Below are 288,358 nucleotides of genomic sequence, written 5' to 3' on the forward strand. Positions count from 1 at the left end.
TTGGAAAGCTTCTTTAGAGCTTTCAGCATAAAAACGGTCATTTTGTTGTTAAAATTTGTTGATTGATTATAAAAATATTATCATCTGTAAAGAAATTTTTTCTGTTACTTCCCTTTGTGTACCGCTTATGTAGTAGTTTTTATTCAACGATCTCATTCTTTTTTAAATTATCGATTAAAAAATGACCAGTGCTTCTCTTATAGCCTGCAAGTCCTACGTCATTTTTAAAAATACACGTTATGACTATGTCTTTTGCTTTCCGACAGGATTTCTTTGAATTTTTCCCCTTGCTCCTTTGACCACCTTTTTCGTACAAAAAACACTCGGAAGGTTTCATTGTACCTATCTATATTTATATCTCTAAAAAAATCTATTTGGCTGTTCTCTACATCACTCCACTCCGTTTTAATGTAACAAAATAGCTTACAATATATTTGCGCGAAAATAAGAAAAAAGTATGAGCAATCATATAAAAATGACAGGTTCCAAATTCAGTGGTAATATTTTGTTTATTTTCATTTACGACAATATTTACGGTCAGACTTAGTACATACTATATTTATTTCCGTACCATTGGGTAAATGTCATTATAATTCAAACATTACATAAATGTTGCATAAAATATAAACATTAAAATTCAATCAAATTCAAAATATTTCACATCTTCTATTAATATAAAAAGATTTTTTTATTCAATTTATAATAATATGACTCGTCGCGGTAGTATAAACATAATTTCTGGCAAATTCAAAATAATTTAGAGGCAAACATCCCTTGCAAGAATAAACATCGGCAACTTTAATAGATATTCGTTTCCTGTACGTGATTCTTTCATATTCACATTGTAACTGTTTAAAACTTTATGATACAAATTATTTCCACGTATCGAATCATATAAATGTCAGAAGTTTTCTGTAAAGGTTTCAACAACAACACAACAAATAGGCGATTCAATTAAAAAATCAATATGTTTTTGTTATTATATTCATAATACAATGAATTAAGTTTTGTGACAAATGTACATAATGACGTAAAATGTAAAGATTTTTATTCAAGTTCATTAAACAAATTCCTTAAGTGAAATTCATCGATCAATCAAGTTTATGTTATACAAAAATGGTGGTACTTAAAAATCCACAACGTGCTTATTTTAGCCACCGCAATATGAAAGAAAACTTTAAACCAAAAGACGGTAATACTTTCAAATTACATGTAACAGAAATGAACGCCGCAGTTCTATCTATTTACGGCCTCCCTTGGGAAAAGTACATCTTACCTAAATAAGTAATTCAGGTATAAAGAAGGAGAAGATTCGTGGAAGAACTAAAATAAGAGATAGAGTCCAGAAGATTAGTAATAACTCTTTAACTAAAGTATCATCAACAGAAGATAAGTAAGTTAAAGAGGCAGTGAGCAAGAAATAATACAGATGGCTGCCCAAGCAGCCTTTACGGTTCAGGAATCTTGACCATAGACCGGCAAGCGCAATGTAGGATGTTTATTCACAAGTTGGACAGATGAAGTTGTTAGGGTCGTCCGAAGACGCTGGATGCAGGCCGCTACCAACCGCTTCTATTGAAAATCTATGAGGAGGCATATGTCCAGCAGTGGAAGTCTTACGGGTGAAATGATGATGATGATGATGAATCAAGTTAAATTCATTACCATCACTAGCCCACTTCTATTTTACTAGATATAAATCTTACCTAATGCCTTTCACCATAATGCTCATCTGTCATGTCATCTCACCATACCTCTTCCAAGGCCGTCGGTCTACCTAGAAAGAAGATTCCCCAGACCTTTGCGTCACAAACGTAACCGGTAAACTAAAATTTTCTCTTATCACTTCAGCATATATTGAACTTAAATTTGTATGAATGCAACTTTAGTTCGCCATTGGAATTCTTCATTTCTATATGGTGGCTGTGTATAAAGGAAGGGTTTATTGGTCAGGAACTTTAGTCTTTCGACTTTCAAAATAACAATATCGAGGAGTTGTTCAAATATTCGCTGATGAAATGTAATGCTATTATCAATCTCTCTTTAGCTCCCCAGCCATGCTATGAGACTTGAAGACATAGCCTTCTAACGATTTAACGACTACTTTGTCGATGGTAATTCAAGAGGGTATAATATAATCGTTGGACCTGACTTTGCTGTTGATTTATTATGTAAAATATATTTTACGTTTATGTAAAATAATTAACAAAAGCGTACACTACTCGTGCTTTGTAACATTCCTGTACTCGTGGACAATATTGATCGTTGTCAATACAATGTTAGCGTTTAATTATCACCAGATTACATTAACATATGAAATTGTTTTTAATAATAAAACGTGCATGGTATCACGTGCCAGTTCGCATAATTACGTGGTTACCTTGTACTGTATGATACACACAAGTCGCTCTCCTTTGGGTTTTAAAAACAAATCCTACAAAACAATAAATTCATACTTCAAACGTCTTGACATAAAAGGGAGCGTGACTTTTCGATGTTTTTCTTTTCGGAAGAGATCAGTTATTTTTCGTTTATTATAGCGTCAGCATACATATTGGCACACGATCAAGGCAAGCTCTCGCTAAAGTAATTACCCATAAGTAAATATGAAATAATCCTTGTATTAATACATAGACGGAATTTATTTTCAAAAAATCACCCCAATAACATGATCTTTTTTAAAATCATGGGACGAGCAATTTGGCATATATAATCGTCTATAACTTCGAGCGTAGCACCTCCTCAGTCGACTCCATAGCTTTCAAGTAGAGTCAGATTGAAGCGATCTGCGTTCGGCATGTTTCGATTACCACAACAAGGTTGTCTGTTCACCTTGTAGATGGATGTCCTGCGCTCCGCATGCCGGTCGGTAGTATTCTTTCTAGAACCTTAAGGATCCAGTGGCCATCTGTTCTGCGCGCTGTGTACTGCCCACTGCCACGTCAACTTGCCGATCCACTGGGCTATGTCGATTGCTTTTGTTCGTCTACTAATCTCTTCATTCCTGTACTTATGCAGTTCGATCTCACAGAGTAATCTCAATCCCCTCTATAGCTAGTAGAGCGATTTTTAGCCTGCCATTGAATCCCAGAAAAAGAAATCACATACGTACGCTTTACATGTCTCAGCAACTTCAACAATCTCGGTGATATGTAACTTTTACGGCCTCAAATAACAGACTTACTACGACATGACTATTTTGTATGACATTACAACACTCGATTGTTAAATGACGGACTTGTCTGACCTTTTTAATAATTATAACAAAGTATATCGTTTTCAACTTTTATTTCTTAACACTAATATTTTTTATGACTTTGTTCTTTAGATGGACATTGAAATAAAACATACTGTATACTATGAGCGGCAATAAGTCGCCTGATATTGAAGTTATTAATATTAATACGTGACTAACGCGCTTAAAACGTCAACTATTATGTACTTAATTGCAAACAAAATAAAATTATGCTCGCGGAATGTAAATTTTGATGAGCAGGTGCTAAAACATTTCTAGGGGGGATACGTAAACAACTTGACACATAAAACGGTGTACTCTCATGGACATAATTTATTTAGAAATATATTTACAACCTAATTTATTTAACAAAATGAAATATTTATAAACATTTAAAAATTCGAAATTTTAAACAAATTTCAATCAGTAGCGTTAGCCTATACGAAATACCGCCCTTACAAGAGCAACTAAAGAGTTATACCGGACTCCTATCGGCTAAATCCGACGGTTTTTTTATACCTATTGTCTAAACCAGAGTTCCCCAAACATTTTTGTGTCGTAGACCCCTTGCCTTGTTTTTCCGTGTTGGGTAGACCCCCTACTTACATGATATTGATTTCCTGTAAATTTCTAACTGTAGTGAAGTTTAGTGTTAAAAACCTAAAGTAAAAACACATGTTAAGTTATACATTCATTAATTGAATTTAAATTAAAACTACTCAAAATAAAATTTTGTATCTGTTATATAAAATATACGTAACATTAAATAAACATAAAATAACATAAGCAATAAGTCAATATTCTTTACTTCATAGGTACTTTTATAAATAAGTTAAATGTTTTGATATTATAAGATAGTATGATGTAAGTAAATAGGTACTATCAGTGTATGTGTTGAGATCCACTATCGTGGACCCCCATTTTCATTTCATGGACCACCAATTTTTTTTTCGCTGACGTAGACCCCTTGCAGGTTGTCATAGCCCCCTAGGGGTCGATATGGACCACTTTGGGAATCAATGGTCTAAACTATCGGAATACCTATGCAGACTAATGCGTAGTTACAACGATAAAGGCTTATTGACTCATCGTCTTGGGATAATGCTACAACCTCCTCAAATATGATAAAGACGCAGGAAAAAAAGCTGAATTAGTTCGCGTACGCGGGGCCCAATCATACATGAAATGGATCACCCTGAATCTACCGAAGCATTGTTAAATTGGAGGAGGGAGTGATATAATCTCCTCCTGTTGAGAATAAGAATCTCTAATGTTCTTTCCCCTTCCGCAAATTTCTTCTACAAATTTTATGATGTTGGACAGCAACTCAATCACATTTAAGGTTGACTCTTCGGGCAGCTAAATCTATTTACATCAGTCCGTGATTTTTTACATGGTTTATGGAATTTCATGGTTCCACCTTCCATTAAATAACTATGTGGTTTTGTTTTTTTCTTCCAATTTATCCAAAATATTTTCACTCAGACTTAGGTCTGCCTTAGGTAAGCCACCACAAAAGCGCCAACAAGCTACCGCCACACCGTGACGTCGATCATTAATATGTATTACAAGAAAATTCACCTCGATGAATAAAGCAAAAGGTATTACAATTTGCTCTAAGTGCCTGTTTTGTATCTTGCGCTCAGTTTTACATGTATAACACGTGCTCACGTAATACTGACCTTGAATTATAAAACAATTTTTCAACATTGTTACAAATCTTTTCCGAATCGCCCCCCTGCTTTGGCTTCTGTCAGGCCAATGCACTCTTTTATCAGCCGCATTGAGTCTCTTCACTTGGTGCTGTCGGTTGTCAAAACTCTTGTAGATTGTTTTTTACGCGAAAGAATTCAAATTGCTGGTTGCACACACATCACACACCTTGCAATAAGTCTGTCCTCCTGTTTTTTACTTTTTTGCGACCTTGTCTTTTAGCTCCTTTTTACTCTAACGAGGAGTATCGTTCATACGAGAATATCCAGACATAATCATAATATATGAAACGTTACGATTATGTATCTACTTCTTTGTAAGTGTGCATTTAAATGAAATTAGAGCTTTAAACAAACTTTACAAATGTAGCCTTTTTCATTAGACACATAGATTTTCAAAACTTATGGTGAAATTGCATAAACCGTGCAATAAATGTATACATAACATATTAGAGAAATTAACAGATAGATAAAAATAAATAAACATAGCACGTAAATTTTTAATGAAATACTACTTTTTTTTTCAAATTAAATCCTTAGTACCAAAAACGAATAATATTCATAATAATATGAACTCCCATTATTTTGTTTTCATCTAAATAATTGATGAACGTATATGCAGTTCGCAGTTTTGAATTAACAGTTTTTGGTATCACCGAATCCAAATTTGGATTTACATAAAATGGGAACTCAGTAATGTTATTTATAAGCGAATGAACATGAGAAACTATTAATATTAAACTTTTACTACAATTAACTAATTTTTAAGTTTTAATTGCGTGAAAAAATGACACATTAAAAAAAATACTCATTTAGGGTCGTTACGGCGCATCTGGCAATATTGGTTTGTGAAACGAAAAAATTCAGCGGGGAATTTCCATTGCGCCTGTTTTGTTGGGGCCTTAAGATTTTAGGGACCACGGACGGACAAAAGCAGCATGTGAGCACGCAAAGGTGGACAGACAGGACAACCTTGTTAAGGTCGTCGGATGATGCTGCAGGCTGCTGTCAACCGTCCCATTAAAAATCTAGAGAGGTGGTCTATGTTCATCAGTAGACTTTCAGACTAAAATGAGGATACAGCTTGCTCACATTGATGGTTCATTTACTGTGTAAGTATTATTAAAAGCAGGATCCTCATTATCTCTTTAATATTTGGAAATACCTGTCACTGTCTAACAACTGAATAAATAACTAAAGTTGGCCTTGGAAGGTTCAATGAACTTATCACATCGACAGCTCTTTTGAACTTTACTTCAACATCAACTATGTCAAAAAATATGTACATTATGGTTATATATAAAAGAAACAATTGTCGTCATTTATTTTTATTTAAATTACATTCGAAAACATAATTCAGTAAAGCATTAGCAAAATCAGTCTCAAATTCTGTAAACGGTGTTATAGTACCCGACATTTGATTTGGCGCATCGGGCAGAAGAGTAAGACTTGCAAGAATTGGCTGGGTTCAGTTTTATCTCGATGTCAGAGCTCCGATACCTTTATATATACAGCATAAAAAACCAAATGTCTTTATAAAAAAAGCTTAATATATCCAACACAGCAAGTCTACATTTAATTAAAAACCTATGTAAATATTAACACGATGTTTATAGATCCAAAATTTTGAAAAAGTATTCAACTTCTAATAATCCATCCACATCCAAATCGCTACAATGTATTGCATTCTGTACTTTAGTTTTGCCAAATTTAGCCCTTAATGTATGTGGACGCAATAATCTTGCAATTTCCTGCAAAGGTAAATTAATTAGTAAATGTCATAGTACTATCCTTAATTAAATTATAATTGAAATATAACTTACAGGATCTGCAGGACCAACAAGTTTTCTAAATTCCACCGCAGTATTCAAACTTTTATCTTTAGCTACTATTTCCATTGCAACGCAAGGCCCACTAGCTAACTCTTCAACCATACCCTTAAACAAAATCCTTTATATTTATTTCTGTATATAAAAAACAGAGTTAAAAAATAGTGTCATGAAAATATCAAATTTATGAAAAAATGAACTTAACCTTGAAAGACTTTACAAAGTCGAGAATGATGATGTTGTTAAAGAGCAATGTAAGTATTTATAAAAAAATATTTTGAATATAAATGACATCAATCTGTGTGCGACCTTCTTACAAGCAATTTTTATATACAATAGAAATAAGAACAAATTTATTGAAGTTTACAAACTTGATAATTTTAAGTTTAAACCTAGTAAAATTATCTTATACCTTGTATTCTTGAACGATTCCTTTGTAAACCTCATAAAATTCAGCAGCATTATCATTTTCTACCATAAACATATTTAAAGCTGTTACATCAAACCCTCCTTCATCAATAACTTCCAAAACATTTCCCAATTTTCCTTCTCGTACTGCATGAGGTTTAACAATGCATAGTGTACAATTTGATAGAGTTGCTGTGAGACGAAGGCGCATGACACGAACAGGTGGTGGTGGAAAAAAGTACTCAATATCCTATAATTGAGAAATATTAAACATTAATAATTGCAAACATTAACTCCACATTAACATTGGAAAAAAATACAAACATGTCCATATAATTTTAATCCTAAAATTAATAACTTTTTACGAAAGGTGGTGTGACGGCTGAGCTAAGGTCCAAGAAAATGAAAAGTTGTTGAGGATGTTACAAACAAAAATAAAGATAAGGTAAAGGTGAAAAAAAAGTTATTCAAAACAAAAGTTACTAATCTACATCTAATATACTAATATAAAAGGAATTTTTTATGTTACATCCATTTATATAATACTACTGTATAACTGCCCAAACGAGGATACCGAGGGGGACCATGCGCTTAGTTACTTAAAACAAGGTTTAGGCAAGTGGCTTGTACACTCGCCCTGCTCAAACCCCCTGAACCTACAAAGGCCAATTTGGCAACAGTAATGTTCCTTAAGTTAAAAATATGATGCTTATACAATTAGTACAAAACATTGCACTTTTTGAACTTATATCTACACTAAATAGATTTACCTGTGATGATAGAAACATTTAGGTTGTATAATCTAATAAATATATTTCTTAATTAGAAATGCAAATTTTACCTCCATTGCACTTTTAACGCTGGAAGCTGCATGTACACAATTTCTGACAGAATCAGTTCCATACAAAGCTCTTATTGTACCAGGCTCAGCTTTAAGTGGATCTCTATGGCCTAGAATTTTAAGACAATTTGACACTGCATCTTTTCCAATCAACTCCATACCATAAACCAGCTGCCCATTGAGATGTTCTAATAAGAAACTATAAATGTAAACATTATTTAATAATTAAATATTTAATCAGTTAGGCAATTCATAAGTAATTTTAAATGTTTGTAAAGATACTAATTACTATATAACATATTTTATACTTTAATAACTTTCATGTATAGCATAATATTATTAATCATTGAAAATTAAATCAAATTTAGTACAATAAGAATCAAAGCAGTGAGAGAAAAATTACTTATTTCTGTCTTGAATATATATGTTATATTTAATTTTAGTGACTTACGCAAATGTTGGATCTCCTATTAAAGATCTGTAAAGTACATTGATATCTTCAGCAGTAAGCCTGGATTTCTTCATCTTGCTTAGTCTAAGACCATTTTCATGGAACTGACTAATTATCTTGCCAGCAATATTTGTAGGCATTGGTTTAATCATTGCAAAAGTACTGAAAAAGAAATTGAAATTAAATTAGATTAAAACAATTATAAACCACAACATATACAACAGTTTTTCAATAATGTTAAACTGAATTACTAATAACCGTATTTATCATAAAGATATAAAATAACATGCAAGACAAACTAAAACATTTACATAAGCAAAAAAAATGTATTTGTTAAACTCAAATTTATTATTTGAACTTGTGTTCTGCTCATTCATTTTAATTTGTCATCTGTTGATCGTAACGTAGTAAATGGGTTCTTACACTTGAATATCTTTGTGTAATAATTTTCTGGTATCCTCACAGGCAAAGTCAACTATCTTCACTAATCTTCCTAAAATATATAGTGTACATCCGATATAAAAACTGTCTAAAGTAATTCCGTTCACTTTAACCCTTCTGACGAAAGTTTTTCTATTTTTTAGATCATACATTTCTATAGTATCATCAACAGGATAATAAAAAACATTGAAACGACGGATAAGGCTCGCCTGGTTATCGTACCATTCCCCAATAAAAGAAAATTTATCTCGATATGCTCCTTCCTGTAATAAAATTCGACGTCAAAAAATTTAAATTTAAATGAGCGTGTTTATTCTCTGGTAATTATTTACATTTATTACCATCTTCTAACATTAAGGTCTATTCAAAAAATTTGTATTGATTAAACTAAAATAACCGTCAAACTTAGTAACAAAAATATGTCAGCAACTGTCAATGTCATAAAATCCCATAGCAATAGCGAGTTTAAATTTATAACAGCCCTTTTAAATAAAATACAATAGCTTATTATTTTAATTTATCTTTAAATTTTTTAACTTTTTATAAACAAATAAAGTTACGTGAATGCATCACGTTAAAAAGGTATATCGTATATAACATAATTGTGATACACGAAGATTTGTGGAAAAAACATAACTAAGAAAACAAGTCATTTTTTCTCTACTCCCCACTAGTCGTTGCCTAAAATTTCATGCGTTTGCTAATCTCATTTTCCAATGTAATAAAAGTACTTCGTCAAAGATCTTTTCGAACATAGTAAGCGCACTTTCAGTGCGCATATTTCTTAAAATTCAACAATTTTAGGGAACAAAAGGAAGTAAAATTCTAAATCAGGACCGTCAACACGAAGTTTTACCATTGAAGTGTCCAGGAAGTCCTAGGACTTTTTTCCTAATTTTTCAAATTTAAGCGACCGTGGATAACCTCGATTTATCACTGATATATAGTTGGTTTAAAAAGCGTTTTGGTCAATACAACAGAATGCAGATTAAACGACTCATCAGATTTACATTAAATTAAACGTAAATACAAAAATATTTTATACTGCACTTCTTGGTTTAATTTATTTTAATCTACAAATTAGCTTTTTGTTATAAACTGGTATTTTATTTTATTATAGTGCTGTTAGTTTTTAGGTTTATTGAAACAAGATCGATTTCATAATACCTTAAAACATGGCATGCGGTGCTACTTTCTTAACTATTATTATAATTTATTAAAAAAATATTCATGTCAATGTTAAAATTTATTACGATTGATTTTTGATTTTTCATTTATTATTAAAGTGAGAGCTTTTTTACATCAATATGGTGAGTTTTAGTAATAAAAAAGCATCTGCTTTTTTTATATAGAAATCATTACGTATATTTTTACTAAAAATAAATATGGGCAAGAATAACAATAAAATCTGTAAAATAAAGTGTTTTAAATTTGATTTGCTTACAACATAGTATATATTGTCAACAAATAAAACTATTCAAACATCGTTTATTTACCTCACTGTACCCTCTGTCTAATCTACCCTCGGCCCATTACCTTTTTGATAATAAGAGGTATCAATTTGAAATTACTATAAGTGATTAATTTATTTGTACGTAAAACTGCTTACGTACTTTTCAATTCATAGATGCAGAATGTATTCAAAGATTTTAAAACCTAAAGTCAAAAATTCTTGTCAATAATTTAAGAAAAAATATTACAAATAGAACTTATTGATAATAGAACAAATAGAAATTATTGAACTTATTGAATATTATTTATCATCTTTTACAAGTTTTTTTTTATTAATAAAGAATAATTGATAATGAGTAAGGCTCTAAATTCCGCCTCCCCAAGTTCACTAGCACGCCAAAATTTTTATCCATAGGAAGCGAGAAAAATGGCCACTTTTCAGCTCCCATCGCACTCACGTCCTGGATGACAAACTCACTTTTAATGCGCATGTTGCAAGTATGCAAAAAAAAACGATCTTCATGTACTCACACACTCTATAAAAAGCTGCAATCAGACCCGTCGTGAGCCGACATACGTAAACCCGTGCTTGACTTATGTTAATTTGCGGATCACGGGTGCGCCGACGTAAATACGCAATGAAGACCAACACGTCAACCTGGAACTGCTAACGATGATTCAGTTCCAACGTACATCGATTCATTATTTTCATTATCATCAGTTCACTGATTTTAGGTGAAGCTACCTATAATACAATCACAACCAAAACATTCAAGCGCAGCACCATCCTGAAGATACGTACACGAGTTTCCGGTCGACGCGATAACATAGACTTTAGGACAGGCCACGTACACTGCGCACCGACATAATCGCCATTTGATAACAAACCGGTTTCGTTGTAATAGACCGTGCCCTATATGACAGGGGACACCAACCTCCGATCATACTAGATAAATGCGTGCCTTGAGTTTCTTCTGCTACTTCTCCCAACGCTAACACTTTCCTAAGTGGGAGTAATGTTACTAGCCACACCATAGCAACCGACCAAATCGAGGTGCAACCCTCTCGGGTGCCCTTGCGCAAAAGCTAAAGAGCTCGGTGACCTCCAAATTTGGTGAACGCGAGTACGCTTTACCATTGAGAATAAAAACATTGATTATTAATAGAACTCTAGAAACTAAGTGGCGCTATCGAGGTCACTCATAGCGCGCAAGCGGACCGGAGTTTAAGTGGTGCGAAAAATCCTAGTCCTTCCCTCTGAAGTGGGGCATCTCAACATCCAGAATATGCCCCCCCCCCCCCGTGTCCGCAAAAACCAAGCAAGAAGGGTTAATTAAAATAATGTCTTCTATTGCCATTGTTCTTGTGTTCAATAAAAATTAAGTTATTTTTTTATTTTACAGCCTAGCGATTACTTCGATAAATATACATTCCTATGTGAAATGTACGACGAAGATGCTGATGAAGTTAAAGAATTAACTTTAAATTTTTTCCCTTTTGACAATTCCATACAAATTATCGATTCTAAAAAAGGAAAAAATCTTTTAAGACGCGTTCAACTTCCTTCTCTTAAATTAGCAATGTTACAAATGGGGAACATAATTAGCGTTTTCTCTAAGTTACTTCACATTTTGGACTGTGCACCGGCTACACGGAGAATTTTGTTCAATAATGTTCAAAGGTATAGAGTTTATCTACCAGTAAATACGACTTTTCTAAGTTTTAAGTAATAGTGCGACGGAAACCGGTGTACCGCGCCTTAAGTATGCATGCGGCGGGACGGAGGGGTGTATCGCTTACTTACTTTCTGCTTTCCTTAAACGTGGTACAATGTTTTCAATAGGATTATACGATGCTAACACTAAAAATTAAATCATTTTCAGTACTTTTGCTCTCATTAAACCAATGCCACCGAGCGAACACGGAAAAATAATAACGTTTATGATGAAAAATGGCTTCCGCATACTACGCATGAGAAACGGCAAAATAACCAAAGATTTTGCTTTGGAACTTTATAGCAATATATCTGGTAGCAACATGATGCCGTGAGTATTTAATAAAAATAAAAGCAGGTTATTTCTGTCAGTTAGCCACTGGAGCCTTAAGATTATTGAATGGACAGGCAATAAGACCATGAACCAGCAAGCAAAGTAAAGAACGTCTACTAACAAAGTGGACAAACAACCATGTCTAGATCGTCGAAAATGCCTGGAAGCGTGGTTCTTTCAACTAGTCCCATTGGGAATCTATGAAAGCCTATCCCTATCAGCGGACGTCGTATGGTTAAAATTATGATGGCAATAAACATTGCATTACTATGACTAAATGTTTCTAAATTTGTGACTAGTGATAGATTGTAGTGAATGTGAGCCTCTACTTTAATCTATAGCAATACCAGCGATCTAATTCAACACACTCAGAGTGAATTTAAAATTTAATGATTATTATAGGAACTGAACAACTTGTTTTTATTAATATATTTGTGTAATTCAAAATGCTATTAATACAACATTGATGGTGATAATATATTACTTCCACTACTGCTTTAACTCTTAGAATTACAACACTTATACCTACTATTCAAGATTTACGCCAGGCAGACGATAAGATGAGATAGTGAAATTGTGGTTAAATTTATTTTTATCAATACACATTTCACCTATAACAAAATGCTTAAACTTCCCAGCATCATCATAGACTATGTAACGGGAGGCGAAGTAATAGGATTAGAATTGGCTGCGCCTAACGCCGTAAAAGAGTGGCGAAAATGTTTAGGTGTTACTGACCCCGCTGAAGCAGCACCAGGTACATTGAGACATTTGTATGGTGAAAATAAATTGAAAAATGTTGCTCATGGATGCCAAACTTTAGAAGATGCCACTCATGTAAGGATCTAATAATTTTTTTAATAACTTAATATCCCATTTTTTGCATCTGAAATCTCATTGCATTAACAATGTAGTGAATCTTGTCTTCACTTGCAAGAATTGCTGATCTGAAGTAACTCTGTAGATGCAACGTAGACAACATATAACATGATAAGTTGCTGGATACAGGCAGCACAGGATGTGTCCTCATGGTGATCTTTACAGAAGAGCTAAGCCTTGCAGTGGGCGTCTATCGGCTGATGTGATATTTATAAACTAACATTTTTGGTAAACCAACAAACAGTGGCGTAGCTAGAATATTTGGGGCCCCTGGCAAAATTGTGGTCAGGTGCCCCCCCCCCCCCCATTTTTTTACTGACTTTAAAAATTTTCACACACATAAGACCACATGGTGTTCTCTTGGGGTGTTTTTTTAAAACTTCATATGGTGTTCTTTTCAAATGAATCTTTTTTTCTGAAAACACCATATGGTGCTATCTTGAAGGTCAAAATTTACAAAAAAATATAAGGTGCTATCTTGAAGGAAAATCTTTTAACAAACACATATTTAGTTATCTTAAAGGATTAAAAAAACGGACGTTGGTAGCTTTGGAGAGAGGGTCCCAAAACTAAAACGAAAAAATTACCTTATAAAAAGAAATTAGCCGAAATTTTAAAAATAACATAAATAACATAACGATGCATCCTGCATTTGAACCTGATGACCAACTCCGACTAGTAAATGTTTCTGTAAAATATTGTGAATGCGGCTGACCCACGCATATTGAAAAGGGAAGATTCGCCACGCTATTGACGGACGAATGAGGTGTTCACAGAAAACATGTAGAAAAAGACTTCTCTATTTTATAACACAATTTCGAAAATTAACATATGGCGATTTCGGCCACTATGCGCATTTTATATATAAATTGTTAAGGCATGAAAATGAAGTATATTTCGGATGAAACAGATGTTAGCAGGTCTACGATTTATGGTATAATTCATGGCTTCTCAAATTATTTAACTCGCGATACCCTTTCGGTTTATAAGTTTTTCGCAACCCCATTCAATAAAAGATTCCTTGGCGACCCCCGCCAAAAAAATAAAAAAGGAAAAAGTCTTATAGAAATTCTTATTTTCGAAATCTCGCGACCCTCTAAAATTTTCAGGAGACACGCTAGAGGGTCCGAAACTCAGTTTTAGAAGCCTTGGTATAATCTATATATTTTTTAATAAATTCGATTATGGTTTTTTTAATACTTATTTCGATAAATTTGAGCCGTTTGATACGATTGTGGAGGTGGACCAACCCCTACATGCAAAAAATAAATGAACATAAATTTTACAAAACGAGAAAATATGGATAATTTGGGCAATTTGCATATACACTGAGTGAGAATAGTGCTCTGAAAGTAACACATAGATATCGTACTGTAGATTGTGTATATTTTGTTAAAATACATGTTAATTCGGTATCCAAATAGTGACTTATTATTAGAGGTGATACAACCAATTAAGTTCAAAGGTTTACGTCGCGAAATAGTCACTACAATCTACACTTTGTTGACCCTAACGATTTAATAATTCATACACAAAATATCGAATGTTTATGGAAAGTCTTCAAGACTGTTTGCGTTAAAACAAATGATTTAGGTCTATTGAAATAGCTGCAAACCGTTTCGTTTTCAATAAAAATATGCGGCTAGTTTCCTATTTTAATAAAGTCTTGGCCTATTTAATTAAATTCTTGATTTTTAATTACAAAAGATACCAACCAAAAAAAATTTAAATAATAACAATCTCTGACTAACGAACCGAACCAGTTTCGGCATATAATTAATTTGTAAATGTTCTTAGGGCCCCACTAATCTGTTGAATATGTCATTTTTGGCAAAAAAGGCCCCACTGGAGATCTGAACTCTGACTTTGCTAGTTAAAATCGTGGTTTTCATTTTTCTTTTAACAATTTTTTGTTCATCAAAAAAAATATTTTCAATTTGGGTGCCCCCCTTGCCCGTGGTGCCCTAGGGCGACCGCCCCCTCTTGCCACCCCCTAGCTACGCCACTGCCAACAAACCTACTTTAAAATTTGTTGTCTATGTGATGTATGGTCTGGCATCTTTGGCATGGCATGGTATTTTCTTAGCTCTAGGATTAATTAGCATTTCAGAATAATAATAATGATAATAAGGCAAAGTAACACATAATATTATACATATATTATTATATACATATATTCTCAATGTTTCGTATACCATTTAAATGAAAATTACTATTTTATATTGCAACTTTTCACATTAAAAGTGATGTTTATAAATAATCATATTGTATCATTGTAATTTTTATTTATTAAATAACTTATTACCTGTCTTTGTTTGGAAGATGTTAGATTTATTTTTTGGTTCTGATGATGGAGTTCCAAGAGTATCATTTCGGGCAACCATGACAGACTGTACATGCTGCATTATTAAACCTCATGTCTTGATTGATGGTAATGTTGGATCTATCCTTGAACAAATATCAACTTCTGGAAGATTTTACATCTCTGCTATAGCAATGTTCTCAGTGAGTTTAGCAAACGCTGAAGAGTTTTTTGAATTATATAAGGGAGTTTTACCAGAATATGAGGTAAGAATCAAGTTCATTTAATATTGAGATTTTTATACATTATTTTGTATAGATTATAAGGATACTATTATTATTACAGGCTATGTGCATTCATTTAGCAGAAGGAAAATGCATTGCTTTGGAAGTTAAATGTGTAGAGGAAAAATGTTGTGTTGTTAGTGAATTCAGAAAGTTATGTGGACCTAGAGATCCTGTAAGTTGTATATAATTATTTCTATCTTTTAAACCATTAATCCATAAAAAATGTAAATAATCTTTACAGTTTGTACATTAAAGTTAATAACAAAAACCAACTATATATTATTTATTTGAATTTATTTACAACAGGATTTATGCCGACAACTTTATCCAACCTCAATAAGAGCACTATATGGAAAATCAATTGTACATAATGCAGTTCATTGTACTGATCTTCCGGAAGCAGGGGAACTAGAAGTTGAATATTTTTTTAAACTTCTTGCACTAAGTTGAGTTCATAAAAATAAATTTATTTACTTTTATAAAGATTTTTTATAACAAAGTCATTGCCTTCAATTTCAATTTTTTCATACATCCACTTCCTATTTATCCTGAAAATAGAAAGTATAAATAAAAATAATGAAATTACTAAAAAATACATATAAAGAATTATACTAGTACCTGCATTCGTGTCCACATTTAGACGAACTACATTTAGGACAGGGAAAGTGGCAACCAGGGCATGTTTCATCTAAACAATCGCAAAGATCTTTACCCGTTCCAGTTATCTGACCTCTTTCATTGTATATCTTTTTGCAATTACGACTGAAAAAATTACGCACGTTTATTGTTTTGTTAACGAAGTTGTTAATTTTACATTTACTTTCAATGACTATTGTACTTCATGAAATAGCTTTTACGGTTCAACTTTCTCCTTTCCCGCGCCGAAGTTTCTGGATCGAAATTGTCCAAAAAGTGCATTTCAATTATACACAATGTTTTAAACTTTTGAATGTAATAATTTTTGAAATTGATTCACTCAAACAATAGCCCACAATAAGCAAAGCTGTCATTAGTGACATTTAATTTTCTTTTGGCTCTAGTCTATAAATTAGTATATAAATTTTTGAGAATAGTTTACAAATACTTTTACTGTTTAAAAATGTTCCTTGAAATAAAAGTCTTGCATTATTTTTTCAAGTTACTTTGTTACACCCTACCTAGTAACTGACAAATTTGGTGTAAAAAAATATACTTTAAAATATCTTTACAATCAACAGTAGAAATTGTCAAATGTCAAATGCATTTGTTTTTGCCAAGTTTAAATTCAATAAGCGTGGTTTATATAGTTTCTAGTATCGCTAATCACAGCAGTTTGTTATTATCTAGTCATAAGCTAGAGAATCCCACAGAGGTATCGGATTTAACTTCTGTCTATTTAAACATCGTAAGTTGGTAAGTATATCAAACAAAAGGATCAATGAAAATCGAATAAATCGTTAATAAAAATCGCTATTTTGAATTTCAAGACGGCGGCAGTTTCTTCAGTTACATAAAAAAATTACAAATTTGCTAACAAGATTCGGTTAAAATATTAAGTAACAAGGAATGGCTCATAATATATATGATTAAAAATTTTATAGTCATCCCTAGGTATGCTTAGGTATCTGTTTCATTCCATAATGCTGTTGGAAATAGTGTAAGTTATTTTTATGCGGTATTCTACAAGTTCAAAAAAATATATGAAATGTTTTGAACTTTACAAATAATAAACCATTGTAATTTAATAATTTTATTGAATTTATTTTAATAATTTTATTAAATTTTAATAATTTAATCAATTTATTTTAATATTTCTTTAAATTTATTTTAATAAATTTATTTAATAAACAACCATAATAAAATTATTAATATAAATATTGTTCTTAAGCGTATTTTCGGTTTTAAAATGTAAATTGCGGCAAAAAGTTATAATTCTCGACTGCACAAAAATTTTAATTATAGTCTGTTGCTATTGTTTTAGACATTTGTGTTATGGTTCTTAATAATGTGTAGTCGCTGTACTATTTGTTAATTAAAATAACTTGTAATCCGAAAAACCGTTTTTTAGTTCTAATATTAGTTAATAAAAATGGCTGACGTGGGAAATAAAGATCCATCAATTACCAAAGTTCCAATGATATATGTTTGTGGAGGTACGTAAATATTTTTGTTAAGTTTTCTTTGTCAGCATGTAAATTATTTTTGCTATTAAGTCACTCTAAAACGTGTACGCATGAACTGTATCATAAATTTTTATTGCTCGTCATATTTGTTTAAAATATAACACAGAGATCATAACTTAAGTATAAGCCTTTTCAAAAATTTCAATGTTTCATAAGTTTTACCAATGTTGTTATTAAAATAGTCTCAGTATTCATATCGTAGATTAATTATAAAGTATTAATTAAGTAAAAAAGTAAGGGGAAAAATCTCTGGAAACTTTATTTTAGGCAAGCTGGCCTTGATAGATGATTTTAGAGATACATGTGATTTAATTTTAAACTAGAAGTAATAACCTATGTGCCAATGGTGACTAAAATTTTAGAGCTATGACTTAATTAATCTACATTGGTAAATTAACTGCTAAATGTAATAATTTGTTGAAACATAATTTGTATTTCAATGCCTACAAAGTGGTGATAAAGTACCTGTATATAAAGGTTATAATTAAATCTAATTATGAATTTACTGAAAATATGTTAATAATTAATTAATGTATTAGATTGACTTGTGTAATTAATTATCAACTTTACTTTTTTACAGAATGTCATAGAGAAAATGAAATTAAACCAAGGGATCCCATTCGTTGCAGAGAGTGTGGTTATCGTATCATGTATAAGAAAAGAACAAAAAGATGTATCCTTTTTAAGTATGTTTTGTATCACAGGCTTAAATTATGTTATAACTTCTCATGGCAGAATGTTAAAAAAAAATTATTTATAACTTTAATAAGGCATATCTATAAACGCGCAACAGTCATTGCTAGGTATTGGCCTCCCTCCCGCCATACATTTTTAGGAATAGTTGAAAGTGGCCTACGTCCAGTGTCTTCTGTCAACTATATCAAAGTGTTCTATTCACCCCGTGATTCTATGTTCATTCCCGCTCCATTTTGTTAAACTTTCATATTCACTTTCTTTTATCATTTTAATAAGTTCAATAATGCTTAAAAGTTTTTATAACAAAAGTATTGTTTAGTTCAGATTTAAAAAGTGCGGAGATTGTGAAATTACTTGGCTGTATGTTTTCCTTTGTGCAGTTTAAAAGTGGAGAGTACAGATGCATTGCAGATTTTGGGTAATGATTGCTCATTTGTTTATTTATTATGAACATTCATACTATTAAACTATATTATGCATTTAATATTTTTGTATTATTTAATTAGCATATCCAGACTGAAAACTCGCCATTAGCATTATTCTATGCCTTTCATCATAGAAAGACAATAATTATTAATTTATAGTCTGCAATGTTCATTGCTTGAAAAAGTATTTTGTGGATTTTATTTCTGCAATGCTTTTGAAGTGTGACAGTACAGTAATTCCGTTTTACTAAAACTTAGCAAGGGGGAATTCAAAATGATTATATTTTTATGTTCAAAGGTACTTTTAATTATATTGAGACAATAAGAGTTGTAGTAATTTGTGTAATAATTTTGACCTGTATTTTTTATAATTTACCTTAACTAAAATTACAGTGGTTGTTTTTGACGCTCGGTGATCAAGAAAAAAGGGAATCATACACAGGAATATTTTAAGTTTATTTTAATCTTACTACTATAAAATATCCATCCACATTGTATTTTTAAACAATAAATGGGCAAATATTTGACGAGTTTTAAGGTTATTTTTTCTCCTTTACAGACAGATTATTGAGAAGCTATATTTATTAATTACAAATAGAAGTTTGAACACTCCTAGCTGTCATTAACAGAGGTTTAAAATTTCAATAAAAATGGTGACAAAGTATAGATTCAGGCATTATAATTCTGTCACACATTACTTGTAACACATACTTATTATATACTTATCAGAGTAAAGAACTGTAACAATGCACACTGAAATAAAATATTAAGTAAAAGTACTATCACAATTTCTTAATGTTTCGATCCATTTAATATTCAAAAAATAATTGAATGCACCTGTTAAATTATACATGCAAAAAAATATTTCCAGTAAATAATTTTTTTACGCAATATGCTTTTTGAAATATTTCGAATTTGAATATTCAATATTCCACATTGTTTATGGTTAGAGAAAAAATAAAAATGCACAAAATGAATAAAAACATTTGGGTAGAAATCACACATAACATATAGTTGCAATATTTTATCTTTAGTACATATTTCCTCACATAAATATGATTTTAAATAATAACCTCTATACAACCAATAAACATATAATTCATTTATTTAAAACTTATCAAAATTCATTATGTAAGCAGACATGATTAACTGACATTGTCAAGTCACAGCTTTGATTTGCAAGTTTCTAAACCTACAAACTTCATATATATAATCAGATTTCTGTTGATTATAGTACTTAGTTGTTAATCTAACTACCTACACTTTTCTTCATATTTTTGTAATATCAGTTTGGCAATTGAGAAAATTATGTATTATGCAAATATCTTTTGTTTTATTAATTTACAAGATGGATTCCAAAAAATTATTTGATCAAATGATATGCTAAATATTCAATGTTTATTCAATAATTTTTGTGCTTTTTAAATCAAAATCGTTTTTTTTTGTCCTGCTTAAATAAAAAACATTGATTATGGTTTCAAGGTCATCAATATTAAACTTATGCCTTATTACACATATACATGTTCCATTTACTTTTTGTAATAACTATAACAGTTTTTTTCTTAACTGAGATTATTTAATCACCAAGCCTGAACCTAATTTCATTCATAATTAATTAACTATATAACTAGGTGCATTCTTATCATATAATACAAATAGAATTCACTTTTTGTTATATGTTGTTTACCGACACCCAAATAAATAATAAATGATAAACATATCACTTTTCACTTTATTTTCATTTGTTATCATTTATATAGTAATAGTAAACAATGATATTTTCCCACAATTCATAGATTAAATTTTACAACATTATATGTATCAACAAATTAACCTTTGGTTACCTAAATTTAGGCCGCCATTTAGACTACAGTAAATAAAAACTAGTTACATATGTGATAATGGAAGATTAATGTTTATACCCTATCTACTAATTACATAGTTTAGATGATAAATTGATACTGAATATATATGTATACTAGTCAAATATTCACCCAAATGAAGAGCAATTATTATTAAACAAATTCTAGCACAAAAACTTATTATTTTCGATATGGAAGACTCTTCAAGAATTTAATGTTTATCTAAATTTCATTTATGGAAGTTGATATGCCAATTGTTTAAAGATAAACGATATTGGAAGTAGATATTACTCATTGTAAATGTAAATACAGTATATATTTTATAAAAATACATACAAAAGAGTTGTTATGGTATCTATTAAGATTCTCTATCTTTAAAGATTTTGTAATATGTTTCATTGATATTTCAAGCATACTTTAAAAATATGGACCACAAAATGTTATGGGTAAATTTTAGACAAATTTGAATGTTATCCTTAAGTGAGTTATCGTTAAAATTTAACAAATCAATATACTCCCTAATTAGTTGACCTACTTGTAACAATAATAAAACGTAAGCCGTAAGATGGAAGCAAATATAACAATATTAAAAATTATATCAATTTGAGATATTTACATGCCATACATTTTTCACAATATATCATGAAATAAAGATACAAATATGTATACAATTAAAGCGCATCAATTTGTTTTCACACAATCCGAGTCGAAGCTCAGTTTTAATAATTACACTTTAACATTTATAAGAAAAAACAAAATTGCACAATAAAATTCCTACTTATGTTTAATTTTGGCACTAATTATCTGTGGCACTATAGTTCATTCTTGTTTCAATGTCTTGACTGTCACTATGATCCATAGTTTTCAAATCACTGTCCTTTTCATTGTCACAAATATTATCCAATGAAATGGCAGCAGCGTCTTCATCCTCCGAAGATTCCCTACCGTGGGAAGGTATCACCACTGCACCATTAGATTCTCGATATTCTAGTTTAGAGGGATCTTTCTCATGTAATTTCCGAGCAAGCGATTGTAAACTAGCCAAAGAACTTGCACAATCAGTTGTGTCAATGTCTGTTAAACTAACACCAGCTCGTTCAATTTCCGTAAATGTACCAAATGGTAATTTAAACAAACATTCTAGCCTCATAACATGCATCTTGCTCCTGAGATGCTTCGCCAGATGACCATGTATTCTAAAGGCTATATTACAATCTGAACAGCGGAATGGTCGAGGATTGAAAGAGGTTGCTGCTCCAAAAGTAGAAGTCATGGATACTTTATTGTGGTGTGACCCAGAGCGTTCATGCTTTTGAAGGTGACCTCTTGTTCTAAAACTCACAGCACAAACACTGCATCGAAAAGGTCTTTCCATATAATGTATGTTTAGATGCAACCGCAATTGAGATGGTTTGGTGAAAGTTTTATTACAAAAGTCGCACACTCTGCGTCCATCTTCCATTAATCTACCTGGTGAATATGATGCTCCTTCAAACTCTTTTCCTTTAGTGACCTTAAACGCGACTCCTCCAACTCCTATTACCACTTTTCTAGCCACCGGTTCATGATCTAAAGAAGGCATACTCAAGGAATCTGATTCGGACATGTTTGGTTCCTCGCATTTTGATTTTTCATCGGTAACAGTTTTGCTGCTATTGCTTTCGTCGCTCGAATTATCAATTTGCGTTTGGTAAGAATCTTCACGTGTTTTTATTAGATTAAGCCGAGCGTGTTTAAGATACTCGGAGACCACGTGTTTTGCATTTTCAGAATTATTATTTGGAGTTCGAGCTCGTTTAGATCCTACACTATAAGATACAGAATGCATTGTATCTATGTTTGCGTTTATGTTGTCTTCTTTAGGTATTGACAATGATTTTACAATAGTATCGTGGCCATTGACAACATTTAATTTTGTGGTGATTTGGGATTGCATAATGGTATTAAAGCTAAGACCATTCTTGCTATCAGATATCTCATTTGGTTCACTTAAAGTATTTTTTTCCATGTCTACTTTTCTTAATTTAATTAAGTTGGAGGAAAGCTGACTTTGCTTAATTTTCGAATCGAGCAACGCACGTTCGGTTAAATAAGTATGTAACATTGGTTCTCCATTAGACCACTGACTTTGATGTTGAGGGAGTTTTGCAGTATTTGATGCTAATGAAGCCAAAACACTAGATTCTTTAGCAGTTGGTATTTCTGGCACATTAGTAGCAGTCTTTACATCGTTTCGGCTTAAATCCATTGGTTCATTATCAACATCTATTCTCAGTTCTACACTATTACTTTTAGTAATTTGAGTTTTGTCAGGATTAGGCTCTAACATGATGTTATCCATTCCCACTGGAGTGTAGGGGTAGGTACTCGGCCTTGCGCTGGTAATCAGCCCTGGGGTGGCAGATGTTGCATTACGACAACCACCTAACGAAAGTAAACAGTGAGCAGCCTCATGTTCTGGCAACCGGGATTTGTACAACTCCGTATCTGCGATAATAGAAGAGAACACTATTTAAATGTTAAGTTTCATAATTAAGAATTTGTGTGTATGCATGTCATAATCAATGTTTATAGTGCGATGATTAGACCAATAAATGTGCATAAGAAAAAACTCAGGGCTAACGATATTTCCTCCACTTATATCGCTATAGGACATGTGATACTATATGGAAATAATATAAGAGACAGATAAAGAAAACTGAATAAAAAACGTTTCTTACCGCTTGACTCTGTTTCACCCTCATTTCCTTCGTCGCCTTCTGAATCTGTTTCATCGTCTGTTTCCCCAGAACAGTGGGTCATTTCAGTACCTTCTTCATTTCCTTCATTTGGATTTATTCCTAATTCACAACACTTCTTATAATGTGCTTTACTTTTCATATGTTTAGTTAAATTTCCTTTAGTTTTGAAGCTGAAAGTTTAATAAAAAAAAAACGTACATATAGAGCTTAAAAGTCATTTTCAATAAAAATGCAAAATTAATTTTAAAAAACAAATTTTAACTACCTAAATGCACAATGAGTACACGTGTAAGGTCGAACATCGGTGTGCGTACGAATATGTTTCTTTAACATCGACGGTTTTTTGCAACGAATTCCACATTCTGAACAAACGTATCGACCTCTGCCGCGACCACGGACATATGTATATTCTTCGTTACTTTCAAAACCTCCTGTTAATTCTTTTCTAGGTGTACCCACTGCGTCTGAAGTTTGTTGTTTCAACTCTTCTGTTTTTTTAGCATCAATCGAGGTAATTGCCTGCAAACGATACGGTGAAAATCAGTCATCCGCGTGTCGTTTCCGGCGACATAAAAATGTATAGATTTATACGTAACTATATTTTTTATCACAAGACTTGTGATTTGAATAACTGATTACAGTGTTCAAAGAGATAAAACTACGTAGTAGATTCCAAGAAAAAAATTATCAATTTCTATTAATCTTATAATTATTTTATTTGTTTTTGAAACTTTTTGTGACAATAGGCCATAAAAGTTGTTTGTAAGGAAAACATTGTCATAATTTTTAGATTATTTGCATATAAAATCACACAAAAAGGCGTTCAATACATTTAATACTTATAATATTCAGCTTCGCTGGAAATGGAAGGATTTTTGTATGTGTCATTTTTCGTAAAAGCCTTATCAATAATATATAGTATAAAAAAAAGAAGTTTAGTACTATATTGACTGTTTATATTATTTCTCGTTATATGTAAGAAAGTATTGACAACACGCATTTCATATTTCGATGATTGTATCGATTGTTTAACTAATTTAAAGTTTTAAATACCTGTTGACTGTCTTTCGAATTTTTATTCCACTGCGATGAATGAGTCAATATGAGATCCTGCTTAATCACAGCGGCGGTCATATTTTGTGGTCGATGTCGTGAGTCATACAAAGACATTGCAGACGATGCTGACAATCCCAGCGGGTCCGGCGTCAGCTCTGATAATAACTGTAAACATACGAACGCGTTTACCATATACTCATATACAACGTTCAATAAAACAGGTAAGTTTTTTTTTTAATTCACCCACCTGCCAGTTACTGTACATTGATAGAAAATGCTGATTGGGCACATAAGTCGGTTGAGGACGATTGATTGTACAATAGAAAACTTTTGTTGAACATTTTAGTCCCAAATACGTGTAAGCGTTTCCGTTTAGATACAACTGGCCGTAGGCTTTAGCCGGGCGCGGAGTTTCAGGTGAAACTAATGGCATCGTGTTCGCGTTGGGTGTTATACCGTGATGTCTTTTTGGTGTAAATGTTCCCGGTTTCAATGGTAAGGTAGAAGGCCTCAAAAATTTGGGTTTTCTTTCGTCACTCGCAGATCGCGTTGCAGTATTTTTCTGAAAATATGATGTTTCTGATCTCTCGTTATAGTCAGAAGTGATAGTTTCTTGAACATTCGTATTTTTCTGTACTTCGCCTGAACTTTGAATTTGATTGTTATATATTTCCGCTTTTGTAATAAGATTTTCGAAATTGAAATTTCTTATTTCGTTTTCACTCTTTATTTCAACGTTTATGTTTGGGGAATGAGAAATTAAATCTTTGTGTTTAGCCTTGATAAAAGCATTGTTGATATTTTCTTTCAAAACCGTGGTCTTAGACGAGCTATCCGAAATTCTTCTAAATCCTTGATCGTGCCTCGGAGTAACAACTCTGGCCACGCTTGAAGAACATGACTTCGATATTATTACGGTATTGGTATCCTCCACATTTTTAACTTTTATAATTGGAATATTACTCATGTAATGCGGAACTTCGTGTTTGTAAGTCTCTATAGCCTGGTTATATTTATCAGCATCAAAAACAACCGATCTCGAACTAGGGCTTCTTGTCCTCAGTACTTTGTCATAATTGGATACTGATCCTTTTCCTGTTGGTAAGCAGTCTTGGATATTTTCCATAACTTGGGTTGAGCCAATAATATCGTTATTTGTTACCTTTTGGGACACCGTACTGTTTCCCACAAAGGTAGCCGCTGTATTGGGCCCCGGCATCCCTGGCACATGAGGTATTAACTTTCCGCCGTGTAAGATTTTTGTAGCTCCATTTGGTGACGTTGAAGGGCTTAGGGGCGGTAAAGTAAGAGGATTATAAGCAGTAATAGCACTTAAAGGTGGAAAGGGGAAGTGAGAAATATCGTGAATATTAGGTAAATTTTGTAATCCAGCTGTTGATATAGTTATCCTGGAAGTTTGGGGCTGTTGATTGCCTATGACTTCTTTAGGTGTAGGTGGATTATGCATAATGGTGCCTCCAGAATGTAAGCCCGATCGAACGACTACACTACTGCCTTCAGAATCGCCTGTGAATTTCGATGGAGAAAGATTTTGTTGTATTAAAATGGGCGACAACTGGTTTTTACTTGGCTCAATTCGCAGCGTGGTAGTGCTCCCGGAGTGATCAACAATTTTCACTTCACCGCCAAACATTTGAAGCGAAGTAGAATTATGCCTGATGTGAGGCGATAACTCCTCTATCGATCGCAAGTGTCCGATTTTAGTTTCCACACATCTTATTTTCGATTGCGGATAGGTCTCTGCAGAGCGTGGCGAAATGTTCTCCAGGGACCTTGGGCTATATGTATCAGAGCGGCTTTCTATTCGTCTTTTAGGACTAGAATCTTTTGTTTTAATTTTCATATTATCCGCTTTTCTTGTATACTCTGTAGGTGTCCTGGCATCAACAAGTCTTGTATTTCCAAGTAACGGTCCGGGAGATGGCAGAGGCGCTATAATGTCATTTGATTCCTGTTTAAGAATTACTATATTATCAGGTTTACATTTGGCAGCAGGTGATTTTACTGGTAGACATAATTTAGGACTATTAGATTGAGTTTCAGGTAACCTGACGTTTATGGAATTACTTCTTACGTAAATGCTTTCTGGCCTGCCAACTTTTATATCTTTTTGAGACGCATTGATAGAGGCTGAATTCGTCGCTATGCTTCCTTTACAGTAATAAAGCCTGTGGGTTTCTAAATTGTCAATACTCCTAAACACTATTTGGCACAAAGGACATACGTACAAGAGTCCTAACCCATCTATTAACTCTCCTGATATTGTAGTCAGTCCATTAGCTTTACTTTTAAGGAGAAGATCTTTTATTATGGACCCTTCTGGATTAAGGGGATGTTTATGTTCATCTATCTGAGAAAAACTTTCGGAATGAGATCTTTTTCGAAATGAATTATCAGAGTTGCTACTGTTTTTTGTCAAATTTAAAGGTGATGCGTCGTGTTTCATTTCCGTTTCGTGTAAAAATTGTTTACTTTCAGCGATTTGCTTAATTTTTCCATATTTTTTTTGTAAAGGAGTTTCTATAACATCAACAATGGCCTCATTATCAGATATTATTTTAGAGATATGTTCAGTAAGAAAGTCTGCGTTCGTCGAAATTGTTTTCTTTATCTTATCTTTTTCATCGATTCCCTGATAAAATGATGCTCTAAACTTGGGTTTGTAAATTGTCTTTGACTTATTAAAATCATTTAAAGGACTGTGTGATACTGGGGTTGCATGGCTATCATTTGTTAATTCTGGTGAAGAAATTTCGTTAGTTCGGCTATAATCTAATCGAATAACCGAGGCCTCTGATCCAGTATCGGAAAGCGGCGTAGGTGGTATAGAAGTATCGCTTTCTGACCCTCCAGATAAATCTTCTTCGTTTAGTGAAGCGGGGACATCCATTCCTTGCAGTCTTAAAGCATGAGTCCTAGATCGTTGATGTTTATATAAATTAGATCTAGTTTTAAAAGCAAACCCACAAGGTATACAAGGATAGGGTCGCTCATTTGTATGAGCTCTGATATGTTTTTGAAGAACCGACGGCTTGGCACATGGTAATTTACAATATGGGCACATATATCGCCCTCTACTGTAACAGTCCCTGATAAAATCATTTTCAAGGTTTTCAGTCTTATTTAAAAATTCTTCAGTAATGCTGGTTTTACCAGATACTTGAACAACACTATTTACATCACTTAACCTATTGTTTTCTTCTATAAAATTAATTTGTACATTATTTTCTACGTCAGTGCCCTGTTTGTTGTTACACTTTTCTTTAATTTTCTCTATTTCTGGATGTGCAGCTGCGATGCTTCCATTTGGAATTGATGAATTACAAGCAAGAGTGTTCGTCTCCTTTTGTCTGTTTTCTTCACACTTTTGCATATTAGTCTGGAGGACAGACATTGTTGATGCCATTTTTTTAAACTTCTTATGCAGATAACTTTGATCATTGTTGTTAGAAAAGTTACCATCTAGACGTTTTTCTTGTGTTAGCGGCATCGTTCTCGCGACTGTGAAACCTGAAATTAAAAATATTGTTCTAAAATTTCGAAATTATGGCAAAATCGTCATTTCTTATGAATAAATCGTAATAAAGAAAATCTCGTTATAAATAGAAGTAGTAGTAATGATAAAATTATTATTACTCTTGCATTTTTGGTATTTCACTTATGCTCATTTTAACCTAATGAAATAATAATTTTATAATTTTTAAGTAAAGCTACTTCGAGAATATGGATTCTCCAAGGTGTTGCCTGTAAATCTTTTATTTGTTTAGCCTACTTTATTTAGATTATAGGCACGATTATAACTGTTTACACTAATTTCTTCTGAAATAAAGTCATAATGGAACACATCGCAAATAAATTTGATTTTTTATTCAATAAGCATCAAGAAGAGACCGAAGAGCTTGCCGCTTTCCTATTAACGTTAAAGAAGGCTTATTCTTTTCATAGTAACCGATGACACGTAATTTTTTCTTTGCGTAAACATACTCAAATTACTTTCTATCCATTTCCCTTGTTATATTATATTATATTTAATACAATTTATTACTAAAGATAATATTACATCAATAATTATTCTACGATTTGTTGTAGTGGGCATAATTTTTCAGGTGTTTTAATTCATAACAATCTTAAATGAAATTTTTTTTAAAAAAAATTAAGTATAAATATACAAGAAATTTCCACCTATGTACTGTCTCGTCACGACATCTCTGAAAAATAAAGCTTGACAGACTTGGAGGTCAGCTAAGCACGGATTTTACGAAAGTCCACCCACCAAAAAAGGTTCGGGGGCGTTTATTAAAAATGCATATTTTAAAACTACAGCTCTAATACGTATGAATCTTCACCAGAATATTTTTTGTTCATGTTATAAATAGCCAAGAATCGGTTTTACGAAATTACACTTACAAAAAGCTGCGTGGGCCACGCGAAGAGAGGACCGAGGGGTACAACTAGTATATATATGTATATAAGAATATATTTGACAATGCATTGTTAGCGTCCGAAAGAAAATTCATTCGAAAAGTTTTGGTGGGTAATATAATATAATTGTATACTAGACATTGTAATATCAGTAAAATGGATGGTTATGCACGTCTATATATATGCAAATGGTTGACAAATACTTCATCTAAACATCGTTATGTTGTAGAAAGGAGCTGACGCAAGGCGCATGTGCCGGGCAGTGTTGTGTCTATTAATGTACCGTGTGACATCATCGTGACGTAGGCTCGGCTCGCGCCAAATGACGAGGATATCCCCAATTTTCGTTAGAATAATTTTTCAATAATTAAATTCTTAATCTTCAGATAATACACCATTTCATTTGAATTTATTTCGATGTAAATTGGATTTGTAATGTTTACTTTAAGGAATTAATTTTGGGATAAGTTCCTTTTGTAAATATGTTTTCATGTTAATGATTTAATAATATATCGAAATAGATTACATGCAATTGTTTGCAGACACGCCTGTCTATAATACTTATGTTCAATCAGTTCAATAAAGAAATAGGTGGTCATGCGTGAAGCGTGCGAATGAGATGTGAGAATTCTCCGATCGTTAGTGTGTGTTTATCTTTACACGATACAAATCCGCGTAGAAGTACGAAGGCGACCTCGCTTTGCGCTCACTCAGTGTTCGTGGACGGCTGCGTTGCTGCGTTCCAAGAAGGCGTTACAATTTCCGAGAACCGGAGACAACCAAGCCGCTCCGCTCGATTATAACGAGCGAGCAAGCGAGCAAATAAGCGCAGTACGCAATACGCACACAAGCGTAAATCCTCTGTTCGCTGCTATCAGCTGCCTAGGTGTCGTTTAATACTAGTGTGCGTTTTTGTTTTTTTTTTTAACTAGTAAACGTTCAGTATTAATACAGACCCATATTCTTGGAAACATGTTCCCTGTACAAATAAACTGTCATGCTCAAATTTTATTTATATTTACTATTTGAAAATTTATAAATATAAAACTAAAACAATTGTTACTTTTGTGAAAGGGAAATTACAACTGAATAAAACGATATTTTTATTTAACGTAAATTGATGTAATGAAGTTCGTCTACTAACATTATTATGTATAAGAAAACTTTTTTTTAAACAGTTTTGCAATGAGACAAAGGAATCCCTGTGGCCTGCAGCCGCCCGCCTGCCTGGCGCCAAGCCAGGCGACCCTGGCGAGTGGCGACGCCTGTATCGGCCGCCTGCACGCCGCCACACTCTAACCGATCACTCTTTCCCTCAACATTCCCTATCTTCTTGCATTCGTTAAAACCTGCACAATTGTAATATGAACAGGGACGAATAAATTAAATATACATTAATTAAAACATTGTTTTTATTTATTATTCATAAACATTAACAAACCACAACCTATCATATTCACAATTGCACATCTATTATTTATTTATAATGTGTTTAAAGAAGATTAAACTTGTTTTAAATAAATTTGTTATCAACAACGTAATAGTAGTTTATCAATATTTACACAAACTTTTCACGACGTGTACTATCAAAAAATTTTGCTTCGTTAATTATCAACTAAACTACAACCATGTCCAAAATTACACAGATAAAAATAAATTAAGTATGTGTAATAACAATTTAATGGTATTTTTAAATAATATTTGATTGCATTTAATAAATATTTAGCATTACTAAACAAGTATGATTGTAATGTACAAAATGTACTTATTCTTGACCCATCGAACAAACTCCAACTGAGTAAAAATACGTACTAGATAAACAACAGTCAGAACAAGCAGTATTGATTTAGATAATCTATTTATTCGAGTCATAAAATTTTCATACCTGCCGCGGGGTAATGAGTCAGTCCACCATTATTTTAGAAGTCTTGATATCATTTGTTTACGGCTTCTAAACATATGTCAACAAGTCCGATAGGCTGCATTTCACCCGCGCGCAAGTGAATCATCGTTAATAATTGCGCGACGATCCACGCCACCACACAACACACATACACCAAAATTTTATTATCGTCACTCGTGTCTCCCTCGCACTTTAGTATAACAACAGCACTTTCTTTTCCACGTATATCAATTACTGATGTGTAGGTTTATTAATTTTATCTATTATTCGTGAGTTTATATCAGGTGGACGTACATTCCAGCAACAAACGACGCAAGTTACCCGAGTGCAGATGACTGTTCAACTGTTTGTAGTTGTACTTTGTCGTTGCTTCGTTTCGTCCGTTCGGCTACACACTTAATTCCCCGCACCGCCCGCGCTCCGCCCCCTGTGTCTCCCCGGCTGTACCCGCTGCGAGAAGTGATTCATGTCGCTTTGTATCTATCTCCTTCTTACATCGCAACCGGATCGGTCGCTCTTAGTAATCTATTTATACATATCTATATCTATGCACGGACTTTTAACTAGCGATCACAGTGCCATCTCACAACTACTACGTACATTTTGCCAAGTATAATTAAAATTGCATACAAAATTTAGACCTATATTCCTACAAGATTAGATAAACAACACTTTCATAATTCAATTCAGTTTGATTAAGAATTTACGTCAAATGTTTTAATATAATAGACTTATGAGTAAAAAAAGTGTTTTATTTATCTAATTATTTTGAGCATTCACTAGTAGCACGAGCGGCTTGATGTAATTTTCATGCAGCACTGATTTCGTAACGGTTGCGCTCAACGAGAACGAGTATTGGCTTTGTATGCCCCCGTTCATTTAACATTCTCCTCCAATACTAAAATTTACAAATAAACCTAAAGCTTTTTTAGAATCATTTAAATACTCAATAAATCTCAATAACATTTGAAGAAAAAAAAATGATTCCACTAATAACGATAGTCAGAAACATAGCGGATAATATCTAAATTATTACATAGTTTTCTTGGCATTTTCCTATATTATATTTATCTGGTGAACTCGCTATCGGAAAGACCTCTTTATCAAATTCTCAAGTAACTATCAGTATTCATATTTCATTTACAGACAAATAACTCTGGCGTCATCCTTGTAATAATCGTGGTATTTAGTCGTTAAGAAGCGAAAGATAACTTTTATAGGAGAAACTCCGAGGTGCCTCGAGGCTGATATGGACGTATAACCACATTATTTGCAATGATAATGGTAAACGCTTATCAGTTGAGCGGAGGCGATGACGCACGTGCTCTGTCGATAATACTACAGTGCTTGATTCCCTGTCAGGAAGCGAGCGAAATATACATTAAACAATAATAAATGCGTAATAGTTTGTTTAGCCTAAAACTTTTAATTTTAAAAATCAGAAACAGAATAGTTGTTTGACTATTCGATATAACACTACGCTAAATATTACTTCAGTGAAATAATGTAGTTTACGCTTTATTGTGTGTTTAATGCTCTTAATAAAAGGATCGTAAGCAGTAGTAGCTATATCGTTAATGGTATATAAAGCGCAGGGGTGTTGAACGAGAAGCACTTGTTGCGTTGTTTAGTTGGCGTTTTCGCCTGTTGCCGAGTAGCGACGTCACATCACGACCTTGAGCCACGCCACGCCACGCCACGCGGCACTGGGAGTGTCGGCTTCTGAAGGAAGCCTTCTACATGATTATAGTTGCGAAAAAAATATAACATTTTATCAATAAGACGAAAGCGTAGTTTCAAGTTAAAACATCACACGTATTCCTAATAATGTTACTCAAACTAGAAGTAAAATTAGACAAAAAGATCAGAATAATAAATAATAAGGTCTTTCTGAGATTACCGTCATGTATTCTCAGTTAACGTAGCTATTGAGTAAATGTGTTCGTCCAGTCAGGCGCCGTGAAGTCGCGTGGGCGGGAAACCCGTCTTGGTGGCAAGCGTTGAAATGAACACAAAATTTGTACATATCTAGCTATAGTGCATTCTCGCTAATTTATTTCTGAGATGCTATAGAGATTTCAACTTTATTACTATTGTAATAGAAAAGATTACAAATAATTAATAAATGTATTGATTCATCCATCGTTTAGCGTAATTGCCTACATTCGCAAATATTTCCTAATAATTCAAAACATAGTGTAACGAGAAAAGAATGACTATTTTCTAGATTGGAATGTTTGCCTAGAAACTTGTAAGCTGTAGTCGTGGCCTCCCCACCATCCTCGGGCTTCCCTCCAAACCAGGTCATCGGCTGGCTGGGCTGACCGCTACGTCGATGTTGTCGTGACGGGCCGCGCCCGAACACCAGTCTCCTTGTTAGGTGCTCTGTAGACCGGCTGCATAACGCCTACTTACATTATATCAACCAAGCTGATCGATAGCGAACGAACGGCACGCAAACGTTAAGGAATGTAATGAAAGTAATAGGAGCCTACCTGTTAACGAAATTCAAGAAGTTACTCTGTGTATGGGCTCATTTCATCACACCGGATAATAAAAAAACTATTAAGTCTTCGAAGAAAATTCAAGATAAATATTCTTTTAACAATAAATAAATTTTAATCTCAATCTAATATTAATCTAATAAGTTAAAGAATACTTAACAGTTCACTCAATTCTTATTTTCTAAACACGTAAACAAATATACTAATCATTTCATATAAAATTAAAATAAAGTGTCTGAAACGGTAAATTTTTGAATGATTTTTATTTGTTGAATGAAATTTAAAGCCAGGAATATTATAATGTTTCCAAATATTTACCGCAATTAACACATCGATAGGCGGCGACATCATAGAAATACCTATTTACATTTTTCCATTAGTCTATGGTAATCACACACATTTTAACGATATTTGAAACACTGGTAATATGTATTGGGTCTCATCGGATTTAAGTCGATCATATAGCAGGTAACACATATTTATAAAAATGTCAATATTTTAATTTATTTGCAATAAGATGTTTTTATAAAATTTAACAATAACACGGTTCTTTTCATCTATTGTGATTCAGCTTTGAGGAGGATTAAAAATTAAAATACAGCATTCTCTCATTCCTGTGTAATAAATACACTTATATCAAGAGAATGGCGTCATTCTCTGCGAATTCTGGCTTCACATATAAATAACAAAAATATACCATGTATGTGAATGTGATAATAATACCAGTGACTCAGCCGAAGCCACTTGACCAAATAAATAACTATTCATTGTCGCCAGTCTTTCCTCAATGACGTTCTCTGTAATTTGCATTTTGTTGTTTTACTTTTAACAATAAACTACTAGTTATGAGATTTTTCTGTGCATTTAAGAAAATAGATAAATGCCTTGTGTGTGTGTTTTTTTTTTAACTAGTATTGATTAAAGAAGAGATGTAATTAATAGCATAGGAATATGTTCGTAGTCTCAGCTCATCACGCGTGCACACCAAATTCGATGAAGTGACAAGGCGGTCAGGTCTACATTTGGCTAATTGCCAACATCGTCGTATTCGACAACCACGGCTGTTCCTGTTTCCGAAGAGGAATCTATACAAATGTTTATTAGCTATAACTATTGCTTAATATTATGCACCGTGCCAAACATAAGTACATTTCTTTATTTATAGCTCTGCGAGTTAAAAAATGGTATTAAATAAAATAAAACTTCAAAATTAAAATTAAAAACATACCAGACTTCCAAAGCAATCTTCAGTAACAGTCGGAAGTTTTTATTAATCGTTTTAATCTCTGAACATATGAATAATAAACTTAAGAGCGGTTAAGTTGAACTAGGATTTGTTCGTGTAATATAATTTTCAACGACATACATTTACTCCAGTGACTTTAAGATATATCTAATTTTATGTTTTCTGTAATATATAACACAAATCTTTTTCTTCATATTGTTACATAAATACACGGGGCTTTACTATGAGTATAATTTAATAATAATATATTCTAGGTTGATATTACCATATGGATTTTATGTAACGAATATATCCCAAATAAAATTTATTGGTTCCTATTTATATATTGTTTTCACATTCATAATTCCTACCAAAAAAATTAACTTCTTCACCTTTTACATCGCAAGCAGAACTAACATTTCAAATTGAGTTGCTAATTTTAGGCGTACTAAAGACGTTCTGTTTGTTTGCTTTTACAGCAAAAGATTATGTCAATTATATTGTTTTTAATGCATTTTAAGTTAATTAAATACCGAAAGGCATGAGAACGTTCTAGAATTAATATATATCTCCATTGTTAAAGATTAGATGGATTACGCAATTTTATTAAACATCGTAATACATCATTATTACATAATAAGTAGACATTGTTGTGTTACAAAGCAATGTAATTGTAAATTGTAAAAAATATCTTGCAAAAGATCTGTCAAATAGAAAAGTTTAATAAAGTTGTAACAATTATACATCTGTGTATATGCGGACGATCCAACGATACTCGGAATATCCCCGCACGCGCCATCAGTGTTCACCCGTCGCCACGCGCTAACCGGAACGTCAGGTTACAAATTTTTTCACATTTACCATTACAATATTTCCAGGAATCCCCCTCGCATTTTGAAGTCTGTCGTTTTATTTTTAAGTACTCTGATTTTCGGATAATCTTCCTAGTGCGGAACACATTTATTAAATTATTAAGACCTTTATTGAAATAAATGGTTTACTCAGTAAAATTTAATTGAAATAAAAAAATTGAATCTTAACTGAGGAAACTCTGTGAAAACGTGGACAAGAAGATTGCCTATTTTGTATATTTATTAAAATTAAAAAATTCGTTAAGAAAATAATAATTAATGTTTTAATTATATGTCGATTTTATTAATTTGAAAAAGATGTAGCGCTTTAAATTTAAGTTTGAAGATGATATTTTAAAAATTCCTACTTAATATTTTTGTTGAATACTGAAAAATCATTAAAAATGTCACAGCCATTACATACTTTTAATATTACTAGTAATTGCTTACTATGCAAATCTATTCATGTTTTTAAATCGTTGAATCGTTTCAGTGAGCTTCAGTGTAATATTCTTAAAGGTTGTGATTATAATGCCACGTGGAACTACAACTTGATTTTATTACTTAATTTAATAACTTTCTTTTAAATTGTGCGAAATACAATTTGTTTATATTCAATTTCGTAGATCTAATCTTTTACTTTCACTCAATCGAATTTATTCATTTGTTAGACCCCACTTCAATCTCTCTAATGAAAAAAAACAACAAATTTTATACAAATGTTACGAATTTCTCCGTGTACAAGTAAAGTCTAAATTATCTTTTTACTTTGCTCAATGAACGTCATTCTTTTACAAACTGAATTGCATCATAATAGACTATCATTGGTTTACAGACTTAAATCTTTTTTTAAATTTTGTGACATAAATGTAAAGAGACAATGTATACAGCAAAACAATTGTGTTAAAGCAAACTGGAATAAATGAATAAGTAAATTTCAATGAGGGTCACTGTCACATTGTTACGAATGACCTGTCTTATATTATAACATGTTACACCTTGCCCGTGTCGCGAAATATATCCCTTTCACGCGCTTATTATGTGAGTTTTCCTATTTGTACATAAATATTACACCTATTCTGTAATAAATAAAATGTTCTATTATAATTAATATATATTCAATTTCACTATAATGTAAATATAAATTTATTGGTTTGAATTTAGTTATTTTCTTAAATACATTTAATATTATAATAATTATTAATAAGGTATTTAAAATAATTCGATATTGTAATAAAGCCAAGTACACCATGTTTCGAAAAGCCAAATGAACAGGTAACCACATTCTAAAGCGCAATAACTTTAAGTTCGCAGAACTTTTAAACGGCCAGGCAGGTTCTCGAGTCGAAAATGCACCTGCTCGTCGTCACTGTAAAACACCGTGCAACCTGCTATTTTGACTTTTACCGAGATATTTTTTTTATTTAGGAAGTTTGTATTACAATATAAAACGCATTTTTTACATTTTTATTCTTCATTATTCTATGAAAAGATGTTCAAGATTACCATGTAACCGCAAGCACCCGTTACAAAGTTTCTAAAGAAAATAATAAAGAGCAAAAACAAGACAAAGTGCAATTTTAAAAACCTACATTTGTTGCATTTGGTACGAAATTGAACAAAAATGTATCAACTATAATTATACTGTTTGATTGCTCTTGTGAGAGTTAGTGAATTGGCATAGATAACAATAAAGATGAAATACAATAATAATGAAAATTTTATTTATCTGTATATCATAAAATATTGCAAGTACTAATTTGGTGAGATTGTTTGATAATTTTGTTTGACACCATATTAAAATGAGATGTACGTAAAGTATAGGCACCCAAGGAAAAGCATTTTTTTAATTTTTATTTTCATTATGAGGTTCGAATAGGCAGTATTGTATTTTGACAATATTTAGACGAATAATTACTATTTCTAATAATTATTTTTGTATTGTCTCTAGTTTTGATGGGTTTTTATTTATAAATATTTATTATCCTCATGTAATTAATTATCATTTATGTTTTTAGTCATGTTTTAAAATATAACCTACAAAATTTCGAAAAAAAAATGTTGCAGTCTCGAAATTTGTACATGTTAACGGGGGAATGAAAATATTTTGGTTAATCAAAATTCAAAAGTCTTTCGATTAATCATTTGTATTGAAAAATCTTTTAGGGAACAGATCTCTTTATAATGAACTCTTTAAACGAACTAAATATTGGAAAAATGCGAAGACAAGCTATACGTTTCCATTCCAAATTAACGCCTACGTTGCGATGAAAATAAAGGTGACGGATTCTTGTACGCAGCACACATCAGATGATGTACATATTAGTAATTTGTTCTCGTGGCTTATAGGGTACATAATGAAGATGCTACAATAACATTTAACTGTCGGATTTTATTTAAATCTGCTGGTTCTGTAATACGTATTTATTAAACATTTAATTATTTTAAAATATTTTTAATTTACTTGGATATTATTTTAAAAATCACGTTATCATTTATAACTGTCGCATTTTCTAATATAATTGTCAAGCAATTAACAGATTTTGACAAAGAATAAGCATCAGTTTCACCTGAAATTCGAATGAATTTCCACGGATCAATTGATCGTATAGAGATTTGATGAATGGCCGAGACGGTAAATGGCAACGGCTGGAAGCAAGAACCTGTGGGACCGGTCGGCAATGCTTTTTGTTCCCGATCGTTGCGCCTGCGAGCTGCTACAAACGTGTGCATTTGTTTTAATAAAATTTTAAAATTATGAATGATGAGTCAAATTATTTATTAAATGTAACCTTTACTTATTTTAAATTCGCATATACTTCAGAAAATTATTAGCAATACTCGTAATGCGTATTGAGCATAAGTTACGGTGAACATTTGTAATTTTTATTTCTCACTCATATTGAGTGAGAAATGAATATTTATTAATAATCATTTCTCACTCATATTAATTTATAATTTCTAAATCTAACAAGTGAGATAACAAAGGATAACAATTTATACTGCGTAAACATGAGCTCTGAATTACGTGAAGTTAGTTGAATTAAAAAAAATTTTGTTAGCTCATCAAGCAAAAAAAAATTTCAAGGTTCCCCTACTGGGGAACTAATTATCTTTAATCAGATACTGTACCATGTGTATATTTTGTTAAATTTGTATATGACACAACTTTCAGCTTTTGATTATGCCTATTTTTTATTCTTCAGTGAGCAGTGGTGTCAAAATTCTTAGTGTCTGTTTTTATCTAATTACCGATGGATAACTATAACTTAATCACACAACATTAATTAATACACTGTCATTGACGGTTGTGTGAGCGGTAGAGAACTAAGACTTGCGATCGTAGATCGCGGGTTCTACTCCCGGGATACGACCTTATATAATTCACACATTATGCATTAATTATATAGGATTGCCACTGCTTACAAACAAGCTTCCAGAGGATGAATAGCAGCATCCTTTTCGTACAATAATACTAAACTGCGATCGGCAACCCGCCTGCCAAGCGTGCCGTTATGGTATATCCCTCCCACAAATATTTCTGTTTCCCTTTGCAGTTGGCGTCTAGGAGCTGAAACGACAACGACACTATTACTAATTAAATTTACCGACAATTCCATTCATAAGTTGTAGAAAATAAGTTATGCATAAAACACGTAAAATCACGGCATCACAAATTTTAGTTTAATATAAATTATTTACTACCTATTAAAAATTCATGCGGCAATACGTATGAAAATTACAATATTGTTTTTTGCAATATAAATTTATTATGTAAATAAAATTTAAAATATACAAAAACGAAAACATTTAAATATTTTAAAATGACCTGCTAAAATTTACTTAGAAGTTAGGATGAAATTAACTCTTCAAAACTAGGGTATGGAACGTAAATACATTAGAAAATAAATAAATGGAGGGAAACACCACTAGAATTCCATTCGGAACATAATTTTTAATACAGATTTTAATCATCTTTGGGAAAAGTTTTCGATTGAATCCATCCAATTAAGAACAATATTTGTATGTATTTTTAGTTGATAACGTTGACTGTGATTAAAATTGATTTCGCAGTCATACAATTGGTTTTGTGCTGTGTATATTGTGTGTTGTCTTTCTTATGTAACTGCCATAAAGTTCGTACGAGTACTTTTTATGCAAAAATTTAAGTACTTATAAGTTATTTATTGATCAAATACCCCATTTTAGTTATATTTTATTTTTTATATTTTTCATGACATCGGTGAAATTTTCTGTTTGGAGATAACAAGATGTTTTAACCTAAAATAATTTATTTTTCTTCGTTTTCATTTTTTATTTTCATCATTCGCATTTTATATAGCATATTTAGTTAAAGTCACTAGTGTCTGTTTAGAATTACACTCTCATTTAAAGCGAGCCTTCAGAGTGACCGATTTTACCTGTAATCGTATAAAAAAGGCGACGTCATGGCGCACCACGCGAGCATTTAATCAAAGACGTGGTAGGTCGCAATTGTTTGCGCCGGTTTCGTTCATCGAACGGCCGGTCGGTTCGCGGCGAGCGGGGGCGGGCGGACGTGCCAAGGCAGGCGGGCAAGCTACATATTTACTCATACGCCCGAGGCGTAAATCACCGTGCATCTATTTCGAGTGGATCGCAGCGGGGCGAGGCGAGGTGCGGGCAGACACCGATGTCGGTCTGGCGCCAGAAGGATTCCCCAGCGCCTCTCGCCCCTCATACCGCGCGGAGGTCACGCGCAACTGTGCCTTGCTTCGCTCTGGCGAATACTTAATCTAAATTGCCTCCTCACCGTGCACTTTTGTAATGTGATTTGATCAGTTTTTCTTTTATTTAAGCACTTAATTTTATATAATAAAGCAACATATATTTAAACGAAACATATATTTCGGTTTCTAACGATTATCGGGAAAATAAATTTCACTTTATTATTACTACGATTTTTCTTAGAGGCCAAAGCTATTTTAGTCTATTGTTTTATAAAATTACTACCGCCTGCCACGAAATAAAGTACTTTTGCGGCCAAATTACATCTTAACATATTAAAACGGAATGCGAAATGGTTGAATAAGCTGTAGATTTTTTGATTGACAAAAGCCTGATTATTTCGTTTTAGTAGTAATAAAAATGTGAATGTCAGAAAAATGTTTGATGCGAAACATAACTACATCCACTTGACAGATACCGTTAGGTAAATTTTAATGTAATTATTTCAAAACATTGGGTACCAATAACTCCAATAAGACACCGGTTAGCCTATTATTCTACTAACTGCAACCATGCATATTTTGTTGCCCTGTATTTTTCAAATGCTTTACCACAAAATCGAGAAGGGGGGAAACCCAGCTTTATTGCTATAAAATTAATAGATTTGGATAATACAAAAAACTAAATTGTCAGTATTTTTACTTTTCAAATACTAAAAAGCTTTACGCTTCTCTTTTTCACCATTAACTAAAATTTTCCACTGAATGTAATAATAAGCAGAAAATATCTAACTTGGGGAAATAAGAAAACTGAATATTTATTGTTTCATAAAACATAAAATATCAATTGTACATAAAAAATAACATTAAGACCAAAATTGGCTAAAGCATAAGAAAGATGCCATCAGTCAATATTATAACATTATCATGTTTACATTATCATAATTTTTAGAGATTTAAGAGATTTTTACCGATTAAATTTAACATTGGCATATATGAATGAGTCCTTCATAAAAACTTAAACATTTGAAAATAATGTGGTACTCTTTATATATATCTTTATTTAAAGCTACATGTTAACTCAGAAACACAGAACACAAACTAAAAGATTTTCAATTCATTTAAAAAGGTATATGTCAAAAGTATACACTTTTGAATTAATCTAATGACATTCCGGCATCATCTTCTTTTTTCCCTTCCTTATCTTCTTTCATCTTTTCCTTTTTCTTTTCTTCATCATGACTCTTGGAAGAATCAGATGCATTAGAGGAACTCTCCAATGCTTTAAAAAATGCCTGCATATCTCCAGTATTTGCAGCAGATGCTACTTCAGGGGGAAGTCCAAATTGACTTATTACAGGTCCCATTTGCCCAGAAGTCAATGCAGAAGAAAATTGATTGGCTGCCTGTGTAAAAAAATATTTTGTTACATCATTAGTGGCAAGATGGCAGGCAAAATTTTTGAAATAGAAGTTACAACATTTTACATGACTTGTAACTTTTTATGATAATACCTCACCAATTGTTTTTAATTGTCATAAAATATTTAGGTTTTTTTATTAACATGACACTAAAGACATGTAATCATTAAAATGACTAATTTTTTACATAAAGAAAAAAGCAGTTGAGTCTATTGAAAATTATTGCTGAGTGTATCAATATTTTTGTAGATGTTAAAGTTGACTACAATCTATAAGATTGATACAATCAACAGTACAACAGTTCTATTGTGTCTTGTCCAAAAAAATTATTTGGTTTATTTGATATTACAATCACAAATTATATTAGTTGACTTCTCGATACATTAGAAGCAAATAATAACTTATAATTTGTATGTAAAAATTTTATTTACTGCAAATATATTGTAAAATTAAAATATTTTGACTGGCAGCACATGACCGGTGATCGCGGCGACCTTTGAGGAAGGCCTATTCCATGCAGTGCGGGTTTATCGACTGAGCTGATGAAGACCATAAAGCATGATTGAAATAATAAAGTCCTTTCACATATTTGAACCCCTCCGTATAAAATAATTAACAGATTAAATATTAAACATGTTTCATGTCGTTATTAATGTATGTCTTTGAGCATTAGTTTAGTCTAGCTTAAACAAAGGCATTTAGTAAACATTTAACCGAGGAAACCGAGTTCTAACAAAAACTTAACTGGAATATTTTTTCTGACTCCATAAAGAAAAAAAGATGATATTAACATATCTCCCATTAGATGCAGGCATAGTGGGTACACCATAGCCTATCAGTGTAGGGGTGGTTCACCTGAGCGAACTGCGGTGAGAGCAGGGTGGTCCTTACATCGTCGTGGGGTTGGGCAGTGGCAGCGGGGGTCGTCGAAGCCGCAGGCGCTGGCGCGGGCGTGGTTGTTGGGGCTGGGGCTGGGGCGACAGCTGGAAGGTGCGGCGCGAGGCGCTGAGCGTTACGCGGCTCGCTGGCAGTTGCAACCACATCTGCAGAAGCGAGTGCCGGGCCGAGCTCCACTCGGTTATTCCCAGCTCCTCCTGTCTCCGCACCCGCCGCATCTGGAGGAGCATTACCCAACCCCGAAAAGTAGCGCTGTAGGTCAGACAAGAAGATCTGCCCACCTGTAAAGATATAGCTAAATAGAAGCCATAGTCCTAGTTATAGGTGTTAGCAATCATTAAAATTATGTGGTTAAGTGAGGGTACTTTGTTTGATTATTAATGTTTGTTAATCTAGGAAAAAGTAGTAGTGGGACATCACTTACAAAAGTGGGTGTTATTCTGTTAAAAAAGTAGTATGTTGAGTGTGTCAAGTTTGATTTTAGACCTGTGTTGCATTCATAGTTTTTAAATAGATACCATTTAATAAATATCCTATGAAAGCTACCTGAATTTAAGTTCAAATTAATGTAAATTTAAATTTACAAGACAAATTTACTTAAATCTGATATCTCTAGAATATGTCATACAGCTGAACTAATGTTGCTGACAATTTACCAAAATGAGATTTTTTTTTTTAATTTACTGTAATGTATTATAATCGAACCAATTTATTTATCTTTTAAACATTAGGCAATATGTAATGTTTAAATTATTGTGTTCCATGGAAAGGTCCTGTATAACTATTAGAACATGAATTTCTTAAACAATGTTTCATACAGATCATGTGATTTTAGTCTTATATTTGTTTGAAGTAAAAAGGTTTAAAATTTCATGCCCCTGCTGTGACTTTCTTTGTGGCAGTGGGTACCTATCAGCTGATACAGTAATGATGATGAAAAGATAAATAAGTATTTCCGGAGAGTTTTTACTCTTCAGAAGTACTGATTTATCTTTCATTAAGAGAATTTTTAAAACATATTTTTGTTATGATCTTATGATTAATTCTGTAAATTCAGAAAACATAGATTACTGCGTGGTTGCGTGGCGCTGGCAGTGTTAGGTGGTGTTGCAGCAGGAGGCAGGTCGCGACGCGGTGCAGAACGTGCTGGAGCAGCAGGAGCTGCTGGAGTTGCAGGAGTTGCAGGAGTTGCAGGAGTTGCAGGAGTTGCCGGAGCTGCAGGTGTCGCAGGTGCAGCGGATACGGCCGTTGATTCGCTATTGCGAGGCGCGCTGCTACCCCTTGAACTAGCACCACTACCGCCGGATGCACGTGCACTGCCACCACCGCTGCCTGACCCACTGCTGCTATTATTGCTGACAACAAAAAATTCTCACATATTAATCCAAAATTTCTCCTTTTTTAAAGGTAAATAAGCAATTTCTGTGAAATATCTTAGATCTTCACCATCTTAGTTAAAAATCTAAAATTTAAAGTACATTATACATAATCATCATCAATAAATGGTAAATGCACGATGCAAGGCATCACCCTCACAATATCTAATAAAATAATTACTTAAATTATAGTGATATATAGATGTTATACCCCATAGTTCCAAGAAGTGAGGACAGGCCCCCAATTTGGCCAACGCCTCCAAAAAGTTGCATGAGTTGTTGTTGGGACATGTTATTCAACAAATTTTGGAGTTCTCCATCTTGTGCACCACTGCTACCTCCACCACGTCCACCAGATGTTGGAGGGTTGTTTAAGGCTTCATTAATACGACGGCAATACTCATCATCCTTTTCTGTTTTAGGCTCCTGGAAGACAAAACACAAAAGGTATGTTTTTGTATGATTTCTTAGGATTTATTGAAATTTCTATGTTCTATGACAGTCTAGTGTCAACCGCTATACACCTGTTAGATTCGAAATTGATTTTTCAGGAGTTGATATAAACACAAACCGGGGACTACAATGTCTAAAAAATAACTTTTAATAACACATTTATAATAACAATTAATACACTTGTACTTGCTTCAGCAGTACATAAAGTAAAAATACTAATTACTACAAGTTCTTATTTACAAATTCAAGAAATATATTGATTGCTAAGAGGTAACAACAAGAGTACTAACTTGTTACACATTTGTATAATATTTTAGTAAGAAGGAATGATGATCATTGTACTTAATAATTTACATTTTTTTGTTCAATAAATGCCTGGTATTTAAAGAATTTTATGTCTATTTATTTAATTTCATTTTAATCAGTATGTCAAGTTCTCTTAACTATGAAGGGTTAAAATTCATATCTAGTGAAAAAAGCTAGACGTTAAGAATATTCTTAAAATAAATGGGCTATAGGGATCTAAGGTTTCAGTTCCTTTTTGTCTTGTGCAAAATAGTTTCAGCATCCCTGGTCTGGACTACATGATCACTGATTTATGTTTGATACTGACAACTAACATACATATAAAAGCATTTTCTAGACAATTACTTTTTATCAAAATGTCAATCTTACTAACATATCAATAAACATAATTACTTTATAATTCTCTTAAACAGTGGTCTACAGGACACAGAACTACACATAATTTAGTTCTCAGAAACATTAAAATGTTTTTCACAACAATTTATATATGAAAAAAGGAGTTTTCTGTATTATTATTATTATGGTAAATAAAAACACGCCAAGTATTGGGCTGCTGATAGTTCTGCACATAAATATTAAAAACTTAAACACAATCACCATCCCTCTATTTAAAGGATATGTTTACGAAGATGTGTATAATTTAGTATATATGCTACCCTAAATTATACAGATATTTAAATGATTGATAAACAATTTAAACTATTTTAACGACGATCTTTTTACAATATGTTACAACTTACAAATAAGCACAATATTACCTGCATCCAGAAGAAATATTTCTTGGAGAAAGACTTGAATTTTAAAACGTAGACTCGACCGGTTGTACATTCAGCAACTCGAACAAATTCACAGTCATCAGGAAAAATCAGCAAATCATCTTCCACCTCTCCGGTAGTACGATCTTTCCAGCAGAAATGCATCAAAGAATCCTCTCCTTGGTATACATACAGGAGACCCTTCCTTTTATCAGGATGCACCATGCGCCCTTTCAAAGTCATCCTTCCAGCACGGAATTCCACCAAGTGCTTGTTGCCTCCAGAGCTACCTCCGAGAGCAGAAGTATTCCCAAACAAAGCTGTAGCTGACATGTTGTGAAGCAATCTTTGAAAAAACAACAATCATCGTTATGACGCAGCAATTAATTTCCTAAAGAATTTTAATTTATATTAAGTAAAATCAAAATTGTTATGTATTAGTCTTATCTATAAACAAATAGGTTCTTCTTATTACTTACGGCAAAGTCTATTTTTAATTAAATTAGGTACGTATGTATTACACTTGAAACCTTCAAGCTTTATTTTAAAGTCAAAATAAATTCAATTTTCATCAGGGTAGTAACGGAGAGATGATATATATAACGATGAGAACAAAAACAAAATATAAGCGTGTAGCTAATATATAAACTCAGCCGAATAAAATCGAGTCACGCTACAACAATTTTTTTCAATAGCCAGCAATGGCGATATTGATTAACTTTTCGCCAGTAACTAAAATATCGTTGCCGTAGCTTAATTTCGTTGAGAGGAAATTAAAAAAATCATTGATTTAAATGTAAATTGGAATATTCTTGGCTGTATAAATAACATAAATTAAATTTTAATATTTAACGTATATTCTTAAATAACTTTATTGCTTTAATTATCACAAATGAAAGGTTAACAATTATAATCGGTATAAAGGCTTAAAGACTAATGAATTTAAATGTAAATATCTGAATAGGATATATCAATCAATTATATTTTAAAAAGAATTAAACACTAATTAGTAAGAACAAAATTATAGTAAAGATTCCGGTAAGTTTATAGAAAGTAAAGATGTAAAGTATGCAATAATGGTACTGCAACCTTATTAAATTTCAAATAAATATATAACACTTCAAATTGTGATGAACTAACGTAATACATGACGTAACATGCACAAATATTTCCTTTTGTAGAAAAAAGATTTTTTTTAGATATTGATAGTACCAAACACGAACAGAAGACATCTACAAAAACAATATTTTGCATATGAACACATTTTATAAAATAGTCACTGTTTTGAAAGTTCTGGGCAGATAATTATTATATCTTCAGTAAATATAATGTTTTAAGTATTTTTTACCTGTTTTCCAAATAAATTTAACTAATAAGCGTAATTGGTATTAGTTCATACATATGTCTATATTTGTTTTGTAAAAAAAAACGATTTCGCGATATTGTTTTATTATTTCATTTTTATTTCCTGTTTTCAATGTATCCATCTTATAAATTTACAGTGTTTAAAATAATATTCATCATTAATCAATTTGTAAACGAGCAACATATCATAACACAGTTTTATAATCTGTCTAATAAGATTTTTTTACTGTATTACAATTATATTACTTAGTGCATTGCACTGAAGGCGAAGAACGAAGTATTACAATAAGTCTAGAGAACTTGATATTGCGATTTTTTTAAAATTCATTTGCCTACTTTTACAATTTTTTGTACACCATCTAAAGACTGATACGTATATACATTGATAAACCGAAATGAGTGGAGTTCAAACAGGTCAGTATGCAATCTATTTATTAGTAATTTTCAGCATTGTTTAAAGTTACCTGCAGAACGACATTATGAAATGTATTTGAATCGATCTTGAGGATGCAGTTTTTAGTCGATAAACATTCGTAAACGTCACATAGTTGATTAATGTAGTTTTTAAAATAATTAGCGAATTATGTATATCAATCTCATAGTACGACATAATTTGTTAAATTACACATATTTAGACTATCTAAGCTAAGTAATGGAAAAATTTGATCTGTTTTTGATAAACTTTACATAAGATCATGTTTTTACATAAAATATATCATTTACGTCATAATAATACTTAAACTGTTTTACATCTAGCAGATTTGTCTCCTTACTAAATATTTCAGCACTGATACACATTTAGGCTAACAGTGCATTGAATAATAATTTAATTATAATAATACATAAAACAAGGGTAATTTTTAATAGCTCAGTTTTAATCTTTATAAAAATTAAAGTTATTAACACGCGTAACAGTTTTAATTTCATTAATTTTTGTTGTGAGTTTTTATAACAAATTTGGAACTTATCTTTTGTTCTGTATTTTATTGTAAAATATACAATTCTACATAGCAATGTGATTTAAATTATTGAATTTGTCACTATTTATGCAAAAAACAGTGATTTTATGTTAACACTTTGTTTTGCAAGTCCATGTATTGTCTATATTTTTATATATGTTATTCTAAAGAATGATTGTTATGTGTCATATTAATGCAATAACATTATATGTGTTTCATATTTGTATACAGAGTGATTGATTAGAGATGTATAAATCTTAATAGCGGTAAATGTATTGCTAATTTCTCTGTAAAAAGATTTAAAGCTTTACACCTATTTCAAATCACCTATATAAAGTAATCCCTCTGATATTTGATACATTATTTATTTCTATTGGAATACAATGGGCCATTAACTTTTGAAGGTACAAACTCTGCAAGGCAGATGTAAACTATAATTAACTTTGATATGTAATACTCCAAATTTTGAAATAACTACACATTTTAATATTTATTACTACTACAATTGATTTTTAGAAATGCTGTATCATACATTACTTGACAGTAAACAGGCTTTACATTCATCACTTTAAAGCTTATACATCTATAACTAATCAACCTATATAATACCTAGGTGGGTGTTAATTCTATGTAATATATTTTTTAGTACTTGTATTTATGACACACTAAAATATGTAATATCTGCATAGTGCTTTTACCGTTTATGATTTTTATATAGTTTAAATCACTCATATTTATTTATATCTCTTAAATAATCTTAATCCAAATGTTCCCATAAGAACAATTTTAAATTTAAATGTAATGGTGTCCACATGGTTGTTATTACCTTTTAAAACCTCAACCATTATCTATAATTTTTTAGTTATTTAAGCTGGAGGAAAGTATGGCAAAAATAATTATTATTAATAATATTTTTGCTAGTAAACAATTTCAGGAAAGAAAGCTACTGAAAAGTGATATGTGTATATCAAAATGGTAGTATATATATGTCCACACATCTAAATAAAACACTCCATTTCATATAAGCTTTACAATTTTATGGCTAATGAAAAAAAATTATTAAAAGAATAAAAGATGCGTCAAAAATCATATTGTTATTTACAATATTATTATTATTGTGTTCACATACACAGACAAATGACTAAAGTGTCTCGTAATATATATTTTTAGATAACAACATATACAAAACGTAAATATCAGCTTTCAAAAATCTTCCGTGTTCAGTTTGACACTGTACCATTTAAGAAACGAGAATTTGTGTTGTTATATTGTGTGAGCTCCGTCTTTCATGTTTCTTAGAATCAAACCGGTGAGTCATAGTTAGGAAATCTCAGTTTTTTGAACATGTTTCGACAACCGAATAATGACGTAACTATCTTGCACGTTGGTCCAGCGCGCTGCCGCCGCTCACTTGCCCCCGGCACTGTCAATAAACTTTGGCAATACAAGGTGAGTTCACGTTTCGGACTTGTTTTGTTCTGTGCGGCGCTCCGATACCTGTATCGCCTTTAGCTCTCGCTCCCTTTGCTGAATTAAATTTTAGTTATTGCGAATAAGTAACGAATATGTTTGGAGGTCAAGATCGTAATATAAAATTGCCAGTTCGTAGCTTGCGCAGTTGCCGGTGAAAGTGGCAAATACAAGCACTCGGGCAGCGACGCGAGACGGACGCGAGTGGCTGTTTTAGCGGCGTCCGACGTGGCCGGGGACACAACGGACATATTGTCAACGCTGTCAAATGGTTTATATTCGCTAAATGTGATTCGTTATCTGTGACCATTGGAAAATTTAAACTGTGACATGATCATTGCACATATTGTAACTTTTTATTGAAATTTCATATGTTCTTATTAACAATATAGACTGCCAATGTGTGCAAACAAACTTTTGTCGATTTATATTTGGAACCATTTTACTTTTTCTCTTGAAAGTATGATGGATACCCGTGCTAGGAGAGGAAGATAAACAGTGGAATGGCGAGCATCAGGGAGGGAAGCGCCGAACCGGCGAGCTTGGAATACATGGAGGACCCTTACTTCGTGCCGCCGGATGACGATTCAACGCCGAGCTTCGATGTGGCAGTGGATGAGCTTGATGAGTTAGAGGATCTGGCCAGCTGGCCTCGCGATTCGGAGGCCGAGGCCGACTGGCGCGCTCTACCCGACCTCGCCGAATCCGCGTTATGTATCGAGACTGAATTCTATATGGACAACCGCCGTCGGCGACTGCGAATATTTAGGAAAAAAATCCGAGAAGTGCGCGTCACATTTCAAGACCTCTCAAAACCGTATCTTGCCAAAGTTTCAAGTCATACGAATTACAAAAAGTTTCTGGGCATAACGCCCGGAGGTTAGTAAAATTGAAAGTGATATACGCCCGCAGTTTTTCAGATTTACTACTATGATACCTAGTTTTTTTTAAAAATTTATAGCCTTTGTTATCCATTAGATCGCATAATGTATTTTATATGACAAATTTCTTCGATCTTATTATTAATGATTCTGTACTCGGTTTATTTCAGGATGACATAATTAAAAAAAAACACTAAAATTTTTACTTTTTATTATCAGTATATCTAGTATATGTGGATTGAACTGTCCCAATTTGAGTGCGCCGCATCTGATAAAATTAATCTGCTAATGGGACTAGCGTATACATCATGATATACTGGATTTTGTATGACAAAATCAAATTTTTAATAAATAATAATGAATGAGTTTTAGATTACGTTTTGTCACGTAACTAACGACTATCCAAAGCCTAAATACGTCTCCAATATGATTTTAGTTAAATCATTATAAACACAACTTTGGTCTCTGGCGTATGTTTATCTCCTTGTGTTGTTTAAATCGTTTTTCTTGTCTTTATTTTAATAATGATTATATTTTTTATCAGTACCAAAAACTTTATATTTTATATATGAGTTTCTTAATTAAAAATCTTAAATATAGTAAAAATCCAAAAAAGATGTACCAGAGCTGAGCAGTAGTAACCAAGCGGTAGAGGACTGAGACTCGCGTCCATAGGACGCGCGTTCGAATCCCGTGCATACTATCGTACATAGTTTACACTTTGTGCATTTATTATGTTAATGTGGTGAAATTGATTCTGCTCACTAACAAGTTTCCAGAGGATGGGCAACAGCGTCCTTTACGTGCTATAATACCGCACTGCGATCGCCAACCGGTCTGTCAAACGCGGCGATTATGGTAAATCCCTTATAAATATCTTTGGGGGAGGCCTCTATGCTTTGCAGAGCGTCTTTGGGCTCAAACGTCGACGATTTAAAACCAAAAGTATATTTTAAACCACAAAATATGTATCAGAGTTAGACTAAATCACAAACAAAATTTTAATTTTTAAGAATATCTTATTACAATAATCTATTGTAACCTCTATAAAACGCGATATTTTTGAATATTTTTAATGAATTATTGTTTTATTAATAAATCAATCGTTGATCAGGATTATACGCAGCTTAATGCTTATCAAAGCAATGTTACAATTAAACACAGTAATAAGTGCGTACATTGAATTGAATCATAGAACCTTGTAGTCGATAAAGAAAACTGTTTTTAACGTATTAAAGATGACATTAAAATATATAAGTAACGACACAAGTCGAGTCTTACGAGATAGTCTTTTGACTTAGGTATTGTAGGTGTTCAGGCTAAGTACTCTCGGTAGAGGTGTAAATGTGAAGGGGCAAGCAGTACTTGTGATGACATAAAAAAACCTTCTCTCGGGCGCCGTTGTGTCAGAATGCTAAACGGGTATGATCGACGAAAGACAGGCAAAGACGCGGTCTCCTCGTGGGATCCCTTTAGCCAATCATTCCATAGAGCGTTCGCAGAAACAATGTAATCTCGGCGGTCTATCCATCCGATAAAATAGTTGTATAGTGGTACGAGCTGTTACTATAGGAGTCCTCTAGCTTCACTACCTCAAAAGAGGTCTTGAAAAAAGGTTAAGAAAAAGACATATTTTACGGCTACCTGCATGTGTAAATTAATAATTGATTGAACATTATATACATATGTATACTGTCATATCATATAAAATTTATTCATAGTAATTTAAAAAATGTTTATACGTAAAAGAGCTATAGTTTGAAAATATACATTTTTTATAAACGTTCTTCTTAACCGCCTTGCGGTTGAAATTTCGAAAAATCCGTTCTTATGTGATCTCTACTCGGTGAAAGGAACATTAGTATGAAATTTGAAGTATCTAAGCCTTAACGTTCCAGGTATATTTTGATGTGCATATCTCTTATATCCTATATATATATATATATATATATATATATACACATTCGCACATATCACATGCCTAAGTAATATAGACAATTCATACAATTAACTTGTTTGATCGCTATTCTTTCTTTTCGTTTACAATTATAGTGTGCAATATGCTATAAACAGGAACTCTCTTTTATATAATACACAGGCTAAACCAAGTTTAGATATTAGAGATAATACGATAACATAATATTTTTATAAAACAATAACAGTAAGGCAATCTTGCTGTACAGGCTGATTATGTAAGACTATTTTTTTATTTATTTTAATTACGTTATTACTGAAACGAACCCATTTTTAAATTAGTGTACCATATATAAATTGAGATTGAATGAGCTTTACGTTTATCCTTGTAAAACTTGCATCTATTACCAGTCTTCTTGTATTATATACAGCGAATTTTTTTTATAACACTATAATAAGCAAACGTAGCATTTTCACGGTTATACAATAAAAACAAAATTATAAAACACAAAGTATGTATTTTGGAAATGCTATCATATATATGTCGAACTTGAATAATTGTTAGAGACGATTGTATAGCTAATATGACGATCTTTAGACATATTATATATAATATTATTTTCAACCTTAATTTCTATTTAATTACATATTAATATGATATGTTTGACATTGCGTGTTAAAAACGTATTAATTGATATCGAACAATTTTTTGGGATATTTTCATCGACTTAAAATCTGGCGAAGCTGACTGTTAACAGTTGAGAAGTTTTTAAAAGCCGTTAAAGAGTTTACCACAGTTTTGTAAGCAAGTGAAAGGAAAAGACTATTGTCATGAGCGTGAAATTTAAAGATGAGTTTATATGCGTACACTTTTTATAGTGCCAGTAACTATTTAGGTATTAATTTTTTTTATGATCGTGTCCTCTCCTAACGTAAAATGCATTTCTTTCAAATCCCTTAATTGCTGGTTGGTGTTCCGATGTTCTTGCCTTCGTTGGCCAAGAAACGAAAATTTTCTACTTAGGCTTCCTATTTGAAAATTTTCAAAATTGCAATTAGATACCATATTCTGCATCTGAAATATTTGATTGGGTTAATTTACCAATTGTAAATTACAAGAGGCATTGCTGACAAAAACATAAAAAATCATTATATAATAATCTTTAACAAACACAATCGGATTTAACTGATCTATAAATAATAATTTGATATAGGTGTAAAATCTTTAAGGTGGTGAATGTTTTATTCAATTATCAATTTTTACACCAATTTACAGTCTGTTTATATAAAATTATCACTCTCAAATATGTTACAGGTCAACAACTTCTGTCTGTACAAAGTCTGCTGAGACAGATTGTAAACAATAATTAGTTTTTATATGTAGTAAACCAAATTTATTACACTATTTTTCCTATTATATTTACTTTGTTTATTATTTCTGAAATTAATTTTTGGATAGGATTTGGCCCTTTAAAGCAACATTTATGACTAAAGAATAGTTAAAGCCGATTGTGTTTATAGAGGAATAATAATTGTGATGTGCTAAATCAAATGACCCGGCATTATATACGGCATATACTAAAGCTCTGTTTGTATTATTAGCCGAGGAAGCGATGGCAGGCACAGGCGGGGGTGACGTCCATACGCCCGACGAACTGGCAGGTCTCACTCCGGAGCAAGCGGAACAGCTACGCGCCGAGTGGAGTCGCGAGCTGGCTCGCGTAGAAGACGAGATAGCAACCTTGCGGACCGTACTGCAAAGCAAGGTATCCATCATTATCATTTCAATCGTACCTTCCCTACTGGACAGAGGCGTTTCATTATCATTTCGTCAATGCTGGGAACTGTCTTATGCAGTTATCTTTTCTTAATCTTTCCCTCCATCCATTCCGGTTCTCCGCGACGTGTACGACCTCTAACAGTTATTTAAATTATTTCTATAATTATTTTAGGAAACGTATACGTATACATAAAATGTTAAAAGTAAAAATGAATAACTATACTCATTACATGTATAAAATTGTAAAAGCGAGTGGTGCGGATTTTGTCAGACCATAGAACTACGCCACCTTCCTCTCTTAACTTCGATTTATGTCTAATAAGACCGATAAAAAACGAAAACGAACTACGACAATTAAAGTCATCTGTCCACCTAGTAGGCGAACGTTCCTCCACAACCTTAAAACACCAGCGGTCATTTGTTCTACGCGCTATGTGACCTACTGTCACTCCAATTTGCTAATCCGATCGGCTATGATGACTACTTTCGTTAGTCCACGTATCTCCTTATTGCTCAATGGCTCAATGAGTGACTAAGTTTTCCAGTGAGGCTTAGAGTGAGGTCAGTGTCAAAAGCCGACATTATACAAGGTAGCCCTATTCAGACCATGATGCTCCTAGTGGCCGACTATCCCGCACTCGGAAGACTCCAGTGCGATTTCGGAGCTCCTTTTAGGTAAAAAGATTAGGGAAGATCTCTTAGATAATGGGCGATGAAGTAGATCATGGATGCACAGAACGCGGCCCGCCGGTCGAATACTGGTGTCCCGCCGACAGCAAAAATAATACTCTTATACATTCGAAAAATATTGAATTCTATTCCAGAATAATTTTAATAAATTATTATCAATTCTTTATTGCCTTTAATTACCTATACTTCTAGGCCCGCCATCAGCTAATGAGCCCGAGTGGTCCCTAGTCTTAATAAGTCTGTGCAACCATGAAGTAGATAGATCATCGACCTTCCTCAGGTATTGCAGAGGTGTTATAATAGTAGCAATTGATAAAAATAAAACTTAAAAATAAGATATCAGGTCGGATAAACGAAATGAAGCAATACACATAAAAATTGAAAATAAGGAAATATGAAAACGGTAAACAAAACATTAGAAAAAATAAATAAATGTGATGACCAACTATCTGCTACTAATTTAATTAGTAAAAATAGTTTAAGGACTAAATAAATTGTGATTAAAAAATATGAAAAACCCAATTCCTATGATATCCGAGAAGTGATTTGAAGGATGAAAGTTGCGAAACTAAAAATAGATGAGTATATAAGATCTTGTGAGGTATGTTAGGGGACTGAATGATCGATCTTAAAAAGGCTGAAAGAGGAGTAAAGAAATAAAAAGAAGGATGTGAAATAATTAATTAAAAATTGTAAGTTCCCTGTCCCTAAACGAGTTAGGAGAAAATGAGAGGCCCTCGATAACGGAGGCCATAAAAAAGGTAGCCATAACAAAGATTCATTCTATTCAAATGTCATTTTGAGAATTTCGGAGAAATTTTTCATAGAGCTTAGGTAGTATGTTCGTCAATAAATAGAATTATAATTTTAAAGGAATATCTTTATCTTTTAGATTCGTCAGAGCTCGGAGCTGAAAAGAAAACTTGGCATAACTGTATGGAAGGAAATAACCGAAGACGTTAATCAAGGCTTGAAAAACGTGAAGGAAAGCCAAGTGTAAGTTGTAAATCGCACATTGATAGTATAACTGCACAGCTACAGTTATGGGAAATAATATTTCTCGCGGGTTAGAACACCTAGTTCTTTATAGGACATTAGTTACGCTTTGCTGCATGACTTGCTTTAGCTTCCCAGGAGATATGTTTGGTTCGTTTCATTTGAATTCTCATTTGGTTTGTTACACAACAGCTATCAGTCGATAGAAACACGCGTGGCTGCTCTTACTCAGGCTGTGACCGAAGCACCAATGTAAGTAAGGCTCAAGTCTGTTTTCATTCGATGTTCATGAGTTTGTACGTAATCATTAAAAGACAAATTTTTAATAACACGACTTTTGAATGTAATTAGTTTAGAATGTTTTGGTACTACTAGAAATATAGCTAAGAATTGTTCTAACCCAAAAGAAAGTGATTTTAGAGCTTCCTATAAAAGCTTCACTAATACATGAAATAGTAAGAAATAATAGTATGGTAATAACTTGTAAATATGATAATTTTGTTTACAATTATTGATGCTCAATTTATGAAGCCAGACGTCGGGCATCGATTAAATATGTATTGCATTTTCATAACGCTGACGTAATATTCAGACTTCCCAATGATTTGATGTCGTTTTAATTTTTCATAAATATACTCGCAATTCTATAATATTGTACCTTTATAATGGTAATTTTAAATCATTTGCCAATGAGCAATAAATAGATATGAAATTTATTCACCTAAGTATTATTAACTTCACTAAAGAATCTATAAGTACTTTAAAATTTTGCATTTTTTATGATAATCGTAAATTCGTCAGTAGCAAAACAAAGGCCTCATAAGTAATTAATTTATAATTTTTTTTCCCGATAAAGTGTGTATCAAAAAGTTTTTGGGGAATTCTGTTTGAGTACAGACCGAACTTGAAACGTTTAACGTTACGATAAAGTAACATTCAGTTATAGAACATGGAAATATTTAACCGACGGCGATGTTATCAAGTTTAAGTAGGCCAAATAGCGCGCTGTCCAGTTAGAAAGGCCCACGTGCCGGGTTGATCGTTACTACAATGATAAATAAATTGTATAAAATTGATTATTTAGATTGATAGCTAGTTGAAATTTTGCTCAGAACATTACCTGGGCCCTTGATTCTAACAAAATGCTTATCAAAATATGTAATGCTTACAAAATGCTATCTGATACGGTTTAAATTCTTTTGTAGAACATATTTTTATGAAAACCACACTTGTAGATAATTATGTATTAATTAAGAACAATTAATTTATAATTCATCCATTTATTTTAATGTAAATATAGAGATGCTATGTAAATTTCACACGTATTAATTGTCGCGACAGCCATATTCCCTTTGTTGTTTAATATTGATTTAAATGTAATAAAAGCTTCCTGATCCTTAGCAATAGATAATTTGGTTGGTATTAGCTTGTATTTAGTATCTTTAAATAATGATGGGATTATTATATACAATAATTTTTACACACAACGATAACCGAAAGCTATTACAACTAAACCCGAAGACGCGGTACTAGGTGGTCCGACGTCATAGTTAAGGTCCGGTTATCAATATTTGAGGAGGGGTATATTATGATTAGAACTGAAAACTATTTGTCACTGTCACAGTTCTTTATTATTATAAGATGAATACAATAATATTTTTAGTACGTATAACATGATTGATTTTGTTTATTTTGATGTTTACGTAAATTTAGATTCAAGACAATGTTAAAACTTAGGCATAATATGAAAAGGGTTAGCGTGCATCGAGCAACGCTTCTTTGAAGAAGTGTGGCAATAAAATAAATTTTGGACGGTAATATCGTAAAAGGTTTTCAATTGTCAAAGTTAATTTTGATACCTCACATTTTAACTATTTACTAAATATGTTGCGACAGGCTTTTTAATTTCTATTGCTTGAAGCTATAAGCACGCGATGATAACACGAAATGCCTTACAAAGGGTGAAATTAATCAAATAATTCAACTTTATGTGCTGTTATCAAACTTATATATTAATTATGTACATACACAATAGTCATGGACGATACACTTTGATAAACACAGGTAACTATGAATCAGATCTGATAAGGATTTTTCGCTTTTGAAAAGTGGAAATAAATAATCGATAAAAATGTATTAAACCAACAGATACCAAAAAACTGAATCTGTGATAAAATCTACTGCGGAGAAGACGACCTCCATCCTCGGCGGCATCACTGCGGGCGTCTCCAGCAAGCTGGGGCAGATGCGTAACTCTGAGTCCTTTCGTTCTATAGAGGAACGCGTCGGTTCTGCTTATGAGAATGTTAAGGTAGGCACCCCCTTCTCTTAAATTCCATTAGTGTCAGTGACTGTAAGGTGGAAGATGGCTCGACATGGTCTCGAACTATCGTAATAGCACCTCGAGGTAATAAGCGTAACGTGAACAACACGTACCCGTCTCTTCTTGATCTTATACAGCGCAGAGGGCGACTGAAGAGATTTTAGTGGGCAAGAATCCCCATACAACCTGTCCTCCCTCCAGATACTGTATTAAACATTCAGTAAATTCCCTACCTGCAACCATAAAAATATATCTGTAGCTGGAGACCTGGATGCAGGAGGAGGTGCGACGAATTTCAAGTGTTCTTCTGCATGTGTGCCTGACCCCGTGGTGACACACGAATTAATTCTGCTTGCTTTTTTTTAAATAATTTCTGGGGAGTTGCAGCTTTTCTCTAGGACGGTGATGTACTAGGCCACTGCTGTTGAAACTTTGGTGGTAAAAAAAAAGACTTTAGGGTTTTAGCCGGTTCCTACCTATCGGACTCCTGTCCAATGTAACTATTTAGTTATAGCAGCATATAGGATTACCTAATGTGATCAAAATATGCAACTTCAGGTAATTAGGCAAGACCTTTGCCAGGAGCATTAGTGGCTGTACTGGTGGAAAACAGCGCATGAGCCGAGCCCCCAACGATAGTTTCTCTCTGCGAAAGCGACATGGTATTAATGAGGCCGTGGCACCGAATGACTCGTTCCATCAACCAATAGTCTGAGATCAATAGAATGAATAGGTTTATGTATTCTACACATCTCGTAGATGGCGAATGAAAACTGGAGGATGGGTTCACTTGCCATAAAAAAGGTGTTCTTAGTCATTCTTTCAAAGTGACTCGTGGGAGGGCTGTAACACAAAGTGGTGTCTTGTTGCTGCGGCACAGCGGGTATGCCAAAGTCAGAATGCTAAGCGGATATTAATAACGAATGACAGCCCAAGCCGAGGTCCCTCGTGGGGGCCTGTAGGCCTAGTCACTTCATAGAGCGTTCGCCGAAACTATCTAAGCGTTGAGATGCCTCCTAATCCAATAGAAAAAATAGTATGTAGCGGTCCGAGTCCTCAAGCTTCATAAGAAGTTAAAGATGTCTTCGGCTAGGTGCACTCTGTGCCTTGCCGCCTCAAACCTGCGTAATCTACAAATACCACTTGGGTAGCAGTAAAGGTACGGTCCATAAATGTTCAAAAAAATATAACTATGTTTTTGTTACATTACAGGGCAAAGTGGCATCCCGCTCTAACTCTACGCAGAGCTTCGACGAGGCGCTACGCGACACGAGCCGCGCGGCCAGTGGCGCCACCTCGCCCACAATCCCCGAGCACAAGCCGCTGCCCTAATGCACCCGCGCCACCCTGCCCTGTCACACACCGCTCCACTCCGCTAACTACACTGTTCTAAACTCCTATTTGTTTTCAATTCAACGCTTATATTACACCCAATTCTTTTTTTACACGATAGTATATGATTTTTGAATAACGTGGTTCACCAATAAGAATAAACGATTTTTTTATACAAATATTTTGGTTCTAACACGAATTGCTACATTTTTTTACTTCTAATTAGGAGTTATAAAATGTAGCGACAGTATATGATACTTATCTATATAGCAATAAAAATAATTAAAATGGGAGTAATACGCAGTTCTTTAAAGCCAGCGTTTGTGCTAGACATCTGCATATCAGGCGTATCTACCGATGATAGTAGAGACATTTTTAGTTCAGTCCATAGTAAACGTGAAAAAATGATTTTTATTTCTAATTAAAATTTGTATTCACAGATTGAATTTTGACCACACAAATTTTAATTTTTTTGAGTAAGAAATTAATCGTTTATCGTTTTATAAATACTTTTGTAATATGCATTTCATTGTTAATTGTTGAACATGTTCCTAAATTTATCATATGTCACATGTACTACTGTATAGTACATAGTACTAATATATCATGTAAACAAGGAGTTGGGTATAGTTCAAAACAAACATCGCCTTTATACGACGTCCTCGGTAATTTCACGTCATTGATTAAATTTACGAATTATTTGAACAAACAAATAATATATACTTGCTAGCATATGCAATGTTTAGTAATGAATCTATATTAATACTTTTTTTAATTTGCGTCACGTTTAGCAAATGTTACTTTCAAGTCCTTTACAATTTAAGGGAATCATTACGATAGTGGACCAGCGTTTATAAACCCCACAATAATTGTTGATAATGTGAGATTATTGTGTTTCGGGTGTTATTTTCCCAATATCTGCTTAGTTTAAGTACTTAAGCATTGCTTCAGTGTAGATGCGCGTGTGGTGTAAGCTACGAATTATGTATTCTAAATATAGTTTACTATCACATTATGACACCATGTTTAAGTGTAATTTTCAATGACATTGTTACGCATTTACGAAAAAAATTAAGGAAAACAAAGTTTAATTTATTATTAGAAAAGCTTGAAGTATTAAATGGGACATTAAGATTGTATTGTCATTTTGTATGGCGTTTTATTAAAATTAGATAAAAAAAGGAGGTTGCAATCAGAATATATAGGTCTATCTATATATATAAATATATATATTACAGAGAGTTTGACAATTCATTATTTACATAAGGCATAAAGAAGTAGGTGAGCTATGTACCAGAAATACTCGTCTACGATTTTATGTCTTAAATTTGCATTCCAAATTCCATTTATTGTCGTTATTACGGTGTCTATTTCGCAATGGATTTGTAAACAGGTGGTAAGGCATTTTATCAAAACCTGTAATCAAATTTAATTTTATATGTATGTACCACAACGATGTCTTGACTAAAGACGTAATTATGAATTTTTGAGATACAATAACTCGTTGATATTTAATATGACCAGTTTGGAAGTATAGAATATTTTTATAAGATGCTTAGCTTCCCTTTACTTATGAATAAACCACTATTTACATTAAATATCTTTTGAAAATGATAAATAAAATTTATGTCTTAATTATGCTTTTTCATTTTGTATTGTTAATACAAACTATCACAATGTAGTTACATTAACCCTTAAATGCATGACTTTTATTTATACTTTTAAAAAAATATCTTGCAGTTTAGTACACTAAAATGCAGGGAAAATAGAAAATAATATCTATATAACATTTTTTATACTTACTTTTTAAAAAAAAATTGTTGCAGATATACAACACTGCATTTACTCTTAAGTAGTTTACGTTAAAGTGGTATGTTGCAGTTTTACATCATTATGCATTTAAGGGTTAAACACAAAATAATATAATTTTCCATTTTGAAATAAAATATATAAAAGCTTCAGTATCTTTAAATTAGAACATTAACTCAATAACTTTTTACGAAACTTTCTTCAATCATCATTTCAGCAATACGTCCGCTGCTGGACATAGGTCTCCCACTTGGATTTCCATTGGATCGCTTGGAAGCGGTCTGCATCCAGTGTCTTCCGAAGACCTCAACCAGTTTGTCTATCCGTCTTGTGTATTTCTTGCGCCGCATTTGCCGGTTCGCACTTTGGCCTGTTCTGTGCGCTGTTTTCTCAGTAATAACATTAAATTGGATGTGTAGCATAATCAATCATGAAGGAAGTACAAAAACTAAAAATTCAACGCACTGAGCGTGATAATAAATTTCCCGAAATCCCGAAAAGTCCATGGAGATACGAATTAATGTAAAATATCTGGCTGATCTAAGATGAGAGAAACAAAGAAATACTATTAAATTAACAAACTAAGCTCGGAGTTTCGCTGCGAGGTTGAATCTGAAATAAGATCTGCAGAAGACCTCAAGGTCACACATCTAACTCGAAGAAGTGCTCCTCTGAAGTGGCACTTGGTGGGGCACAGCGTTTGCGCAACCGATGGCCGTTGGGGCCGGAAGGTACTCGAGGGGCGACCATGTGCCGGTACCGCCGGGCTGACGGCATAGTTAAGGTCACGTGGAGTCACCGGATGCGGACAGCGCAAGACTAGTCCTCATGCAATATTTAGAGGCCTATGCCTTGCAGTAGACTTCCATCTGCTGAAATAAAGAATGCCCTAATAAGATTAGTACCTAGATAGATACAGAGCCGATGTGTCATCGTTTTTATGACTTTTGTTGTACCTTCATACACAAGCGACCTTTTAAGTTGATCATCCTTATTCAACAGATAATGTAAACCGTTTGTTATATTTTGGTTTAATTTGATAAGGAATAACAAATTTTACTTTTTCCTTATTAAACAAGAATTAATAAATTATGGGTGGTTATTTTAAATTTTTGAACTGAAATGCGTAAATAAGAAATTTAAACGTTTATAAATTATAATTTATTTTAATTAAGTCAGATTTAAAGTAACAATCACGTATCGTAAAACGGATACGATGCAATTGCTATCTATATACAGAATAAATATTGAACACCTGGGCCGAAGAGGTCGAGAAATTTAAATTATAGATTTTATCATTATTTTCGATATTTAATCATAATTTATCATTTATACGTTTTAAAAGGAGAACCTAGGTATTTACACCAAAAAACGAGAAATATTCTAACAAAAATGCCTTTTTTCTAGTTATTTTTATTGAAACACAGTAAAATGCACGTACAAAGAGTCAAGTAAACCGTGTATTCACCTATATGTACACTGTACTGTTCAAAAATAAAAACTATTGAACATAAAAGTATTTCATAAGTAATATTTTTTATGATTTAAAATACAGGCGGAATAAAATGTTTTTCATAGTTCAGAAGTCTATGAGATTGTTGTTGATAAAATGTGGTCAATTGATTTAATCCCTATTTATCATAATGTCATTTATTTAAACTATATTCTTTCTGAAAGTACTATTAAAAAGTTATCTACTTACATCATATCTGATAATGACTTCATTGATTATTCATTAAAAAGAAACCTCATTGACTTCTGAAGAGCCTACTTTCATTGCTTATGCCGTTTACATTATTAAAGGGTATGACAATTAACTACGAGAATTAATAGTGAATATAAGATTTTTCTATTATTAGATAAAAAATATAAACAACTTAAGTAATATTAGATTAATTGGTTAAAAACTAACAATTTTGTCAAATTAATAAATCTTAACGAAATGTTTTTATTAATAGAATAATATTTTTATCGGAGAAAAAGCCAATAAATATACACATTAATAAGGCATCGCAAAATTGTCAGCTTTAATTTGATACAAAAAGTAAACATACACAAGTATTGTAACGGCAATTTGGATCGACGACAAGATACAGAGAAGTGTATCAATGAAACTAATAATATTGAACCAGATCAGACGAACAAAGCACTTTCGCTTAACATATTACGCAGTTAGAACGCTACGTCATATAACAAACATTGTAGCTCCTCACAAAGTTCAATGATTTACCCTGCACGAAGAAATTTTGAATCTATTTTACAATCTACATTAAAATTCTTAATTGTTGGAGTTCACAAATTTAAAGCAGTTATGTGCTATATGGCGAACTACGTAACTACTACATACAATCTATTCATTCGATCGTAGACGCAATGGTCCAATTAGCTATAAAAATAATTATTTGATAGTAAATACGAGATAATCGCACACGATTTACACATAACGTAGTCAATTGCAGCAGACTATATAACATCGAGAGTTTATTTTAAAAATCGTAACATTCACATGTGAAATTATTCATGATTGATTGATCCCTGAGCGCTTTCTTTTTTTTTAATATTATTAACCTTTTGTAACGAGATCTTAGTTGAAATTGTTAAATATTTATAACATTGAAGCTTGAAGTATTTAAAATAAGTACCTAATATTTGTAAGTAAGAAACCAAATCGATAATATAAACGATTATTACAATGTATTTTCAAAGAGAAAAAAAGTATTGTTGTGTAATATAGGCAGAAAATTATTACAGACCATTAGTTAGGGAGGTATAGATAACAAATTTCAATATTACAATGTTATTTTTCAGATTTATATTTGTATATACAATAGACATAACCAATTTTAAAAAATATTGAGTTTAAACAACCGAGAGCCTAGTTCACATTTGTTTCATTTGCCAGATACATGCCTAACTAAAAATATTCGTCATATAGTATGGTTTCACTTTATATCATTATCGTTTATGAATAATTTACGGGTACATAGTACGACATTAACGTGATCTTCAAAAATATCTTAATTATATTCTTTTAAATCTATCCTTTGACATTCATGCAACAATAAATTCAGTATATCTAATTTTATAGACATCAAAAGCTATACCTTGTTATTTTTTTAAGTTCAAAATTATTTTTTTTGATAAACATCTTATACATATGGCCATGTTCATGATATAAAGTAAATATTTGGTGCGAAAGAATTAAAATGAGTTATACAATAAACATATCTTAACTAAAAAGGGCAGTGGATCAACATTTACTTGCTATGAACTAGTAAGGGGCTCTAACCTGTTTGCATCATAAGCATATATATATATACTTTTCCTAGTCACTATCACTGGAGGTATATATGTGGGGCTGCTTTCGGCATTGAAACTTAATATTTCAGTAATAATAACTCACTCCCTAAAGGTATATAAGATCTCACAGAGAAGCACTGATACTGATTATTTATTTTAACATTGCTTGGATGTAATGATGATTTGTTTGCTTTCTATTGATGGTCTACTAGACAAGAAGATCGGAAAAACTATTAACCATTATGAAAATTGTCATTACACAATTTTTCTACATTTATAATATTACTAAACTGCACAAAATTACTAATTCATAATGCTAAGCTAGGATTTTTTTTTAGTTTTATAAAATTATACACTAAAAAAGTACGATATTGGTCTTTTTTACAATTCCATATGATGCAAATGGGTTAAATTGAGAGGTTTTGACCACAACTTACGCATTCTAGATGTAAACAATGTCAAATAAATTAGTTTAAAAATCGTTATAAATAAAACATTCGATGACGAAATAAGTGAAATGTTAATTGAAATAAATTTTAAAATATGCCTTAATCTAGTATATGCGTTTCCCTTGTTTACGTTCTTAATTAGGTACATTAAAGATAGCTTACTTAAAAGTAAACTTAAGTCTACTTTAGTTGAGGACATGTATGTTGCCACCGCTAGCAGATGCCTTTGCCTCGTTCGCATAACAAACTTCCTTCATTAGTCTCGTAAACTTTAATGTCTTTATAATTAATCGAGTAACTTTGAAAAAATTAAACGACTGGTTAAAACAGGCTGTCGAATCAGGCTAGGCCAGTTCAGGCCATTCAACAAATAAAGAAGTTAACAAAATGCATTCAGTTATTATTTAGCATACTAATAATAAAAAAATCTGGATATTTAAAATACGAACAGTATCAATTTTTGTTTAGTTATGCAATATTCGATATTTTTTTTATTAATGGCTGCGAATTATATAGATTGTATAACGTATTACTTGCCACAGATAATAAATTTACAATAGAAAGCGTAACTACTTACTCTAATTAGCACTACCACACAAAATTCCGCACATAATATAGCAAAAATGTGGCTCCTTTATATAATTATTTACGGCTCATGCATGTAGAATGCAATTTAATAATAATTTGAGAAGGTTACACTCTGACAACTTTTAACAACCCTTTTGAAATGAAAAGATATGTTCACATTCATGATCAGTGCAAGCTATCATGCGCGCTAATTAATAATACACAAACTATATAAAAAGCTTGAATCAAAAAACTCTCCCCCTTATTGTAGTTCAATTAAACTTTAATAACTGAATGCAGAAATAAGAATAAATTGTATGGTTTTAAGCATACAAAGAATTTGTAACACAAAATTAAAAACGTATCATAGCTGTTATGTTTTTAAGTTAAAAATAACTTATGTTTAACTGACATAATATTAAAGACTGCAATGATCAATTTGCTCCATATAACTGACAATGTTAATATTAATAAAAGAAATTATAATGCATCTGTAAACATTTCATGTGATTTCATCTAAAACTATTTATAATTAGGCGTTTCATGCAATCTTTAAAATAAATCAATCTTATAATAAAAATTAATTTCCAACCACATAACGCAAAACTTAATTCTAAGATTGTTCCAGTTATTCAAATTCTTGTTAACCTTCGAAAATATCCCCAATCAACTAAACCACAATTGTTAATAAAAGTTATTTAAATTTAATTAAGCATTGCATAGTGTTGCTTTAAAAAAATGTAACGACAATTTAATTTGCTGTCATAATTTGATTATATCTTTGGTATTCAGAAATTCAAACAATGTATTTTTATTTTATTTTTACATTATCTTAATTATAAAAAATTGTTTCGGGCGCATGAAATAAATGAGTGCCAGGCGTGATTAAGTTAATAAATCATAAATATACTCTTATCAGGGCAGTCATCTTGTGTCTTATGTGTACGTTCTTTTTTTTGTTTAATTAAAAACTTTTTTATCGGAATCCTTTTTACTAACAATAATATTTATGAAACTCGATTTATAAACCTATTCACAGCTGGTACAGAATTATGTTATGTTTATTACTAACTATTTATTTTATTAAAATAAAAAAGTCTTAAAAATATTGTGTTCAAAAATTATTGCAATATTTATTCACATTCATTATAGAACTTAAACATGGAAAATATTGTAAACTTACGATTTATCGACATGTAAATATTACACATTGTAAAGGTAAAAAAGTTTTGGAGTTTAAAGTTTAAATACTCATTTTAATACTATATCTCAAAAATATTCTTGCATAATGATCTTATAGTAAATGAGGAAAAATTGGCTTGAGAAAACATCACGCCTACATATTATCCCGGATTCAAATTAATGATATATGTGTTTGTTAAAGTAAACGAAATGATATTTTTTTTTTTCATAAATTTTATACACGGGATAGATACGTTTTCCAAAGAAAGAACTAATTTTTACTAAATTCCTTTGTTAAAATTTGAATTAGCAAATTCCTTAAGTTGAATATCAGTAAAACCTATTCCTACCGAGGTTATAATTTTGTAATAACAATTAGAAATAGATTCCAGGCCCTTTTTTAAATTTTGAGGTCATTTGAATATTTTTCATTGTATTGATGTTTTATTGCAATGTTTCATTAGTGCATTTTTACTAACTATTAGGGGGACCGGAAAGTAATGTCCTTTCTGTCAACATATTTTACAAAAAAACCTATTGATTTTTACCGCTCCGGTATTGAAAATTTGTATACTAGATGGCAAAAGTGTCGATAACGAAGGTGAATATATTGTTGATTAGAAATAAAAACTAGTTAAAACATTGTCGTGTGAATTTAACTTAAGAAAGTAACATTACTTTCCGGTCACCCTAATACCTGAAACTATATTACCTCAGACTATATATAGTGTCACACATCTTTTTTTAAAGTATATTTTGTATACAATCGCAAATTAATCTCTCAAGTATTAGTTTTAACTGAAAATTAAATTTTAGTTTTAACAAGGGTATTTAGTAAAAAAATAATAGAACACAAAACTCGTTTTATATGCGAAATATAACAGGTCTACTACCGAGATTGTGTTTTCCTTAACTAACTTCAACTTAACAGTTTATGCACAATAGCCAACATTTTTTGTATTAACTTGGGTCCAATTGTATTCTTCTTATTTGCTATATATAGGACATCTACAGGATATTATTGCTATATAATTGCCGTTAAAAGTATTGCATATGTCAATATTTTTAATATAGTAAATTCTAATTAGATGACAAGTAAAAATTGTTATATTAACGTTTGGTCCTACATTAACATAATTTAGTATTTATGAAATGAATAATATTGATTTTATTACGTTTAAATTTAATAAAAGTCATTTTTTTCCTAATTAATATGTATTAAATTTCATTCTCTTCTATCTTTTTTTAATAATGAATGTTTTATATAATCAATAGACAGTTAACAAAATTCTTTGCAAAATCAAATCAGCAACACTATTCAATGCTGTACTATAATATAAACATGTTCAATTTGAGGTTCAGAGTAACTGCCGCAATCTGGTCATACCTTAAGCGGTATAAATATTACAAGCAAATGTTTCTGCCTTGATAAGAAAGCTGCTTTTGGTGTGGTTTATGGGTTTATCTAAATATTGGTTAAAATAATCATTATCCCACAAGCGGGAAATATATGTTAAATTGTATATATGTGATTAAAAACCTTATACACGTATAGACAATTATGGTGTTACAATCAATTCATTACATATATCGCACATGTTTCCGAGCTGTTAATATATTATTGCTTTCAAAATAAATGATCTATGCAAATACATAGAATTGGCCATATAAATTCGTTAATATACAATACAGCTATACTATAACGTGATATGATCAATGAATACAAGATAAAATTTTTGGGGTATTTATTACTAATGAAAACCTTTTTATGTAATCAAGGTGAAAAACTCCTTGTTGTAATTCATTTTGTCGAATGTTCACGTTTCCTTATTTGAGTTAGTGACGTGTGAAATTATGTTTAAATACAAATACGTTATATTCATAAAAGTAGCTGTGAAAATAAATTAAATAATATGTCACATTGTGACATGATTATAAAATTCAGATGCACGTTTAAAATAGAAAAGAAAGGACAGGTTTTGAACATTCTAAAATAAAATTTAGATTTACTTTTACGCAGGCAGTCCCTTTATGCAACACATATCGGTTTACTTCTTATTAATTTATAAAGCAAATTCGTGAGATACACACCAATTTATACAATACAATTATTAACTAATATTAATAATGCGCTTCTAAAAAGGTCGCGTAAAATCTACCTCACAGCGAGAAAAGTCATGCATAAACGATGATTGAATAAAAGGCACGTGAAAAATGTCTTTTATCACTTTAAGGTATAGCGGTTATTGAATAACATAATATTATTATTTGTAAAATAAAACTTTTCACAACCGATATCGGTTTATTGCAGTTTTATAAAACAGGCGGTTACCACATTCGTTACCAATTCGGCACTGCAATATTTAATGGGGGCGTTACGAAATACCTCTATTTTCTTTCCTTCTAAAACCTTCATGTAATTATTTAGGCGAAAACAAATATTAAAACGATCAAATAACTATTAGTCATAATAGCTGAGACCATGGAAAACCTAGACACAATGCTGAAGAATCAAATCTGTTATGGTAGAGTTTATACAAACGACGGCTATTGGGCCAAAGGTCGAGAACCTTGGTGACCATGAGTCGATAGACATGGCGGGGCCAGGCCTTCTACTAGATGGACCGACGACATATTCTAGATCGCGGAAAGCCGGTGCATGCGAACAGCGCGTGGCCGATCATCTTGACGTTCCTAGGTGGAGGGCCTAGCCTGGGCCTGCCGTGGGTGTCTTTATACTGACACGATAAAGATGGTAAACTAATTGATCCAATTCAAAACGATTGATGAAAAATCCATGCAAGTTGATGAACAGAGACGTAATTATGCATTAAAACATTTTACGATAAATATACGGGAACTTGTAACAACTTGTTTGCAGGTCAAACGTACCGCAAACTAAGGCGCCAGAGAGAGGTAAATATATTTTTAACTTATATTAGAACGGGCTCTTCAATATAAACACCTGAAGTTTATCGTTTCCAATTATTTCTATTGGAAATCTATGGTGAAGGTCTGTGTCTAGCAGTAGACGTCCCAAGACTGAAATGATGATGATAAATACATAATAGAAGAAATTATAGAATCGGTATAAAAAACTATTTGGTAAGAGGAAGTTATATTTTTTTCTTGTAAAGTGGGTACCGCCCCTGTCTATAAAAGATTGAGAAGCTATGATCTCAAGCATATCAGTTAACATGAAGGTGATAACAGCAAAATAATCGTAGACCAAAATATACATATGTGAATAAATAAATAAAAAATAATGCGTTTACCATAAATAATACGATTTAGCTACCACTACCGTTTATTATTGCAAAATAATTGAGCACCGCATAAACAGAAGTAGAAATTTATTTCTCCAAATAAATAATATAGATTGTACATCTGTCACATGTAGAAGAAATAAGCTAAGTACAAAGCCTTAATGAATTTTCAATGACCGTAGCGCCTCTATACGAATGCTATTAGAAAATACGAAGTTGGAAGTCTATTTAGGTATAGATCGATTCAATAATAAATACCAACATGAAATAAAATATAAATAGCATATGGTGGACACGACTATAAGAAAGAAGAAATTTCAGTTAGTACAATATAAGTGATAAATAAATAAAAACAGTTTTTAAGGTATGTCCGATATTAATTATTAATAGTATTGCATTTTTTACATATAATACAGACGATATTATAATTTAAAAGAATGTTTAACGCATGTGGTACACTTTTAAATAAATTTTATTAATTAATAAATATTTAAAATTATTGCTTGCCAAATTTAATATCGGATATGCCCAACAGCAAGAGAAATTATACCGGTGTAACACTGTTTGGACGGTGAAAGACGGGAAAACGTACTTAGCAAACTACGTGAATATGTCGGTGATGCGAGACCCTTCAATGTGTACAGATGAATTCATCATGTTGTTCATCATGTCTTTCATCTTCATGATCACCTTTTTTGTTCAAAAATGGCGCATCCTGTGTTTACAGATGATAGGTCTCTGTGTATTAGAGGTTGTTATAAAGCATATAACTGAAAACTTTATTCTCTACCCGAGAATACGTCGCACATTAAGCATTAAATAGAAATTTCTCTTTGGATTATGCAAGCTTAGCATATTGGTTGATAAAACCGATGCCTATTTTATTTATTTATATTTCTAGGTCTTTAACTGCAAGTCATATATTCAAGTCATATTTTGAAGATTTGTATCAGGCATCGGAAACAGGAATATTAAACATATTAAAATACCGTATCCACAATAGATACAGAGCATGCATTTCATAATGGAGGCAAACAGCACCGAAAAATAATTGCAACAAGCCATGCATGTTGATTTTAATATATAACGTACAAGACATTTTCATTGATATTTTGTAAATTGGTAGATAATGACCGCTTATTCTAATCGTAGTTTCTAGATCTTTCATTGCTTCATTGAAATTTTGTTCTTATTAAATATTTGTAGCTGTGACCTGTTCTACTGGCGGCGATCGAGCGCCGCGATAGTGTACAAGCAAGTTGCGAAGACGCGACTAAGCGAAGTACATAACCTTCTTAGTGACAGCATGTACGGTGATAGCGCGAGCCATTGCGCCCGGAGTACGGTCCTCGCTGCATGCTGATTGGTGGCTTCCTTCTCCGGAGTCGTGTTCCTTTTCCACGAGGTGATATCTTGCTCGGAAGGCGACGAGATGAGCGTAGTAAGCCGGTGCGGGGATGGACACGGAGCGGGTGCAGCGCACGTAGGTGTGGCATAACTGGTACGTGAGACACTGAAGTTCGTCGGAACCGAAGTGATTGTCATCCCACAGCACGTGGTAATGAGATGGACGGGATGTGCCCTGATGATGATGAAATAAAAAGTTACAAATACAATCGTTTTAATTTATATAAAAAAAACATTGGTGGTAAATTGTTTTACATTGACAGTATGTGAAAATAAATCTAGATATATTGGAGGCAAAACCTATATTGCCCTTATTGGTTTAATACATCTATCACAATATACACTTTCCAACAAAAAGGTTGTTAATTTAGTAATTACTAGCTGTCGACCGGTCGTTTCACGTGACGTCAAATATAGAAGAAAGAGAGAAATATTTAAATCTATTTTTTGTAATTATACATACACAATCATAATTATTCCTTTATATGTAGTACGTTTCTCACCTAAATATACATATATATGTATATATACATATACGTGTATATGTGTGAGAGTGTATAACTGTTAACTTGTATGTATGTGTATATAGGGATGTTTGTATCTGTATGTATATACACCCCAAACTGCTCTTTTCTTTATGTCTCTCATCTCCATCGAAAGTTTGTCTAGAGATCGCCTCGAACGATAAGACCGCCTCTTTTACCATATGAATTGATTTTTCTTTTCTCTTTATGTATTGTATGTGTTGTACAAAAAGTTTTAATAAATAAATAAATAAAATACCAAAAAAAAAACCTGACCAACGTCTACCTTGGAAATATAGACCCTTTGCATTATTTAAGTGAACCGCCCCTCAACACTCTTGTGAGTGGAATTTTAGTTAAATCCGTTCTTAGCTGACCTTTACTCGGCGAAAGAATGGAAAACGGTGTTAAAGGGGTAACGCTTTTTGCTCACGAAGTGCTATATATTCAACACTTTAAAACTTTTATATTCTGTATACAATGTTTTTACCTGTATGCCCTGGTGGCTGCAGAGGTAGAAGTCGAACTCGGTGGGATGCGTGATGCCAAGGTCCACAGTGGTGCCTGCCGGGATGTTTCCCGACTTGCCCGACTGCTCTTTCTTGTCTGCGCAGAACAGTCGCGTGTGGTGTCGCTTCTGCACCACTATGAACGTGATACCCGGCTTGTACTCTGCTTCCAACTATAAAAACAATAATTTACTTTTTTAAATAATTAATCAGAAATTTTAGTAGAACCTTGATCACAGTCCTAGCAATTAAATCATTTTATAAAAATGTTTAAAAGGATAAAATTGTTACAATAAGAAGAGAATGTTATCACTAATCAAAGTGATATTTTTTTATTTGAAGCCAGCTAATGATGAGTCGCCAGTAAGTCGTCTCTGACCACCATATCTGCAATTATTTACATATATAATTAATTCAGATTACGTAAAGATTTAATTTATATAATAAAATTAAGATAACTTCCAGAAAAATTTACTTTATATGTAATCAACAAAATTACTATTTATTATTATATATTTTGTCTGCATTGTATAATTACTACGGACTGAAATCTTATTTTAATCAAGTAGTATCTGAATCTGAATCATATATTGAAAGCTTTGCTTCTCCTTAATATTTTGTAATTGATTGATACTTTATACTTAAATATTGTGAAATTACAAAAATAACAAATGATAATTTAATTTAATAAAGATATTTAGGCTAAGAGCCGAGATATTTTTAGTGAGTTTGGTTCGAGTTTGATTGATTATACATGGCCCAAAACAAACACCATGTGTAAGGGGTTCCTCAAGCTTCATCATCATCGCAGGACATCTACTGCTGGTCATAGGCCTCATCCGTATATTTTCGACAGCGGCCCTCATCCAGTGTCGTCTGACGACATTAACAAGGTTGTCTCTCCACCTTCTAGGTGGACGTCTTGCGCCGCGCTTGCGGGACCTTGGTCTCTACTCTCGAACCTCAGGGATCCAGGGGTTATCTGTTCTTTTGCCAATCTGCTGTGGACTATGTCATATTCTCGTGTATGGATTTCTTGCTTCGTTATTAGAATCGAGGTCTAAATGCCAAGTAAAGCAACCAGTATTCTTACATCACGATAAAAAGAAACTAACCTTGATACAAGCTTCGCGAACTGCTGTTAGCTCATGTTGCAACACGTGTATGAACTGCCCCTCCGATATCCCGTCCCGGTACATTATAATACGGTGCGGCTTGAACCCGCCTGTGCTCTTATAGAACATTATGAGCAGCTCCTGCACCATGCTGCTCATCTCGTGCACTATCTCCTGTCTGTCAATACAACAGTTATAAAGGGACATTATCATAATAATAACTTTCGAACTCAGCACGATGCCATACTGGGGTTTCATAATATATAATTATATGTGGCCGAATCCGGATCGACGGACACGAGATTGTTTAAACTGTAACAATTGTAAAGATTAACAGCACAGACCTTTATCGTATATAATTAATCTTTAAAATTATCAATCATATAAACATACTACGACAAATTTCATTTACTAATTATTTATTATTTCTACCAAATTTAAAGTACCTCAGCTTTATGGTTTTAGAGATATCATGATGAGTGAGTACATAGTAACAGACCACGTGAATTATTTTCTCAACAGGTGATGTAACAGGAATTTAAATCACATTGAGTTAGATACCTATGTTGCTGCACGCGGACCGTCGCTGCGTATCGAGATGGATGTGCGTCCATCGAACCTACGACGGCTGCGATCGATGGCTTCTTATTATCTCCAGCTGGTGGGTGGGTCACGTCCACCCCCAAGAATATCACAGGCTCGTTGAAAACCTACAAACGAAACAACTAAGAAAACATTCACCATTCATTACCTAAACATTTTACGACATGCGGATACAACAAACGTCAAATAAAACGAAATTCACGTACAGCCTTTATTAAGCCTTGTTGATTATATTATATTACTCATTACGTTATACGACTTTACACGAATTATTAATTTTCCATGTATTTTCCAAAAAATTAAGAAAAAAATACTTATTTTTTATTATGAAATATTCAAAAACGTATATAACCATGTTTAAAAACGCTATTTTTTTTTGTATAAATACGTAATTATCATCTTTCATACGGAATTTCAAAATAATAATTACTTATAATATCACCAATAAATAATAATTACATAAATGTTTTATACAGGCGTGTCCCATAAATAAACCCAAAATCGATAGAACAGTCTAATACCTGATATAATTAAATTAAAACATCTTTGGATTTGGTTAATAATTTTGAGTACAAAAATGGACAAAATGTAAAAATTTCTTTTAATATCAAGACGATTTACAATTTTTTGTCTGACAATTACAAAAAAATTACTTACGGTGACACATAGAGGAAAAAATACGAGGTGCATAAAATTAATTTACTTTATGACAGTAATTATATCGTAGATTTTTGATTTGTATTTTTGATTATTGCCACTATCTGCTTTATCATCTGATTTTGGCTGACATTGATTTATGTGACACACTGTATGTACATTAATGGAAATTGATTCAATCACATGTTAAAGGAACGCTATTACGGCAGAAGACCACCAGTGGAGAACACGAGATATCATTAAAGAATCCTTTAAAACTTTTAATACAGGGTGTACTGTAATTTTCTTCCGATTCTTATAAGCAAGATTTAAACTAACATCAAATTTTAATGTAAGTTTTACGTATGTTTCTACTTGAGAGTCAAATTAAAAATTATATTAGTAATTACTGACGTTACAATTAACATTATTGGTGATATTAATTATATTTTATGGATCCTGTCTTCTTTTTATTCTTGGCTGATTCAAATGTATATAAGCTCAAACGGAATGCAATAAATGCATATGCCACCTCAGAATATAACTCTACATACATTTGTAAACATATACATAAGTACAGCGTTATGCTATGACGGTACATACAATACTTTCCTCTGCATGGCAGTAATGTTTATGGCACTTACACCTGCAGGCATAAAGATAAATATAATACGACTAAAATTAAGGAAAAACAGTTGCAAAATTTAATTTTCCGCTTACATTGAAACGGTCCGTGCTATGGGCACAATTTTGTTCTAAGTTAGTAGGACTCGTTTCTTGTTGGCGCTCAGACAGGACTGGCTATGAAGAAATAATGATAGCATATCAACTATTTACTTCAAACAGTCTAATTTAAAAAAAACAATCACAAAGATATCAAAAATAATAATTATCGATATTTTTCCCTTAAAAAGCTAAAACATCTGTTCACTCTTTATATTTAATTGTGAATACAAGTATTAATAACACATCGGAAACTATGTAAAAAGAAATTAACTATATGGTTATAGCTAGACAGAATTAAAACTCGAAAATGAACAAATTATTATATTGGTTAGTAATAAGCTAAGGATGCGTTTATATGGATGCAAAATGTCAATCTAAAACTGTCGTTAGCACATTGCAGACCCATTCTCTTACTCTTATGGTACTTGTCCCTGTTTACCATTCGACTTGAAGTATTTCGAACTTATTTCTTTTAACTAGTTATTTAACTTCATTTTATTAATGTAAAAAGAACAGAAACCACTAGTTTATAATTAGAATAACTGATAACGATGAATCTTTCGTATTACATAAAAAGAAATGTAACTACGTTTCCTTTAAAATGGTAGCCATATGTAAACGCAACTTTACGTTTTTTAAAAAATTGTTAATACACATCATGATCATTTGTTCATTTCAATTCCGCAAAATAACCGTGTGAAAGAGCGTTATATTAACTCTATCTAGCAAATGTAGTATAGACAAAATTGTAGATATTTATCACAAATGTCTAATATAAACTACGTGTTGTTCTATAACCAATGGTAATTAAAACTTATAAATCATTATTAATTAATTAAATATTAGATTTGTGTTTACCTTAGGACGTAACGATGGCACTAAGATGGAATTGATTCCACCTAGCTTCACATTAATCTTCAAGCATAAGTTGCTAAGTGTTTGTGGCGATGTCTTATTGACGTTCTTCGCTTGCACACATTGCGTCGCCATACCAAGGACAGTGTCGCCAACACGTTTCACTTCCGCTACACATAATGAATATACAAAGTAGAGAATTATCTATCCCAAAATATATTGTTTGAAGTTGTAAGAGAGATGGAGGTATCTGTCACACTGTTGCCGAATGAGGACAGGTTATTTTTTAGTTATATACATAATTTTGGTCAGCGGACTTAGGGAGTGTTTGTAAAATAGGTAAGTTTAGCAAGATAAAAATCAAGATGTACTTTTGCAACTCTCGGTTCACTTCTGACAAAAACAGTACCAAGTAGAAAAGAAAAAAGATAACCCTTATTTTTTATACAATAATTTTACTAATCTTATTTTTTGTTACAAGCAACATACCATAAACAGGAGTCTTTCCTGGCAATACCACAACAACTAACTGTAGCTGTACAAATGTAGATTTAAGGTATTTGAACATTGGCTCCACTTGGTCTGGTCCTGTGGCGTATTTGCAAAAGCATGGTTGGCCAATAATAGGCATTCCTGCATCATTTGAAATTTTTTGTAGTTGCTGTGTAAAATTCCTGAGGAAAACATACATATGTGCTATATTACCAAGTCAACACTTACCGACTACACAGAGGAAGCTGTAAATTCAGTAAAGCTAACAGCGCTCAACACTAATCAATATAGCATTGTTATGGAATAACTGTAACACAAAGTACAGAGGGACCTATCCCAAAATTTTACAAGAGTTTGTAACTTCTTATTCAAAATTATTTTTAAAATTAACAAACAAATAACTTGAAAAACAGATAATATTTATACTAGAATTTTACTTACTTAAGAGCATCTTCTCTAACAGTTCTTTGTGGAGCAAAACATGCAATAGCCCACACTCGAATTTCTACTCCCATGAAGAATTGTTTTCCTCGCATATCCCATACACCTTGGTTAGGCAGAGCCTGCTGATGAAATAAATGTAACGATATTTAAGATTTACTAACTAAATTAGGTATAAGTCTGGGTGAAGTAACAATGTGATTATAAAAATGAGAAACTTATTCTAATTGACAGAGAAAGTACTGTTGTAATACAACAAATTGTATCAAAAGTCTAGGTAATGAAACATTCACGTAAGATTTAACTGTCTCAAATATTCATTATAAACTTATGCATTTTCTGATATGTAAGTGGTTTTGGGTATAATCTGTTTCAATGCTTTATTCTGACTATTCTGTAATTTTACATGAACACAATAAAATTAATAGCATATGTTTGTAACAAATATGTGGTTACAAGGTATAGAAGCTAATTTATAATTTCACCTACAGGTTAATATGGCGTAAAAAAGGACAAGAAATATTAAAGAGACATTTATGATCCTTTGGTTTCCATACCATTTTAAATTAACCAAACAAGTCCAATATCAGTTATCCATTAAACATAACATTATCAACATTAGAATACATCAGTAGAAGAATGCCACAATTGTCCAATTTTATAAAAACTAGAATCAGATTGAACACCCCTATAAGGCACAAGTCAACTTAAAGCTAACAATAAACACTTTTTTTAGTCCCTTTTACAATATCCTTAATACACTAACACAATCACATAAAAATCCTTCATACTATGTCAGAATTTTTCGGACATTTTATTTACAACTTCAGAAATTTGTCACAAAATAATTTAGATACATTATAAGGGAGTGTATTATATTTACCATACACAGTTGCCCACAAAAGTGATACTAATTTTATGAAGCCTGGAGAAAGGGTTATAAACAAACTTATTCTAGTTTGAAGAAATTAACATTACATAGCACATTGAATATATGTTTCCTAACCTGTCCACCTAAAGACGACACGCGCCCTCCATACTGAAGTTTTGGCGGAGGAAGCACTCGTCCACGCACTTCCATCATATTGTTAGATATTGTCAAGCCAAACTCCTTTACATAAAGATCCGTATTGAAATTGGCTCGACGAACTAAATTATTTATCTCGCGCTCCCTGAAGTGGAAAACAAATTGAAATCTCAATTTACGTTACATTGATAGTAACATTTTATCTTATTAACGAATATAATAGTACACCAGCTATCTATGTAAAAAACATTACTCTTATGATTTTTACAAGGTGATTGGATATAGGTGAGAAGGCTTTAAGGCGTGAATGTATGCTTATTTGTCAGCAAAGAGCTTTAAACCTTTTACACTTGTTTCTTATAGTCATATTAGATGTATGAAATGTATCTCTATATGATTTGATAAATCTGAAATATGTCACACTCATTTCTTTTTATTGGAATGTGAAATGCTAGTAAATTTTAGTTTTACAGTAATTAGAATTTTGAAAACGCTATATATATATATATATATATATATATATATATATATATATATATAAATACAGCCCATTTATTTTTCAATATTGCAAAATATTCGACCAGAAATGTAAATTATTGAAAATATTTTATGCACCATTTTATATCCTAAAAATTGATTGATATTCCATTCAAGGTATTTCAAGTTCTATTTGTTTACAAATATGTATGAACAAAATAATTAAATTGTTGCATAATGCCTATTAATCTAATTAAAAGCTTTAATTATTTTTCAGTCAAAAATTCAAGTGATTTTTTATTCCTAAAGCTTTAATTAAATAAATTCAATTAAACATAATAATGAGAATAATATAGCTTTAAGAGAACCCAATATAAAATTATGGATTGGGATATACAACAGAAAAATTGATATTATATTTTCTGCTATATTCATTTAAAGAGAATGTTTCTTTTATTTAAGATATGTATTACAATATTTTCAAATTAGATGAATATTTTGTGTTTAAAATTGTTACTTACCTATCAGGGGCTGATCTAGCAGTTGCCTTAATCATGGTTGATGTTTGCATATCAGTTAACTTTTTAATACATCTCTGACCAGGCACAATATTACATACTTCCAAAGGCAAATACGTATGTTTATGCTCTTGTCCCACTTGTAGACATGGCAAATGAGGGAATCTTAGTTTCATTTTATACTTATCCAAGAAATATTTTGCCACTGTACACTCTACAGTTTGTCCATTGTCTAATTGTAGTGGAAACCTTATAAAAATAAAGTTTTATGTTAGAATTTATTTCATTAATTAAAAAAAAGTAATGTTAAAAAAGGAAAATAAAAATGTGCTTACGATTGCATTTGAGCAGGCCTGCGTGTAACATTACAGACCCTATATTTACGTTTCATAGTTCCACAATGAGTAATTTCAATCTTGAGTCCTTTGATTTCTTTTGTAAATTTAACACGCTGAGAATCTGTCAGAGGCTTTCTTTGGTCATTTATGTCCCTTATATCTAATACTTCACACATAAATTCTATTACGGGCTGTGCTTTATAAAAGGCAGTTGCAGACACTGTAAAAATGATTAGATTATAAAGTAATTAAAAAAAATCCTTTTCCTACAGTGAAAAACTATACAAAACTGTTACACAATTGGATTTAATTAATACTAAATAGTATTCTGTTGGAATCTAATTCAAAATATTAAGTAATTACTCATTACCATCAATATTAAGCATCATCTTCCATTGGCTGGGTCTTACAGACTGGTGGAAACCAAACCACACCTCTCTGCCACCACCAAGAGGATGGTAGTATCCTTCAGGTGATGAAAAAAATGATCGTCCAACTGGTGTATACATCATAGATGGCAAGTGTCGCATGACAACATCTAATGCTAATATAGCATCATATGGGATCTGTCTTGTGCGGCCTTCCAAGGCTTCCTCCAAGGCAAAAAGTGATACCTGAGCAAAATATCATTAATAAATGACTATTAATGAACCAAATATAACTAAACAGATAATTAGTTACAGAATAATGAACATAATTAGTATTTTTAAATACGAATACAAATTCAATTGGCATCAATTATAATAATTATATAATTGATTGCTGAATATAACTTATTGTCAAGTAACAAATTTATTTATCATTTCAAATATTGATAAATACAATTAAGCTATTTGCAGACAAGCAGTATAAAAAACAATTACCTGTGCAACCCATTTAATGGTGACACGAAATACTCTGTCCTTTCCTTCACCAGGTAATATTACTTCTAATTCAACTCTATCATTGCCAATTGGTAAAGGATCTCTTGTATATAAATTGTTTCTTCCATCAAAAACAGGTTTTAAAGTACCAAATATTTTATTGTAACGTTTAACCATAGTTTCAACAATTTCTCTATTAACCTAAAAAAATAACAGTTTTATCAGAATATATTGTCATTTAAATAAATATTCAATATGATAAAATTATAAAAAACAAACCTTTCTAGGACATTTATCAGGCTGTATATTGACATCATAATGGTGCACAAAACCTCTAGGCATTGATATTTGAAAATGGTTTGCTCTAAGCATTATAGGTCGACCTTCATGACCAAGATTGGGACGGCGTGGACAAGTTAAAACAGGTAGATCAGGAGGTGGCGCTGCAGCCGGAGGAACAAGTGCCATGGCGCCTGCTCCTCCCGCAACTGGTGGAGGTGCGCCAGTGCTAGGGGCTGTGCTCGGTGCGCCAGCAGCCGCTGCTGTAGCACCAGCTGGCGCCGTCACCGCACCAGTCACGCCTACTGCACCAGCACTCGTCTCCCCCGTTGGAGCTACGTTAGAATATATTACATACGATAAATATAATTATGTTGAAGTTACCTCCTACATATGGAATACATTAAAATTTCTATTTGTAAGAACCGTTCCATTTCTATTACAAACGACATTATTAAGGGCAATCAAACAAAGGATTATTATGCCTAATTCCTGCTTGAAACGATATAAAACGTAATACTTACGTTGGCCAACGGGGTGCATTTTGGCATACACTTATATATAAAAGAGTTTAAACTTAAGTATGAAATAGCTTTTTGTATTGAAATTAAGGCAATGTGCTCAAATAGATGTGGCTTCAACTGCAATTTTATGTTGCACCTTGACGTCTGTTGTTGGTTTTTGACATTAAGTAGGGATGTTAATAACCGATACTAAGACTTCAAATCTTTTCTAATATCGGTTTTGAAAAAAAATCTTCGTCACATGAAATCTTATTTAAAAACAAACCGCAATAAGAAAAACTTTACAAGCGAAATACGAGGATACCAATTGTTAAAAACTGATGTTCTCATTGCTATAAATGATCTTTATTTTCAGACAAATAGTTGTTAATATTACGCGGAACAAAAACAAACAATAATTTAACAGTAAGTAGACTTATTAGATTGTAGTTTCTTTACAGCACTAATATTCTTGTACATATTTAATACGCAAATGTTAGTACATGGTCTAATGAATAAATGGGCCTTGAAAAATGAACGTCGAGTCCCGAATGCGTTATAAAATTAAAAACTAACATAGGTATCTAAAGTTTTATTTGAATTATATTGATAACTAAATAATTAACTACATGTCAAAATACAACATTAACATAAATATGCCTGAATATCTCTTCAAAAGAAGTAAAAAGCTTTATATATAGTAGTAACTCTGCATTTATTTATTATTTTTAGCCTTTTACTATACACTGTAGTTTAATCAATATTTTACGCTTAATAAAATATTTCGACAGAAAACTCTTTTACAAAAGTATTAGTAACACTAAAACTTTTATGAACTTCTTTCTGTATTTTATACGCCGTGCAAAGCCGTTTAAAGCGGTATTTCAACTGCTTTTGTATACAAGTGTAATGGACACATAAAACTAATAGGTAATATAAAACTATTAGTAAATAAAACTAAGCAGCCAGTAGTTGTAATCTGAAGATGCAATTTTATGTGATACTTCATCATCATCACGTCAGCCGTTAAAAGCCCCTCCCCTAAAGGTCCGAAAAAACTATCTTAATGTTATTCACTGTTAGTTTTTAGCTCGCAATTTTTATTTAGTTTATTTCATGACATATTTAATTCTGTTTCTCTACTTAACACTTGTATTATTTAATTGAAACTCGCAAACAATATTCTTGAAAAAAATTTTCGCAAAATTTTTGGTTAATTTGAACAATTATGCTGCTTATTTCAGATAAATCTGCAATATTTTTATTTTTGACTAAACAGATGTCAGCATACATTTTTCCTATGTTAACAGATCCGTATTTATTGCCCTGTGCATTTTTAGTATTAAATTTGTTCGGATAATATATTATGCATTTATAGTTTTAATCTGTGATCTATTCAATCACAAAGATAGCATAGTCTACTGTACCTATTTTTGCACCCTTAACATATCCAGGAGAAAATATGTCTATCCCTTACAGTGGTACTGTTCGAAGATCAGGCGGTGTGGTGTCTGCAATTGCGAAACAGCTAAAGAGCGTAAATCTTAAAGCTGCAAAAAGAGTGACCGTCCAGTTTGATCCGTTTAGTGATAATGTTAAACATACTAGGTAAAATGAACCCCTTTGTCAGAATAAAATCTTTTAGAGGAATATCACTACTTCTTCATAATTCATTAGCATTTAAATCTTTGTTGGATAATTTGATCTAAATAAAGTATCAAGTCAGGGATAAATAGTATTCTAGATTGTTGTTATTGTTACCTATATTCAAATATCTTGTTTTAGGAACTTTCTGCATTATATAAGTTCGCCAAAGATAGCCTTAACAAATCCAAACTGTGTTCTGAAAACAGAAGTAGTGTGTGATCGCAGAGAACCTACTGTTAATATAACAATTATACCATCAATTGCAGGTAACTTATCATCTTTTACATTTTTTCCAGTGTTTTTGTTGCACAGAAACAGAATTGTTTTAAATTTAAGCAACCTTTTAGAGATAAAAACTATTTTCACATTTAAAAGTGGAACACAATATACAAACAAATCTTATGACTTCCAAGACAAATTTAACAACTGTTTGTTAAAGATATAGAGAAATAAGATTTTTATTCAATTGATGTTGATGCTGGTGGCCTTTCTGGCATTTACAGCTTTGTTGGACTCAGGGTTTAGGAATCAAGAATCTGCAAGCTAATAGAGTCTATGTCAGATGTGAAGATAATATCTTAAATTAAATAATTGATATCAAATAGGTCAGAGTGAGGCATTAACATCTCTAAAGATTTTGCTATATCAATATCTCAGTTGAGAGTGGTCTGTTCTCAATTGTGAGTCAGTGTAGCACCATGCTGGGCAAGTACATAGATTATGAAATTGAAAGAAACACTTGTTACTAATTTTAAGTTTTATTTTATTCATTGGAGGTATAATACTGTGCCATACTTTTTTAATATTCCATTCAATAGGGTTCTTTCTTCTTTTCAGAAACAGCAAATTTAAAAAATATTACTATTAAAAGTGGTAACCTGTCTTGTCTAGAAATTTTTCAATTGCTGAATAAACATTTGTCTTCACTCGCTCCTGTTGAACAAGTTTCATCAACTGCACAAACCAAATCAGAGAAAAAGAAGGGCAAGAAGAAGTGAACCAAAATATGGCACGTTCAAACAAAGGAAACTTACATGTTGTTGAAGAGATATACAATCAAATACCTGCCTTCACTGATGTGTTCTCAGAAGACACATTTTACATGTTTGTTGTCATTTTTGTTTTATCAACAATACTAGTAGCTTTTATCTTGTCAAGATTTATTACTATCAAACCTGTAGAGTAATTTTAAGCATATTAAACATGATAAAATAAAAGTCTTGTTTTTTTTTTTTCCAGAAATGAAACAATAATGTAATATAAATTTTTTTAATGTTAAAAAAAATTTACATCAAAAATTTTATTATCAGCGGCGATATTAAAATTCTTGTGTGCCCCAACGAATCTGCAAAAAAGTATAACAATTTTGTATGTATAGTGTTTTTGGACTTTATTAAATATATAAACATTACAATACAAATCTCTAATGGACTAGATTTAATTAAAACCTGTGCTCAAATAAAACAGGGATTTTTATGTAAAGTTTTGAAGTGACAATAAATTTCCACTTTTTCTTAGACAGCATCTTAATAAAATTAACAACTCAAATAGCAAATTTACCGAGATAAAAACATTGATTATTTGAGTAACCTATATAGCAAGGCTTCCAAGAGTTTCTTTTACTGTGACATCTTTTAGATACTCCCTTTCTCAATGAAAAATACCCACCATTGTGTAGGTCTATTCTAGTAATCTTTATATTAAAGACTTACATCTTGATTGCGTGCCTTATGTTTTCTTTCCACTAAAGATGTAAGAGCTTCTGATCTTACTGCTAGCGAATCGATTCTTTCCACTAATTGTTGATAAGGCGAAAGAGGCTGCGCTCCCATAACAACGTGACCAAGCTTTGAATCAATCTTAGCATCTAGTCGCGCATTTCTAATCAGATTTACAATCCAACATTCAGCTTCATCAGGCTGCATATTCAGATTCTCTGCTAACATCCTAAAAAAATCAATAATAAGGTATTAAAATTATTTTACTAACAGTCTATATAAATAGTAAATATTTATAGTTTTAGTAAATCCTTTAGATATCAAGAAAAGACAAAAATAATTGTAGAAAATGGATTTCCTCCTAAGTATCTATCACACTGCTGGAGTAATTATATTTCAAATATTTCGAAAAAAAATTGTTAAAAATTATAGATGTGGTTTTGGTACATACCCTATACTGATAACTTGATGGATTCTGCAGAAAGTTTCAAAAATCATCAATCGGGCATTTTCAACAAATTCCTCCAAGCAAGCAATCAAAAAGAAGTCTGTTAGGAGAACAGCTTGGCACTGGTTCAGTTTTCTGCGTGCTGCTTCAAAATCGAAATTAACATATAAATGTTCAATAAATTCTGTTATTGGATCTCTGAAAAAAAATAATGTAGTTATTATTTTTCGTTGTCTTATTTTTCAAAATAAATAATTACTACTAAAGACTTAAAATATGTCTACTATCAATATCATGTATTATTTACCAGAGATGATATGAGCATATAATATTAGAATTAACAGAAAGAAAATTATGCTTGTCTATGGTATTACTATTGTAGCAGAAGCAGAATTATGAGAAATTAAATGTTTATACCTGTAAGTATAAGCTTCTTGTTGTATAACTTTCACAAGATCTTTCAAAGCATTTCGACGTGATCTATTAATAATAACTGCAGTAGCCAGATAACGTAAAATATGTGGGCACATAGTTTGAATAGCATTAAGATATCTGAAACATAATTATAAGCAAATAATTTATTATTGCATATTAAAGCCCTATTCAAAATATATAGCAAATATACCTACAATGGCTTGTACAAGAACATCTCAATAATTAGGTCGCGGCCCTTCACATGGTTAAAGAAAACGAAAAGTGACCAGTGAACCAGCCATGTGCGTTGTTGTAAAGCTTGCATATTACTGGCAGTAGCGCCGGCCCCACCGTTATCGATGAACTCGCGTAACTTAGTCAAATCGTCCAGAGCACCATCCCAATTTTGAACTAAAATCTCACTTGCCAGTTTTCCCCAAAGTACCGAAAGATAATTCTAAAAAAAATATGTAAAACTTAACATCCACTGATAAAAGCTTTAAATACAAAAGAAAAAAAATTAAAAGAATCTAAAAAGTATTGAATGTACAATAACAATATGGTTAAATTACAGAATCAGATTGTAAAATGAAATGATCTTTGGTTTTCTAAAATATGTCAATATTTAACCTTATTGTGTTCTGTTTACTACTTTTACTGGATAAAAAAGATTAGTCATAAATATAACTGTCAAAGAGACATTTGCAAAAATGTCAGCCAAATTAGTAGTACACAAGTTTGAAGAGGGAATCAATTTTAAATATTTATTAATAACGGTCGGAAATGATTTATCTGAGACTACATTCAGTGAATGGTTTGAAGGGACTTTAGAACAAAAAAGAAAAAGTTCAGAAAATTCGCGTTTAATTATTAAGATGGCATCTGGTAGTGAATTAAGATGTATTGATTTAGATTCTTGTTCCAAAGAAATATCTAACAATGGCAAATATTCAGATGAAACACAAGATGTAACTGAATATAATATCCATTGTAATGAAACCAGTAAAGTAATAAAAATATTGCCAACATTTTTTTCTCATAAGAGCACAGAAACCCAAGGTAATTTTCCTAAGAATTTAACAGAAAGCAAAACTGATAATTCTTATGATGCCAGTTATCATATTAGTCCACTGGAGTATAGCCTTGAAAAAGTAAAAGAAAATAATGCTAGAATAATGGAAAATATCCATATGCTCAACAGAACTTTGAATTATACAAAAAAGAAAGAAATCCTTAATGTTATTTGGCCATGTTCAAAGAGTATGACAACACATCCCTGTAATGTCTGTGGAAAACATTTTGTTTATGTAACAGGATTAAAAAGGCATTATGCAATGAGACATGTTATGGCAGAACCTCAACAACAATGGCAAGTTGTGTGGACTTGCACAGAATGTTTCCAGGTTTGGCCACGTCAAGATTTAGCTTTAAATCATTCCGATCATTGTGGGAAGGAAGAAAAATCTGATTGCATATGTGAAATGAAAACATCTTCACTTTTACAATGTGAATTTTGTGAAAAAGTTTTCACAAGTATTCCGAGATTGTTGAGACATTCGAAAGTCCATACCATAACAAGTAATTATGAATGTAATACTTGTAAAATAAGTTTCCTGTCATATAAAGGTGCAGAACAACATTGGCTCTTTTGCCCTTGGTTGAACATCTGTTACAGGTTTTCTTTACCAAAGTTGCTTTTATGTAATGTTTGTGATCGAAAATTTCGAAACTATGAACAACTCTATAATCACAGGTAAATTACTTAAAAGAACTGTTTTGTACTCTACAATAATTTTTATAAATCCCTTAATATTATTACAGGTACAAAGTTGGTCATTTCTTTGCAAAATTGAAAACTGAATATAATAGTAAATGTTATTTAGTTTATCAATGTGAAGTTTGTGGAGAATGGTTTCAAACGGTACACATTCTGCAGGCTCATAGAAATCACCTGCATCCATATTGTGATTCCAGTATTTTATGTAAAAGTGATTCCTTTAAAGCATAAATATATCAAATATTATTTTAACTTTTATTTAGTTTGATAAGGTATGTAGTATGATGAATTAAATTTGTACCCAATAAAACAAAACTTTTGATTTTGTACTGAACAACAATTGATAAAAATTAAGAATATTAGGAAAACTACATACTTTCATCATTTTTTTTTACAAAAAATGGTGAAATTTATTGAAACAAACAATGAAACTTATATTAATTATTTCAAATTAGCTTTGCTAAGCATCTTTGAAATTTCGTGACATTGATAAAATTTTAAGAACATTACTTTATATACTAAATATTGAAATAGCCTGGAGGAAAACACTTCATTCCCAAAGTGAGCATCTTTTACAAAGTCATTTTTCTCAGATCTTTTTGTAGAAGTTGCCAGTAGACATTGCCCATGGAAAGATTTGCTAACTAGATGAAGTTGTGTCTTAGACAGAAATTGTTTTTACTTCTAGTAGTTTATGTTAGTCAGTTTCTGGGAAAATCAGTAGTCTTTGAAAAATACAATTATACATTTTCATACACATGTGTAGCATGAACAATTATTATAGCCAAGTGTAGGTTTAAGAAAAAAATTCTAAGACAAAGAAACAATATCTTACCTTATCAGTTGGTGACATTACAAGCTGACAAAAGTAGAGGTATGATGCAGACTCTACATAATTACCACATTCATAACGGTATTTGGCTAATTGATACATACTATCAATCATTTCAATTTTAAACTAGAAATAAAACAAAATTATTCCATTATTACACTAAAATTAATGAAATCTAGCTGCCAATAAGATATTCATAAATTTTTGTATAGTTTGAGAGAGCACATAAATTTATTACCTCAAATTCTCTGTTTGTAGTTAAGTAGTTTATAAGAGTTTTTGGATCTCTCATAGTTTCAACTGTTTTCATTACATCATCTCTTTGCATAAGCCTTAAAACAGGCTCCACTGCATCCTGCAGTTCCTGAAGTTGAGAAAGAACAACTCCTCTACGAGCTTTAATTTCCTGTTGAGGAAAGTTATTTATTTAAAAAATAAATGTATTGTTTTCAACTACATAGCTAGTTATTTATTCAATTTTTATTGGATTTAAAGTAATTATAAATTAAAGTAACTGAGCACTATTATAGAAATTTTGTAACCAAATAAAAATCATTGTTATGAATCAAGGAAGATAAATTAAACCCGTGTTCACATAATATTGAGTTTTTTTTTTTTTAATTTGTGTCATGGTACCTTCTATTTTGATTAATCATATTAAGCCGAATAATATTGTATAAAAAATTATTACAAATTAAGTTATCAAACTTTTGTGTTCTAAATAGTGACAACCAAAATCCACACTGCATCTATCAGCTTATTGTCGCCACTCAAGAATCTCTCAGCTCCAATAACAGTTGGTTTAATGAGTGATGTGTCTTGCGAACTGCCACGTCAGATGAGCAAATCTTCATATTATATCTGGTTCTTCTATGGATCTTACCATTTCTAATTTGATCTTGTAGCAAAATAGAGCATAATCCTATCTATTGCTCTCTGGATGACCTTGAGCCTTAGGTAACCTTCTTGAGTGAAATTAAATAATTAAACTAGGACTGTTTTGTTGAGTATTAAAATTGTTTATTATTAACCAGTAATATTTTTACAAAAAAAAATTACTGAATATGGACTGGAAAAATCAAGAGATACATAAATGCTCCTTTAGTCCAAGCTGATGCTTCAGTAAGATCTACAATAAGAGTAATCACATAACTCCATCTTTTGTCTTCAACAGCAACTTTTGTCAAACATACATGATATATACACTATATATATATGTATATATATATATATATATATATATATATATATATATATATATATATATATATATATAAAGAACATAAATTATTAAATACCTTGTTGCTACAGGAAATTAGGATGAAAAAATTTTAGTAACATATCTATTCACTACAGTATCTACATACTAAAATTATGCTATGTTGTGTAATTTTATTATATTAACTATTATGAGAGCATTTTTAAACGTCGACTATTATTAACCAAAAACTCTGAACAATTTTGGTTTTATCTCTTAACTAGTCTTTGTGGGCCACTAAACACAATTTGGGTACCAGTAGAACTAAAGGAAATGTTATATAGTCTACCTCACCCATCTGAGTACAATTCTTATAAAATATCAAATTATACTATGGTTTTAAATATCATATTGCTTAATTTAAGTTCTTTAAGACATACCTCTGGGGTATCTTCGTTGGGATACAACAACCTTCTGATGTCTATAACATAGTCAATCATGTTAGTTTTATTAAGAATTTCCAACTTTGCTTGCAAAAGCTCTGATTGATCATAAGTCTGAAATATTATTAATTTAAATTATTTTAATATTACACAAAGTTTGACCAACGTTTTCAATATCAATGTCTGTGTAAATAGAATGAGATAAATACCTCTTTTGCAGCTAAAAATTCTAAAAGTGGAAACACAAGGTGGCGGTCCAAATATTGACCTATTTTAAAGGTAAGATCAAATTTTGAATAACTCATTTCTACTTAATGTTTCCCCAATCTTAATGTAATATAACCAACACACTCGTGTGGAGAAAATGACAGCGTTTAAAGGAATTCATACAGTAGAGTTGTCACATTTGTCTCTAGTCAATGTCTTAGTGTATGTCATGCTCTGTGCTATGTACTGTTTTCAAAATATGTCTCTATGGTTCATTTAATAATTGTTAAATGTTTATAATTTGCTTACATCTGTAATTATTATTAATAACATTAAGCTAAATTTAACAAAAACAGTTCTACTTAGAAAAAAACAACTATTTTCTACAATAATAATCATAATAAATTGTAAAAAATAACAAAATAGTAACTGAACATATAGGTGGCATCTACATTTTGCTCCTAATTTACCAAGTCATACACCACATTTTTTGCAACTAGTTACAATTTATTTATACAATTTCAAGGCATTTTAATTATTAAAGTACATGGGGAATAACTTATTCTAAAAATATTACCTATGAAAATATTACCGTTTCAAAATATTTTCCTCTCCTTATCCAAACTCCTTTAAATAGTCGTAGAAAAAGATTGGAGCTTTAAATATTTTTAAAGTATTGTATGTATTTATAAAATATAAATAGGTTCAAAATAGCTTTTAAGACTACAATAAATTTGATAATAAAATTTTAAAACAAATGAAAATAAAACAGTTTGCAAAATTTGATTCGCAATTTACAATAAAGTAATTATTTCCATAAAGGAGGAGTCACGAAATGCCTTTGGAATATTTTGTGACTTATCTAAAGCGTTCTATTGTGTGCAGTATGAAACTCTTGTCAGAAAGCTACATCTTTATGATATAAGAATTGCTTTGAATCTTATCATTTCTTATCTGAATGATAGGATTCGGAAAGTAAATGTTAGTGGAAACGTATCTCACAGGTCACCTGTAGCAGTGGGGTGCCACAAGGCTCTGTTTTGGGCCCTTTTCTGTTCTTATGGTACTTTAATACCATACCTCATCTTATGGGGGATGTCTGTGAGATTGTGTTGTTTGCAGACGATACATCTTCAGCTTTTAAGGTTAATAGGCAACAATCGGTAATTGACAATGTAAAAATTGTTCTCTCTGAGATATTACACTGGTTTAGTATCAATAACTTGCTTTTAAATAAAAGTAAAACTAAAAGTATCAGGTTCTTTACTAAGAACGTGAAACAAGTAGATACCAGGGTTTTAATGAACAATGAGGAACTTGAAGTGGTCAATAAAGCTATCTTCTTAGGTATTACATTAAACGCTTATTTACAATGGGGTCCACATATAGAAAAGTTATCTGGTAGACTTAGTTCAGCAGCGTATGCCGTTCGGAAAATCCGTCAACTGACCGATGTTGACACCGCGCGTTTAGTTTATTTCAGCAACTTTCATAGCATTATGTCCTACGGTCTATTGCTCTGAGGCAGTGCCTCGGAAATAGATTCTAGTTTGAGCTCCAGAAACGAGCTATTCGAGCTATCAATATGATGGGTCCGCAGGAGTCACTAAGAAACTCACAATATATTTACAACCTAATTTTTGTACACAAAAATCATAGTAAATTTAAGGAAAATACCCTCCGTCAGCTTAATCTTAGGAACAAAAATAAACTTGCTGTGCCTGCTACTAGGCTAATATAAAGTGTCACATTCATTCATAGGTCAATTTATACGATTTTATAACAAACTACCAAACGACGCGGTAAATTTACCACAAAGCAAATTTAAGAAATTTGTTAAGTATAAGTTCTGCCAAAAGGCATATTAATCTATTTCAGACAATGTTCTCGACAAAGATATTTGGAAATAAATTGCTCTATATTTGAGGCTCGAAATTGTTGATACTATCATTAAAAATTACAAACCCCACTTTTCTTCGCAGTTTCTTCTTAGTTCTGTTCAGTCAGCGGCGCGTTCCGAACTAACGTAAACCTAATTTTAAGCTGACTTTTATAAATAATTGTTATGATCTTATATAATAAAACAATTTTTGAATTTGAATTTGAATAAAGTTGGATTTATCAACTGGCAATTTTGTTATTGTATTGTCTGTCTCAATGATGAACGTTGGTATTAAGTGTTTTGTTTCAATGGTGCAATAAATATTTGAATAAAGTAAACTGTTGATCGGTAAACCTATTGGTTGGATACTTTTTAGTAACTATTTATGATTTCAGCAAACCTTTGAATCCCTATAATCCTTATTACTTAGTAGCGCTAGCTCCAATCTCGGCGCCTTTTTGTTGCTTGTCCTATTTCAAAATGGCGTCAAGCATGTTTATAGTTAGACGCGATGCTTGTGTTCTAAGTGGCTAAAAATAGAGGAGTTTTAAAAATATAGTGGCATGAATTGTTACGAAAAATGGCAAATACAGTAATAACAAACTATACGGATCTTAATGGACCTTCATCAAAATCTGATGGGTCTGTTGTTGTTATTGTCAACAAGGATGGATCTCTATCTGTAGATCAAAAGTTGTTGGGTACACTAATGGGTAAGTATATTTCCATAATTAAAGCTATGTTCTTTATAATCTCTGAGGAAAATTATAGAAGTTATTAAATAATACTATGAGAATTATTACATTTTCTTGAAATAATAAGAAACAAAAGTAAACAATGTTGGCATAAACATTAAAATTTATTCTCAAATATTTTATTTAAAAGATTGTTTAACATACATTCATCTCTAGGCTAGTGGTTAAACATAATTATGAATCAAATTAGAGCTACTTCAGATTTTTTGTTCAAGAATATTATTTAAAGTTCACTTTCTATTATTTTTTTTATATAGGGAGTGATGGATCACAAGCAGCTGGAATAAGTGTGGTTCGTGTTGGTCATGAAGGGAGACCTGATGATGCAACTGACTCCGAGAATGAAGATGATAAGATACCGCATGTCACCCTGTCTGTTGACAGTTATTGTGATGAACCAAACAGTATAATAAAATATGGTAAAGAGGCGGCCCCTATTTTTTAATTATTTTTAGTTTTAATTATTAAAACTTCAATGCCAAATATAAATTAAAATGTCGCCAAAGAGCATTTGTGTTAATAATTATAAAAAATATTTTTTTCAACTAAGAAACCTAATAGATATTAGTGGCTCTTAAATTCAATGACTATGGAAGACCCATTAAATACTTATGATGAAAAATATTAAATATTTAAATCAAAAGTATGCTAAAGAGGTAATATTTAATAAGGTAATTTTTTTCTGTTATTTAATGTAATGTCTTCAATAAAATTATTACCTTAATATAAAAGGTGTGGACAGATTATTCCTTTCATTTCCTTCAGCTTCAAACATTGGCATCACAAAGTTAATTATTATCTTAAACAAAAGAGAAATTTCAGCAAATAAAGTATTTTAATACAAAAATTTCTATTTTCAGATAGTGGTGCAGAAATGTTACAATCTTTAAGAATTGAGACTAGAGAAAATAGTCTTGTGGGTTTTCACAATGATCATTGCTATACACCTCTTACTTCACCAAGTCAGGTAGTGCCACAAAAGAATGAAGCTTTTACTACATTTGACGATCCAGTTATTGAAATAACTCGCACACCTCCACCAAAACCTATTCACAATACTAAAAAGATTACAATACTGGAACAACAAATTATACCGAAAGGTAAAAAGATAATAATAAACCCTACTGAAGCATCAGTGATACTAAAAGGCAATGATATTTTAAATAAACCTTTACCTGTCATAACCAAGCCAAAACACAGAGAAGTGGAAAAGAAATTGGAGATAGAAAAAAAAATTGAAGAAAACACAGATTCATCATCAACTAGCTCTTCTAGTGAGAGTGCACCTGACAGAGATTCTGATTCTGATTATAAGGAAACTAAGGATAGGTCACTTTCACTAAAATTGAAAAGAAGTAAAATTAAGCCAAGAATTTTAAAGAGTTCTCAATCATTAAAAGAAACCAGGTTAGACATTAAAACCACACCAAAAACTAAAGTGAGTAGGAGCATAGTAAGAAGAGATTTCCGTGAAAAACTCCAGAAAAATGCAGAACTAGAAAAAAAAGAGCTCAGTTTATCACATTTATCTAACAAGGAAAGTTCGTCTTTAGAAAGTCCTATTAACACAACCCCCAGTAATGATCAGACTAAGATAGCTTCGAAACAATTACAAAAGGGACAGAAAAAAGAGAAGAAAACGCCTGCTCATGTTACTGCTTTACTGTCTGATATGACATCTTTATTTTCAACTCCTGATGTAATCAGAAGAGTTTCTACAGATAATAAAAACTTGCTTAAACCAGATAAAGATGTACATACTGCCAATAAAAAAGCAAATGTTATTTCAAAACCACTTGAAACAACTGAAACAAAATTAGTGGATGACAACAAACTTTCAGAAAATTCTGAGAAACTAAAAGGTCCTGCTCAAAAAACTTATTTAAAACAAAATAGTAAGAATGACAGGTCTACTGATAAATCTATCAAGAATTTTGATACTATGCCCCAGTTAGATGATGTAAGCTTAGCTCAAATTTTACAAGAGCCAGCTACAATACCTATGCCTATGAAGATTCAACCTAGTATATCTTCAAGTACAAATGTAATCAACAGTCCTGGGCTGACAGGACCATTATCACCCACTTTAGATTTGCTGGCTGGACTGCAACCTGAAGAAGAGGGTTTGACTGAAGATTTGTTAATGCATGTGGCACAGTTGGTAGAAAGCTCAGAAAATTTGCAAGAAGTTATTGACAAACAAGTACTGGGTAAAGTTGACACTATGTCGAAAACACAACTGCCAGTCTCTGCTATTTCTCAACAGCCATCAATATCTAATGACTCTACTTTACAAACTCCATCTAAAGTAATGAAGAGTATATTGCCCAGAAAAGATCCAATAGAGATAGTACGACGAGATGGGAGAGTTATTACTTTACCACCCATAGAAGCACCTGCTACTAGAGCCTCTAAACGCAAAAGTCAAGTGGAATCCACAGCAGCTATTGCTGCAACACCAGCGCCAGCACCTGCACCACTTTCTCCTATCATATCACATGAACCTGTGTTGCAGCAAGTCTCAAAACAATATGTCAATAAAAAGTTGACAGTGAAAAAACAAGAACTGCCTGTGCAAGCTCCAATTGTTGAGAAAACTTCTGCTGAATCTCAGGAAAGTTGGAACTCTGAAGATGATCCTAACAGGTAAATGTACAATTGTATCCCTTTTATTATTATTTAAACAAATGATGTATAATTAATGTCATAGATTGGCTAATAACTAATAAAATTAGGTAAAAATGTTATTTGTAGTAAAAAATCAATGTTTGTTTAGTATGTATATGTATACCACATTGTGTGCTGTAATTTTGTTTAATATTTTTACATTTAATTGACAGCTCTAGTTTTGTGTTTAAATCATGTGCATGTCAATTTATCATTGAATTTGTTTGATTTGATCATTGAGATTATTAAAAAAGATATCTCTGTGACTGATGAGTATGCAATTTTTTATTTGTCGTGCTCAGGAATTTCTTTTATCAATATATAACTAGGAAACTTTGTTAAAAACCAAGTGTTAAATTTTAGTGAAACATATTTTTTAATTTTTCAAGATTGTTTTAAAAGGTTATTTATTGGACACAATAGCACCAAAATATTTTTGTACTATGTCATAATAAAAAAATTGATAAAAAAGTTTGACTGACATTACATACACATTAAAGAATGAAACCTCACTTTTAAGTCAAGACACACAAAGGCTGAATATGACAGATGTATATATCAGTTTCATTTCAGGCTGTTTGTTTGATTTTGCTTGATAGTATAATTTATTTCCAGGCTTTGGTGTATTTGTAAGCAACCACACAACAACCGTTTTATGATATGCTGTGACAGCTGTGAAGATTGGTTCCATGGCAAGTGTGTTAATATTACAAAGGCTATGGGCCAACAAATGGAAGAACAAGGTATAGAGTGGAGATGTCCCAATTGTGTTAAAAGCACTAAAACTCATAATAAGAATCTTAATAAGGTAATTACTAAACTATAAATTATACTCTTAATTGGTATAATACTAAGATTAAAAAAATCACTGTATTCATATTACTGAGTGTCACTTAGAACTGGAAATTAAAACTAGTAATATTGAAATTGTTTAAATAAGATAGAAATATCACTTTTCATTTGCAAAAAAAATATATTGTGAGAAATTTTTTAATAAGTAAACTGCAGGTCAGTAGTAGTATATAAATTAATAGAGAAGGCACTTGTACTATATTGTGCTTGATGTTTTGAAAGATCCAATGTTGCCACCTTGAACAAATAGATTAGTATTAGATTGGTAGCAAAGTGGCAAAAGAGTGGTCACCTAGATGAGGAAATTGACTTTACTCTATAAAATTACTAAAATTGGTTTATTATCAATTAAACTATAAATCTTTAAACAATAGGGTAAGTATTTAAAAGCAAATTTAGTTGCATAACATATTACTAAAGCTTGTTAATTCTGATTTTGAAATGAATTTAAAAAAAATGGATTATTTTTTGTGAATAGGGTGCTGCTGCAAAAAATGTTGAAAACCTGGAAATAAAACCACAAACATCTATCCTTGCTAAAGAGTTAGGATCAAAAACAAACTGTATAGTTTGTAAGAAATCAGCTCGTGCCAGCAGTATTTATTGCAGTGATGCGTGCATACTAAAACATGCACAGGATTCACTAGGCAGTCAAGGACCATCAAAAACTGATGAGACAGGGAAAGTTTCTGATAAATTAAAATCAGAATCAAGGGTACAGTCACTTTAATTTATAGTTAATTTATAGCCTCAAATAATTGCACAACTAATATGTAACTTATAAACTGTGTGTTTTAAGGTCATTGTGTATGAACGTAAGACAGGAAGATTGCTTGCAGGGCCTAATGCCCCAACTGCCGAGAATCTGAAATGGTGGTTACAAAAAAATCCTACTTTTGAAGTTGTGCGTCCAGGAACGTTGAGCACAATCAAACCGAATCCTGCTCGTAAGAAGTCACTGGCTGACAGTAATAAAATTCAAACAATGTTAAACTTTGAAAAGATACCTAAAAAGTCTATTGAACAAAAACAAAAATCTGTTCAAGATCCTAAAGATAAAGTAATGAAACCACTTTCATCACCAAAAGAAGAAAGCAAACCTGTTCCACAGACTAAACCCCCTGGTACACCTAAATCAAACACACAACTTCAGCATACATTTGAAACACCCAAGTCTCAAAGTGTTGCGGCTGTACCAAAGACAAGTGAAACGCGCAAAACAGTGCGTACCACAAGCAGATCCCAATCCTCCATTGATAAGGTATGTATAAAAGTTTTTATTATTACAGAACGCATTCAAAGTATGGTGGCAATTTTGTGTTATTTTTTTTAAAAATAATACACTACAAAGAGCAGACTAATAATTGAAGATAAAGCCAAAGTTGGGTAATTGGGCATATAGTAATTTCGGCCATAGGACATCCACTGCTGGACATCTACCTCTCCCATAACAATGAAGTCTGATTTTTCTTATTATGTATTCAAAATATTACCAAATAATAGTTTATAATTAATTTTCTGGGCATATCATTCAATTTATATGTACTACAGTATTAGTCCTTTTGGTAGCTTAAAGTATTATAATTTCTCCACTACTCAAAATGTACTCAGATAATGGAATTTATTTATTTATATAAAAATATTAAAAGATGATACAATAAGAGATAAACTTATATGAATAAATTATAAGAATTGTCATAAATGTCTTTGAATGGATTTACAATCTATAATGTCAACTAAGTAAGTAGCTTAATTATTTTTTTTCATAAAATATAGATGGACGATAACATTTTATAGAATTTGTATAATTATGTTCAAAATTGAGGGAGGAGAGCAAGAAGTAAATTTTCCAAACAGAATCTTGATAGTTAAAAATTCCACTACGGAAGATTAGCCACTTAAGATTCGAGTGTTGTATAGACGTCGAATATTGCAATATGAACCTTATCTTTAAAGACATAAATTAACAACTCAAATAAACATTATAATTTATGATGTCATTTTATGTGCTATAGTAAAACCTTTAGGTGATGGTGATTGCTGGGCCGGTGTATATATTAGTCTTACTTGTAAATCATTGTTTCAATGAAAAAAAATTGTTACTTACCTAAATGTTCATAGGTTATAAGCGGTTAATTTTAATTTCTTGTATTCGCTTCGAGACGACGTATTTGCTTATAGAGTTAAAGTTAATAGAAACGCTAATTTCGGCAATTATGTTTATTATTACATAAAAACTGAAGCTTTGAGTTTTTGAAATGGAGACCACGAACCGGCAGGCTCAGCGTAGGACATCCACGTATAAGGTCGGCAGACACAGAAGGGTTGTTACAGGTTGGTCGTCGCAAGTAGCTGGATGCCGGCCGCTTTCAATCTGCTAAAATGAATTGTATGGGGCGGGAAGGCTTATGCTTAGTAGCGACCATCCTAATCATGATATTATGATGATGATAAATGTGGATTTAAGTGGCGCGCAGTTTCGATAGATGTAAAATTAATTTTAAATATTCTATGTTAATTGTAACGTTGAAAAATTTTCATTAAATAAAATTCATTATTAACCATCTCAGAATTTAGTTATTTTTTTATAGTTGGCATCTTATTTTTTTCTATTATAAAAGGATATTAATTTATATTTAAATTTGGGACCGATGATCTAACGACTTGTTTTATTAGCGCGTAAACGTATATGTAGCAGTGTCCTTGAAATATTTACACATTGATTACAAGCTGAATTTAACGTGCTCACGTTACCGAACTATTAGCAGGTGCCTTCAGTTTTGCCGTCGACACCGCGTCGGAAGGACGTGTCCGAAGGCAGGATGAGGTTGAACTCGGCTGAACCAATAAGAGACAATGTGAAAAAAGCTTTGCAGGAGCAAATGAGTATTAGAATGGCGGAAACGTCGGGGGTGAAATTTTCTGAAGAGGAAATTCTGCAGTTTGCAATTGATACAGAGTTTGAATTGCATGAACTATTCCGCGACGTTGGAATGAAATATAAAGCGAAGTACAGATCTCTCATGTTTAATATTAAGGATAGGAAAAATTTGTCCCTGTGGCAAAAGATATGCGATCGTACAATAACACCTCAACAATTGGTAAGTGTACTTATTTCATTTCCTGTTATTTCAAATGTTATTAATTATAATACAATGTATTAAAACGTTATTCAGGTAAGATTGTCTCCAGAAGAATTAGCGAGCCAAGAACTTGCACAATGGCGAGATAAGGAAGCTAAGCATCAACTTGAATTAATAAAAAAATCTGAATTAGATCTTTTAGCAGCAAGTAAAACTTACGTTCTCAAGACACATAAAGGAGAAGAGGTAAACATTTATAAGTATCTTGTAAAAACCTTAAGATCCCTGTCTATTAATGCTAAATTACTATTATAAAATAAAATTTGTGTTGTATTGGTGCAAATCATGTTTATTTTTCTTTTTTAGATCGTACTTTATAATGCTCTAATGTACAAAATGTTTAAATGTTATTTATTTTCAGCAAGTATACTATGTTAGGCAACAAATATCCTTTAAATAATTTATATTAATTTTTAAAATTTGTTGTCATAATAGGTAATGGAAACAAAAGAATCTGTGTCTACAGAATTAGATCCCAATGTGCCTGTGGAGGATTTAGTGACGGCTCTCAATGATTCTATGGGAAATGAGCAACCGGCTGGGGACACCAAACACACGTGAGTTTGTAATAACACTCCCATAAATCCTCGTTGTGAATCCGTATTATTGTAATCACAACTGTTAATATATCTTTTTTTAGACCAAAGAAAACAGAATCCACCAGTCATAAAAAGTATGGTAGCAGCAAAAAGAAAGATAAAGAAAATGGATTATCGAGTCATAAGAATAAGCGGGAATCCAAAAGAGATTCCGAAGGCAGAAAATCGCGATCATCGAAGAAAAGGTCTGACAAAAAAGATAAAGAACAACGCACACGCAAGTCTGAAAAGAAAATGCGCAGATCAAGATCACAATCGAGAGACGATTCTATTAAAGATAAAAGCGATTCCAATGAAAATACAAAATACAGGTCCCGATCCAGAATTAAATCAAAGAGACGTAGTAAAGATAATGACAGATCACCATCACGTGGCCGCGAGCGTTCCCGCTCTTCAGGTCGTTCCAGGCACAGACAACGGTCACGGTCCAAGCAGAGATTTAGCACAGACGAGAAGATTAAGCAGCGGTCCAAGTCGCAAGAAAATTCTTACAGTAAAAATAAAAACGAGTAAGTAATCTTGACAATGTAATGTCCTCTGTTCTTTGTCGCGATGACCAATCTTGCGCTGCCCGCATCCAGCGATTTCCTGGTATTTTAATTGTATCGTCGATTCACTTAGCAAGAGGTCTATCGATCGGTCTCGTGGTCACCATTCAAGAAACTTTCAGACCCAACAGCCACCGGTTGCACAAACGATGTAACCCCGCCCACTGTAGCTGCAGACGAGCAAATCGGCGATTATTTCTGATTCGATCTCGCAGCGAAACTCCGATCATAACTCTTCCCATTGCTCGCTTTGTGACCTTGAGCTTTATATAAGCATTCCAGACAATGTCATTTATTCTCATAAAATTTACGGTCTTAATTTTTCGGGTCGTTCGGTTTACACAAATGGTATATCATGCAATAACTATTTATTTTATAGCTCGACAGATTCAGATTCCCTAGAAAGGCCAAAATCAGCTACATTAAAAGAAAGTCATCCAGAATATGATCCACATGAACCAATGATAACATCTGCTTTTTCTGAGGAAGATCTTAGGAAATCGAGAGAAGATGTTTATGAGGATGGGTACAAAAACGATATGCCCGACTACAGTGAAGTTGAATATGATCCGTCAAAATCCTTCTCAATCAGTAACAGCATAATACCCACTGAGCCATATATAACAACACAAGAAAAAGTATCAGGTATTTAATTAATTTATTGTTAGTAGTTTCATAATGAATTAAAACATGATTAATGTGATTAAAATTATTTTTTTTCAGAAGTAGAGAGTGATCAAGAACCTACTAGTACAGTTGAAAACTCGGCACCTATAGTATGGAATGGCTGTATTAATATGGTTGATGTGGCGAGATTTTACGTTGCTGCTCATGAGGTAAATGAAATATTGCTTACCCAATAAAATAATGAGGAAATCTAATCTTCGATTACTTTTTCATCAGTTAAATTAAGTTCATCTTAAGTTGTTAAGTGAGTTAGCTTGAGTGAGTTAATAGCTTTAACCACAAGTCTGAATATGTCAGTTGAGTCATTCAATAAACATTTCCAATTCATTTTATTTAAAAACAGGTTTCAGGAAATGCTGTGGATATCGAAGACGATCTTGCTGCAGAATTGGACGTTGTTGGTAGAATAAACCCAGAAACCGTTTGGGATTATATTCTAAAAATGAAAAGAGCTGGGAACAAAGATATTGTTATTTTGCGGCTGCAAGCTGCAAATGATGAAGAAAAAATGCAATACATTGCTCTGTACAGTTACCTTAGTAGTCGCAATAGGTTCGTTTATATTTGAATAGTTTCAATTGGTTTTGTGACAATTTTACTGTCAACTTAATTGATTTTATTACTTCAGATTGGGAGTTGTGAAAGTGTCAAACACTGCGACCGTAAAAGACTTTTATATAGTGCCTCTGTCAGCAAATTCGTCCTTACCCCCTGTTTTACTCCCTCTTGACGGTCCGGGACTAGAAGTCAAAACACATCTGCTTATAGCTATAGTTATTCGGCAAAGAAGAAAGAGATTAACTGCAAATATTCCTAAAGAAATTATTTCTGCTAAGGTCAGTTGAGGTCATGTGGAATATTAGTCATAGACACTGGTTAAATTTGTAAATAAAATATTTTCCTGACTAGTTTTATTTTGTCTTGCGTTGCTTTATTGTATATAGAATTGCATTTATTTTTGCTCACCGGAAAGCTTTAATCAGAGTATATATAGAATAATAAAGTTATTATCTCATCATTGTTTTATTAAGTCAAGTAGGATTTACTGAAAAATATTTTTTTATTTGTTTAAAAATATAACTGTATTCTACCTGTACCCTATATCCTTTTTCCCTAAATCAATATCCCTAATCTTTAATGTCATGAATGTTGCATCTATCCTGATCTGTTTAATTTTCATAAATATAATAATGTGAATGAATTTGTAGTGATAATACAAAAGACAAAAATATTTGCAAACTGTAGTTGAATAACTGCTGAGTTATATTATTACAAGCTTTCTATTTAAACAAAATTGCTGTGCCCGTGATTTTGATATAAAAAAAAAAACATTTTTCTTATAGTATTTATGATAGATATAAGACAGGCCTTTATTTCTTTTTTGGGAGTATGTTAACTCTGGAAATTTGTAAGTCCATAAATTTTTGTCCTCTGCCACTTGCCGCTGTGTTTAGAGGTATAAGTCAATGTAAATAATCTTATGTTGTTTAAAAACATAGAGAAATAAGTGTAAATATAATAAAATATTTTTGATTTATTAAAAACAAATTTGCATAGTTGTGCATTTATCTATATTTGGATTAATTTTGGCAATTTTTAAAATTTTTTTCGTTTTTCGTTGATGTTTTGCGAGCCCCCACAAAAAAGGTATATCAATAATACGGAGAAATATACCTTAGTGACATGTTCGTCAAAACATGCTAGTCAGATTTAATATTAAAACACTACAAATAAGTTTGTTTGTTAAGATTCCAGTCTACCTATATTCAGCGTCTTTTATGTAACTTGGATCACTATGGTTCTCAACCGGCTCAATTGTTTTATGTGTTTTATAAATTAATCAAAATGTTTTATAATAAAGGCCTGATGTAAGCAAGGGTAATAGGCAGAAATGAGATTTTGAATTGTCGATTCGGCAGGTCGTACGGGAATCTCGTAAGCGGTCGTACACCCCACCAGTGAGCAATAAAGGATCCTACACGCCCCCTTCTTCGCCGAAACGACGTGCACCATTGCCGCTTCCAGTCACTTACACTTCTCCGGCACTTTCAACATCAGTCAAAGATAAAATTGCAGCTACTTTAGGTTTGTAATTTTTACTTAACAAAATACAATTTTAAAAGTTGTTTAATCAGAAATGTTTCATAAAGTAATTTGTCCTCACATCTGCATCGGTGTCAAAAAAATGTTTAAACAAAATTAAAAGTATTATTAATAGCCTACCGTCCTACCTTCCTACCCACAAATAAAAGTTGAAATAAAATATAGGAAAAACACAAGTTTTCCAATCAAACTTATTTCACGATTCATTTCTTATTAACTGTGGTTTAATAATTTCACATTATTTATGTTAATAGTACGAGCGAACAAAACATTCACTTACGTTTTTCCTGGATTACCCAGTTGTGAAAACTTTTCATCAGTCAGCCATTTATTGAACACACTATTATTTTAATTAAAATCACATTTTATTAGGTAATTAAACTTTAAACACTAATAATTCGCGAGTTATTTTATGGCTATTAAATAAAATTCAAAAGTTTGCATTAGACACTGCAGTGAGCCAAAGAAATTATTATAAATACTTTTTTTATACAGCATAGTGAATAATTTTCATTTTCCAGTATCTCAAAATCCTAGTCATGTGTTTCTATATTAGCTGGATGTAACTGCATACCTAACAAACTGGTATATCATTTTAATTTAAGTAGGTTACGTATAATTTTTTTCAATACACAGGTACAGTGACAAAAATTATGAGTGCGATCTGTTAAAATGGTGTCAAAAAGTTTAATAAGTTGACCTGAACACAGCTTATTGAACTTTTTGGCGGTGTTACTTTGTGATGAGTATTAATAATTATGATTATTAAAAAATTATAAATTATTGTAATAAAGCTTCAGCTGAAGAAGAGGAAGCGTACAGTCCGGGTTCGTCAACGAGCAGCGGCTCTGCGCCTGCGGCCACTTCCCTGCGCTGCAAAATGGAAGAGCTTAATAGACAAATTGAAGAACAGAAGCAACAGATACTGAAAATGTCACAGGCGGACTCATCAATCAGTACGGAGGTAATTGTAATCGCTTCATTCCATGCACCTTCCAAAACATAGGTTTAAAATTAAAAAGAAGTTTATAATTGAACACCAGACTATCACAATGCAGTCACTTGCTACCAGAGTCTAATGACTGAGCCACACACTTAATGTCATCTGTTTATCTATTCAGGGTTTGCCAGTGTGGCATTTTGTCACTTGATAACAATCTATATAAATAAAAATTAATCACAATTGTGTTGCTAAGTGCAAAACTCCAGAATGGATCAGTTAATTGCTTTATTCATTTTTTCATATTTTTGTTAATGCAAGTTAGTGAGGGCTCTTATAGAGAAAAAGACTAAAGAACTTTGGACTATAATAGTAAAACAACATTTTTCTAAGTCAAAGTATATAAAAACACCTATAAACTTTGTGCTTTAAAGCATTAGAATGAGAACATAATTAAAAATGATTATTAGTCTTGGAGTGTAAGAAGTTTATTTTCTGTAAGTTACAAATATTTTTTTTATTATTTTGACATAAAAGTATTAAAGATATTTCTCAAATATGTTTTATTAATTAAGTCAATGCAAATAGTTTATAATGTTAACATAGGCAAAGAGAAAGGTACAGTACATACATAGTAAGTAGTAGTATTACTCTTAAATCAATTAATATGCCTTGATATTTAACCACAATAATCAAGATGATTTTTTTTTGAAACATTGTGACACAACAGCTAGAACCCGTGGGAATAATGGATGATTTCCTACAAAATTTTGGATTTTTTTTTAATAACAAAATTTAAATTAATTTTTCAAAAATAAGCACATGAATAATTTCTTATTTATTTCTAATCGTTCAGATATCCAAGGGTTTTTTTAAATATTATATATAAACGGAGTTGTAATTCATAACGATGATCATCTTTTTTACCTCCTGGTGTTGTACGGAATTAAAAAATATTTATGTGATTACATTCAGGACGAAGCATATTCGCCGTCACGTCCAATGACGCCCCCCAGCGTCGTCCCACTGGCCGACATCGCGCTGCCATCAAACCTGCAAGAGATCCTAGCCACTATCAAGCAGCGCACGGAGACGACCGGCGACGTCGACATGCGCACTCTTCCGCCTCCATAATAGTTGATCATAATGCACCTCACAGAGGTGCCACTATTTCTCAAGATACTGCGAAATATCGCATGTGTATCAACACAAACCTAAACCTAGTGCAACTATGTAAAATTAAATCAATTCAAATTCACATATACACGCAGATACATATACATACAAGATACATATACATACAAGATACATATACAAAATAGATAGCATGTCACTTAGGAATCCCCACTACAAGTACAATAATCTTATTTTCACATATTCCATATTGTTTTTACACATCTCCAATGGTTCTAACGCACATGTTTTAATTGGTGTGGCTACACCAAGTACATAATCTTAATTTTTAGACAATTAGCTTGAATGAGTGCAACTTAGTATTAAATGGTTAAGGTTGTTGTTAAGCAAGATTGTGTTGATTCATATGAAATATTGCATATCCGCCTTAAATCGCAAACCCTTTATATGTATATATAATTAAATATATTGAATTTATTTTAATCATTAGAAAGGATAACTCTGGAAAATTATTTTAATTGTGTATGTTGACCTTATGAATTTTACTATTTAATTTTTTATTTAAGTGTTTTGAACATGCAAAGCATATTTTACTGAATTATGAAATTGTGTGCAATCATAAGGAAAATCCTCATGTTTGTTGAAGGAAGTTACAGTAACATTTTGTTTGAACCAATTCAATCATTTTAAAATATTGACTTTGTATATATTCAAATTGTTCAAGATGAGTCTAATAAATAATGTACAAATATAGGTTAAACAAGTATTGTTTAGGAAAATTTTTTTTGCAAAAGATAATATACAAAAAAATGTTTTATTACTAAGATGTAACTAAATAAATTAAAGACAAAAATTTAATTAGACTTTTATTTTTATACATTATCATCGTCATACAAAGATAGTTTTGATTTATACCGTTTTGTTCTAAATGACATCACATTATTCTGTTTACTAGCTTTAAACCTTTGGAATACTTCTTCATGTGCCAGAGAACTAAACTTCTTCTGCATTGCCATTATCTTAGTTTCCATAAGTTTCCTCCTTGGTACATGTTGTAGTGCTAATTCCCAATCTCCTGTTAATTTTAAATCTAAGAGAATTTCTACCATGTGATTTATGTTTAAATTTTTTTTTGCTCCTGGTGCCCATTCAAAATACCTATCTAGAGGTAATTTAGCCATTTTTATTCCATCCCTTTTAGCTTTTGCTAATGAAAATGGTTCATTATTCACCTAAAACAAATATAAATAGTGTTTGCATACTTTACTCCCTTTCTTTTTTTAATTTTTATTGAATAAAGGTAAAAAAGAATTACCTTGTCAACCATGCATCCAATTATATATACAGCATCATGATCAAAATCTGTTAATTCTTCACGGCAGTGTGGTGTAAGGTATACTAACTTGTGTTTGGGGAAAATATCTAAATAACTTTTTGTATGAATATTAATTGGCATCCATGGTGCTTCTAACGATGGAATGTTTGTTCTCAACTGTTTCATAAATTCACCTTCCAAGTCTACATTACACATGTGTATGTTAAATGGTTCTTTATGAATTCTGTTGTCTCCAAAAATAAGAGTCATTTGTTTGGCGGCATTTATAGCCTCCCGCCATGTCATGTGTTGTTCGTAAGAGCAGTCGATGACGACAGATTGCCCCCACATCATTGCTTGTAATGTTCTGAAAAAAAAAACTTTTATTTTGGTGGAAAAATACTTAATTTACTTATGGTAATAGTACATACATTGGTATATTTTACCTGTAGTTATCAAATTGGTTAATTGATGCATCACGAATGCGCAAAAACAATGACTGATGTTGCAGCCCATATAAAATGTCATCAGGATATTCTTTTACAAACTCTTCAATTTTTGATTCACGTTCCTCTCGTCTTGCTTTCTTTTTAGCCTAGTAATATTAAATAATATGATTAATTTGATTGAAATTAAATATGGTTAATTGTCACAATTTATTAAATGATAGCAACCAAAAACATTGCATTTTAAAAAAGAAATTTCCCATGAATTTTTACACGCATTTTGGGAATATATGATTATTATGGTATAAATACATCCACCTGATTAAACTGAGACGAAAGATTATTGAATAGTGATTTACTTTTTGATTTTCTTTTGCCATTTCTGTTTTCCATAGATAATTTAAGTACTTGGATCTTTGCTTTACACTGGCAAGTGACAATAAACGCTCCCAGTGGTTTATTTGTAAATCACTAGGCGCTTCACGACCATCTTGCCGCATAACTTCCACTTCTAACATTAATATTTTTAATTTTTTTTCTAACTCTGCATCTCCTTTGCATAATTCCCTAATAATTCCTGAAAAAGTTTTAAACTGTGAAATTTACTTTAAAATCTAAAAATGTCCATAAAAGTATTTTCAACAATATTTATAAATATTTATGAATTTCTTCAAATTTTTTACATAAAGTTATACAGGATGATTATTTATAGGTGTATTGTATATTATTTTATAGTGTATAATGATTTCAAGGTGTGAATGTATACCGCACATGCTGTCAAATAATAAAGTAGACCATATCCAAAAATCAATGTTTTCAGAAATAATAAATATTCTAATGACAATATAGTTAAAGGAAGTGTTTTTTTTTTCAATTCAGATTACTACATATTAAAATTAATTATTGTTTAGTATCTGTCCGTGCACTTTGTGCTGCCAAAAACTATTGTTAATTGCCAATTTGACTAAAAAAATAAGCTAATATAATAGATCAGAGTGATCACATTATATAGAGTGAAGGTGAGAAATAGATTTTATAACTTTTAGCTGAAAAATGAACTATAAATGCAAGCTTTAATGCCTATATCCAACTTTAATGACTGTAACTATAGAAAGGAGACAGAAAAAAATAGTAACTAATCTCCTTCAAACTTTCTAACGCTTAATAAGGTAGTATTATATTTTGGTACTGAAAAAATAAACAAATTTATGTGATGAGATGAATAAAATGTTGTGTTAATAATTCAACGTCTTGAGAGACCTAAGCTCAAAACAGAATGCAGAAATACTCTACAATGTATGAATGATTAGATATTATAATATACCTGATTCCTTATCCTCTTGAGTACTGCATAATCGTAAAACCGTTTTCCATTGTGTTTTGCTTATAATACATCGCCGAATATTAGGAGCAACACGCGAAGATCTAATATTTGAAATTAAAGATTTTATGCACTGCATAACTAGTTGTAGTAATACCACTTAAAAATCTTAAACATAAATCTTTTTGTTAATATTGCGAATAAATTATTTAATAGACTAAAATCAATGACAAATATTATTCTATAACCTTCAAAGTAAAACGGTAAATAAATTCTTTTGCTGCAAATGTCAAACTTATACTGTATTAATTTGATTTTTAAGAACACTGAAGAAAGTAACACTGTCCATAAAGCCGAATCGTTTTTATATAAACAATTTATTTAGCGATTACAGCTTCGCGACGACCCTCATCTAGTGCACATCGCAATAAATTGTTGTTTCTACTTAAATTCCTAATCAGATTAATTTTAAACATCAGTTACAATCTCTTGTGTTAATAGAGTAACCAGCAATGTAATTATAACATCAGTGATATAACAATTTGAAGTAAAAGTAAAGTTTTCGACCGATAAGTAATTTTAGTTACAGTAACAACTCTTGAAGTTTCGATAAAAGAAAATTTGTGAAAACATTTAGCCATGGTATATTGCTATGTCATGCTATGCTATAGTCATGAAATCAGGATTTTTTATAGTTTATTTAATTACATTAAAAAAAATGTAACCACTCTGTGTGTGTCTGATCTTATTTAACTTAAGTATTGCTCAAAAAGTTTAGTTTAGTCTAAAATCCATTTTAAAATAATGTGGTATTGGTAAATATAGTTCTTGTATACAAAACAGTATATTTGTAATATTAAGAAGAGAACAGAAGCAACTTTGCTTTTTGTGCTTCGTTGTAATTTTGGTTCATAACAACAGTAATGTCATAAACGAATAAAAGGCTTGTCAAGGTATTAGGTTGGATCTCGACCGAGATCTAGGAAGATTGGCAAAGATAAATTCTAGCTTACTATAAAATGTTTTTTTTTTATTTTTATGCTTATAGATAAACATAATTAATATAAGGACGTTAAACACTAAAGATCTTCTGTGGCTCTAGTATGTAAGATAAAGATTTCAATTACTTGTTAGAGATTTCGAAGATTTTATCTTTTACATGATTGCAACATTGCAACACTGTTAGTAGCTGGTCGGAAAGTTGTTTATGGAATATTTTAATACAAGACATTGTATAAAAAAAGTATTGAAAGTTCACATGTGAGCCTCGCGTAGTGTAAAGTATACGCTGATATTTTAGGAAGTTAAATAATTTTAATTCTTGTTATTTCATTGCTTTAACTAGTTCCAGACAGGTTAGTTTTTCTATGGTCAATTTATTTTATTATCTAAAAGAGGTTATTTCAATTTTGTATTAAATTTTATTTTCAATTTAAAATAAACTATGTTTAAAACATGTAAAATATTTTCATTCCAATTTCTTCAGTGTTTATTTTTTATATGCCTTTAAAATTTATTGAATCATTTCCATATATTTTATTATTACTTTTGTAAATATTTGTGTAAATGTACAATTACCTATTCATTTTGATTTTAGGTTCCACATCATGGCTATTTCTTTACTATTACGAAGTACTGTTATAAATGGGGCTCTATATTCGGCGGCAGCATTACGCTTTGCTTCAACACAGCAAGAAAAACGAGTTTATTTTGATGTAACTGCAGACGGAGAACCACTTGGTCGAATTGTTATGAAACTTAATACCAATGAAGTTCCTAAAACTGCTGAAAATTTTAGAGCATTATGTACAGGTGAAAAAGGATTTGGATATAAGGGATCTTCATTCCACAGGATTATTCCTAAATTCATGTGTCAGGGAGGTGACTTCACTAACCACAATGGCACTGGAGGAAAGTCTATTTATGGTCGCACATTTATGGATGAAAATTTCAAGTTACGGCATACTGGGCCAGGGATTTTGTCCATGGCTAATGCAGGACCAGACACAAATGGCTCTCAGTTCTTTATTACCACTGCAGCTACACCTTGGCTGGATAGAAAGCATGTTGTTTTTGGATCTGTAGTAGATGGGATGGATGTTGTTAAGAAGATGGAAACTTTAGGTTCTCAAAGTGGTAAACCTTCAAAGAAAGTTGTTATCACAGAATGTGGTGAGTTAGACTGAATGATAGTAGAACTAGCTTAGCAGTTTTGGTAGAATGTAGATAAGTACTGTTAGTTTGTAAATAGAAGTTACATATTACTTGTAGCATTTCAAAAACAAGTTTATTGTTGTGTTTGCTATTTTACAATATTTTAATTTCTAAAGGGGACATGGAAGAAGAAATTAAAGTTCATAATGCCCAGGAACATTAAAAAACAGACTACTATCTTCACCTCTGGGAATGAAGACATACATATTATATTTAAAAATAAAACATAATTTAAAATAAGTATGCAATTTTATTAATCACTAAATGCAACAAATAATGTTAGAGAATTGCTATCATTCCACCATTTAGTTGGTGAGAGACAACAATAAATACAGCTAAGTCAGTATCAAGTCTTAGGACCTATGTAATAAGGCATTTTTAGATAAAACACTCTCTTCATATCAAACTATTTCTCTCTTAACTAATATAAGACAATTTACATTGATGCTCTGTCTTTTTAATTTGTGATAAATATATTGCTTTAAAATTTTATTTTGATACTAAAAAAATATTTCTACTGTAATAGTAATTGAGTTCTTAATTTTATAACAGCATCTCTCAAATTGACATTTTTATCAAATAATAACTTTAAAGAACCTCTAGAACTGAAATCTATTCCTTGTTTTAATTTAATAAAATATTTAATATGGTAGTAGGCAAGAAATAAAAATAGGTAAAAGCAAAATGAGTTCAAAAATAAAATTAACTCTGAAGTTATGCAGTGAATATGCAAATAAATGTATATATATGAAATAAAATATTTCAGCTTATATCAAAAGTTCAATATCAATAATATTTTTAACTGCAGTTTAATTTCAGTTCATCCTTTTTGTACACCATTTAGTAGCAAGACTGTAACATGGAGGAAATAGTTTTCTCTATTGAAAAAATCAAATCGATCGGATAAACACAAAGCTCTTACTATTTGAGATCATAAAGGCTTCAAATACCATAATATAAAACTCTAACAGAGATACATTGGCAAATGAATTTTACATTAATTTTTAAATTTATTGGGAGATTCATTTATTTCCTGAACATGAACTTATGATTATTAATCCTTCTCAAAATGCAACACTTCATACACATAATGGTCTGTTTTGTTAATTACATTTGTTACCTATAAAATAAAGAGTAAAATCGAAACTATGGTTTGAATGCAAATAAAATTTTTTGCTAAGTATTTTCTATGGTCTTTTGTACTTTGAAAATAATAAAATCAGTTATTTCCTGTGTAATGTGCTAAATTATTGTAGGTCTTAGATTTAATTTGTGTTCATATTTTGCCATTTATAAATGTTAATGTAATATTTGCAAAATAATTGCCATTGGATATGTTCATATCAAAGTAAACATTTATCATGCTTAAAGTTTTCCTAGCAAAAGTTTGTATGTTCTGCCAAAAAACTTGTTGAATCAATGGAATTTAAAAATATTAAAATAACATTAATCATCAAATTTCCTTTCATGATATTAATTTCAGAAACAGATTAATTATTATTGGTTATGTTATAACTAAACAGAAATTTAAAAAAAAAAATTCATATGGTTTTGCAACTGGGATGTTTCTGTATTCCTATACTTTCCTTATTAGAAACATTTTCACTGCTATAGAAAAAAAAGTGAGAAAAAGATTTTTTCCTTTGTTTCAAAAATATAACGAAAATGTATGAAACATGACAACTTATTCCTGTAATATTCGTCAGTTAAGTACAATTGTTAAATTAGAGCATATTTCTTTACTCTTCATACAATCAGTGGACTTGATACTTTTTTTTTCAAATCATTTACTTTTAGGTAATTACTACAATCTTAGTGCCAAATACAAGCAGAAATACTACAAAAATAAATTCTAATACAAGGGCATGTGGTGTGTTTTTTATACTTAAACAGTCTTGTCATTAAGACATTTTCTATAATACAAACAATTTGCCTACAGTCCATGTTTAGGTATTAAATAATAATCTAGAACTATAACTGCGCTAAGCAAGTTTTTTTTGATACAAGCATTAAAGTAGCCTAGAGATATGATTTAAAGTCACATGTGGTCATATGTGTTGGTGTAATAGATGAAGTAATTTACAGAAATAATTCTTTTATAATTTTATGTGCTTAGGAAAGTGGTTATCTATACATTGCTGCTATTTGTAACAAGTTAAATTATTTCTTCTATTCACCACACTTTATAGGTGCGCATATAATATTTATTTATTAATAAGATTAGTTGCGGCACTGAACTAAAATTGATTTAATTTTGCTAAGAAGTTTTGTCTCACTCAATGACAGCTTTTACAAATAACAAGGACTCGCATAACATAGTCAAGTCCCAAGTGCAACATTGCACTTTAAAAGTCCTTGAAATGTAAACAATGGGAGACTATATATTGCACTAAATGCATTTTATTCGGCGTAGCGTCGTTTCAAACGCGCGGGTCGAGCTGTGCGGTGGGCAGCTGGTCTACGCTGCGGCCCTTTTGCATCTGCAAGCTAAGCTCATTGGGCTCCATCGTGATGTGGTGCGAGGAAGTTCGTTTGTGCCGCGTCTCGGGCGGCTTGAAGTCTTTGGAGCTTGTCCGCCGGTGCCTAAGCACGCCGCCGCTTTCTATGAGTCGCTTGCTCTCCTCGTCGACGCATTTGGGTAGGGGGAGTACGGTGAGATCGAGGCTCTCCATGCTTTTGATGGCGAGCTGTTTGAGCTGGTCGAGGCTGAGGTCGCGTGAGTCGGAGCGCGAGTGCTTGCAGTCGCGCGAGTTGTTGCGAGAGTGCGTGAAGTCTCGTGAGACGGACCGTGGGAAGGCGTCGCGCGAGTGCCGCGAATCGCTGCGCACGGGCCGGGCGGAGCGCTCGGGCTCCTCGGCGGAGTGGTGCCGACCGCGTGGCTCCAGCTGGATCGTCTTGGAGTCGTTGCGCAGGTGCCGAGAGGCGACCAGGACGCGCGAGTTCTTGGCGGGTCGCGTGTGCGAGTCGTGCGAGTACTGCGACTCTGTGCGGTGGATCTTATGCTTAAGGTCGTCGTGCGGCGCTGCCTCGAGAGGCGTGCTGGTGGCCGAGCTGTGCCCTGACGTTATGGCCGAACGGAAGCCGCTTGCGTTTTCCGCCGACGGCAACTCTTCAAATACTACAACAAATTATGGTTAAAGAGCATTTTCTTAACTATTAATGAAGTTGTATTTTTTCCCCTCTCAGACAAGTGCGAATTTTATCTAAGTTAATTTCATGTTTTTATTTGTTGAATATTATATAGTGTTAATATATAAATAATATACATATCTGGTCTAAATACATCCATTGACGTCTTATGGCGGAAATGATGATTATGGAAATAAATGTGTATTTGTCTTTTTGAGTACAATATACATTTATGATATTCTAAATCATATTGTACATCATACACATCCACTGCCCACTGCTTTTCCTTTTTCTGTTTCCTTATTATCGTTGTGTATCTTTTGTACTTGTTGATGATATAATTCAATTTTTCTTTTTATTATGTGTACAATAGATGAGTGAATAATTTACCGAAATAGCATTAAATCGTTTTTCTGTACTATTGTTACAATTACTTAAATTTAATTCCTAATTAAGGAAACTTATTAAAACGTACATTTGTCCAGACTGATAATTGAGCCGGCTATGTCCTTTTGCGGGTCCAGCGGCGCGGTGGTTTCCAAATGTCTGCGTCTGCGAACTAGCCACCAGTCCGCGAGGAATATGCCAAGCGCTACTATTTTGATGCCGCCGCACAGTCCGACGTACCTAATGAAAATAAAGAAAATATGTTAAAAAGGTATACAAAATCAATAATACATTGAAACAAATCATGTGGAACAAACGAAGTACATTAAAGAAATAGGTAGGACTTAATATAAATGATTTCTCTTACGAATAATAATAAACAGTAATAATTTCTTTTAACAAATGACTTAATAATTTTATTGTAAAATTTCATGTACTTTTAAGAAACGAAATTGCACAAGTGACGCAAAAATGTTTGTAAAGCGTAGAAATGACAGGTTTCGTAAACGAAATTGTTTCAATAAGTGCAAAAGCTGCTTTTCCAACCGTAACACAGTTTATGTGGAGGCAAAAATGGTTTTATAGGTTTTGGTCCAGTCATTTTATAACAATCGCATAATGATGTAAACAAGGTGAATAACAACTGAATCTATCAAATGGAGTTATGTACACAGAAAGAACCAAAAACTAATAATTTACTTTCTCTAAAAATGAAGTTAGGTTAGGTTAGAAGTGCGTTAGGTTTGGTTATGTCATTGAAGTGCTAATGGGCAGTTTACATCCCAGAGTGTAAATGGCTTCTCGGGCGTCGAGGTTCTGTAGTAAAGAACAAAGACCAATGGTGGACAGACGACCTTGTCAAGTTCGTCGGAAGACGATACAGACCGCTTTGAACCGGTCCTATTGGAAATCTATGTGTCCTACAGTGTACAGTGGAAGGCTGAAATGATGACGATGATGACATGTCATTGGGCTCAAAAGATTTTCCTGATTATTTCGATCCCAGCCATTCGGTTCCATTTTACTACTCACTATGAAGAATGTTATCTCTTAACCTTATTGAAATATTTACCCGTTTTTTTATTCATTAAAAACTCCGTTCCCTTATCTTAAATCATGCGGCTTGAATTTTGTTTGCATAATTACGACAAATTATCTCTCTTCCGTGTTTGATGATTTTTGTGTAATCGATTACTGGGTACATACCTATATCGAAATTGTTCGATGTCATAGAGTAAACAGCGGCCGCCTTTCTCTCCGCTACACGACTGCTTCCACAAAAGGCAAGTAGAGTCGATGAGGTTGCCGAATACGATGGGCGCCGGAATGTAACCGAACAGCCTGAATATAACGAACTGCATGCCCAGAGCGAAGGATCTTTCTTCTTCACTCACGGATCTGAAAGCAATTTATTTTTAATATTACACAATTTGTAAATTAAACAACGCAACTAATACCAACAGAAGAATGACGAATATCATATCTGCATTTTATTTAATATTATTCAGATTTAGACAACGACCTTAGAATGATCGTCGCAAGATGCAGCAATCGACGTCATACGGCTAAAACGATGATGATGAGGAGTGCTATCAGGAGAGATTGAGTTACCAATTCAGAGTTATAAATTCATTCCTGTGAAAATACTGATGGATCTACTTTGTAATCCTAATATGACATAATTAAATAATATATTTTTCTTTGAAGTATCCATTGCACTGGTTTCATAAAATATCACAAATGATAAAAATTGAGAAGGTGAAATTTGGATTATTATTACAGTTGTTTATTATTTATTTGAATGTTTTTAGGTAAAGAAAGGATAGGTCTAAGGTATTAAAAAAAAATTATTTTAAGAGTGCTAAGTCTCTTGGCCAGTTAAGTATGCAATAATTTCTTTATGTACTAGTAAGAAAGATGTTAGGTTTTGTGAATAAGGAACTGAACTGTACCTGAGCACGATCATAAGCAGCGGCATCTGCGTGACGGCGACGACGAAGGTCATAAAGAAGAGCAGCACGAGGAAGGGGAAGATGGTTGTGCAGGGCGGGTTGCAGGCGCCCGCCGTGGCCACGGGCACCACCGTCACGTCACCGAATTGCGCCGTGAGCGCTGACGCCGACGCGCCGCTCACCAGCGGCCCGCGCGCCGCCTCACGGCTGTTCTCGTGCACGCCTGAACATCACAGTCACTGATATACAGTGCCCTTAACACATACACCACACAGTCGTTTGAAAAACAAACTGCCTCGTCAGATTCGACGGCTCGGGTATCAAAGGGACTGCCAACCTACCATCATTCTAAATAGATACATTGCTGGAGGTTTTTTGGCCACTTTTTCTCCCAGTGCTAATGCTTTCCGAAGAGGTAATATGGCAGCTAGGTAATAGCAACCGACCAAGTCGAAGTTAGGCCTTCTCGGGTGCCCTTGTGTATTAATGGTGAGAGGGTATTATCGACATAATAGATTTGATAACATTTTTAATCAATAAAAAATGGTGTTAAAAAATTAACTAGACATTTTCCCAAAACACTGTTTTAAAGAAGTAATAATGAAACCGTATTTATAAAACACAATTATTTATAGTACACAACCGTATTTATAGTACACAAGTATTTATAAAAGGAACGATTTGGTCCGTTATCAATGATCTGTTACTTTTTTGTTGTTATAACCGCCCGCTATTAGCAGCTGTTTTTTGGTTTTTAAAGCTGCTTATATAATTCCTTGACAGTAGTGCACCATTATTCAAAAACTGACATTTGTCGCGAGTGGCAATTAAATTTGTATTTAAAATGTGTGCAAAAAAACAAATAACTTTTTTACAGTAATTTTATTTAGTCAAAACTTATGAAAGAAAGTGCAGAATATGTTTTAAATATAAATATTCAAAGTTTAACATAGTTTCCTTCTCTTGAAAATTCCTTAAAATTGGACGAATAATCTTAGTAACACCTTCAGATGGTGGTTAGTTAATACTGATTGGAATTTTGATTTGATGAATTTTAAAGTAAAATAAAATGATTTACATAAGTACGTTGTTCCAGATATTTAAAAATTCGATAAACAATGAAAACCAATAATGGTTTTCCAAAGAGCAGCAGGTTGGCTTCCCCTGTTCTAATCTGTTCCGGAAATTATATGCCTTTCTTACGTATTCTCACAGACATAAGTCATAGATAAGTGTTCTGTGTAATTGCTTAGTGCATAGGTGTTTGTACTTACAAGCACAGTTGGTGAAATTAGAGCGTGAAGAGAAGGCAGCGCAGCCCGCGTGGCAGGGCGAGAAGTATGTGAGGCCGTTGTTCCCGCAGACAGGCTCCATGTCTGTCTCAGTACACAAGCAGTTGAAATTGCACGCCGCCGTTAGATTGACCTTAAACGGCTCCAGATTACTGCAAGGTACATCACATTATTATTAAAAATATATTTATTTATTTTATTCAGATAAGAACTTTCATATATCAATGTGAAATCTCAGAAAAACAATAAATAAAAAACAAGTGTCACTTATTTTTATTTTATATAGCGTTTAATGTACTTTCTCTTACATTTTTGTTACAGTAAGTATACTTTTGTAAACGACGGACAAAAAATCATGCAATGGTGGTAATGGTAAATGGTAGTAATTTGAAATAAAATACCACTTTTTGTCAAAATATGTACGTACTTAGAATTATTACTACATCCAACTTTAATCAATTATATAAGCAAGTGAAATAGTTTTTTAATTGATTTTCTGGATGACGTGACTTACAGGATACCCTGTGTTTTCAATTAAATAAATTCAAATGAGATAGTTTACATACCTATTATTTGTATATGGAATAGTAGTTCCAGCCATTTTTATATTATCGCAGCCCAGGAAGAATAGAAGAGCGTAACACGAGAGACAAATCGTGTTAGATATCAGCACGAACTGTACGGCGCCTTTCGGTCTAAGTTCTAGCCTTTTCAAGAGACATCCTCCCATGAATATGCCAATGCACGCACCAGGAATTGCTATGGAACCTGTTGAATCGAGAATTAAATATAAATCTAATAATAATTTTAATCATCTAAAAGTATCGAATGTAAGAAAAACAATACTGAAATAGATTTTAAAATGACTTTTTTAATGTAAATTAAAGAACATCAGAAGAGCCCAATGTGTTTATTCAACTTGAAGCAATGGGGGTTCGGAGAAGAGCCCAAAACAAAATAACTAGGGTGTTTCTATCACTTTACCAATATATTTAATATAGTAAAGTAAATCTTTCCCAAGCAAGTTTTTGTTTAAATGTTCTTATATTTATTGCACGATAATAACATTACATTTGAGTGTATTAAAGTGAAGTGGTACACAAAAAAAAATACTAATTTTATGAAACCAAGAGAAAGTTCAACTTCAAAGGGAACATTCGCCGAATCAACACTCGTATGTGCTGGAAAGCTCTGAAGCTCCTCACCTCCAAATTGCCGCAATGTCTGAAGACGAAGGACTTTGATCAATGTGTATTGCCAGTGATCAAAGAAGTGGGCGCTTACGTTGGGCCTTACAGGAAGTTAACTTGGGTCACTCAGAGAGTAAGGGAGATAGCTATGATCTATCGAATCAGAAATGAAGAAGTACGCAGGAAAACCAAAGTTACCGACGCCGCTAGAAAAATTGCTCGTCAGAAGTGACAGTGGGCGGGGCACAACGCTCGTGCAACTATTAGTCGTTGGGGCCGCAACGTTCTCTAGTGGCGACCATGAGCAGATAGACGCGGCGTGGTCAGGTACACCGCTAGACAGATCGATGACATAATTAAGGTCATGGGAAGTCGTTGAATGCGGTCAACGCAAGACCAATCATCGTGGCTATTTTGGAGAAGCCTTGCAGGGAGCGTTTATAGACTGAAAAGAAGAATAAATTATAATATATTATCAAGTAGTTACCGGTGAATACACTAGCTTGACTTTTTCCGAGGCTGAATTGTGTTTCAAGGTATTTGGGTAGGAAAACGACGAAGCCGGACACAATCATCAGCTCCATGCAGGCGCCGAGGCAGGTCACAACGTACACAGGGTTCTTGAGCAGACGCCACATTGACACCGGGATGTCTGGAAAAATATTTTTTAGTTACAAATTAAGGGTTCTAGGATGTCGACCAATAAGCGACGCACAACGTACTTGTTAAAGTCTTAAAGATGCTGGATGCAGGTCGCTTTCAACCAAGCCAGTTCAAGACTACTAGTGAACATCATGTTATGTATCGGTGATAATACGTATTTTTGGCACATACTGAAGAACGTTATTTAAAAGATATTGCAACTTCATTGTGTTATATATGTCTTGTGTAGTCATGACACTAAAGCAAGAATCGTGTATGGCTAAACATAAAAAAAATAATAATAACGTTACATACACAATAAAGTCATGTTCAAGAAATGGTTTTCCACTCTCTATGTTGCCATTGCACAAAATGAGTGCTACATCTATTATTAACTAAACGTGTTAAAATATATTTCAAAATAAAATTTCTGAAACAAGCTACTACCTTTTTTGTCTCTTGGAAAAATTCTATATTGAATATCATTCCGTTGCGGAGGTATAGAAACGAGAAGCCTACAGACGTGTGCAGAATTAATTTGCACGTCGTCGCGGGGACTGGATATACAAACGATGGGTCATCCAGGAGCGCGTTGTATATCTCTTCTAAGGGTTATTTACTACCTTCCTTATTCGACTGCAGAAATTCTTGATTTCATCTTGATGTCGATTCATAAGACAACCTCCTACGTAGTATGTATGTAATCCACTCGACACGTCAAATTCCTGAACCACTAAGCTATCATTGTGGACACAAATATTTGAAATTAAACATGAAAAAATCATTAACCTTTTATATCTTTCCCATATCCAGTGTCTTTAATGTCTGTCTGGGGTTTCGAAGGCGGTTTAGTAGATGATCCGCTAGCGGCGGCTGCTTTTTCCACGAGACGTATTTTTTCTTTTTCACGCACTAATACTTTCGGGAAAGAAAAGAAGGGGATGGCAACTAGGATTAAAAGCAAACCGCAGAGAAGAAATCCACCCCACCACATGCCTACCCATCGATGGTCACCTGGATCTGAAATAAAAATTAAATAATTTAAATATTTAGAAATTGTAGCAAACAAAACTATATTAATTAATTGACTGATAAGTTCGAAATCTTTGCGGCATTTAAAAATTCATGTTAATTTTAAAATAATCTTATTTTTAGTAAAATATTGGACAAACTATTAGTTTTCATAGACTTATGATGCAACGCAAAAAATACAAAAGTAATATGCATGTCAGTTACATTCCGATCTATTAACATAATTATTCCGTTATCACTAAGCTAAATAATAGAAGGAGAGAAAACTAAATTGTGTTCGCTCAACTTGATTTATTAGATTAATGAGGATATTTTAAAATTCACAGATTTCATAATTTTCGCGCATACATCAATTCACCTTCTACCTTATTCAGTATTCTAAAATTATACATAGGGTACATAAAAACTTACCAATAGAGATAATAGCACCAGAAAACGAGTCCATATGAAAAGAGAGCAAGTAAGCACCGAGTAGGAAGCCGAGAACAGGACCAAAGGCTGCCATGCTGTACATACACCCTATAAAAGATAATACAATTTATTTTTTATATTATTTTAGCTGAATATGTATGGTAGCACTAACTAAAGTTATTTCTAGAGAAGCTTATTTTACTGACTACCTTTCCTGTTATTTTCTCCTTATGTTGTGACTTATTCGTATCACAACATTTTCACTCGATTTAAGCATGTCTATTTCATATCCTTGGACGATGTTGGACGATAAATAAGACATTTGCATTTTTTTAATATCTTCTTTACTTCAACCGGTAGACGCTCACTGCAATGTATAGGCCTCCCCCAAAAACGGACAACGTCGGACGAGCAATTATTAATTGTTAATTCAAATTATGTCCGTGACTTTGGTACTTCTGCGGATTTATTCATTACTGATAAGATCTCGCAACGAAACTACGAGCATAGCTGTCTCCATTGCTCTATAGGTGAACTTGACTTTCTCAGAAAGCTTACAGACTAATAATAAATATTTAAATTCGAATAGGTTACGAGTATGCTACTATCAAGCTTCCACAGTAAAACTCCGAGCATTACCTTCTCTATTGCTATCTTGCCTAGCTTTTTTTAATGTACTTGGTAATAATTCTTAACGCTTGTTTGTTAGTTCCTCATATTATTAAATAAAAAGAAAGTTTACAGGAGTTTAAATATTTTTGTTTATGATTTAATATTAGAGAATATGTTGTACAACTTGTTAGTGTTTTAAGACAAAATAACAAGTTTAATTTAACTTTGAGTTACAAATTTTTAATATATATTTGATAAAGAGTGTACAGACTAATTTATTGAATATCTTTATTAAGCACATATTGATTCATCTTATGAAAAGAAGTGTCAATGACTATGCCTAAAAGTGACAACACCATTTCTAAAATAATACGTAGGCATGTTTTATTGTTAATCTATTAACCTATTGAACCAGTTTCGAAGCTCATTGAGGCTTATTAACAACACATTACCGACGTTTTATCACTTCTGCCCTGTTTTTAAATGTTTACTTGTATTTTGCGAATAAATAATTCAATTACATAACCATATCAGAAAGTGTTCGAGCCGTACAATCTCAGTGATATCACAAAAAAGTTTACATATGATAACTTGTATACGGACCTCGCGAATCTAATGTAGGTCACTTAGCGGTTTGCGCAGAACAGCGATACGTTTTTTTTGCACTTTCAACTATATGTTATAAAACAAAAAGTCTGCTACGATAGCGTGGTAAATGCTAATGCATAATACTTTGGATCGCTTTCAAATTTCGAAACATTTATATAATTGTGAAAAATTTTATCAGTTAAACAATCAAATTTTTTGTTTTTAATTCATGAATTATTAATGTTAAAAGCATATGCCTTGCAATAATATTTTTCTTTATAGGTTATTTAAATAAAAAGCGCGTGTTTGCAAATTAATAATAATAAATATTTTTTTTATTATCTTGTCCATGATTTTAATTGTCTGAGTATCAAATTTCTTTTTATATTAACAAAGTATATTATATATCGTTATATTTAAGTTATCTAAGTAACAGAAATTAACTGTATCACGTCTGTATTATTCTCAAAATAATATTTGACACTAACGACAATACACACTCAAAAACATAAAACAGTGTAACTTGCACTCTTGGAAATCAATTTACGAATTCACAATAGTAATAGTGAATGGGTTTTTTTTTTAACAAAGTGAAAAATATTGCAGAGTTATAATTAATTCGTATAAGGGTGCGGTTAGAACGTTACACAGTGGCTATTTCGTATTGGCGTCTTGAAAAAAAAAAAAAAAATGGAACGTCAAGTGAAAGCTGCGTGGTAATGTCAAGAGGCAGTACGAGCGGGGCTTTAAAGATCAAACCGCACCTGTGGAGCGCCCTACAGGAGCGTCATATTAAAAACCTTTGTTTCGTTATTGAAGTCTTATCGAGGAGGGTTTCTTTTTCTGATGGTACTCCTCTATAAATAATTATTTTTGTTTCATTAATTTAAAATTCCCTCTTTTTACATAAAGATAACATTTTTTTTCGTATTTACGCAAGGTTTTCACATAAAACTATGTCATCATTCTATTTAAGTAATTTAGTATGGTTTTAACTTGTACAATTTTCCTGTAATATACATTTCTAATATAAATTTATTTTTTTAATAATATATGTACTTGTATTTTCAATCATCATCATTATGGCCGTGGCAAGACATAGCCCTTGCTAAAGGACGCCACAATGACCGATCTTGCGCTGACTTCATGTACTGACTTCCCACGATTCTGACTATGTTATTGGTCCATTTATTAATCATAGACTTTTATAACTACAATAAGGTATATAAAGCGTTGGAAATAATTTAGTCAAAGTGTCAGTTGCGGCAGGTGAAAGTGCCGGGTCAAGGACGCGCTCTGAGTGAACTTTCTTGGCTAGAGACGCGTTGCGCCAGAACTAATCACTCACGTTATACCTAATAGCGCAAGCTTCACTTCGCTTTAGGCTGTGTTTCAAGCCGTGAAGCGTTCCGATCGAATCTAACGTACAATATTCGAAAAGAATGTCGACATCCTATGGCTGAAATGATGACGATGATAATGATTTGAAAAGTAAAAAAAAATATTAATAACACATGAAGTTTCTTTTTTATTATTTTGGTAACAATAATTCAAACATGGTATCAAATGAAGAAAATTAATTTTAAATTCGGTAACACAGATATAAAATATGCATATAAAAACGTTTAAAATGGCGTTAAATCATTGTCTATGATTATTAGAAACAATTTAATTAGTATTTTCCATTAAATTTTTATTTACATAATGTTCTTTTCAGATTATAAAATTTTGTAGGTTTATTTAAATTACAATAACATTCAGGTTTTTGAACCAACGAAGCTTTTCTCCAGTGTACCAAATTCTTTTGAAGACGCATTTTAAATACTGAAGATTTAAATTGAGAAAATCTGTCAAAAATGATGATACTTTATAATTTGTTTTTGTTTAGTAATAAATGTTAATTTCTAATAAAAATGCTGTATTTTGTAATAAACAAATGCCGTTCTAGAATTATTTAAAAAATTAATGTCGGAGTTTTTTTGTGATAATTTATTTACGTTCATTTAATTAAGCTACATATGAAGTAATACAGTGGCCCTATCGTGTTTATATGTATTATGATAATAATTCGAATCAATGTTTTATTTTAAAAAGTTAATGCTTTATATTACGTTTTTATGCACAAAAATTGGTAATTATTAACGAAGTCATTAAAATATCTCATCAACAACATATGTTTATTTATTCACCACTTCTTAAAGTAAATTAATAAATAAGATGATATTTTCTACCTGAATATTAATTAATTTTTGCTTCCAAATAGAATTTAAGACATAAAAACTAATTGCTAACTGTATTATACTCGTATTTTATTATTAGTGCAATATTAATGAACAGGTCTATCAATTGAGCTATTTTTCTTCATATTTTCAATAAGAAAATACACCACAGAATAACCTAAAAAAACTGTCCTTATTGGTCAAACATATATAAATTACATTTACGAAACAGAAACTAAACTATTTAGGAAATAGTATCATGTCTTTAGAAGTAATCGTTGTTTATTATTAAGACTTTAAATACGATACATTTTTTTATTAGGACAGACCAATAACTTTTAATAGCGCGAAGGCTATCGGAGCAGATAGTGTTGCATAACTTTACATGTAATTATTTGAAAATCTGAAATGATTGGTGATATTAACTTCAAGTACTGTTATGGGTCGTCGACCTGCATGCCGTGTGGTGCGGTTTATGGTATCGAAGGCGACGCACCGCACGGTACGCGATAGAGAGAAGGTCGTCGAAGGACATTCTGCCATGACATCTGCGTTGTACGTAATTCCGTTCATTTCGTTATACATTCGTAATATCAATACGCACGAAATCGATTCCTTAAATGTCCGTGAAATGTAATAGACATAAATGTCTTCATCGTCATCATTTCAGCGGTAAGATGTCTACTGCTAGACATAGGCCACCCCAATAGATTTCCACTAGGACCGATTGGAAGCGGCCTGCATCCAGCGTCTTCCGATGACTATCTAACTTCCTACGCTGTGCTTGTCAGTCAGTCATCTTCACTCCAGAATTTCGAAACCTCAGGAGTCTTTTGCGCGCTATGTAGCGTGTCCTACCATTTCAAGTTGCTTTTGGCTTTATGAACTACTTTTATTTATTTACGGATCTTCTTATTCCTGATTTGACCTCGTAGAATAATCTCAAACATAGCCCGCTCTCCTTGGCTGGTTGCTCGACTGCGAACTTGTGCGATCAAAACTACGGAGCGTGTTACACTGAACTGACCGCAAATATTTACTGGTCATATATGTTGGCTGTAGACCTCCATCTTTTCGGAACTAAAGGACATTTATAGAGTAAACAGGAAAAATCAACAAAGAGCGAGAAAGGAGCGTTACGCTTGCCAGTCTGTATGTATTGCGTAATATTTTTTAAGCTAAATCGCGTAAATAAAATTGCAAAAATTAATTTCATATATTAATATTCAAACATATACAGCAAAAGGTTATTGAAATAATAAAAAGAGGTATTATCGCGATCACCGTTTGGGTTCATTATTAATGACCATATTAAACGTTATAGGCCATTAATGTACTTACTAGTGTATGTGGTATACTAAATCTGTTCACATTTAAAATTGTTAGGCATTTTTATATCATATCAAGGTTTAAACAGAAATTGTAATGGTCACTTAGTTCGCGCAATTTTATCCATTATAAATATTACTGTTCATCAGAAGTGATTACTAGTTTCTAAACCATGAGAAGAATCAAATGAGCTGTGCGGCAAAGGGAACCGGTTTATATAAATAAAATTGTATCATCAAATGTGTTTTTAAGCGCAAGAGTCGAGAATGGCTCGAAAAATTCGGTAATTTTTTTTTCTTATATATATATTCGCCAAAAAAAGGTTCTTATGAAGAGAAAAAAATCGTGAAAGCATGTCTTATTTTTCTTTAAATTACATAGTATTAATTAAAACACTTATCTCTGGCTGTAAAATATTTGACGTCGATTAAAAACCCGACTAGGATATAACGTATCAAAAATATTGTGTACCATGAAACATAACAATGTATATATATTCTACAATCAATTTCGTAAAAATAGAAATTTAAACAGAATACACATATATTTTTATTATTACTGCGACAGGTCGTATGAATCTTTTTATAATAATAGGTGGTAGCCCAGCGGTAAAAATTGAAACTTGTGAACGAAGGTAGCGGGTTTGATACCCGGGATACAATCTTATATAAATTGCACTTTCTGCATTGATTATGTAGTTTCACCACTGCTCATAAAAAAGTTTCCAGACGATGGGCAGCAGCATCCTCTGTGTACCGTAATACCACATTGCGATCGCCAGCCCGCCTACAAAATCGTGGTGATTATGGTATATCCCCCATAGATTTGTTTGGGCGTGGCCTGTACCTTACCGTGGGCGTTTCTTGGCTAAAACGACGGAGATGATGTACTGGTAAATAAGAAAGTAAAACTATCAGGACGTTTAACTGGAAGTAGCACAATGATCCGTTAATGAGAATGCGATAAAACAAATATGTTATCCTACTCGAGACAACTTTTACGGTCCTTTAGATATATTGCATGTAGTTAGTTTGTACGAATTGTAGGCGTAACGGTGATACTCATCTAAACAGCCTGTAGTAATAGATACTTAATAAAAGTAATTTTAGTTATTAGTAAACTTACCGATATACATGCTGGAGGATTCGGGGCGGACGTGGTCGTCGACGTACGTAGTGCCGAGGGTCAGTAGCGGAGAGCCGCCGCAGCCTAAGAGCAACTGTGCCACCACGAACACCATCACAGGCATAAACGTACTCGGAGAACTCTGTAGATAAATAAATGTAATTATAAACATTAGCTATGGTTTTGTAACTATTTTAGCATTTACTCATTCCGCGGGATTTAGGGTCGAGAGGAACGAGAATGTCTTAGCGTGAACTTCGTTTTTGCAACTTAGCAGTGATATTATTTGACGCAGTTGAAGATCTGGACTGCTTAAATCGTTTTATGATTACGACTGAAACTATAACTAATTGAAAAATATAAATTTTAGAGATTGCAAATTTAAATATCATTGATTCAATCTACGCTGTCCCATAAGTTATATCTGCCATGCTATGGATGACAAAAGTGGTTATTTTTTATAAATGTATATCCTAATCTACTAGCATCAGTTTCAATCGTACTACTTCTTAGAAACGTACATTTAGTTGGCGATTAATTCTGTTTTGAATTTTCTTTACACCGCTGAATATGATGAGCCAAAAGAAACATAATAAACCCATCTTAAACTAAAACTGTCGTGTATTCATTACGGATGGAAATGAGAGAACTTCTAAGTGAATACATAAGTTAAGACCTGAATATTAAAATTTACATGTAAGTAGGTAGGGTGTCGGGTACACCTACTCATGCATTTTTGTATTATGCATATAATTGAAATTTGAACAAAAAGGTAGTTTTTATCAAATATAAACTAATAAAAAACATCAAAACCATTTTTCAGAAACCTGCACGTGGATATAATTTAACAAATTTTCAAGGCGATTGGATGTATTGTTTTTGATTCTATCTAGTACAGACAGGCAGATATATATTCATTTCTATGTATAGATTTTTATTTAAGTACCTATATTTAAACATTTGACGTGATAATTAGTATGTAAATAAATTACCACCGCAATAGAATTTACAGAGAAAATAAATAGTAGTTCGAATAAATTTAGACAACTAACAGTAAAAGTTTCGGCGCTACCGCAATCACCTCGCGCACTACCCCAATGCGGCATTAAACATGCATCTAAAATTAATTTCGCCAATGCAGTCTTCAACGATGTTCTATATTCAGTTAGCTGCAACGATTCCATTAAGATACGGTTTTTCTCATACCGATAGCGCAAATGTGTCCTCACATTTTCTAACAAGTACTCGTGCATAATTTTTTACTTATTACATTTGATAGACCGTTGCACTTTAAGTTTGATGGCTTGATACGCCCAGCAGTTACTTTTTGTGCCCACTTGTACATAACAGAAAAAGAGTAACTGTCAGCAATAAAGGCAAGTCTCATGACGTTCAAAGTAGGTATCGTCGTTTCAACCCATGGACGCCCAATGCAAGGCATTGGCCTTTTCCACAGATATCTAAGAGGTATATACCATAATCGCCGCGCTTGGCAGGCGTGTTGGCAATCCCAGTGTGATATTATGGTACATAGAAGACGATGATGCCCATCCACTGGAAACTTGTTTGTGAGCAATGGCAATCCTATCCTAAATAATGCGTGCACAAAGTGTTAATTATAATATATACATACATACATACATACTTATATATATAGTATATCGCAGGAATTGAACGCGAACCCTTACGGTCGAGTCTCGGTGCTCTACCGCTGGGGTACATCATTTTTGTCGATAAATAAATAAGAACAACGTTCTTTATAGGATGGATATTATAGTTAGGCCTTAAAGCCTCCTTCTGTGAGACCATAACGGTTCTAAGGGAGGCGCAGTCTAACGGGTTAAACAAAAATGAGGTGCCGTTCAGTGACAAAGTCGAGAATTGAGATGATTGCTCTCTGTCACAAACGATGTCTTCAGAGTTGCGGGTAAGTAATGCGGTGCAATAAGATTGTTAGGCAACTTTGAATTTCACCAACACCTATTTATAAATTTATAGATGACTCAAAGGGTCCTGTGAGACTATTTTAAAAAGAAAGTGACAAGAATTTATAAAATCGATTATTGTTTAAAGAATGTTGGTTGTTATAAAAAGCTAGTTAATAGTAATGTATATTTTTGACGCTGCATTCCTTTGTAAATAATAATAATGCCTGAATCAATCCGTATATAACATATTTTTACGGCGCTAGTTACATATTATATTAGATCGCCAATTATCGGTTTAAAAAATTAAAACATTTCATATATTATGATAGTACTTATAAATTTATGAGAGTATATTTTTAAAACTATTATATTTGACGTAGGAACTGACGTTATGATACCACTTATAAAATAGACTTACTTAATGCTTATAATATTGATGTAGAACTTATGCAATAATACTATATAGATTACGGTATATATAGATTAATGACATAGTAAAAGCGAGAAATTTATAGAATGGTTTCATTCTATACATTTTTCGTCTTAACATAGTATAAAATAAATACCATGCACTTCTAGAGCGTTGTAATTTAAAATATTTGTAATTGAAAATGTCAAATATCATATCAAAAAGACACTCGCAACACACGCACATTTAAACCTTTCCGTTCGGAACAACTAAGTAATGTATATATGAATTTAAAGATTAAATATTGTGTCTATTTATCATTTGCAGTTTTTTTTGCGTGTGTCTACTTTGAAAGGTTAAACTACCATAACTGTATTGTGTTAAATAAATATATTACCATTATAAATTAAATACTACATGAATTTTTGCATAATTGCAACGGCTACAACGATACCTAAGATTAATGTTAATAATATGTGTTATAAACGGTGAAAATAGTTTTTAGAATCCAGCAACTGTATTCTTACTTTGATGCAGTTGTCGGGGCGTAAATTGCTGGGCGGAAGTCCCTGCGATAGTCTGCCCAGTCCACCCATGTCTTGTTCGAGTGCTCGCGGTAGTCGGCAAATGTTGTCGTCTGATTTATTATTCGCCAACATCTCACTATTAGCCTCCGCTATGAAATGCGGCACCACGAACACCAACGATCCGATACCCATTATTACAGCGCCTGAACAAAAAGTGTAACTTATTAAAAATGAAGCAGAATCTTCTCTTTGTAGTCGTTTGGGACTGCAGCTTTAATTGGAAATCCACCATCGTTTGAGATATCAGTTTCTCTCGGGATTTAAAGGAACGTTGTAGAGAGACGAAAATTAATCTTTGAGTTCTAAATCGCGGCCTCAAATTATTTTTACTAAACAATTTTATCGGTAGTACATATTAATTACATTTTTTCTCTTGGAAAGTGGAATTGTACACAGTAATTAAATGAAATCGTTTTTTTAAAAAACCATTAAACGGAAATATTTTATAAGCATTACGTTTATTAGATACCTTAATGGAATCTAAATGAGTTTTTCTTTACATAAAATAAAATTCTGTAAGCATATCTCACCGACTGCTATCCAAACTGGTATGTGCCTTCTGCTACCGAGATATGAGACAAAGATCACAGTGATAACGTTGCCGATCTCGTAACTGCTCGCTATGAGCCCCGACAGACTCGACGGAATCTCGAATCGTTTCTCAATTGTCGTAATCACAGAATTTATATATCCGGAGCTCAACGCTTGTTGAAGCGTCACTAGGAACGAAAGGAAAAATACAAATACCTGAAACACAAAAACGACAAATTAACATTAAAATTAATATCGTGGCGACGTCACAAACTGATAGGTTATTTTTTCGAAATTTCATTTTCCGTCAAATACTATAAAAAGAAATAAATTTCATTTTGTAACCTTTGCTTAGATTTTTGGTTCTTTTTAAAACGTCATAATTGTTTTAATTATTTTCATTTCTCACAATTAAAAAAATGAACTTTCTTCACTTTTACCCAAAAGGCAGTGGCGGAGAGGAAGTACAAAAAAGGTGGACCTTAAAGAACTAGTGTGTTCCTAAAAGAAAAAAATGAAAACATTTTTGTCACTTTTTTCTTTTAGGAACTCATTTGTGGTTATATTTCAACAATTTTAATTTATTGCATTGTCATTATTGTTATTATGCTTTCAATAATACGAGATTAAGATAATTCTTTTTTTTAAATATGATTCATTACATTAATTTATCCATAGTAATTACTACTATAAAAATAGACGTAATTGTCATAGGGCGCCGCCCCACCGACAATAGCGTGCTAGGGGCAATATACAAAGTACCATTGAGTAATTCTGTGGGTTTTTTTCAGTTTATCAATACACAGGGTGTATTTAAAGCAACAACTATTAAGTATTAAATTGAAAAAAGAAATTTCTCGCTTATAACCATTAAAAAAAATTAAACCAAAGTATCAAAAACTAACGTACTATTTTAAATATTCGTAAAGTTAAATAATACCTTAAAAATTAAAGTTAAACCGGTATTAACTGTCATAATGTAATTTAAAATTTGAATATGAAACGTAAGGGTGTGACTTACTTTAATACTAGAAAATCTCTGGATAAATAACGGTCTCCAGGACAGGATACCGCAGTCACGTGCGTCATGAGGAATGTCTAGAATTTCTGGGAACAACTGGTGGGGCTTTTCTTTCTCTCTCTCCCGATCTCTGTAACAATTATTCTATCAATAATTATCCTTTTACCTTTAACAAGTAGAATAAATAAAAATAAAAATTTTAGCATCTATTTAATTGAATTTATGCCAATGTTGAACATGATTTTGCCCGTCTAACGGAAAATAACTATTTTCTTTTAGTTTAAATGAGTATAAAAGTGTTTGACAATGTTTATTTTGTATTTTCATCGAAACAAACAGCTCTTATATTAACAAATAAAAATTGTTAATTTATCGCTGGTTTTGAAAATTTATGTTGACAAACCATAGGCAAATTTTTTAAGGCACTGGAAGAAAGGTTATATATATATATATATATATATATATATATATGCATATATATGTGTGTATACATATACACACACACGCACACACACATATATATATATATATCATACGATCTTTTCATAAAAATCCGTGAGTGTTACTACGTTATGCTGTATATTGTTAGTGTATAATACAAGTCAAAGGTAATGCAGGAAGCCACACAGTGGCCTCGATTTTTATCAACATTCAACAAGAGCAAGCGAGGTACGTTCTCTATCGTAAATAGTGGGGATCGAAAAGGGGACACAAGATGTTTGTATTTAGAATATCCATTTGTTGGTCAGGATTGTAATACGTATTTTACAAATACAAAAGTATTCATCTGATTCGTCGAATTATGTTTTTTTTTTTTAAACTAAATACAATATCTTATTTTTTCTCAAAATATTCGGATACTATGAAAAACCAGTTCACCTAATATTTAGTGATAAGGTGTGGTCTCTTTATCGCTTAATAGCCAAACGGCATTGGTAGCATTACTATTGATTATGGTTTCAACGAAAAGTTGCGCTCGGGTATTCTTGCGAAAGAAGGGGTAATGCCCCTTCAACGGTAATTGGATCTGTGGTCATAGTGGCGTCTTACGGTTGCCGGGTAAAGCGTCACATTTAAACCACTTGACATTGCGAGTTCCGGTTCTTAAACGTCTTTTCATGTGTTTGCTGGTTTACTACATGTTTATGGCATTATCGCTGGGCTACAATAAGGAAAAAGCTTTTTTTTAAACAACCTTATATTGTTCCTTTTAGGAAACAAGTTTCATTTCAGACAAAGGCTACGTGTTGTGACCAAGTGTGACCTAGTGAAAATCGAAATCGGTATAATTATTGCCTAAACATAAAAGATACTCCCTTCGACAATAAAGAGACATAACTTCTTGACAATAAATGATTTCACTATTTTTCCAAGTCTATTGCTTTGTAAAGAATGGGTGTAGTGTTTAGGGCTGACAACCCGCGTCACAGGTGTAAGTTAATCTTCACCGATGAGAATACACACCCTCCCTACTTAACCAAATTTTAAATGATCCTAATAATGCTGCTTAAGAAGTCCATTTCTCATTTAGGAGCAAATGTTACCTTGACAGGTCTAAATCAAACGTAACAGATATTTCGCCTTTAAAGTTAAAAGTTATTCAGTTGATTGGGTCGCAGTACTTGTTCAACTTGTATTTATTTAAATACATTTGTTTCTCGGAGAACAGTAATTCTATTAGTACTTAAAGTTTCAAAGTTAATGAAGATAGGAATAAGTCCCGTCTAGAAGACGTCACCGTCGCATTGAAAGGTAATAATTGTTTAAACACACTATACAAAGGTTTAATGTGTTTAACACATTGACTAGCTAAGATGCAAAGCCTAAATGATGACACTAATGACACCTGTCAGGTGGTATATTTGTAGTTAACTGTGCAGGCAATGAAAAACGGCGGACCTATACTGCAATGAGTTACAAGAGATGATGAGATGGCTGCAGACTGTTAAAAATCAGATCTATGCTTCTGCAGTAAAACACTCTCCTTTATGACGCAAAATCTAAAATATTAAGACTAGATCAGTTGAGACCTGTAAATTTTTAATGTCATTCACTTTAATGTCAAATGTAATGCCAATCAATATAAAATACCATATAAACCATACTATATTAAAAAGAGATGAAGAAAGAATGTCATAAGTTTTTTTTCTTTATTTCGATGTTAACTTCATCGTATTGATGGTGTATGTTAGTTATATATAAAGAATCTGAAATAATCATAATAAGAGCGAAAAATGAAGTAAATTAAATTAAAAAGAATTGAATTAGTATAGTAGTAGTGTTTATTTCGCCACCTAAACTTTGCAATATCAATAAAAACTAATTGCCTATAAAATTAATAAGCAGAGTGAAAACTGCTTGTTTTATTTTTACGCTCCATTGAATTGTATCAATCACGAATGTTGCCATCGATGCAGATATTTGATTTTATTTTTGTTCATGATATCACTAGATAAGAATTTGAATCTAAAATCTCTAGCGAACTACTCATAAATCAATAATGATATAATCAACCTCGAATACGTGTTCTTTAAAATATAAAAGTAAAATAATATTTTAATAATTTTAGTTTCGTCATCGATTCGTGCGGACGTCGGACAACTAGTATGATTAATATAGCTGAGTCGTCATTCTCTATCAAGTTCATTATTGAGGAAAGGTCGATTGATACCTGTCGCAGATGCCAGCCGAAGGGTTCCTGCTGTGGCACTTGACAGACTCCCGCGGCGGGTGTTTGTCGTGCGGTGGCGTGCTGGGTCCGGCCTCGCCTTCTGCACACGTTGACTCCGCGTACAGACCCGTCATTGCATACATTGACTCTTGCCTCCTAATATAACATACAAAAAAATGATTATTATTACTACCATTTCATCATATTCGCTTATAGACGCCCGTTGCAAGGATTAGGCCACCTTCAAATGTTGCTGCGATGACCGGTCTTCCGCAGCGCGCATCCAACGTCATCCCGCGATATTGAATATATTACGGTTACGATGCCACTCCACACGATTTTAATTATTTTGAACATAAGAGTGATTACAAACTAGACAATCTAAGTTTAATATCAGGTTTTTCAAAATATGTTAACAAGAGTCCTAAGTTATTCTGGCCACATCGCTCGCAGACAACTAAATAACTTATAATAAATTTAAGAACTTTATTAAACAAAACTTGCAAAGAAATCTTTAAAAGTGTAAAGAATTTTTTTGGCGACAATAAAGGATATTGTCAACTATGTTGTAAAAGGATATCTTATAAAGTTCAATTTGATTTGAGCTTCTATCAAAATGTGCTCTTCATTCTTCCTATGATGTCAACAAGCTGTCACCATAAATCATTTTTATGTGAATATAAATGAAAATCTTCGACAAACCACGGCGAAAGTAGACGGTAAAGTCCCACGTGGACGATCACCTACCCAGTGGTCTGATCAAGAGAAATTAATAACTGGACTTTGTTATTACTTCCCTGAGGAAAGCATATGATAAGATAGTACGGAAACAGCTTGTAATCGATCCTGTCAAGGCGTTTCAAGACAAACACGACAGACACATACACAGAGACAAAACCTCGAGTTTGAAGAAAATCTACGCTCAAATACAGGGTTGTTCCTAGATTAATCAACATGAATTTAAAAAATATTAGGGAGGTAATCTACATTAAAGCACGGAGGATGTATTCAAGGGTTGCGACCATTTGTCTGCCACAGTTTACAATTACCGTCAGCGCAAAAACTGTCTCGTAAAGCATCAATACAGCTTTAAACATTTTGCCTGGTACTTATCAACCAGAAGAACACCGAAAACAATGTTGGACGTAGATTCTGTCATGGTCACGTTTATTAAATCCTCGGAGGAATGAATTTACTCACATCAGAGAAACCTTTGTCGGACGCTTTTCGAGTCGTTGGCACGTGCTCATGTTACGAGATTGACGGGTTTCTTTGCCGGTAATAATTACTTTGTATTTCGTTAATACATAAAATTAAAAAAAAATATATAAAATTAAATCAAATATTACAGATTCTGCGCTAAAAGCAAATAGACGTTTATTTTTATTTTACATCGAACTAACGGAACAATAACACTCCAACGTTTTTGTTCACGATGGTTTGGATTGAGAGGTATACAGAAATTTTAATTTGCACCTAAAATAAACCCATCGCAAAAAAGTAAAGCCAAAAAATTTCTTAACTATTTCTATTTCATAAAATTATTTAAAAACATATTTTTAAAATAGCTTTTCACCATCATTATTTTAGCTGTAGGACATATATTACAAAATGGATCTCTCCCACAGGATTTCTATAGTACTGGTTGAAAACAGCAAGCATTCAGTGTTTTCTGACGACCGTAACAAGGTCGACCGCCTCCACAGACAATGGACCTAAAGATTCCAGAGGCCATTTGTTCTGTGCACTATGTAACCTGTCCACTGCCATATCAACTTGCCAATCTGCTGAGGTATGTTGGTTGAGGCCGATTGGATATCGAGCATTTCCCCTTCCATGGCTCGATGAGCAAACTGTGAGCATGCAAATGATGTCCAATGTGAGAAACCATGTTTCAGTACCGAAAATCATTACTGCTAATACACGCGTAGTTTTAACACGAGTTTATTAATTTACAGCATCATACCTTTTCACCTTAAGTAACGTAATATGTTCGGATTTAAAGTTTTCCATATTTAGTCATTGAACTGTTCTGGGTTGCAAAAACTTTTCACGCACACTTCTCATCACGGTAGCGTAATATTGGCTATAACGTAACGGCTCGAATAACTTTGTAAAAACCGACTATTAATTTAGTATTAAGTAAACATTGCATGCTCATACAGTGAACAGCATGGCGCGTTGTTACACAAGATGACTAACTTAAAGCTTTTTCCGTTGAAGATTACAGAGGCGTATTGTGAATGTGGGGCAGGTGTCGCAAACAGTATGCTATCTCTGATACGTTGACATCTTGTTATCACTGGCAGGATCAACGGATGTGTTTCAATTTTGTTTATGAGATAAATATTTTGTTGTCTAAACTGAAATAACAAATTTACTTGTTGCGTAAAACATGGGTTTATTTTTTTTTCAAATAGGCGCGTGAAGAGCAAGTAAGATTATATTAATTCAATTACACAAAGTACAAAATTAAACATGATTGCCTATTGGAGGAATACACACTTCTGGCCATATAAACTGCTAGATTAAATAGAAAACAAAATTAAACGGCTCTTCTAATAATAATAACAATTTGATTACACAAATCTGTTGCCTGTAAAATTAATTACAGGTAAGGTTTTATACGCCGTAACGGTGGTTATAGAGAAAAAAAGTAAATAATTCACAAAAAGCATTCTATGCCTAAAAGCTTCCACAGTCTAGATTTAAAGAATAACATCCGCTATTAATTAAAAACTCACAAATATCTGATAACTCTAACCATTAAAACGACTTTAACCACGCAAAAAAAACGCAATCACTCAATGTATATGACAGTTGTACGTGACTCATTGACGTAACACCAGCGTGGCGTGATTATTGTCTGAACAAGGTTAATAAACTTATAATTAACAAGATAAAAAGCGAATACTATTAATAGATAAATTTTCGTAAAGACTTTTGATATATGTTATTTCCAACACAGGGGCGAAAAATCAATGGTCTCAGAAATAAATGTTATGTAGTTTATGATAACATGGTGGAAAAAGGGTTTTCACAATTCGGATTACTGAATATCTAAATTAATTATTGTTTACTATTTGTCACTCCTGAATTTGAACTACCAAAAGTTATCAGATTGTCGCATTCTAATAGTGTCAGACTGATCACTTTATAGAGGTTGATTGTAAATAAGTGTAAGTCTTTACAGCTTTTTGGTTTTAAATGGGCTAAGCATATACCTTTTACAGTCTTTAAATCTATAACCAATCACCTTTTATAATATTTAAACCATAGTTTTCCTGGAGTACACATTGTTTGAACTCCTTTTCATTGAACGCTCACATTAAAGAATGTATATCACGATTATTTGAATCATTTGTTACAGCGTAGCGTCCATTGAGCGATAGTGTAGTGCGAAGGCGATGTTTATACTTAAAGACCCTAAGAGAAGCACTCAGGTAATTAACGCGATATGAAACATAGGCATCAGATCCCGATGTGTCTGATATTATAAAACATTTTAATTCCATAACAGTGGTTATGACCACTAGCAACCGTTGGTTCGATCGTAAGAGATATGGCAAGTAAAAGCTTGTTCGAAATATTTCACGATAAGATTTGCCTATTTCGTCTGATTGCTTTTTATATCCTGTTTTAATATGTAATAAATTGTACATAAATTAACTACTGGAGTTAATTTTAGACAGCAATTTGGAAACGAAAATGTTAAGGGTAGCTGTATTTAATGATGATTTTAAATACCTATATAAGTAGTGCTTTTAACGTATATGGTATGAGATCACGATAATCTGTTACTCCGTTGCAGTATTATCAATATAGGATTTTACTGAAGTTTTAATTTTTTTGTTGATGCAATATAGGTGGATATGTCGTAGTACGTGAGGAACTTCTATTTGAAAACCATCGCCGGCGCTCGTAAAGTTTTAATTGTAATTTCAAGCTCCAAATAGTTACGTGCTCGGCGGTAGACATCGTGAGGTAACACTAGACGTAACGGTCTGTGAGTTGAGGATAGACTACAACATTATTGTATCTACTTTTAAAATGTAATACCTCTTTCAATCTGTTTATTAAATATTTTCCCTTAAAAGTTTTGAATCTTAGAATTACGTAAACGGTTAATATTTTAATTTCACAGAAATAAAATAACAGATTGACTAGTCGACTTGGCAGTGAGCAGGTCATATAGCGCGATCGGGAGAGGGCCGATCCCGCTCGTAGACGATCGCGACGTGGCCGTGACACCGGACTCCGCTTCGCTCCAACTCTTTAGCCCAAATTCAGTAGAATAGAGCTAAAGTATTTCCTTTCTGTTGTAAGAGGCGATTAAACGGACATCGAGTGCGCGGGCGTTGAGGAAGGGAGCCGTTATAGTCCACTCAATGCAAACCCGAGAAGGAGAGCCACGCGAAGTGGTCTCGTGTTGCTGCGGTAGAGCGAGGATGTCTGAGGAAGCACAGATTTTTCCCAGACACTACGTCTATGGATAGTACTGAGGGGCAGCTGCGAATTCCGCAGCAGATCCGGGTAGGTAAAGATGATGAACACCGAGGGGTATTTAGTAGGTAGCAACCCCACATGACCCAGTCCTTTCCCCAAAGGGCAAGGTATCTTGTGTCCATCCAGAAAATTCTCCGAACCCAAACCAAAAAAAGCCACATAGCGCGGAACAGATGTTGCAAAAGCCTTGAGATTCTGGAATGGAGATCACGGACCCGCAAACACGAGGTAGGATGTTCACACATCAGATGGGCATGACGTTGACCGCTCATTGCTCGACATATGGTGGTTTATGTCCCCCAATGAAGGTCCTACGGCTAAAATGATGATGACAGTGAGATGAATGGAAACATACATTTTTTATACTTACTTGATAATTATTTAAATACTTTTTTACTGTTCAAATAGTACAAGAGGTGACAAAATAAGAAAAACTTAAAAAAATATTTTACAATTGTCTTACCATTACTTTAGTTTCGTTAAAGATAACAACTAGTACTCTATTACACTTGATAACAACATAATCGGTACGAATGCGTATAGAAATAATGGCGAAAATAATCAGAGAAACAAAGTTAGATTCCGTTTCGTTTGTTACAACACCACGTCGACAGAGCGTGACTTAATTGCACAGATTGTGTACAACACCGTGCATTTATTATAACAAGGAAGTGGGACCAAGAAAATCGTATTGATGAAATAACAAACGGCTTACAAACATAACCGGAAACAAGAGGCTCATGATAAACCAATGAAGGCACTAAAAGTTTAAATTACACAGCGAATGTTAAGCTAATATGTGCCAATGTAGTAATTAATTTATGTTTTATTTGTGTAAGTAGTTTTTCTGGTTATAATTTGATCTCCTTTAAGAATCCGAAACGAAATATTTTTATATCAATTTCAATTACCAGCTAATATTTATAATAAAGTTGCTGAGGCGGCACTAGGGAAACTCGTCAGTTTCCCTAGTGCCGCCTCAGCAACAAAGACTCTATCGTCATAGAGTCAAGGTTGGGCCAAGTCGTTGGATGCAGAAACATGACATGTCATCATTGTGATCTTTAGAGAAAGCCTAAGACTTGCAATTGGTGTCTATCGACTGACATGATGTTGATGATGAGTCGTTGAGGTATGTTTGTGAATATTAATATTACGTTTCAATAATTGTGGAAGTATCGGAGAAATGATCTTCACGATTAATGTATTGTATTCGAAAGAATTTATTTAACGATAAAGTTGACTGTTCGTTACAAAGAGCACTCGCTATATAGAAATGTAATACAGTACGTAAGAATGTAGTATACATATACCTTGCGAACATACATGCATATATGTATACATACTTTTGCCACAACATCAAATATCGAAATAAATGTATATTATGTACAGATTCATTTTAGAATATTACTTCCGTTTACATTTGTTGTTACAATTTTCATGTGTTTTTATATTAAATGGTAAATTAATGTTAATTAATTCCTATGTGAAAATAAATAACGCGAAGAACAGAAAACATGTAGTTTTACATAATGCGCTGTTACATTATTAAATGTAATTTAGTTCTAATTTGTTCAAATATAAACCAACCATTAGCCTCTTTATTGAATATATGAAAAATGGAAAATAACATATCGCGACGACTGGATTTTCTACGTTAAAATGTCTACAAAGCCGCCATGTTTCTTTCTAAGTAATAATGTACGTATAAACATTTGTGGTCAAAAAAATCTATACATACTTCGTTTCAAACGTTATAGAGGCTAATCTGTATTTATGTGGTTTCTTTGTGGGGTTCAAATCCATCTAGTAACCCTTCGTAAAACCGCTAATGCCCAGTTGGAATAACATATCTTCGTTTTTGTACGTCGAAAAATTACAGTGAAAGTACAATGAACAATATATGAGCGGAGCTGGTTGAAGTAAAATATTAGGTCAACTCGGTGCATAGCCAAACAAAAAATAAATCATAATATTAAAAATGGTTTCAAAAACGATGTTAAATTTCAAATTGCCTCCAGCTGGTCATAATAGAAGTTAATGGCCAAATATTTAAAAAAAACGGCGTTTAAATATGACCTTGTACAATTTTAGCCGGACTTAGTTCATACTAAAAAATATACAAATTTTTAATTGGTTACTAATGACAAGGTAAGATAGGTTTGGCGTTTTTCAATTCAACAGTATGGACTCGTTCTTTTGATGCATGTTGATTGTTCCTCTTTACTCTACAAATATCCATAAGTGCCTTCAGATAAAAGTAATATAAAGAGTACTAATAAGTGTTACCAATGATTATTTACGGCTGTGAAACGTGAAAAATACTCTTCGGACCTAATTGGTAATGTTACAGTCGCCCAATGAGCCATGGAGATGTATGCTCGAGACTTCTCTACGAGATCGATTCAGAAAAAAGAGATGTCAGGTAAAAGAAACTATAATCATCTGTTCCTTTCCTTTGCTAATACAAATGCGAGTGAAGAAGGGCTATATTAACTCTGTTCGAAGAATAAACTGTAATTTGGTAAAGTACATTCATTAATATCATCACCTGTGCCCCTTCCTGTGTTGCGGCGCGGCGTTGGTGCCGCCGGCACTCTGTTGCTTCTCGCCTTCTGTCATCTCGGTGCGGCACTCTCGCTCTCACCGCGCGCCCATACCAATCCCCGTGATGATGCTCCACCTAATAATTTAAATACATTTTAACATTTTCATTACTAGCCTCAATTGTAAGGATCGTCTACTAAATATACTACGCGATATATTTGTTTAATGTGTTGCAAAGCGCAAACTTAAGAATGTCTCGATTAGTTTGGGTACTTTTTTATCCATAATTTCTTTAAACTGGTACTGATGAAGAAAAAAAATCAAAAAATTGCGAAGAAAATACACAAATGACTAAAAAAATTAACCAATTTTTCCCTTCCCACACTAAACTCAGAATAAATTATAATACCTTTCTTTAGCCGTCAAAGAAAAAATATCCTGTACCAAAAAACATTAATAAATGAAGTGGCCACTCTGAAATATATAATTATACTATATTAAACTGCGACGCACTAATAACGTTTGACACCAAAATGGTGAAAAATGAAAGTTCATGTGAGCGTGTATGTCGCCTGAAAGTATTTTAATTGATTTACAAATTGCTAAGAATGAACTATAATTACAATATAGTCTTATATATATGGACATAGACAAAAACTTACTATGGATTTTTTTTGTAATAATTAGAGACTGCATAATAAATTTATGTCGAAAAGTTTATATAACTACCGTACCATTCGATGTTCCGATAGTTTGCATAGCTGGATTAGAATATTAAATTAATATAAATATAGTATAAAACGATGAAAGTTAAACGTGATTACACAGGTGTTCTTAAAAATCAACGTCATACCGAAATTGGGTCATAGGGCATGATGTTACGTATTTTTAAAATAGTTGCCATTCAATAAAAGTCAATGGATTTAATGGGCTCTGTTACTATGGCTACAAATCCTTACTGATCAAATTTTCTTTCACTTACATATTTCCAAGACATACTAAAACGACCCGATTTTTGAAGATTTTAGCATTTTCGCAAATCATGTGTACTTAACACATGATTTGCGAAAATGAAAAAATTATTACTCTATTCATATTTACCCGATAATATAAATAAGTGATTGGGTGATGATACATCTTTACAAATAAGTTACTGGGAATAGCCAATACCAAACTTGTCTCCCGAATTTATCTTGACGTTGATTTATGGGACAATATGTACACTTGTTAGTACATGTGATTGGTTAAAGGTGTAAAAGCTTTAACGGGTTAAATATATAGCTGCTTATTAATCAGTATAAGCTTTGAAGATTTAACACCTATTTCCAATCTATCTTAATAAAGATATGACTTTTAAATATGTTATTTGACAGTAAACAATAATTGATTTTAATACGAATCGATATGTAATGGCATTACTATACAATATCGTCAACGCTTTTTTATTTTATCATTATGTTATCTATTATTTCTGAAACCATTAATTTTGGATATGAGTTTCTATACATTAATAGACAACGAATGAGCTAAACATTCACCGCTTTAAAAGCTTTTACATTAATAACCAATCACCCTGTATAATTATCGTGACTGATATAAAAGAATAATGTTGCAAATATGTTATCACTATGCAAAATATATAGAGTTAAATGTAATGATTGACGTTGTTATAAAAGCGTGCGTAATATTTTTAACCAGCTGGCGACGCTCGTGCAATACGGCACTCGCATATGCTTTGTGCCTCCAGCGGCGCTCTAAATTCGTCGATGAGTCCACGCAGGAGCAAGTCTTAAAAATTGTTTGTTTATACCGAACTGTAAAAACTGTCTCTACACATGTGTGCACATTTTTATTAGCATGGAAAATGTTTAGTAACTATTTAATAATTCTTCTATATCGTTCAAAGACATCGAAGAGAATTTTCATGTACATACCGTCATACTTAAATTAAACTTTCTTTTCTTTTTTATCATCTATTAATTTATTATCATCATCAAAATTTCAGACGAAAAACATCCACGGCTGGACATAGTCCCGTATATTTTCAATAAGATCATTAGGAAGTGTCCCGCATCCAGTGTTTTCTAATATCATAAACACGGTCACGCCCATCTCGTGGAACGTCCTTCACGGCGCTTTCGGGTCCGTGGTATTAATTCCAGAACCTTAAAGTGCCAGCAGCCATCTGTTCTGAGCGCTATTGTATAATTATTTATTACCTCACGTATAACAGTTAATAATTTATGCTCTGTGAAATAAATTTGATGACATTAAAAATTATATAATTTCTAAAAGTTGGCTTATCGCGGAAAGTACTTTTGTATTGAAAAAAAAAGGGGCGCGAATAACTATAGATTTCACATGTTTGTGCACGTGAAGAGACTTGGAATAGTCCTTATTTACTCTATGGTCCTTATGGTCCTTATTATCTCTATCTCTTTTATGTGTCGTAGCACATTATGTTCACATCAAGTACGAATTCTCAATCTAGTCGATGCAGTTTCCAATTTCAAGAACTCGTTTAAAATAGTCTTCCTCGAGTTATATTTTATCTAGTGCTCTATTAGTAGCATAGTTAAAACGAAAACGGGTGCAAATGCAAAATTCTCATTTTGAATTTATTATTAAAAAATATTATTTAGTCATTCATTTCTGATTTACTATTGATTGTTAAAAGAATATTGCTTCTCTCTGGTTGGCATTCTGAGAAATACTCGCTCTTGTTGCGATATCGCAGTGCGGTCAAATGTTACTCGGTCATTGCTTTGCGTTTAAGAGAAATTATACGTGATTGATGTATGGTTTTTGATAAAACGAATCATAAACGTCCATAAATAAGGACGTTTACTTTCGTCGAGGCTGTTTATAGAGGAAAGTGTGTAGAAACTAAGCAGGTTAGGAAGTTTCGCACCCTAATCTTTTATGTCGACACATTCCCAGTTTTCCTCGTGTTATGTTTGATGTGCGGAGACGACATAGTTGATATGATGATTAACAAGAGAGAGCAATAAATGATTACTTTTTCCATACCGTTATAAGTTCTTCATTGCATTGTTAAAAGAAGAACAACCATTACCATTAATTACCTTATCGCTGCAACGTAAGATTACGGTGCATATTGTAAAGAGCACAAAATTTTCTCACAGGAATTAAGAATTCATAAAGGAAATGTTGTGTACTGTAGCACAATTCCCACGGCTTACCTGTTACGCAGTGCTGCTTTGACTATGAAATCCGTGACCGTTCAAATACATTGAGTAAATAAGAAAGAGATATATATTCTACATAAAATGTAGTAATAAACTTTTAGTAAGATTCAATCATTAATCTCCATAAAACAGAATCCATAACACAGAGGTCATGTAACTACGTTGGCAACTTTGAATAAAATTGGTACAAGGTCGTTTGTGACATGTAATTACATTTGCAATTATTCATCTAATGATTTGAATTTTATTAATATTATTACAATGTCAATCATAGCCGGTAATTAGAATTAATGTCCCGCTATAATGAAATCGGAACCTTGTACTTTTATTTCTTAGTAATTACATTTTTATTAGATAATAAGTACATTATATGTGCACCACTATATTGGTTTACAAGTAACAATTAAAAAATTAAAATGTTTAATTTATCATCTAATAGTTACGCAATGAAAACATTTCAGCCTCCTTCAAACTTTGTTATTACTTAAACAAATCGTGTATAAAAAAATAATCGATTTAATGCTCTTCTAGAATAAGTTTTCGTATGACAATTATAAAGTTGTTAATCTACTTATGATACCGTTAGCTTTTTAACCTACCGATAGAAATAAGTTACATAACTTTCAGTTGTTTTTTTTTCGACCGTCTAAGCTACACCGCACGGATTATTAAGTATTAACAAAATAAACTCACAGGAATAATTAAGACAACGAAATCAAGATTTATATAAATTGGTGATTTGAATATGTAAACCTATGAAATAATGAATAAACTTTTTAAAGACGCATTAGCATAGAGGAATGTGTGGCGGCAAATAATAAAATTAAAAAAGCAAAGAATTGTAAATGAGAAATTATTTTGTTAATAAAATACTATTATTACGTAACCGAGGACGTTTTAAACGTTGGACGTTCCAAATTTGAATTGAAAATATCTTTATTCAAATAGGCATTAATACGCACTTTTAAATGGTCGATTATCTTAACATAATAAGAAGTGAGTTACCAGCCCCTCCGAATGCTGATTTGCTAAGACCGATCGGCCCGATATTATATAGAAAATTAACAATGTTTGATGCGTATAATATAATATGGTTGATATGTTGATTAAAATGGGTCAATCCACCGTAACACATATTTCGATCTACAAAAACTCTTTAATGCTGTAACAAGATTCATTTAATTATATACTTATAACTTTAGATATAAAACTAAGAAAAGGATGTCTGAGTAAGTATCTAACACAGTGGGTGTAATTAATTTAAACTAAAGTCAAACATACCGTTGAAAAAGATATCGAAATGTTGCCATAAAACTAAAAGCGATAGTCCGCATCAAGAGCGAGTTTTAATGTTCCATGCCTGCAATGTTACACAACGACTTTGCGGACGGAATTCTTGCCAATATTTGGATCCATACTAAAAAGTACCGACATGTTAGACTAAATCATTTTTTTTTCTAGTAGTTTTTCTGTTTTAGTATAGCAGTATAAACTAAAACAGAAATTACAAATTAAAGAGCAATTTGTGTTATAATTTACTATTATATAAGTAATTCTGTGTAAAAGATTATGCATCGATAATAGAATAATCATTTATTACCCAGTAAATCAGAGCGTTGCATAAAAATTAGATATTAAATTTTGATAATACATAAGATGTTTAGATTAAACATTAAATTGTAAAAAATTAATAGTTTTTGGGAGGAACCCGTTCTCCAAGGACAAGAATATCCATTAGTTGGGGTGTATGAGAAAGCCAGTGTGAGTCGAAGGTTGTTAGGTACTACGGTCGATACGAAAACAGAATCATTTACTTGGCAAGGTCGTCACATCGTTCCCTAATGTTCATTTTTTTGTAGATAAGTGTTATACTTATTTGGTTTTGAACGGTCAAAGCACGGCTACTTTAGTAATAATTTTAAAGAAACATAATAATGACTTTAGCATGAGATCGATTTCAGTTCAGGATTAATAAATGAATCGATTTTGCTTTCTATTTCTTTGTATGCTATGATAGTTGTCCTTTTTCAACATTGCGAATTTATTGAACGCTCCTTCAACTCTCCTTGAATTTCGAAAAATCCGCCTTTGACTGACCTCAACTCGGTGAAAGGAATATTTAAAGCAAATTGCAATCTCTAAGCTTTATTTGTCTAGAGATATCGAGAGAAGCCAGTATGACGATTGAAATCTATTATAAATATTGGAACAATCTTTTAAAGTACGCTTAAAAATTAAAAAAACAAATTTTCCACCCAAAACAATTTCTGCCTAGTGCCAATATTGTTTGTTACTGTTGCATAACGTTAGCTTTTCAGAGCAAACTTGCTATATTTACTTCTCATTTTTGACAGCTGATGCTTGACTACATTCCCGTCTGACGTGAAGATATTATGAGATAGAAATAGTTCATGATTCTCAATGCTAAATGCTAAAATTGTTTCTTTTTTGCGACGGTCAATGTGTAGTACTTAGAAGGAAACTAACTGGCAATTTCAAATAGAATATATAGGATTATGCAGTCAAAGGAATTGTTGGCAACGTTATCTATATATAACATAAGAAAATCAACAAACAGTTTCCATGACATAAATATTAATCTGTAGCTTACTGACATTGTACACTGTGACAGATCTAATTCAGTTGGCTTTAAGATCACACCACTGGGCAAGACACTTGTTCGGTTTGTTTTGTATTTTAGTGTGTGAATAATTTTATCGCTTTTATCCTAATCCAATTTGTTTGAATAAAGTGTTAAATCACTTTATTCGTGTCAAAAAACAAAATTCGTGACAAAGTCGTGTGTTCTTTACATAAACAATTTTTTTTCAGTCAACTAAATTAATTATTTAATTTGACACAATGTTTTGTAATTAATTTTGTGTTGATAGTGTAAAAGATTTTATCCTCAAAAGTTAGAGTTAATTACATTGACAAGAAAAAAAAAGGATGTTGAGTTAGTTTGACGACAGAAATTGAATGTATTGTAAAGTTTCACTATGAATACATCAATTATTGTTACGGTACGCAAGATTTAATGAAAAAATAAAATATATTAGGAAAACCGAAAAAAGAACCAGCATTCGTCGCTTAAAAGCTATTGAGGCTGTCGACAGACGATTTTTATTAAAGGTCCAGACCAATTCTCGTGACGAGACTCAGTCATTGCCTATAAGCTATATATGTCTATACATGAACAAAAACGTATGAGTAATAATATACGATCGTGTATCCCAAATTGTTTTTTAAATGCTTCAACTGATTGTCTTACATATATATTTTACAAATTTTCAGTGTTAATAGAAGGCGTGTGCTTCTATGAAAGTGATATATTTTGCGAACCTATTGAAGAGTGGCGTACGATACACTTTTTTTTTAAAGCGGTAATATTCTAATAGAATATGCTTTATTTAGGATGTTACGGTGAACAGCGGAAATTTACATTTATATATAATTGAGCGCAAATAATGCTATATACTGTTTAGAAAGAAAGCTTAGTTACCTCCAGGTAAAAAGTACAAATGATGTGCCCCGCTCAGATTGCGACTTTTATTGTATTCAATTTGTTATATAGTATTTGAATTGAACTGATGATTATCAGTTGATGTTTTTTCGAAAATTTTGTTATAATAGAACTTTCGTAAAAATGATAATGTCCCATAAATTAACGCCAAGTCGAGTTTGGGCTTGTAGCTTATTATTGTTTATTACAAAAAAAAAGAGTATTTATGGTCATAACCATAGAACGAGTATATCACTGTTTTAATATCTACAATTTTAGAAATTCGCGACTTGAATTTTTTCAATATTTTTAATGAGTTTTCCATTACTTGCCTTCTCACTCGATTTTGGCTTAACTTTAACTCCCGAAACGTTGTGTATTTGTAATTTTGTAAACATATTTTCCCCGCAGGTCGTAGGATGTCCACTGTAGTTGATGATTTTTAATAAGACCGGTAAGAAGTCTGCTTTTGCTATGGAGTTTTTCGACGAAAATAAGGTTTTGTCGGTGTCGCTTGATTTTAGTTTTACTTTGTCTTATGGAACATAATAAGTTAAAAATTTTGTCTTGTATGCGTTGTAAAAATTATATCAGTAAATGGCGTTAAAAGGGTCAGTTAAGTGAACCGGACGAGTGGACGTCAATTCGTTGCAATTGTTCCAAATGAGGATCGTTTACGCTTTGAAATGTTTAAATTGGTCAACAGTAATAGGTTACCGTCGACGCCGACCGGGAAGCGATTATATATCGCAACTAATAACTTGATGCTTACTAACCTTCACTAGCTCGCGTATAGCTGCACGCACACAGGAATCTGTAAAAGAAAATAAAATAGATTATAATATATCGACTACAAATGTTTTTTTTTTTAATAAATCGAATGTTTTGCTTCGCGCAATACTTGACAGCGGATCAATCAAGTAGGATATTTTTTTTCTCATATCGTCGTTAAAGCAAGAAGTTTCTTGGATAGTAAAAACTGTGCGGAAAATTATAAAATAAATCACTTTTCCTACATAAATCAGATTAATAAAAAGTGTCAACACCTGTATAACATTTTACATCTATCTGAAATAAAGGCGTATTAGAATGTTACCAAACAAAAAGTATTAAATAAGCATAACAATGAAAATAATCATATAATTACTTGAGTTTTGCAATGTACGACATAGAAAAGTAATTTTTGTATATTGTTAAGATATTAAATTAACAAAGCGATTACTCTGTTTTATTTATTTATTTATATAACAATTGGATTGAAACAGGCCAAGAAATTCTGTTAGCACGAAGTTTGAAACCAAGCCTTGAGAGGGTAAGCACGATATAGTTTTTTTTTAATGATTTTCTTTTAGGATCGATAGATTTCCATCGAATTTATGTCACGGGAATTTCACATATAATTATTAAAGCATACAAAATACATGTAGACTATACTTAAAATTACTGGGGACTAGACTAAACATTTACGATCTACGAAGAAGAAAATTGTAACACTTAAAATACATTGTCTGCCTCGCTACGTAATTACTGCCTGTACTGGGTTTTTTATATTATTACATTTGATAATAAGTTTAAGGGGGTGCATAAATGACTTATTTGTCTACAAAAAGGCATAAAGTTTATACTGTCTCTAAAATATGTAATGTTAATTTTTTTCTATTGGAATGCGACAGGCCAATTACTTCTGGTAGTACAAAATCTACGAGATAGATAGTAAAAAAAATATATATAATTTTGAAAGCGCTTTTTTATTTCGTTATCGTAACGTTATTTATTATTTATTATCATTAATTAACGATACGAGTTATACAATTACCCTTTTAAAGCTTTTACAACTATAACTAATCATCCTGTATATATCTATCTGTCCTTCAGATATATGGAACATAGTTTATCTCGAGCGCTAGTTCGCACAATGACGAAATTTGCTGATATGGGTTACGTCGATGCAAATATTATATAGAACTAAGCTTGGCATGTCTGTGAAATGGATGAGGACTTATGGTCTGAACGTGTCACTTTGAGCCAATGAAACATCGAAATGGAGGCTTCTGTAATAAATCGTCATTGCGGTAGACGGAGACGGATGGATGAACTGTACAATTTTTAGAATTATTTTTTTTAGTAGAGGGCAAGGTCGTAAAGAGGCAGAATCGGCGAAAAACTAAAGAGAAGAAAGCGATCCTTTGTTATCAACGAGATAATTTAAATTTCTCATATTTTTATAGAGGTTATATTATTTATTTCACAACTAAATATCTATGTTTATTACGATTATAGATGGACTATTTTTTGTATGCAGAAAACCAGTGAACAATTTGATTTCTATAAAACATAACTATATATAATTAAATTTATATATATATATATATATATAAATAAATTATGAAATGATATCTAAATTATATAGAGTCACGCCACATGGCGGAAGAATGATATTAATTACCATTATACAAATACATTCCAAAAGCCTTCACTCGTGTTGCGTGTTCTGATTTCTATATCATAATGACAGTATATATTGACATATGCGACGAATATTTCGTTTTGATTTCTGCTGGTGTAACAAAAGCTTTAGTCACTCTCCAGGACAATTATTACGCTCAAGGTAAAGAATATTAAATATAGCGTTGGACTTTATTGGTTATTTAAAAATTAAAGTATGATTAAAGTACTTGTTTTAAATAAAATAATTTTACATGTTCTTAACGTACTTTTAACTTCGCGAATTATACGTTACATTCAAGATTTTAGCATAAATAAACAAAAAGACGGAATTAAAGCATGTGATGAACTGTTTGTTTAGCTTACGTCGCTTTTATGCGAGACTACGACATGACACCTTGAGGCGCCTCAACAGTTATTATCACTGACGAACAATATATCAACGTTGTCCATAGGTAAACACTGGTTAGTTTGAAATAGAATTTTTGTAAGAAACGCGCCCCATTCCCTCTCTGAATGTTACAAAAATACAGTCAAAATATTTTTATTCTAACGTCTTTTAACACTGAACGAATTGTTTATATCTAGTCATTGGATAAATATAACATTTTGTACTGCTTGGTAAATAATATATACAAATTAAACAACAGCATAATCCGCTAATAAATAGTATGATTTCATGTATTTTATGCAAAAAAATATTTAAACAATGTTTTAGCTCTATTTCTAAGCATGAATAACTAAGAAATGATTTGTGCCAAAAATATGGTGATGTATCCTATTAACCGTTTCAAAAAAATGCACATAAGGTGTTTTGTCTTCATTTTGCGCAGACAGTTGGGATTGGGATTGCCGTTATTTGATACGAGTTTTTCTTCTCTCAGCTGCGAGTCAGGACAGTTTTATTATTATTTACAACTTTTCTTATTACATATAAGCAATACATAATAACCAGCAAAAGCTAAAAGCAATATTATAATAATGCTAAAATTTTAACATACAGAATATATATAAAACATGCAAAGGAGTTTAGTTTGGATATAGTAAATAATATGTACCAAAGTAAACAATAACGTCGATGTAGTGCGACAAAAGTTAAATAGTTTTGGTACATTAGCTTGTGCAAGCGGTACGTTTAATGAATATTGAAATCAAAACTTATGAGCTAAACAGGGTCAGTCTGCAGAGCGATAGCCAATAAACCCTATAGTTGAAGTATTTGTCTCGCTTAATATTATTAATAATAGCATAAAGTAAATATATGAGAAAATACATTTTTATTTGCTATAATAATCAATAAATAAACGTGTCACGAGAATATATTTTTAGTCGAAAATTGTTAAAAAAATTATATCTTGGGGGTTTATAGATAACACCGAAATCTTATTTTCTTATAGTACAGTACATTTAAGTTTTTTTGGTTATAAGGTAAAAGAAAATTGAATAAACTAATAGATATCTTTTGTGTGGTGGTCGTATATAAGCAGTAAGCAGTGTTACGGCCGTCAGCTAATTCTACAACCTAGTTTTAAATAGTAAAAATTTCGGCTTAAAAAGCACAGATGAATAATGCGAATTATAAAGATCTGGGTCGTGAATATAATAGTCTACGTTTTAATGGACTAGTGCGAATGATTCCTTAGAAAACTCTTTTAAATTACAATTCTCTAAAGAGATGCGAAATATTTTCCCTAGATTATTTGCTGACGATTGACAAATATTTAAAATAACATTCAATAGAATATGTATTCCGATATTCAAGATATAACTAAGTTGTCTTAAATAAAACACGAAGATTTAGGAGTTGGTTACTTTTTGCCGTTTAATCCATTAGAAATTTTGTGATGTAGGTACAGTAGATCCCAATTTGAATCATGATAATGATTACTGCACACACATATAACTCATTTGTCCTTATTCAATACACAATGGCGTATTGTCCATTGAACACGAATGAATGTAATATTTTCTACATTACGCAGAGGTTAACAATGTTAATTCTATTTTTATGAATAATGGCGATTTTTGACGTCAACTTTCAATTCTCATGTATAATACATTAAAGAAATTTAAAGTTCTCATTCTTGTAAAAGCTAACTAATATTTATAATTGAAACACCATAGTATGATTGAGGATGTAATCTTTCTACGCAGTGTTTATATTTTTGTATGCCAATTTTGACAGGATTTAGTGAATGTTAAAATGTTAATTTGACACGGCAAGTTTAGTATCGTTTATGGAGAGAAAAGACGAAAAAAAATTCACGTTAAAGCATTACATAAAATTTGCTTCGTATAAAACAAATTTGGTAGACCAGTTACTTCAAATAGCGCGCCAGCAGTTGCCAATGCAGGCGTTTACATGGTTTACGATTACAGTTATTTGCATTTTCCGAACAAACCCCGTAGTAAATTGGACGACATATGTCTTTGATGAGCTACTTCGGTTAGTCTAGGTTGAATAAGTATTTTTCCCGGCATTCCATAGATATTGTTTTCACTGATGGTTGAGCATTTTGCAAGAGATCCTCTTGAACAATTTATGAGGATTTCAATGTTTTTGATCTCACGAGGAGTCGTACATGGGACACCCTGCTAAACTCGTATCGGCTAAAATCATCATATTTTGTTAAATCTACGGCAACTTTTTTGAATATATCTTCGCAACACACGTCTAAGTGCAAAGCTGAAGCTCTAATTGCGAATCAGCGCCTGTGACTGCAAATTTATAACGAATTATATATCATAGTTATTGATAAACTTTGAATATTAAAATTTTTCTACTTTTAAAACAGAAGTATACGTTTTTTACTTTTTCATTTAGAAAACATGGATATGAAAAGGAGTAGCTTTAGTGTTTACATATCATTGGAAACAGCGTTATTATATTGTAGTACATAAAACCCAATATAGAAGTGTAAAATATTTTGGATAAATGTTCATAGAGGCCAATAAAATAGGAATAACACTTACTTGACTATTTTACTACACTTCTTCAACCTCGAGAGAGTATAATCACCATTCCTAACGTTTTCACCTCCGTAAAATTTAGAGGACTCTCTACGTACAATGTCTTAGAATTTAAATAAAATTAGCGTAAGGTTTTTTTTTAATGTTCATTGTTCACTTATTACACACACACACACACACACACGCACACACGCACACACGCACACACGCACACACGCACACACGCACACACGCACACACGCACACACACACACACACACACACACACACACACACACACACACACACAGCCCGAGAGTCGCAATTTGCGAAACAGGGTAGGGGTGAAATAAAATAGCCCTCGCGGACAAAACACAACCCGATGTCAGTGGTCTAGCGTGCCCAGGACTGGAAGGCGACAGGGAATGGTCGTCGCAAGCGCTCCCCTGAGGGTACCAGGTCCCACCTCAGGCGTACTTAAGTGGCCTTACTTCGGTAACCGGGGCTCTGCCGAAGCGGACTGTATATTTCCCTAGGTTCTCGTGGGAACAGCATGGATAAATTAATAAAAAAAACAAACGAAAATGAAAGTAATATGGAGCTGAAGAAGGCATTACAGCTCCACGAAAATACAATCACTGCCCTGGCGGAGTACATAAAGGGCAAATTAAACGTTCATGGAGAGATCCGCAAACATGTGGCCGCGCTAGGTACATCGTTTGCAAAGGTCACCAGGGAAATTGGAAGCGTCGGAAAATCAAACGCCACCACATCCGTAGGAGAAGTGCAAACGTCACCGTCTCTATACAGATTGTATTCGGACACGACTGTAAAAGAAACCGAAGAAGAAAGCAAATCGGCAACACCGAAGAGCCGAAAAACGCGAAAAGTCAAAAGGACGGAACGCTCTTCACCCTTGGAGATCAGCCAGGCACCGAAACTGCGAAAAGCTAATACAACGGACTTAGCAGTTACGGTAAGGTCAGAGCTGAAGCCAAAGCCGCCACTTCCACACGATCACTCGGAGTGGAAAGAGGTAAAAAAGAAAAAGCAACCCAAGAAAAAAGTAGTAACGCGTCCGAGTGCTCTTATCATTCGCCCAAGCCAGAAGGATCAGTACGCCGAGATCCTTAAGCGGGTCAAAAAAGATGCTTCCGCGGATCATATAGGCAAATGTGTTGATAAAATTAGAAGGACGGCTACGGGCGATATGCTTCTTATCCTAGCGAAAAATCAAAAAGATAAAACGCAGGAGATAAGAAACACCATCTCCACAGTTCTTGGAAAAGATGCTACGGTAGTATGCAAAGTACCTGAACAGGAATTAGAGATTAAGGACCTAGACGAAACCACGACGGTGCCTGAAATCGTAGAAGCCCTACAGAAAATAACTGGCGGAGGAAGCCATATTTCTGAACACTGCGTCAAGTCCCTTCGCAAAGCATACGGAGGAACACTTACGGCTTCTATTAGAGTAGCAGCAGAATTGGCCAGAACCTTAACAGAGCGGCAAAACATCAAGATAGGTTGGGTCAATTGTAGAATAAGAGCTACTCAAAGGCCTATAAAATGCTTCAGGTGCTGGCACTATGGTCACGTTGCAAACAAATGCAGCAACAAACATGACAGATCGAAGAGCTGCATCAAATGTGGGGAAATAGGCCACAAAGCCAAAGAGTGCGGTAAGGAAGCCCGATGTGTCCTCTGTGTTGACATTGGGAATTCCGAAGACTGTGCTCACATTGCAGGATGTGGTCATTGCCCTGTATTTAAAAAAGCACTTCAGATGTTAAGACAGCCTCAAAAATGATCAAGGTACTACAAATTAATCTTAATCATTGTGAGGTTGCCCAAGACCTACTCATGCAGACTGTACGGGAGCTAAAATTAGACATAGTACTAATTTCGGAACCCTATAAGCACATCAGTGGCCTAAACTGGATCACTGATAAGGAAGGAAAAGCTGTCATCTGGGCATGTGGCACTAAACCTCTCCAGGGTAATCAAAATAATTGTTCTGGATTTGTAAGAGCCAAATTTAATGGAATACATTTCTACAGTTGCTATGCACCACCTAGCCTAACACACGATGAGTTCGTCCGGTTCCTGGCCAAATTAGTGGAGGATGCCCGAATGTACTCCCCGGTAGCTATAGCTGGAGATTTTAACGCTTGGGCAGTGGACTGGGGTAGTAAAGCTACAAACACTAGAGGTTGCCAGCTTCTGGAAGCGATGTCACTGTTGGACGTCGCCTTACTTAATACAGGCGATAAACCCACGTTCACAAGAGGCGAGGCGAGCTCAATTGTGGATCTCACTTTCGTCAGCAGTACACTGGCAAGAGGAAATAACAGTTGGGAGATCTCGGATACTTACACCGCTAGCGACCACTGTGCCATATACTGGGAGGTATCATGTAAGCCAAATACAAATAGAGTACCACACACAAGAACTGGCTCAGTGGGTTGGAGGACTAGCATGTATGATCCCGGCCTGTTCAAGATAGCACTCGAGGATCGACCACTGCTTTCCAAAAGTGCCAGTGAAAAGGCGGCTGAAATCATAAGGAGGCTGACCGAGGCCTGCGATGCAACAATGCCAAGGCGACGCAACAACAACCGAACCCCACCGGTGTACTGGTGGAATGATAACATTGCTGAGCTTAGGAAAATATGTGTTAAGGCGCGTAGAACCTCCCAACGGGCTCGGAAAACACCACAATTCGAGCAGCTCTACGACAAATATAAGGAAGCGCGATTAAAATTAAATAAATCCATTAAAGAGAGCAAGAGAAACGCGTGGAAAATATTGTTGGAAGAGGTTGAAAAGAATCCATGGGGCAAGCCGTACCAGGTTGTAGTTAAACAACTGAGACATGAGAATACAACGCCCACTTGTCCTATTCTACTGGGAAGAATTGTCAGAGCTCTGTTCCCCACGCAACCAAAATCCTCCTTTCAACTAGGGATTGTGGATCCGAATGAAATCCCCCCTATTACCGAGAAGGAGCTAATGGTAGCATGCGGTAGGGTTGGAAACAACAAAGCTCCGGGACCGGATGGGATCCCCAACGTAGCTCTTAAGCAAGCTGTCGTAGCAACACCAGGAGTCTTCTTGGAGACCTACAATAGCTGCTTACTGGAAGGGACCTTTCCTACCGCGTGGAAACGACAGAGACTGGTACTTCTCCCTAAAGGTAAGAAGCCACCAGACGAGCCATCGTCATACCGGCCCCTCTGTATGCTGGATACTGCGGGGAAAATACTAGAACGTATTATCCACAGCAGGATCGAAGCAGCAGTTGAACCCCACCTAGCTAACTCACAGTATGGGTTCAGAAAAGGCCGGTCTACGCTAGATGCTATAGAGCAAGTAGTCAATATAGCAAAACTAGCAGTGTCTGGGAAAAGATGGAAGAGAGGCTCGATAAAATACTGCCTGGTTGCCACCTTGGACATTAAAAACGCCTTTAACTCAGCAAAATGGGAGGTTATCATGGGGGCACTTAGCTCACTGAATGTACCTCTATACCTACGTAAAATAGTCGCTAGTTACTTCTCTGATAGAGTCCTCATGTACACTACGGAAACCGGGACGGAGGAGTACAAAGTCACTGGAGGCGTCCCACAGGGGTCAGTACTAGGGCCACTTTTGTGGAACGCTATGTACGATGGACTCCTAAAGAAACATCTACCCAGCGAAACTAAACTCGTCGCATTCGCTGATGATCTAGCAGTCGTTATAGTAGCGAAACACTTGGAGGAAGTGAAGTGGGCATTTGAAAGATCCTTCCAAATAATCACTCTGTGGATGAGGCCAGTCGGACTAGAACTGGCTGAGCAGAAGACGGAAGCAGTGCTCATTACTGGCAGGAGAGTTGCGGAGACCATCACACTCAATGTCGGCAGCTGTGAAATCGCAACTCAACCAGCTATACGGTACCTTGGAGTAATGATCGACCATAGGCTAAACTTTAAAGATCAGGCTGAGAGAGCAGCAGCGAAAGCGTCTCTGGTGACAGCTAAACTCTGCCGACTCATGCCTAATGTCGGAGGTCCCAAGCAAAACAGAAGGAAGTTATTAGCGTCGGTGACTACGTCAGTGCTTATGTACGGAGTACCCATATGGTCCGACGCACTGAGCAAACAGGAGTCCCGACGGAAAATCGCCTCTGTTTATAGAGTCAGCACTCTACGGGTAGCTAGCGCCTTTCGTACAGTATCGGAGGATGCGGCATGCGTGATAGCAGGTATGGTTCCTGTTGCGCTTCTTGCAGACGAAAGAACTGATCTGTACCGTAGCAAAAATAGCAAATCAGACCCAACTTCAGCTGAACTTAGAATTCGGGGAAGACTGAAAAGCTTGCAACAGTGGCAATCGTCCTGGGATAAGTCGACGAAAGGAAAATGGACGCGTAAGCTTATACCAAACCTAGAGCCATGGGTGAACCGAGATCATGGAGAGTTGAACTACTACCTGACTCAGATGATATCCGGCCACGGCTGTTATCGAGCGTATCTCCATAGGTTCAAATACGAAGATTCCCCTGACTGTCCTAATTGTGTCGGAATGATTGAAGATGCAGAGCATGTCTTTTTCGTCTGCCCCCGATTTAACGAAGCCAGGAGGTCTTGGGAAGAAGGTGTGGGATGCAAAATCTATCCTGAAACTCTGATAGCTACAATGCTATCCTCGCCTTCGGCCTGGGAACTTACGAGCGCGTACTGTACGACGGTGCTGAAGGAGTTGCGTAAAATAGAGCAAGAGCGGAGGAAGTTGGCCTGAACAGCCACTCTATCAGAGAAAGCTGCGGCTAAATCCCCCCCGCGAAGTAATGCCTAACGGCCATGCCGTGGGGACCAGGGATACCGAAGAGAGAGGATTGTTTTTAGTCGGTATTGATCTAGATCGAGTCCGACATACGGGGCACCAACATCAGGCCCTATGATACGTAAATGTATTTTTAAACCTCTATAAAAAAAAAAAAAAACACACACACACACACACACACACACACACACACACACACACACACACACACACACACACACACACACACACACACACACACACACACACACACACACACACACACACACACACACACACACACACACACACACACACACACACACACACACACACACACACACACACACACACACACAAATCCCCCCCGCGAAGTAATGCCTAACGGCCATGCCGTGGGGACCAGGGATACCGAAGAGAGAGGATTGTTTTTAGTCGGTATTGATCTAGATCGAGTCCGACATACGGGGCACCAACATCAGGCCCTATGATACGTAAAGGTATTTTTAAACCTCTATAAAAAAAAAAAAAAAAACACACACACACACACACACACACACACACACACACACACACACACACACACACACACACACACACACACACACACACACACACACACACACACACACACACAAGAATCAAGATAGGTTGGGTCAATTGTAGAATAAGAGCTACTCAAAGGCCTATAAAATGCTTCAGGTGCTGGCACTATGGTCACGTTGCAAACAAATGCAGCAACAAACATGACAGATCGAAGAGCTGCATCAAATGTGGGGAAATAGGCCACAAAGCCAAAGAGTGCGGTAAGGAAGCCCGATGTGTCCTCTGTGTTGACATTGGGAATTCCGAAGACTGTGCTCACATTGCAGGATGTGGTCATTGCCCTGTATTTAAAAAAGCACTTCAGATGTTAAGACAGCTTAAAAAATGATCAAGGTACTACAAATTAATCTTAATCATTGTGAGGTTGCCCAAGACCTACTCATGCAGACCGTACGGGAGCTAAAATTAGACATAGTACTAATTTCGGAACCCTATAAGCACATCAGTGGCCTAAACTGGATCACCGATAAGGAAGGAAAAGCTGTCATCTGGGCATGTGGCACTAAACCTCTCCAGGGTAATCAAATTTATTGTTCTGGATTTGTAAGAGCCAAATTTAATGGAGTACATTTCTACAGTTGCTATGCACCACCTAGCCTAACACACGATGAGTTCGTCCGGTTCCTGGCCAAATTAGTGGAGGATGCCCGAATGTACTCCCCGGTAGCTATAGCTGGAGATTTTAACGCTTGGGCAGTGGACTGGGGTAGTAAAGCTACTAACACTAGAGGTTGCCAGCTTCTGGAAGCGATGTCACTGTTGGACGTCGCCTTACTTAATACAGGCGATAAACCCACGTTCACAAGAGGCGAGGCGAGCTCAATTGTGGATCTCACTTTCGTCAGCAGTACACTGGCAAGAGGAAATAGCAGTTGGGAGATCTCGGATACTTACACCGCTAGCGACCACTGTGCCATATACTGGGAGGTATCATGTAAGCCAAATACAAATAGAGTACCACACACAAGAACTGGCTCAGTGGGTTGGAGGACTAGCATGTATGATCCCGGCCTGTTCAAGATAGCACTCGAGAATCGACCACTGCTTTCCAAAAGTGCCAGTGAAAAGGCGGCTGAAATCATAAGGAGGCTGACCGAGGCCTGCGATGCAACAATGCCAAGGCGACGCAACAACAACCGAACCCCACCGGTGTACTGGTGGAATGATAACATTGCTGAGCTTAGGAAAATATGTGTTAAGGCGCGTAGAACCTCCCAACGGGCTCGGAAAACACCACAATTCGAGCAGCTCTACGACAAATATAAGGAAGCGCGATTAAAATTAAATAAATCCATTAAAGAGAGCAAGAGAAACGCGTGGAAAATATTGTTGGAAGAGGTTGAAAAGAATCCATGGGGCAAGCCGTACCAGGTTGTAGTTAAACAACTGAGACATGAGAATACAACGCCCACTTGTCCTATTCTACTGGGAAGAATTGTCAGAGCTCTGTTCCCCACGCAACCAAAATCCTCCTTTCAACTAGGGATTGTGGATCCGAATGAAATCCCCCCTATTACCGAGAAGGAGCTAATGGTAGCATGCGGTAGGGTTGGAAACAACAAAGCTCCGGGACCGGATGGGATCCCCAACGTAGCTCTTAAGCAAGCTGTTGTAGCAACACCAGGAGTCTTCTTGGAGACCTACAATAGCTGCTTACTGGAAGGGACCTTTCCTACCGCGTGGAAACGACAGAGACTGGTACTTCTCCCTAAAGGTAAGAAGCCACCAGACGAGCCATCGTCATACCGGCCCCTCTGTATGCTGGATACTGCGGGGAAAATACTAGAACGTATTATCCACAGCAGGATCGAAGCAGCAGTTGAACCCCACCTAGCTAACTCACAGTATGGGTTCAGAAAAGGCCGGTCTACGCTAGATGCTATAGAGCAAGTAGTCAATATAGCAAAACTAGCAGTGTCTGGGAAAAGATGGAAGAGAGGCTCGATAAAATACTGCCTGGTTGCCACCTTGGACATTAAAAACGCCTTTAACTCAGCAAAATGGGAGGTTATCATGGGGGCACTTAGCTCACTGAATGTACCTCTATACCTACGTAAAATAGTCGCTAGTTACTTCTCTGATAGAGTCCTCATGTACACTACGGAAACCGGGACGGAGGAGTACAAAGTCACTGGAGGCGTCCCACAGGGGTCAGTACTAGGGCCACTTTTGTGGAACGCTATGTACGATGGACTCCTAAAGAAACATCTACCCAGCGAAACTAAACTCGTCGCATTCGCTGATGATCTAGCAGTCGTTATAGTAGCGAAACACTTGGAGGAAGTGAAGTGGGCATTTGAAAGATCCTTCCAAATAATCACTCTGTGGATGAGGCCAGTCGGACTAGAACTGGCTGAGCAGAAGACGGAAGCAGTGCTCATTACTGGCAGGAGAGTTGCGGAGACCATCACACTCAATGTCGGCAGCTGTGAAATCGCAACTCAACCAGCTATACGGTACCTTGGAGTAATGATCGACCATAGGCTAAACTTTAAAGATCAGGCTGAGAGAGCAGCAGCGAAAGCGTCTCTGGTGACAGCTAAACTCTGCCGACTCATGCCTAATGTCGGAGGTCCCAAGCAAAACAGAAGGAAGTTATTAGCGTCGGTGACTACGTCAGTGCTTATGTACGGAGTACCCATATGGTCCGACGCACTGAGCAAACAGGAGTCCCGACGGAAAATCGCCTCTGTTTATAGAGTCAGCACTCTACGGGTAGCTAGCGCCTTTCGTACAGTATCGGAGGATGCGGCATGCGTGATAGCAGGTATGGTTCCTGTTGCGCTTCTTGCAGACGAAAGAACTGATCTGTACCGTAGCAAAAATAGCAAATCAGACCCAACTTCAGCTGAACTTAGAATTCGGGGAAGACTGAAAAGCTTGCAACAGTGGCAATCGTCCTGGGATAAGTCGACGAAAGGAAAATGGACGCGTAAGCTTATACCAAACCTAGAGCCATGGGTGAACCGAGATCATGGAGAGTTGAACTACTACCTGACTCAGATGATATCCGGCCACGGCTGTTATCGAGCGTATCTCCATAGGTTCAAATACGAAGATTCCCCTGACTGTCCTAATTGTGTCGGAATGATTGAAGATGCAGAGCATGTCTTTTTCGTCTGCCCCCGATTTAACGAAGCCAGGAGGTCTTGGGAAGAAGGTGTGGGATGCAAAATCTATCCTGAAACTCTGATAGCTACAATGCTATCCTCGCCTTCGGCCTGGGAACTTACGAGCGCGTACTGTACGACGGTGCTGAAGGAGTTGCGTAAAATAGAGCAAGAGCGGAGGAAGTTGGCCTGAACAGCCACTCTATCAGAGAAAGCTGCGGCTAAATCCCCCCCGCGAAGTAATGCCTAACGGCCATGCCGTGGGGACCAGGGATACCGAAGAGAGAGGATTGTTTTTAGTCGGTATTGATCTAGATCGAGTCCGACATACGGGGCACCAACATCAGGCCCTATGATACGTAAACGTATTTTTAAACCTCTATAAAAAAAAAACAAATATATATATATATATATATATATATACATATATATATATATATATATATATATATATATAGAATTTAAAAAATAATATTGTTTATCTTTTGCACAGAAAAGTTACGTCGTCTCGTAATGAATGTACGCTTCTTTTGAACTTTCTGAGTAATATTTGCCGGCCTTGACTGGCAGTTTTATAGCGACCACGAAAAGGCTGTATTGTTTAATAATTCAAATCCAGTCTTGGTCGCAATCAAAGAAGAAATTATAAAAAGTTCATAAAATCATATTTTACCCTCATGAATTTCCATAATGGCATGTTTAGTACAATAAGATCACAATTCAAAAAAGGTACATTTAAAAAAAATGTCAGTGTTCTCTTCGTGTTAAATCAGTCAAGTGAATTAGGTATAACAAATATTCAATTCCATGTCCTATAGTCTATGTAAAAGATAGAAACAATGTTTGTGCTACTAACAAGGCACATAAATTTTCTATCACCTATCACATATATCCTAAAGTCTCTTTTAAGGAAGCAAAGCTCGTGGTTCCGGAGGGAGCGTCCGGCTTGAAGACCGCGGAGCTTTTAGATTCCTTTGGCGGACGCACTGTGGAATGACTAAACTCAAGGGCTCCTATCAGGGGTTAACTTATTTATCGCACCGAATCATGCCTGTAAACTTGTCCCCATAATTGTATGCATTCATGATAAAATTATTATAAAATTCGTTCTTATAAAAAATTTGGATTGACGCGAAATCTTTCGGACTTGGTGTTTTCCAAAAAAATACGTAGCGGAAAAACGTTGAAAGCTCAGCCAAGCAAAATAAACTAAAACTGAGTCATAAATTGGTGCCGAGGATAATATTTTAATTTTTTCTCAGATCGTAACTATTTATAAAGGTTTTTAAAAATATTTAGGTGATACTTACCGGCAATTGAGAACGCTGGCCGTGATGATAACGGCGCGGAAAATAGTCGCCATTCTCGGCACCCGCTAAGGGAAAGTATTCGCTTACAATTGGCAGCGGTATCTCTCGAAAATAAATGAAATTAAAAAAAAACTGCATGCCAACCCCCATTGCTAAGTGTGGCAATAATTAGCATACCTTTCAAATGAAAGAAAGAGCTGGACTGCAGTCCCCGGTATGGTAACGGTGATGCTGTTTCCAGGTCCTGGGTTGGAGCATAAGGCGGCAAGCGAAGCGTAGGATGGTGTCTAATCACAAGGTGGACAACCGATTTTGTTAAGGTTGTTGGAAGACGGTATATAAGCTACTTCCAACCGGTCTTAATGAAAATGTTGTGGGAAAATTAATGTCCAGCAGTGGGAAATGATGTCGATGATAAAGGGATGATGTCGATAACTATATTGTGCTTTCGTGTAATTCAAGCTCTCGTAACGTTATCATATGATAAAACGTCAATACAGACTAGCCTATATTGTAATCGTACAGTTAACAGAGTAAGTTCATTTAGTAATACATAGTACGTTGTATCTTTATGACTACTTGCATTCGGTTTACTGTACTCCTGCGTGAGAAGCATAGACACCGTGTCGCGGAGGTGAGCGACCGCGCGCAGGTCATTCGTCGCTCGTTCTTCTCTGATTCATTGTGCACTATTGCGCAATTTGTTTAATTGATTGAATTAATTAAACTAATATCTTTATTTCTTGTTTCAGATAAACTTAAGAAAAAAACTATAAAGATAACGAATATTTTTTTTGGAGTAAAAATTTATTTCCTTATAGATACAATGTTTTAAACTAATCGTAATATTTGGATAACCATGTTGATACTTTAAAATATTAACTGTTCTGTTAGAAGTTATTGGCCATATGTCAAATATATAAATAAATATTTTGAAAGATAAATACTAATGAAACTGCAAACGACACTAGAAACAGTTTTAAGAGCATAGTGACCGATTTCCCGTTGTATTCTAAGTTGAATGAAATCGGTAAATCGTAGTATTAAAAGATGAATAAAATCGGTAAAGTATATATATATATATATATATATGACGTTGTTTATAAAAAAGTAATGTTAATTTAAAAAATGTAAGTCATTATCGATATAGTATTTATACAAGTTTCTCTACCCTATTCGACACAGTGCTGACGAGTACCATAAACAATGCAGAATTGACTCGATAGGTAACGTTATAGGTCAAGGTTTGCGTAGTGGTTGTGTCATGTAAATAATATCTATATATCAAGGTAACAATCGTAATTCTCGTCGTTGTTGCCTAGTGCAGCCTGGTACAGGCATCGCTAGATAAAAGTAACGGAATAGAAATGACTTATCTTCATAATTCTAGTGTAAAAGTAACATAATTTTTAAAACGATGTTTGTTTTCTTAAGTTCATAATGTCTCAAGTAATTGTGGAAAAACTATTATAAATGACGAACGCTTTTAGAACAGTACTTTGTAACGAACGCTCCTTCATTCGGGGATATTTGATTGCAATTCTGTTAAATCTGCTTCTCAACAGACTTCTGTTCGGCGGAAATAAAATTTCTTTTAAATTTCAATGCTCTAAGCCTTATGAGTCCATGGGTGACAAAAGTAAAGATATAGGTGTACTTTTCATATTGATAACACGACAAAGAATAATTTATAAAATTTACTTCATAGAAAACAAAATGAGAAAAGTATTTTACTTTTCGTTTGAAATTAAAATAAAATTCACATCATAAATTCTTCTAAATATCTTCTTAACTTGTTAAGGAAAACAATGAGTTCTGGCGGCGAATAAGTGCTAAACAAGACATATATTGTAGTAACTGGAGACTGGTGGCGTGGAAGTAGTAATGATTATTGTAGAAGATGGCTTAGTTTAAATATTATTATGACAGATAATATTATTAACATAATTTCATCATAATTGTTGTTATAGTTGCTTTATTTATGCAGGTCAACTTTAGCATTCTTATTTTCAGTCGTTAGACGACCACTACCTACCTGGTCAGGGCCTACTCACGCCACGTCTACTGTCTCGTGGTCAACAGGTCAACGGCCATCGGTTGCACGAGCGATCTGCCCCGTCCACTGTCACCTCAGACAAGCAATTCTTCTTTTTTCTTACGAAAAAGTCTAATGTTGAACCTTTTTGTCTTATAATTTGTTTATATTATAAGTCGTTATATCTTATACCTATTAAAATATACATGCATAACAAGTTTTTATGCTCTAAAGTTTTGTTTGTTGCAATCTTGGTTGGCATCATTTTTTTATTTGTACTTTCTTTGGTTATTTGAGTACACTATGAAGGGTTACACGTGCAGATGGTATGACTTGATTTGTATTTACATCACGCGCGAGGTTTCTTACTGCGACGATTGTTCTAGATGCTTTTTGTTTAAAAAGCGTAAAATCTTTTGTTACACCGACTGTAACAATCCCGCTGTTGCGACACTACTGTTACATAATTTGTTTAAAATGTATATATCCTTTCTTACAGTCAAGTTGTACGTTTAGCGAAGGCAAAAATAAAATACAGTGGTACCTCGACATACGAGTGCCCCAACATACGAGTTTTTCGAGATACGAGCCGACGAGCAAGTGATTTTTTGCTTTGAGTTACGAGCGAAATTCGAGATACGAGTTCGGTTCGGTAGTAACACGCAGTCGCGACATCACGATTAGTTAGCAGCGTACTTCCGCTGTGATAAGTTGTGTAGTTGTGTTATGAAGAATTGGAACCCGGTGTTTCAGTAGAGGAGGAGATTGTATCTCTGGGTAAATCCATGGGTCTAGAGGTGAAAGAGAGAGACGTGAACGAGCTCATCTTGGAGCACACCCAGAAACTGACGACTGAGGAGATACAAGAGTTACAGTCACAGCAGCATACTGAGGTTATGCAAGAAATTGGTTTTGAGGAGTCAGAGGAGGAGGTTATTTCTACAAGTGAGATAAAGGAAATCTTTGGAATGTTGGAGAGAGTTTCACAGTTCGTGAAAAAAAAAACACCCAGAAAAAGTTGCAACAGGTCGTGCATCTGACCTTTTTAATGACACTTGCCTAACTCATTTCCGGAACATTCTGAGAGGGTGGAAGAAACTCCTTGGACATGTTTTATTTCTAAACGGCCTACAGGTGAAAGCGAGAAAAATGTAGCGAAAAAGGCAAAGACCAGTGAGGATATCTAATTTATTTCTTTACATTCTCTTTTTTGTTTTTGTGCAATAAATATTTGATATTTATAAATACGTTTTTATTATTCAAAACCACGTAACAAAAATAACTGGGGTGACATTTTGGAGGTTGGAACGGATTAATGGCAGTTCAATTGTTTTGTATGGGGAAATTTGCTTCGAGATACGAGTAATTCAAGATACGAGCAAGGTTGCGGAACGAATTAAACTCGTATGTCGAGGTACCACTGTATATCATGCCCTTAGTCACAAATTCCTGATGACACATTCCAGTCTTACTCAAAAATTCATTACTTTCTATTTGTTGCGTCCACATTTCAAAAGACAACACTAAGTTGAAATATTTTAGCAAGGGAAAATCCCTTGGCGTAATTAACAGACAAGTTAATGACAAGAACTGATAGCTGCTGACTCTTCAAGGTTCTGGAGTAGACACTACGGACCATCAAGCGAAGAGTAGCACGTCCACCACTAGGTGGACAGATTACCATGTTAGGGTCTTCGGTAGACACAGGAGGCTTTCAACTGATCTTATTGAAATAGAGGTCTATATATCTGGTTACAAAACACCATCAACATCAAATTGATTTTTGTATAAATATTTCATAAAATTAAAATATAGGGATAACAGAACCTTAATTAAAAATTAGAAATTTTTAAACATGAACGCTGGCGGCTATTGTATAAATATTAATGTAGGCCTATAATTGCTATGATCGTGACGGACTGCAGATTACTCTATTGGATTGTTCATTGTAGAAAGTGCAGTGCGAAGACGTGAATATGGTTAACATTAACATTCAATGAGGTCGGTACAGTATGCAAAAATTAGAGCGCTGAAGTAACAAAAATCATACATTCCAAAACAAAGGAACAATACAGTGAGCATAATGGAAATACATATAATATATTCGTTGCTACGCTGCGGCATCCTGATGAATTCGGTCAAACAACTGTGAACGGCACAGTTACGCTGTCAACCACCGATAGCGATACTTTATTTGACCTCCATTAATAGCATTTAATAATATTATAAACCTACGTACTATGCCAAAGTGAAATTTCCACACTATTTTTAAAAAAGTGATTTTATTAGCTATATACGATTGCCAATGAAAAGAAAATCCAAAGGTACGACGTCAATTAAAATATTTGTCCTTCGCTTGACTGTTTAGGTATTATACATCCCTATGTCACTTTCTAAACGGTCTTTGTTTGATTCTATGAATAATGTACAAAGAAAATAAGTCTTTATACTCCGTACAATAGAGGTTGGAATAAAATGGATGAACATCCAATTGTTCGCTGTAGAAAGTGCATCACGAACCAGGATCATGGTTAGCATTCTAATTTGACTTATTCCACGAAAGGACACATATCGGTGTTTTTAACGATGTTGTACAGTCAGAAGTTATTGTTATAAGTATTTGATATTTAATATTGATTAAGCATGTTTCATATTCGAACAATTCGAAAAAGTTTTGTGATATCTGTTAATGTATAATTTTAAAAATGAAATGGACATTAATAATAGTGTAAAAATTATCAGTTGTATAGTTCGGAGGAAGGAATTTTTAAGTGCCATAAATAAAAAAAATATGCACAATTTATGAATCCTAAAATAGTTTTATTTTCCGTATAAATATTCACTGTATTATTATTATTATGTAATTTATATATATTCACCTACTGACACAGGTTAAATAACCGGTTAGGCCTAAAGCGAAATTCTAAAGCCTACTTTTCTCAGTCCTAACATGGGGGTAACGAGTGATCACCGCACTATGGCATAAATAAATAATAAATTTTGGTCAACCCAGTTTTTCAACGACGTTTTTTTTTTAAATTATTAATTCGGGTCAACGGAGATCGTAATCGATTTCTCGACTAATTTATTGGTAATGTGATTATTGGTACTTACCTTTACCTAACATAAACAATTAGATTTGAAATTTGAAGCTCCCATCCAGATAGTGTGATAATACATAACAAAACACACAAAGGGCTAATTCATATATAACTATTTTAAATCAAGGAACACAGTTGGATGTATAATAAATAAAATAAACAACAAAATAGTTTTATGAGACAACTAGTAAAAATTTAAAGCAAAACTTGGAATTTTTTTTAATTAAACGCGTCTATTGCCGGTTCCGTCCAAAAGTTTAACAAAGGAGAGTATGTTTCGGAGAACAGAAGCTTTTATTAAATTTGTACTAGAGCTTTGGGCAGGCCAAAGGAACATTGGAACGTAAAATGAATGTCTTTGTTGCGAAGTCGATAGTCTCATAGCTAATCAACGCGGAGGCAGCATAGGATGAATAAACTGAATCTTTGAAGTCACGAGCAAGCCAAGCCATCTTCCTCTATTGCATACTCTGTTACAAAGGAATCAGATACACACCAAACATTTTAGATTTCTACATGGTTCCAAAATTAGTTCTTTGGTTTTGTAATAAAAATTTGATTAAAGTTATCAATAACTGATGATCTTTTAATTTTATTATTTTATTACTTTTCTTATTAATGTTGCACTTTAAATAATGGACTAATCAGTTACGCCTTGTCAATGTAAAAGCATAGCGTAGTCCGAACAGATGGCCCGGAACCAAAGGTAGCAGTCCAATACTACTTTCAAACTCTATTAGTTTATTAAGACAAAAATGTTAGGTTGTTTATGCTTACATAATTTAATTTTTTTTTGTATAGGTAAACTCACAAGTTAACATCCCATATCTGGAGACATTTTCATTAGTTTTAGAAGCAAAAGATAGTATTTATAAACCAAAGTAATCATATGTAATAATTATTCAAGGCCCTAAAAACTTTTACAATACCAAAATGTTATGCATATTTACGTAAGTTTAATTTTTACTTTAATAATTTACGTAAATTCAAACCTCTCTTTTTAAATTTGTTTATATTTACTTTTCAAACGACCTGTTGTATGAATCATCCAAATAAATATAAGATGAGTGGTCACAAATACGGACAATATTAAAGTTTTTTTTGTTTATCCACTTATATTAATATTTAAAAAATTCTATGCGATATTACCCCGCGGACCGTGCAAAACGTAAAATTAGCCTATTCATGAACATCCAGCGTTAAGACGTCCACTGTTGAATATAGGTCTCTTCTAGAGATTTCCACTAGGACCGGTTGGTAGTGGCCACTATTAGCCAATTATCAATAATGTTTGTATTTTCTACATTTAATACACAAGGATCTCGCTTTCCAGTTAAACTGATAGATGCCTTCTGATGTAAATTGTACTTTAACATAGCGCTTTAACAAAAATATGTTATTTACAATCGTTATTTAATTCTTGTTGAACCATTCGAACTCGTAACATAATTTATTCTGCGAAACCGTATTGCAATCTGCGAGTATTTCCACTAAAACCAGGACATAACAGTACAAACGCCTCAGGACTGGAAAGACGTCATAAACAATGTTATTCACATAGTGTGAGTCAACTTTTGGCAATAACTTGAATGGGGAAAGTATTCGCCGTCAGGAAAGCGACGTAATAACGCTGCTAGGTTATGGAATTTTTGAGAGATGAATACGACTTAACATAAAATTTATTGTACATAATTATAAATTGAAAAAGAGAGTTGCGAGACAAGTGAAATTTATTAAAAAATGTATGCACAGAAATTTGTTAATAATAACATATTAATAATAATTTTCACCGTACTTGAAATAAAACAAAAAAACCTGAATGCTAAAATTTCTTCAAAACGTGTGTTCTTGTAACTTACATAAAAACTGCTTTAAATAATAACTTCTTTTACGCATAAACCAATTAGAGTACTTAATTTAATACCCAGCAGAGGCAGGCGAGCGGTAGAGAACTGACAATTGCGATCATAGATCGTCAGTTCGTTCGTGGGATACGATATTTTACACTTTGTTCATTAATTATACAGGATTGCCACTGCTCACAAACAAGTTTTCAGAAGATGGGCAGCAGCGTTATTTGCGTAACATAATAGCGCGCTGCGATCGCCAACGCACCTGCCGTTGGGGGAGGCCTATGCCTTGCAGTGGGTGTCTATGGGTTGAAACGACGTGTAATTAAGTAAAGAAGCTACCCCACTACCAACAATAAAAATTACTACAATAAGTGTCTAATGCATCCATTTCCTACATATTAATTTGTTACTTTGATAGTTTAAATTACTAGTGTACTAAATAGAAATAACTATAACGAGTATATTTACTATTCCACTAGTCGTATTATCACTCTTTGATATGTACCTTTTATTTTGTACATTATTCTGACGAATATTATTATCGTTATTCGTTTAGTGAGAAATATATGTGGCCAGTTTTTTTAAGGAAATTGATAACGTTCACCAAGGCCGACATTGCCAAACTTTGATGACGACAGTTCGTAATGTCACTAGGGTATAATAATATTTTTTTAGCGTTGAGATTAATCGCTGTTTGCGTTACTCAAATTATAAATTCAAGTATAGAATATAAAACATTCTTAATGTGAATTATAAAAAAGAACTTTAAAATTAATAGTCAACACAAAATTTTTAGAAATAATTTGAATTAATTTTTAATACTGATATTGATTGATAGATCCCCACGATTTCAACCGTTAATAATAGTCAGATTTATTGTAAAAAAAATTAACACTCTGAAATATCTGTTATTTTATTATATATTATATTTACTTAACGATATAAGTATTGTAAGCACTATTACGTTTTAACACTGTGCCTCTTAAGCAATCTTACAGTCGATCAATGAGTCATGGAGACAACTATGCTCGGGACTTCTTTACGAGATTGAATCCCTGCATGAACAACGACATAGCTCAGCGGGATTGGCAAACTGAAGTAGCATAGGGCAAGCCATTTAGCGCAAAACATATGGCCGCTGGGGGCCTTAGGTTTTGGAATTGTCTTCACTTAAAAACCTGAACGATGTGCTCTCTGTTAAGGCCGTCAGGAGACACTATATTCAGGTTGTGTGTGATTTGTTTTATTGCGTTAAAACGAATCATTTTCTAAAACAAGAAGTACCACATTAGTGTTAAATTCAAGAAATTCATGAAAATTTTTATTCATTCACTGAATCTACAGAAAAATTTGACAAATGATATAGAAATGCGTTGTTGTCTGGAAATGGGGCTGGCGTCATTATGCGGATTGGGGTGCGTCGTAGTGCGGACGGCACCCTCCCATATAAGTGGCATTGACCTTGCAAGGACGCAGGTGCTCCCTGTTCTTAATAACAGTGATTTGACATTTTTTATGCTGGTAATTTTTAAATTTTATTTTTACATATACTCAATGATGGGTTGTAGATGTCAAGTTTTAAAGGGGTGAATGTGTAGTTCATTTGGCAGCGAAAAGCTTCAAAACTTATTTCAAAACACTAGAAAGTAATTATGATGCTGAAATTTGTTAATTTAATTTATTCCAAACCTATTTATACCTATTATCCCTAAATAATTAACAACAAAAGTATGTATATAAATTTTGTTGGTGAAAATGGACATTCTTATACAGTGTAGATTGATTTAGACTTAATTAAACTAACTTAATCCATGTAGTTTCATTATAAAATAAAGGTTGTCTGATAGAGATCGCCTCGAGCGCGACAAGACCGCCCGCCTATTGTACAACTCTGCGTAAATTATTTAACTTTTAGTTATCTATTTTTAAATTACATTTCTTTTTAGGTGTTTTTATTGTAATTTTAGTGTACAATAAAATAAATAAATATCGAAAAAGATTTTTACAAATTTATAAGGGATTACTTACACCAATATTTTGTACATGTGTTTTTCAGTGTAATTCTTTTTACATGTACTAACTACGCTTGCTTACCTGTAATATTAACTAAATTATCTACTAACATATGCCGCGTTAATGTATAAAGTCGTAAGAAATACTTCTTCGTATTCTAATTCTTATCATAAATAACTTAATTTTATCACTAACAAAAATTCTTTTTATGTTTAAAGTGTAAAGAAGGCAAATCCGAAAACGGGATTTAAATTTTAAACTCCTTTTATTGGAAATCTAATTCGGTAATGAAGATATATATAGCGGTTCGAGCCGAAGCTCTCGGAGCCCTGGAGCCTAGCTCCGTAAAACGAGGAATTTTAAATACCAGGTCATAGTGACCTTCCGTCAAAAAATATATATAGAAATGTGGCAGTGGACTAGATTAAACCCTCGACTAATACTAGCATATAAATACAATGCAAAGAAATAGACGGTATCAAAATATTACTGTCCTTACAGAGGTTTTGTAATTAATCAACATGGCGACCTTGCCATTTGATCGTTGTATAGCTGTAACAATTGTATCGAACCATTACTTTTCCAAATCTGTTTCAAAGAATGGACCTTAGCCTCATAAACTTAAGTATCGCCATTATAATACGAGTACATGCGATAACGCGGGGATATAATGAATGTGCAAATATAAAGTTACAGCCTTTATACGGAATATGTCTGTTTTATAGTCACCTATTGCTGCATAAAAACTGCCTGTTACATACATCAAATAAATTTTACGTAGCTAAAGTATATAGTTTTAAAAATTTCATATCCTATTGTTTTTTGTGCATTGCCAAATAGTAGTAAGTGTATTTACATATGTATGTCGGTGATATAGCTTCAGCAGAGTTTTTAATACACACTTCCCATACGTTTCGAAGAATTCTCTTATATTCGATTAACAGCGTAATTACATAACGTATTCAGAAATCTGACTGTTCTGGCGGCTCCACCAACAAGCAACTTATTTATATTCGTCTACCTTCATTACCTTGTTAAGGTCGTCGGAAATGTTGCATGAAAGAATGCAGTCCATATAGAAATTTATGGGGGAAACCCAGGTGATAATAAGAAAAGGACCAATATTTCGCCACTTCCGCACATGCAGTGGTAGTCGTGCAACAAAGCGCACCGCCCGTCAGCCCGCTTATAAAGGAGTTATGTTACACCGATTAGTGCCAAACACAGAGTGATAATAATCATCTTATTTTCAGCCGATTGAGGCTCATTGCAAGCCATGGGCGTCCTCTTGACCGATGAACGGTTTTGCGCTGCCAGCATGCAGCTAGTTCCCGCGACCTCAGCTATTTCGATGGTCCACCTAGTGGGGGATCTTATACATGCCACGTCTACCGGCTCGTGGAAGCTACTTCAGAACCATTCGGACCCAACTGCCATCAGTTGCACGAGCGATCTGCCCCGCCCCCTGTCTTTTCAATGAGCAATTTTTACACCTACATCGGTGACATTTGTTTCATTACTAATCCTTTTCTGATTCGATCTCGTTACAAAACTCGGAGCATAGCTTTTTTCATGATGATAATGACCCTCATTAATTACATTTTATCAATCAGGTGTTATTTACAACATGTACCTGTAGGGTAGGCACATATTAATAATATTTTTTAACATTTACGCTATTTTACAATGCGGTTACACCGATGTGTATTACAAAAATATTACTTCAAAGACAAGAAATAATATTAGAAAAATTTTGTTTCAATACATAACTCATTAAAATGTAGCTTTTGACATTGTTATAGCTGTTTTCAATACAGAAGACAATAAGGAGAGAAAACAAATACCAGCGTTTACAGATACGGGCCCGCGTTCGAGACCTGCCCTTGTCGAGTCTATTGTTTCGAGCCGTGAATACAAACGTGGCCTGTCTGTTTACTTTAACATCTGTTTCGATGACTATTCGATAGATCACTCAATACTGAAATGCTTTGTGAGTGGTATCGTTGCATTTTTTTAAGATCAAATAACTATGCGCCCGGATAATTGTGATTAACGGGATCAAAAAATAAATTTCTAATATTGATTTCATTTAGCACATCAGCCGGAAAAGTAAGGCACACGGCAATGATCGGATGAGTTTGGCTTTGCAGAGCGTACTTATCGCACAGTACTCCGACAGCTTGGTGTACGTACGTAGCAGTTAAAATTGGTTGTAAAATAAAAGATGAAAATTTCCGAAGTGACAAATGCACTCTTGTGTGTATATATATATATATATATATATATATATATATATAAATATATATATAAATATACACACACACATACATTCATACATACATATAATCGACAATGGATTTTGTATGAAAAAAAAGTCTCATTATCTAAATAACCATATTCATATTAAAAATAAAGCGTTAAGCAAATTGGATTTAAGAACCAATAATAATGTATATTTTTACCAAAATATAAAAACATAATATTATTAAAATTATTGCAGAATAAATATTATAAAAAATATTAGAAAAGCGGATGTTTTAGTTGAAAAATATATCTGTGAGTATACACGCTATTTGCGGCATGTTATACATAAATAGAAACTTTCCATTAGAAGCGTCAATTTTTTGTACCGCACAGATAAAAAATATACAGCTAGGACGGCCATATCTCTACAATATTTTTTATTTTTGAACATGTAACCATTTTACACATATTGCGATACGCACCGGTCATCTTCTTACGAAACACATGTATTAACTACATCATGATATTTTGAATTATAAAGAATTAAGTTTATTGATTAAATGACTCGTATATGTATGTAATATTTCTTCAAAACACTCATGTAATGAAACAATAAATAATTTTAACCTTTTATCTTTTATACGAATAGCATTTTCAATTGATTTTATCGACGAAAACCATTCTTTTTTTGAATTTAAAATTTTGATTGAATATAAATAATCTATATGAAAAATATATATTGCTTATAAGTTGGACAATCTGTAAGGTTTCTTGTAGAGGCTTTCGATGTTTAGTGTTTAAATTTGACGGTCGGCATAAGCTCGTAAGAAGATCCGTAGAGGAAAGAAAGAAGCCGTTATAGGCCAGCGGATTGATTGTCAAGTTGAAGTGGCAATGGGAGACCGTATAGTGTGCAACAGTTAGTCGCTGGAGCTTTAAGGCTTGGAGACCACAGATCGGTAAGTGCAGCGAAGGACGTCCACCCAGGAGGTGGACAGACGACCTTGGATGTAGAAATTCACTGCAAGACGCTTTCAAATCCTATTGGAATACAATAAGGGAAGAGTGACCTATGTACAGCAGTAGGCTTCATACGGCTGAAATGACAGAGACGAATCTTGTAGCCAGAGTATATTTTCTATATAATATCTATATTGCTACTGTCTTGGGCGATACTAATACATCATTACGGTATGTTTTAACCAGCTTGTAACGACTTCAACAATAAAAATGTTTAATACACATAGTAAAAGCAACAAACGATCTTTTTTATTTGAGATACAAAATCAATGACATGTATCCATAAGATTGATTTTAACTTGACTTGCATGATATCGAGATAATTTTAAAATAAAAACGGCATTGTGTAACATATTAAAAACTGAACTGAACTTTTTGAAGTCAGTTAGTTTAGTTATAACTGTATAAATATATTTACATATAATTTTATAGTTTAACAAGGCTATAAAAATGTTTGCACCGGTTTGTGCGATAAGAACAAAAATATTTGTGATAAAATAGTTATATAAATAAATTGTAGTAAATTTAAATTTAGATAGCGACTACATTCAAAACCCAGTCTTGAAATAACTGACTTCAGCGCTTATTTCTCGGGTATGGAGTTAGAAGGAAAGGTTATTTAGACGATCACGTATAATCCGGCTTGCCCGGACTTCGACACGTTTGGATTAAAGACGGAAACTCAATGTAATGTAATACATTTTCTATAATATATAAGGGTTGAATAATAAAAATAAACTTCATATACTTATAATAAATAATATTGCAAACTGATAATATAATATAACATGTTATTATTAATATAAAATTGTAAAATGATTGACCTTAGCTAATACAAGAAAACTAACTATCCGTATGCGATAATTTACTAAAAATTTGCGTCATTGTCTTCAAATATATTTACTTCCGTTACATATAATTTTCAAGAACTAAATAAAAATTGAAAGAGTAGCTTTCAATAATGTTTTGCGATGTTGGGAATAATAATATAGGTGAAGTTGACTATAATTTTAATTCGAATGCACAAAGAACAATAAACAAACGAAATTCACTCATACACAAATGTATTAATGAATAAATAAGTATAAGTTACGTATTTGGTATTATATTTTTTTGGAGCTAAAAGGTTTGAGGGTCGACTACGAGCCGGTAGACACGACTTGGGTACGCCCCCATCGGGAGGAAGGACGACATAGTCGAGGTCGGTCGGATTTTGTTGTTTATGCAGTACACTTGAATCATTTTAATATTTCGATACTTAAGAAGGGCGTTGACGTTTACGCCCAAACTAGACTAACATTTACAATATCTATTTAAATAAATAAATAGATAAGAAAATAATTTGTTGAGTAATCGACTTTTCCTTTGATAGTTATTGCTTGTTGAAATTAATCCTGAATGTTATGTTATAGTGCAATTATAAGCTGTTCTCAGATCAGGGAGCTTTTGGAACTAACGTGGCATTTTAGTTGAATAGTGCCATTTATAGGGAAGCTTAGTTTGATTCTAGTTACTATAAAATTGTGCTCTTCAAAAATTTTTCTCGTGACGTATACAAGTGGACACTACAATTGATCTAATTTGGATAATAGCATGAATAAATTAAGCGTGTATAAAAAGAGATTTCTCTGTAAACGTTATATGAGTACAGCAAATCTGTCCATCGTGTGTTTTCTGATAATTTTATTCAAATACAAAATGAGGTAATGCTATTTTTGAAAGTATATTTAGTATTATATGTTGTTTGTTATACAGCCAAAAATTAAATAAAAAAACAGTTAAAACACACGAAACAAAATGTTAAGTTATGTAGTAAATTGTTTATTTCAACAATATTATGTTTACAATGGTTATCACAACGCACCTATTAAACATCGTTATTGTCGGTCATTAAATATTTTTAAGCCCGCGACATTTCCGTGTCGGTCTGACATTAAATACAATAATTCGTCATCCACTTGCGCACCGTAAAAGGTAACCAGGATGTAAAAGCTTTAAGGCTATTTATATACAGCCGAAATGTTGTCGCATTTTTTTTTCATACAAAAATTTCATTGCCGAACCTTAGGCATTAAAAACAAAAGTAAAGAAAAAAACTTTGTATAACTTCAAATACATGTGACATACAACATGTGTTGTCCGACGTATTGATACGACCTAATGCAACTACGTAAATTAATAAGAATTAGGTCCTGTATCTGGGTCAAGAGTACTTTGAGCGTGTGTAAACAACAAAGAAATAAACAAATGCTTCATTTCGTTGCATATCAAAAGTTTCACGAAGAGTGATACCAGTCTGTGTTTATATTACATAACGACATTCCCTAATTTAACTTACGCGCATTGAAACGGTATCCTCACGCTCTGAATCTCATTGGCAAGTTCACAGTTGTTAAAAGAGCTTTGCTGCAAATTGTTTCAGGAATGAGAAGATTTGTATAAACAAAAATAATCAAAATAGCCCAGCGGATTGGCAAGTTGAAAAGGCAGTCAGCTGGCTACAAAGAACGCAGAATTTAAGGCAGCTTGGTCCTTAAGTTTCTGAAAAACTGTTGAAACACTATTCTGAACTGACGAGCTTGTTTAGGTCGTTGGAAGACTCGGGACGCTTTTAACCGGTCCTTTTGGAAATCTATGTGGGAGGCCCTATGTCTAGTAGCAGACTACCTATGAGAGAAAAAATAAAAATCGTGTAAAATAGCAAAAAAAAAATAACATTCGTCTCCCACAAAATCTACAAAGTAACAAAAACACTTGTCAATAGCTGTTAAACATTTGACGTCATCAAAACCAAAAAAGGCGTGATATAATTCTCAAAGAAACATTACAAGGAAAATATAGATATAGTATTGCTAGTCTTACAGCGTGAGGTGATTAATTACAAAAATAGAAACATGTTTTTTTAAAGTAGCGCCTGTTAAATTTACATTAAATTAAAATGTATCAATAAATATGATCATTCTGATTTTTCTTTTTATTTTGAAATGCATCAGACGAAAGCTGTCCAGGTGGCCAGTTATTAATAAATAAAGAATTTAGCTTCAAAGAATAAGCCTCGCTTATAAATATTGAATGTTAATAAATTGGAACGCGTAACCAAGCCGGTACGCAACACTTGATCGAGTGATATATAAAAGAGGGCTAAGTACGTATCACGGCTAGAACAGTTGGTCGGCACGAGACCGAGATGTAACCGCATGTCTGTGGCCGCACACCAACGACGCGGAAGCGTTTACTGACCCACTCATCTACTTAAAGCGCTAGTGCCATGCCAACATAGCTGCTCCCATCATCGTTTTTGATCCGCGCCTAATTTCAAATCTATAACGACGACAAAAAAATTCCATTGAAATACTGAATTATCACAATACCTTTGGAATCAAGTTTTAGGTTTAAGTATAAGTCAACTGGAAATTTTATGTTAAAAAATTTGGTTTGAATATTCCTTTCCTCAAGTAGATGTGAGTAAGGAATATTATTCACCGCATGGGTCTTATGAGGAGTTCAATAAAAACAGATATTTTCAAACGCTTTTATAAATATAAAACTTGACCAGAATATTTAATTGATACTACACAAAATAATACACTTTATTTGTTTTTTTATATTTCATCAAAGTTAATATATACTGTCTAGTGAATGCTAAACTAGACAGTATGGGCAGTGGGAAGCATTTGAAGCCAGCTAGTATTTATTTATTGAGGAAGGTGGTACAAATAAAACATCATATCTAAACAAACATCTGGTCAATCTAAGAATTTTGAATTGTAATTATAGACAGCAGAATTTGCTTTAGCCACATGATACTTAGTAAATATTTTCTCCTGGCTATATAATTTCAATAACTATGGCACCTTAAGTATTAAATTGATTACTTACTATACAGCTTCACTGCAGAAATTCAGCATATTTGTTGAATTTATACTTAATGTATAAATATTCAAATACTATATTATATTTAGTGAGTCATTATAATGACTAGTAGTAAATATTCAAATTCTGTTTAATCTTTATAGACATCATATGCACTAACATGTATGTTACATATACATAGGATGATAGGTTTCTAAAATAACAGATAACATATTGATAATATACTATAAAAAAGTTCTTTAAATTCAGATTACTGCATAATAAAATAAATTATTGTTTACTATCAGTCCCTGCAAATTTTGTACTGCCTGAAGTTATTGGCCTGTTACATTTAAATAGAAAAATAGATTATTTTAAAATATTTTAGAGTGATCACTTTATAAAGAGTGATTGATGATAGGCAAACAAGATTTGCTGACAAATGAGCTATATATACACCCTTTTAAATTAATATTGCATCATGTAAAGTGGGTATGTATTAATTTTGAATACATCAAAAATTTAATAAGTAGTTTCTGATTTTTTTCATTCCTTACCATCCACAATGTTACATATAATTATAACAGTATTTGTAAAACACAATTTGCTAAAGGTTGGTGACAGCAATAAAGATATAACAAATGTAAAAACTTCTCTTTTAGGAACTTAATAAAAGGATGAACCTTGACTTTAACAATCTACTTTTAAATGTATTCAAGTACTGTTACATGACATTATACCAATGCCATTTCATATTTGTCACAAATACATGTCTGTATTATTAACCATTCCTTTCCCTTGTAACTTTTCATTACAAATTTTGTGACCATAGATATGGTAAAGAAGTAATAGGTATCAGAAATTACATTAAATGCATACAAATAAGATAGTGGAAACACATTGATCATATTTATAGAGAATTTTAAAATGTGTAATTAAGTTCATCTATTAACTATTGTTTCTATGTTCTACATAGTATATTAATTGATGTTATGTTTATTGCTAAATTCTTTTATTTAATTATATACTGATGAAGACAACACATTATTTTGTAATTTCTAACCCATTAATGATTTGGAATTTGCAAAATAATTTAATGGTCAATATTACTAAGAAAAAAAAATACTAACAAGAAATTTTGAAGTTCTTTATATGTTCATGAAACACTAGTTTGTTATGTTTTAAAAAAGCCATAATAATTCTGGTGGTACATTATAATGTACATACATTACAACATACATTAGTTAAATATTAATTAATTTAAATAATATTTATGCTTGATGAAAAGAAATTATATAATGTCGGATATATGTTAATAAATTTAGAATATCTAACTCCAACTAGCTATTCCTGCCTATATCAGGAAAAAATCTTAATAGTATTATCTATCATATCTCTATATGAGTTATTTCATCCAAATAGTTTAATCATTCATCATTTATTCAACACAAATTACATCATACTGTCTGGCTCATTAGGATAAATTATTACCTATAACATAATTCCCAATTTCATGAAGGCTGTATATTTTTACTAGATATATCCATAATATATTTAAATAAATAAAAGACTATTCTCTAATACTATTACTTTACCTATTATTTTTATCATCATGTAAATGTTATAGACAAAACTTAATGGGAACAGCTCAGAAAATTAAACCCATAATAACATTTATTGGAGATTGTTATTATTTTGATTTGAATTAACAACAAAAAAAAACCATAATTTGAAAATTTTGACAATGACAAGCAACCTATAAATTAGTCGTGTTCTCTGTTTATTCTTGTTTTACTAAAAATGTTGTTAGGCACAATATAACAATACCGATCAGAACATGCTAGATTTGCTTAAGCGATTAAAATTGTATTTTTCCTCTGCATTTGCAGGAGAAGTAAGGCTCAATGATTAACTTGTAGCTACAGTAATGATTATCATAGTTGTTATTATACGAACTGTAGCATTAAAATTACACTCTTCTCAATTAAAACTGCCCGAAAAATCCTTACTGGAAAAATAATAGGACATTGAATCAATTTTCGGTACATAATAAAAATTTTAATACTGAGAAAAATTTCGAGTCGATATAGTTACTTATGCGTATTCAACCAATTATACGAGAGAACAGTGCTTAAAAAAGAGAATTTCTTTCATTTTGAATAGTAAAACATTCCAACCCATTATAAATTACTAAACTTGCGCATCATTGACATTGGATTGGATTTTTTACGGAAGTTATTATATTTTGTTAAACTCTATATGCTTTTTGCAATTTTTACAAAAAATAATGTAATATACTTACAGTTAAGCCGAAACAATGTGTTTGCAGGTGAATATAACACGTATAAAACAAGTAAGTCTTAGGTCTATCCTTTGTGAAAGGAATCAGCTGAACACAAGTTTTTATCACAAGATATATTTCAAATTAGATTTATACGGTACAGTAATTACACTAAGATTATCTTATTCAGAAGACTTAATCTGACTTCACTTTAAAATAATTTTCTTAGTAGCTTTTGTCAAATTTCAAAAGAAGTCGACACAACACAACACAACGACACGAATTTTTCACTGTGTAGCTGTCTTTTTCTTTGGTCTCTGGTTTATTAGCTGGTGTGAAGTTAACAGCGAATGAAAGCAAAACATTGTATGAAACAGCTGTTGTTACGATGCTAACGACATCTGTAATTTATTCTAAAAAAGTTTATTCCCTGTATAATGTTCATCAACAAAACAATAAATCTCGACATAATTAGATAGATGGCACATTTCATATATGACGATTTGAAGCGAAGTGAATAAAAAATATTGATAACCTAATATTCATGTCATTATATATTGTAGTCTTAGGATATAAGCATATAATTTTGGTGAATAGTATTCATAATATTGGTCATGACATTTTCCGTCTTTGCGTTTGTATTAGTCGAAACATTAGTATACTAGATGGCGCTTCACTGCTATTCTCTTGTAATTCGACATCTAAACAATTGTTTTTTTTTTTAAAGTTGCCTTGTTCTAAGAAGTAGTAAAAGGTTAATGTAAGTACAAAAATATAGATAAACTTTTAGTATTTTTTACCATTTTTGATATCATTAAGAGTAATTATCATAACTGTGTTGTAACAGAAGTCGTCTCTGATATACATATATATATATGTATATATAAATAGACTGGATTGTCATTGCTGCCTAATGGAATTTGTATATTCGACTCGTTTGAGGTCGCAGAGAACGCCTAGCCTAAGAACTCTTAAAGTAGCTCATGGGCTTCCGGGGTAGAATCGGTTCGGGCTGCTTCATACTATTATTTTTTCGGATTGACAGCCCGCCGAGCTCTTAGATCGCTTCGATAAGCGCTTCATGGCGTGACTACGCCCAAGGGACCCAACGAAACGACCTCGGTTTGGATTGTCACCCGTCGATATTACTCGCTTTAGCATTCCGGCAAAAGGGCGCCGCGGGGGCCGAACTTTGGCTTGGCAGGTTGCTACTGCCTTGCTAATAACTTACTTAACCTTGAGTGTTAGACCTATATCGAGTCTTAAGCTACTCATTACTCTATGTCGTGCCGACATGTTTCATTTCTGCTGTTATAGACGTGACGCTGGGTTTATTCGGAACGTTTACTTTCCCCTTGAGAGAACCCTACGTACGTGTGACCAAACAAATTTCTTCTGCGCTGCTTAATCTGTTGTACGATTCATTACACTTCCCTAGTATGTTAAATTTAAAGCTACGAGGGTTTCTCACGCAGCCTAATCTGGAAAGTGCCCAAAACCAATTCGAACGGAATTTATTTTTGTGGTCACATTGAAATTTTTTTCTACAATAGTATCTAAATTAATCCTAAGGTTTTTTTTTTACTTAAAAATCTCTTTAAACTGTAATTATAATATTTTTACAAGTTTATGTTTATTGAATTCATATGATAATTCAGAGACATTACATGGGAGGGATGGGTCAGGAATGACTTACCAATCTTATAAAGGCTAAAGAAAGGTATAACCAGTTTATTATTATTTCTTGCGCTAACCTTAGGTGTATTGTATTATTAATTTTTTCCAAATATTACATAGAGATTGTAAGAACAGCTATTTCATGCGTTACAATAATTGTATCGATATCTGCAACATAATCACCCGCAAGCTATTTTGGTTTACGTAAAAATCATCTTATATGAAGCCTGTTAAGAAAAGTTCACACTTACTTCAAGAAATGATAGTACATGATTGAGATAGATTTGATTATCATGTATAAAGTGTACGTATAAGGAAACCTTACGAAATGTTCCATAATATATTTTATTAAATCTTTTCAAGGAAATTTCAACGTCTATAAAATGTAACAGGCGCCTGGACTAATCTTTAATGCACATTTTCCAATCAGCAGTTTGTTTGTTTTGGCGATGAAAATTGTCAGGGTCAAAGTATCCCTTTAATTAATTTTATTTCATCAATAAGAAAATGACAAGAATGTGGTCCATACGCACAAATGCCAAATAAAGGCTGTTTGGCGGATAACCCAAAAGTTATACCTATGGTATTTGGAATTTCCGTCGTCTTGATCACGCATTGTGTGGGCGAAACAATCCGCTTCAAGTAGAAGTCCTCCTAGTATATTATTAGCAATCCTCGATCCAATCTGTAGATACTGTTGAATCTCCTAGTTGCTGAATCGTCGGTTTTGTTGAATCAAATTTTCCACTTGGACGATATTTTTTCCGTTACCGAAGCCAAAAGACGACTACTTCTGAAGCAGAAGTATGTACGTCTAAGTAAGTACGCCTTTTGGTTTCCTTCAATTTTAAATGCGCAATTAAACTTCTAATGGTAGCGGTACAAAGCAAACGTCTTTAGAAGGCGTTTTGACTATAAATGTTAATAGAAGTTAATTAAAAGGTTTATTAGGTTTAAAGTTTCATTTGAAGTCGTAAAGAAATGTTGTAAAGTCACGATCTAGACATGGAACCATTTATGTATAACCTGCAATTGTTCTATAACGCTAATATGAAATTTTGCTAAGAATAATAAATCGCCTCAAATATTACAGATTATAAAATTGAAAGGGTATTATGCAACATATATTTTTTTAAATGACTTAAAACTGATTGTACTAATTTAAATACAATGTTATAACCTAATAAATTTATTTAACCGACGAGTAACGTATGTGTATACGTAACATGTTTTCATTTAGGTCGCAATCGATCATCGTTAAGATCATTTTTGTGTAATTGATATTTTTGTTTAGACTGAAATTTTTAGTTTATTCTATGCTCAGAAACAAATGTTAGGCAGTAGAACTGACGCTGTCTAAAGCAACATGCCCTGTGTATTTCATGCCGATTTTACTCGGGTTTTTTATATTCCTTTGTTCTCTTTCATAACATTGAATATGTTTTTGTCAGATTTTGATGTAATCCCTCTGAAAATATATTTTATATGACTTAGTCCTTGACTTAGACCTTGTCTCTCGCTAAGTCTTGTTCGCGACAAGCCAAATACAAAAGAAAATTACAAAAGAAATATGATATGAATATGTCTGGTATATATATGTGGTTTTTTCACTACTTTAGTAAATGAAGAACAATGACAGATTGTGAAAGTACTGACCAAAGGAGAAAAAATAATCTCTAAAGGAGCTTTTTACAGATGTAAAATTCTTAAGCTTTATTTTTACTATTGACTTTACACGTTGTCGTTAATTTTATAGCCCGATTTTGATTTTGGATTTTCGCTCAAATGCCCTGAAATTAGAAGCGCTAATGAGCTATTTAAAATTGTCAGTATATTGATTAATTTTCTTGAGGTTTTTAAAGCGAAAATCTTAAAGAAGTTATGCAAAATTTTGCGTTATTTTTTTAATTTATCGTGTTGCGGGAACGCTGTTGGGTTGACTGTAATTGGAAAAACAAATGCGTACGTGCAGCTCAATTAACAGTCCATTTGTGTATCGCTTGTATGTTGTTGCGTTTGTTAAAGCAACCGTACTGTTCTTATGTCATTTTGACCACGCAATTTGACGTAATTAGAAATTATACTGGCTCTACAGCTCCATGCAAGACTGTTGCCTGATGAGGAAGTGAATCTGTTGTTATTCAAACAAGCAGTGAGCCGCAAACATTACGCAAATAAATCTTTTGCGTGCAAAACTATCTTTGCGTTAAATTTAATCCACCGTAATATGAAATTCTATCAGTAACATGTAACACATTGTTAACCATCACATTAGAGAATAGTAAAAAGTTCCTGTATTTATTAGAGATTGAGATTTCGTCAGACATATTGCATTTGACTGATGCCGGCATGCTAAAATTGTACGGCGTGGACTGCTTCTAGTATTGAAACTATTTGGTATTTTGAACTCAAAAAAGCCAAAATACATTAATAACAAATTTGCGTAGAAACAGGATTATCTCGCAAGTTAAATTCGTACTGCAACGAATCCTTTGGTAATCACAAAACACAGCATTCAGAGGATCTTTTAAATGTGCTCGCTGCAGGAATAACATCCCATCGCAATGTTGATGTAAAAACAATAAACTAAGATTTAACTACCATTATAAACTAGAGTTTTTACTAATTCAGAAAAAAATTATATTTCCAGTTATAAATTGTATATTTGCATTTTTTTATATTCTATAAATTCATTAATTTTTAACAAAATTTATATTTTTTTTTCTAGCGCTTTAATAATGATTAAGTTGTACAGCCGTACAAAGCTGAGCAAAGGTTCCCATTGTTGGTAATTTTACTAATTTTATAATGTCTTGTTTGTTATAATTTTAATAATTATAACAAGCAAGACATTATAAAAAATACAAGCTTACAATAAGCCTCCTTTTCTTTCTTTCTTATTTGACGGATAATTCTATTTTTTAAAATCAAATTGTGGAAATTATTTATAAGTTTTCGTTATAACTTTTCTACTAATTATTGTTTAGATATTATTAAAAACTCAGTGTACGCTTCAGAGCCAATTTGATAAAATGATTTTCAAAAGTCGGTAACTATTATTACGGCTTCCTTTTGTCTGTTTCAGTAAATTATAGCGAGTTGATAGACGTATTTGCTATATGTCTATTTACAATTAAACATTGTTAACGATTACTTACACGAAATTTAAAAATTATAATTATTTCGATTGATAAGTTTACATTTAAATTAATTTAAGAGCATTAAAATTTAATAAAACATTAATTAGATCATAGTAAACATTTTTATTCCATAATTTCCTTTTTACATCTGATCATTACGTGGTGCGTGAACAAGCGTAACCGGTTTATCAAAAAAGTTTTCTATAGTAGACTCACGTCTTTGAAATGAATCAACTCGGTCCATTTGGCATAGGCTTGCCTTATTATTTAGATTTCGTAATGTGGCTTTGGACTAGCATAGTTGGTTCGTCAATACATTGACAAACAATACAGAAGGTCATTATGCGTAACCGTAAATTTAAATAAACGTTTTTACCTATTCAAAATCTCTTTTTATTTTAATATTTTCATTAACATATTATAATAATTTCATTAAAGCTGATTTTATCTGACTTGTATATGTTATACATTTTTATCATGTTCTATCGGTACAATTTCAGAGGTGACAAAATGTGAAAAAAAAAAGATTGTTAAGTAAATTTTACAAAATTCAACTGCTATGTCAGATGCAAGAGGTCAACTTTTTGTACAACATTTTAATCTTTATTTAATATTGTAAAACATGGTTAGGAATAAAGCATAAAATTAAAGTCGTTAATATTATACAACTGTAATACGGATCTAACCGCAAACATTTGATTTAGTTCATGCAAAGTTATATTAGATTTGTGCAAATTATTTATATCAACAACAGATTATCCCTCGTTTATTATGCCTGTAGTAGTCATTACAATCAATAATATTACAATATGAATTGACTTAAACTGCGGTTACCCTGTGACAAAGATGTGTTTATTTTTAGTACTGAGTTCAATGAAGGTGTAAAAGGTGTTTAGGATAACAGAACTAAACATGAATGAAATGTTTTTATGTACTGTTATCTTGTGTTTATGTGTGGTTAGCAGTGGTTGTTGTAATTAAAACAATGTCAGAGGCGCCTGCCTAGGATCTACCCTGCAAAATATGAAAGATAGTAACAATCTTACTTAGATACTGTGTAAGGCGCCGCTTAAAATTTTGTATTTCAAAAGCATGTATGTTTTTCGGTAGACGTATGATAACTTAATAATTAGGCCGTTTTAAAACAGTAAAAAGTAGCGAAAAATACTTTTTAACTTACTTAAAAGTAACAAAAAAGGTACATGAGTGTACAATGACAAAGCCTATAAAGCGTTTGGTTTAATAACGTACAGATATAACAGAAACCTAAGGATAAAATTAAAATTTGGTAACACAGGAGGGAATTGCCGTTATATATTTTTTTTATGTGCGATTATATACCACTATTAAAGTTTTTGATGTAGATTATACTATCGTTAAAGATTACCGATGAATACAAGGAAAATATAATCATTATCATCTCAAAATGTTAACTGAAAAGGCAAGCAATTAATTATATACCTTATCGTTAATTTTTACATAGCTTATGGTTTCAACGAGGAAGATATTCCTTTTAAGTTGTATGAGTAATTATATAGTTAACAAGGTTTATGTTATGATCTGTCATGACGGGGTGATACCCAAAAGAGCGTCTGCCATCTATAGCTACATTCTCCCCTCCATGCGGCCTTTCTTCAATCCCGTAACGATCCGTGATTAACGATAATACAAGCGTGCATCGCCGATGTACCCTCCCCTTGTGGCGTCGCTGCTGCAGTCTATATAAGAATTCAATACTAACATTTTTGTCATCTGTGAGTTTGTGGCTGCAGCAGTGCTGGTTGTGTGCATAAAACAATTTTTTTAAGGTACAAACTAATTGATTTTGTATCGTCTTCTTTTTATATACCATCATTTTGCATATATCGTATTACAAGTCGACCGTTTCCATCTCATTAGAATAGGAATTTTTTTTTATTACTTTAACTTATGTACACAAATATATAAAACATTTCCAATTGATGTTTCTAAAATCGACAATTTATGTGCGTATTTGTCGCCATACTTACGATTGTATTGCAGACGTGTCGGAGAAATCTGGAGTGGAAATGTTTCAATTTCCGCAAAAGTTACCGATGAAAAGTTACTTAAACATTTTTCCTCTGCGAGCTATCCATTTTTGTTAATAAATGTATGAAAAAAAAGTTTATGAATTGGCAGCGAGGATCCATTTAAGTTGTAAATTTTTTAAGTAAAAAAAAACCTTTTTTTGATCTCTATATAAAAGCTGTACTTAAAATCCTAATAAGTTTAATCTTACTTTATTTAGCAGCCTAATCATTGTGCCGTTAGCAAAAAAAAAATTTCTCAATAACTTTAATTTTCAGGTCGCTAATCTCTTTCAATAATCATAATATTTATTTGTTTCCATTCAAACTATTTTCTTTTAAAAATACTAAACGTTTAAAATGTCCTTATAGTATTTTAAGTGTGTTTAATTAAATCAATGGTAAATAAGACTGTAGTGAAGAATAGATTCAAATTGAATTTTGTTGTGTCATTTCGTTACAATTTTAGTTTTGCAGAATACAAATGATATGTATGTCGAGACGTCAAATTTTGATACATAATTAATACGTTTGTTAAACATAAATTATGTAAAAAGACAAAGTTTACCAAATAAATATTAATAATGATAAAAGGCCTAGGAGATTATAAAATTGATCATACGGTTTATGCAAACGAAGAATATCCTAAGCACCTGAAAATACTTAATCGTAGTTTAGTAAGATTTGACTTAATACAGAAATATAATTAATATTGTTTGATGTCAATTTTCTGTGGATGATTTTGGTATACCATATTTAATTTACAATTTGGATTTTTCGTCATTATTTAATTGAATTTCTATGTCGTTTTACGCACACTACTTATACTATCACATCAACATCGATCGACGTCCAATGCTGGACATAGACCTCCTTGTAGATTTCCAATAGGACCGGTTGGATCCTGTCTGCATCAAGCCTTTTTACGAAGACCTTATCAAGGTTGTTTGTTCACCTTGTAAGGACGTCCTTCGCTGCGCTTGCGGTTCGTGTTCTCCAACATAGAACCTGCATATACATGACGTAACACAAAAACGCCTAAATTATTTAACAGTTTGTCTGTTAGTTCTAACAGCTAACCTGGGTTTGAGTCAAACACGCTTAGCCTAGAACTTTTAACGGTGTAGTAAGTCTGTTACTTTAAAAATTTCTACGGATTTGGAAACTGCTTAGTATTTTATGGAGGAAAAAGGCGCAAGTAAGGAATTTGGTTAAGGCTTTTCGATTTGAGAGTGCACAATTACCGAACTTTATTCCAATTATTAGCTTATTTGCGGGTTATCAATTTAATCTATCTATTTATTTTGTTAGTCACAAAACTCTCAAACATTATCGGATTCCAGTTTAAAATGAAACTTCGTTAAAAGAAAATCTCAAATGATTCTTATTTGCGTTAACCGGGTGCAAATGTAATTGAAGCTATTTTTTTGTTTCGGGGAAAATCATAGGAATTTTCAAGATTTTTCTAGAGGACAGGGTTAAATAGGATTCTTACACACCGAAACCCCCTCGGTGATCGCCCTCTTTGAGGTGTAAGGGAATCCGGTTACTCCTGTAGGAATGCTTTTATTCTTACCAAAGGGTATGCTTTGTTCACGCTATGCCTGAGTAATGTAATAGTAACTTAATCTAACAAAATTTGACTGCTTATTTTATTGTAATAATGTTAATATTAGCTGTTCATTTATACAAATTGTGAACGATTTTTTACTTGCGCCCGGCTAACTAAAAAGTACAAAGGTATAGCATAAGGAATGCTTAGCTGCGTAAGATCTTATATTTCAAAACACTGCTCAACATAAGATTCTCGCAGGTTAAGCATTTTATTTAACATTCGGCTTTATTTACAAGCTTCAGGTATTTTCCCTATTTAATGTCAAAACATAAACAAAATTCTTTATGGTTTGTAGGCGCACCTTAGAGGTTTACTCTCAGCAGGACATCTCGACAGTGCTATGTTAGCAAACATTAGCTTAAGCTTCAGTTTATGTTTATTTAAACCATTCCAAGTGCATATACTGGGCATGTATTACAAAATCCTTTGGAGTGCCGCTCAGTAATAGGCCATGGTCATTATATTAAAACAAAGATGTAGCCATCTTTCGTATTTTTTAATATTATTACTTTTTAATTGATTACAGACTTAAGTGGTTAAAACATTAGGTACTCATACTACTGTATACTCATGTTATCCTTTTTATAACTTTTTATTGATAATATTAACACATATCTTTACTGAATAAAGGTACTAGTATTTTTTCCACATAATTTGTAATATTATAGAGCAAAATACACAATATCTAAATTTATACAAATTAGACTTTTCTGGAATTCTTTACATGACGTTTAAGAGAGAATAAAAATATGAATGAATTAATGTATTAGATAAAATAAATGCTAAAGTTAACTATAGCAAAAAAAAAATTGGAGCTTTAAATAATCGATATTTTTTTTACAAAGTTCTTAGGAATGTTTGTTCTTTTGTATATATATAGATGACAGAATTTACGATGAACTTTATGTAATGATTATTTTTATGTTTTAGAAGTAGGCAAAATGCAGTTTTCTACAATCATCGTGTTGATTTGTCTCATCGCAACGGTCGTTGCCAGTGTTCATTATCATCATCGCGCTGACGCTTCCAGTATACACGATGACTTCGGCATGTACGACTCCCATTATGAGGCTTCCGAGCAAAGAAGTCCGAGAATGAAGAGAGGCCTGCTGCTATTGAAGAAAAAGTTACTACTTGGTAAGCATTATTGCAGTTAAAATTTATATATTTATAACATCATCTCTATATTAAAAGCTAAGTAAGGATCGACATAACCTACAAATAACCACGAATTTATTCCAAAATATACGATATCAAGGAACCTTAACCTGTAAACCAATTATGAGTAAAATATAATAATTTAAGTTGAAGGATTACCCCATTAACACTATATTTACATAGTTTACTTTGTTTGTACAATATTTTAGCGCGTACCACTGTTTTTGTTTCATGATTAAATGTCTCCGAAAATATTAAAGATGATATTTAAACTAAATAAATCCAGTTGCAAATCATACTCCACATCACGTTAAAGCTATTATGACGTTTAATCTAATTTAATAGATACTGGTTTTGGTTTGGAATGTTTCTGTATAGTTAAGAATTTGTTACATCTGTTTTAATTCAAAAAATTTGGTTTTAAACATAGTGAGATGCGGCCATAGCCCTCGACAAATATATAACCACTGCGACCAATTCCACCATAAAACAATTAGACGCAAATATAATGTTATCTTCAACGCTATTTGCTAACTTTTTGTGTTATAAACCAGGAGGTACGCATAATTTTGTACTTAAAAGTGTATCGTCGAACCGTTACTGTGGCTTTATCACATGAGGTCACTGTCTCATAACTTTTTCTTATAAAAATATTATTAATTATATACATTCATATGCAAACAAACCGGCCATATATCTAAATACTTAATACCGTTGCTTAATTCTGTCGTCGTTTCGATGACCGATTCAATTAAAATTTAAAAATTCCGCTGAACTTAGAAACATTATTTTCTTGACATTTACTCAGTTAAGTAGCAAATAGTATATACCTCGAACTACATTGAGAAAACTTGAATGACTCTTAAGGTATTGCAACTAGGCCAGCCTAATGGAAGAACGTTGATGAGAAATAGCTAAGCTTATACAGTAGTTCTAGTTTCTAGGGCGATACCATTGGTCCATAAATTGACTGTTGTATCTTGATTTGGCGCTTAATGTATTTGATTTGAAACAACCTTGTGCTACCGGATATAAATTCAATTTTATCCCACAATCGCAGGCTTTCTGTTTGAAAATAATGCCACGATTGATTTTGGATCTTCAATTACTTTGAAGGATATTAGAGTACATGCCCATAATGCAATAATAAGGTTGCCGTCATGACTTTGTATTTAAAATAATTATTTAAGTGTCATTACCTTTACTTATACATGTATTAAATGCATTTTTATTTTTATTCATTATTATATTAATTTTATTGTTTTCAAGAAGTCTTTGTCCAAATTGTTGCTATGTTATTACAATGACTAAGCGACTAGAGTTAAAATTTTACATCCGTAGATTATCAACAATAAGTATTGCAAATATTTAAGGTACATTTGTAAACATTATTAAATAAATATACGTAATATTTAATTATGTAATGATATGGAATGTCTCTTGAGATATCCATATAGGTTTTTTATCAATTATGATAATCTACGATCCTTTTCTATAAGCAACAGCTTAGTATATATCCAAGGTGAGAGCTATGAGCGTTTGAATTACAATTAAAACATAATCAATGGGTCATGGCTCTATTTCTTATAGAGATATATTGTATGGTTGCAGAATCAAACCTTCGTTTGAGAACAGAGATGTATTGTCAAATGGAGTGATGAAATATTACATATACTTGATTCATCCACTACAAATCAATGTTTATACATACATATGTAAAGAAAGATTCCATATTGTGTAGAAAAAGATTGTGTACATACATACAATTATTTTTAAATACGGTCTGTTTTACATCATTTTGATATAACGTTGTTCAATAAGTATAAATACACTATTTTAATACGATTTTTTTGTTTTACACAAAGTCTTACAATTTTTATTTATTCTAATTTTGATAGTATTCACAAAAACTTATTCAAATCCATCGGTTATGTTAGACATTTGCATATCTGACGTATCCATTGATTATAGCATTTTTAATCCAGTCTGTGATAAAAGTGCACGCTTGTTATCAAGTAGCGGTGAATGGTTACAAATTCAATATTGGTTTTTATTCCTAATTTCAAATTGTGTTTTCATATATTTTGTGCTTATATAATGAATTTTGATTGTTTTAATTTTTTTTAAAAAAAAATGAGTTGTTTTCGTACATCAAATATTGATTTTATAATTATTACTGTTGCACGGTGTTTCAAAAAAACATTGACAGTTTTTTTCATCTTACATGATTTTTTAAAACGCTTCCACAAAATTGTCAAGTTATATGAATACACGATTTTTTAGCACGTTTTTGTAAAAAAATTGTTGATGTATGTATAATATGTTTTGTAAAAGTGCTTTAATTACAGAAGACAAGGTACTAATATTTTTTTTTAAATAGTAGGCGAATACCACCTTGTCATTTGAATAGGCAGTTCTCATCGAAATGTTCGGTGGGAACTTATTATAATGGTGTCGCTGATGAATTGCGTTTGTTTAACCGCAAAGATTACAATAACCACTTATGTTAATGTTGTATGGGAAAGTAATGCCGCATTTGTATTCAACAAAGTAAATATTTTGGGTTTTGTGAAAATATACTAGTCTTATGAATGAAATGAAATATGATTCTTTTTAACAGTTTATAACAGTTTCAATATTATGTTAAATAATAAAGTTAACGATCACATATTTGAAAAAAATGTGGTTTCTAATTGTATAATGTTTTATTTTGTTCTTACTGTGTTAAATCATCTTTATTTTACGCATGGTAGCAAACTTATTAGAAGTTTTACATTGAAGCTTATTTATAATTAAACTAAATTTGTAAAGGTACTTCTAGAAGTTTTAGGAAAAGAAATTTTTTATTTTATAAGTAAAAAGTTGTTGCTAAATATCTTCGGTTGTACTAATAATATTATATTAAAATTTAATGGTATTTTAACCAGACAAAGTTAAGATACCATTAAATTTTCCGTTTAAAAAGGAAGAAATGGATTGCGGCCATTTTTTTCTCTTATCGAAGAAATTTTATTTATCTTGAGGTTTTTAATGAAACAAAACATAAGATTATTGACGTCATGCTGTCAAGTAGAGAAGCATAAGATACGAGGGTGGATTGAAAAGTACTCGGCCTAACATAGATCCATTCAATTCTAAAAATCAAATAGCCACTAGCCACATTATTTAGTTCAGTTCAGACTAGTTCATTGTGTGAAGTTCGAAACGTGTGCGATAATTAGTTGTGATTTTATAAATTTATTAACAAAGTAATCGGACATAATTTCCGCGAATGGAGCAAATCGAGTAGCGTGCCGTCATTAAGTACGTCCATAAGAAGGGGCTATCATCAAAAGCCATCCATGATGACATGGTCAGTAAATTAGGCGATTGTGCTCTGTCTTATTCATCCGTCAAAAAATGGATAGCAGAATTTAAGCGTGGTAGAGAGAGTGTGAAAGATGAACCCCGCTCTGGAAGGCCTTCGACGTCAACTACTGACGAAAATATTAAAAAAGTACTTGATTTAATAATGGGAGACCGCAGATTAAAAATTAGAGAGATGGCCGAGATTATAAGCATCTCTTATGAACGAACTCAAAACATCATTGTCAACGAGTTGGGTTTCCACAAGGTGTCTGCGAGGTGGGTTCCGCGACTGCTTTCAGTTGAACAAAAAAGGACGCGATTGACTATTTCACGCGACTGTTTAGAGTTATTTGAAGCCGATGCAGATGATTTTTTGAATCGTTTTGTTACTATGGACGAAACATGGGTTCATTACTGTACACCGGAAACAAAACAACAATCAAAACAGTGGAGAAGACCTGTTTCACCACCCCCTAAAAAGGCTAAGTCGATTTTGTTAGCAAATAAGGTGATGGCTTCAGTATTCTGGGACTCGAAAGGTGTGATTATGATTGATTATTTTGAAAGGGGTCAGACTATAAACTCTGATTACTACTGCACCTTACTACGTCGTTTACGAGAGGAAATGAAAGAAAAACGTCGAGGAATGCTCAGAAGAAAAGTCCTGTTTCATCATGATAACGCCCGTGTTCACACGTCAGTACAGTCAATGGCTGAAATTCACAACTGTGGCTTTGAACTGTTACCGCATCCGCCGTATTCACTTGATCTGGCACCATCAGACTTCTTTCTGTTCCCTAACCTAAAAAAGCACTTGGGAGGTCAAAGATTTTCGACAAACGACGAGGTCAAAGCAGCTGTAGACGCATATTTTGACTCTAAGGAAGAATCATTTTTCTCAACGGTCTAAATGCTTGGAAGGGGAGGTGGCAAAAGTGTATTGAACTTGATGGTGATTATGTAGAAAAATAAAAATATAACTGATTTAGTATGTATTTATTTTCTTGGTTAGGCCGAGTACTTTTCAATCCACCGTAGTTTCAAGAGTTTTCTTAAGTCGATGACATTTTCCAAAAAGTGATGCCACTGAACTGTTTTGAACGTAATTAAAATAAAACATGTAAAAGTCTGAATATAGAAAAAATGTAGGATGTTTTTTAATTATTCATTCCTTTTTCGTACTATGATTTTGACCTTCAAAATGTTTCAGGTGCTTTAGGGCTGAAGGCAGCCAAAGTTGGTGCGGTGGGAGCTGGTCTCGCCGGTGCCCTAGCTCTAAAGAGCAAATCGTCAGTACCACGTGAACATGTTGAAATATACTTACATTAACATCGGCTTCTCATATACACCACTGTAATTATTAACATTTTATATGTATATATCCATAACGATAATTTACGTAATCTATTTTCATGTAAAAGTTCCATGAGTAATTTTTACATTATTTTGTTTATTATTAATATTCATTAACCATATCATATTATAATACGGTTTCATTAATCACTTGGGATACTTCCAGCAATGCTTCTGCTTGGATGGTGAAAGTACATTGGTAAGTTTTGTTTGGAAACTATATACTTTTTTAACTTTATATCAATTCACAAAAAAATATATATATTTTATTTAAGTATGTATAATTACTATTATTACAGCTTTTGGTACGTTGAATATTATTTTAACATATCATTTACTGATTAACACAAGAGTTGACGTCATTATTTTTATATATTGCTTGCACTATGTAGAATCCTCAATTTGAAATCTTGTTAACTTAGAATTTTAGTTTTGCAATTTTTTAAGTGGATTACATGCGGTCAACGTATAATGTGTAAAGACTGAATAGCTATTTTGTTAATTTATCAAAAAACATTAGTTACTACCCATGCTATTACTATTAGCAAATGCTTTTTGACCATCTAGAAACTTCTGTGCATCGACGAGACTTCTTTACTAAAATTAATAGTTTCGTTAAGAGCCAAGGCTTGGGTTATTACATTATTTGTTCACCTAATTAAGAGGCTGCCGAGTTCTTAGATCACTCAAGCGGACGCTACACGAAGTGACTGTGCACAAAGACCCTGTAGAGAACCTTATTTGAACTGAGAATTGCCTTTACAACTCCTATTGAAAGCTGCTATAAGATACGATCGGCTTCTACTATTTGATTATAGCGAGCTGGTAGTAGTCACTATTACCCGGTTTGAAGGGCGCCTATTATATATTGTAAGGAAAATAACTGGGTTAACTATATACTATCTCGAGTCTCAAAGTGTTGTGCTCTAACGCAGGATTCTGTATGATAGTAGAAAGATTTTTAATTTCCTCGTTGCATTACATTGTTCATAGCTATTGTTGCCTTAAGATTCTATTGTGGGTCCTACGGACCAGCAAGCACAGCGAAAGATGTCCATCCATTGGTTTGACAGAGATAACATGCCCGGTACAGGCCGCGTCCTACCGATTTTATTGGAAATATATGGAGGAATCGTATACCTAGCTGAGGACGTCCTTGGGCTGAAATAACGATGATGATTATTATGATGATTCTTTACTATTTTTAGCTTTCTGTTTAATTTATATATTATATCGAGCACAATTTTAATGTTGAGTTGAATTATTTTTACGAAATGTAATTATTCTTGCTACGAAATAAAGAAATTACGTTCGACAGAAACATTTTTAAGCATTTTTAACTGGCTATATATATGCGAAAAATGTTACATAGTTGCGCAATTAAAGTTGTTTCAACACGTACGGTACGCTGTATTGAAATTTGCACAGCGCTGTAATGGAAAATGGCAATCATTGATATCGACTATGTCAAGTCATATTGCAAACAGTACCAATGACAAAGGTTCGAGATGATGAGTAAACAGTCACGTTTGCTGATTACGCTTCATGGACGTACTGTCACTACTATTATTTGTTTTGGTGGCAATCAGACCGGTTCAATAGTCATGCGTTTTACATAATAAGACACAACTCATGTGTGACACCTGAACAATTAACAAGGCCAGTAGAGATATTCGGTAAAACCCAACTTTATTGATACAAAGGAATGCGGATTGCTCTAGCCCCGAATTTCAAATATTAGGTCGTAATTTTTATTATTTAAATCACATTCTTTTTTCTTTAATAATAGTGGTTCGGTATATAATTTAAGCATTTGCAAAGCGTTTATCTTGTAAAATGAGTACTTTTTGATCTGTCTAAAATAAATGGTAAATTTTTGGTAATGTTTCTGTATTAATCTCAAGCTTTTGTATGTTGTTTGTTCGTCTCAACAAAATGGCTATGTACACTGTATTTACTTGCAGTAATTAAACTTAAACACGAAGAGTCACGCAAAAAGAGTTGTCTGTTATTGATGATTGGTTATGTGTTTGACACCAATGTTGTAATACAAAGATAATTTTTAAAAAAAGAATCTTGCTAATTTGATATTATTTTTCAAAATGTTTATTGTAATTTTTGGAGCCCAGAAGTAATGTTGCAACGGCTCACATTGTGTAAAATTACTTAGTTACTTTGTTGTTTTATTATGTGATGCCGCGCTTTGCGGTATTTTGTATTTCAAAATCCGATGTAAAATTTTTGGCATTTGCTTCGTTGGCGGGTCATATTAATTTTGAGCACATATATATAATAATGATATAACCATAAATATGTATACAAATGCTAGAAGAGTATTAAATAAATAAAGTCATTGGTAACAATTACACATGAAGTCAAAGATAATGACGCGTTAATTTTCTGTTTATTATATAAACTGAGAGATTCAGGGTTTCGTGCTCTAAATATATTTAAATTTACAAAAACACAATGTTATCACACAATGTAGGTAGTGACCTTTTGAATTTAATATTAAAAAAATTTTGTACAGCTATTTTCTATGTACGAAAAAATTGTTTTAAAACGTCAATAATATGTAAAACATCTAGCACTTACTAATTGCAAGTAGGTTTGGATTCTATTTACATAAGAACCGGAAAATGTGTACATGTGACAGTTATTTTATTCTGAAATAAAGTACTAGCTATTTCTATTATAATTCCTGTAATTGTTTTTTTATCTAAATAAGTTGTAGCTAAGTTGTCGTTCCATTTAGTGGATAAGTCCCCTTCTGGTCGACCGACGATAAAGTTTACGTTGAGGGAAGCCTTTGGATGCGGGCAATGCCTTGCAGCGGGCGTCTCTCCGCTGGAATGACGATGATGATGAAGTTAAAGCTATTTGCACGGTGAGATCTGTGTTAGATGGTTGTTTAGAAGGACAAAAATCAACAAATACATAGTGCGTGTAGAATTTTTTGCACAGCTTATAAACTATGTAATCGCAAGTAACCTTCACATGGTTATTATATCTAAGATGTAAATTATTAGTTATTAGTCATTATCATGAAGTTCTCTTTATTGCTTAAACAGTTTTTTATTCTATAAATTTGGTCTCATACTATCTTTATTTTATTACAGATGGTCAGGTTGAACAAACACCCTGGAAAATTATGGTGCACCACCGTTAAAAAGTTTTTTTGTTACTTGTAAAAATGAATTAATTAATGTAGTTGTTTTGTGACGTCATGCCATTATCTTATGAAGAAGCTATAGTTTTTGTGTGCTTATTAAACCGTAAGTTACGATTAATTTTGAAGAAAAAAAGTTCGAACTAATGTACCACGTCGATTTTATCGAAACCCTCAAGTTGTGTTAATAAAGTGTTCGTTTGTTATAATATTTATGACAAAACGGGTGACGAACATTAAGATGTGTGTTGTGTTTTGTTTTTAATTATATGATTTAGAACATAGTTTTATTTATTTTATTTCCAATACGTATTTCCCCACAATAATTAAATATATATATGGTATAAATAATTCAAAAATAAAAATAATAAATATTCTTCACGCTTACGAGATCTGTTTGTACCTTAAATGACAAAACATAATGAATTTTAAGGTTTTAAGTTTCATAATCCTGCAACAAAGATTGTCTGCTTAACAAAACTGTTTGCGGTTGTTGTCTTGTTGAAATAATGTAACAAATATTTATTCTTTTGAATAAGCTCTGCCAAGCACCATCAAAATGATACTAACACGATGTATATTCCAACATGTATATAGTGTTATTCAGAATATTGATTCAATTGATTCAACCTGTCAAGAAAGTCAATGGTAAAATTGATTTTTTTACTATGTTTACTAAAATAGTACCCGTTCGTATTTAAAAAATAAAATAATGTTTGCCCTTTTAATAATGATTATGTCATTAATTTTTATGAAAAGTCGATACATTTTTTAGTAATTAAATATTTAAATGGTTTTTATTAAAATTTATACATGACATAGTAAATATAAAGCAATCTTTTTAAATAAATACTTCTATTCATTAATTTCATATTTATATCATTGCTTCGTATTGATGATTTAGCATTAAGCAGTTTCTTTTTAAAATACGTGAGTGTAACAAAGTTTAATTTGGAGTAGAAATTTGCAAGTCATTAGAATGATGTCATAGTTTCCGAAGCTTAGCAAATTGACTATGAATAGAAGTGCGAAAAACTCTCTTCAAGGCTTTAATATAGTATGAGTAATGCTTTCCAATGTTAAGTTGATATTTTGTCCTAGTCGTTAATAATATGAATATTTAACGTGTCGGTTGTAGATGAAACATTTTATTTTCTAAAAACTTTTACTACATGAGTATCAAACAGTTCTTTTGACAAATATTAAAAGGTGTAAAGGTTATGACTGTTAAACAAAGTCAAACAATTAAGATAACCTGTTATTATTTTTTAAAATAAGAATAGACAATTTTGAAGACATCTTTGAAGACAACTTGAAAATATTGATTCTTTTTTTCAGCCGATAGACACCCATTACACGGCATCCTCCCACAAAGATTACCACTATGATCAGTTTCGCTCTGCCCGCATCAACGACTTCCCGCAATCTTAATTATGTAGTCGGTTCACCTTGTGGGGGGCCTGTCCACGACTTGTCCACCTGTTCATGGTCTTCAATCGAGAAGCTTCCGACCCAAACGGCCTTCGGTATGCACTAGCTGCACACAACGTCATGTTTCGTCATCAAGATTAGCGTAGGTATTGCGTACGTCAGTGACTTTTGTTCTTCTGTGGATTTCTTAATTTCTTATTTGATATCGCAGCGATATCCCGAATATAGCTCTCTCCATTGCTCTTTGAGTGACCTTGAGCTTTCTTATGAGGCCCATCGTCAGCGATCAAATTTCAGATCCGTATGTTATCACTAGCATCACATATATGTCAAAAACATTCGTCTTCAAACATTAATTGCTAATAGTTGTATGAATATGAATTTCTTTGACTTTGTTATTTTATTAATAAATTTTTGTCGAATAAATATATCATTGCACTTTGCAGATGCATCAATACGTTCACGATAAAAATGTGAATGAAAGGTATACTAGTTATTACTATATTATTAAATAACAAAAAATGTTTAATTATTGTGACCCATAGTGACCGATCATGTTCATATGTATAAACTGAACAGACTGGGAAAACCAACGCCTTGCGAACCAGAATGATGAAATTGTTTATTGTGTCATTGACTCTTTAAATAGTGCTAAACTTGTTTTTTACCGTTGTTTTTTTTTCTGATTTTCAACTTAACGTTCGTTTTAGAGGACCTTTTATATATTATGATTAGTTAAAGGTGCACAAGGTTAAAAAGGGCGAATGTGTAGGTGATTTATCAGTATAAAGTTTAAAGCTTCGTATTTTCAATCACCATTTTCTACGTGTATCTAATTTTTTTATCTAGGAATGCTACCGTCAAATAACTTTTGTCAGTACAAAGTCTGCAGAGATTGATACGAAATATTTATTGAATTTAATATGAAGTTATCCAAATTTAGAAAACGGTTTTACTTACCGTGTTATCATTATGTTATTTTTTATTAAATCTGAAATAGTAGATTTTTGTATAGGAGTACCGTATATTAATAGTCAGCAAGTGAGCTATACATTCACCCTTTTAAAAATTCATACACCTGTAACCCATATATAGAGTTATTGGTATGTATATACACTTACATAGCAACTTTTTGGTTCTATATTTTTTATGTTATTTAGTACTTCAAAACTGTTTTAATCATGGTTTTAATGGACATCCACGACGTATTCAAAAAGAGTAATAATAAATTTTATAATATGTGTTAAACAAAAAGGCCAATGAAATTTATATGCAAACATCTAAAAATATCAAACATTATTTTTAAATTGTCTTTGAAAATAGAAATAGATTCACCTTGTTCTATTTATATCTCATTTTGACATTTTATCTGCTTTAATATTTATAAAATGAAATATAGGAAAAACCTAATTACATAAAAAGCTCATTTTATACTCGGAATTCCAGAATTTTAAATTTAAGAATGCTGTAAAATTTCATACAGTACGAGTATATTTTTTGGTTAAAATAACAATTATTTCATCTTGATATCGTGTGTTGAACATTGTAAAGCAAACTATTTAGTCATTGTCAATTGTTACAGGGTGATTGGTTTTTGGTGTAAAAGCTATCTAGGAGTATATATTTATCCCATTTATCAGCAAAAAGCTTTAAAAGATTTACACCTTTTTCTTATCAACCTGTAGAAAGTTATGAATGTGAATTATGTGACATACATTTATTTTTTCATTGTATACAAAAATGTTTGCCATTTCTTGAAAGTTTAATAATTTTTGTATTATTAAATAATTGCCGAAACATAATAAATAATTAAAAATATAAAAAAAACAAAGAAACTTACATTATGTGGCTTAAAACGCTCAGAATGACTTTAAGAATCAGCGTTGCTACAATTCGGATTATTACATAAGTTATAAAAATTAATTATTGTATTTTTGTCCTTGCAGAGTTTGTACTGCCAGTAGTTAATGGCTTCTCTCTTTTGAATAAAAAAAAAATAAAGTAACATTTTTCAGAGTGATCACTTTATACGGGTTCATTGGAATTAGATGTAAAAACTTTTAAAGCTTTTAGCTGATAAATGAGCTAAAGATTCACGCCCAGTATAAAACTTTAAAAAATTTAATAACTATCTGAAATACAGGTATAAAATAATAATAAGATGATTAAATAAATTATAGCTAGAAATTGATGATAGTTTTTTTAATGTCCTCTCTTACAGGACAGAATTTCCTCCGCAGAGAGGGTTGGTTGTAAACCACCTCTCGAAAACAACGCGGCGTGTTCGATCTTTGTGTTTATTGCTCCCATGACATTCCTACTTTCTTGCGATGTTTTTCTCACGGTTAGTTAGAAGTGGTCAATGGTATATGATTCATACAATAAGCGTACGTCTCGTTTAGAAATCGAACACGCAAACCTAGTCGCAATTTTAGTTTTTAATTGAGATATCTCTGCTCAGAAAAAAATAACACACTAGTAATTTCAAGAAAGATTCCTTTTTCTGGCTTTCGTAAATAATGCTTTTGTAAAGTAATAGTTAATTTACTCTTTTCTTAAACTCACCTATATGTATTAGAGAAATTATTTTGAACCTTTGCTACATGTGTTATAAACAATGCCGAAAATTCGATTCATCCTAATCAATGATTATTAAATCTATTACAAAAAATGAAGATAATCATCACAAAGGATAAGAAGGACATTTGCAGTTTCTTATCCTCGGAGATAAACTTTTCATTTAGCTTAAAAATAATAATAGCATTATAATCATCAATGTTAAATCAAATAACTTTAAATAGAATTAAATTAACTTCCTGAATGTTGAATATACATTAATATGATCATATATCATGCATAATAATGATGAAGTAGTTGTTTATTATAATAATTGTTTGTGTTTCTGAAGAAATAAACAACGGATGCATTTATAACTATTTTCGTAACAAGTATTGTTGTAAATCACCAAGATATTCTCCAATGTGGTTTAAATGCTGCACAATTTGTTAGGTTAAACGATTCAGTGGGGATTTGAGAATGCAACACGCGCCCCCGTAACGGGTTGTCATTGCAATAATTTAATGAGGTTGCAATGATTTTTGATTGAATATTTTAAAAATTTACGTTAGCACCAATTATTTATATTCTGTATAGTTTTTAAAAAGTTTCAACGGCATTGGAACGTATTCTCTAATTTTGGGTGTTACTGGCAAGCGCAGTCGCTCTACAAGCTATATATTATGTTGGGAACTTCTACTGGAGATCCGTAGACGAACGAAAGTGAGCGATATAGCTCAGACGATTGGCAAATTGAAGTGTCATTGGGCGGTTGGGGCTTAAAGGTGCTGAAGCGAAGACAACGGAACGCGCAGCGTAGAATCCATAGCGTAAAATCGAAAGACGACCTTATTAAGATCGTCAGAAAATACTGGATGCAGGGCACTTCTATTCGGTCTTACTGGATATATTTTTTGGAATTTAGCAGTGGACCCCTTACGATTGCAATGATGATGAAACATTTTGCAGAGAGACGTAATCGCAGTTTCTATCTCTTTCTATAACATATTAATATATGTTTATGAAAACATTAGGTTGTAAATCGGTGCACTCTATGTATGTGAATACCTCCCTAATAAACTTGGTTTGAGTCAAAGGTGAAATTTGTCTTAATAAAAACTTTATCATCAAGGTCACTAACTATAAGTTATCTGTTCGTCTTCCTCTTGGCTTCTTATAAGTAAACCTATAATATTGATTAAACTATTGTAGTGTAAAAAGAAATAAATCATGTTAATAGGGTCTTAAAAATTCCCGTTTTTGGCGATTTAAGACCGGTTTGAGTGACTGACCATAAATGTTTATCGTGTTGACATTGTAGCCGGTGTCGCCTGCCGAGTATGAACCCCAAATATATTGAGTATTCCTTGAGTATATTTTGACACGAAATTGCATGAATATTCTTTATCTTTGATATCTTGACTAATGAATAAAACGTACTTTTTTCTAAAGAAATATTTACACTTTTGAACATTATAAATAAAAAAACCTAGTATCGATTTTTATTAGCAATTCTAACGATTTTATAATAATAAGAATTGTCTAAACAAGTGAGTGAAATAAATAATATAATAATATAGCTTGGATATTAAAAGCCCTGTATTAAGAACATTTGTGAAAGTGATTTCAATAAATACTTCGGTTTGTTATGTACTTTTCACAGATCATGATCCACTTAGAACTAACGTAGCTTACCTAGTATTTTAATTTAAAAGTAGCCTGTATGATTACTATTATCATCATAATTTTAGCCATAGGACGTCTGCGTGATATAGGCTTCCCACATAGATTTCTAATAGGACAGAATCAAAGCGGCTTGCATCCAGTATCTTCCAACGATCTTTACAAGGTTGTTGTTAGATGAGCTTAATTTATTTTAGTTTATATCAAATTGGGAACTACGTTCTAAATACAAAACAATTGCTGTAAATGTTCTAACATGGTATTGAATATAAATATAGATACAGATAAAAAATCTTCTGTCTATTTTTTAAACCAATTAGGATGGGCAGCGGTCAGAAAGCTCCGAAACATCTTCTTGTCTAAAATACTGCAACGCCTAAACTCGAAGGCCTGTGGTCAGAGTGTGTAACCGGTGATCACATACGGAAGACTTAAGGTCAATTAGATAAGAATAGAGATCAAATTAGAAATAAAGACATCCGCAGAAGAACCAAAGTCACCGACGTAGCTCGAAGAATCCTGAAAAGTCAGCGGCCGGGGAACAGTACGTGCAACTTACGGCCGTTATGAGTGGAAGGTTCTCGAGTGGCGACCACGTGCCGGTAGGTGTGGTACGGTTACGCTTCCCATTAAGTGGATGACGACATAGTTAAGGATGGGCAAGTCGCTGAATGCGTGAAGTGCGCAAGATAGATCAACGAGGCGATCTTTGGGGAAAGCCCATGCATGAAGACCTTGCAGGGGGCGTCTATTGGCTGATATAATGACAATATTTTAATATTATTTTACTTTTTTGTACAATTTACATCTGGTATTAAAAATAAACTTTTTATTATTGCAAAAGAAATGAGGAGAATAAAGTTTTCTGATGACGTTACATAGAACCAATTCAAAAAAACATCGTGTCACATTTAGGAATATTATCTCCCCTAAACTTAGGTTAGGTAAGTTCAATATTCGTGGTATCTATATTCAAAGTAAAGAGGAACTTGCATGGCAGGCAGAAGGTAGACTCTTTGAGGGTGTCTTAGCCTATCTTTGGAGGCGAGCAGGTAGGTTTTATAGCAGATCGAGTTGCTTTTGTCTATTAACTTTGTCAGAGAAAGAAGAGGATACTAAGCACCGTTTTTCCAATTTACCGCAACTTAGGATAGTCATCGCAGATGCATCGGGAAAGGGTTTTAAGAATAAATCGAGATTTAGATTTTTATTTTTGAATCAATAATTTACTACTTATAAACAAAACAAATACCTTTTCGGTATAATAAACATGCTGACCTACTTCCTTAAGTTATTTAAGGAATAAAATGTGCAGGAAAAATCAATCTTTTGTGCTGACTGTTACGGCCCACATAAAATTATGTCATAAATAATTTTATTATTATTACACTATTAACAAAATGTGAATTTAAGCACAAAATGTAAAATTGTTTATTCGATAAATTCATTGAAAAATTATTTTACATCTTTTATTTCAAGTTTGTTATACATAAAGTTGATAAAAACTCAAAAGTTCGAGGCAATTTTTTTAAAATAACCTGTCCTTTTATAACTAGTTTTTTATATAATGTGAGTCTGTAATATGTAAATTTCATCATCTTTGTAAAAAACATTACATTATTTTATTACATTTTCTCTTCGCTTAAACTACTAAAACCACTAATACGAATAAACAAATAGGATATTAAATAGTTTTTGTAATTGTGGAATAAGTAAAGAAAATACGAAATCCGCATATGTGTTTATGTAGATTTATTCGAATTATTTAAAGCCTTACTAATGTAAAATACCGGTAATTTTAAATTTTATATCTTCGGCAATTTTGTCGACCTATAAAAGACAAGAACAGGATTGTCCCGGACAGTTGACCCGTGTCTGTTTGTGAGTGAACTAGGCGTCCATTGTGTGAGTGGTAGGTGTTATACATTTTATATTTTTTATTAATACGTGTCTTTTAAAGTTTTTTTTTATATTGTAATACGTACTGACAATTGCTCTTGGATTCTTACATAAATTTAAAGTTTTAATCTAGTTTTTTTGTTAAATTAACTTAACATTTATAATATTAACTCTTGGAAATTTAATTATCTAATTATTTAATGTAATTTTCGATTTTTATATTACAGAAAATGAGATTAAGTCCAGTTGTGTTGTGCGTACTGGTAGGATGTGCTGTAGCGTTGGCTGTTGAGCATGGCCCGCTGCTCTCTGCTTTATCCCCAGCTCAACCCCTAGAAGAAATTTCTGAATCTTCACAGCTAGCTCAAACCAGAGATAAGAGAGGCCTTGCTCTTCTTGGTATGTGTTTATCTTTGATATATTTTTTTAATTTTATTGGCAATATTATTATGAATAAATATTATTGGGTATTAAAGCGGTGAATCGAGGAAATTTATATTAAAATTTTCAACAAAAATAAAGTTTGCTGTTAACCTGACACGGATTTATCTCTGGAAACATGGAATTTTTGCGAATAGTTATGTTAATTTATAATAATATTAAACACAAAGAAACCTGATTTGGATGTAGTGAATTTTTATATTAAAATTTACGATGATGTAAGAAAATACATTAAATGTAATCATAAGATATTCATTTTATGTCTCTGACGTTAGTTTTTCTGGTATATGTTCATTAATAGATAGATGCGACACGATAAAACATAAGTTATAGCAAAAGACTTTAATATAAACGTATGATTGTTATAAGTCTCCAATAATAACAACTTTAAACATAAAAAAATACAATTTTGGTTTCATTGACATAATTTATTACTAGCGATCGTTAAAAGTACATATCGTAGTTATTATAAGTAAAAAATATTTTTTAAAAATATTAATTGAGATTTTTTTAAATCATAGGAGCTGGTGCACTCGGTGCTGGAATTTTGGGGGCTGGAGCCTTGGGACTCGGTGCCGGTATCATTGGAGCTAAAGCTGGATTTATTGGAGGGGCTTTAGCTTCTGGTGCTTTGCGCAGTCACGGCAGGAGCTACGGGGGTTACGGCGGATATTATGGAGGTGGCGGGTATTACAGTCACGGTGGATACGGTTATGGCGGATATGGCCACGGATATCGGTAATTATGTTTTTATAACTAATGATCGCGCTGATAAATACATAGATAAATGACATACAGATGATGGTTTTGTATGCGACGCCTGTTGATAAATTTGAAAATTAGGGTTATTACGCTGTTAATGACTTCATAGAAAATAAACGTTAGAAAATGTGTGGCTATTTCAATGTTAATTAACTGTGTAATCTATTTAATACAGATATATGTTATATGTTGATATATGTTTGATTAGATATATCTCATTTCTGCCAAGTTTCTTTGACCTGTTCTACGCAGGTCTAAGGCATTTAACATACGAACAGTTTGGAGACTCAACTTGTTTTCATTAAGAGATTACTATTACGAATGTAAAAAAAGAATTTTTGAATTTGAATTGTTCTAAAAATCAATTGCTTCGTTTAAGCTGAGGTAGGAATGATCTGTATGATGAAATTTTATTACAATATTTTATTTCATGTATAAAGATTATTATTATTTATTTAAACAAAACAAATTTATTGTTTCAGATCATACTACCCTTCTACAACCTACATTATTTCTGACCCGTGGTACTAAGCACTAACATTATTTTTCAGCCAAATATAAATTATTTGTGGATTCATTGTTAAAGTGTAAATAAACGTATCGAATCATGTAAATTATAATTAGTAATAAAATATTTTTAATATTTCTTGTTTTTATTACCGCCTTTGTTTATTTTTGCGATGAGACCTAACAGAAAAGACATAAAAATCGAATTAAAACAAAGGTTATTAATAAATTTTATGTAACTTTAAGTAAATTTGAATAGATTACAAAAAAGTAAAATCATAGTAATTTTTCGACGTATTAAACTGGATGATATATGTCACCATCACTATTATTATTAAATAAATCTTTACGACTGTTTTATAATGTAGCTTAAAAGTAGGTAATAAGCCTTCATATTTTTTTTGACAACGTCAACATCAAGTTCATATGGACAAGTTCTTGTTTCTTGTTTAATACATGCAATTCTTAATTAATTTCTCTTTAAATAAATAATTTGTTCTTTAATCGGTTTTAAAAAGTGGTCTACATTTAATCAAGTGTTTTATAAATCTTTAGATTTGCTTGAAGATATTAATCGACGAAATACATGTACATACCTTTAAAATTACTTAAAAGATACTGTGTGCTATATTAATACGTGTTGTTAGCTTAGCAATTTCAATGAGGTCTGTTTCGGTTTTTAAATTTAAAGTTTTTATTTGTTATTAATTTTATCACGGTTTGGTGGTCCATGTTTTAAATGTTTCGGCAATTTTGGTTTCCTTAAGCTCTTCTTCTTCCGTTTATTAGAAGTGGTAAGAATATAAATCACACTAAGTGTGCTCTTGTTGGAGGTCATTTCTACGACCAAGGATATAACTCAATGTATTTCTAAATATTAATTCATATCATTATCCACTTCGGATCTTGTAAAGTGATCATATACATAAGTGATACTCGTATATTGGTAGAATTTCAGAAGGGAATAAATAATTCGACAAAAATTTGAATCTAATACCCGTTTTTTTAATTCTTTAAAATGATTTTCTATTTCGGACCTTTTAAAATGAATTTTCGACAAAAACTTAAACTCAAATGGAGTTTTTTTAGCTTTAAATAAATCAATAATGGTTACGAACGTATTCTGATTTGAGGCACACCCATAATAAATTATCACGTTCATAAATATAATATATTGACACTGAAAGTTTTGAGAGCAACATTAAAAAACACATATAACATAAAATAAATTTAATATTCGTAAACAGAAGTTTCGGTTATTTTTTATGTGCGTTACACAATCTTGTTTGTTATATATTTTTACAAATTGGCAAGAACATAAAAATTACGTTTCAGCGTTATTGAGATTTTTGTCGCGATCTTATTCAGGTACGAGTATTAATTAGTCATAGATTATACTTTTGGTAATGAGGCTTCATCTTTTGCTACTATTTACAGATGGTTAACCTTTTAACGTTTTTAGACGTGGTGATGTTATTCGCAATCATGATCCGCGTGTGGAACGTTCTTCAAGAGCGACTATTAAATTTAATATGCTTCACAGTTATTCGGCACAAGAAAATTAAGATAAATTTGAATAACGTTATTTAATATTTTGTCCGAAGTCAAAACCATGGTCTCATTGATTGGAGCCGCGAAAACATATCGAAATTCAACGGTGATACCTTTAATGATATATTTGCCACTTTCAGAGTTTATGAAACTTAAATTAGTTTTACGATCCTGAAACAAAGAGGAAATTTTTTACAGCGAGTGTCTTCTTAAAAACCTCGTGAAAGTCGGTTTCAAGATATCGAAGGCTGGTGGATTGTGTAGGATGATTGTTATTTGCAAAAACATTGAAACCTGATTTTTTGGTATTATTTTTAATTACTCTTGTACAGTAATTAGAGTTATTTAACATGAGCATTCATTACTTGAAAAATCTATTTTCCGTCATAGGATTTCCATGATTATTTTAACCCATTACATATGAGTTTATTGTTATTGTGTACACAATTATCCATAAGAAAGTAATTGATTTTATGAAGCCTGCAGAAAAGTATACCAAGATTGTTTTTAATTCTAGATTTAAGTATATCGTACATCGCTATTGGTACTATTCTTTCATTAAATTGCTATGTACGTGGTGGGTGGTTATAGATATAAGAGGTTTAAAGGTGAGAACGCGCAGCTCACTTGTCAAAAAGCTTTAAAGAATTAACTTTTATTTTTTATCACCCGTGTAAAGTTATCACTGAAATATGTTACTTTAATTGGTACACAGCAAAAAAATTTTTCTATTGCAATACGAAGGGTAAATATAGTAGGCAATAATTAAATTTAATATGTAGTAATACGGATTTTGAATACCTTTTTTCTTACTTACATTAGTTATAGTTTCTGAAACCACTGATTTTTAAATTGGTTATATTATATATTTATTGACAACATAAGTTATACATTGACCCCTTTAAGGCTTTTACAGCTTTAATGAATGACCCTGTATATATTGATTATGTATTGTTATAATATTTCACTACACCAAACTTTTCTATGGAAGTGTCTTTAGTTAAGTAAAAACGGTGTGTAAAAATATAAATAAAAATTGTACATTCATTAAAATAACAATTATGGTATAAATATAAGCTTGTAAAAAAAACACTCGATGTATTTTAATGCTTACAACAATTCCTTACATTGTTTTTTTACTAAAAGAATTAAACTAAATTTATCTGTATTGAAATAATTTCCTATAAGACTCCATCAGTAAATACGCTGTATCTTCAGAATGCGGATCTTGGTGCAACTGGCGGAAGCCCTTAAACATTTAACATTGTTGTATGTCATTAACCTTGTGATCACCATATCGTAAAACCTTTTAAGCCATGGCAATATTTTAATATGATGAATTATATGTTTTTATAAGTTGTACTTTATACCTGATACGATCGATTACAACGCATTAAAATATAAATAGTGAATGATTGTAAATTTTAAAAAATAACGATTTGTGGTAGATTTTTTCATAGCCTCCATTTTCGTGTTCATAAATAGCAATCGCTGCGCTGCAAGAATTTTTTTTCCCGTCAATGATGTAACCGAATACGACATGGATGTTATAAACGAATACACGAAGCTATAAATTTATCGGAAAATATCTTTCCATAACTTTTACAGTATAGTCTCTTATAATTGACTCAATAATTTCCTATTTAATTAAAACTAATATTCGTGGAGGATAATATGTACATAATAGGTATATGGACAATTATGTTTTATAAAACATAATTGATGTTTTATTAAAAGTACGAAGTTATCTATAATCACGAAACCAAAACCTCAATTTATTGATTTATATGTTATTTTTTTATTAGCGTCATCTAAAATTAAATATGAAACTTATTTATTAAACATAACTAAAAAAAAAAAAATTTGTAATGAATTAACAGAGATCCGTTTCTTCTGGAAATCAATTGTTTGAAATTAATAAATAAATCAGAGCTTTCCTTTTTTTAGATAATTTTTGTGTTTAGTCATAGTTCTAGTTTTAAATTCTGTTAAGAAGGATTTTGATAATAATAATTTTTTATCGGTTCGTTACTACTACTTTCGGTAGAGTATGGAAAAGCTCGTCGATTCTGTCGTTACAAGACGTATATGACTTTCAGTGATGAAAAATGTGATTAATAATTTATTACTGAAGTAATTTTATTAAAAATTCTGTACACTTTAATTATTTTACAAGTCTTAGTTCCATAGACTTTCTAAAATTTACTATTATATATTATAATTTAGACACATTACATAAAGGTGTATTGTTAAACCGTATGTAATGCCAATGTATACATTGCTAGAATACTTGAAGCCCGTAGAATGTCAGAAGTATTAACTTGTACAACACTTTCGGTTTTATCTACTCGATTTATTAACAATATACAAAATAAGTTTACGGTAGAAACATAAGATAATAATATGCATATGGAATACTAGAGTATATTATGTACATATAAAATGTATTGACGGAAGATCCGTTGAAGCGAGGTAACGTTGAACAAGTAATTAATAAAAACCTTTTCAATATCGTAACTAAACAGATTGAATACGGGCGTCTTTTGTTTATCTTTACCCTATTAAATTATCAGCCTTAAGAAATACACCCACAACTTGTGAGGGTATCCATTATGTAGAATAGCATAAGCAGTATTTACAATAGCTTAAAGGGATCACAATTCGGTAAGTACGTTTAATACTATGTAAGCGTTGTAGATGATCGAGGAAATTATTCTATCTGTTCATCAGATTATTTTTTATTGTAAGTCAATACTTATTGATGAAATTTTATATGGATTTATGTTCACCATACATTCCATTCCTAAAAATAATTTAATATTCTCCATTGGGTAAAGATGAAGGTCTACGACAAATGGGTGTTACGAATAATAACTTAAGTCACGCTTTTTGGGATAATAATAAAAAAGTTGATTTAACAACATTATTGGTCTCCTTCTACGAGAAAAATTAATTCAGAAAATTATTTGTTACAATCCAATTAAAAATAAGGGTGACTCAAAACAAAGTTTATATTTATAACAGTTTACTGAGTTAGGATGCTGAGTCAAGTGACAATTAAGTTTTTCGAATTTTCAAAAGCCATTAAATGTTTCTCGGATCTAACTACGTGTATGTGAGATTATTAAAAGTATTTTTTATATGGTTACTTTAGGAGGACAAAATATTTATCCCTTACTTACGGTCCTGATGTTCTGATGCTTACTACTTGTTTCTGATACTTAGATTTCGGATTTCAAGGGCTATAAAGGCAACATTGGTTATTTACGTGCCAATTATGATGAAAACGAGCATGAATAGTAACAAAATGCGATTAAGTGTCTGCCTGTACCCCCGAGGTTCTACTTAATGTACTAATCAAACCTAGTAAAGCATTGCTTTTACAGAATATTGTGTAAATACAACGAACGCAAATATTTATGTAAAAGCAAATATTAAATACGCCCTAGTCTATATTTCAATAGCCTTGTCAGATTTGCTTTTACGTACCTATCTTGTTAATTGGTTTGATGAAGTTAACAAAGTACCTGTGCCTGTTTGTTGTTTTAGATAAAACACTATGTAAAGGTTTATATTAGACAACAGAGATAAAGCTTACACTGAATATCAATTGAATAGGTCACGTTTGATTTATCGATCCTGTACCTGAAACTCGAAAAGCAAAAGTCAATAGTCGGCGCCTGTTTGTCCATAGAAGCAATTTATCGCTTTAGATGTGTTTCATGTCTAAATTTGCAGTATAATATTATAAACAGAATCAGTCCAGCATCTTCTGGAAATGAAGGAATATACAACTAGTATAATAATGTAATATCAAAAGAATAGATTAATATAATAATCAAGTCCTTTATCTACGTTAAGCTATGCCGGTATTAACTGACATCTTCGTTTTAGCCTTTAGATGCCCACTGCAAGACATAAGTCTTACCCAAAGATATTTATGGGAGATAAACCATAATCGCCACGCTTGGCAGGCGGGTTGTGCTATTACATAGTGATATTGTGCTATATTTTTGACGCACAAAGTCTGAATTATATAAGATTGTTTCCCGGGAATCGAACACGCGACCTACGATCTACGACATACGATCTGCTTATTAACCGATATAGCAGAATAGCATGTTGCAGTGGGCAGACCAAATATAGCGCAGAGATAATAACTACTGGATCTGGATAGAGTGGATACTACGCAGCACAGGACGTTAGGTTATAAAGTATAAAGATGCTCCTGTTAAGATCGTGGGAAGAGGCTGGATACAGGTCGCTTTCTACCGGTCGGTAGGAAAGCTGTGAGCTAGGCCCATATCCAGTTGAGGACGTTTTGCGGTTGAAAAGGTGATGATGATAAAGTTAATAGTTAACTCTGCACAACTAACTTCTTTAATCTCTGTTGATGACTGATGTTCTTTTTTTGTCGAATGTTATCATCTAATCTTGACAAGTGTCATATGAACTTTTTAAATGAATAACGAGTACATTGAATGTACTTGAATAACATTGTGTAAAAAAATACAAATAAAATAACATTGTGTAAAAAATAAAAATTTTATTAATAAACAAAATTAATTCAATTAGTAAATAAATATAATTAATTCATATTTTAACAGCTGTTAATAACAAAAGACCACAACTGGTCTAATTAGTGATAACTACGTGTGAGGGTAACCTAACATAACCTATGCGTTTGTATGGTGGCAAAATATCAATCAACTGACGTACGTGCGGTGCGGCAATATCATGCCCTTATGTTAATTGTTCCTATTTACCCTATTAGGCCTATGTTCAGATAGGTTTCTGTTGATTCTTGTTTGATCTATCACTGGATGTGTTTCTCTGACGTAGATGGCATGTTTATCGGCAATACGATGACTGAAAGACTGAGACGGCACTAATCGTCAATCGAAAATACTAAGGTAAGATATAGTAAAATTGTTACAGAGAAAACTTTTAAAAGTTTAACCATATACACAAAAATGCGGTTGTAAGACCCTTATATTAACATTGTCTGTGTAATTAATTATATACACGTTGATTGGTCATAGGTGTAAAATGTTTAAACGGGTGAATATACAACTCATATGTCAGCTAGCTCCAAAGCTTTTACAGCTTTTACAGCTTTTTCAATCTCTCTGTATAACGTGGTCACTGTGAAATGAATTACATTAATTTATTTTATCTATGAGGATGCGACAGGTCAATAATTTCTGCAATGTTTGCAGGGACAGATAGTAAACAATAATAAAATTTAAAATGTAAATAATATACGTATATATTTGACATTTCAAAACGATTTTTTTAAATAGTTTATTATTTTTATATAAAGTTGATTTTTGAAGTGTATACCATACGATAATTGATCGCGAATGTGATTAACACTACTTCATTTAAATCTTGTATACCTATAATCAACCACTCTGCATAATTATATACATTTATTAAAAATAAACTAGAAACTAGGAGTGGCTCTCGAGGAATATTTGTTCATTTAGGTATTTTTATTTTGTTAAAACTTCTTTATACGGACTGCGATAAAATTTTGAAGACTTGTGAAATAAAGAATATGCGAATTGCGTCGCAGATGAAGACAAAGGTCTAGGAGTGTAGGCGGCGGGGTGTAGCTTCGTCTGAGGGCTTTTAAAATGAGAGCTTACGTTTGTACAAACGATGCTGTCAGCCGAGGTTAAAAAAGTATTTATATTCATTTAACGGCTATGAAAATTTATTACGATTTCACTATCAAAATTATTTTTTTGAAAAGTGTGGGGTTGGTGCGATTATTTTTATACACTCTTTAGTTTTATATTGAGAGTTTTGTTTTGGTTAATATTTTCTTACTATTTATATTAAAACAGATGAACAAGGTGTAAGCAGGGGGAGAAGGACTTTCTTGATTTAGAAAAAAAATATTTTGAAATGTCTTTTTTTAATATTCTCTATATAATTATCGTAGTTAACCCTTAACTGCAACGGCCGCTGCTCTCTTGAGCCATGACCCCGTGCGAGTACTTACGTAACTTTTTTGAGAATGGTAAGCTTTTCATATTCTATTGTTTTTATTTAGATATTGATGTAACTTTTAATGAAATATTATAGTGAATAATAATTTCTATCGTTTTACTGGTTTAGATTTTTTTTGGATTTTTCGTACAAATATGTTATTTACATAGGTCTTTTTTTATTCCTCAGTTATCAAACATGGGTGCAAGAGACGAACGTATTGCACATTGGCTACTGGATGTACCTGATGACCAAAATTCCAACCAGTTCCCTCTTTGGATTTCAAAAAACAATGAGCATGGTATCCTATGTACCAAAGCCAAATAAATCTGTGATATTACTGTCTTCAATGCAAACATTGACCCAGTCTCTGGTGATAAGAATAAGCCTGCTATAATTACTTATTATAATAGCACAAAGGGTAGAGTAAATACTAATGACCAATTGTGTGGGACATATAATATTGGAAGGAGAACCAAACGTTGGCCATTAGCAATATTTTTAGCATTTTTTTAATGTTACATGCATAAATGCATTGGTTGTTCACAAAACGAACAGAAAAAATGTACGTACTCACGTGAGGCGTCTATTCTTGCGACAACTTGCAACGGAACTTGTTGAAAGTCATCAAAAACGTTGAACCAACGTCAACGCAACTCCAAAAATAGTAAAAAGGTGACTATTGGAAGTACATGGTTGGAAAACCCCACCTAATCCACCTGCCACTAAACGTGGGCGGTGCTATAATTGCCCGAGAAAGAGTGACCGAAAAGTATCCACAAAATGCAGTAAATGCAAAAAGTTTTTGTGTAATGAGCACTTCATTGTTTACTGCCAAAACTTCAATAACGATGATTGCCATAGTTCCTAAATATTCATGAAATTTAAATGTTCCTTATTGTAGAAGTTTATATTTTAGTTATCTTTATGCCTTAGAAGATTTTATTTAAAGTTGTGGTTTTTATGTCTTATAGATTAAATAAAGTACTTTCATAATTACTATTCGCTTGTTTCATTAAAAAAAAAGGAATCATCAAATTTCATCCATACAAATTGTGTTCACCACGGACCCCGTGCGAGCAGTTAAGCTATTTTATTCGTGCGAGTACTTAAGGGTTAAAGCTCGTTATTATTGTTTTCATGCGTGTTAGTGTTATTGTGTTTTGGTATAACAGTCAGCCATAGTTTTCATACATTTAACGCCAAAACATCAAAAAACTAAATTTGCCAATTTTTTGTAGCAAGCGACCTCTTATGTATTCCTATACATCTATCCCCCGATTTACAGGGTACTTGTTTTACACGTTTTCGCTTTTACACGGTTTTCCAAATAAATTTTATTTTGTTTTAATAACCGATTTTATTACCATCTCTCATAATGTAAATATTTCTGCTTCAAACATCAAATCCGCACAAATGTGATGAAAGTGAATTCGAACCTTCGATTCCGAAAAAAAGAATGAGAATAATTTCTGACAGTGATAAAGAATAATAAAACACCTTTGGTTTTATTTTTTGTTCTTTTGTTTAATGTATTGTAATTAAATAAAAAACAGTGTTTCCGTAATATATTATATATTTTAACTTGTCAATGCATTTTATTTTTATATTTACTTGAAAATTTTAATTTTTCAATTTTACGTTTTTCTCAGTTTTTCTCTCTACCGTGTAAATCGAGGGATAGGCGTATTGACTATCCAGCAATCTTATTTCTTTAATATGAACACAGAATTACAAATACAGATAATGTAAAAAAAAAGAAATAAAAAAATCTGATTATAATGCTATAATTTGTACTGTTATGCTACGTTTTGAAATGATATATTATGCTATTGTTTTAAATTTGAAATCTTAATGAATAGTTGTTCGATTTTATAAAGAGCATCTGCTTTTTTACAAATATATACCGTGTAATATATAATATGTTTTGCAGCTTGCAATTCAAACAATTTTTTTACATTAAGGTGCGTAGGTCGTTATTTAAGACGTTTTTAATTTTAAAAAAATATGCTGACTATAAAAATAATAATAAGTTAATTGTAGGCTTGGAAAGTCTACAATGAACTTTTTTCACTTAGTCTTTTGAAAGGGAGGTTGATATCTTTAACGTTTGATATCGTCTGTATTCATACAACAATTTCCAAATATTGCTCAATTGCTTAATTTTTAGGAAAGTTACGTCTTCGATTGCAAGTAGAAATAATTTTTTCATAATGTTACCTAGAAAGAAAAGCGATAATTTTTTTCTGCTCTCTGAAAACTTTTAAACTTTTATAGGTGTAATATTTCAACGCTTAAAGTAATAAAAACAATAATTAAAAATTTATTTGGTATAGTACTGCGGTAAATCGGATCGTTAATTGCGGTATTATAAGAAACGGTGCAATTGGAAGCAGTAATTGCTAGCATTAATAATAAATTGCATCGGCGTATGTTTTATTTGTACATCCTTTTAAAATGTTTAACGCAATTACGTTAACAATTTAAAAAAAATATGAGGATGATTATTTTACAAGCGTTTTTTATTCTTTTATATTACGGTTTACAGTTCATTTTAAAACAAATTTCATGTATAGGATCAATGGTTATGGGCGTAGAAACTTTCAATATGTGATTATTTTTTTGTCAATCATTGTACGGGGTCCCGAATTTATTACCGAATAATATACGTTGATAAAAATATATTAAGAGCGTTTACAAAATTTGGATATAAAATTTAAATATAGTTAACTGTTTGTCTCTGTAGATTTGGAACTGCCAGAAGTTATTGGCCTGTCGTAATTCAATAAAAAAAAACATTGTTGTAGTAATTACTTTATACAGAATTTGATAACTTTTGATTGGAAAAAGGTGTAAAAGTTTTAAAGTTTTTTTTGTCGACAAATGACCAACATATATACTCCTTTAAAGCTTTTACACCTATAATTAGTTGTCCTGTATAAAATGTTACCGTTTAAAATTCATTAATTGTAAAGTAACCTTAGGTGAAATATTTTTCGGTGAAGATAATCCTCACCTTAAAGAGGTGTTACAGAAAAGCTTCGCAGTCCACGATTTATGATGGCTATTAACGTAAGGATGAGTGTAAGTTAGTCGAAGTAGAACCAAAAACAGGAAGATTTAACACTGTCCGATTTAGACGATATCTGTTACTTATTGTGGATCCTGCGAATGCATGATTCAGAAGATTTATTTTTACTTTTGCTTCTTTTAAACTCAATATAAATTAAAACTAAATCAATAACTATATATATTTATTGACATACCATTCTATATATAACATATAAAAGCTTAATATAAACTAAAACCTAAATTCAAAAATACAAAGAGTTACATAATATTTTTACGAATTTCTGTAATAAATATACACGTATCTGATTTGATTATAGCGCCATCTCTGAATTGTTATTTAAAAAACTATTAGTTAGTTTTTTCGACAAAAAGTGATCGCGATACGTTATTGATTTTGATCAGTGAGGGTAGCTCTAAACATATATTAGAGACAGATTGCAGGCTCCGCAGTCGATTATCGATTGTTGTAGTTGGCACGACGACTGTACACCAATATTTGTCCAAATAGAACGCAGCATAAATTTGTCCATGAGTTGCGTTTTACACTGTTTAGATTAAGTTTTGGAATAGTAAATTGAAGTTTTTGTTTAGATTTAAGATTCATTATTAAGTCATAATTATTAATTTGTCATAACAAAATTAGAGTCTATTTTGTTATTACAAATAAACAAAAAAAATTATCTTCAATTGCAATTATTGTCAATTTACCAATGATCATCATCGTTTCAGCTGGAGAACGTCCACAGCTTGACATGGGTGTTCCCTTCAGATTTCCTGTAAGACATGTGGAAACAGCCTGCATTCAGCCTCTTCCGACAATTGTAACAAGGTCGTCCGTTCACCTGCCCGGTGCGCTTGCCGGTTTGTGGCCTCCATTCCAGAACCTTACATACCCGGCAACCATTCTATGCGCCATGTGGCCTACCCACTGCTATTTCAGCTTACCAATCCTTTGAACTATGTCAATTACTTTCGTTCGTTTACTGATCTTCTCATCAATATTTTTAATAGTTTACGGTTGTAATAGAAATAATTAAAAATTAATTTTACATTAATTTCAGTAGTTGAAGAAGTACTAGTGTTGTCCTCACCAAATTATTTTCAGCTTTGTCGTGGTGGTGGGGTTTAGTAGCTATGGTAGTGTGGGATTGGTGTTCATAGCACATTTATGGTTCAGCTCTAGAGCCAAAAAATAGATCTATCGCAGGAAGCTTAAACAGAGGTTTATACTTGTGACTGCATGCTTTGCTGAACACTTTATGTGCCTGTGAATGATGAAATCTGGGCAATACAGGCGTAAACGTTTATTCAGAAGACGGCTGCTTTAGTGTATGTTGTTGGCGGTGTTAGGTTAAGCAACAGTATTATCTTAGCCGTAATATAAAATGGAGATTACAAAGGTAATTGAGTTATAACGAGGGTTATTTTGCCGGGCAAGGCTTTTTTTACGAATGGAAATACCCACTATTGTATGGGTGTTAAGGTCATAACACGTCTTTATCGTGTTATATAATAAGCATACGAGTATACGAAGGCATTACTTAATACCAAGACAGACTTAATACCAAAAAATTCTAGTGTTGGATATATAGTTAGTTTTGGATATATTTAGTACATTACCTATTGTTTGTACTATCTTTGCGTGATCATTATTAAAGATATTTTATGATTTCAACTTAAAAAAAGGATGGCTAGAGTTTTTATACTTACGTAGGAACATATTTCTTGGACACGAAGGACACTTAAAGGAAATATCTGTCGATCACAATCTTTCCCGGCGATAGTGGTGACGTGAGCATTTAATCAATATGAGAAACTTTCCTGATGTATTAAAAATGTATATATACTCTTCTCTCTCAGGCCTTCTTTTATTACAAAAAAATAATTTGTTAAATTATATATTTTGTAAATTTTAAGTATTTATTTTATCATATTCTGTTTTAGTTTAGATTTTCGTCTTTTATAACGTTTTTTGGTAAGTATAATTGTGTGTTTGTCATTGTTGTGTGTAATAAATTTTTATTTTATTTTAATTTCTTAGATATTCGTTGTTTAGTGTTTTGGGACTTTAAATTGAATTCATCAATAGTCATGTAGTTAAATTTTAAGACAAATGCTTAAATTGTGAAAATATAAACGGTCCAAGTTTTCAATAGGTAAAATCTGTTTTTAAATTTGGTTACATTTGTGTACTCTTTTTTGAACTTTTCCATTATAAATTGTTTATTTTAGTTCGTTATTTTATCGAAACTTCATTGTTTTATCGAAACGACATGCATATGTCAAAGAAAACTAAAAAGATGTAACACGTTTGTAAATATGCAAAATAACTATTCCATGTTATAAATTCGATGTTGTAAAGTTAAAATATGGATGAAATAACTAATACGTAATTAAAAGCGAACGTTTGATGTCGTATCAAATAAATATGAATTAATCATGTTGTTGAAATGGATACAGCGGCGTCTCCATGACGTTGGGATAGTTAACAATGGAAAGCCGTGGCAAGTATATCAATCATCTCCTTTTGCTGGTACAACTGTTTTATATTTATTATTCGTAGCGTTACGTTTGCGTTTTTGTAGATAATGGTTTACTTAATCACGAGTTTATTAATGTCGTTTCACAACTGTGGTAGCGGTTATAAGAAAGAATTTACGAATGTTTGAACGCAGTCTATATTTTTCAGATAGACATTAAATAAATTGTATAATAAACAAAGAAAACATCTACAACACGAAAGTCGTTTTTACGCTTAGTATATAGTTATTAAACTTCGTTATCACGTGACAACCACATAACGGTGTACATTTTGAAACACACGAAGAAAATCTTTATTTATACATACAGGATGAGTGCTTGTAGGTAGGAATGCTTTAAAGGAGTGAATGTATTACTAATTTGCTTTCGATTTATGTATGGCACACTATATTAAAAAATTGTTTCTGAAATAATAAATAACGTAATAATAACTCAGTAAGAAAAAGTGTTTCAAAATTCGGTTTAATACAAATAAAAATGTTTACTCTTTGTCCCTCCTTTGTTGAACCAGAAGTTATTGGTACGTCGCATTCCAATGGAAAATATGTAACATATTTCTGAGTGATCACTTTATACAGGTTGATTAGAAATAGGTCTAATAGCTCTAAAGCTTTTTGTAGGCAAATGAGCAGAAACATTTACTCTTTAAAACTTTAACGTCTATAAGCAAACATTCTTAAAATAAATAGGTTCAATTTTATATAGGTTCATACCAAAATTGTTACTGTCTTCTATCGTACCTATATAACAATTTTGGTATTTTGTTTGATAGGAAGCATATTACTGAAATATTTATTTTCTATAATATTTTTATGTAAATTGAAGATTAGGTTAGCTTTTAATGCAAGCACCCGAATAAGTTATCGTACTTCAAAAACTCCTGTGTCAGGGCGCTGTTAATTATTGTGATAAACAATAATTTACCAAGTCCTCACACCACAAATAGTCCGACGGTTGAATTCAGATATTAGACGTATTGGATTTAAAGGTGATTTCGGTGAATAATTTAAACACAAAATTTCTGTATAATTAGAACGTGTTGCCGATTTCATGAATTTACCGTACTGATATTAATTAAATGTGAATCATTTTTACAGTAAGCCTTTACATAAATGTTGTTAATAATAATTCCATTAATTGTATATACTGTTTCATTCATAAAAATGACTGATGTAAAAAATCATATGCCGTATGTTAAGAATATTTAAGAGTAATATTATACTCTCCTTTTTTTAGTTTATGATCTCAAGTTTCATTAAAATATAGCAACTGTTGAATTCCTGGCCTGCTCTTCTCAAGATATCAGCATTCCGAGTAGGCGATAACTTACTATTGGATTGACTACACCGACCTTCTCATAGTATTAAAAATAATTGACTGTTTAAAACGGTATGTAAATGCTTAATTCGATAAAGAAATTATTGATTTAGAAATGAGCGTTCCATGTTATTATTGCTCGTTGATGCTTTTAATTATTTTTTAATTCCAAATTTACATGCAAAAACTAAAGATATTACAGCGGCATTATAATAAAAGCAACACATTCAATGTTCATTAATTCGAATCATTACACGTTGTTATTCTACCATTTTAAATGATACTGAAAATACGCTGTTATATGCAAAGAAATACATTTTTTTAACATAGTAACACCAAAGGGAAGTTTTTATAAATAATATATAAAATGATTAGTGTTAATAAATTTTCTGTAAATTACTGGTCTAATATGTACGAAATCGTACAAAACTGCAAGCTACGATTAAAACTATGCCTTTATTACAACGTTGATGATGTGACTAAAACACGCTATCATACAATTTAATATCCGCAGCGAATTCTACTGCGGTATTTCTCTAATAATTAAAAAAAACACAATTAAATTTGCGTATTTCTATTTAATTATTTTAAATTTATAACGTTTATTTATTGGATATTTGGACATTAAAATGTTACGTGATATAAACATATAACACTTACTTACAAAAAAAAAATTAGATCTGATTTTTATTCGTGTTTAAACTTAAGCTGTGAAGATACTTGTCTATTTACATACATTTCACCACTTATACATATAGTATATGTAGTTGATTATGGAGGCTATGAAGTAAAATTAAATAAATACTAACTAACATAGTGTAGCGGACAGGCCAGTTGAAATGGTAGTGAGCAAGTCATATAGTGCGTAGAACAGGTGGCTGCTGGGACCTTAAGATTCTAAAATGGATAATCTGTCCGCACTCGACAAGCTTACTAAAGTCGACGCTACAAACCGCTTAAAAACGATTTTGTTGGAAATCAACAGGATACCTTTTCCAGCGGACATTCTGCGACTGAAATAATGATGAAACACTAAGCATCAAATAATCCATTATAACAAAGGTTGTCTGATAGATATCGCTTTGAGCGATAAGACCGCCTTTTACACCTTTATATAAATTGTTTGTGTTAGTTATTATCTATGGTTTACAATAAATTGTAAGTAAAGTTATTAAATTAATAATTTAATATTATAAAATAACGAGAAATGTGGTATTCAACTTGATACGTGACATGGAAGCTTAGTATAAAGCGATAGTCAGTTTTCAAAGGTCGATTACAAAACATTTATGAGACTTCTTTTTCTGTACACGCATTGTCTATAACATAGTGATAATCCGTATCGTGCCGGGCACGTGGAAAAAAATGTATATGCTTTGACGCTTTCGAAATGTCACGACGAAATAGCAAATAAGCGGAAATTGAAAACAGATGAAAAACACCAAAAGAAATATTTTGTTATAGACTTGTATGAGAAATTCATTATTCAATACATAGTTTATAGTAGTTAATGCGAACGTTACACTATTTCGAGCAGCAAAGCCTGCGAGTATTTAAATGGAATGGAAGTTTATTTAAACTAATTAAAACAATTACAACGACACTTCACGAGACGACGCCATGTTCGCTCCGTTGTTCTCTGCTCTCTGCTAAACGAATAATAAACAGGGGGGGAGACGCCTGCATCGATCCGATTCACGATTTGACAAAGCAAGTGATCTATTTCAATACTTGTAATAAAGGTAGACAAATTAACACAGTACTTTCATTGTGTATAAGGTAATTGGCTATAGGTGTTAAAGTTTTAAATGACTGAATGTAAAGCACATTTGCTGTTTAAAAATCTAAAGAAATAGGTAAAATTGTAGTATCTGTTACATAGCATAAAATAACCGCTATTCACTACATAGACATGAATATAGTATATATGGTATATACACCAAAATAGTCAAACCAAAATGTCTGGATCGATTTTGACGAGACTTATACTAGCAGGTAGCTTAAATAAATTAGGAAAACCTTTTATTTTAGAATAATTATTGTACATTACTAATTAAAATTTAAAAAAGAGATAAACTTACTATTTCTTTTTGTTCAATTTCACGCGAACGAATTCGCGGGCACAGCTAGCAGTAAATAAAATAATTAAAAATTTTTTTTTTTAATTTACTGTTATTTACTATCTATCCCTGCAGACTGTACTGCCAGAAGTTATTGGCTTGATGTGTTAAAAAAGAAAAAAAAAATAATATAACATGCACGAGTGTGATCACTTTATACTGGTTAATTGTAAATGTGCTTAAAAACTTTTTACTGACGACCGAGCTATACATTTACTTATTTAAAGATTTTATACCTTCAAATAATCATCATCCAATTCAAGTAATCGTAAAGTAACAACATGAAACTACTCACAATCGGACATAATAAAAGTTCGTAAGACCTCTCGTTGCGCCTGTCGGTCTGCCGGCTGTCTTTTGTTTCATGCATTATGTCTGCCCATTGCCACTTTATGTAACCAATCCGCTAACACACCTCTTCATCGTCATTTTAATCAAAGGTCGTTCACTGCGGTTAGTTTGAATATTGTTTTGTTATTTATTAGTGATATATTTTATTACATTATGTATTATATAAAGTTATAAAGCTGATACTACATTTTAATTATACTTACTAATTTTTGAGAATCAAATAATATACTTTCATTAAAATGAGTGAACTCCCGCTTTAGAACAAATGTTTTTATATACAACCTTTTATAAGGTAGCGAAAAGTGCATTACAAAGCTGCCAATGATTTTTTTTATACTAGACCCAGCTGCATCACATTAGCACTTTTTAATTTAAGACTCTACGTAGCAAGTCTCATTAGCACTGTAATTTTACTAAGTATGGCGCTTCAGAGGGCGGAACACAATAATGCTGGAATACTAATGTTTGTAATTTTGTAAATTAAGTGAATCTTTTGTGTGTACGGTATTATATCAATGAACCCACTTTTATACCTCTCTATTACCATGTAAATGAATTTTATTTAAAAAAATTGTCTGAAAAACCGTACAGTGATAATTTAAAAAAAAAACTCGTCTTGGTATGTTGTGGGTTCTTCTAAGATCAGAAGCACAATTTTATTCTAAATTCTATCAAAAGCTTTTATGGGAATCTACTCGTGATGCTAATAATAATATGAATAAGCTGATAAAAAGAATGTACAATAATACCCACCTAGAACAACTTAAACGTATTTTTATTTGTCATTAAGTCTCGTTGATGGCAGAGTGCTATTACTCGATGCGAGGTTGCCTGAGAGAGTCAAACCACAGATTATGTACATAAATCTGTCTGTTTTTTATGCTTAATTATCTGTTTAACTATCTCACCCAACAGATTTGCAATAGAAAAAGTAATGTAAAAAAGACGTATTTAAGAATATTTTTGGATTTATTAGAATTATTAATGATTAAAGTTTATTAATGAGAACATGATTTTGTACTGACACTGTGACGCGCGACTTAAATAATAATATTTTATCCATTGTCTGCTATTTTTTTTTTGGTTTTTGTTGCCTGCTACCACGCGTTTTTTTTTTGGTAATGAATGTCGTTAAACATTTGGCAGCTACAGACAGGTCATTCAATTCAGTCAACTTTACACAATATATGTAGACTACTTTATAAATAAGATTTTAAAGATCAAAAGTACGTTTAGATTTTTTTTGGTTTCACATATATAAAGTGTAATATTTGAAATATCACAATTCGAGCCGTCGTCGGTAGATTTCATCAATATTCAATTTCCGGTCGCGCTGACGGCTTGCAATTCCAATCGATCCGACAATTCAATGGTAAGAATGAAGCAAAGTAAAAGTCCGCAGCCATACGCTACCGTAGCAAATCGACAACTAAATTACACCACTAACATGGGGAAAATTACGGAATCCAATGATAAAAAAATATATAATAGCAAATTCAGCAGACTATAACCTCACAAGATATATTTACCGAACTGTAAAAGGGACAAACTAATTTATTTTTGTACTCGTAAACAAATTAAGTAAGTTACAAATTATCGACCCATTAGCCTTCTTAAAATGTCAGAAGATTTACAAAAGACATATCTCTCAATCTAAGAAGAGTTTGGCTTCAGAAACAAACACACCTACACTCACCAAGTGCAAATTCACGAACGCCCCACCGAAGACATTTATCTCGACGTCGAGTTGAGCATACACTTATATATTATATGGCATACCGGAGCATAACCCGGGCAAAATGGTGATGGAACCATTAACAACGATCAGTGTTCTTTCGTAAATTTCACCATCATGGCCCTTTCACTTATGAACTGTTCAGTTCAATGGGAAATAAAGTAGTCTGGTTAAATACGCATGCTCCACCGTATACCATTCACAAGCTACAGGTCAAACAGAACAGATTAATGCATAGTAACACGCCCGCTTATTGGTACGTACGCAATGAAAATCGATCACACAAGATGGCATCACGTTCTTACTTTTAACTCTACCGTCAATCATAACTAATATTTTATCACAAGTGCAGTTACCTTAACACATACCAATTAAAGAAAGTCAAGTGTCGTACCTGCTGAAACATTACGACAATTATAGCGTAAAACCAAATTAAACAACTTCAGGCCAGATCATATGACGCTGGTGAGAGCGACTTAATGCATACCTATATACCAAGCCGGTTTTCTCCAATAAGCAATAGAAGCGTTTCTTCTACTTCTAGCTCCAAAGCTTCAAGGGCCATAGTATAAGTAACATTAACGTCGCTACCATAAGCGTTGATAGCACATTAACGATGCTTCCTCCTTCTCGCCGAGCACATACCTAAGGTGAGGTACAGCGGTTTAGGGAACCCTGTAGTATAAAAAATTTAATGTCACATTTACGTTTTCCCATTTAAATGACTTTTACAATGTTAAATTTCATAGATTCAAATTCCGATTGTTTGAAGTCAGTCATCTCTGAATGCTGCCATTGTCTTATAACATAATTAACATTATACGTTATTACATACGTTATTTAACCACTTGTCCACCATTATTCGTAAATACTGCAGAAAATTGCTAAATGTCTGATTCCCTATCAATAAATTCATCCTGTGCTTAGTTTTGAGTTATATTTTAACACTGCCTAAATCAAAAAACGTTTCTGCGGACATGAAATCGAGTATTAATAATCATGTATTAAAAATATAATAGTCTTTTAATCTACGCGAGGCCTTGTATTTTTTTAATTACAATATAGTGAAAGGTAATTAAGATTTTAAATCCACGTTCACATTCATACAGCACACAATCGAGCTATCATTGTATCAATAATTATGAAAAGAATAAAAGCAGGAGAGATTCATTACAATACTTGAGCAACAAATTGTTCGAATACCACTGAATCTATAATAAGAGGCTTTATATCCATTTCATGAACAAGAGAATCAATATTTAAACACGTCGTAATTAAAACCATTGTAAATAGAGATAAAATAAATGTTTTGAACGATTCAGCACGTTAAAAATATTTTGATGCATTTAAACAGCTATAAAGTCTCGTTTCGTCGGGGTGTGGTATCGCATTTAAAGATAGAAAACTTAAGAAAGATAGTTTATTCAAGGTGCCTAGTTTTAGATTTCGTCGAGCTTTCGATAAAAAGATTGATTCTAAATTGATTGAAAATAAATATTAATTATTTATTAATTTTTACAAAACTCGTCTAAATAAGTTAATCTGAGGTCGTAAATACAAATCGCCTACTGTGTTTTAAGGGCAAAACTCAAAAACGGCTCGACGAATTCGATATATTTTTACATTTTCGTTAATGCACAAGGATTATTCCTAAGAACAGAGAAAAATGGGAAACAAGTATGAAAAGAAAAGGAAAAAATTGATTTCCATACGAACCAGTCAAAACCACTAGACATTTAATAAATATCTCCCCACGTGCCAAATATTTGACGCAAATCAAAATGAAAATCTATATAAATATTTTGAACCATAAAGTATTTAAATTAAAATAAAATCCCGTTACAAATAATGCTTTAAAATCTGCTAAACTTGTGTTTCAATGTAATTGTTTTTTGTAATAGTGACTCAATCTGAAATAATCACTCTGAATACGTTTCAATCATTTAGTTTATTTATTGGACTATGACGGGCTTTTAACTTTAGGCACTACTAACTCTTTTGAGTTTGCTAATTATTAATATCTATATCAGGCGAACTTCCTCATTGATTTCAAATTCATAATCACCTACTATATTCAAAAAACAAATAAGAAAAAGTAGCATTATCAGTCTTTCCCTTCCAAGATTAACGATTTCATTCTGGCCAACGTTCCACCAAATTGAACCGGCCTCAAACCCATTAAACACGGAATTAAGGATAATGAGTGAAATGTGTGACGGAGGATCGCTGTTCTCATTTACATGTACGTAACTTACAATTAAGGTACTAAGGAATTTAATATAAACAAATAGTATCTAATGTAGTTATAAAACTTGTACACGTAAATAAAGTTTGTCTGAATCGTTTTAAAATTTTGAAAAGCTGTTACAATATTTATTGGTCATCGTTTACAGTTTATTTAATAATATTACTCACTAATAGAAATAGAGGCATTTTCGAAGCAAACAAACAAAATAAAAAAATATAAGTATACTCAGACAAATAATCATACATTTGTATATATTCCCGTTGAAAAATAATATCGTTATTAATAATTAAGGCATATTAGACATAAAGGTATAACTAAGAATAAAACACCTCCAATTAAGAACTTCACCAAGCAGTTAAAGAGATCACATCGACCGTCACCGCATCTCATTGTACGTTCAGCGGACATTAATTACTTTCTTCACTTATAACTGATATGTAGAAATACTAACTTTTACAGTTTTCAATAATTTACTATAATGTATTGTTAAATTTTTTTTATACAGTATTTAATAAAAATGTTTTGAAAGCGTAGTAATACGTAAGTATAGTAATAAACAAGTAAAACATTTTATAATAAACCAGTTGCAGACTTTTCGGCATAACATATCTGCTCATTAGAGAAAAATAAACGAATATATAAACATCAAAATAAATATTTCTCAGCTGAGCAGCTCCCGTCTCAAGTAGAATTGCATATAATTATATTATATAAACTGGTTAACTTATCGCTTTGCGATTGTCCCAATGGATTTGTTTAGACATTTAATGTATTCAAAAGACTAGACGAAAATAATAAGTCTTCACAGCCGTCAAGGTGTATTATGGTGTGGCTGGAAACTTGTTTTATTTTATTTTTTTACTTTACAATTTTAGAAAAGCTACCAAATAAGTGATGATATATAAAAGATTAACGTATAACTACTAACTCGTTACAATATTTCACGAATTTAAGGCTTACGGTTTTGAAATCTAGTGGGAATAATCTTTTTGCCGAAAATGACTAATCAAAAATCGATTTTATGAAATTACTTAACAATTGTCAATAAAACATTACATCTTGCGGAAATTATGAGTAAAAATCTGACTAGATTTTTGGAGAAATCGTTTGTATAAAATAATCTGCACAAAAATGGTATTTTAATATTGTAATAAAATCGACAAGCCTCATCTACGATTATATACGGATATAATGTCTCACCAGGTGGAAAGGCTTAAGTTTAACCTTCCTGTCGTCTGTGTAACAATTTACATTTGATTTAAATAATGTTTTAACAAGACTTGAGCAATAACAGCAAGCAAAATCTACCGAGCGTTGTACTGTTTCTCGTTACATATTCAATTTAAGCGAATGAAAATTACGCCACAACATTATGGTAATTCCCTAACCCCGACGGTCTATTTCTCTTCCTTTTGTAAACATATGAGCACGTTTTGTATATTTTAGATACCTTGGATTAATATAAAAATGGTTCAAAAAAGTAATTTATTTATTTATACCATTATAAAAGTTTCAAAGAATTAAAATTCGCAAGTTACCGTAGTAGGTAAAAACCAATGGGGGTTTCTTCGTAGTTTCTGGAAAGATTAAAATAGAGTAAGGCAAACCAACATGAGAATCTCGGTTGATACACACCCAGCTAAAAGTGACAAAAACTTTAATAACAGTCGTTTTGGGTTAAATAACTCATATATGATTTTTTGTCGCGGTCTAATGCTGTTTGGTCGTTAGCATTTATGGCTTTCTCAGGTTTGAAGTGTTACAACGATAAAGGCCCTAAATCTGGATTTCTTTCATCACCATCATTATTATTTTAGCCGCGGGACGTTCATAGCAGGACATGGTCTGGGAGGACTCCAGCATTCTCCGACGATCTTAACACTTCTATTCTGTTCTGCGTGCTACCGATCGTTGGATTCGCATTTTGTGGTTCGAATATGATTGACAGATGACTTCGTTCCGAAAATCGGATGATGTTGAATGTAAGCCGCTTACTATTGGTCATATTCGAGATTTTAGGAGAAAGATTATGTTTAGCAGTGAACGTTCTGTGGCTGAAGCGATGGTGAAAAATATCTATTGTTTTTAATTCATAAACGTCATTTTCTTTCTTAGAAAATTATTATATCAACGTGAATGAATTTTAAAATAGACTGAAATTTTACAAAAGTGTTACTTCATTTATACCGATACATACTTATATCAGTTTCGGTATTTGATACTTTCTTGTACCGTTAGTTCGCAGGGGAAGTTTGAAAACACATTTAATATTCCTGCTACATCGTTAGCTTTGTCTCTTCTATCCACGGAAGGTGTCTTAGTTACATAAGTTTTGAAGTAACAAGAGCAAGGAGCTCTTATACCGGCACCGGAAATTATATTATTATTATCGTATATAACATTTTTGATTAAGGAAATTTCGCTTTTGATTTTATCACACCTCCTGTACTGCTTATCTCTCCAACTGTACTGCTTATTACAAATTATTTCATACTTTCGCGATAAGGAGGTCACTACATGTTTAAGACACCTATATACAAATTATACTATATGTACTACATATTTATATACGTTTCAGTGTCCTCAAACGAAGGTCTGTGACAAAAATCGTCATAATTTTAGTCGTAGGACATCACATGACAAGTTAAAAGCAGCCTGTACCCTACGTCTTTCGAAGACTTCAACAACCAATGTCTGTTATCAGTGATTTTTTTTACGTTTTTTTACTTACAGCACTGACGTGGTGCCTCACTAGGCCTCATTGGAAAGCTTGTAGTGGCTAACCAAGCTGTGAATAGAGCTCTTTGGCCATGATTTTTCTTCGAGATCGAATCAGAAATGAGGAAGTCTGTAGATGAACAAAAGTAATAGAGATAGTCCAACGGATCACGGGTAGGGAAAAATAGACGGCCGCTGGAGCTTTAAGTATACCTCTGAGGTGAACAGACGAGCTTTTTAAAGTCGCCGGAAAACGCTGGAAGCGGGCTGCATTCGACTGGTACTATGGAAAAACTATGAGAAGTTCAGTTATGGATATCCTGTAGATGAAATGATAACGCAGAAGTTGTGTATATATAATTACCAAGGACATTAGTATGCTCGTCAGACTGTAGTTCCTGAACTACTAGTTTATAAATTCTGTTTAGAGACCACTTGCTCTGTTCTCTTAAATTCTAAAAATTCCGTATATGAGGAGTGAATACTCTAGTTGAGCATGCCTTGTGGTTTGGAATACCACTAAATCTTTATGAAAAAGATTTTACTAGGACGCTAGTGGAGGGCCTCGTGTTTTATCTTCTGCATTGTCATCGTAAAAGGGGATTAAAAATACCAATCCCAAAAATATTGTTTGATTTCACTTAAACTTAAAACATTTGAATGTTCATTAAAATAACAAATCGATAACCATCATCCACAATATAATATATTATGATTTAACTCAAAGTTTAGTTAAGCCGAAAGGCAAATTATCGCATTTGACATTTTAACTGTTCTGTGGCTGTTACTCATATTTATACAAAGAGGTATACGTATAAAATAAACTAACAATATTTTTTGGTTTGATCACGAAACCGCTGCACCGCTGTACCGTTTGCTTTACCTTTTGCTTGTCTCGCGGCAGTCACTGCCATACTCTTTCTTCTTCATCTCCCACCTTATCATGATTTCTAAACACACGGTACAGCTATTTACAGCAGTAGTACAATAATTGTAGTTTTCCAAACGTAAAATGAAAACTTCTTTAAAAAATAAATATTGTTTTTCATTTCAAACAATCATACTAGACTTAAATTAATCAAAAATAAAAATATATATGTTTTCAACTTTTTAAATTTTTTTTATGACAACAAATATTGTTAGTCAGGCTTAGTTACATAAGTCTAAAGAAGTTCATGTTTGAGGCAATAGAGCGCAGATGGCGGTTAACCTAGACTTTTTTCAGTAAGCATATATGCCGGAGCCAGTATATATAGGGGAAGTTCGTGAAAAATTGGCACACATTTCATTATAAATCTTCATAGCGCTAAATAATAATTTACTTATTACAATATTTGCCCGGAGACTTGAGAAACGAACGTGAGAAAGAATTTCTGAGAGACGTTAAGTCCTCAAAATGTATCCCTTTTGGCACACAATGAATAAGTAAAATAATGGCCAAGCACTGTTGTTATGGATCCATTCTTCGCGCTCGCTTTAAATATTTCTGTAACGTACTGCCGGAATACCTGAAAAGTTACAAATTCTCTTTGGTTGTATACATTTGTGTTTACTTTTAAAAATAAGGCTGTAATGTCGCTCATCCCCTTTGCGGTGTCATTTCAAAACTGACGAAAAACGTTTTCAAATGTATTTAAATGTCCTTTCCGGCAAATAGTATATGATTTCGCCTGTCATATATCGTCGGCATGGCACAAATTTATGGCAGGGGTGTTAGTGGCTTTAATTAACAGCCAACATCAAAGCACCACGTTCCCTGGCACATTAAGTAAGCAATTACGCTTTGAATTCTCACAGAGGACATGCAGCTCTTTTCCATAATATATTGTCTCGTATATACATTAACAGCGCATTGTAGTCGTAATTAAAGTCCATATCATTTTTCATTCTGGGTAACATTTTACATGGATATTTTTAACGACTTTACTCAGCACTTGACTAATGTCTTATGTATATAGATGAATAAAAACAAAATATTTACCGCAATTTAACATTAATAAGTAGACAATTTCTTACCTCTATTTAACAATACAAAATCTGTATTACTCCTAGTACCTTTACTAAACTGAATGTTTTACATTATAAATAAAATAAATAAAAAAGTATAAGGAGGATTTAAAATATAGAAAATATTATACAGTCGTAAAATTTTCTTAAACTAAGTATTTTAAAATACTGATAAAATTAGAAATAAAGTTAAAAAGCCCAAATATTTTTTTACTTTTCTCGAATTCTCTACAAAAAACGAGAAAAAGGAGTTACATAATTTTATAAGATAGTAAATCTGTAGAAATAACATTTTATCGAAACGTAAAGCGAGGACTGTCGTAGTAAAATAAATTTTCGAGTTAAATCAAAAGAAAAGAAAAGCTCTTTGAAGTCATGTTATTTATAATTTTTAGAAAATGGAACAAAATTTTAAAATTATGAATGTGTAAATATTTTTTATAATTGTATTAAGAATAATATAACTTGAGATAAAATAAATATTCATTTTTATTATTTAAAAACTTTACATACAAACTATAATGGTGGAATGTATGTAGTTGCCGAAGGCATTCTCAACCAGTTAAATAGACGATGCAGAAATAAATTGATATAGACAGGTGCAACAAGTAAATATCATAAAAGAGATAAAATGAAAAAGAATAAAAGAGAAATAAGGAAGATTAAAAGAAAAACAGAAACCGTTTGTGGTTGTCTAGTATTACACGTAGCATAGGTTACATAGATCCGTAAAAAATCAAATAGATCGATATTTCCAAGCCGACTCATGTGTTTTCAAGTAGCGTGCGTGACGTCAGCCACTAGGGACGTCGTGTTCAGTTGTACGCTTGGGAACTTTCAATATTAAGTAGGCGAGAAAATCGTCGCACAGACAATAGTGTGTGTGTATACTATTGATTGTGTTAAGTGGATATCTCCGCGGCTTCTACATCGGCCTTTAGGGATTAAATTTCTCTCTCAAAAATATTAGTGCAAATGTTTTGTTGCTCGAAACGTTATATCGAGATATTCTATGTACATACTGTTTGGTGATGGCCTTATAATAAGTGCATAAAGCTCAGTCCTGAAAAATGTATTAAACTTTTAATTTAAAAAAGTATTCGTTAATCTGTATATACCAATTTATTTAAAATAACTCACGATGATAATGTTTAAAATGAAATGAGACTGGATGAACGCGGTAGGCTTGTCAACGGCTAATTGATGTAGTCAACTCCCTTCCCGCTACGCTTTGTGCGTGCAATAATGATGTAACATGATTACTATTCCTTGTCACGTCTTTTGCTAGCAGCGTGTTAAGTATGTCATGAAAAGGCGGTACCACAATCTTCTTATATAGAAAAAAGTGTAAACAACAAATGAAAAAGCTTTGAAAGGGGAATCACCCGGTATAAGCTCATTTATCAGTAAAAAGCTTTAAAGCTTTTACACTAATATCCAATCGTTCTGTATAACATTTTCACTTTGAAATAGCTAACATTTATTTATTTTTTCTTTCGATTACAATAGATCAATGACTTGTAGCACTACAAATACAATATTTAATTTTAATATGAATTGAAGCTTTTCTTAAGCCACCTATAATCCTTTGCCGCCAAATGATGGAGATTACTTTCTTCATTAATTTTTAATCTTTTCTATGACTTCTGAAAACACCAATTTTCAATATGGTACTACGCTTTAAATGACGGCAATGGGTCATACAACCCTTTAAAGCTTTTACATATGTATAACAGACTTCAAATGGTTTATAATATAATTGAATTCTCGTAACGAACAACAGAGTTTGTAACAAGAAGCTTGTGAAGCCAGTAATAAGGAATTAATGTAAAGCCAACCCGCATTACACGAACCGACAGCATGTAAAAGTTTGCGGAACTTCGATAGATGTCAGTGGCATCGCTGACATCTATGGTAAATTGTACAAAATTATGAAACGGTAGCAAAAGTTCTAAAAATAGTATATAACATCCAATAATATTTTAAAAAAATGGTTTAAAACTCTTTAGTAAATTGAACATGTATGATACAGTTGTCGCCCCTATAACATGGTAGATTAGTTTCGAGTTTTAGGAAAACGCGCAGTACTAGTATCTTGGATAATTTTCTTATGATATCGTATTACGCTGATGTTTAAGTTTCTCGTGATTAAATTGGAATATATTCAATTTTATAAAAACATTATCGTTACAATGAGAATACATGTGTTTTAGAGCAGAGACCATGCACCCCCTGTTGCAGCGTAGGTTTCCCCATAAGGTGAACAAACCTCTTTGTTACAGTCGACTGTAAACGCGAGATTTTAGCCGTCTCCAAAAGGAACTCCTTGATATATCTGAATGAGGTGTTTGTGAGGTGTGTTGATGATGATAATAGTTGCGTGTAGGAAATTTAACATGAACTGTACAAAACACTCTTAATTTCGCAATACATGAAACGGGAAATCCTCGCATTACACTAAAGATATGAAATCTCTTGATATGAAAAAGAGGTATAAAAGTGCTATCTTATTGAGTGATTACTGTAATCGTGTAATTAGTCTCGGTATTTTGAATTTAGAATGTCTTTAAACGCTGCACTGTGTAATTGAAGATCTTTAATCAAAAAAGGTTTATTCAAGTCTATACCAGCACCAAGTGCTTAAATTTAATTTTTTTTGCAAATTCCATTTGCTGAATAAATTATGCAAATAGTGTATTGCAAAAACTTAACAGAACCCTAATGGAATCTTCCAACCCGCACCTGATTCCATAAGAAATGAGAATACATAAAAACGTCTTAACGTATAAATTACACGCGGTGATTGCGGCTGGATTTATATTAGAAAGTAGGTCTGGGTAGTAAGCCTTAAAAACATTTATTAAGTTTAATAATAAAATATTTAATAATAGTTTAACAACTATTGGTATATTATTAAACAAGTATGGGACCTAAATGATGTTCCAATATATTTTACAAAGTAAATATTGGTAATATTTTTTAAATATTCCTACGCATATTTAAAAGTGACACACATTGGTAGAGGGGCCAGGTATGGTATTTGGCTTCTTGCAAATGCAGAAAAAGTGTCTGATCGGTGAGGGTGTTCTCCTGAAGAAATGAAAAAAATATTCCAGACATAATCTCATATTCGTTTTTAATAGGCCTAAATCCTACAGCAGGCTATAAAGGGATTTCGCTGTTATATACCTTGTGTCTACCGACACTGCATACACTTTCACTGTAATTATAAAATAACCTAGTTTTTTCATTAACTACGTTGTAGTAATTAAGTCGCATTGGCAACAACAAAAGTGTATGGAATGACCAAGAAGCCAAACCAGAACACGCCATCCAAGACTGGTACAAATGGCTTAATATAGTGCGGATTATTTTCCAAAAACAGTCACGATCTTCAGCAGTGAAGAATACGTCGCAAAGAGATCTTAATACTCGTTCATATTAGCTGTATGGTCTTGGAGTATATTTGTTTTACAGGGAAAAGTAATTTCTACAATTAGTAGTATTACGTTATATGTCAATACTTTGAAGGTAAATGAACAAAAACATAATAATAGTGTAAAAAAGATACATATACATAGTCTGAACTTGTCATGTCCTATTTAGGTAAGAAATAAAGGCTTCATAAATCCTTGAGTACATGCGCAACATTAAGCCTATATCTAATAAAAGAGGATTAATCATACTGTCACGTGAAGGATAAATTGACGCCTCGCTGACATCAAAGTATTCATTAATAGAACAGCGCTATAGTTATCAATCATTCTTATTACCACAACGTAAATATATTTTTTCTATGTTCAATATCGAATGTATCTTATAAATATTGACATATTCAGGTTTTATAATAATTTATGTGTCATTTATACCTAGGCGGTTTCTTATTGTATCTACTATCCAATATTATAAATAAATTATATATCTGAGAATATCTTTGTAAAATTTTTAAATTTCGTTTATTGATTATAAGTATTTACTTGTTTTATGATACAACATTATGATAAAAAAATAAAAGGATTAATTTTTAAAACGCTCATTTATAAGTTCTTAAACAAGTTTACTGAGAAAAGCTCAATTTAATTAAAAACATTAAATAGTCTAGTCAGTTAATAACTATATCTTATGATCGGTTGTCTTGAAACAATTTTAAGACAGCTATCAGCAAAGCTAAAAGAACCCATAGAAAGGGCACCGGCATATCCTACAATCAAAAAGATAATAAATCTTTGAAAGATGTCTCTATCTTTGTTCTTTGGACGCCCATATAATCTCTTTATAAAATGACTTATAACCCAAAGTACAGTATACTCGAATCAAGGAAAATATTAAGTACAAAAGGTGTAATTAAATAAGTCTCTACAAAAATTTAAGTAAATCCAAAAATGAATTGTTAAGCGCGAAACTCGAAGTCGGCTCGACCAATTATGTAAATTTTTTCCTGTTTTCGTTAAGCCCCAACGAAGGTTCTCATAGATCATAAAAATGTTAAAAAATCTGAGGCAAATGGTAAAAATAATTTATTTGTTTTCCAAAAACCAGTATAGCGGATTAAAAACACCTTTACCATAAAAATTTAGTCACGTAATTATTGCCTTACAGTGTGCTAAAAATTTTTAACTTACCATCATTTCAATTGTAGAAACTCCTCTGCAGAATACAGGCTTCTGCCAACGATTTTCAGCAAGAACTTGAAGTGGCCTGGATTCAGCGTTTTCCGACGACATTAAAAAAGATTATCCACCGCTAAGGTCGTTTACCTTCTAGGTGGGCGTCTTACGCTGCGCTTGCCGGTGGTCGTGGTCTCCAATCCAGAACTTTAAGACCTCAGCAGCCATCTGTTCTGCTCGCTATGTAGCTTGCGCACAGCCACTACAATCGCTTAGCAATGTTGGTCACTTTTGTTCGTCTAAGGATCTTCTCGTTCCTAATCTTTTCCATTACTCGTCGAGCAACCGTGTATTTACCGATAAAGCCAGAAGCAAGAAGCACATGTCTGTGCCATAAGACATCACTGATTACACACCTTTGTCGTTTATAGATTTCCATGTCTAGGCACTAAAAGATATTGGTCTGTATAATGTATCGCTGGATAGTAAAAAAAGTACGTCCGGACAACCAGTAAATTAAATAAATGATGGTCTATACCACATTTAGCTATTTGTTATCATAGTTCATTACAATTGCTATTAATATTCAATGACGTCATAAATATTTAGCAGTGCTTTAAAGGATTCATTTAAGCGATAAATCTGTACTTGAAACCATAGCATTGTTAAATTATTCAAGCGTTTCGTTACGGTCTTGCATTAAAAATAGGATTGCAATCAATTATTGCAAAATATTTGTTTTTATTTTATAAGCCAGAGAAATGACTTTTCTTTATATTTATATAATTTTAAATTAAATAATGTAGTTATTTCTAACTTAAATTACTTATTAATAAGGAAAGTAGATAATTATATAATTTTAATGTTTTACAATTTTAAAATTGTTAGGTTTGAATATTGTATTTCAGTTATGATATAATGTGATGAAGGTTTTGTCAGTTGCGGCTGCAACGCTTTGTACCCCGTTAATTAATTGGCAAACTTTTAATTGTGTTATCACAGAGTGAATAAATTGAAAGCGACTTCTGAATTATTTATGAATGACGTACAAAGCACATTTAACATAAAAATAGTGAATTTATGTTAAACAATTACGTTTTAATTTCAAAGAGATCTCATTTTAACCTCGTTTCTATTTTATAAATTAATTATATGTGTTTAAAAATAAATATACATAAACGTTTTCTATAAATTAAGATAAATATGAGAGGATACTTACTTTTATTTCGATTTTTCCAATAAACTCGCTGATGGGTGAGTGGTTAATATCCTGCTACAATATAATTAATAACCAACTCAAGTCATACCCAACATAAAGAATTATAAAATAGAAACCTGACATTTCCAACAATCAACTGGATAATATTAAAATTGAAATATCAAAGAATTTTTTTCCTCAAAGTAAATGTTAGTTGTAAATCTCAAGGTAAATTTCTAAACAATGATCCTTCCTGCGTTGCCCGCGTTCTGTAACTTTCTTCGACCTTGACTATATGTCGTTAGTCCACGTTATGAGGGGCCTACGAACACCGCGTCTACTGGCTCGTGATTACCATTATTATTATTTCGTATTGGTTATTCAAATTCAAGAATTTCTAATTAATTTTACTATAAAGAATGGAATACATCTCTTAATGAGATCAAGATGAGTCTTCCATATGTCAGGATGATAAATGCTTCAAACCTGAAAGGGGCAGACGAAAGCAACTCAGTTGAACTATCTTTTATAAAAAAATACAAAATTACTTATTTAATTAACATGGAAAATTCTCGGAGACGTATAAATTATAAAAGGAGTTTTGGTATTAAATAATTTTCTTCATACAAACATTTAATAACTCGGTGAAGTAGTCTCAGGTATAAAAAAAATAATTTTGCCTAAAAAGAACTTCAAGTACATTCTTCAATAAGTAAAGGATATACGGAAAATCTTGTATGAAGAGCTACAAGAAAATGTTTACCTGCGCTAACAAATCGATTCTTCTTAACTCGGGGCTCAATAGTATCCGGTATTCAATTTAGTTCGGCAAAACGCCAAAGCCCGTAATGTACGTGCCAAAATTGTTTATCAAAATGTTAAAACTAAAAGAATTTCTTTTAGTTAAAATGAATTATGTAATAAGACTATAATATTTATTATTATTGTGAAGGCTCAAAAGCACCTAGAGAACAATGGCGAAGTCTATGCTAGGAGCTTCGCTGTGAGATCGAATCAGAAATGAAAAAATCCGAAGAAGAACGAAGACCGCCGAAGTAGCTCGAAGAATTGCGCGTTGGAAGTGCCAGTGGGCGGAGTACATCGCTCGTGCAGCCGTTGAGACCGAAAGGCTCTTCAGAGGTGAACATAAGCCGGTGGGTGGGCCTCTCACCGTAGACCGATGACGTAGTTAAGGTCGGGAGAAATCGCTCAATGCGGGCAGAGGAAGACCGTCATTATTGTGGTCTTTAAGGGAAGCCTGTACCTTGCAGTGGGCGTCCATCTGATAAAAAGGAGAAGAAACTAAATTAGACATCATCGTCACACAATAAATTACGTTGTATATCACAATTATAACATTATACATTAACGTCCACATTACTTGTTCTAAAGGTTAAATCTATCTGTATTCTGTCACATTAAATAGAATATTACATTTAAAAATAATAAGTATTTTAGCCGCTTCGCTTAAGTCTAGCAGTGGACGTCTTACAGCTGAAATAACGATGATTATGATGATAAATAATTAATCATATTCTATAATTTTTCCTTTCAAAGAAAAAAAAAGAAGACTACACGTAATCCAGAAAATTTATAACATTATGTTATAGTTTTTTTTATTTTATTATAAAAGATTTAAAAAAAAATTAAGGACTATATAAGCTGCTGGTTGATAACAGACTTTGTGAGTCTGCACTCGTAACTACCTATAGTCGTTAATCATTTTCAGTGCAGCAGCACAACCTTTGCTATAAGATTGAAGTAGCAACAAAAGAACACGGGACAGATCAAAAAAAGTAAAACAACAAAACTGAAGAAGATTTAAATGTATGAAACAAAATAAATGAGCAAATAACCAAGAATACATTTGTAACGCTACTAAAAAAATATGATGATCACATTTATTCATTTATCTTTTAATTTAAATTTCGTTTAAATAGATGTTTAAGTAAATTGATTTCCATTTTTATTTTATCGTATTTATATATTGGAAGATAAAATTTTCGTCTGCTTTATATTTCTTACAACTACGGTGGATATTTTTAGTATTAAAAACTAAAATTATAATTATCAGTAAACAAGAGCTTTTCTTTGAACATATATTTGCGTTTAAACTTTATTTAACATGAACTTTATATTCTATCAAAGTACTGAACAATGAAGCATTAAAAACAGAACCCTGACAGTGAAATCGATTCTGTTATTTACGGTATGCGACATCTGTTATAAATGGAATATGGATTCGCTGGAATCGTGAGAAATTTTAGACATTAAGTATTCATATGCTATAATTTACCTACATTATAAAATTATAACGTGGTCTAATGTTGAATACAACTGCCTAAGACTATAATGAGCAGCCAATATTTGTTTTCAAGCCTTAATTCAGATCGTCACATTTAAAAAAAAAAACTTTTGAGCAATTCGCTGTTCTAAACCTAAGCTATGTTCCGGTAATTTTGAACGTTATAATTATATAAGACGAAAATCAAAATAATTTTTCATAAAATATTAATACATAAGCATTACCACTGCAAAACCACTTATCTATCAAACGTTTTATAAAATTACAGGAAGCCATTTCTATCATGGCGTATTTCCAGCGGCGTATAAAATTAGGGTTAATGGTACTTGGATACCAAATTTGGGAGCCTTTTGTTAAATTGCCTATACTTTTCATACTTTCAGATGTTCAATATTTATAACGTCACAGAAGTCATTTTTAGTCGAGTCATCTATTTAACGTTCTACAAAAATTCCTTGTTTAATTTTTTTATTACGCACATAATTTTCGCTATTTTTGTACTCATGTGTATATTACACATGAATATTACATATACATGTAGCAAGTGTATATCGACACAATTACATATATATTTTGATATAGCCATGAATAGCCGGATATATCCATAGACATACTAAATTACATAGTCCAGCGACCTGGCAAGTGCCGCGCTATTCAGCCTGTTCATTGACACTTTAGGCAGTAGGCAAGCCACGTAGCATGCAGAACATAAGGTCGTTGGAGCTTTAAAGTTTTCTAGTGACAACCAAAGACTGGTAAGTGTAGAGTAGGTTGTCATTTCACAAGATTGCAAAGAACCTGTAAAGGCCTCCAGAAGATGCTAGATGTAGCCGGTCCTATTAGGCCTATCTAGGCCTATGTCCAGAAGTAAAGTCTGAATTTTAAGGAAGATAACCGAACAATTCCACAACCGCCATAGTCAAATATTTGTTGGTTTGACTAAGTGTGCTGACAATTTGTCAGGCAAGAGTCCTTCTCCGCTTTGTAGACGTTATTACCAAACTTTTTGCAGTAGAACAAGTACTTAAATGTTTGTCAACCACTCTACTGTTACTGTTAACGTCTGTTTAATTAGAGATCGAGGCGATTAGTTTTTCCTCAGCTTCAAAATGTTCCCTCTGCAAGATTATCTCTTGGTTTCAGGACCATTCGAATAGATTTAAGTATTTCTTCAACTTCGGTCAAAATATGAGGCATCCATCTAGCACCAAGCTTCCTTATGTCTAAATCGTGACAAATATTTTATTTTGATTGATACCAATGCCCATGCTTGCTCGAACTTGCTGATAGATGACTCTCTTCAGACTAACATATATCATAGAAGTTAGATTCAGTTGTAGCTGTTGAAGGACATGCCTCACCCGGAACATCTCAAAAATACGTTTGACTACGTTCAAACTCGTTAAACTAAAAGCTTACCAAAGTCTACTTTAAGTTGCCGCCTATTTGTGAAAATAAACTACAGATTAATGTAATGAACATGAGTACGTAATATAGAATATAAAGAAAATAAAATATTTTTTGCATTGTTTTTGAACTCGCCGTTTCTAAATACTTTCAGCCTCATCGGTGCACTAACCAAATCATATGTACAAAAAGAAAACAAAAACAATAAAGTCAACGATTCAGAGAATTCATTTCTTTCCATCCATTTCAGTCTTTCTAAATAAAGTTATGCCAACAGAGTCGTTGCGTTCCTTGTTTCAACACTGTGGTTTCCACATTTTAAATAAAAATTCCTTAGTATGAGAGAAACTGACAAGCAAAATTTACTTGAAACAGTATTAACTATCTTTTTGGCGCAAATATAGCATTTGAAACAATTTTTTTTTCTTTCGTTAAAATCAATAGTTATTAAAATTACATTCTCTTAAAGTAATGTTCATCAATAGGGTGATGCAGATATTGTTTTAAATAGTCAACCAATAAAACAGTTTGCATAACAAATAATATTTTATTAACCTATTCTATCGTTATCTTATATGTTATTTATGAATTCATTGCCTTGAACCACGAATAATGACAACAGGCGTAAATGATTTTTTCTTGCAATTTTGATAGCCTAGTGATGTCTAAAAATATAATAAAATTAATTGATTAAGGCTAAAAGTTAACCTCCATTAGCAACAGAAATTTAGCTGCACATAAGGCGAACATTTATGGGATATTTTAAAGGAATAAAAATAGTCATTAACATATTTTACTTCACGGAGTTGCCTTTAAATTGAATGAAAATCGATTTAATTCAGTTTCCCAGTCCATCGATTATTAAATATATATGTGGTAATCAACAGCAGAGTTTTATTATTATAAAAGAATTAATAAAGTCCTAAGAAATCGATGAAAATATTTCTAAATTATTTATTTCTTTTGTGTACAAAATTAAATGTGTTTGCCTATCGGCGACAGCCCTGGGCGTTAATAAGTGAATAAAACAGAAAAACAGTATTAATAAGATCTCTTTTTATTTTAAGATCTCTATTTACCCTTTGTTTATATTAGACAAGTATGTATTAAAGTTTTAAGATAAATAATATTGAAGTGTTTGTCTTTGCATGGCAAATATTAACAAGAATTAATTAAAGATAAAATATATCACTTCCGTTTAAAATATTTTGACTAATTAAAATTTGATATACTTTTAATTTTTATGAATTACTGAAGGATATTATTTAATATTTTCAATTATTTTTATTCATTAAAGTAAGAATATTGTTAAATAAGTTTAAAAGTCAGAAAGCTCGCTGTCGCATAACAATAAATTCCAGAACATTACTTATTATAATGAAACCTTTTAATAAAGCTTACGAATTGCTTAACGCTATTGATGGTTTAATCCTGTATCGCACGAACAAACCTTTTGTGGGTTCAATTAAAATATCCCGCAGTATTTATTCCTGCCAATAAAATCAGGGACTTTCATAAAGCTTATGTTATGTGTATATACTTTTAATTATCACGACGATACGTGACATAAATGTTTTCATACGTTAGTGTTACTATCATATTGACTTGCGTCACAATTGTTGATCATCACCGTCATCATTTCAGTACGACATGCACTGCTGGAAACTGTTAAGTCTCAGAGCTGAGTCTTAGAAGAAATATGCGACTATCGGACTTGTAGCTATAATTACCTGTGATTACTTATAACCAGTTTGTTATATATTTTTTCATTGAAATAAATTTTATATAACAATAAGTGAACAAGTATATTTTATTTTATCCCAACGTTGGTGGATATTTTACCACCCGCCGTAGCCTACAAATGTCGCAATAAGTAAATTTTATTCAAAATAGGGTGTATAAGGGAATAAAAATAGAAAGGGAAGTGAATTGTTGGCTTATTTTTTTTCAATGGAACAAAAATTTTATTTCTGTACATGTGTATCTAATGATAATCAATAAATTCTTAAAAAGAACTGTTTTATGCATAATAATATTGCAATTACTCTCGTCACCATCATCATATCACCTGATAGATGCCCACTGTAAGGATTTTTTTTATTCTATTGTAATAATATTTTAAATGTTATAAATAAATAATATTGTATCGATGAAAAATACAACACGAAAATGGGTCAGATATACCCCGAACCGTAATTTAAGAAAATGCACAAAACAGACACATTTAGGTGTCGTTGACTACATTTAGTATCGTTGTTGTGGCAATAATTTGTTCCAGCTGTAGTAATAAACAATATTTAAAGTAATCACAGGTGGTGAAATATAACGGCTCCAGTCCGGCGGCCTCACGAAAGCAATTAATGATGATGAATAACTCTAACTGTTATACATATAAGAATTAAACGGGACATTTCATACAATGCGACTAGAATATTTCCTTCTAAAATGTATTACTTTAACTAATATATGAATGTCGTAATCGTTAACGGTGCGATAATGTTGAATGTCGTTTTTAATTGACGAGTCAAATCTTTGCTTTCAAAAAATATATTTAAAATAAATGACTTAATGAAATACGAATATCTCGATGAGTACCGTAAACCGATGCGACTGATTATGAAGAGAACCTTAATCAAATTTTGAGTAGATAATTAAATTAATAGTCAAATCTCAATTTTTTTAACAAGTATTTTAGGTTTATCGGCAACAATCGGATGAATCTGTAAGTAAGAAGCTCGGACATGATACCAATTGAACACATTTGCAAGATCTATAAGAACTATTAACTATAAACTTTAAAATCCACGCCCCGGCTTTAATACCTAATTGCACCAGTATAAGAATGAACCGGCATAAATCCGGCAATATCGCCTACGAAAATATTAATTTAGAATAATATTATTGTGTTGTTAGTTATACCCACATATATATTCATTCATATTATGTTATTTTGACACAAACCTATTACGTTCCTAGGTTTTTTTCAGAAATAAAGTACTTTTGTGTACAGTTTGTTTATGCCGCTTATGGAAATAAAATTATCATTAATCTTTTTTAACTGAGAGTAATTCTATTTTGGAATTTATTTTAGTTGTTTGTATAGGCAGACTATTTTTTGACATATTTTATGACAAAAATTTATAAGATTTGTATACATAGAACATACGTTTGTTATAGAATTTTAGGCATCAACCATTAAAAAAATTAGACCTATATCTATGTTATAAAACTTTATAATTTCAGGTACAGCTATCAAAAGTTCATTTACCAATATAAGTATCCAGTGCACATCTACAATATTAATTAAAAACGAGAGAACGTAATTAAAAACTCCTAACATTTTCCATTACAACATATTTGTTTCTAGAGTACAAATGCCAGCTTTGTAATAAATCTACAAGGCTATATTTCAATGCAGACTTTGTTCCACCCATATTTTTACCTGACACTCGCATTCTTTACTTTTACAACATTTACTTAATGCTATTCGCAAACAAAGTAAGAGTTTTCTTGCAATTTTATTGTACGACGTGGTGATAAATTAAATGTATAATAGTATAATTTAATAATACGTAATTGTCTGCTAATAATCTTATTTTAAAACACTTTTTTAAGGTATATTATGTATTTCCGGAAAATTTTCCATCTGACTTATAAGTAAATGGCGCTTTAAATATACTCAGAGTATTCATAATAATTTTTAAAAGTAGTCACCTGAACTCAACCTGTTTCTGAATTCTCAATAGATTTATTTCAGACCTTAAAAACTAAATTACATGATTATATCTCATCTATTAATTTTAAGTCATGTGAATATCAAATTATTGGGTAACAAAGGATATGTATTTTACGAAGTAGATGATTTCACAAGAATCAGAGTCGAGAGTACAACGACGATATTAATTAGCTGTCGAAAACAGCTTTGCTCCATCTCTCTTCTAATTTTGTGCATGTAGCACCGAGCCAACTCCGTTTACTTCCAGGTGGAAACAATTAGACTGTATTCCAATTACTAGCACGAAATTCACGAGACAATGAGATTCGTCGTTTGCTGCATATGAAAGTAGGTATGCTCGATGGTAATGCAAATAAATGATGACAATGGAATGAAGGAATTGTTCTATCTCAACTGTTCAGGTGAAACATGCTGATCGATATTTTGTTTCACCTGAACATTTGGTATCTTGCTTAGAGAAAGAATAATATGTAAGTGTAAAATTAATTAGCAAAATTAATTCAAACTGTTCTAAACAATATCCGATCATATTTGCAATGGAAATTATTTATAATTGTTATATATTTCTTTTTTAACTATAATATAGATTACTCCTAACCAATTAAATTATCGATCACCTTATTTTTACGCATGATACGTTAAAAGTAATGTATGCAGGGACTTAATAATAAGTCCTGCCTGTGCCTGGCGTTTATGGGTCTATAGGTGTCGTAGTTATACATATAAATATATATATATATATATATATATATATATATATATATATATATATACATAAATCTGTATCTGTTATTACCAAGGCCACAGTGACAGTAATAGACAGTAGACAGTAAAGTCGGTGGCTCATCGCTTGTGCCACCGACGGTTAAAGAGCCTTTAGGTTCTCGAGAAGCGAACACTTGCGTTACTTTACTGATTTGCGTATGATTGTCACAAAAGAGTGACAGGGTCGAGTAGTGTTGCCATTAAAGAAAAATCAACCTACCTTTTGTAAAATTATTACATTCGGTTGACCAACGACATGTTGAGGGGCTGGGAAGTCGCTGGATGCAGTCAAGACCGGTCATCGTTGCGACCGTTGGGAGAGGCCTTGGTCTAGCAATGGGCGACTTTCGGCTGATATGATGGTGAAGATGATCTGTTATTTTATATTCGTTAAAGTGACTACGGTAAGTACTATAACAAATACTAATAAATAAAATATAATTTACAAATATTATATATGCGATACAAAATTACAAATATTATATATGCGATATAAAATATTACATATGCGATACTTGACTGAAGGTAGGTTAATAAACTACCGGTAGACAGTTAAACAATTAAAGTTACTTAATAATAATTTCTCTAAAAATAAAATAAATTGTTATTTGCCCATGGGAACCAAAATATAGGTTTCAAAATTGAGATATAAGTCCTATAAAAGAGTTTATATTTAAGTAGCTCTTATTTGTCTGTAATACATGTTAAAAATAGAAACATACGTAACGAGCATTTTCCAAGTACAACAACATCGATCTTTAATTAGCAGTCTGCTAATTAAAGATCGATGTTGTTTTACTTTACATAAAAAGTCCGTTAAAATATACGAAAACCTGTACTGTTGTTAATCTAAAATAAGGAAAAACTGCACTGGACTAAAACCCTGACCCTAAAATTAATGAAAATTAATTTTTTTGTTACCAGTCTTTATTAAAAAAATGACAAATAATAAGGATTAAAATAAAGCTTTGTAACAGGAATTATAAAATAAAAGGATATAATGACAAGCAATATTTAGAATTTATAAATTACCAATAAGACACAGCTACATGTATATATATTTACATAAGATAAATTGTTATTCAGCTGTATTATAAGAAAATGTTAAATTATTTTTCGTTTGCCTTTTTTCCTGAGGTTACACGTTTAAGTCGACGTATTATATCGGTCCTATAAGAAATATATGGAAGCGACTTATGCCCAGAAGAGGATGACCTAAATCTTGAGTAATGGCGAAGTCGCAATATTAATTGGTCAAAGAGAGACAAGCGCAGCTAGGGACGTCCACTTACAAGGTGGACTGATGCACGGGGCACGGGGGTTTCTTTGAGTATCTTCACCGGTTCCAGCTCAGGGAGAACCCCTCGTGCTTGTGTGAACCGGGTGTGAACCAGACTGTGATCCACCTGGTTGCTGACCTGCATTCGGAAGGTCCCGAATCCAGACCGAATGCCGAGGAGGTATAAAGATTGAGGAGGCGAGAATTGGCTCCATAATAGCAGATGAAGAAAGCGAAACATCCTTTCTCAGTTTCTGCAGGAGAGTCGTAGTAAATAATAATAATGAATAATAATGTGAACGAGAATAAATTTTTAAATAAGGAAACAAAACGTAAATAAAATACTAAATGGAAAAAAAACTGAAGATAAAATTGTAGAAATGTATGTATAAAATAATTGTTACAATAAAATAGATCTAGAGAGTAGTGACTGAGGATAGGATGGAAGGGGACGAATAAAATTAATAAAGATAAATCAAAAATGTAATAAAGCAAATGTTAAAGAGCGAAAGAAGAGAAAAGAAACTGTAAAATTAAAAGAGAACATATGAGAACAGAAAAATATGGAGTGGAACGCGAGGTCCACAAAAGCGGGGACCAAAAAAAAACGTGGAATAATGACTTTGCGAATATCGTCGAAAAATGATGGCTTCTTCCAACCGGTCCGTTTGGAACTGTGGGGACGCATATGACCAGCAATGGGCGTTCCACAGCTGAAATAATGATGGTGACGATTATTATAAAGTGATGCTAACCAAAAATACTGATGAAAAAGAAGCAAGTATTTCGGTTCCTCTACGAGTTGCATACGATATACTATTTTTCCTTTTCCATAAATCTACTCTCGGGTAAACCGATACGCTGCCTTTTGAATTCATAATAAAATCATCAATTAAACAAACAAGTAAGTTAATTAAAACCAAACAAAGCGCATGTATACCTTACCCTTCCTTAAAATTGTGTATATTTTCATATCGACTTAACGGCTTCTGTAATTATACAACTCTCAGCCTCTCTTTTAGCTTACATTATATTTAATTTATTATTTTAACAAAACAAAACCATAATTTACGTATATTGAATTTTTTATGTTTTAACTCTGACTGGCTTTAAATGATTACTTTCGAAACACGATTTAATCTAGATGTAACTGTGTTTGTTAAACCAGTCAATAAACTATTTAATTTTGTTTTCGATTGTTCCCACAATTGCAAATTTCTATAAGCATTTTTATTTTAAATCCTTTTGTAGTACCACTTTACGTTTTCCGAAATCGAATCGGAAGCCATTTTACGCCGTAAATAATGTCTGTTTTCACAAGTATTGGCAACAATAACTATTGGGTGATTTTAAATAAAAAATGTTATTCACGGTAAATAAGAGTAATTTTCATGAAGTGATCTACCAATGAAAAAAATCACATAGCAAAAAGTACTATTAATTTTAAGGCATAAAGATATTTATACACTTTCAGTTAAAGATTAGTTATTAAAGAATATTTTTGTGCCTAATTATAACCTTTTATAAATTTAAATGTACACCGTTTTTGTCACATTCATCGAACAGAAAATTGTCGAAGATTATGTTAAAAGTTATTTGTATATGTTTCATGTAGTTGTGTTTAATATGAAATATATGGAGTAATATTAAAAAGTTATTGATACGTTAACCAATTAGAATAAATGACTAGTTTATTTCTACACAGTTACAGTGTAAGCAAATCACTCAAAAAGACTTCTCACCACATGAGTCGCAAAGTTTACTTTGCAAGCGCGCGGTACAACGGTTCCGGTCGGAATATTTTTTTGATTTTCTATCTTTCATTAAAATAAAAACACGTTAACAATTCTTAACTACCAAGAGAACATAAGCCGTGCGCATAGAAAGTTATTCTTATACCACAGGTTTTCGTTTTTACAAACATAAGCTTTTAAGAAGTAATGATAATTGACTGAAATACTTTTTCGAGATAAATATATGTAAGGAAATGTGTTTCACATTATTTCTATAGGATCAAGATCCGTGTAATGAAATTCCTCGGTGAATAAAAGCGGGTATTACGTCCAGAAAAATTCAATAAAAACGTTTTTGAAATAAGCCGATCTGTTATCAAAGAAGTTTACTTGGAACTAAATTAATAAAGTTAAAAAGTTCAGCATTATAGCTCTCACTGATAGATGTGAAAAAGTTAATCTATGATAATCTTCAAAGGACCCAATATACAGAAATTAATTAAAAGTAAAAAGTGTAAAAATTGATTTACGTAAAATATTAAATATTGAGTAAAGTAGTAATAAAATAAGTTATTTAATGTAAGCTGTAACATATATTTTGTATACTGGATGATTTATTGATGTAAAAAATTTAAAGGGATGAATGCATAGTTCATTTGTCAGCAAAAAGCTTAAAAGCTTTTAGACCTGTATCTAATCACCTTGCACGAAGTCTAAAATTTCTGCTTTTAGGGACAGATACTAAAAAGTAATCTAATTACGGTGTAATCCAAATATCGGAAATTCGCTTTTTCAAACTATATTATTGCTGCGTTATCTATTATTTCTGAAACCACTGATTTTTTGGTAGAGTATACTGTACAGTAATTGATAGCAACTAAACAATACATTCCCTTTTAAAAAGCTTATACGCCTATAACCAATCAATCTGTATATACCACGTGCTTACGATAATAAGGAAAAATTAGATTTCTTAAATATTAAATCCTATAAACTAGTTCGAAGTAATGATATATTGTGTACGAATAAATATATTACGAAGCGATGTTCCTGATAACTCGCATCAGGGAAATAAGAAACGAAAAGTACGAATAGTGATATAACATTGTTTAACTATTGATAGTAAAGTTGAAAGTAAGGTGTTAGGGGAACTCAACAGAGATAAGGAAAAAAGAGAGGAATTTATAAAAAATTGTATTGAAATAGTACAAATATATATCAAAAGGAACCAAAACTCATAACTTGGTTATATGTAGACATGTATTGTAATAACATAAAAAAGTAAACATAATTAAAGTTTGTGATATACTTGTAAATAAAAATGAGTGAGATGTTGTAAATAAAATAGTAGTAGAGTAGAAGAAGATGATGGATGGAAGATCTGACGATGTAACCGAGGTCGCGGTAAATATTTTAGCTGGATGCGGGCAGCGCTAGACCGGTCATTGTGGCCTTCTATGGAGCAAGCGCGTGCCCTGTAGTGACTTAAGAAAAAAAATAAATCAAAGGACGCTGAGTATCATACCAGTTGGGAAAAAAGTAATGAAAGATACATTTTTATCTGTATAACACACTATTTTACATAATTTATAAGGTTCCTCTAAAAATACAATTTGGATATATCTTACTATTAAAAAGTCATTTTTAGCATTAAATAGCTAATTAAAACGATACAGAATAATATAATTTTTGTTAATATTGATTGCTGTTTAACACAGCAAGTGATTTTTACGAAACAGTAGTAAAAATTACAAAGCTCTTTGTATCCACGGCGGCCAACACGTAGAGCTTGTTATTGTTAGATCCCGTCATTGGAATTTAATCAATGGCTGACAATGTCACATTAACGTATAGCAGCAATAATTAAAATATTTGACATTGTTGTACATTACGTGCGAATAACTTTCCTGTTAATTAATATTTTAAACATTACTATTAAACAATATGCATGATATGATGTATTAAGTAAGACGACATATAAGAATAAAAGTTAATTATATATTTTACAGACAAATCCGTTACGAAATTTTGACATAAAAATAGTCCAGATAATTATTTTCAGTAATTTTAAATAAATAATTGAATATTTAGGAACATAACGTCATTTTGATACCACTTTAAATTACTTTTTATTTTTCCATAAACTTTTTTTTCTTTAAAAAAAATAAATACCCTAACAATTGATAACAAACCTAAAATGCTTAAAGATGAAGAGAAAAGTAATTAATCATAATGCAACAGTATTATTAGCGAGTGAATAAATTCCTGAAAGACTTTATTGTTCAACTGACAATTGAGATTTGAAAGGAGGCCAAGAAATTATTCTTGAGGTACAGAGGAATTGTTTCATTAAATGAAACCTTTTGTCATCTTTAAATAATTACAAAACAGGTTATTGTAATAGTACAATTGAATAAGCAATACTTTAATTATTATACAACTTTACAACGTACACACGAACGTACAACAAGCAAACATTATAATGTTTGCTTGAATAAATCATCTAACATCAATGTTATGGTTATGCTTGTAACATCACGTAGTTAAAATTCTGATGTCGGTATTTTGTGTCTGCCCGAAATTGGTAAAATTTTCTCATATATTTGAATATTCCATGTCACATAGAATGTATGAGTAGCGTATCTGTAATACGATTATGTGAAGACGACGCCATCTTAAGTACGAATAAGCTCGCACGAAATAGCTACCTAGATGCTAACCCTCATGATCATTTTGATATCTTAAGAAATTGTAATGCTTTAATGCGTTTTTCTCCGCAAAATAATTTCTTTTAGTCTATATTAAAGACTAATATATTACTATAATCAAGAAAAACATAATGTATCAATTTTTAACGTCTATCTATGTTTATTACAGGAAATTTAATAAAAAAACGTTCATTGTTTGAAACACCGACAATAAATAAATCAGAAATATTATTTATAAATTGTTTCAGTGGATAATATGATATTATGTAAATGTAATGACAATGAAATATATATATATAATAAAAGTAACTACTTACATATTATGTGACAACTTAGTAAATAATATTATTATGCAATTTATGGAGTTACGTGCGTATTGAAAATGTGTCCCTTATTAAGGAAAACATAAGAAAACCAATGCGCAATTATTTGACTGCTTGGGAATTCCCGAATGCCCAGATTCCAGCGTCGAATGCTGTCGCGGTTATAACACGCAAAACCAATTGCGCGATTGCTCGGATTCTGTTCTCCGAGATTCCCAAAAGACCCTTGTATTTACTAGTAAATTGGCTGTATATTTTAAACGGAGTACATACAATAATAGGTACGTTATATACGTTATTCTAACGTGATGTTGGGCAAAACTGAATGTGAATAAATAAACTCCAACATTGCACGTACTAAGAACGAAGGATCTTAAATCTCGCCACATTTTAAATTCAGAACGAATAAGCATTCAAACTCAATGATTACGAAATGTATAACAATTTGTGTGAGACAATGTAACAGCGATTTCCACCTTTTACTTCTTATGACCATATCTGTATTAATACTGAGGTTGACGTTGTTTCAATCACCTATAATCTCCTAGGCAAGTAAAAACTTTTAGAGATTAGGTTACATACGTTTTCATTACGATAGTTATCGAGTATTATTTAAAATTTATTATCACTATTCCATCACAATTTGCTTTTTATTATATTACATAATGTAGTATAAGTTAACTAAATATTTTTGTGTCTCTGTGTCGCTCTTTGTGTAATTTGTACTCAAGAACATTGATTTTTGAAATTATTGTAGTTTTAGTTACAATTATTTTTTAACAACAATAAATTAGACTTATTGTAACATTTTTTTTCTGTTTAACTTTTTTGTTATTAAAATTTGTATCTTAAATAAGATATTTAATATTTTCAAAGGTTAACTAATTTTTTGAAATATGACGATGCATGTGCCTAATGTAACTATAATCGGATTTTCACGGTAATGGATAAACTTGTGATGCGACTTCACAACTAAAGCTCTAACAACGGGTGCACCTGAAGCATTATGTAATGAGGTACATTTAGGCAATCAGTGTTTCAGTCGTGCTCCTTGAGTTAAATCAAGTTCTAGTCTTAGTTTGTTTTACGCCCCGAGTGTTACTTGGTGGTTGGTGGAAATGGTCACTTTAATTTCGTAAGGCTCTAACATATACATATTTTTTAATTATTAAAATTTAAAGCCTTAGTTTCCAAAATGATCCGTGTGAACTCTTTGTCTATCTACGTTCGCGTTATAAAAAATGGGGATTCACAATTTGTAAGGAAGATCAATAAAAAATCATCTCACTATTAATGTTAATAGATAATATTTTCTAAGAAGTCCAGTGCCTTAGCACAACATGTCCAGACACACGTAAAGAAAATAGCTGCTGTGGGTCCACCGGAACCAGCTGAGTTTTGGTCTTTGATAAGAAAAGTCAGGGAACATCTGATTTAAAGGCCCAAATTTTTTTTTTCGAGTGCACAATAATTATAACAGTTAAACATATGGTATTAAGAACCAAAAGCGTCTAGACTGCAATATTGATCTAGTCTATAAAAAGATTGCGGATTTGGTAATAAATGTCGTATGCGAGAAAGAGACGACGATTTACTTTGTCACTATGTGAAATGAACAGATCTATAAAGTTAGAAAATATTTTACATGAACTAGAATGACGAACTTTGAGTTTTGTGTTGACCAGAAACACCACTTTAAAGAGACCAGTGTATAAAAGTTGTGGAGGTTTTTCTGGAAAATGAACGTTTGGGAGATCGTCGTTTGGATATAGATATTTTCAGGGGAATCCCATGGTTATGGGCGTTCTTTTATGACACCTTCGTTAAGTATTATACGTAACAATAGTTAATATTTAAACTTTGTGAAAAGATGTTTTAATTTTGTCATATGTTTGAGAGTTGGCGGCCTTAAATATCTAATGCTTATCTAAAAATCTAATGCTATATATATATTATATTTAAAGTTTTTGCCTTCGTAGAGTGTAAACTAAATATCTGATCTTCTCTTGTAAGGACATAAGTGGTTATAAAGGTTGCGATGGGCTACGCGAATCATTAACGCGATTAAGAGGAACAATGGTGCTAAATTAATCCATAAAATTTAAAATTTAATGGTGCTTTATCTAATTACATTTTCCGTTAGTTAAAAGAACTTATTGAAGATCAATATAAAAACATTTTTCATCATCGTCATGATTTCTGCTGTAATCTTGACTGCTAGGGCTTCTCCGTATATTTCCAATCCTTTTTCCAATCCCCAAACTTAAAACGAAATTAACACCGAAGAATGTTACAACAAACAAAATGGTGTATTGTTTACAAATGAAACGAAGCCAGCAGACGTATTTTGAGAAAAGAATGTATTAGATGTAAGTGTTATCCTTTATTATACATGGTTTTTCTTGAAGTCTTTTATTAATACAATACTTTTTTTACTTCGAGTAATTTTTTGTGAAATTTGGAGTATTCGTGTATGAAAATACCAGCCATTTAGTTATATTAATGGAATTACAATCAACATTTAGAGATACCTTATCGGTAGACATCAAGAAAAATTGTTTTCACATATTTTGTATTTATAATCGTTTATAGTGACTTATGTATATTTTGAAAAAAGAAATTAGAATCATATTAACTTTCCTTATAATGACATTCTTTCACTTAAAACTAAGAAAGTTCTTAACACGTCCAGATATGAGAAAAGACCACGGCAGACTTACATGGGTCTTTTATGGTCATTATTACAATAATAATAAATATATACCTAGTTTTAAAATAGTAAAAAAATAAATGTTATAAAACATATATAAAAAGAGCTTTTTCATTTCTAACGTTTATTATCGCTAAACACTTTCAAACTTTAGTAAAATTTGTTTACTAGACTCTATCAGAATTATTTAAATGCGGGAAGTTGTTCTATTGCCGAAATTTAATGCAATGAATAATAAAATATGACGAAAACTCTAAATGGAAGCTTGCTCACCTTTATTGAGAGTTTCTCAAAGCATTCTTTATTAAAGCAATGGCCGGTTTAGATGTGAACATTGTGCATATCGCGGTCGACGAGTGAACTGGAACGCTAAAGGCTAATATTGAAAATTAATAATAGTCTTTGGAATTAGTTTAAAAAAAAATAAATATTAACAACTACAGTTATATAATATATTTAATTGCAAATTTGGGAAAGAATAAGACTAAAATTAGTGTATTTTGGGTTATGTATGTGTACATTTTGGTATAAATAATAATCCTAGTACTTTAAGGTTTTATTATGACAAAGTAATTTGTCGATTTGTTAACATCTACGACGCGGTATTCGGTGACGTAGAATAACATTATAATAAGTATACATTTGAAGACTTTTAAAATTCAGCGGAAGCGAAGCAAAACCAAGTCTCTTAGAAAAAGGTAAATATTGGAAATGAAAACGAAGTAGCTTTTTAGATTTTTTACTTTCTTGAAACGACTCTCCATTTCGGAAATTAAAATCTGAGACGTTGGTTTTTTTACTGTTTAAGAGAAAGTAAAATTAGTTATTTGGAATCATTATTAACGCGACATGTATACGCCCATACATACTTATCAAATAGTCATACATGAATAAAATGCGCTAATTTTAAAAAGTAAAATAGCAAATTTCAAGTATTTAGTAAATAAAAATGAAGATATCTTAGTTGTTTAAAATAAAGAAGATCCTCTTATAGTCATGAATTCCCACATAACGAGTTTTTCGTGTAACGATCACAGTTAAGCGGAAATGCGCTCTCTTGACTTATTCGAATAGATGAGCTGTTGGCCATTATTGAAAAGTACATTTTGTTTCTTGCCTAGGCTTGAATGATATTTAGAAACGTAAATCAGTGTTAATAATAATTTGAATTATCTACGACTTAATCACTTCCATAAACAAGTATACGCGACGCAAACAGAGAAGCGCTCCTTTCATCGTGCATTGTTCTTTGTTAAAAAGGCCCTCTTGTTACAAAAACACTCAGACGGTCATTCTATTTTACTGCATCCCTTTGTTTACAGTGAATTATTCTGGCAGTATTCGTATCTAAATGTAATAAAGTATTAGATCAAAAAGCTAGAACCTGAAAAATAAAATAAAAAGTAGAGTGGATTTTTTTAAGAACTATTTCGTATTAAAATTCATGACATGGTTGACACAAATATGGTTTTTCAAACGTCGATAGTGAAAATAGGCAAGTTACGAATTTTTGTCGATGTAAATCAAAACTTTTACGATAAAGGCCGGAAATATATTTTTTGTTCAATACGAAGATTAATTAATAGATTTAATAATACACAGTGTCGTTAGAATAATAAATAATATAATAATAATATTATAAAATAATTGTATTATCTAATCTCTCTGAGTATGATAAGTGGAACATTATATTTTTTTATATTTATTATTATAGTTAAGTACATAATATCCGTCATAGTTTCAGCCCATAGACGCCTATTGCTAATTAAGATATCTATGGGGAACATACCATAATCGCCACGTTTGGCAGGCGGGTTGACGATCGCAGTGTGGTATTATGGTACGCCGAGGAATATAGAAACTTGTGTGTGAGCAATGGTAATCCCACATAATTAATGCACAACATGTGAATTATATATTAGATTATATCCTAGGAATCGAACGCGTGACCTGCAATCGCAAGTCTAGGACCTCTTTCGCTAGGCTACCACTGCTCAGCTATTTAATACAAAAATAAAAATATTGGAAAAGAATATTCATAAAATTTAATAAAAAGGCAATACTGTATATATTGAATATGAATCATTAAAAGCATAAATACTTTTTCCTAAGCTTTATTGCCGCCGAACATTTATCTTCAAGTTTGATTGTGTCTATCTTCTAAACTATTGTAATAAATCTTCGCAACTTTTCTAAACTTCTATAGGGAAGACTGTTTGAAAGTATTACCGTTACATACGTTGTTTAATATTGCTGATAAATACGTTGTTATAAATTGCTAACACTATAATTTTAAAAATTTCTGCCCACTGCTTGGTATCATACTATGACTGTAATAGATATGTAGCAGACAAAAAGATATTCTTTGTGTAAGCTTACAAGTATGCCGACGAGACCATTTCGAAATTGAATTTGAATTACATTATCGCGTAACGTGCTAGGAGCGTCGTCATATATTCATACATTTCATATTTTAATATATTCATATTTTATATAGAAATGTATGAACACGGTAATTATAAGGGTTACTTATGGTCCTTATACGGATGGTAAATTTCTTTGTTTCACCTTTTTGGGGGCCGCTTTTTCACGCCTATTATAAGAGGAACAGAATCATTTACGTCTATAAGTATAATTAAATTTAATTAGTACTAATCTGAAGTTTCGAAACGTTTTTTTACTGAATTGTCATTATGTTAATTATAAATTTTGCTAACATTGATTTTTGGACAGGTGTGCGGTGTGCCACACATTAATTGAAAGCAAATTAGCTTTTAATGTTGCTGCTAATATTATAATATTAGCAATATTAGCATGTATTATTATAATATTAGCTATTATTATATATGAGAATTATTCCCTTTTAAACCTTTTACAGCTGTAATCAATCAATCTTTATAAAAATATACACTAGTATATATAGTAATGGAGATTCAACCTAATGAAGACAAACGGCGCTCGTTATTTAGACTTCCCTTTAAAGGCGTTGTATTGTACGGGTCTTTTGTCCTTGCTGAACAATTAAACAAAAGATATGTTTGAAGGATTAAATATATATGTGTATGTACGTCAGAGTACTTGCGCAGACAAGGTAACACTTAAGCGGCGTATGTAGTCAAATTATGGCGCTATTATGGGTGGAAGCTTCCAATTAACATCAGTTGTAGTACTGCTCATGGCTTTCTAAAAAAAAAAATAATATCTCAAAAATATATTATTACCTTGATATCTTAGTATTATAAGCATAAGTATAAAGTTTTAAATATGATTAATAACCTGCGTTTGTTCTAACTCTGGTCGCTAATGAGTATTAGTTATGTAGTCATATTGATTTAATTTTATATTTTCATATAAACTATTGCGTAGTTGTGGTAAAAAGCATTTTTGATGAAGTCACGGGACTCTGCAATTGACTAGTCTAGTACTGTTGTCAGTCAACGTCATCATTATTTCAACGATGGGACTACTATTCTCGGATACAGGCTTCATCTTTATATTTTCAAAAAGACCAGTTGAAAGCAGCCTGCATCCAGTATCTTCCGACGACCTTCATAAGGTCGTCTGTCCACCTTCTATTTGAATGTCCTATATTGTCTTTGCCGTATCCGTGGTCTCGACTTCAGAAACTTGAGGTCCCAGTGGCCATCGGTTCTGGCAGATCGTCTCATTCCTGATTCGATATCATATATTTACATCAATATTTTATATTTATAAATTTTATATATTGCTGTGAAATTCATGTTGCGTACTCTAGTCACGTACAGCAAAATATTTTTTGTTACATAAATATTTTGCATCTACATTTTAAAATAGCTAAAATATTTTATTATAGATATGAATCTATTGTATATCGTCTGCCTTTAAGATTAAAGTAGTTCATAATATAAATATGAGATATTAGTGTAAAATAATAATAAACGTGTCGTGAATTGAAACTAATGAATTGAAGCTCGTGGGCAATAGCAAAAACTATGTATTGTGTACTAATTCAATTATCAGAAGAATAAATAGACTCCATAATTGAGCTCTTGTTGTAACCATAGCAACGAAGCTCTACGCAGTCGTTGCGGTAAATTCATTTGGCGGGCGGGATCCATCCGATGGAATAATTTAATCAATTTGTTGAGTTTGGGTGGACTTTAATTGAAAAACATATTAGATTTTTAATGACTCGACGACAAATTTTGATTTTCTGTAAATGCTAATCAAGAATAGATATCTACTCCAGCATTTTTACTTATGTACATTACTTTTACATATAATAGTTTTCAAGGAATGAATCATCCTACAGAAGATGAATATGCATTAAAATATATAATAAGGTAAAAGACGCGAGTATATTAGATATAAAAAAAATAGGTAAAGAGAATATGTTTTATAAAAGTATCGAGTTCTGCTACCTCTTGTTTAAAATGTTATATTTTACTCTTTATTGTAATATTTCTTACGGTTTCACTAGAAAAATATTTAAAATGTTTGATTTGCATCAGTAAAGAAATTTTTTTAAAGTGTAATTCTTTTACATTACTTGTATAATCAATGGATAATAAAGAATTACTTATCCACTTACATCAAAAATTGTCATGATATGTCTCCAAATAATTGCGTCAGCAAATAACAACAGCGGACGTGTTTTTGGAGCTTGATTGCGAATACACAATATGAAATTAAAACCAAACAATAATTTATTTCTTGATTAACATTTATTGAACCAAATTACTTGAACGTAATACTCAATATCGCAATTACAGTTGTTGAAGGATTTTTATAATCTTCAAAGTATGTTTAACTATGTATAACATTATTATTACAGCTATAGGACGTTCAAAACTGCGCATACACCTCCTTCATTGATTTTGAATTGCCCGCTTTCAACGTCTTCTGAAAACTTCAACAAGGATGCTTGTCTAACTTGTGGGTGATGATCCTTCTCTGCGCTTACCGGACCGTGATCTCCTCTCAGAATTTAAGTCCTTACTTAGCGACTATCTGTTCTGTGCGCTATGTAGTCTGCCCCCTGCCACATTAACTTGCCAACTGGCAGAGCTATGTCGGGTGTATGTACTTCCGTTTAAGGATTAATGCTGATTCGAACTTGTAGAGATATCTCGCTTATAGCCCTCTTCAAGGTTTGTTAAGCAATTGTGAGCTTGCCAATGAAGCATGGTTTGAGAACACTATTAAAATTATTCAGGATCCTGCTATGTTGACACATTGTAAATAATGGCAAAATTTCCTAAAATAGAAGTATTAAATATAATGAAAAGTAACTGTCTCTTATTTTAAATTACGCAGGTACTCTAATGATTACAAGACAGCTTTATTGTTCAAGAAAGCAAAGTGAGCATGAACCGTCTCTAATATTAGAAGACTGAATTGATTATTTTTAACCGTACCTTTGTTATTTTGTGTTATTAAATGTTTTAGTGAAACTCTAAAACGAATAAAATAAAGAATTTTAATAGCTTAACTAAATTTCTGTTTTTGAATATATATATATATATATATATATATATTTAAATCAATTCCACTAAACTTTAAACGGACAATTAACCAATTAATAGGCAATAATAAAAAAAAATTGACGACAGTATTGGTGTTATTTATGTACATAATAAAAATAAATTACGTAAGTTTTATTGAACGAACTCCAACAGTATTACCTAATTTATTAATACCGCAATTCGCCCCACATTATAGGCGTTATGGCGTGGTTTTTGCATTTTGTGATTTTCGATTAAATAGCGAATATTTGTAGTAATTTTGTTACAGACCGCACATTTTAAATTAAGCGATATACTCTAGTATATAATATTTAAAATATTAAGTATGCATGAAGTTGCTAAAGCAAAGAGCAAAAACATTAACAGAATATATAATTTCAAGGAAGTGGTTGTTAAATTTTTATTTATGACATTCGAAAATTCGGTGATCATCGTGAAAGCCGTCAGTCAGTTTTCTAATGGCAGGGCAACGACTGAATTTATTTTTAAAACAGATACAATTATTCTTTTAAATAAAGACTTTTTAAAACTATTTTTGTCATCGCTGCAACTAAAGAATTCCCCATGTTGTCCTCTGAACTGTATTTGCAAAGCTAAAAATCAAGCTTAATTACAAATCTCAGTAATAGACGATAAATGTTCGTGTTCATTTTAAAAAGCTTGGAACAAAGCTCCTATAAATCTTATAACAATGTTAAGAATTTTTAAGTAATGAAATATCCTATTGGATTGCTCTATTAAGTAAAGAATTTTTGCGAAAGTGTTCATAAAAAACATCGACTGTGTGTTTTGATCCCTCCGCAGTTCAGAGCGTGTTCCTTTCGTAGCCTAGTACTTTAAGTTGAAGGATGGCATTATAGGGATGGCATTATAATTTCTATGAAATTATTCTCTTGGAATCCTTTCATGATGTATATTAGAAATCTGTATAAATGATCTAAAATTGATAGTAACATTGATAAATAAGAAATGTTTTTTAGACAGAACTTTACCTACATGTGAAACTTGTTCTATAGTGCTACCGTAACAATTGTACTGCGCCTAAAGAAACCACAGGATGTGAGGGTGAGGAAAAAAGAAAATAAGGACTGTCGCCGCAGGCATTGACGGTCGACTGAAGAACGGAGCGGCCGATATTCCTTTCGGTCGCACTATATAACATATTAAGTTTTACATGTAGGTATATTTCTCTTTACTATATTTTTGTAAGTAGCAGTGGTTGGGCCATATCCCTTGTGCAATCAATGGCCGTTAAAGCTGAAAAAATCTCGAGTGTCAACCATGACTTGATAGACGTGGCGTACCCACACTTTTAACTAGATCCACGACATAGTTGAGGTTGCGGGGAGTCACTGCAAGCGGAGAGCGTAGGAACGATCATCGTGGCGATTTTTGGGAGAGGCCTATGCCTTGCAGTGGGCGTCTATCGGCTGAAAAGAAGAAGCTTTTTTATTTACGGTCAATGAATACAAAAAAAAAATCAATTTCATCGCTTAAAGCTCTCGCGAAATACTAACCATAGAACATCTCATAGGTAGACCACTTAAGTATTCCACATCCGTGTACCTCAATTAATAAGAGTAGTACAGGGAATCATTCTCCATAATGGCGTCATCAGTCGCACGGGTCAAGATTTACGATTTCATTTAATCTAACGTTGTAATAAATTGCCAGTAAATTATGGATAAAAATACAAAATAGTATAGACTTAAATATTATTATATCAATATAAATTATTAAAACTAACAACCTACAACATATACCTATAATTAAAAAGTCCAAGACATTCTTGTACAACAAACAAAGTTTTATTGACCACCTAGTCAAATTTTGTATTGTTTTATTTACAATGCAGTTTTCTTAAATCAACCACTTCCCAAATATTTGGGGGATATTTTATATTTTTTTGTATAATTATAAATACTACACGGACATAATAAAACATCAAATAATTGACCATTAGCGTTAAAAAGAAGACGACGACAATTGATAAAAATTTACGATTTAATTTACAATTTATTTATTCAATGCTCGATAATTGATGTTTTAATTCCAATAAAATTTTCTTTCTCAATTTCCGTAAAACAATATTCTTGAAAATGTTTAACATTTTTTTAAAATATCCAGTAACACAAAAGTGTATTAAATAATAACCAACACAGATATGGCACAATATAGTTTAAATTTAGGCTATGATCATTGAAAGATAACAACTGTAAATATTATAATAGAAAGTTAAAGATGTTCGTTTGAAATATGGTAGCCCAGCGCTGAGGAGTATGACTTGCGATCACAGGTCACGGGTTAGATTTCCGGGATACAATTTTTCATAATTCGCACTTTGTAGATTAATTATAGAGAATTCCACTGCTTGCATACAAGTTTCCAGAAGATGGACAGCAGCCTTTTGCGTACCACCATATACCAAACTGCGATCGCCAATCTCCCTACTAACCCCGGTGATTATGGTATATCCTCCTATACATACCTTTGGAGAGGCTTATGGCTTGCAGCAGGCGTCTACGAACTGAAACGACGAACGATGTATGTTAGAAAATATGAGTGCACTGAATTAAACTAATTTTCGCTGCTTTTAATAGGCCAACTGACCGTACAGTATTAATAAGTACGAGTATTTTAAAATTTATAAATTGAATCAAGACTTATTCTCATTAGTACACTAGCATCAATACAGATTAAAAAATTTCGTATTTAGCAAGAATATTTTTAAAACGGGTAAAATATATTCTGCATCGAATGACACCGCAGGCTACTGAATGATAAAAAAGTTACAGGTTAAAATGAAAAAATCAAATTTTAAAATATTACGTATTTTTTCGCCCAGTAACTTTAGCTGCATTTTTGTTTGTTTTGTATATTAATTCACGGACTGCTATAGAATATAAAAAGGGTCTTAATAGTTTTTGATTATATTTCGTTTATATCCACTGCATCAATATAGATAAGAATTAAATCATATCTTTAAATTTAACTATGAAAATTAAACGCCTTTTTTCGTTTGTGTTGGCTATAATTACGATTCAGATACGTTACGAAAAATACAATATATCATAGCCTAACGAAGTTACACAGTTACACCATTTTATTTGCAATACAAAGTTATCATAGCTTTACAGAAGATCAAAAATCTAAGATGGCGTAGATCCGCAATGATACAGAGCTTTAGTCACGACACCATTTTGTTTTTCCTACTCTATTTTTAAAAAGTGACACAATCAGTTTCGTTTTTGATTTGCTCAGTAGTTGCTAATTTAAATTAAAACGTTTTTCTTTCTAATTCAAATTTAAAATGAAATAAGGACGGCATAAAATCTATGAGCAGACTAAGAATAGGAGATTAAGAAAAAACTTCAATAAGCTTTTTCATTTAAATGCAATTGGAATCGAACCGCGGTGTGCTGTCGGTGGCTGAACGAAACGTGAATAAATTCATTTTAAGTTTAAAACATTTTTTTTCACTTTTCAAGTCCACACTTACAGGTAGAGTTACAATGGGATATCTGAGATATTAATTTTACTGCAAAATCTTTTATTCTTTATTTTCAATATATTCCAGCCTTAAAAAAAGTATTTTTAAAGAATTCATAACAAAATTATTTCCGTATGAATGGCTTTATTTTTTATTAATTTTCAATGTTATATTAGTTTAAATTAATAAACATAATTTCATTAAATAGTAATAAACATAGCCTACTGATTATTCTAATATTATTGCATTAGAAAATATTTCAAAGCATTGTGTACAAAACGGGATCATATTATATATTTTATGACAGATTTAAATCTACTTACTGTTTTAATGATATTGTACATAGGTGATGTCGCGGGTAAAAGGTAGTATATTTTAGCAAGGCTGTTAGTGACTTTAATTAACAGCCGACATCAAAGCACGTCACGTTACCCGGCACATTAAGTAAGCAATTAGGCTTTCAGTCCTCACCGGGAGTATCTTCCGTTTCTTGATAAATTGTTGATACAGGTATATTACCATAATATGATTTACTTTATGATTATTTTATAGTAGTGTAGCGATAATGACTAAAACTTTATGCTGGGTGATTATTTATAGGTGTAAAAGCTTTGAACTGGTGAATGACTGATAAAAACCGATGGTTATAGAAATAATAAATAACGTAATGTTAATATATTAAAAACGCGTTTTCAAAATTGGGATTACACGTACTCATTATTAAAAATAAATATTACTTACTGTCTGTCCCTCAATATCGTAGTGCCGGAAGTGTGTATTTCTGAGTTATCATTTTATACATGGTGGTTGGAAATAGGTGTAAAAGTTGTAAATCTTTTTTGCTGACTAATAAGTTCACCACTTTAAAGCTTTACACTTATATGATTCTGAATATTTAAAAAACAGAGAAAAGAATGGAAATTACCACCAGGTTTTGCAGTTTCTGTAACTTACAGATGTTATGTGGTCGTAAATGTTACTCGGCTCTATGTTCTCACTGTTTTCTATACATCGAAAATATCGACTAATCGGTGATCGTATCTCGTTTCTCTTCATCTTGTAACTCGTGTACAATATTCTGGGTGACAGTTTTGGTCTACCAATTTTTTTTTACCATGTAATGAAATAGAGCTATTAACAATTTTAGTAAATAATGAGACAACGAAGAATTCAAAGGGATTTTTCAAGACGTTTTTTAGACTGGATGTCCGGTGCTACCAAACGGTCTTATTGGAGATGTAATAAAAAGGCGTATGTCAAGTAGTAGACATCCTCCGGCTGAAGCGATGGTGATAATGAAGTGTGCAATATTGTCGAACTTACGCTATGTAGCTGTGTGTCTGCTAAGTTATGTAATAGTTTATCGGCAGAATATGCACTCCCTATTATTACAGGTTCATCAATTAGCAAGTACTTATTTAGAAACTTAATATCTGTTTTGCATAGGCATAATAAAGCGCGGCCACGTGAATATAATGACAAAATATTTTTTTTTATTAAGGTGCTCCAATAGAAACATTTATAAAATTTTATTTGAATAGTCTAAGTGTTAGCTAAGTAATAATTATTTACTACATTAGTAACTTCTTTCTATATTTTAAATAAGTTTGTTGAGCTACTTTAACTTTTTAGGCAAATATTTTATCTCGCTTTTGCTACATTAATACAATAGCGACTCTAGGATATTGTCTTCTGTTTTGATATTAATGAAACCAGAACAATTGATGTTGTCGCTACATTATAGCGAAGGTTACATTGATCTACAAGAAAATCAATTAGATTATAGATATTTTCAAAGCGTGTCATATATCCTCAAGCATTGCGCATGAAAGAGTGACGTCTGTGACTCTAGTGACGTCACTTTCAGTTTTGCGTTTTGAAACGTTCAATATTAACTGGGATAGAAAGTCGCTCGAGAAACTATTTAAAATTCTGCTCAAATTGTAAGCAAGTAATTGTTAAGTTTTCCTTTAATCCACGGGGATATCATTACATATTTTTAGTACAAGATATTTCACGGGTACTTTTTCCTTAATAATTAATAGTTTTGGTCACTAATAATTTATCGTTTTTCAACTTTCCCCTGGCTCGTGAACATTCTTTTTCAATTTACTTCTAGAAAAGTGCTCTACAGCAATAGAAAATTTGCTCTTTCATAGACTGGTAACAGTTTATAATTAAAAAGCATATCATAATTATCTTCATACTTTTTGGATATTTTACCATAAAAGCATAATCCATAAAAGATCAAAGAGTTAGCCGAAGCATTTATTATATTGTGTAGCCCAGTATGTATTGAAAAGTCAATTCACGGTTTCTCCTAATCCTGGGAACAAGTTTACGTAGGCGTTATCAAAGCAAAAATATAGTGACTAGAAATATTTAAGCACAGTGGAATAGCACGCATAGTATTTTATTGGCGTACGGCCAGAACATTCACAATACATTGCTCCTATAATAGCGGAACAATATAGCGTACAGTTCATATTCACTATTTCCGACACCCATTGTTAAGTCACCCTTTGTGCTTTAAGTACTTAATTACAACTACTTTTAATATAAAACTCTTGTGTTTTATTTATCACCATTTTTATATGTTGCTTGTTTATCTTAGGTTCAGATTAAACTTATTGTTAGCCAAAAAGCACTGTGTATGTACAATGACTACTTACAACTTTGTGTTTGCTTATAATTGGTTCATCATTATCATTATATTTGCTGATAGACGCGTGTAAGGCATATATCTCCATCAAATATTACCACGATGACCGGTGTGTTGTTCTGCTTGTGTCTAGCAATTTCTCGTGACCTTGATTATGTTATCAGCCTACCTAGTCCAACCAACTTTCACAATTCATTACAACGTGTCATTTTATTTGTAAGGGTTCAGAAATGTAATTAGTAATTCAAATAATCTTTATTTCGTTATATAAGATGCCCAGAAAGGTCTATTGTTTAGTTACTCTCGTTTAATTATAAGGAAAAGTCATCGCTGACGAGATATAAATAATTACGTTAATTACAATAAGTCGTTTCAATGAAACGTAATTTGTCTCAGAACTTAATAAAAGGTTTTCACATTATTATAATAACTCTAAACAATAATCATTATTTAGTAATATTTATTCCTTTTTTGGACAAAAATGTACGAAAAAAATCGATCATTTTGATGTTACGAAACTGGAAGGCTCATGTATAGTAAAGGCAGAAGATGTGGTGAAGTTTTGTGTGGTAGAAGAAGCTGTTACAACCAGAAGTACTGGTAAGGTTAGCAAAAACGCAAAGATTTCTTGCGATTACATTTATCTTACACTCGATAAGCTGACCTATTAAGGATTGAGGAAATATAGATACAAACAGAATTAAAAGAGAAAAACGTGTTTTCAGAAGTGAACAGATAATCTTTTGCAGAAAATCTTCTATGTGAAATCCAATCGTTTATCCACTTAATTCTAGTTAGTTTAAAGAAGGTGTCGTTAATAAAAGAAATAAAACAGAGAAAAAGAAAAAAGTTCACTAGGTTAGAGAAAAACCCTCGATGAATTTGCGTTTTAGTGATATACCAGTGGCATAACTTTATTTACGGGTATATTAAACAAATATATATGAATCTATGATACATGATATTTCTGGATTGCTGGAAATACTTGCTCAGAAAATTGACGGTCTACAATTTATTATAAGGTCTTCTAATTACCCAACTGCTCATGAGAGATACTCGATACAAACCTGACTTAAGCCTTTTACGATAATTAAGAATTCCGTCTGATAATTTTACACTTCTCCCCACATTGTTTTCGTCATTGCTAAGGCTCGTGATCGCCTAGATATGGAGCGAGTTTTAGTCTTCATAATGTTGCTCCACCTATTTCTATTTTAGGCATCGTGGAGCGTAGCGTGAAGTTTAGCGAAAGAACTTTTCTTCGAGGGATTTTCTTGGGTTATTACACACAGTGGCCACTAGATTCAAGACGGAACTCTAAATCCCTAGGCTCTCAAGGCAGCCTTTATGTATATTAAGAGTTAATACAAAAAGGTCTAGATATACTTGTTGATGCTCGGCGTGTGGTTTTACACCTGATTTGTCTATCTCCAGAAAAACCTTTCCTTGTTCATCCTTATTTGGGACCGTCAACGGCAAAGTAAAGTTTTACAGTGTAAATGTTTTTATATATTCGTGTAACACAGCGCATGCATAACAAGTTTAAAAAATTTAGTTAAGACGAATTTTACAAAATATTAATATTTAAATTATTAATTCATTCATAATTTAAAACAAGTTGGTTAACAAAGTGAACTAAAAAGTCTTTTATAATGAATTAATAATATTATTATTAATAATATGCCTATTTTTCAACAGTTAAATTGATAAGGTCCCGAATGTGCGAAAACGAGTGCGAACCCGAGGTACGAAAATGTGCTATAACTGATTTACATAAATTGTTGGTTTCTATTAATAAGAACATTATTTATAAGAAATATACAAAGCTTGGGCGTCCATTAGTTAATGAGATAAACAAACGAAGAATACTTTTTTAGCATAAATCACAGAAATTTATTCAAAATAAATCACTACGGATATAAGAAAGAAGTTCATAATGAGACAGTTTTCAATGAACTGCTGACTGTAAGGCAGGTCTCGGTTCAAGGAAAATTAAAAGTTGCTCCTTTGTTTAAGACAAAGGCCAAGGATATGGTTTTGAGAGTGATTAAAATTTTTACCATTTGCAACGGTATAGACATTAGTAATGACAAGATTGTTTTAAGTCATAATTAATAGTCCCTGGAAAGGTATAATAGAATAGACGATATGGGTTATAGATGCAAAAGTCCTAAAGCAGTAAATGGATTGCTCATTTGCCCGCAAATTGATTCAAATCGTTTACACGTATTCGCATCACACTTTATAATGTGATCATTATGAAATAATATTAACAATTTAAGCCAATGACTATTGTCTGACAGTTAGTAAACGTTAAATAATAATTATATTACTTCTTTTATTATTTCTGAAACCATTGACTTTATAGGTGGTATCATCCATTAATTTTAAGCTGAGCTAGTAACTCTAGACAGATGACGAGTGAACATGTCTAAGAATAAGGCAGTTAGACGTGTTGAAACGTCACATTATGTAGGTTTAATTTTTTACCAAAATACTTACAAAAGAAAATACCGGGAACAAATATTGCTGGTACAAACATAATATGAGTAAAAGGGCGAATTATTGTTAATGTAAAGATTGTTTTGTCGGCGCTAAATCTCCCTGATAGAATATATAATGAAGGACAGCACTCAGCTTTTTAAGAAATAAAACGTTAAGTAAGATATCTTTTTGCAAATTAACACAATATTTTCAAGATGTTCAAACGGTGTCGCGTTTGAACTTGAAATCCTGAAATCTCTTTCGTTGTATTCCTATTAGTAGGTAGTGACTGCAAATTTAATTGTGTCAATTAATTTTTTTCAGGGGGGAAAACAATGGTTTCCTTATTTTAAAGACGTTTTATGTTTTATAGTATTATTATTATTTAAATGGACAATGCCACTTATATAAACATAAATTAATTTAGTGTGCCCAGTTCATGAGATTGTGTGTGAAAGTTTATTATAATATATTAAGTTTCTAGTTCCATCAAATTTTTGATAGTCATCATATCTATTGTTCGACTTTTTATGTATGTATAAGTATACATATGTATGTAAAAATGTCTCTACAAGGTGGACCGACAACATAGTCAAAGTCGCGAGAAGTCGCTGAATACGGGCAGCGCAAGAGCAATTATTGTGGTGATCTTTGGAGCAAACCTTTGACTTTCAGTAGGCGCCTATGGGCTGAAAAGAAGACGATGACATCATCATTCGTCACACGATGCAGCAAAACGACGACATCTTCAATATTTCGCCGTATTTTATTGCAACATTTGATATTTTACTTAAAAATTTTGTTAATATTTTGATACTACTTTTAAAAACTATTTTTCTATCTAAACTCTAAAGTATTTAATCAATAAGACACAGTCCAAGACGTTCCAACCAAAAAGTTAAGTTTTTTTTTCTTTAGTAATAGTTTAAGAAAAATTAAGTTTCTTTAACGTTTAAGACAAAGTAAAACATGTTTCTTTCATTTCACTACACCTAACTGTACATGTTCGTACGTTTATATCCACCAAACTATTGCAATAAATCCTAAAAGCTTTCCAAAGAACTTTTGCCTGAGACGTGCCTTGTTGGGAACTACTAACGTGGGTACGTTGTTCATCATGGTGTATAGAAACATAGCTTTAAATTTTTAAACTACAAAACTTTAGGATAACAGTATCCACTTGGGTATTTTGAAACATTTAAATTATCAGACTTATATAAACGGATATATTATTATTACTGAACCAAAATTTATATTTAAATATTTTTATAATTCATTGTGTAATAACTTTAACGAATGTGTGTAATAATTATAAATACCATAAACAGTGTAACAATAGACGCATCTATAAGTTCATCCTCGACCATTAAGACCAGGCTCTCCGTAATATGTTATTATCGAGTGTTGTATTATTTTTTAGTACATCATCGCCGGTAGATAACTAGATAAATACTGTTTTTTTATTTAAAAAAATAAGTACTGGTTGTTAATAGATGGTAAAACATTGGTGGAGGATCACCTACCTGCTGGTCGGATCAAGTAAAAGCAATAACTGGACTCTCCATTATTACTACCTCGGGGAAAGCAGACGATATAATGGTAGGAAAAAAGCTAGTCATCGATTTCGTCAAGGTGTTTCAAGAAGGACACAGCCTATGAAAATGACACGACTGTGAAGAATATGTAATTGTTATTAATTCATTACTGTGCAAATTAATTAAATGAAAATAAAAATTTGCTTTATTATACGATGAAAAGAATAAAAAAAATTTTGTCATCACTAGTTTACTTTTAAATCAAAAAGCTTTCATAATAATAAAATCAAAAATTTTAAACTTTTGAATTATTAAAGTTAATATTAAAATAAGAATACATACTTGACAAAAAGTTCCAAAGTTTTATAACGTAGAAATAGAAATGTAGAAAACATATGTACTCAATACAATAAACAATTTCATGGAGACGGATCAAAGGCTTGACGTGTGCGGCTATAAAGTTGTGTATATGTGTATATGTACTCATACACTATACACTTGTCAAACGCTTTGTTCTCGGTCTTGGAACCAATGCGTGAAAAAGATTACTTCTTATACACTCTGTGAGGTATTTGGTCTGTAGGTATATAATAGGTTTGTATATTTCATCATTAAAATGAAAGATACTTACATGATATATAGATTATTAAGGTATAGTATGAGATATTTCTTGGTGCAGCAGCATGTGGATTTAATGTATAGACTTAACTTATAATAAACCAAATTATTCTTATTTATCAAGCTAATCTCACAACGAAAGTGGAAGATATACTTTTGATTGTATCGGTTAATTAAGAACGACTTGATTGGTTATGGGGCGTGGTGAATAATAAAAATTTTCAATCGCAGAAAATGAATAATGTCATTAATCTGGCATATCAACACGATCCTTAAAATAACCATTGGCTAAGTCCATATAGAACATGTTTAATCGTGTATTTTTTTTAGAGATTGACTAGTTCAAGTATTTAAGGGCAGGTCACAAATCGTACAGAACAGATAGCCGCCGGATGTCCTCGCACACGGTGGATAGATGGCCTCTTTTGTGTGAAGATTCTGGATGTAGTCTGCTTCAAGTGTACGGGAAAGACTTCTGTTCAGCAGTGAACCGCCTACTACTAAAATTATGATAATAATAAACTTTAACTTTAGCAGGAGAGTACCATAAGAATATATTATTCTTTGAAACAAATAATGCGTAGTTTAAAGGTTTTCTGATCATATATGCCTTGTAAATTACACGTAGCATTTCATTTTACTATGCTAATAATCTAGTAGCCATAGCGACTAGGCACCGTGCAGCCGACGCGGTAAATTAATTCGAGGGGCGGGACCTGTCTGATAGAATAATTTAATCAATTTGTGTAGCTAACAAATTGGAGGCTTTTTAAATAAAAGTTGTTCGACGTTTTTTAAATTTTAAACGAACTACGAATACCTACTATTTGTATAATAAATCAATTCTAATAATATACGTGGTTTGTATTTAATAAATAGTCACAGTATTAAATCTAAAACATATTATTTTTTGGCGTTATTGTAGTTTTCTTTAAAAACATACCGTTTTTCGTAGTTTTCTTTATCTCTGAATTTTACGATACGAACAGAACAGGTAATAAATTTTCTTACGCCACCACCACGCGGCACAATGTTAAAAAGGATAGTAAAGATGTTAGCAGGAGTATTACTTTGCAAACAGCTATTATAACAGTTTTCTGAAATGCTTTAAAATATTTTACCAGAAATCTTCATAGAATACGTATAAGTGATAATTTATTATTCTGCACATATTTTACAAAGCATTTTTCTTGAATGTAGTGTATAGATAAAAAAATATTTATCGTGATACACAGACCGGTCTATTTTTTAAGTTTTAATATGTTAAGTTACTGTTAAATTATTCGTCAAAGCGTAATGTCAACTTGCGATTCAACAAAGCTTAGCATGCATTTAACAATAATGAATATCTTTTCTTTTGTAAAGACCTAAAAAGTATATTGATTTAAATACAATGATTAATTAAGCTTTAACATTATCTCATTTCAGCCATAACGTCCACTGTTGGACATAGACCTTCGTAGCGAGTTGTATGCAGTGTCTTCCAACAACCTGAACCAGGTGGTAAATCCCCTTTATGTGTTACAAATCCCATCTTACGCTGCCGGTCTGTAGGCTCCACTCAAGAACCTTAAGGTCTGCAGCCATCTGCTATGTCTGCCCACTGCCACTCCAACTTGCCAAAAATGACTAGACGGAAATAAACGAACTTTTATTTTTTTTTTCCTAGCCATACGTATACATATTCGAGCTTTACTTTTCCGTGATATTTTGTTAGTGCGCTCAGTCATTTTAAAATCCCTCGGGCGCACCGGCTCACCATCATTTGCTTTTGTTGATTTTATGATAAAGATACAAGGTTCACCTTCCAATGGAAGTCATCTAAGTGAATGAAATATTACGTTCCATATTTCCATATGATTTTTTTGTTCTATTTGTTTATAGCCCGCGTGTATGTCGGGGGAGACAAAAGGATTTGCTCTCATAACTCGAATCCATAGTAATTGTTGCTCGCTATTCGTTTTAATGCAAATGAATATTCTCGTCTGACATATTTCGAATTCTAATCTATTCAAGGAATTTAGATTATTCTCACATAATGAAATGAAATATTTTGATCTTATGTTAAAAATTAATCTGCGGTTTTTTAGGCATGTATTTAATAGTGTCTGAATGCACAGCAAGAACAAATAAAAGATCATTACGACAAAAGGATAAGAATATTCTTAAATGAGAGTACCTGTATTTTTTCACCTAGAAGATATATGTAAAAATATGATTTGCCGAGATAATTTCAAGTTTTAGACTCCTTTTTACCAATGATTTATCTGGATATATTATATATATTTATAAATATTATTATATAAAATATCATTTAAGTAATATTAAAATAAAATGCAATTATACACGAAATTATATATGTCGCATTTTATTTGATTAACAAAGTCTTTGAAGTAAAAAGCATTTTCAATATGAACAGCACTGATTGTCAACACGCAGTAAAACAAAAATCAGAACGTTTAAGATATATGGTATGATTCTATGTGTGCTGTATAAAAGGCCTAGTGTAAAAATGATTTATGTGGTACGTGAAATACAATATCATAGCACAAATATATCATAAAGATGACTTAATAATTAGAGATAACTTTTCTATAATTCAAATAATTTAATTAAATTCGTATAGAATTGTAGGTCAAACTACATGTAAACGAGCCATAGGCTATTCTCGGACTAAGTACGGGATTTCACAATTTTTTTACAATATGCAATACCAAAAGAGGAGATATGTAGACGAACGAAACTAATCGACGAAGCCAAGTGGGCGAAGTTGAAGTTGAAGTGGCTGTGGAGAGGCCGTAGAGTACAGAACAGATGGTCGCTGATCCCTTAATGTTTTGGAGTTGAGACCACAAACTAGAAAGCGCATCTTTGGAAGTCCACCCATGTGATCGGCGTACGCACTGGTTAAGGTTGTTGAAAGCCGCTGAATGCATTTCGCTTCGAACAGATAGTATTATAATTGTGAAGGTGGCCTATATCCAACAGTGAACGTGCTACGGTAGAAATGATAATAATTATGAAAAAAAAATCAGTGTAGTTACGAGAAAATAAAATGAAATTAATATCTGCAGTAATTTCGTAGTGGTTAAAACGGCTGCAAGTGCTTAACAAGTGTAAAAAAAAGCTTAGCGAGTATCTACGATTTATGATGGCTATTAACGTGCGGATCGTATTAGCTGCTTAAAGAGGAAAAGCAGGTTCATTTTATACTTTGCTGTTCAACAAATCGTTTTACCATTCAGGCTTTAATAAAATCAAGCTTCGGTTCAATCGTCCGTTAAACGAGAACAGAAAATCGATTGCACAATTTATGACGAAGTAAACATGTAATTAAAAATGCAGTTATGAAATTATAGCACTAAAAAGAAATTGGGTGATTTAGTAGGAAGTCTTTATACAGTACTAAAGTATATAATTGAAGCAAGTGACCATTTAATTTTATCAAAGTGCTTTTATATACAGAGGTATATCTACTGCTGCACATGGACCTCTCCCATAGACTTCCAATATAACCTGTTAGAAATGACCTGCATCCAGCATATTCCGACGATCATAACCATTTCATATGTTTAATTTGCGAATGAACTTTCTACGCTGCGCTTGCCGGTCTGCAATCTTCACTCCAAAACCTTTAGGCCTTAACCTCCATTTGTTCTGTGCGCTATGTCGCCTGCCCATTGCCAGTTCTATTCTCCAGCGCCTTTCTGCGAAAGAGAACTTCTTGCTAAAAATTATTGATATAAAAATTTTGTTATTATTTGTCTATTATTAAGATTTTCTTTCATTTTCTATAATAATTGTGAACCATAAACGGTTTCAAAGAAATACGCACCTTTCGCTGAAAGTTCTGGTAAATATTTTTGACGCTTATTTTTAATCTGACTAGACATTGGTATTGATCCGCTTTATTCTAGGCGACCTTATCTTTATTAAGTCTGGCCATAGGTTTAGTTACTGGCCAGAAAGTTAATAATGTTAAAAATGATTCTATGATTACTTATTAAATTCATGTCACCGTATTTAAATATATGAATATATATCTTTTCTGATATAAACATAACGTTTCATAATATCGGTTGAATGACAATAGCTTGAAACGTCTGGGAGAGAATGAAAAAGTAGAATGAAAGAAATTAAGGGACCGACGACCTAAACGGTGTAGTCAAGGTAGAGCTGGTTACCAATTAACTACCAATACTGCAGATTGCAGAGTGATAAATGAATGGAGCATAAAGAGACAGATAGTTGACGAAGTTACAAGGAAGCACGAGTCTAAAGAGCTAATGAAACGATCAGATAGAAATAACCAGAACATAAATTACTTTTGAAGTAATTACGTACACGAATTTATTGATGTTACGTTTTTGTGTAAGGAACTTTACTACCATCAAGCAGTATTTGAGTTTTTATTGTAAAAGTCTAACAACATTTTTCAGAGGGTTGTTCCTTTTAGCATTTTATTTAATAGTTGGTGCATTACAATTTTTAAATTTTAATGAACATCAAAAATTCATGAATGTTTTAAACATAACAATTATTTTAGGCTTTGGTACTGGAAATACAGCCCTAGAAAGTTATATGTGTAATGTAAACAAGATAAGTAAATTACTAATCATTTAAGACGTATAACTTTCTTAGAAATGTTATTTCGTTGTCTTAATGCTTATATAACTTTCTTGAGAATAGAAATAAATAATATTCCTTATAATAATATCATTGTTTCGGTTGACCTGGATTATTAAATAAATCATATAAAAGTCGGTAGGTATGGAGGAATCATTATTGAAACAAAACTTCTCAGCAAGTTTGCAGTTTTAGATACATTTAAATTAAACTTCATTTGAATATTAGACGTGTACACATTTTACAAACTGATGATAAATCAGTTTTACAAAAACAGAATCTTATTTTATCTGTGTAAGTTGACATTGTATATCTTAGAACAAATCGTAATTAGTTTTATGAATAATTATTAGCTTCCTTTTTTAAGAAACATATTTCATCTTAAATTTATCAATGTAATGACAATAATGAAAAATGAAGACGATTAGTTATTTACAATGTCACAAAAAATTGTTAGGAATGAAAAGAAATATGAAATAGTATTAATAATATAAAACAAACAAAATAGAAGTCCCAAAGGCAAAGCAATGTAAAAGCTTAAGATAGGTAAACGAATAGCTCGCTTGTTATTAAAAAGCTTCAAAGCTTTTACACCTATTTTGAATCAACCTGTATAAAGTAAACACTCTGTAACATATTACATAAATATATTTTTTCTATTGAAATGCTACAGCCCATAACAATAACAAAGTCTGGAGGAAAAGAAAGTACACAAGAACTAATTAATTAAATAAGTTGTAATCCGAATATTGAACACGCTTTTTCTCATCATTAATTTATAAATTATGATTGAAAAAAAATATCTTTGGAAAGGGTATCGTCCTTGTTTCAGTCCAGAGAAGCACTATAAGGTGTAGGCTTCCCCTTAGATAACTACGAGGGGATATATCATAATCGCCAGGCTTGGCATGCGGGTTGGCGATCGCAGTAAAGTATAAAGATACGCAAAGGATTGTGCTAATCGATCTCTGAAAAATTGTTAGTGAGTAGTGGCAGTCCTTTATAATTAAAGCACAATGTGAATTAAATATGATTGTATGCCGGGAATCGTACCCGCGTCCTACAATCGCAAGTTTCAAATTCTTATCTCTAGGCTACTACTGCTCAACGATAAGGTGTATCATACAGTTATTAACAGCAAGTAAACTTTATATTCCCCCTTTTAAACCTTAAACACCTATAACTAATCACCATATATATTTTGAAAACAGCACCAAAAAATACACGTAAAACTGTAAAATTAAAAATCATTTTTGTCTGGCATACATCGAAATTTTCGCCCTTTTTTGTTTAACTTTTTTTTAATATTTAAAAAGCCTAATGTAAAATGGCATTTAAAATATATCGTAGTGACGCATCGACTTTCCTTCGGTCGATTTAACTTCAGTGGTTAGTTCGTTAGACAAGTCAGTTAGCAGCAGTTAATGAAGTTTCGAACTACTTCCACATTTTCAATTAATTTTATCCTCTTTATTATCAATATATTGAAATAGCACACTTTTGGATACTAGATCTTTTTAAAATTAACTATTATATTTTATAGCGCATCAAGTTATTCTATATTAAACATTAATTTGTTAATTTATTCAGCAAGAAAATTTATCTAAATATTTATATTAGAACCAGATACGAGTTAGAGTAAAAATGATAATAAATTAAAATAAGAAATTAATATTAAAAAACGAAAATTACAGAACAGTTTTAAATTTATGAATAAAAAGATATTGATATATCATAGTCACATCTTATGTGTGTTTAACATTAGAAATATTAAAATTTTAAAAGTAAAGGTTAGTAAGAATTGTTTATAAGAACGTAAATCTGGAGTTAATCATTTGCTTTGCTACCTACATGTTAATTTACACTATTATAAATATTAGCATTAAGCAACCGGTTCTGAGTTGCCGTATATGGAATATCATACTGTTTGTTCTTGAAATATTCAGCCTGCGTATTAGAATACGAAATATGAATATTTAACGAAGCCGCTGTGTTACGTAGGATGGTAATGTTAATAAGAGTTAAACGCTATTATAAAATAAATCCTTTCCCAAAATTTACGCGTTGGTATATTTGAGTTGATAAAAAGAGTTTAATTAGGTAGGAACAGATATTTAATTTTAACAACGAACTTATATTTTTGGAATTAAGTGATGATGAACATGGCACAATGTTTGTTAATGTTAGATGCGGCATGGGTAGGCTAGGTGGAACAACTTAAAGGTCGTAAGAAATTCCTGAATATGGTCAGCGCGAGAGCGGTCAAACTGGCGGTCTGGTGGGGAAGCCTATACCTTGTAGTGGGCGTCTATCGACTGATATGATGATGGCGACAATCAAAGTTTGTAAAATATTCGCAGAAATGTTGGTCAGGGCCGGAGGTATGTGAACGGTGAGATAAGGAAAAAGCGGGTGACAAGATGCACACGAGATATTTAAGAACAGACGACGGCTTCATGTTTCTAGACCTCCCCGGCCCTATCACTAATATAAATCACTAGGGTCACCTCCTGTTTTATCTGTACGCACTATAACACGCGAACTAGAATAATAAGACACGATGATAGCCGTCATTTAACCCTCAAAAGTGACCTTTCTTGCTACGTTACTTGTGTACCGATAGTTTTCTGGTGGATAATATTGTAAAATAGTTATATGTACGTCATCATAATTTAAGCCGTATAACGTCTACTGCGTGATATTGTCCTCCGCCAAAGACATACAATAAGACCAGTGGAAAAAAGCCTGCGTACAATTTATTATTTTATACATGCTTATTTTCACATTACACTAAATAAATAATAGTATAATGTAAAATAAATGTCATAGAATAACCGTCAAATTATATTTAATATTGAAGTGGATGAACACTTACCAATGAAGCCACTATTATAAGTGCCACTATTATAAGTGCGTCACGTTTTCTCATATTAAAAAAGTACTCTAAGTCCATATCTAAATGATTTTATTATACGGAATAAAACTGTGTCAAATTCTTTTACCTTAGCAAAAATAATTGCAAATAGCAAAATCAAGATATAAATAAGAATGATATAACACGAGGTAATACTCAGTCAAACTAAATATATTGGCAAACCGTCGAAACGACAACATAACTTTGCTAGTTAGGTAAACTAAAACTGCCTGTTGTAAACTTGTGGGTTGACGAGAAGCATAACGTAAATTTTTTATCAAACTGTATATGCCTTTCTGAATCTTGACAGGAAAAATATATTTAACATGATAATTCTTTATTAAGTTATACTTATTTCTCTTACTTACTTGATTATTATTAAAACACAAAGAATTTAAATAAAAAGTTTTCATGGTAAAAAATTAAAATATCTATTAATAGGTTTTCGTCAAGTCTCTAGTTTTGTTTAAGGGATTAACTTTGCTGGTTTGGTTCGTCCTTTGCTCTATTTAAAGCGTTGTTCAGCTGCTTCGCTGTCACTTACTATAACGTAATTGTTGCGCACGTCTTTTTTAAATAATTAAATGTTCTTTAAAGTATTTTACAACAAAAAGATGTTTCTATTAAAATGTTAATACTGTATTCGTAAAAGTTTATTGTTGGTGTTCAAAATCACTTTTTACTTATTTCGCTCCTTGTTTTTGGCAGATAAAGCGCGGAGCGCCTCGTAAAACGATCCTACTAAGGCTAAATTCACCATTACTGATCGTGATTTGTTTACGCTTTTATCGCGGACAAATTTACGTTGTTCATAAAATCAAACCATTGTTCCAATGTTATTGCTTTTATTTTGTTAGCAAAAAAAACTCGGGCTAACGATTTCCTAGTGATTTTGTTGTTCCGGACGATTTAAGTTCATTGTTTTGTCATTTTTGTGTGTAATGTAAAACGACATGTTAAAATTTAAGGTCCTATTATCTTTCTTTGTAATTAACATTGTGATAAAACGAAATACTTAAAAGCTTTTGCTCTTCCCTCCATATTATGATTAAATTTAATACACTAGAAATGCAATAAACTGAAGATCATATAAAAGGCATTCATCCATCACGTTATATGATCCATTCTTTATTTTATGTTTGTCACTTTTATGATATTATCACAAAAGAAAGTAGAAATTTATAACATGGCTATGTGTGGCGTTCCATTTTCAATTCTTTATTGTCATCTCTGTGCGGCAGAGATCATTCATTCATTCTTTTTGATATAAAATTTCGACGGAGAACTGTGATGTGAAAGTTATGTTTTATATACCAACTCGTTATGCTACAGGGTTGTAGTTTTCATAACTTGTTGCAATTTATACGAAACTAAAACTAAAGTGTTGGTAAAAACATCGCTTTTTAAAAATTATAGCCTGTCTTTCTGTGAGGTGTGATGTGGGTTGCAAATGTCCAAGGAGTTGCTCAGGCTCTGTTTCCGTTTCTAAGCTGTGGTGCAACAGCTCTCATAACTTCATGTAACTGCAACGATAAATAATCGAACCTGGTCAATTTTAGAAAATTAATCATAATCATTTTCCATTCCGGCTGTGGGAGGTCTACTGCAAGATATGAGGTTCCCCTACAGATTTCTAATAAGACTAGTTGGAAGCGTCCGAATCTAATGTCTCCCGACGAGCTTTGACAAGAACATTAGTCTACCTATCTCCTAATTGCGCTTGCCGGTTCGTGGTCGTCACTTCAAAACCTAATAGTAAAATAATAATTAATTTTTTACATATGGATATTAATCGTTTATTCTGAAATACATGTAACAAATCGTACACTTTAACATTAACACCCTTGCAACCTGATATAAGCATTGTAATTTAAAAGAAATGCAAATGAAATCACTATCTGGTCAAAATTTTATCATGAACAAAAGTTCCGATATGTCTTCGTAAATGTTCTTAGTTTACAAGAACCATTGACCTTGTTTTGATGTAGAAACCGGCGTAAAGACGTTAAAAGTTTCCTTTCTTTTCTCGCAAATAAAAATAACACGTTTATCCCGAAGTTGTGTTTTAACTGTTATAGTTTAGTCGTAAACTGTTACCCATAGTTTATAAAAAATATAATATAAAATTGTCCTACGCAAAATAAAGAGCAATTTAAAAAAAATGTTACATATTTAAAATTAAAAGGCGTAATGGTAAGGTTTTTATACTGATGTCAAGTAAAAGATATTCACAATATAAAAGCAGAGCCTTGAAAAACACTAACCTTGTAATGTATTAATTAGAGATCAGATAAAAACAATTTAATACAGAAATGAATATTTCTTGAAAACTAAAACGTCATTCATAAACATAGGTTTTTTGTTTAATAATATATACGTTGATAATCGGTACATTAGATTTGCAATCGAAGGGATAAAATTGTTTCGCTCGTTCCAAGTTATATTATACAAATTTGGGCGCGACTGCTTCTGATTAAAATTTATCCAATACATAACGTACCAAAGGGTATTTATGGTGTTGAATCGTTATGGCTTCATTGGTAATTTTGGCAATACAACCGTATGTAAAAGTAAATAGTAAAGTAATTGTATCAAAAAACTTTCCTCATATTTGTCAATAATACCTTAAATGCTCTTTATTATTGATAAAAAAATCAAAATGCAGGAGTACATGTTGCTATTAATTTTTATCATTGTGTAAATTCTGATTCCTCTTTTTTTAAATTATGCCTGCATTTACTATTTATATGCTACTTTCCGCGACCTTAAATATGTCGTTAGTTCATGTAGTAAGGAGCGTGGACTCATCGTTTATATGATGCCGAGCCCGCTCCAGTCCATGATGTTGAAGACATCTTCCAGCCCAAATATTTGCTAACCATGCGCAGCACCATCCCCTGAATATATTTAACGAAAATCGACATACTCCGTCTATACATCCTTTAATAATATACAACCTTTTAAATAAAAACCTCTCTAAGATATTAGGGTTTACGAAGTCAGAGTATATATTGGAAAAATATGTAAACATATTGTTCAATGTTTTATGTATTTTAACTAACGTACTTAGGTCAGACAATATATTGCTCCTCTAATACAATTATTCAAATCGCATTGGAGGAGCAGTGGTATAAATATTAATAATTTACTAGACAATTTTTTTCTTTTTTATTTAGGTTGTTTTTAGGTACAATTTGTGAAAATAACAATTTAGGTAAAAGTTCTGACAACCACATACAGACTTATAAAGGATTGGTTACTTGGTTTCATCTTTTGTCGAGTAATAATTTACGCAACTGTGATTTTTATACAACATTTTCAATCCGTTTTAACTTATGTACCGGGTCGGTATGACTTTCATAGTTTGTTTTTATAAATTTACTTATTTTAAATCTAAATGTATAGAATAGTGAAAATGTAAATTTTGAAAAGCGTGTCCCTTTATAACATGGTACTTTAATAAAGCATTTCTACGCGATATCATGTCTCTCGCATATCAAGTGCTATACGAAACGCGAGACCGAAATTTAAAGTAATTAAATAAGTATATACAATTTATTTGAAGTTATCTGTTTTTATGTGAACAGTGACTTGCGATCGAAGGTCGCTGGTTCGATTTCCGGGGTATAAACTTATATAATTCATAGCTTGTGCATTAATTATATAGAATTTCCACAAACAAGTTTCTAGATGATAGGCAGCAGTATCCTCTGCGTACCATGATACGACAAGGCGATCGCAAACTCGTCTGCCAAGCGTGGCGATTATGCTACATCCCACTATGGACAACTTTGGGGAGGTCTAAGTCTTGTAGTGGGAGTCCGTGGGATTTTAATAAAACGCAAAAACTGTTCTTGCATTTAAGCTTTAATTTTAACGTTTTTCTTAATGTATTAAAATGCTTTTAGGATTTGCTTTTAGTTTTCCTATCACACAAAACTAATCTACTTTGTTACAGAGAGATTAGATTGTGCTGAGTTCTGAAAATCCATCAATAATAAAAAACCATGGCTTTATAAAGATATTCATTTATGAAAATTTATATTCCTTATTTTAATAAATAAAAATTAGATTTTAGAAGCTAGCTTAAAATGATCATAATTAAGGTTAAATTACATATATATTGTGTTAAATGTACCTAATGCCGCTCTTAATCTAAAACATTCTTTTTCCATTTGCGGAGACCCATATCATGTAAAAGAAAAAAGAAAAATCTCACACGAGAGAAGCTAAAGAGGACGTTGAAATTTCAAAGGTCAGGAAATTGGGCTGCTTCGGATACAATCGCACCGGACGATTCGCGAAGTAAAAACGGTTTCCGTTCAACATTTAAATATGTACGTCTTTATTTATTCAGTTAATTTTACAAACGGGCGACTGTTACTTTTGTGACGAATAAGATCTGCCTTTATCGAATATTGTTTGAATATCTACGATTGAATGCAAATAATTGGATAATTTACGCTTGATATTTATAATAGATCAATTACGAGTCGAGTAGGGTGTTCATTCGTCGATGTTATCCGGCTTGTATGTATAATTGCTAAGAAATTTTTAATGTTGTACATTAAAAATTTCTTCTTCACTGGTTAACGCTCGTTGAAATTAAAGTGTACGGCTACATTTGTCGACATTAAATTGAAATGAAAGGTATGTATACTAAACGATGGTTCTGCAATTGGCCGCTTCCGTTAACTATTGAGAAATTTTGACTTTCGCGCACGATTTACTGTAATGCTACAGGAACCGCTTTACCGCGCCTTTGGTAAATGCGCTGTAAGACCGCGGGAATATCGACTGCTTCGTCCGGTCCGCTTGCAGTTTGCTCGTAGCGGTGTTAATTGCAGATAGACGGTACCTTTTTTCCCTCTGTACCTACCCACTTTCCTAACCACTGCCCGGTACAATAATTTCGGTACCACTGGTACCATGCTTTAAGTCACATGTATTACATAATTTCTCTACGCTCAGAATATCCGATTTAAAAGACAATAATCTTACAATCAAGAGAGGAGTATTTAACCCCTAATTTGATAATCTCATGTGCAATTCCGTATCGGTCTGCTGCCCAGGAGTGACATATAAATAAGTACCGACTTCACAGAAATTACAATGATGTGTTTTGTATTTAAGATACAGAGTTTTATTTAATTAAGTTACGTGCGATAGGTAGTATTTATCTTCTTCTTTTGAGTCGATAGACGCCTACTGCAAAACATAGGCTTCTCTCAAAGATCGCCAAGATGACGTCGGTCCACCTAGTGGGGGACTTACTAACGCCACATTTAGCGGTTCGTGTTTATCTTATTGCTTATCCCATTAAACCGGTGTTATTATTAAAAATAATTCGATGGTATTTTTCACATGACTCATACATTTTTAATCAAATATATTTGAGACATTCAACTAGTCTTATCGGATGGAGCGCTTCAGAACCCCCAATATCATAAACTATTCAAATTTCAAATTCAAATAAGGACTTATCAACATCCATTGAATATTTGGCAACATTGTTAGAATTTATCGGGTTAGTTGGGAATACACCTCGATTGAATAAATCCATAGATTTCGGCCGAATATGTGCTTAATCCGCAATTTTTATTAAAATCGAAAATGGCAGGATACGGAATTAGTTAATACTAACTAATACTAACTAAGGCTAACGTATATTTTGTACAAAACATATTTAACGTATTTGAGATAAAAAAGTACACGTTACTTACAACAAGTCGATATATGATAAGGCATGACAAATTTTATATACGGCGTGTTAAGTTATAGATATAAAAGTTTAAAAGGAGTTTATTTAAAGTTAATTTGTCAGCAAAATCTTTGATTATAGTATATTTTCATATTAGTATTTCATGCGCATTTTGTGAGTTAAATAAATACTATACAGAAACAAATTCGGATGCATTGACTTTTAAAAGTTACACATCTAGTAAAATGTATCACATCAGTCAAATGTTTACATATTTATTTCAATTGTAAGAATTTCGAGTGTAGATTTATAGCATTTCCTTAATAAGCAATTTAGTTTTCTTAGAAATAACGTATTAAAAAAGAAGAATTCGGAAGAATTCTAAAAAACGTACTTCTTTGTCCTTATGGGTATACAGAATGATTGGTTACACCGGGTCATTTGCAGTCAATTATTGTATAGTGCAATATCCTATCCAAAAATCAATGGCTAATGATAACATAGAACAAAGATTAATAAAACCAAAATTAATTAATTTTTAAGATGACCTGCAGATTTCATACTACCGGAAGTTATTGACCAGTCGTATTCAAATGAAAAAAATTGTGACATATTTCAGAATGATCACTTTATACAGGGATAATTGCAAATAAGTGTAAAAGCTTTAAACCTTTTTGCTAATAAATGAGTTATACATTAATCCCTTTAAAGCCTTAAAACCATATCAAATCACCTGTATAATCAGATTACATATTAACATTGAACCTTCTCGAAGTTAAAATGATTACTCAAAAACATTAATTACGAACATTCTTCTTCACTGGAAAAGACAACAGTTGCTGCAATTCGGAGAACTCAATATCACACTTTTGCTTTCCAATTTATAAATATGAATTAAAAAAAAAAGAAAGAAATCTTAAATAATCATTTAAATATTAACGTTTGTAAGCGGGATCACGAATTTTGAATACAGATCACGCACAAAGCTTAAGAAACAATGATGGAAGACAGAGATAGCTACGAAATTAGAAACACTTAATGTCTATTTCGTGCCGACTCCACTAGTGGTCTAAGGTACTGTACTTGAAATTGTGAACGATTATGCATGTATACCCGGAATAAACTGTCCTGCCAGGTAAAGCCAACTTCAAGGGATCTTAGTTGGATAGGCAACATTCGGGAAGCTCCGAAATATTTCGTTCATAATACCGTAATATCTGAAGGCGAAGGCCTTTGACCAGTTTGTGTTGCCACTAATGACATATATCTCGGAAACGTTGTCGTCAACGATGGGTCTTATAAGAAGGCTTAAGGTCATCCGTAAAACAATGGAGAGGGATATGCACGGAGTTTCGCTGCGAGATCGAATAAGAAATAAGGAGATCCTTAGAACAACCAAGATCCTGGATGTAGCTCGAAGAACTGTTCGTATGAAGTGGCAGAGGACGGACATTTCGTCGAAAGACGTTATACACTGGCCGTTTCCATCCAGTCTCTTTGGAAATGAATCAGAAAGACCAATGTTCAGTAATGGATGTTCTGAAGTTAAAATTACGATTATGATGTAGATTATGACAGTTTGTTCGCGTTAGAAAGATACGTAAAGATGTAGAAAACCTCTGTTCGCCCGGTAAAGCATGATCTTTAATAATTAGACGCACAGTTATGATTTGATTGCGTGTTTTAGAACCGAGCAAATTAGGGCCGAGTTGATTGGTCACTAGCCGGGGGATTTATTTATCATACTTATCATCCATTTGAAATGGATATATTTATAAAATATCACTTGAATATCCCCGACGTACATTAAAATATCAGTTTTTTAAACGGTATTGTAGAAATTATTAACTAATTACTTAAAAAATTTAAGTTTTTATGAAAATGACTTAAGAAATTCTGAAGACATAAATGGCTAATATGTTAAAGATGAAAATGAATATGTTCCATACTTTTGTAGTTATTTTTTGTTTACAGTTTATTATAATAATGAATAGTCAACTAATTTTTAAACTTTTCAGAATTTATAACATAAATATTACTTATATATTTATATCAACACAACAATTAATTACAGGCTAGTTCCACATCCACAAAATATCAAAAATAACAATAAAATACGTAATCAAGAACAAGAGAACTAAGTTAAAATTTTATTTAATAAAGAAGCACAGTCACAAGAAAAAACAAAATATTGTTTCCTATTAGTAGAGGATAATATTGACACAATTTTTTTTTAAATTTGATATTTTTTGCATGCGCTATTATGAATAAAACATAAATCTTTCACCATTAATTTTGAACTATGATAAATTTTCAATATCCGTTCAATGGACAGGATTTAGTGAGCTATCGTGCACGTCAAAAGCGTGAACGGATATAGAAGAAAATTCAATCGAAAATTAGAAATTTGTTAAGGCTGTAAATATTACCTCGTATAACAAAATGTCATTTGTCCAAATCATATTTTATTGTAACAGTAATGAGTCTTATTTTAGACGATTTTTATATTTTTGTTTACTTCAATACTAATATCACACAAGCATGTTTAAAATACGTAGTCTATTAATATTTACAATTAATATGAAAAGTGGTACTCCAGTAAGGACGGT

At 32.3% G+C, this 288,358-nt stretch overlaps 18 protein-coding genes and 1 long non-coding RNA gene across 28 annotated transcripts; 11 read left to right on the top strand and 8 right to left on the bottom strand.

Moving 5' to 3' along the window:
• Positions 1-6,269: 6,269 nt before the first annotated feature.
• Positions 6,270-9,336, bottom strand: LOC137926911 (nucleoside diphosphate kinase homolog 7-like). Of its 2 annotated transcripts, none has more exons than XM_068770650.1 (7): positions 9,259-9,336; positions 8,900-9,180; positions 8,477-8,638; positions 8,026-8,224; positions 7,189-7,434; positions 6,771-6,884; positions 6,270-6,698 (listed from the first exon to the last, which is right to left on the bottom strand). In XM_068770650.1, exons 1-7 carry the CDS (start codon positions 9,259-9,261, stop codon positions 6,558-6,560), a joined length of 1,146 nt encoding a protein of 381 aa, XP_068626751.1. In that variant the 5' UTR covers positions 9,262-9,336; the 3' UTR covers positions 6,270-6,557. The 2 variants fall into 2 exon arrangements, with proteins under 2 accessions (XP_068626751.1, XP_068626750.1); XM_068770649.1 differs by having other exon boundaries at positions 9,250-9,333.
• Positions 9,337-10,858: 1,522 nt separating this feature from the next.
• LOC137926706 (nucleoside diphosphate kinase homolog 7-like) lies at positions 10,859-16,335 on the top strand. Its single transcript, XM_068770385.1, has 7 exons — positions 10,859-10,867; positions 11,773-12,050; positions 12,253-12,414; positions 13,056-13,254; positions 15,619-15,864; positions 15,944-16,057; positions 16,192-16,335. Exons 1-7 carry the CDS (start codon positions 10,859-10,861, stop codon positions 16,333-16,335), a joined length of 1,152 nt encoding a protein of 383 aa, XP_068626486.1.
• Positions 16,194-16,942, bottom strand: LOC137927013 (ARL14 effector protein). The gene is made up of 3 exons (XM_068770780.1): positions 16,724-16,942; positions 16,504-16,647; positions 16,194-16,433 (listed from the first exon to the last, which is right to left on the bottom strand). Exons 1-3 carry the CDS (start codon positions 16,801-16,803, stop codon positions 16,352-16,354), a joined length of 306 nt encoding a protein of 101 aa, XP_068626881.1. The 5' UTR covers positions 16,804-16,942; the 3' UTR covers positions 16,194-16,351.
• Positions 16,943-17,846: 904 nt separating this feature from the next.
• On the top strand, positions 17,847-19,695 carry Polr2K (DNA-directed RNA polymerases I, II, and III subunit Rpb12). The gene is made up of 3 exons (XM_068770892.1): positions 17,847-18,017; positions 18,628-18,720; positions 19,562-19,695. The coding sequence occupies exons 1-3, from the start codon at positions 17,954-17,956 to the stop codon at positions 19,582-19,584; spliced, it is 180 nt and encodes a 59-aa protein (XP_068626993.1). The 5' UTR covers positions 17,847-17,953; the 3' UTR covers positions 19,585-19,695.
• shn (schnurri) lies at positions 19,458-31,942 on the bottom strand. The gene is made up of 6 exons (XM_068770891.1): positions 31,156-31,942; positions 25,075-28,358; positions 24,825-24,992; positions 24,037-24,290; positions 23,751-23,941; positions 19,458-23,517 (listed from the first exon to the last, which is right to left on the bottom strand). Exons 2-6 carry the CDS (start codon positions 28,336-28,338, stop codon positions 21,827-21,829), a joined length of 5,568 nt encoding a protein of 1,855 aa, XP_068626992.1. The 5' UTR covers positions 28,339-28,358; positions 31,156-31,942; the 3' UTR covers positions 19,458-21,826.
• On the top strand, positions 29,869-30,674 carry LOC137927100 (uncharacterized). Its single transcript, XR_011107740.1, has 2 exons — positions 29,869-30,174; positions 30,449-30,674. It is a non-coding gene; the product is annotated as an uncharacterized lncRNA (long non-coding RNA).
• A 9,402-nt stretch (positions 31,943-41,344) lies between the features above and the next one.
• Rpn13 (regulatory particle non-ATPase 13) lies at positions 41,345-46,345 on the bottom strand. 2 transcript variants are annotated; one of them, XM_068770239.1, is made up of 6 exons: positions 46,147-46,345; positions 45,671-46,013; positions 44,365-44,579; positions 43,849-44,132; positions 42,736-43,058; positions 41,345-41,865 (listed from the first exon to the last, which is right to left on the bottom strand). In XM_068770239.1, the coding sequence occupies exons 2-6, from the start codon at positions 45,998-46,000 to the stop codon at positions 41,617-41,619; spliced, it is 1,401 nt and encodes a 466-aa protein (XP_068626340.1). In that variant the 5' UTR covers positions 46,001-46,013; positions 46,147-46,345; the 3' UTR covers positions 41,345-41,616. The 2 variants fall into 2 exon arrangements, with proteins under 2 accessions (XP_068626340.1, XP_068626341.1); XM_068770240.1 differs by having other exon boundaries at positions 41,346-41,865; positions 42,772-43,058; positions 46,147-46,344.
• Positions 46,346-47,272: 927 nt separating this feature from the next.
• On the top strand, positions 47,273-60,558 carry LOC137926535 (tumor protein D54). 3 transcript variants are annotated; one of them, XM_068770162.1, is made up of 6 exons: positions 47,273-47,446; positions 53,859-54,022; positions 55,619-55,722; positions 55,915-55,974; positions 57,871-58,033; positions 59,258-60,558. In XM_068770162.1, exons 1-6 carry the CDS (start codon positions 47,428-47,430, stop codon positions 59,375-59,377), a joined length of 630 nt encoding a protein of 209 aa, XP_068626263.1. In that variant the 5' UTR covers positions 47,273-47,427; the 3' UTR covers positions 59,378-60,558. The 3 variants fall into 3 exon arrangements, with proteins under 3 accessions (XP_068626263.1, XP_068626261.1, XP_068626262.1); XM_068770160.1 differs by lacking the exon at positions 47,273-47,446 and adding an exon at positions 49,443-50,340; XM_068770161.1 differs by lacking the exons at positions 47,273-47,446; positions 55,915-55,974 and adding an exon at positions 49,445-50,340.
• A 10,057-nt stretch (positions 60,559-70,615) lies between these two features.
• Positions 70,616-81,390, bottom strand: AGO1 (protein argonaute-2). Of its 2 annotated transcripts, none has more exons than XM_068770152.1 (14): positions 81,285-81,390; positions 80,761-81,095; positions 80,482-80,682; positions 79,989-80,232; positions 79,616-79,838; positions 79,284-79,529; positions 78,265-78,430; positions 77,259-77,380; positions 76,815-76,999; positions 76,329-76,495; positions 74,067-74,215; positions 73,506-73,683; positions 72,372-72,563; positions 70,616-71,532 (listed from the first exon to the last, which is right to left on the bottom strand). In XM_068770152.1, exons 1-14 carry the CDS (start codon positions 81,301-81,303, stop codon positions 71,224-71,226), a joined length of 2,736 nt encoding a protein of 911 aa, XP_068626253.1. In that variant the 5' UTR covers positions 81,304-81,390; the 3' UTR covers positions 70,616-71,223. The 2 variants fall into 2 exon arrangements, with proteins under 2 accessions (XP_068626253.1, XP_068626252.1); XM_068770151.1 differs by having other exon boundaries at positions 77,259-77,383.
• Positions 81,391-82,675: 1,285 nt separating this feature from the next.
• mRpL53 (mitochondrial ribosomal protein L53) lies at positions 82,676-83,908 on the top strand. Its single transcript, XM_068770154.1, has 3 exons — positions 82,676-82,871; positions 83,049-83,176; positions 83,748-83,908. Exons 1-3 carry the CDS (start codon positions 82,726-82,728, stop codon positions 83,906-83,908), a joined length of 435 nt encoding a protein of 144 aa, XP_068626255.1. The 5' UTR covers positions 82,676-82,725.
• An 8-nt stretch (positions 83,909-83,916) lies between these two features.
• Positions 83,917-84,117, top strand: LOC137926532 (uncharacterized). Its single transcript, XM_068770155.1, has one exon. It carries the CDS (start codon positions 83,917-83,919, stop codon positions 84,094-84,096), a length of 180 nt encoding a protein of 59 aa, XP_068626256.1. The 3' UTR covers positions 84,097-84,117.
• Positions 84,118-84,165: 48 nt separating this feature from the next.
• Positions 84,166-90,131, bottom strand: eIF3e (eukaryotic translation initiation factor 3 subunit e). Its single transcript, XM_068770153.1, has 9 exons — positions 89,950-90,131; positions 89,738-89,854; positions 88,338-88,505; positions 88,103-88,225; positions 85,706-85,947; positions 85,494-85,628; positions 85,080-85,274; positions 84,623-84,857; positions 84,166-84,255 (listed from the first exon to the last, which is right to left on the bottom strand). The coding sequence occupies exons 1-9, from the start codon at positions 90,043-90,045 to the stop codon at positions 84,229-84,231; spliced, it is 1,338 nt and encodes a 445-aa protein (XP_068626254.1). The 5' UTR covers positions 90,046-90,131; the 3' UTR covers positions 84,166-84,228.
• On the top strand, positions 86,366-87,498 carry LOC137926598 (testis-specific zinc finger protein topi-like). Its single transcript, XM_068770268.1, has 2 exons — positions 86,366-87,243; positions 87,312-87,498. Exons 1-2 carry the CDS (start codon positions 86,366-86,368, stop codon positions 87,496-87,498), a joined length of 1,065 nt encoding a protein of 354 aa, XP_068626369.1.
• Positions 90,132-92,115: 1,984 nt separating the features above from the next.
• On the top strand, positions 92,116-106,081 carry pps (protein partner of snf). Of its 3 annotated transcripts, none has more exons than XM_068770084.1 (17): positions 92,116-92,542; positions 92,842-93,003; positions 93,445-95,230; positions 95,867-96,059; positions 96,582-96,818; positions 96,903-97,364; positions 98,869-99,204; positions 99,280-99,432; positions 99,682-99,803; positions 99,887-100,354; positions 100,773-101,038; positions 101,117-101,229; positions 101,424-101,632; positions 101,709-101,916; positions 103,000-103,165; positions 103,978-104,147; positions 105,099-106,081. In XM_068770084.1, the coding sequence occupies exons 1-17, from the start codon at positions 92,410-92,412 to the stop codon at positions 105,255-105,257; spliced, it is 5,343 nt and encodes a 1,780-aa protein (XP_068626185.1). In that variant the 5' UTR covers positions 92,116-92,409; the 3' UTR covers positions 105,258-106,081. The 3 variants fall into 3 exon arrangements, with proteins under 3 accessions (XP_068626185.1, XP_068626187.1, XP_068626186.1); XM_068770086.1 differs by having other exon boundaries at positions 101,120-101,229; XM_068770085.1 differs by having other exon boundaries at positions 98,872-99,204.
• A 48-nt stretch (positions 106,082-106,129) lies between these two features.
• rswl (roswell) lies at positions 106,130-108,597 on the bottom strand. Its single transcript, XM_068770658.1, has 5 exons — positions 108,343-108,597; positions 107,378-107,595; positions 107,019-107,167; positions 106,573-106,939; positions 106,130-106,489 (listed from the first exon to the last, which is right to left on the bottom strand). The coding sequence occupies exons 1-5, from the start codon at positions 108,476-108,478 to the stop codon at positions 106,130-106,132; spliced, it is 1,230 nt and encodes a 409-aa protein (XP_068626759.1). The 5' UTR covers positions 108,479-108,597.
• Positions 108,598-109,539: 942 nt separating this feature from the next.
• On the top strand, positions 109,540-111,218 carry LOC137927091 (peptidyl-prolyl cis-trans isomerase-like). Of its 2 annotated transcripts, XM_068770873.1 has the most exons (3): positions 109,540-109,694; positions 109,937-110,511; positions 110,670-111,218. In XM_068770873.1, the coding sequence occupies exons 2-3, from the start codon at positions 109,947-109,949 to the stop codon at positions 110,714-110,716; spliced, it is 612 nt and encodes a 203-aa protein (XP_068626974.1). In that variant the 5' UTR covers positions 109,540-109,694; positions 109,937-109,946; the 3' UTR covers positions 110,717-111,218. The 2 variants fall into 2 exon arrangements, with proteins under 2 accessions (XP_068626974.1, XP_068626975.1); XM_068770874.1 differs by having other exon boundaries at positions 109,544-109,694; positions 109,937-111,213.
• On the bottom strand, positions 110,784-181,283 carry Oatp30B (Organic anion transporting polypeptide 30B). Its single transcript, XM_068770871.1, has 17 exons — positions 181,022-181,283; positions 148,149-148,186; positions 140,666-140,797; positions 133,609-133,764; positions 130,938-131,067; positions 129,916-130,132; positions 129,326-129,528; positions 126,462-126,603; positions 120,589-120,696; positions 119,935-120,165; positions 118,991-119,155; positions 117,880-118,081; positions 117,296-117,465; positions 116,022-116,244; positions 115,276-115,467; positions 114,158-114,309; positions 110,784-113,671 (listed from the first exon to the last, which is right to left on the bottom strand). The coding sequence occupies exons 3-17, from the start codon at positions 140,734-140,736 to the stop codon at positions 112,974-112,976; spliced, it is 3,060 nt and encodes a 1,019-aa protein (XP_068626972.1). The 5' UTR covers positions 140,737-140,797; positions 148,149-148,186; positions 181,022-181,283; the 3' UTR covers positions 110,784-112,973.
• A 6,250-nt stretch (positions 181,284-187,533) lies between these two features.
• On the top strand, positions 187,534-198,742 carry LOC137927040 (uncharacterized). Of its 2 annotated transcripts, none has more exons than XM_068770826.1 (4): positions 187,534-187,625; positions 190,411-190,617; positions 195,197-195,275; positions 198,459-198,742. In XM_068770826.1, the coding sequence occupies exons 2-4, from the start codon at positions 190,422-190,424 to the stop codon at positions 198,469-198,471; spliced, it is 288 nt and encodes a 95-aa protein (XP_068626927.1). In that variant the 5' UTR covers positions 187,534-187,625; positions 190,411-190,421; the 3' UTR covers positions 198,472-198,742. The 2 variants fall into 2 exon arrangements, with proteins under 2 accessions (XP_068626927.1, XP_068626928.1); XM_068770827.1 differs by having other exon boundaries at positions 187,598-187,625; positions 190,414-190,617.
• A 7,565-nt stretch (positions 198,743-206,307) lies between these two features.
• Positions 206,308-207,894, top strand: LOC137927088 (pupal cuticle protein Edg-91-like). The gene is made up of 3 exons (XM_068770869.1): positions 206,308-206,476; positions 207,040-207,256; positions 207,763-207,894. The coding sequence occupies exons 1-3, from the start codon at positions 206,308-206,310 to the stop codon at positions 207,809-207,811; spliced, it is 435 nt and encodes a 144-aa protein (XP_068626970.1). The 3' UTR covers positions 207,812-207,894.
• Positions 207,895-288,358: the final 80,464 nt, after the last annotated feature.

This window comes from Battus philenor, unplaced genomic scaffold (genome assembly GCF_028537555.1).
Source record: "Battus philenor isolate CCGP_79_NKW_IND1 unplaced genomic scaffold, ilBatPhil1.0.hap1 SCAF_3, whole genome shotgun sequence".
NCBI lineage: Eukaryota > Metazoa > Arthropoda > Insecta > Lepidoptera > Papilionidae > Battus > Battus philenor.

Coding starts and splice junctions, on each gene's coding strand:
- LOC137926598 (XM_068770268.1), top strand. CDS start 86,366: ATGGCATCTGGTAGTGAATTAAGATGTATTGATTTAGATTCTTGTTCC. Junction 87,244..87,311: donor GAACAACTCTATAATCACAG/GTAAATTACTTA, acceptor ATATTATTACAG/GTACAAAGTTGGTCATTTCT.
- eIF3e (XM_068770153.1), bottom strand. CDS start 90,045: ATGAGTTATTCAAAATTTGATCTTACCTTTAAAATAGGTCAATATTTG. Junction 88,506..89,737: donor CCAACGAAGATACCCCAGAG/GTATGTCTTAAA, acceptor TTTCCTCAACAG/GAAATTAAAGCTCGTAGAGG. Junction 84,858..85,079: donor CATCAAGTTATCAGTATAGG/GTATGTACCAAA, acceptor TGATTTTTTTAG/GATGTTAGCAGAGAATCTGA.
- LOC137926532 (XM_068770155.1), top strand. CDS start 83,917: ATGGCACGTTCAAACAAAGGAAACTTACATGTTGTTGAAGAGATATAC.
- LOC137927040 (XM_068770826.1), top strand. CDS start 190,422: ATGCAGTTTTCTACAATCATCGTGTTGATTTGTCTCATCGCAACGGTC. Junction 190,618..195,196: donor GAAGAAAAAGTTACTACTTG/GTAAGCATTATT, acceptor AAAATGTTTCAG/GTGCTTTAGGGCTGAAGGCA.
- Rpn13 (XM_068770239.1), bottom strand. CDS start 46,000: ATGTCAGCTACAGCTTTGTTTGGGAATACTTCTGCTCTCGGAGGTAGC. Junction 44,580..45,670: donor AATATTTCTTCTGGATGCAG/GTAATATTGTGC, acceptor TTTGTCTTCCAG/GAGCCTAAAACAGAAAAGGA. Junction 44,133..44,364: donor TCACTTCTTGGAACTATGGG/GTATAACATCTA, acceptor TTTTGTTGTCAG/CAATAATAGCAGCAGTGGGT.
- pps (XM_068770084.1), top strand. CDS start 92,410: ATGGCAAATACAGTAATAACAAACTATACGGATCTTAATGGACCTTCA. Junction 100,355..100,772: donor TACAGTAAAAATAAAAACGA/GTAAGTAATCTT, acceptor TTTATTTTATAG/CTCGACAGATTCAGATTCCC. Junction 103,166..103,977: donor TAAAATTGCAGCTACTTTAG/GTTTGTAATTTT, acceptor ATTGTAATAAAG/CTTCAGCTGAAGAAGAGGAA.
- LOC137927013 (XM_068770780.1), bottom strand. CDS start 16,803: ATGCACTTTTTGGACAATTTCGATCCAGAAACTTCGGCGCGGGAAAGG. Junction 16,648..16,723: donor CGTAAAAGCTATTTCATGAA/GTACAATAGTCA, acceptor TAATTTTTTCAG/TCGTAATTGCAAAAAGATAT. Junction 16,434..16,503: donor AAATGTGGACACGAATGCAG/GTACTAGTATAA, acceptor TTCTATTTTCAG/GATAAATAGGAAGTGGATGT.
- rswl (XM_068770658.1), bottom strand. CDS start 108,478: ATGCAGTGCATAAAATCTTTAATTTCAAATATTAGATCTTCGCGTGTT. Junction 107,596..108,342: donor TCAAGAGGATAAGGAATCAG/GTATATTATAAT, acceptor AAACTTTTTCAG/GAATTATTAGGGAATTATGC. Junction 106,490..106,572: donor TTGGATGCATGGTTGACAAG/GTAATTCTTTTT, acceptor TATTTGTTTTAG/GTGAATAATGAACCATTTTC.
- LOC137927088 (XM_068770869.1), top strand. CDS start 206,308: ATGAGATTAAGTCCAGTTGTGTTGTGCGTACTGGTAGGATGTGCTGTA. Junction 206,477..207,039: donor GAGAGGCCTTGCTCTTCTTG/GTATGTGTTTAT, acceptor TTTAAATCATAG/GAGCTGGTGCACTCGGTGCT. Junction 207,257..207,762: donor GGATATGGCCACGGATATCG/GTAATTATGTTT, acceptor TTATTGTTTCAG/ATCATACTACCCTTCTACAA.
- shn (XM_068770891.1), bottom strand. CDS start 28,338: ATGCCGCTAACACAAGAAAAACGTCTAGATGGTAACTTTTCTAACAAC. Junction 24,993..25,074: donor CAATGTACAGTAACTGGCAG/GTGGGTGAATTA, acceptor GTATGTTTACAG/TTATTATCAGAGCTGACGCC. Junction 23,942..24,036: donor TGTACTCATTGTGCATTTAG/GTAGTTAAAATT, acceptor TTAAACTTTCAG/CTTCAAAACTAAAGGAAATT.
- LOC137926911 (XM_068770649.1), bottom strand. Junction 7,435..8,025: donor GCGTTAAAAGTGCAATGGAG/GTAAAATTTGCA, acceptor TCTCAATTATAG/GATATTGAGTACTTTTTTCC. Junction 6,699..6,770: donor TTGTTGGTCCTGCAGATCCT/GTAAGTTATATT, acceptor TTACCTTTGCAG/GAAATTGCAAGATTATTGCG.
- Polr2K (XM_068770892.1), top strand. CDS start 17,954: ATGGCTGACGTGGGAAATAAAGATCCATCAATTACCAAAGTTCCAATG. Junction 18,018..18,627: donor AATGATATATGTTTGTGGAG/GTACGTAAATAT, acceptor ACTTTTTTACAG/AATGTCATAGAGAAAATGAA. Junction 18,721..19,561: donor TAAGAAAAGAACAAAAAGAT/GTATCCTTTTTA, acceptor CTAAAATTACAG/TGGTTGTTTTTGACGCTCGG.
- AGO1 (XM_068770151.1), bottom strand. Junction 77,384..78,264: donor TGTCGTCTTTAGGTGGACAG/GTTAGGAAACAT, acceptor TTATTTCATCAG/CAGGCTCTGCCTAACCAAGG. Junction 74,216..76,328: donor TGCCATCGTTACGTCCTAAG/GTAAACACAAAT, acceptor TTTCGTTTGTAG/GTTTTCAACGAGCCTGTGAT.
- mRpL53 (XM_068770154.1), top strand. CDS start 82,726: ATGTCTATCCCTTACAGTGGTACTGTTCGAAGATCAGGCGGTGTGGTG. Junction 82,872..83,048: donor GATAATGTTAAACATACTAG/GTAAAATGAACC, acceptor ATCTTGTTTTAG/GAACTTTCTGCATTATATAA. Junction 83,177..83,747: donor AATTATACCATCAATTGCAG/GTAACTTATCAT, acceptor TCTTCTTTTCAG/AAACAGCAAATTTAAAAAAT.
- LOC137926706 (XM_068770385.1), top strand. Junction 12,051..12,252: donor TTGTTCAATAATGTTCAAAG/GTATAGAGTTTA, acceptor AATCATTTTCAG/TACTTTTGCTCTCATTAAAC. Junction 16,058..16,191: donor TATGTGGACCTAGAGATCCT/GTAAGTTGTATA, acceptor TATTTACAACAG/GATTTATGCCGACAACTTTA.
- LOC137926535 (XM_068770160.1), top strand. CDS start 49,965: ATGGCGAGCATCAGGGAGGGAAGCGCCGAACCGGCGAGCTTGGAATAC. Junction 54,023..55,618: donor GGACCGTACTGCAAAGCAAG/GTATCCATCATT, acceptor TTTATCTTTTAG/ATTCGTCAGAGCTCGGAGCT. Junction 55,975..57,870: donor GCTGTGACCGAAGCACCAAT/GTAAGTAAGGCT, acceptor TTAAACCAACAG/ATACCAAAAAACTGAATCTG.
- Oatp30B (XM_068770871.1), bottom strand. CDS start 140,736: ATGACAGAAGGCGAGAAGCAACAGAGTGCCGGCGGCACCAACGCCGCG. Junction 133,765..140,665: donor CAACACAGGAAGGGGCACAG/GTGATGATATTA, acceptor ATGTTATATTAG/GAGGCAAGAGTCAATGTATG. Junction 130,133..130,937: donor AGAGATTTTCTAGTATTAAA/GTAAGTCACACC, acceptor TTTGTGTTTCAG/GTATTTGTATTTTTCCTTTC.
- LOC137927091 (XM_068770873.1), top strand. CDS start 109,947: ATGGCTATTTCTTTACTATTACGAAGTACTGTTATAAATGGGGCTCTA. Junction 110,512..110,669: donor AGTTGTTATCACAGAATGTG/GTGAGTTAGACT, acceptor TAATTTCTAAAG/GGGACATGGAAGAAGAAATT.